Source organism: Pinus tabuliformis, chromosome Q (assembly GCF_031772625.1).
Source record: "Pinus tabuliformis cultivar Carrire ecotype Pingquan chromosome Q, CPIR1, whole genome shotgun sequence".
NCBI lineage: Eukaryota > Viridiplantae > Streptophyta > Pinopsida > Pinales > Pinaceae > Pinus > Pinus tabuliformis.
The window spans coordinates 88,690,487-88,978,844 of NC_142296.1; the positions used below are offsets into that span (position 1 = coordinate 88,690,487).

The window sequence follows — 288,358 nt, forward strand, 5'->3', positions numbered from 1 at the left end:
ATGATGCCATAATGCCGCATCTGCTCCTTTGGAAGTTAAAGCATTAACAGAGTTAGAAATACCATTGCATAAATATAGTGTACCAACCTTTTCGCCTTTTTCTATTACCAGGGCTCCTTTGGTGACCTTCCAAGCTTTATCTGTGAAAGTTGTCACACAACCTTCACTGCCTAACTTCCCTGTTGAAATCATATTTTTCTTTAGATCTGGAACATGCCTTATCTCCTTTAGTAGCCATTGGTTTCCATTCTGCTATTTTACAAGAACCTTACCCATTCCAACAATTTTACAGGGTTTATCATCACCCAAATGGACTTGTCCAAAATCTCCTTGAACATAGTCATGAAAATATTTCTTATAAGGTGTGGCATGGAATGAGGCCCCTGAATCTACCACCCAGGAATCAATAATATTTTCGAAAGAAAGAATCAAAGCATCTTGTAACACCTCACCTGTCACATTTGCTTCATGATTGTTTTCTTGCTGTGCATCTCCTTCTTTTCCCTTCCGAGATCTACGGTCTTTCTTTAGGTGTCCTTTCTTTTCGCATATCCAGCACACTATCCCCGCTCTAGACTTGGATCTGGCTTTCCTTGATTTACTACGATATCCTGAGCTCTTTCCTCTTTCCATTTTTCTTCCCCTAGACTCTGCACTTAAAGCATTACCCGATGTCTCACCGGAGCTTTTCCGTCGCATTTCCTCGCTAAGGATAGCACGAACAACATCATCAAACTTTAAAGTACTAGATCCAGACATAGAGTTACTTATGGCCATTACTAAACCATTCCAACTTTCTGGCAATGAGCACAAGAATAACATAGCTCTAACTTCATCATCAAAGTTTACCCCTACAGAACTTAACTGACTTGTAACAATATTAAAATCATTTAAATAGTCTGCAACAGATCCACCTTCCGACATCTTCATATTAAATAATTGTTTCATAAGAAATACCTTGTTTGAGGCCGAGGGTTTTTCATATAGTTTCGCCAGCGCCTTAATCAAACCCTCTGTTGTTGTTTCCTTCGAAATGTTGAAGGTGACCGACGTTGCGAGGAACAACCATACTGTTCCAAGTGCCTTTCTTTCGAGAAAGTTCCATTCTTCATCTGTCATACCTGTCAGCATCTTTGTTTTTCCGCCCAATGGTAGGTACAGATCTTTTTGATACAGATAATCTTCCATTTGCATCTTCCACAGCGAAAAGTTTTGGCTGTTAAATTTCTCGACCCTAAATTTACCATATTCCGCCATTGCTCCCACTCGAATGAGGAACCCTTATTTCCTGCGAGTTTATCAGCCAAATAGACCTTCGGCTCTGATACCAATTGTTAGAAAATTATAAATTACAGAGCAATGGAACACATAGAATATAGCAGAAATATAAAAACAAAAAACACATAAAAACCAGAGAGACACAGATATACGTGGTTCACCCAATTTAGGATACGTCCACCTCAAACAGCTAGTCCTTACTTTTTATTATCCAGCAAAATGAAGAGACACAACCTACAACAGATCCGCTGTAATATCCTCTGTTTTCTCTCACAGTCTTGCCTCTCTGTTTCTCACATGGAGAATACACATCTATTACACAGCCTTAATACGATACCCTCATACAAAGAGAGGGGTTGCCTTCTAGGGCAAAAAAAACTAAACTAAACATAAGTTCTACCATCAGATCATCCGCCTAATGAACGGCCCAGATTGACTAGAAATTACTATACTTTTACAAGGCAATTTTACATTTGTTTTTAGCGTTGGGGGTGTTGCCCCCGAACCCCCGCCGGGGGACCGCTGGCCCCCAAACCCCCTAGCTGGGGGAGATCGGCCCCCTCGCACCCCCCCCGCGTGGAGGGGTGTACAAACTTCTTGGGGTATACATCCAGCTGAAACAAAGACCTCTAAATAATCATGCTCCAGACCCAAACAAAACACATATCCACTTGTAGATCTTCTATGATCCAGATCTTGTTAGGAAATTATATATTACAGATCAATGGAACACATAAAATATTGCAGAAATATAAACACAAAAAACGCATAAAACAAGAGAGACACAGATATACGTGGTTCACCCAGTTTGGGCTACGTCCACGGATAAACATCCAGTCCTTCTTTTATTATATTATCCAGCAAACTGAAGAGATACAACCTATAGCGGATCCGCTGTAACTCCCTCTTCGCTCTCAATCTCCTCTATCTTCCTCACTCAGAATACAGATCTACATATATAGTAAGGGGTTGCCTTCTAGGGCAAAAAACCATAAATCAAACATAACTTCTACCGTTAGATCATCTTCCTAATGAACGACCCATATTGATTTGAAATTACTAGACTTTTACAAGGCAATTTTACATTTATTTTTAGCTTCGGGGGTGCTGCCCCCGAGCCCCCGCCGAGGGACCACTGGTCCTCGGACCCCCCAGCCGGGGGGGATTAGCCCCCCGCACCCCCTCGCACCCCCCCGTGTGGAGGGTTGTACAGTCTTCCTGGGGTATACATCCGGTTGAAACCTTTGAATGCAAAAGATAATCAGGCTCCACACCCAACAATCTCCCACTTGGAGACTGATTATAGCAACTCCACCGCTGCTTCATTTGTTAGACAATTACTCCACTTTGGACCTGGCTATTTCTCATCTTCTTCATCATATTTGAAGACCAATTGAAACTGAGCAGATTCTCAGTTTCTCCCTGGTTACAATTTTTGTTAACATATTTGCAGGATTTTGGCTAGTGTGTATCTTTTCCAGCGTCAACTATCCATCTTCTAATGCTGACCGTATGAAATGGTACTTGAGTTGTATATGTTTAGTCTTGGAATGAAATGCAGAGTTCTTTGTAAGATGTATGGAACTCTGGCTGTCACTGTATAACCTGCCCAACTCCTGCTTCTTACCCAATTCATCCAGGAATCTTTGTAACCAAATCATTTCTTTACTAGCCTCTGTAGCAGCAACATACTCTGCTTCTGTTGTTGAAAGTGCAACAACACTTTGGATTTTTGAAACCCAACTGACAGCTGGTCCACCTACAGTAAATACATATCCTGTAGTGCTCCTCCTGTTATCTCTGTCACCTGCCATATCTGCATCAACATGTCCCTGTAGAGCAATGTTGGAACCACCAAAGCATAATGCTTGATTTGTGGTACCTCTCCAATACCTGAGAATCCACTTCACCGCCATCCAATGTTATTTTCCTGGATTTTTCATGTAGCTGCTTACAACTCCCACTGCATGTGTAATATCAGGCCTTGTGCAGACCATTGCATACATTAAGCTTCCGACTGCTGATGCATATGGAACTTTAGACATATGAGCCATTTCTTCTTGAGTCTTGGGACATGCCTCCTTACTTAATTTGAAATGACTAGCCAAAGGTATACCAACTGGTTTTGCATTCTGCATATTAAACCTTTTCAACACCTTTTCTATGTACTCACTTTGAGACAATGTTAATTTGCACTTCTTCCTGTCTCTAGTTATTCTCATACCAAGGATTTGTTTTGTAGCACCCAAATCCTTCATTGCAAATGAGTTTGCCAATTTCCTTTTGAGCACATTTATTTCCTGCATGTTAGAACCCGCAACAAACATGTCATCTACATACAATAACAATATAATATAGACATCATTTTGCCTTTTGAGATAAACACAATGATCAGAGTGACATCTAGTATAACCTTGTTTAGACATAAACTTGTCAAATTTTATATACCACTGCCTTGGAGCCTGTTTTAAGCCATACAAGCTCTTCTTCAACCTGCACACTAGTTTCTCCTTCCCTTTTACCTCATATCCTTGTGGCTGCTGCATATATATCTCTTCCTCCAAATCCCCATGGAGAAAGGCTGTCTTTACATCTAACTGCTCAAGATGCAAATCTTCAGCTGCTACTAGACTTAGAATAGTTTTGATTGAAGTCATTTTCACAACAGGAGAATATATCTCATCAAAGTCTATACCATTTTTCTGTGCAAACCATTTCACCACAAGTCTAGCTTTATACCTTTTTCTACCTCCATCTTCTTCCTTCAACTTGTAAACCCATTTATTCTGTAATGCTGTTTTACCTGCATGCAATCTGACTAAGTCCCAAGTTTGGTTATGTGCTAAGGAGTCCATCTCTTCTTTCATGGCTTGCTCCCACTTCTTCCTTGTTTCTACCTGCACTACTTCTTCATAACATTCTGGTTCACCAGAATCAGTCAACAATACATAATATAATGAAGGAGAGTATCGTTCAGGGGGTCTACTTATCCTGGTAGATCTTCTAACACCACTTTCAGGTGTTTGAGGTGCTTGTTGCTGTTGTGATTGTTCTTCTAGCTGTTGATCATTATGATTTTCAGGCACCATCACTTTTCCTGTGATATCGTCAAGCACTGTGTATTCTTTGTTTTCTTTTTCCTGTTTCTTTTCCTACAACTGATTCTTATACAAGACCTTTTCATTGAATATTACATCTCTGCTCCTAATGATTTTGTGATTTTCATAATCATATAAGCGATAACCAAAATCATTAACACCATATCCAATAAAGGTACATTTCTTTGATTTTGCTTCAAGCTTTGTTCTATTTTCTTTATTAATGTGGATAAAGGCTTCACAACCAAAAGTCTTTAAAAATGAGTAGTTTTCCTTTTTACCTGTCCATGCTTCCTCTGGAATACCACCATCCAAGGAACTTGAAGGCTCTCTCTTTATTAGATAAACAACAGTGTGTACAACATCTGCCCAAAATTGTAAAGGCAATCCTGCATGCAATCTCATGCACCTTGCACGCTCCATGATTGTCCTGTTCATCCTTTCTGACACACCATTTTCTTGTGGTGTTCCTGGAACTGTCTTCTCTCTGTGAATTCCATTCTCTGAATAGTACCTATCAAACTCTTTGCTGCAATATTCACCTCCATTATCTGATCTGAGACACTTCAACCTTTTCCCTGTCTCATTTTCAACCAAAGCTTTCCATTTCTTGAAAGTATCAAATACATCAGATTTATTTCGAATACAATAAATCCAGGTTTTTCTGGTTGCATCATCAATAAAAGTAACATAATAATGAGAGCCACCAAGAGATGATACCTAAGCAGGTCCCCATACATCTGTATGCACAAGCTCTAATTTTTCGCTCTTCTTTTCTTTCCCAACTCTAAGGAATCTAACTCTCTTATGTTTTCTATAAACACAATTTTCACAGAATTTTAAATCAACATGCTTCAAACCTGGTAACAAATTTCTTGAGTGAAGAATCGACATCCCCTTCTCACTCATGTGCCCGAGTCTATGATGCCACAATGTCGTATCTTCTTCTGTAGAGGTTAAAGCATTAACAGAATTAGAAATTCCATTGCATAAATGCAACGTGCCAACCTTTCCTTCTTTCACTATTACCAAGGATCCTTTAGTGACCTTCCAGGTTTTATCTGTGAAAGTACTTACGCAACCTTCACCTCTCAACTGCCTTATTGAAATCAGATTTTTCTTCAAACTTGGAACATGCCTTACCTCCTTCAATAGCCATTTATTTCCATTCTGCTGTTTTATGAAAACTGTACCCATTCCAACGATTTTACAGGGTTTATCATCACCCAATCGAACCTGTCCAAAATCTCCTTGAACATAATCATGAAAATGTTTCCTATTAGGTGTGGCATGGAATGAGGCCCCTAAATCTACCACCCAGGCATCAATAATATTTTCTAATGAAAGAATCAAAGCATCTTGCAACACATCACCTGTTACGTTCGCTTCATGATTAGTTTCTTGTTGTGCGTCTCCTTCTTTCGCCTTCCGAGACTTGCAATCTTTCTTCAGGTGTCCTTTCTTCCCACATTTCTAGCACACTATCCCCGATCTGGACTTGGATATGCCTTTTCTTGACTTACGGCGAATCCTGAGCTCTTTCCTCTTTCCATTTTTCTTCCCCTAGTCTCTGCAGTCAAAGCATTACCTGATGTCTCACCGGAGCTTTTCTGTCGCATTTCCTCGCTAAGGATTGCACCGAAAACATCATCAAACTTTAAAGTACTAGATCCAGAGACAGAGTTACTAATGGCCATAACTAAACCATTCCAACTTTATGTCAATAAGCACAGAAATAACAGAGCCCTAACTTCATCATCAAAGTTTACCCCTACAGAAATTAATTGAGTTGTAACTGTATTAAAATCATTTAAATGATCAGCAACAGATCTACCCTATGACATCTTCATATTAAATAAACGCTTCATAAGAAATACCTTATTTGAGGCCGAGGGTTTTTAATATAGTTTGGCCAATGCCGACATTAAACTCTCTATTGTCATTTCCTTTGAAATATTAAACGCTACCGATGCCGCTAGGCACAGCCGTATTGTTCCAAGTGCCTTTCTGTCGATAATATCCCATTCTGTGTCTGTCATACTCGTCGGCTTCTTTGTCTTTCCACTCAATGGTAGGTATAGATCTCTCTGATACAGATAATCTTCCATTTGCATCTTCCACAGCTGGTAGTTTTGGCCGTTAAATTTTTCGACCCTAAACCTACCATCTTTCGCCATTGCTCCCACTCGAACTAGGAACCCTTCTCTCCTGCGAGTTTATCAGCCAAATAGATCTTCAGCTCTGAGGCAGAAGCTGGACAATCCAAGCAGGAGGAGGAAATGGGACAGCAGGTAGGTAGCCCACCACAGGACCCAGTGGGAGAAGATGAATTGGTCGCAGTCTTGGCCAATATGGGTGAGTATGGCCAACCTTCCACTCAATCAGACCCCACGGCAAACCCCAGGAAGAAGATGCATCTAAAAAACCACATGCAGAAGAGGCAGAAGAAGGAAATATGCCTGTTCATGATGAAGAGGAGATAGGAGACACTGAACGGGAACAATCTGTTCCCAAGGCACCTAAGGAAATTCCGGAGGAAGTAGGAATAGAAAAAGAAGTCGCCCAAGAAGTGACGGAACCAGTTAGGGTTCCCACCCCAGAACAACCAGCACAAAACAGTGAAGAGCACCCCAGGAGAAAGATCCAGGGACTAGTCACGACCCAAAACGCAGCAGAAAGCCTGCTGTTCCTTCTAATAAAACACTGGAAATTAGGGAATTACGAAAGGAACAACGGAGATTATTGAGCATAATAGCCCAGCTCCACCAGCAGATCATGATCCTGAAAGCGAGGCAGAGGGTAAGGAAGACCGTAGGGAAGAAAAAGATGACCACTGCAGTAAAAATACGCAAGATAAAAATGCGGAGGACCAAAAATCGCCCTACTGTTCAAAACCCTGCTGAAGATCTAGCTGCTGTTCCAAATGATGCTGAAGATCTGGCTGCTGTTCCAAATGATGCTGAGGAACAGACTGTTGTTCCATTTGAAAAGGAACAACAACAAGCTGATATTCGTGTTAAAAAAGAAACGGACAACAAGAAAATTCATACGGAGGCACCACCCTTAGGGGTGATAAGGGTTCTGAACTCGAAACAACGCAATAAGAAAGTTCAGGTAAAACTCCCGGCCTCCACTGCTGCATGGAGAAGAGATCCAAAGACAATGACCTTGCGCAAGGGATTGAAACAGGCTCAACAAGAAGCAGAAAGGCTTAGAGAGCAAACGGTCCCTCGCGAGAAGTATGAAGAACTACAACAGCAACTGAGGAACGTCAATCAATTCGAAAGCTAGGCCTTTGAAGGGTGGCGAAAGGAACAAGAGAAAGTTGCAAAGGTAACTCGTAGGCTAGATACTGTTATCAAGAAGATGGATACCTTGTGTTCTTTATACAATGACGTTTTAGCATGTAGGGCCCCTGCCAAAAACTATGCTCTGTTTTTACTGGAACGGTACTTACAATTAAAAATAAAAGTTGTTAAAGCAGGCGCCCCGATACAAATTAACACTGTCAATGACTTTATAGACTGTTGTAAACATTATGGGGTGAAGGTCCAGAGATTTCTGTGTGAATTCTATTTGCATAACCTCGTGCTAGACCAGGAGACTGAACTGAACCCTGGCCCTTTTGTTGGAGACATCCAATTGCAAGCATTCATCTCATTCAGGGTTAATCAGATTAAATGGCTCAAAGCCTATAACACTTTCCAGAGGCAGGAAAATGGCCTAGACTTGTGGGTAAGGGCTGAGCCTAGGGACCCAGTACGGTTGTGGAAAGCACATAGAAACCTCATGAGAACTTCGGGTGTCATCGAAACGTTAGGACCCATGCACGAGGCACTCATTCGACAAAGTTTAGAATATTTTCTTTCTATCAAAGACCTCGCCATTGATGCAGCCAAATTTCGGTACCGAATCTCTAATCCAAACATCCAGCTCAGGGAGCCATTTAAGTATGAGAATTTTCAATTAGCTGCCAACCGTTTGAACCTCTATGGCGAAAGCATTTTGAGGGCAGGGCCATCCTGGTTAGGATATAGATTCCGCAGTCCAATTATCTGGCACCCTGCACCTGGATATCAAGCCCTATATGAGATGCCTGAGGGTCAAACAGGCCAGTTCTTTGACTACCTAGTCACTCACCATGGCTGTAGGCCTCCACATGAGATTCCTTCTCCAGCCTATTCTCTCACTGCTTTGCATGTCAACTACAACGTTTTCATGAGGGCATGAAACAGGGTAAGCAGGGGGGTGTGTGGAGTACTAAAAAGGTATGTTTTTGATGATCATTTCAATGGCTTTTTAGTGGAACTTGTGAACCTTTTTGCATCATGAACGTGGAAAACAATAAAAGATTATAACAAAACATGTGGGATTAGTATGCAAGACTTAACCGCTGATAGTTGTCATTCTCCTGTGCAGGAAGGGGTAAAAACGAGGAGCTGCTGTTCCAAAGAAAAAGACAAGAACAGGGTAACTGCTGTCCCTTTGATGAAGGACCGAGTGCAAACGAGGCTAAGCAGGTTGAAGCAAACCAGTCCGGAAAAGGAGGAGAAGACACCAGCTCGGCGGAGGAGAAAAGAAGTGATTAAGGATTAACAGTTTGGCGAATCCCTCAGGATCTTTGATCCTGAGGGATCGCTGCTTTATTTATCTTATTGCTTAGACATCTCCGCCGTCACCCTTATATAAAGGGACGGCACTGTTAGCTTTGGGGGATTATGCTTTTATGTAACTTTCTGTTAAAGATTGAACTTTGATCATCGAGTCTCGTTGAACTTGGCTCATTGTACTTTCTATTTTATGCATTAATATAAACTTGGTGATTATCTTATCTCTGCGTCTCGATTAACTTAAAGCGGTGTACCCTTGAGGCTAAGGACCCTGCCCCGGAGGACGCTTGCTTCTGTATCACTACGATTTGATTTCTGCGTGGTTTGTTTATCATCATTATTTGGTAACCTGATATGCTTTATAAGTTACATCATATGCTCTGTTAAGATTCGTTCATTAAGGTTTTTACAGACAATAACTGTTGTATTGACTCTGCATTATATCACTAATCCTTTCAGAGTTGATTGAATATTATTAGACTTAACTGAACATTGTTACTATTTTGTTACAGAGCTCTTATGATGTATATTCGTGTTGTGGGATTTATCTGAAAATTGTGTTCTTTACGATTCAGGAGTAATGCTGTTCCATTTTGAAACGCAGTTATATTCCTGTCGATGATGATTGGTGCTAAATCAGATTACTCTTCAAGTGTGTTGTGTGTGTGTATGATTTCCAAACGCTGTTCCATAACTTATTAGTAATTAATGATGTTCCATTAGTGCGTGCTGCTTGATTTGCTTGGAGAATGAAAGATTGATGTTTGATTACAACGAGTGCATTTGAGTTGGTAGGATAAAGCTTGATTACTACTCGCGAGATTTAGTTGTTCGATTGCTATTCCATTTCAGAATTGCTGTTCCATTTTAGCATTGTTGTTCCATCCCAGATTTGCTGTTCGATTTCTTATTTGCTGTTCCATTTTTCTACTTGCTGTTTCATTTATTCGCATTTGTTATTTTGGTGTGATAGACGATCTGTGGCTGTAGCGAGCCTCAGTATTTACTGCCTAGCTCCCAGACTCGTGGTCCATGCTCTAATTTCCTTTTCATCAGTTTCCAAAGGGATGGGCTATTGTTGTCGAACCCTTGATTGATAAAGTTGCCTAGTTTTAGAGTGTGTGATTTATTCATTTGAAGTAACTTAGTTATAGACAAGCATCTGTTTACTCTTGTATTTCTGTTGAATGCTGTACTACTAGCATTACTCTGACAAATAGCCTCAGATTGAGTCACTCTTTGAAATAACAAAACGCTCCCAGATTGACATATTAATGTGAGGTAATTAGAGGTGAAAGAGACCCTTTTTATAGCTGTACACAAGTGAAAATAGAAACAGCTAGGAAAAAATATCTGATGTTGTGCTGGAGGCAGGCCTTTTAATTCGGCTGGCAGCTATCTTCTGTAGTAACTCTGCGCCGGCTACTTGTCTTAACTGTGTTCTTTAATTCTGATCTGCCACTCTTTAACGCTGCTCTGCTACCTTTATTTCTGATCTGATACACTTTGACTTGTCTTGAACCCCGTTCATCGCTGTCTGGTAAAACAAAACTACTAACGTGTCTTTCTGATCGTCTTTCCTCTGGAAATTTGTGTCTTTGAAGGTCCACTGGTTAGGGTAGCAAATATCCCTGTATCTCTCTATATTTCTTTCTTCTGCAAGCTTGGAAGTCCCTCGGTGTCGGTTTAAACTGCGTCAAAGAAGTAGAAACTGTAAATGGTAGGTTGGTTGAGGCCGCGAGCTCGTTGCTGGAGCTTTTTTGGTCGGGAAACATGGAAATGCGGACTCGGTCGATGTTAAGCCTGGAGCGCTGTATGTAGAAAAATATAGTAAGAATGGCGTTTTTTTCGGTTTTATTGGAACAAAAAGAGTTTTGGCGAGATTTTTTTATTTGAAGGACAGATGATGTCGGTGGGAGTACGAGGGCATATGACGTGGCAGGTGATGTCAGCAGGGGGCGATGGTAAGCGGTTTTTCCCGCATCGCTTTTGGGGTCAAGTGGTTTTGGGCCGGGAGGGAGCGAGCACCCGGGATGGGCGACACGTGGCAGAGGTACGGGGTTAAAACCGCCGGCCGATCACACATTAAAAGGCGATCGAAAGGTGGGTTGCAAAATGATCGTCGACCGTCGGATGGTCAGGTGTAGATCGGACGACGGACAAGTTTGGAACATGGCGGAGGTTTAAACAACGGGGCCGACATAATAAAACAATGGTTTTTTAATGGTTTCAGGCGCTATTTCGATTGGGTCGGGGGTAGTGGTTATTAACTAACTGGGGGTTAATTAATCCCTTTGCACGCGGGGAGGTTATTAACGGGTTTCAAATAACCCTGTTAATCCCTTTTAAATAGTGCTATGGTTATAATTAACCGGGGGCGGGATATATATTATATCGGGGTTTTTTAACATATTAATATACAATACGGGATTGGGTAATAAAGCAGGATTTATATAATAAAGTTAATAGTTAATATGAAAAAATGTTAATAAAAGCACTAAGTTATAAACTTAGGCTTAGGATGAAAAAGGGTTTTTTGAGGTGACCTTATATATTTTCCTAAGTAAAATAGGGTTTTACTTAGGCAATGCTTATGAAATGAGATGAGTGGCTTATGAGTGATATTAATAACAGATTCCTAATTTTTTTAGGGGGGAAATTAGTAAATGATTAGGGAAAAATATGGAGGGGAGTTAGTTATGAAACCTTGCCTCACTTGAGCTGCTCCAAGTATAATGTCCGCCATTGTACTTGTGATAGAGATAAAGATTAACACATTTTAAGAGACAAAAATCTATCACAAGTATCATTCTGCAACACCATCTGCCTACCCTGCCTACTTGGACTAGCATTTTTTCTTCTTTATTTGGGTGCACTTAGACTAGCAAACCCTCATCAACTTTTCTTTTCTTTGCATGGCAAGCCTACCTAAGTCTGCACTTATTACTTCCAAGGGCTCAGATTAAACTGTTGAGCTCCTTTGCTTCTCTACCTATCTACTTATCTGCCAAGATTGAACAGTTTGGTCAGATTTTATTCTCTATCTCTAAAATAGGAAATTCAAACATGAACTAGCCAAGATTAAGCTGTTTGGCCATTCATCAATTGTGGCATAAATTAACAAGCTGCACACAATGCTTATTACAAAAAATGGAAAAGTAGTGGCATTTTGGACTTGCACACTTTCCTGGTCTTTCTTTGTTTGGGGTTCATTTCTTTCACTTTTTTGACCATTTTATTCTTTTTACCCTTTGATTTTTCTTTTAGGGCATACCCTCTTTGCATTTTTTTCATTTTTTTGATTTTTTGATTTTTATTTTTGATAATATGGAAAACCTTTGCAACAAGAAAAGGGATGAACATATTACAGAGCTCAACAAGTCAATCATGAAATATGTCACCTATTGGTATAGGAGTATAACACCCCGGACCCCATAAAGTGGGGTTACAGGTACGCCTCAAACCCCCTGTGAACCCCCCCCCCCACACTACACAATCGGCACAACGAAGGGGGGCTCCGCCCCCCCTCTAACCCCCTGGTTAACTGCGTGGACTAGTAGTGGAAAGAATATAACACAACCCAACAGGTTTGTGCTACCAAGGAAAACCAGTATTGGACAGAGTTTTGGACATCTGTGACTTTGTTGATGCAGACTAGGGTGGAGATCTGTTGGGTGTGGAGCTTGATTATCTTCTGTATTCAAAGGTTTCAGCCAAATGTATACCCCATGAAGACTGTACACCCCTCCACGTGGGGGGGTATGGGGGGGACTTGTCCCCCCGCGGGGGTCCAGGGGGGCTAATTCCCCTCGGCCAAGGGGTCTGGGCCCCCCCCCCCCCAAAGCTAAAAGTAGATGTAAAATTTCCTTGTAAAAGTCTAGTAATTTCTAGTCAATCTAGGCCGTTCATTAGGCGGATGATCTGACGGAGGAAGTTATGTTTGATTTAGGGTTTTTTGCCCTAGAAGGCAACCCCTCACTATATATGAGGGAATTGTATTGCGTCTATGTAGATCTGTATTCTGAGTGAGGAAGAGAGAGGAGATTGAGAGCAAAGAGGGAGTTACAGCAGATCTACTGTAGGTTGTATCTCTTCAGTTTGCTGGATAATATAATAAAAGAAGGACTGGCTATTTCTCCGTGGACGTAGCCCAAACTGGGTGAACCACGTATATCTGTGTCTCTCTTGTTTTATGTGTTTTCTGTGTTTATATTTCTGCAATATTTTATGTGTTTCATTGCTCCGTAATATATAATTTTCTAACAACTGGTATTAGAGCTGAAGGTCTATTTGGCTGATAAACTCGCAGAAGAGAAGGGTTCCTAGTTCGAAAGTGGGCATTATATTATAAACTACTCTCTATAAGGGAACTTCGCCAAAGGAATATTACTACGCGATATTCAGGAGTATGTCGAAGTCTGAAAGAACTGCGACGAAGGAAGGATTGTTGCATCAAAAGGGAAGGGTCATCGAAGTTCACCAAAAATATGACCGTTGGAAGGAAAAAGTTTTTGTTAAAGGAAACTTGCCGTTAAGAGGCGCGGGGGAAACACATTTATGAATTACAACTGGCTAGATCTAGCACCATATCTGTATTGAATGAGAAAGATCTAAGCTAATCATGGGGTTCAAAATTCAAATTCGCTATAAAAGTGATGTCTCACTCCACGTTTTACACTTTTCTATTTGGAGAATTTAGTTTGAATTTGCGAAAAAGTGTGCTGCTATATTTTTGAGAGAATTTTCGAAGATATTACTAGATAGTTTACATAAAAGGGCTAGCAGGCATCATGGAATCCCAGACTAGTAAATCCGCAACATCAAGTGTACCTGTGGCCCCAACGCACGTGAGGTCACCATGAAAACAAGTAGCCACAGAAGAACAACCATAAAGAAGACAAGAAAAGAGACCAGTTGAAGCCTCTAGAGTAGAGCTAAGGACATCCCTGAGAAAGAAGGTAGCGAAAGAGAAGTGGACAAAGAACAAGCAGGATAAGAAACCTGCATAGAAGGCGAAGAAACTAGTGTAGCAGAAAGAACCAGAAAAAATCCATGATAGTGAGGAGGAAGCCGAAATGCACTAGATGGAGACAGAGGGCACAAAAATTCCCTCTGTGCTACCACCATATTTTCCACCAAGGAAACCGAGTGCCAAGCCAGTTAAAGATCCCAAAGACATGAAATTCGACACTTTCACACCACTGCTACCCAAAAAAGTGCCATTTGAAGGAGAATTACTGGGAAAAATTCCGCAATTGAAGATGGAGGATTGGGACTTCAATGACCAAAGTAAGTATCCACAGTTCGAGCCGAGAAAGTACCTACAATAGGTATACTATCAGAGATCGAAGTTACAAGGTTGGAGCCACACCAGTGGGCTCAGGGATTGCAGAGATCAAGCTTGCTAAACATGTTAAACATGCCACACTTCGGTAGAAGCACGTCTAACATAGCCTGTGTTCGATAGTTGCTGGTATTAGTGCATGATGGATGCCTCTGGCTGGGGAAGAGGATCCCGATTGATGAAATGTTGATAAGAAGGATTACTGGATTTCCCTACCAAGGAAAGGACCTTGCTGAAGAGTTCGTTGGAAAAAACCAAGACAAGGTAGTAGCACAAAACATGAAGGAAAATTACGGGCTAATAAAAAAGTCACAAGTTTATGATATTAACTCCATCAGCGACCAAGGGGTGTGCTTTGTTACACACATTTTAGCTGGAAAGATAATGAGGAAGTGTAGAGCAAACAAAGTCCCTGCGGCCTTGGTTTCCTTAGCCGCGTACTGCAACAACAGGGTTCAATTTAATTGGGCTGGATATTTCTGTAAGGAATTTTTGGAGGACTACCAGGAAGCACATGAAGAGGGTAAGACATTTCACTATGTGTGGTTGATCTTGATCATCACACTGTTAGCATGGAAGGAGCCTGAGGATTCACAGTTTCCTTTAGTCAAAGCAGATGTATACGAAGTCATGTGGTATGCATCACACTAGCATACCAAGGAGCCATCATACGCACAAGACAACATGATTTTATTTGTAATGTTGGACATGGAATTACATATGGTTGTGAACTAACATCCCAAGTTGTCATCAAGTTTGTATGATCAGTATCGCAATATAACAGAGTTTAAGGTAGACTTTCACAAGATATATGTAAAGGCTTGGAAGGATCTGATGGAGACATGGCATCCTCTGCCATATTTGGTCACCGAAGATGACCTTCTCGGCATAATACAACACTGGTCAATAGAGTGGATGACTCCAACCATAGAAGACATTGAAGCAAAAAAGGACACCTTGCAGCATGCGGGTCCAAGTGGAAAGGAAAAAGGAAAAGACGTAGAAGAGATAGAGCTAGAGTAGGAACAGGGTATTGAGGACCCTCTCAGTGACGAAGAGGAAGAAGAGGAATCACCATTCATCATTAAGAAGAGGATACCTACAATGCCTATGACGAGTACAAGGAGGAAGCAGAAGTCAGAAAAAAATAAGGGCAAAATACCACTTGTCCTTATTGATGGGGGCATCGATGAAATTAGAGAAAAAGTCCAGGAAGTAACATCGGAAACATGGGACATGATTGATAATCATTATAGAGTGATCTTAAAAGATGTTCAACAAGGTATTTTAAAGTTAAAGGGACTGTCGTAGACAACCAGACAACCGGAACAGACGGGTCAACCATTGCAGCCAGAGCAACAGATAGAAACAACATTTGGATAAAGGATTATGCAGATACCAACTAGAGAATTATAGTTTGAATAAATAGAAGACAGAGAGCGAGAAAAAGGGTGGGACTACGTCCATATCAACATTTCCACACTACCAACCCAGACATTGCATGAGTTCCACCAAGGTATAACAACTGAATTGTAGGAGTGAGAACTCTGAGCAATTGTGAATACCCTACCAGTCTAGTAGAGGCTCGCCAAAATCACCGAAGGACAGACTCTTCAAAAGCATATTGAAGACCTTTGGAGAAAAGAGCAAAGTTTGACAGAATGGACTCAGCCGTGGTAGGATGAGGCCCTCCATCTCTCTTGGGTAGTAGACGATGGACTCAAGAAGCTACGATAGAGGGAGAGAGAAGTGCTACATAAGATTTCCATGGCAACAAAAGAGGCACTACTAGAAGAAGTGTGTTGAGAGGAGAAGCAGGTAGCATAAATAATTCAACAGTATAATGAGGCCTACATGAGCATCGCAAAAAATATTCAGGGCACAACAACTGAGTGACTTGGGATGAGTCACACGTGAGTGTTGGGGGCCTATTGGGCGCAACCCAACTTGGTCAGATTTTAGGAAGAAATCCAAGTTTTGTGGAAGAGCGCAATATAAAGGATACCGCAGAGTATGAAGTGAACTACGTAGTAGAGTGGTAGAGCATGATGAAGACCACACAATAAAGTCACCATTCAACATTGGGGCTTCGTAGTGAAGCCCCTTCCTTTTTGTAAAAATCATTAAAATATTGTAAAATTGTTGGTTTTGGGCCATAGGCCCTTGTATTTCGGAAACCATGGTATCGGGTCCATGGTAATGTAATGATGTAAATCCCTCATGTAATAGTATATATAGGGATGAATAATAAAGAAGAAGGCATAAGATTATGTATTGGCTCAGATCTATGTTTATGTGATACTTTGGTGGTTTGTATTTTGGAGGAAAGGCGAGGCTTTGCAGTTGCTTGAGTGGAGGTTTGGGTTTGTAGCTTCATGCGCAGACCGTCTACAGCTTAGTGCACATACATGTGGTATAGGTAAATTCTCAGTGCAGACACAAACAATTCCTCTCGCCTGAGAGAGCAAGTCTAGCCACAAACAAACAATCCAAGGAAAATCTCCTTGAGATAGAATCAATTAAGAGGGCTTACCTCTTAGAACACTATTCCTCTTGGTGATGATCCTGCTTCCTCACTCCAGCTATCTTCCGTTTCGTTCCTTCGAATACCTTAAACAAGAAAATAACAACAACAACAAATATGATAGCATACAATATTGTATTCAACCTACTTAATAGGTCAAGGAACATTAAGCCATAAATATGTAAAATGACACTTCATGTAGGAAATCAATCAATAGTTGCATTTATATAAATCAGAAAGAGATTACAACTGGTGCCTTGACGTTGTTGGTCTCCTCTGACGTATTCGGGTTCCCACACTTCTGCTAGCACTTCATGGATAGCCCCAACAATGGAAGTTTTAAGGCCTCTTTCCCTCTAGTCTCAAACCAAACCAAAATCACACTATTCTCCCTCAAACATACACTAGAAAGCTACAAGCTATAGATGACTTGCTGATTATTCAAACTTGCTCCAAAACTCCAACTAGCTTTTGCTTGGGAAAAAGAGAGGTTTATATAGCTTGGATGGATGGGAGATGGTTCCTTTCATCATGGGAGAAGGTCTTATCTCTTGAGGTTGTTCCATCTTAATAGGGGAAAGGAGCCCAAACTGACTTCCTCGGCTCTATCTGGCCCAACCATCTACTAGACTTCTGTTATGAAGCTTCTAGAAATGGAAGCTTTGGCTCCTTATTTAAAAAACCTTCCAAAAGAGGATCAACATGACTGGAAAAGGGCTCAGTCACTTCGAACGGCGTGAGGGCTGGTTTTAGCCTCTGTAAATTGGTGTGAGGAGAAAACTGGTCAGTAGCGTCGGTCTTGTAAACTGGGATAGAAGGAAGATTCTTGGGAAATGATGCAAAGGGGAATTATTTTGCTCATGAAGAGGGACATACTAGGAGTTTCTTCATGATGGGAAAGCATGTTGGGTACACTGTAGAGGTCCTCTAGGATCATAGATGGGGAGTACAGGGATAGTGACAAAATGTTGTGTAATAGATGCCCCCTAAAGCATGAAGGCTGAACTAGAGTGAGGGGTGAAATGATTTACAAGTGGAAGCAGGGAACCAGAGTCCATCATTAGAAAACTTGCAAGAAAGCATAGATACATATACATCACTGAAAACTCTGAATAATGATACATGAATCATGGTATGGACACAACCATCCAGAGAATGATCATGTAAATGGATCCAAGGCATGGGCACAACCATCCAGTAGAAAGGTTCATAATAAAACCAAGGTATGGTCGCAACCATCCAATAATGGGAAGGATCACATATAACAACTCATGGTATGGTCGCAACCATCCATATGAAAGATACATGTATATCAACATGACCATGTCACATCACCTCGCAAATTGGACTTGTGTAATCCCAGCCCAGGGTCTTGGGCTCCAAATGACCCGATCAAAGTACAAATCCTAACATGTGAATGAATGTGTTGAATTTGAACATGATAGGAAGTCGCTTGATTACTAATCAATGATGTGAACCATTAACAAGCGTGAGAGAAACCACTAATAATGATAATGGCTATCAAGGTACTGGCAGGACATCTCATGGAATGCGAATAAAGGAACCGATGTCGAACACCCGTGAAATCACCTAATCGAAAGCCAATGATGTGAACTTGTCGTCGAGTGTGAAGAACTTACCATTAGGGCATGCAAGCTCTAAGGTACTGGAAGGGAGTCTCTTGGCTAGATTCCTAGATAATGAGCTCAAGTCGACAGGAAGCGACCGTGTTGAAGGAGGGTCATGTTGTATCCCACATCATCGACATGAGACAAAGGGATGCAAATGATTTCAGATGATATAGAGAATCAGGAGTAAGTGTAATGACAAAAGGACTGACTCTTGAACATATTGATGACATGATTCCAGAGTTTGGCAGCTATTGGATCCAGAGGATCAGTGGTCATGATGACATGGCAGAGATAAAATGGAAGGCAACAATGAGCAACCCAACCCAGGAAGGTCAAATGAAAAGGAGGATATCCCAACCCGACACGAAGTAGAAAGTGTCATGTTCAAGAGTGAGTTGCCGACACGACTAATAGAATTTCCAAATTTCCCCCTACCATTTTTGGTGGTACCCCAATTATTTTTTATTACAAACTTGAAGGGGATAGCATATGCTTTCCTTGTAAGTTCATCCTTCGGACGAATCCGACCTATTAAGTCTAATGAGCCCTAGTAAGGAGAAGCTCATGTTCGTCATGGTGACAAATCCAATGTTGTTTAATGTTTTAATGAGTCCTACAAAGGGGTAACTCGGTATGTTTTTCATGTTTAGAGAGTTTGAAAAAGACATGAAAAAGAAAACTCCACATGGTCCCTTTTCGTACATTTGCGTCTCTCGAGCCCGAAAAGGTAGAAAACGATACTTGAGAGAATCGCTTGACCATTTCAGTCAAGGAGTACCTTTTTCGTAAATAGTGCATCCCAACCCGAAAAGGGGTAAATGTATACTAGGTGAACGACATTTTGCAGCCTTTAACGAGTTCAAAATGATAAGAGCTCAGCAATCTTTTCGTGTTTAAAGAGTCAGAAAAGAGCTTGAAAGTAGACCCCCCATTTTATTCTCTTTTACGAGTCAAAAAGGGAAAAATACTTGGCGATCTTTTCATTTGAGTTTTACGAGTCAAGAAAAGAGCTGAAACGCGACTCCAGTACCATCATCGACAATCTGTCACCTGTCGCTACACAAAAAGGTAAATGTATTATCCAGTTCTGAGGCAAAATAGGTAAAAAATACTCAAAAACCCTAATATTTCATGAAAAAATGAATAAAATGGGGCAAAAGTAATTATTTTTTACCATTTACCATTTTACCTTTGTGTGAAGAGATTTTTACCCACTTGTGCCCTAATTTTTTTGGAGCAAATTGCGGGAGATTTGGGAGGTCATTTATTGAGCCTTCAGTTGTAGGTAAGAGGCAAGATCTTAAGCTCCATTTTCATACTTTTTTTTACCTATTTTTATCCATTTTTTGGATTTCACAGGGAGGTTTTGGAAAAAAAAAATTTCCCTCAGTTGGCGCGATTTCCGGGCATGGAGTCACGCCGATCGGGGGTTGCTAAGACTACCAACTGCATCGTTGGCACTATTGTTTTTAAAAAAGTCATGCCAACATCGTGAACAAATAATTTACATGTTTTTGCCCAATATGACCGCTTGAATCCAAATTTTTCTGGCTAAAGATGATTATTGACTTGATTATATGGTTTTTGCAAGGAAAAAATCATGAAAAATGGTGGATTGGAAGGAATGCGAGCATGAGGATATTGACACTCAAGCAATAGCTGACCCAAATTGCTTGGATGCTTTGAAGAACTATGGGCTCCTCAAATTCTTCCTTACACCAGGTCTACGGGCTCAACCCAAATTGCTATGGTACCTGATAAGTCTTTGGGACGTGAATCGAGAAATTTTCATCATTGGTGACCAAGAGATGGATTTGGAAACTTCAGACATTTATTTCATCACAAGAATGTCTCAGAGAGGGGAGCCAGTCAATCTATATGGTTCAAGGCTGGTTAGGGGAAGTGTGACCATGCTACTTGCCAAACATTTCCCAGAAGCTCTCAAATCAAAAAGTGGCAAGATTGAGGTTATGACTGTTTAGGATATTGTGTTGAGAGTGTTACTACTGACCATCAATAGAGTGGTTGGGTCCCAAGTGCCACATGAGACCAAAAAGTCGAAGTTTCAGTATGCTATCAATTGCATGACACCCACTATCTTCAACTGGGTGGAAGCTATGAAAGTGAACATGAAGCACCAGCTATCAAAAGCTAAGGAGGGAAACCTGAAGCAGTTTTGCTTTAGGTCTATGCTAGTGGCCTTCTTCCTGGAGTGGGTTCCGCTGTTCCACTACCAGTTGGCTGAGGTGGACCCACCGATGCCAAGAGACCCATGGATGGTCCGTTGGAGTGAGTTTATGCCTAGGATTACCGGGGGCCAATAGATGTCTTATAAGCCCGCCTTATTCTTGTGGCTATGACGACAACTGATCATAGTGGAGGATTGGCCTTACAATGGTACCGAATTCCGCAGAGATTCGGATTTGCCACTCCCAGAGGGGGAGGATTATGATGACAGAGGTAAAAAACAAACAATTTTTAATTTTTGATGTTTTTTATTGTTTTTGAGATATATGTGTTCATGACATTTCAATTTTATGAATGCAAATGTTGGACTAGAACACCCTGTTGGGATGTTCCGATCACCAGGCGCATTGCTCGACAGTTTGATGTCGTTCCTTATCAAGAGGGAAGTGACAACGAGGAGAAGATTGCATGGAATCTTGAGGGTTTGACCCATGGGATCCCAGAGTATGCCTAGATGGGTGATGTCCGACGCCAGTACCAGAGGTATACGGTGGGTGTGTCAGATTAGATCCGTCGACTGTTGACTCGCGTAGTTCGAGCAATTACATGCTATCATGAGCATCATGCTATTTAGTGCATAGGTCTAGCATTCCACATTTTTGAGGCTTGCGAGCCATGGATGTATAAGGCCTACGAGCCACCGATGTATTTTGAACACACATTATTTTTTGAGGTTTTGATGTATGACAAACATTACCGGCACACACACACACACACACATATATATATATATATATATATATATATATATATGTGTGTGTGTGTGTGTGTGTGTGTTGTACTTCCTTGCTTACTATGGTACAAATGTTTTTGTTTTTTGAGTTTTTACATGTTTCGCAAATGTCTATCCAACACATAATTAGCTAATGCATCTGTTAATGTATTCATGTGTCTAGGAATATGATGATATGTAATGTAATCAAAATTTCTTTATAATAGATGAATACGTAGATACATTCTCAATATTTGAGGGTTTCTGATGAAATATTGCCCGTTAATTTGAAGAACAACAAGCTGTGAATCAAGGTTAACAACCAATTCTCAGATGCTAAGAGCGATATCTTCTAACAACAGTTCAATAACCATGCTATATTTAGCGGTGTTATTAGTTGTTCGACCTAGACATATAACTTGAAGAGCAATCAAGTCACCATGGGGGTCATAAATGGCCCATGCCACAGATGATATATTTCGGGTACTATGACAAGCACCATCAGTGAAACCGATGTGAGGAGACAACGACATCTGCAAAGCAGGCAAAACATAATAAGTAGGAAATCTCCTTGCAAAATAACACACCAAACCACACTATAAAAAAATGAATAACACATTATTGTACAAAAGTAACCATGAAAGATGACCTAAGCATAGTAATTTTTGAGAGAGTCCATGCTCAGACTCAGTGTTATAGACATTTTTGTGCCTTACAGCATGGAGCATGAAATGTCAATAAACTGAGGGATTCAAAGTCCCTAAACATGTTGTTCTTACCCTTAGAGGAACAAGGTCAGCAAACCACAACACTGCAAATCAGTTCTCCACTGAAAAACACTCAAAAACAGGTCAATTTTGGATCAAATCAGCTGCTCCAAAGGCTACCTGCACTGCATAGCAAGTGCAACAAAGGCTACCTGCGCTGCATCGCAAGTGCAACAAAGGCTACCTGCGCTGGGCGTACTTTGACATGTGGAGGAATCTTTCTCTCAATGTGCCAGTGCCCAGGAAGCTTCCAAAAAGACACTTGATCATAAGATTCGCCTGATGATGAGGTAAGAGCTTCTAAAACTCCAAGTGGAAGGTAGAAACTCCGAGTGAAGAACTGAAGAACAACTGGAGTTGAAGAGGACAACAAGTCACACATCAAGCTGACTTATCTTCACTCCAAAACTCTATATAAGGATCTCATCCCATGGGATCAGGGAGGCCGGAATTTTGTGCAAAGAATTGTTGTTGGTTTACAGTTGTGAGTATTGGGTGATTGCTTGAGGGAGGTGAAGAAGAGATTTCTCTCCGTCGGGAAGGTGATGCTGGATTGGACCTCTCATGGTTGTATCACCGCCTGAACCTTACTTCCATATATTAATAAAGCATTTGAGGTTCTTCTATTCGCATGTGTTTCAATGGTGTATTGTCTTACTTGCGTCTTTGATTTATGCTAATCCTTGAATCGATTATGAATGCATGCCTCTTGTAGGTTCCTTTTCTTGTCTTATTTGCAGGATCTCGTGTAGCTGGGCCCGTGAAAAGACTTGGATCTGGGAGCAAGCGGCAAACGAAGGAGATTGGATCGACCATTTGCGCAAGACATCGGTAAGTGGATCTCTTCTTTCTATCTCTTGCATGTCATAAAGAAGAAACTTTAGATAGCTTTGCTTTCAGCTGTTGCTAAGGAACTGTCACCCTTAGAGTGGGTTAGGGTCATTCCGAGTTGGATACTTTCCCCCACAACAGACTGGCGACTCCACTGGGGAGAAATGTTTGTTGGTGGGGGAAAGTATCCAACTCAGAATGACCCTAACCCACTCTAAGGGTGATAGTTCCTTAGCAACAGCTGAAAGCAAAACTATCTAAAGTTTCTTCTTTATGACATGCAAGAGATAAAAGGAAGAGATCCACTTACCGATGTCTTGCGCAAATGGTCGATCCAATCTCCTTTGATTGCCGCTTTCTCCCAGCTCCAAGTCTTTTCACGGGCCCAGCTACACGAGATCCTGCAAATAAGACAAGAAAAGGAAACTACAAGAAGCATGCATGCATAACTGATTCAAGGATTAGCATAAATCAAATACGCAAGTAAGACAATACATCATTGAAACACATGCGAATAGAAGAACCTCAAAAGCTTTATTAATATATGGAAGTACGGTTCAGGCGGTGATACAACCATGAGAGGTCCAATCCAGCATCACCTTCCCGACGGAGAGAAATCTCTTCTTCACCTCCCTCAAGCAATCACCCAATACTCTCAACTGCAAACCAACAGCAATTCTTTGCACTAAATTCCGGCCTCCCAGATCCCATGGGATGAGATCCTTATATAGAGTTTTGGAGTGAAGATAAGTCAGCTTGATGTGTGACTTGTTGTCCTCTTCAACTCCAGTTGTTCTTCAGTTCTTCACTCGGAGTTTCTGTCTTCCACTTGGAGTTTTAGAAGCTCTTAACTCATCATTAGGCGAATCTTATCATCAAGTGTCTTTTTAGAAGCTTCCTGGGCACTGGCACTTTGAGAAAAAGATTCCTCCACATGTCCAAGTACGCCCAATGCAGGTAGCCTTTGTTCTACTTGCTATGCAACGCAGGTAGCCTTTGTTGTACCTGCTATGCAGCGCAGATGCCTAGTGGAGCAGCTGCAATGATCCAAAACTGACCTGTTTTTGAGTGTTTTTCAGTGGAGAACTGTTTTGCAGTGCTGTGGTTTGCTGACCTTGTTCCTCTAAGGGTAAGAACAACTTGTTTAGGGACTTTGGATCCCTCAGATTATTGACATTTCATGCTCTATGCTGTAAGGCACAAAAATGTCTATAACAGTTGCCCCCTAAAGTATGAGGTCGTTTATCGGGTGAAATGCTTTATTAGGAGGATCCGAAGTTCATTCAATCGCCGGGAGGTGACCTGTAACAAAATACAATACAATACATCATCTTTTCATACTTTCTTTTCATGATCTAGCTGAGGCGGGCATTTCCCATGCTCAGCTTTATAAATACATTTGCTGTACATAAACAGACGATCGTCTGATAATAGACGGATAATTCTCTGCTTTTAATTATCATCCTTTTAGTAGGATGATCATCTGCTGCACATGTCTATGTCTTTATCTCCTGAATATATATCGCAGCCCGGATGGATGAAACTAGATCCGGGGTCTTCAAACTTGTCCGATCTTCACATTAGTACAAGTCGATCCATGTGAGAATTTCTTGAAGTCGAACATGGAAAGACATCGCTTGATTACCAGTCAATAATGTAAACTGTTAACAAGCACGAGAGGAATCACCAATAATGATGATGACCCTCAAGGTACTGCAGCACAATTCATGTGGTGTGAATATAGGATCTGACGTCGAACACCACGCAAAGTCTCCTGGTCGAAGGTCATTAATGTATACCTATCGCCGGGAGTGAGAAACTTGCCATTGAGGCATGCAAGCTTCAAAGTACTGAGGGGGTGTTCCTAGATCAACTTCTTGGATAATGAGCTGATGTCGACAAGAAGTGATCCGTCAAAGGAGGGCCCTAATGAATCCCACATCAGTGACACGGAACGGAGCTAGTGATGATTGGTGAAAACAATTTGTGAAATATGATTCAGGGTGGCGGTCATGGAAGGATGAAAGATGATGTATGGTAGTGGATGCGACCCAGTTGACACATTCTGAATGACATCTCTTGAACATGTAACGACACTGATGTGATGGATCGGTAGCATTACCCCATGTATGGATGGTATGGCGAGACCATGGTGAAGGGACCGGTGAATGATAATAACCCAACCCGATATTTACGGAGGCAAAAGTGTCATGTTCAAGAGCGACTTGCTACCATTAAGCTTTGAGGTTCTTCCCAATTTTTCCCCAGTCATTTCTGACCAATACCTCTTTATTTTTTGACAAGCTTGAGGAGGATAACATATGCTTGATCTATAACCTGCCCTTCGGGCAAGCCCATCGCTATGTTTTTAATGAGCCTAGCGATAGGGAAACTCGTTCTTGTCTAAGGACAAGTTTGTCGCTATCTAATATTTTTAACGAGCCCAGCGACAAAGACAACTCGGTCCTTTTCATTTTTAGAGAGTCTGAAAAGTGTACATAAAGTAGACTCCAAGGGGTCCTTTTTCGTCATCTAATCCCTTAAGTCCGAAAAAGTATAAAACAATACAAAAGGGATGAATGTTCGATATCTTTATCGAGCCGAACTAGACAAGCGCTCGATCTTTTTGTGCAATAATCCCTCAGGTCCAAAAAAAGATTAAAATCTAGAGGAGGGATAGCTCTTCCGGTCCTTTTAACGAGCTGGAAGGCCAAAACTCGGCAAACTTTTCATATTTTACGAGTCAGTGAAAAGAGCTCAAAGAAGACTCGTCTTTTGAGGAACGAGTGATAAACAGGGATAGCAGCAGATTCCAGGTACAGGTTGGAATTTTCCAATCACGGCAGTATTACAAGGATGGCTAGGTGGAATCACTCTTCGCAGCTGTTCCTCAAAATAGGTAAACAATCAAGTGGATGTGAATGATCGGCCAAATGAGAAGTGGAGGTGATGGTGCACAAACACGACCAAGGCTTTTATGGCTGATGAATTTACGGTCTCAGATGTTTATTTACCGGTACTGGGTTCATTTTTTTTTTTAAAGAGCTTGAATGTGCCAAAACACTGCTCAATCTTATGTTTATTTTTTAACGAGCATGAACTATGCGCTAAAACTGCTCGGTTCTTGCGTTTATTTTTTAACGAGCATGAACTTTGCCAAAACTGCTCGTTTTTACCAGTCATAAAGTAGTAAGGTCTCATGGAAGATTCCTATTTTTTAAGGAGCTTCATCTCCCTACGCTTTGCTCCATATCCTCTCTTTATGCAAGCTGGGTATCGGCCCATCCTACGGGTTAGAGGGGCTAGTCCTATCTAAAACTAAAAAGCCGCCCGCGCTTGCATTCCAAGAGGTTTGCATGCCCCCAGGTATAAGTTGAATTTCAAGGTTACCCCTCAATTTGCAGGTAAAACATTCGTTTTACCGGGAGAGGCCTACCTCTTTCTGGTTACCCAAAGAATGGTTTTATTTGCAGCCGCAAATGAAACTCTTTCTTCGGCGATGTCTATCATTAGGGTACACAAAGATGGTTACAATCTGTGGCAACAACAGCGTCTCTATCTTTGGGGGCTGCCCCTACTTATCCTTTAAAACATTTGTTTTAATGGGTGAGGCTGGCCTTTTACCCAAAGCCGGTACCTACTTGCTGCCACAAACGGATCCCCTTCTTTGGTAGAGCCTACCTATTTAGACAAAGGTGAATGACCTTTGTCAAACAAGTAACCTTGACAGAAGAATCCTTTTCCAGAACAACCCCATCCCTAACAGCCCCTTCTGAGAGTCCAACTCTCTCTTTGTCTTCTTGTCCTTCTTCTCCACGAAGATAGCTCAGAGGAAGATTCTCAAAGATGAAGGAGGGGGACGGGGTACGGACTAGTCATATTCTTCCGTGGAAATTCTACTTTACACCTAAGGTTTTTTCTGCCTCCAGAGCAGACCAAGATGCATGCCCCCTGGGCTCCTGCGTTCCTTTCCCGAATCACTCGCATTCATCAGGAAGAAGAACCGGGGGAAGAGACCTTTCTTGATCGAAAAGACCATTGAGGATAGGTATGTGACTACTTGCAATGTGTGATCCCGGAAGTGAAAGTTGGTCTACGAGCTTGACCATTCTTCCTTCGTATGGAAAACACATTATTCGAAAGAGTGAGGAGACTATTGCTTCCATGCAATATATGTAGTCTCGTCCAAGGAGTAGGTTATAATCCAAGGGTCCTTGGACGACCATCAAATTCATCTTCACAGCCTTCCCTTTCAGTGTGATAGGCACATTAGGTAGAATCCCTAATGGTCGACTGGTTCCTCTGTCAAAACCCGAGAGATTTCTTGTCTCAGGCAAAAGCGCCGGGCAACCCAGTGCTTTCCAAGCAATAGAGGACAGGATACTCACAGACGCCCCTTCATCAATGATAGTTCCAGCCATCACCATTTTGTATATTTGGACTATAATCCTAAATGGTATACTGGCTGGTAACCGGGGTCTGCCTAGTTGGTTCCAATCAAAGGACACAACTAGGTTGCTTGGTGGTGGGACCGAATATACGGCCGGATATGATCCTGACGATGCTCCTTCCTGCGATAAAGGAGTGGGCGCTTTGCCCAGATGCTCATCAGAATCGGAGTTGACGAAAAGAATATGGACGGTGTCATCCTTATTCTCTTCGGCGGGGGTGTCAACTGAAGATGAATCCTCAGTGACTGTGGTGTTTGAAGATGAAACTTCTGAAGGGAGAACCGGGTCAACTGCCGTTTCGACCTTTGGACTTTCGTCCGGTCTGGATTCAGTAGGTTCACTTTCAGCGACTGACACTTCAGCTGGTCCTCTAAGCAAGACAACTGTATTTTTGACCAACGAAGGACCTGGCGCGAGTTTTTGATATCCAGGAGGAAGTAGCAACGGTGCGACCGGTTGATCTTCCAAAACTCTCTTGGCTTCGTCTAAAAAGGGACAACGGCGGAGGGTGTGATTGCCTTCACACAATTCGCAGGAGGATGTCCATCCTCTTCGTCGTCTAATACCTTCACGTTCGTTGGTCGACGGTAAGCATTCAACCTGACTGTCAGAGGTTGACGCTTCCGAACTGTGCAAGCGAGGGGACCAGTCCCTTAGTATCCGGGGAATACTGGGACAATCACTGTGGAAGTGGTTCCCTCTACATATGACACATGGCGACTTGGGCCCGGTCCGTGCTGTGTGTGGGTTTTCGTTAGATACCTTCTGCTTGCCCCCAGGCGCCTTTGGCTCCTTCTGCTTCTTTTCTTTCTTCTTCTTTTCCTTCTTCTTTTCTATGGGAGCCGCGCTTTTGGCGGCTTGACCTTTCGAAGAAGAAGGATCGGAGGAAGGCTCGTAAGAAGTGGAAGGCTGGAGGGTAGTTCTAGACTGGTCTAACTGTTGACTCGACTGTTCAGGAACCGTGGTGGTCTGAACTACAGCGGTTGAGAATAGCCAAACTGGCAGGCCAATTGTCAGTCCTGGAAGCGACAATGTGGCCATGTGGGGCGCACCAACTTCTCCCCAAGAGGAGAAAGGGCTAGGGGTCCCCCCCTGTGGGATCCCTTGGTTGGTGTGTTCCATGTTCTCAACTTTAAAGATCAACGTAGGAATCAAGGGTAATTATGTTCCGTTTAAGATGAATTTTATATGACGACGCTTTAGACACAACTTGCTTTTTCACTTTTTAAGAGTCGAGAAAAAGCTAAAGATGACTCTAGTCTCCTTCGATGTATTAACGAGCCCGAAGTGACAAATGCTCGGATGGACTTTTTCAGTTATAGAGTTTGTAAAAGGCCAAAAGAAACTACTCTGGAGTTCTAGGCAAGGGTGTGCCAAACCTTTCGCGAAACCACAGAATACGTTTTACGGTACGAGTGGTCGATCTTCGTGAATGTTGTGTTCACTGCATCGCGATCAGTAGGGCGGCCGACACGGCTTCCTATGGATAAGGGCTTTGTTCCTATAGGGGTCCCCCAATATACGCGACGGTACGCGGGGGCACAAGTCCGTATTAGTGCTATCGTCCCTCAGGAGGAATCACCCACCTTCGTAGAGATCGACAGTCACTATGTTTAACGACGCCGGTTCACGTCTCTACCTAGACCTCTACTGTGTTTTGTTATGTTTCAAAGCGTTGTTAGATAAATTCAGTTCTTTTTAGGTTGATCTTGCTTAGCAGTTTGCCTTTATGGATCACCACGTGATGTATGAGACAACTCCTAAATGCAGTCTAAGAATGATAAGCAAGCTTTTTCAATTCTTTCAACTTATGAAAACCTTAACTACTGAAGGAAAAGAAAGACATCATCTTTTCAAACAGATCATAGAGCACACACTGATGCACTTTTCCTAAATCGACATGCAAACTGTCAAAATTCACATGCACAATGCAAGTATTTCTTTTCTTCTTTCTTAATGTTTGGTGTATGACAAAAAGAAAGCTGTTGTACGATTTCGAATTCAATTTCAAGCGAAAACAAACAAGTATTGTCCAATAATCAAAAGAACACCTTAAGATTTACTCGTTTCAATCACAAGAAATACTGAGATTCGAACCATATAATGAAAGCAAATGCTCAAGCAGCTATGAACATCAATAAACTAACTCTTAGAATCACAACGACACTTTCTCACAGGTCTAGATTCAAGAGGTCATAGCAAGACTAGTTCACTTTCGCTATGGGAAACTGTGAATGACAGCAAGAAATACAATAAGAACAATCACGGTTTCTTCACACAACTGAGGTGGAATGAAGGCAAAGAGAAGTGGTTTCAGCTGGGTATACAGGTTGACAACAGGCTGCAAAAACAGTACTGAAAACTGGGCAACAGACAGTGGAGAATCCCAGCTGCACAAGGCAAGACTGGATCAGCGCAGGTGTTGCACTGTCAATCTGAGATGCAGCGCAGGTAGCCCCTTTGGGACCTGCGTTGCAGTGCAGGTAGCCTTTGTTGCAGCTGCACTGAACGAGACAACTCTCGTCTCTCTCAGATTCCGGCTCACAGTTTGCTAAAAAATGAGCGGTTTTTGGCCAAATCAGTTGCTATCAGTCAAGTATACTCTAGAGGATGATTAAAGGAAGATGAACACTATCACAAAGAGCTAAAAAGAGTCCTTGTGGATCAGCTCTTCAAATCATAAACATGCCCAGCACTGGGCTAGAGTAGCTGCCCTCTACTTTGCATTCGAAGAACTCGAATGCAGTTTTCGATTCGATACCCTTTTGTTTAAGAAAAGAATAGCAAGAAACACAAGCTACCAACAAGACACGATCCCCAGCGGAGTCGCCAGTCTGTTGTGGGGGAAAGTATCCAACTCGGAATGACCCTAACCCACTCTAAGGGTGACAGTTCCTTAGCAACAGCTGAAAGCAAAACTATCTAAAGTTTCTTCTTTATGACATGCAAGAGATAAAAGGAAGAGATCCACTTACCGATGTCTTGCGCAAATGGTCGATCCAATCTCCTTTGATTGCCGCTTGCTCCCAGCTCCAAGTCTTTTCACGGGCCCAGCTACACGAGATCCTGCAAATAAGACAAGAAAAGGAAACTACAAGAAGCATGCATGCATAACTGATTCAAGGATTAGCATAAATCAAATACGCAAGTAAGACAATACATCATTGAAACACATGCGAATAGAAGAACCTCAAAAGCTTTATTAATATATGGAAGTAAGGTTCAGGCGGTGATACAACCATGAGAGGTCCAATCCAGCATCACCTTCCCGACGGAGAGAAATCTCTTCTTCACCTCCCTCAAGCAATCACCCAATACTCTCAACTGCAAACCAACAGCAATTCTTTGCACTAAATTCCGGCCTCCCAGATCCCATGGGATGAGATCCTTATATAGAGTTTTGGAGTGAAGATAAGTCAGCTTGATGTGTGACTTGTTATCCTCTTCAACTCCAGTTGTTCTTCAGTTCTTCACTCGGAGTTTCTGTCTTCCACTTGGAGTTTTAGAAGCTCTTAACTCATCATTAGGTGAATCTTATCATCAAGTGTCTTTTTAGAAGCTTCCTGGGCACTGGCACTTTGAGAAAAAGATTCCTCCACATGTCCAAGTACACCCAACGCAGGTAGCCTTTGTTCTACTTGCTATGCAACGCAGGTAGCCTTTGTTGTACCTGCTATGCAGCGCAGATGCCTAGTGGAGCAGTTGCAATGATCCAAAACTGACCTGTTTTTGAGTGTTTTTCAGTGGAGAACTGTTTTGCAGTGCTGTGGTTTGCTGACCTTGTTCCTCTAAGGGTAAGAACAACTTGTTTAGGGACTTTGGATCCCTCAGATTATTGACATTTCATGCTCTATGCTGTAAGGCACAAAAATGTCTATAACACTCAGGTGATCAATCAACACAGATGAAAACTGCGTTTTTCCATTGACACAACGAGTAAGCATCGACTCGGCCAAATAATAGAATAGAACTCATATAAGGTTGTGCCCCCATGCCCCTTGGGCGAGGGAGGTTTATGAGTCAGAAGATGACAACCCCATTACAATAATGGGCAATCAGTAAAAACTCGGGGAGGGAGAAAAAACTTGAACCCATGAAGAGATAAAAATGCCCTCAGTTGAAAGATTTTGACAATGTCAGGAGAAACTACCATGTCAATAGGTAGTGGAGAAGAGATATTCTCAAGACACATAGACATGACCGCCGGGCCAAAACCAAGCCACGGGGAATGAGAAGACACATTGAGAGATGAACTCGAAACAGGGTGATCAGAGGATACTGAAGGTGAAGCCGAGACAATTTCCACGTAATTAATTTTGGTGGGACTTAATGGCATAACCTAGCCCCAGATATCAAGAAGATCCGGTAAAGGAATGACCCAAGGATTAGACTTAACCGAAATCATGTTGACAGAGGCAACATGAGGAGGTGGGAGCGGAAATATGCCCATCAAGGTAGGATCTTTGAAACGTCCTACACCAACACTCTCATAAGGAGCACTGGTATGCTTGACATATGGAACATTGCTATCCGAGGAGGAAGAGGTAAAGAATGAAATTTGGTCGACTGTGACTATCTTCCCTTGATGGGGAAAATGAATCACGCAGAAAAGGGAGGAGGCTACAACATGCATGGCATGGGTCTAGCTCTGTCCGAGTAGAAGATTGTAGTTAAGATTAGTGTCAACGATCTCTACTTTGACATGTACCGTCTTGCTCTCCAACGTAATGGAAAGGTTGGGAAGGACACCAAATGGTCGCGAATCGTTCGCGTCAAAAGATTCCAGAGTGTTAGGGGACTGGTTCAGAGTAGGAGAACCAATTTCCTTCCAACAAGCGACATACATGATGCAGGTAGAAGCACCTTCATCGATGACGGTCCTATGAATGGTTTTCTCATTTATGATTACCTAAATGAGAAAGGAAATTTGATGAGGTAAACATGGAACGTGGTTTTCCAGGTCAAAATAGATGAGATTAGAGTCAACTAGATCAATACCCCCAATAGCTGACAGTAACAATTTCCGCTGAGAAGGACAAATTTGAAGGACCTTGAGAATAGACATAATTGATGGTGCTTGAGCCAAATATTCAAGAATGTTATAATGCTAAGCGGCTCGAGCATTGGGATTGTACGAGGACTTTCGAAGCACACCTCGAGAAGGTGGTCAAATAGTGGAATCAGGATTAGGTCACTCTATATGGAGAGGACTAGAACTAGACGAGGCAAAAGAAGGGGTGACTTCTTTCTCTTTCCCTGCTGATGGGGTAGGAGTTTGATAATCGTTTGACCTGGTACCACATTGATCGGGGTACTCATCATGAAAACTTGTGAACACTAGGAAGAGGATGACTGAGGCTGGTCTACCATTTGAGTCTGCTAGGATGGAAAGGGATCTTTCAGGACAACTGGGGTCCCTTTGAGAAAACGAGTAACTTCAGATCGTTTGGCACAATCCTTAGTATAGTGATCCTCCTCACAGATGAGGCATAGATACATGGGTTTCCATTAGGAAGCATCACCAACAGATGACTTAGGAGGACGCTATTATAGGGCATTAGATATACCCTTGCCTTTGCATTTCTTCTTACCTTTAGAGGATTTATCCACTGTGGTAGACTGATAGTGTGAACCTCTGAGGTTTTACTAGGGCCGGATGCATTGCGAGAGGAATCATTGGGAGCAATGTTGGAGACTAACTTCTATTTGGAAGAATATTTTGTAGGGGTCTGAGTCACTGAAAAAATTACTCCAACAGGAGGGGTAGCCGAAGGCTTAGATGCCGTCAGATCAAACGATGGTCTCGGCGCATCAAGTAACACATCATATAATGTTCCAGACTGTGAATAGACAAGATCTAGATATTGGGCACGCACGATGGCTTGTTCCTCAGTGATGCATCCACCCATAGCAATGTCCTCAACAATCTTGTTGATGAATGATTTGGTGAACCACTCGGTCAACAATTGATCAACAATTTCAAACTTAATCAGACAGTGCCTACGTCTCCATTCATGGATGTGATTAGAGATTTGAGTCGTAGTGTCTTGCTTGAGTGACGTTAACAAATGGGTTCCAGTTTCATAGTGAACCAGCAGCTGGAAATGTGTGAGAAAGGCCATGGCAAGAGTGTTAAAGTCATGATAGGTATTTTGAGGTAGCTCGATATACCATTTGGTTGCAACCCCTATAAGAGTTCGTTGGAAAAGGCAAAGACAAATGGAATCATCAACGTAGGAATTCGAGGAGCACCAAAGGTGATATGTCATCACGTGGGCTTGAGGATCCTCTTTCGCTTTTCCTTCAAACTTCGAACAATCGCTCAGAATCTTGGATGAAACTAGAGGCCAGTATGGTGAATGAAGGATCAGGTCATTCGTGAGTCTAGACACATCTAGAAATTCCAGCATAGCTAATAATGTCAATTGAGTATTGAAAGGCATTTGAGGTTGATAAGAGGGCCCAAATGGCGGGGCCCATCCATGATGATAAATATTTTATCGCCAAAGTGGACGATTTTGTACATAATTCATTTGATTTTTCCCCCACTATGGGTTACCTTGCCCGTAGGGAGGATTCTGACCTTGAAAGCCTTGAAACTATCCAACCACAGGTTGCTGATAAGCAACATATGGATTAAAAGGCTGTTGAGCCTTCTGGCATTGGACTATGGATTTTGCACCTGATGTTCCTAAGCATAAGGGTTTTGGACCTGCTTCCCCTGACGGGTTTTGGACCTGCTACCCTTAGACGTAAGGATTATGCATTTGTTGTCCTTGGACATAAGGATTTTGGACTTGCTGTCCTTGGACAAAAGGAGGCTGAACCAGTTACCCTTGGACATAAGGATTCTGTGCCTGCTATTACAGGATGTGACCCTGGCCTTGCCCATGCAAGGGCTGACCCTGTTGATATGAGTACAAGGGTTGATGCTGCTCGGGTTGACCTTGTTGCTACAACGGTTGACCTTGTGGCTATAAAGGTTGTCCCTGCCACTGTAGAGGTTTACCTTGCGAAGGCATAGGCTGGGAGGATTGCGGTGCATACTACATTTGTGGCTGCATGGTTTACTGCAACTGTTGTGAGGGTTTCCCCTGCAATTGTTGCAGTTGTCCTTGTTGTGACATCATCTAGCCTTGCTGCTGCATGGATGGCCCTTGCTACAATGAAGGTTTCCCTTACTGCTGCATGGATGGCCCTTGCTGCAACGAAGGTTTCCCTTGCTACTACAGGAGTTGTCCTTGCTACTGCAAAGGTACTTGAATAGTTCCCGGAATGACAGCTTGAAATTTCCCGAACTATATCTGTCCATACCCACTGGGTGCGACGGATGGACCAGGCTAGACATAAGGTCCAGGCTGAGGGATGTATGATGGATTAGCCATTGCTTGTGAACCATATGGAACATAAGGAGGTTGTTACTGACCTTGAGCCATATTGGGCTGCTGGTACTGGATGTGACTTGACCCAGACGAAACAACATGGGGCTGTTGGTACTAGGGTTTTTGGGAAAACTAGTGTCTTTTCGATCGACTAGCCCTCTAGGTTTGGCAACTACCCTAGAAACAATAGTTTAAACCAATTCATGATTTCCTCTATGTATAATAGATAGAAAGACAAAGGAACCAACCTGGATCTTCCACTTAACTCCTTGCTTGATCTCTCTACCCCTTGACAGAGCTTGCAACTCCTCTCCGTACTTATCTCGCTTGGAGAGTACTGTAGAAACACAGTAACAAAGAACCGTCAAAGCATCTTGATCTATTATATCATAATCATTACGAAATCATAAATATAATGAACATACAATGGCATTCACAAATAATAACATTCACAAGTGCACAGTTATATGGAAGGAAACTCGAAGAACTTTATTATATAGAAGGGAGAATTACAACCCAGTTGTCTGATCCAACATCATCCTCCTAGCATGAAGCCCTCTTCACCTTATGAAATAGCAAGATCACACCAACAATACATTGCTCTTTCTCAAATACAAACTATCAACACTTCCTTGCAATTCACAAAATTCCAACCTTTAGATCTCTTAGATGAGGGATCCATTTATAGATGTGTGCAAGGGTGTGAGTCATCTCTAGGTTTTTGATTAGTGTCATTCCACTTGTTGCATTTGGTTCCACTTGGAGATTTCTTGGATCTCTTACTCATCCCTCAGTGAATTGAGGGAGGCAAGTGTCATAGGAGAAGTTTCTAGAAGATTCCATGAGCATCCACTTAGCAAACTGTCTCAGACATTTGTCCATCCTCGCTCATCGCACCCTATAGAAGGCCTCATCAGTATGAATTGCTCCTGGCTAGTGTAGAAGTCAATATGCATCACAACCTGATAGTGGAGCAGTCAGTATGGTCTAGTTTAGGCCAATTTTGGATGGTTTTTCAGGTGGAACTTTTGGGGAATGATGTAATCAATTGACCATGTTCTTTTAGGATATGAAACAACTCTTTTAGGGGTTTGAAGAGCCCTAGTTTATTGACATATAAGATTGGGGTTGAAGTGCCCAAATATGTCTATAACAGTTGGCCAATAAAGCATGAAGTCGTAAGTCTTGATGTCGGGTGAAATGCTTTATCACGAGGATCCGCGGTTCCGAACTAGAAGGTGACCTGTATAAGATACAATACATTACATCATCATAATACAATTTTCATGATCTAGCTGAGGCGGGTATTCCCATACTCAGCTTTATAAATTCATTTCATGTACATAGAACAGATAATCGTCTACAATTGCAGACTGGTGATTCTTCATATGTAGAGTCATCATCCCTGGCTTGGATGACCATCTATGCAGCTTCTGTGTACATTTGATTTCTTTATATCCCTGAATATATCATAGCCTGGATGGATGAAACTAGATCTAGGTCTTCAAACTTGTTCAATCTTCGCCCGATGTACAAGTCGATCCATGTGAAGAGATGTTCTGAAGTAAAACATGGAAAGAAATCGCCTGATTACTAGCCAATAATGTGAGCTGTTAATAGACGTGAGAGGAATCACTGATAATGATAATGACCCTCAAGGTACTACAGTACAATTCACGTGGTGTGAATATATGATCCGATGTTGAACACCACGCAAAATCTTTCGATCGAAGGCCATTGATGTCAACCTGTCGCCAAAAGTGAGAAACTTGCCATTGAGGCATGCAAGCTTCAAAGTACTGAAAGGGTTGTTTTGAAGTCAACTTCTTGGATAATGAGCTGACATCGGAAATAAGTGACTCATCGTAGGAGGGCCTTAATTTATCCCACATCTACGACACGAAATGAAGCAAATGGTTTTTTGGAGGTGAAAACGATCTGACGACACAAGATTCAGGAATGGCGGTCATGAAAAATGAAGGTTGAAGGTATTACAGTGGATGAGGCATTAACTAGGTTTGTGGTTTCTCAATTGAATGATTTCTCTTGAACATGTCAACGACACTGAGATGGATTGGTAGCGTTAACGCCAAAATATGGATGGTGTGGAGGACCAATGGTGAGATGACCGGTGAACGGAATAACCCAACTTGACTCAATAATGGTGATGGAGTGAAAATGTCATGTTCAAGAGCGACCTGCTACCATAAAATTCTTCAGGTTTTCTTCCCTTTTTCCCCAGTCATTGCTAACCAGTACCTCTTTATTTTTGTCAAGCTTGAGGAGGATAACATATGCTTGTTATATAATTTGCCCTTCGGGCAAACCTGACGCTATGTTTTAACGAGTCTAGCGACAGTGAAACTCATTCTTGTCTAGGTGGACAAGTTGTCACTATTGTTTTAACGAGTTTAAAAACAAAGATAACTCAATCCTTTTCATGTTTAGAGAGTTTGAAAAGGGACGAAAAGGGGACTTTGTCTTGTCTCGGGTGGACGAGTTTGTCACTATTGTTTTAACGAGTTTAACGACAAGGATAACTCGGTCCTTTTCATGTTTAGAGAGTTTGAAAAGGGACAAAAAGGAAACTCCAGCAATTCTTTTTCGTAAATTAATCCCTTAGGTTCGAAAAAGGATAAAATAATACAAAAGGGATGACTTTTCTGATCACTTTAACGAGCCAAAAAAGACAAGCGCTCAAACTTTTTCGTGAGATAATCCCTCAGGTCCGAAAAAGATTAAAATATATAGGAGGGATGGCACTTCCAATCACTTTAACAAGCTGGAAAGGCCAATTGCTTGACAATCTTTTCATATTTAACGAGTCTGAAAAGAGTTTAAAGGAGACTCGTTTTTGAGGAATGAGTGGTGTCTAGGGTAGCAACTGGTTCCGGGTAAGCTTGGAACTTCTCAAAACATGGTGATGTGAAGAGGTTGGCTAATAAGACCACTCGTCATACCTGTTCGTCAAAAACAGTAAACAATCAAGTGGAAGTGTATGGTCGGCCAAAAGAATGGAGGTCATGGGAGGAACACAACCAAGGCTCTAAAGGCTGATAGCATGGCAATCGCAAAGGTTATTTACCAAAGGTGGGTTCATTTTTTAATGAGCTTGAACCGTGAGGGAACTATGCTCGATGGTGGGTTTATTTTTTAACGAGGTTAAACCATGGGGGAACTATGCTCGGTGTTTAGTTTTCCTTTTATGCAAGCTATAAATGGAAAAACTAAAAATCAAAAAAGAAATCGAAAAAAGAAAAACCTGAATCTTGAAAAAAGCTAGAAAATGAAAAGCTAGAAAGCTAGAAAGCTAAAAAGCTAGAAAAAGAAATTGAAAAAAGGTTTGCATGCCCCCAGCATGATGAAAAGGAGAGTCTCCAGTAGCCATATGGAAACTTACTGAGGTTATGTAGGATGGTTTCGTCCACAGAATAGACAAAACACTTCCTTAGCTTTGTCCGCAAAATAGACAAAGGTGAATGGTGTGTCAGACCAATCACATAACCTACAGGGAAACCATGTTAGGCAGGATGGTTTTGTCTGCAAAATAGAAAAAACACTTTCTTGGCTTCATCCCTAGAATATAAAAAGGTGAATGGTGTGTGAGACCAATCACATAACCTACAGGGAAACCTATCTTTTCAGCTGGGTTTGTCCGTAGAATAGAAAAGGGTGCATGCCCCCTAAGCTTCGTTACATTCACCAGACTACTCATGGCTATTAGGTGGATGGAATGAAGGATGGAGAGACACTTTCAATGCAAAAGGACCATTTAGGGATGATGTTTGACTTGGAGCTGTTAGAAAATTATATATTACGGAGCAATGGAACACATAAAATATTGCAGAAATATAAACACACAGAACGCATAAAACAAGAGAGACACAGATATATGTGGTTCACCCAGTTTGGGCTACGTCCACCCCGAACAACCAGTCCTTCCTTTCTATTATCTAGCAAAATGAAGAGACACAACCTACAGCAGATTTGCTGTAATATCCTCTGTTTTCTCTCACAGTTTCACCTCTCTGTTTCTCGCTCACAGAATACACATCTATTACACAGCCTCAAATACAATGCCCTCATACAAAGAGAGGGGTTGCCTTCTAGGGCAAAAAACCCTAAACTAAACATAAGTTCTACCGTTAGATCATCCACCTAATGAACGACCCAGATTGACTAGAAATTACTATACTTTTACAAGGCAATTTTACATCTATTTTTAGCTTCGGGGGCGCTGCCCCCGAGCCCCTGCCGGGGGACCGTTGACCCCCGGACCCCCCAGCGGGGGGGATCGGACCCCCCCGGACGACCCCGCTGGGGGACCGCTGACCCCCGGACCCCCGCTAGGGGGACAAGTCCCCCCCGCACCCCCCTGCGTGGAGGGGTGTACAAAACTTCTTGTGGTATACATCCAGCTGAAACAAAGAACTTTGAATAATCATGCTCCACACACAACAGGAGCTATGCTTGAACCGGGAAATGAAAACTAGTCAACAGTGACAATTTTGCCTTCATGCGGGAAACACATCACTCGGAAGAGTGTTGAAGCAATAGCCTCCATGTTATAAACATAGTCACGTCCAAGGAGTAGATTGTACTCTAACGGTCCTGAGACTACCATCACATTTAGGTGAACAGTTTTCCTTCCCAAAGTTATCGGTAACCTAGGAAGGATCCCTAATGGTCAACTGGTTCCTTTGTTGAAGCCTGACAAATTCTGTGTAACAGGCATAAGCGATGGCGAACCAAGCGCTTTCCAAGATGTTGAGGAAAGGATACTCACTGACGCACCCTCATCTATGATAGTGCCAAACACGATCATTTTGTAAACTTGTACTATGATCCGGAAAGGTACATAAGAAGGAAGGAGAGATCTCGCTAGTCGATTCCAATCAAAGGAAGTGACTACACTACTTGGAGGGGGTACCGAATAAACGGAAGAATTAACCCCTTGAGTTATGAGAACTGGGGGATTTTCCTCCTGTTGTGAAGGAACGAGTGGATTTCCCCCCAGTTCATCGGACCCTGAAGAAACAAAATAATTTGAACGGTATTGTTCTCACTCTCTTTGGGAGGGGTATGATCTTCTGAAGGTAAAACTAGGTCAACTGTCACCTCGACCTGTTGACTTTGGTTGGGTATAGACTCAGAAGATTCACTTTTAGTGATAGGTGTTTTGACTGACGGTTGAGTTAAGTCAGTCGGTTTTTCAACTAGTAAAGGACTTGGGAGAGTTTCCTATATCCAGATGGAATCACTGCAGTGAAGCAGGACAGTTATCCAAGACTCTTTTGGCTTCATCCAAAAAAGGACAATGGTGAAGGGAATGATTACCTTCACATAACCTACATGGAACTTTGACCTTTCCTTTCTGTCCATGAACCTCATTATTACTAGTTGATGGTGTGTTATCAACATGATCACCAGAGGTTGACAACACCGGATGGTGCGAATGGGGATACCATTCTCTCAAGATCCGAGGAAAGCAGGGACAGTCTCGATGAAAATGGTCTCCTCTACAAATTATGCAAGGAAATTTGGGTTTAGGAGCTTTAATGTGCAGATCTTCACCAGATGATGCATGGTTGCCCCCTTGATGAACTGACTTCTTCTTCTTCTCCTCCCCTTTCTTCTTCTTCTCAGCTACCTGGTTACTAGCATCATACTTTCACCAAGCGAAGAGGAAGAAGGGGAGGGAGAAACAAACGAAGAAGAAGGCGAAGGGTCGACTTCAGTATCAACTGGATGCTGATTCAATTGGTGGGGAATCATGGTATTTTGAACCACATAGGTTGAGAATAGCCACACTGGCAGGCCAATGGTGATTCCCGGAAGGGACAATGTGGCCATTAACAGAGTACCAATATTTCTCCAAGAGGAAAAAAGACTAGGATTCCCTTCAAAAGGGATTCCTTTATTGGTGGATCCCTGATTTTTCTCCATATATCTCAACCTATGATCAACAAAGGAACAAGGATGTTATTCCAAATTTAATTAATTTTAATGACGCTTTGACACAACTTTTCTTTTTCAATTTTTAAGAGTTGAGAAAAAGCTAAATATGACTCTAGTCCCCTTCAATTTTTAATGAGACTGAAGTGACAAGTGCTTAGATGGACCTTTTCTTTTAAAGAGTTGAAAAGGAATGAAAGTGACTACTCCGGAAAATCTAGATAGAGGGATTACCAAACCAATCAAAAAACTGCAATATACACCTTGGTGATAAATTAAAGAGAAATTACCAAGGACTTATGTACGGCAGTCAATCTTCCTGAATGTTGTGTTCAGTGCATTGTGATCGATAGGGCGGCAGACTCGGCTTCCTATGGATAAAGGATATAAGCCTATTGTGGTCTCCCAATATATACTCGACGGTACGGGGAGCACAAGTCCGTGCTAGCACTTGTCGTATCAAGGAGGAGGAATCACCCAACCTTTGATGAAAATGATAGTTACTAGTTTTTACGACATCGGAACACGTCTCTAGCCTAGACCTCTAGATGTGTTGCGTTAAGTTCCAAAGCATTGTTAAGTTCATTGAAATTTATTTTAGAGTTGATCTTGTTTAAAGTTTTCCTTTCAATGGTTCACCGCGTGATGATGACTTGAAATTCCTAAAATGCAATCTACAATGATAAACAATCGTTGTTTATTTTGAGCAATGAAAATCCTAGCTACTAGGGAAAGAAGATTACAATTCTTTCAAACAAAGAGCAAAGAGCATGCACTAGTGCATTTTCCTAAAGCATATTTCGCACACAAACTAAATGCAAATGCAAATGCATATATTTGTTTTTCATTCTTCTTAATGTGAAAAATGCCAAAAAGGAAAACTAAGTGTAGAAAAGATCTGAAATTTTTTACTCAAAGCGACATTTTTGACAATTTCTTTTTCAAAATAGAAAGGAAGACTAAACGACACTTTTCAATTTTGAATAGAAAATGATTTCGACACTTCAAATATCAACAAATCAAATCAAATACATAACAAAAAGTTCAATTGACTATCCAGGGAAGGAAGAATCCACGACACTTCTCTTTTTTGACACAAAACGACAGTTACGACAGTTTTTGTACCAAAACAACAGATTGATTTAAGAAACTTTTCAACAAAGGATTTGAAATGATGGACAAATACATAAAAACATTTACTAATCCTAATCAAATGAGGCTGATCTATGTGATGCAAGCAGGCTTCAGTAATGAGGCACTGTTCATAAACAACAAAAAACAACTAAACCAAACTGAAAACAAGGACAAAAAACCCCAATTTCAAAAATGGAATTAGGTTCAGTCAGTCATCGCACTTGGGCTTCACAGAAACAGGGATGTGTACTTTACAGACTCGGGAGGTGTGATGCATACTGGTTGATAGTGACAGACAATGCGATGGGCCATGGAACACAATTGAAATGGGTTTTGGCTCAAATTTGGAGCTGATTTCAGTGAGTTAAGTTGAGCTATGATGAACAGTAAAGAACAAAGTACAGAGGAATGATCTTGAGAGGTTACTGAGCTACCAAAAGGGCATCTATAATGATTGTAAGTAAAATGTTTAATTAATAAACTAAACCAGAGATTGACTGAAGCAACATTCATTTACTATGCAATCGTAGAGCAAGAGCAGTTTGAAGGCTACATGGCTAACTTCAGGCTCTGTCTATAGTTTATAAAAAAACAATAACAACAAACAAACATCTATTCGATCCCCAGCGGAGTCACCATTTTGTTTCTGGGAAAACTAGTGTATTTTTGATCGACTAGCCCTCTAGGTTTGGTAGCTACCCTAGAAACAACAGTTTAAAGCAATTCGTGATTTCTTCTATGTATAATAGATAAGAGAAAGACAAAGGAACCAACCTGGATCTTCCACTTAACTCCTTGCTTGATCTCTCTCCCCCTTGACAGAGCTTGCAACTCCTCTCTGTACTTATCCCGCTTGGAGAGTACATGTAGAAACACAGTAACAAAGAACCGTCAAAGCATCTTGATCTATTATATCATAATCATTACGGAATCATAAATATAATGAACATACAATGGCATTCACAAATAATAACATTCACAATTGCACAGTTATATGGAAGAAAACTCGAAGAACTTTATTATATAGAAGGGAGAATCCAGTTTTCTGATCCAGCATCATCCTCCCAGCATGAAGCCCTCTTCACCTCATGAAATAGCAAGATCACACCAACAATACAATGCTCTTTCTCAAATACAAACTATCAGCACTTCCTTGCAATTCACAAAATTCCAGCCTCTAGATCTCTTAGATGAGGGATCCATTTATAGATGTGTGCAAGGGTGTGAGTCATCTCTGGGTTTTTGATTAGTGTCATTCCACTTGTTGCATTTGGTTCCACTTGGAGATTTCTTGGATCTCTTACTCATCCCTAGGCAAATTCAGAGAGGCAAGTGTCATAGGAGAAGTTTCTAGAAGATTCCATGAGCATCCACTTAGCAAACTGTCTCAGACATTTGTCCATCCTTGCTCATCACACCCTATAGAAGGCCTCATCAGTATGCATCACACCTGGCTAGTGTAGAAGTCAATATGCATCGCACCCTGACAGTGGAGCAGTCAGTATGGTCCAATTTAGGCCAATTCTGGATGGTTTTTCAGGTGGAACTTTTGGGGAATGATGTAATCAGTTGACCATGTTCTTTTAGGGTATGAAACAACTCTTTTAGGGGTTTTAAGAGCCCTAGTTTATTGACATATAAGATTGGGGTTGAAGTGCCCAAATATATCTATAATAACTAGACACGACTTGACCCAGACGGACCAACATTAGGTTGTTGGTACTAGACATTACTTGAACTAGTAGGACCAGCAGGATTTGAAATGGCACCCGAAGAGGGGTGGTTCATCCCAACCATGTGAGCTTGTGAGCCACTCACATTGGTTGTGCCAGACATCATAGAAACATTTGGAATCTGTCCCCCCAGGTAGTGGGATAGCTTGTCCACTTACTGGAGGGATCAAAGAACTGACAACGACATGACTCGAGATCGTCGGTTGAACTAGACGGGTTGCTTGGACTGATAAAACAAGAGGATTGGGAATGGTGGGTTGCACTGGGACTGAAGTAACTGCATAAAATCTCCATCTGTTGGGAGGTCGGGTTCTGAATGAATGGATCTGTGGTAGGCATAACGCTAGATTCCCAAATAGGGTTGTGATACAATGATGAGGCAGTAGGCATGCTTGAAACCAATTGAGCTAAAGTCACATAACTACGCGGCAACTCAAGATGAACACTGGTTGGAATGCTTCCCATGCAAGGGAAACCTTCAGGAGGGCAAGGATATTCCTGCTCCTCGACTGTGCGTGGAGTGGAAACCTCCGAGTGACCCGGAGAGGAGAATGAGATTTCACCTTCTAATTCCATGGGTGAAAATGGATGACGACAAAGTATCGAAGATGTTTGAGGGGATAATTCCAAAGGAATACCCAGTTGATCATACGGACTGTACGGATGCTACGGTGATATCACAATAGGATTGAACAAAGGATTCAGAGGATAAACAACCAGTCCAAGCTAACCTTCAGAAGTCGGTAGACCCTTGGGAGTCTGGATTGGGTTATTCAGAGATTCCAGGCCAATGTTAGAAAGTGACCCAGTATCTGAAGGGGTAGGACGAGATGACAAAGGTTGAATAATCAGAACAATTCCAAGCTCAACACTTTGGTCCTCAAGCGACTGTGGAAATTCAGAAAAAGGCTCCTCAGATAATCTTTCAGACACAGGAGAGGAAGAGTAACTAGGCGAACTAGTTGGTTCAGCCACGATGATTTTGTCTCAAATAACCAAAAGAGAGATTGATTTCAAGGGACTTAAAATGTATTTAAAGGTATACTCATGATATGGTCTAAAAAGACTAACATGGATGTTATAAGATCGCAGGCAACAATTTTTTAAGGCACAAAAACAAACTGGTGCTCTTTGATGTTTTAAGAGTCGAGAAAGAAGCAAAGGTGACTCTATCACTTTCAGTTTGAAACGAGCTTGAAAGGACAAGCTCTCGGGTGATCTTTTATATTTAGGGAGTCAAAAAGATCAAAATTACTACTCAGGATGATCTAGGTAAAAAGGATTACCAGGTAACCGTGAACTGCAGAATACCTCCGACAAACCTAGAAGTACGGGTAGGCAATCTCCCCGAATGCTGTGTTCAGTGTATCACGTTTACATGGTGGCAGAATCGGTGTCCTATGGATAAATGATTGCAACCTAGTGGGGTATCCCTTTATATACTCGATGGTACGAGGAGCACAAGTCCATACTAGCAATGTCTAGTGCCGAAGAGAATGACAACTGTTAGGTTTTAAGACGCTAGAACACGTCTCTATCCTAGAACTTCTAAAATGTGATCGTTATATTTCAAATGTGCCTTAGGTTAATTGAGTACATTTTAGATTTTATCTTGAAATTATGTCTCGGTTTTCAGGCCTTATCGATGTGACTCAAAAACACCTATATGCAGCTAAATGAGACAAGACCCTTTCAATTCAATGAATTGTCTACACTAATGAGAGTAGAAAACACACTCAAATGCAACAAAACAAGAAATTGAAAGAAAAATGAATTTTTCACCATTTCGCCTTTTGAAAAAAAAATGATGAAAAAACTCTTTCCAATTCCTAACTTTCCTATCAAATTCACTTCAAGTAGCCCTTTCACTAGTAAGGAAAATTCATTTCTTTTTAAATGCAAGTGATGATGCAACTCTAGCCTTCAATGATGCTAACTAACGTAACATATTGATTCAGCAAACTAGAATTATGTATTTTTCAATGAAATGATGGGATGAATCTTTCAAAAACACTTCAATGAAATATCCTAATACAATCAATCACAAGCAAACACAAAGCACAAAATAGAATTCCTTTCAAAACTAATGAAGCAAAGACTGAACCAAAAACGAGATGGGAAATGTGATCTATGCCCAAAAAGAGACACTCAAACACTAGACGAAACTTTTCAACTTGTTAAATGGAAATTAAAGCAACAAAAGGACTAGTCAAATGAAATTCAAGGAGCAAATTTGACTATCCACTCTGACTTTCTGAGCACGGAAACACGTGAATGGGTGACAACCTAGATGCCCTAGGGTTATACACCATTCAAGAACTCAAGAAACCAAGTGAAGAAAATGCAAATCAACCAATCATAGAAACCAAGCTAAAAGAGCTTTCCAGCTAGGGAGAACAGAATGAAAACAAGTTAAGAGATAGAAATTAGAAGGGCAAGGCACACTGGCTATGATCTAGGGTAAACCTCAATCTTCACCTACAGGAATCAACATGACTTCCTAACTTACAACATGTGCCAAAAGGGGGTCGGCGCGACTGTTTTTAAGAAACTCGCTCTGATCGACACAATTGTCAGAGAAACAAACACGCTGACCGAGGATTCAAGGAAAAAAAAAAAATTAAAGGCTAAGACCAGACTTGCCACTGTAAATTTCAGGCTCAGAGAAGTAAACTAGGCAAAGCAGAGAACACTAAAGGGAAATGGTGATACTAGAAAAGTTCACACAAAACCATAAAATGACAATCAATCAAATAGAAGGATTGGCTCCCCAGCGGAGTCGCCAATTTGTGGTGCAGGTAAATTCTCAGTGCGACACAAACAATTCCTCTAGCCCGAGAGAGCGAGTCTAGCCACAAACAAACAATCTATGGAAAATATCCTTAAGCTAGAATTAATTAAGAGGGCCTACCTCTTAGAACGCTATTCCTCTTTGTGATGATCATGCTTCCTCACTCCAGCTATCTTCCATTTCCTTCCTTCGAATACCTGAAACAAGAAAACAATGACAACAACAAACATGATAGCATATAATATGGTATTCAACCTACTTAATAGGTCAAGGAACATTAAGCCATAAAGATGTAAAATGACAATTCATGTAGGAAATCAATCAATAGTTGCGTTTATATAAATCAAAAAGAGATTATAACTGGTGCCTTGACGTTGCTGGTCTCCTCCGACGTATCCGGGTTCCCACACTTCTACTAGCACTTCATGGATAGCCCCAAAAATGGAAGTTTTAAGGCCTCTTTTCCTCTAGTATCAAACCAAACCAAAATCACACTATTCTTCCTCAAACATACACTAGAAAGCTACAAGCTATAGATGACTTGTTGATTATTCAAACTTGCTCCAAAACTCCAAGTAGCTTTTACTTGGGAAAAAGAGAGGTTTATATAGCTTGGATGGATGGGAGATGGTTCCTTTCATCATGGGAGAAGGTCTTATATCTTGAGGTTGTTCCATCTCAATAGGGGAAAGGAGCCCAAACTGACTTCCTTAGCTCTATCCAGTCCAACCATCTACTAGACTTCCATTACGAAGTTTCTAGACATGGAAGCTTTAGATCCTAATTTTAAAAACCTTCCAAAAGAGGATCGATGTGACTGGAAAAGGGCTTAGTCACTCTAAACGACACAACGACTAGTTTTAACCTCTGTAAATCGACACGAGGAGAAAACTAGTCAGTAGCGCCGGTCTTGTAAACTGGGATAGAAGGAAGATTCTTGGGAAATTATGCAAAGGGGAATTATTCTTCTCGTGAAGAGGGACATACCTGGGAGTTTCTTCATGATGGGAAAGCATGTCGGGTACACTGTAGAGGTCCTCCAGGATCATAGATAGGGAGTATAGGGACAGTGACAAAATGCTGTGTAATAAGACACCCTGTAGTTGTGTGCGCAGGGAAGAACTATTTGTTGTACCAAATTCATATTATAAGAAACAGTTCTTGTGGATGTAGTCCCACACTGGGATGAACCATGGTAAAATCTATGTCTCAATGTTCATTTGCTTATTATCTGCACTTTATTTCATTGTTGTATAGCTTATGAATGTTTATGTTATGCTTAAGTAATGAATGTAATTATGCAAAGTAATGTATAAGTGTGAAGTTGTTTATTAATGCGAAGTCATATATAAGATTTAAAGCATAAAGAAAATACATGGGTGCAACATGCAATAACCCTTAGGCTGCAGAAATCTAGTTTTGCAACCTCCCATAATCACTTTGGGTGAGACTGCGATCTTCTTGCAGGTCATTTCTGAAAGGGCCAGTGGTTGAGGGTTTTTTTGGTGTGCAATAAACTTTGAACTTGGGTCCAACCCACCTAAGCCAACATATAGAAATGTTAATTCAAAATCTAAACAAAACAATTGAAAAACATTGAAATAATAGTAGCATAAATACAAGAAGGCTTTGAAGCACTTGTGGTGGGCCCAACCCAAGGATGTTCAAAGTCCTTGAAGAAGAAACAACCTAAAAACTGAAATTAGGAACCGCTTCCATTAACTGAAAATATATATTACAACAAAAATTACAATGTTATAGAATGCACTCAAAGATATTCAAAAGCCTAATATTTCTTTTCTACTTTCTCTAGGGCCAATTCAAATATCTTATTTATACATCAAGTGGGGGACAAGCCTCCTTTAGAGGACGTTGGCATTTCCCTCCAAAATTCCTAAAAATAGGGGATATTGTCCCAAATCCAACTCAAAGTAATATGAGGAGGCATTAAATGCCCTGAGCCATTCGAGTTTGAGTCTTCCTGCTGTATGGAGAAAGTCCCTATAATCTTTCCAGTGTTGGACTCCTCTGAATCTACTCAATATCTTTATAAATCCTACACAATAAACATATTAAGGAACATAAAACATGAAAACTACATTGAATCCTCTAGGAACTCATTAATCTAGGAAAATATACCATTAAGTGCAAAATGTGGGGTCAAACATCATTCTATGTTCCTAGGAGTGGACTGATGGGCCTCATAATTTACCTATTTTGGAGGCCTATCATACCCCCTACTGGAACTATTGTTCATCCTCGAGAAACTCAATATTCTTCTCTTCTTTATTCCTATTCATTCAACTCTTTGATTATTTTCTTGATGTCTCAGGATGAGCTGGTTGTGGATGCCCTGCTAGATTGAATCCTACATTTTCCTCTATGTCCTTCCACACTCGGGATTCATCTTCTTGGATTTGATGTTCCTGTAGCAATAGCAATAAAGGAAGATTAAAATTTAGTCTTATTGATGAGCCTCATAAATGGGTAATTATATGGGCTCATTTTACCTCCTAATCTAGTCAAATCAACCATTCTCTTAGCTTATTGTATGATTTTATGATTATATTTATGTTGATAGAGTGAGCTGAGCTAGTTATTGTGCCATGTGGTCTAACATGTATTTAATGCAGATTATTGATGGATTTCGAGGTCAAAGTTAAGGATCCAGTGGAAAAATGGCAGAAATAACTTGAAGTGGACAGAGGAGAGGACTTATAGGAGGGAATCCCCCTCATTTATTACTCCTCACTTCGAATTCCCCTTCATTTAGCTCAGAGTACAAGCAATTGATTCATGTACTAGAAGGCAATAGAGCAAGTGGAGGATGACTGATGATTATCTCAAGTTTTGGGAGCCAAGCCTCCTCGATTTTAAGGAAGCTGTTGGTAGCTTCATTTGTATAAGTAGAGAGGCCTAGGGCCTCACTAGGGTCAGATTTTTGCTTATGTAAACTCTGCTCAAATTTTGAGCTTATTATTTTTGTGACAGTTTCATGTAATCTTGCTATTGTTTTGAAATAAAGATGGAATCCTTTTTGAGCTAGGACCGAGTTACCTCAGAGGGCATCAGCTCTTGGGTTAGGGCCTAATCCAAGTAGCCATGATCCTCTTTACTTATATTTGTATGCCTTGCTTAAGTTTGTAGATTAGTTCGTTGTTAGATGTATTTCTCTTATGGTTAAGAATAGGTTGTTTTTGATGATTTAGTAGTTTGCTTCCATTTGTGCTTTCTGTAGCAGGTTAAGCAGTGATAGAGAGAAGATTTGAAATGCTAGCAATAGTTCCTTGGCCTCTCTTCCTCCCTCTGGGACCATGATTTGAGGCAAAGACTCTCTTGCTGCCCCAAAAACACAGATTTTCCTCCTTCATAGGACTTCTAGTGTTTGCATATTTTTAGTAGGTTAATAGTCCAGATTTTCTTTGCTTTAGATCTTCTTCATCATGCTTAATTCCTGATTTGCAATAGTCTTCTTTCATGTTTTCCTTTCCTACAACATTTAGCAGCATTTCCTTTTATAGATCATAGTTTAGACCATTTTTATGAAAAACTGTGTTTTTCCTAAATGCATCCACTTCACTTGTTGCTTGATTTCCTTGGTTGAATGTCAGTTTCTATGTAGAAAATCTCTTCCAACAGTAGGCCAACTTATCAACAATCACACCCTCCATCTGATCCATGCCCTATAGGTCTCCCAAATCTCACCTCAATTCTGCCCTAGTTTCCTGCATTTTTCCATAGAACTTCTTCCTCTCTCCTTGAGCAAACCCAATCATATTTCTCTCTCCTGGTGATTCATGGTAGACCTTAGGCACCCTAACACCTCATTCTAACCTTCATCCACCTTTTTCACCCACTCTCACACCCTCAAAATAGTGAAAACTGCTCTCGGCCTCCTCCTGTAGGCCTCCTGTAGTTTCCCTATTTTCCTCCTGTAGATTTCTTGTGTCCTCCTATAGATTTTCCTGTAGGCTTTCTTTTGAAGGCCGAGTGTGGGAAAAGCCTCCAGAAGGCCACCTGAGACCTCCTAGGACCCATCCACACCATCCTACATCTTCTCAAGTCCCAAAACTTCCCTTCAATGCCACCTATTCATTGCCACACTCACACACAATAAATTACATGCATGTCAAATTCACATAAAAATACATAAAAATCCAAAAATATGTTTTTTGCTTATTTACTTCTAGAAATAGCATAGTTAGATGTTGTTTACTTCCTTGAGTAGGTAATGGCATTCCTTTCATGGTTTTCATAGTGCTTTCTGCAAAAGTAGAATTAGTTGGTTAATTAGGGTTTACTAGGTTTGCTTTACATTTCAGTCTTTCTCCTTTCTGCAGTTAGAATAGCATTTGTAGAGTAATCTTTCTTTCCTTTCATCACATATAGAGCTTCTTATGGAATCCATAGAAGTTGGCTTGAGCTCCTAGTGATCTTGCGCTGGTTGACCAAGTGACAACCTGCAGTGAGAACTAGTACTTGTGCATACAACACTGACGCTTCCAAGTTTGTTACGAACTACCGGGTTGATAAGAGTAAAGTAGGCAGCCCAGGAGTTGCAGCATTATTGCTGCAATACTAGTGCTCACCACTTTTTGGCGCTGTTTCCAGGGAAGCATCAGAGTATTCTGTGATTACTGCTTTCTTCTATTTCCTATTGCAACATTCTGCTAATAGTTTATTTCAGCAAAAGTAGACTAGTCATTCCTTTTCCTTCAGTTCCGCATTTCCTTTCTTTCCTTTTCAATTTTGTGAATTTCATTTCAGTTAGTTGCAATTTGTTTTGTTCAATCAATTTTAGTTTTTGTAGTTACCGTCAGTGTGGGGAAAGGAAAAAAAAAAAAAAAAAACAACCAAAAATATTTCCTTTCATGCCTCGTAGGAATAGAGATAACTCAGGAAAATTTTTGCCCAACTCCCCCACTGCTTCACACAGCCAACCTTCTCTCTTCTTCGGTGGCTGCGATTAAGAAGAACCCTTAGGTGAATAGCCAGACATATTTGAAGAGCCTATAGGGGAAGAAGAAGAAGAAAACATTCCTTTGGAGCCAATGGCTGAAAACAGAAATGCTAGGGGGAATGGAGAGAGAATAGAGGGTACCTTTCCCATTCGGGAGACCAATGTGGACACCAAAATGAAGAATATCAGCCCTTCTGCCCTACCTCATTTCCATGGTCTGACTACAAAATATCCTGACACCTTCTTGTTCGAGTTTGCTATCATTTTCCGAACTTATGACTATACAAAAGATGAGCAAAAGTTGAAATTGTTCCCTTCTACTCTCAAGGATGCAGCACTGCACTGGTTCATGTGATTACCTGGCAATGGCATCACAACTTGGGCTCAGATGCAGCAAGCCTTTAACAACAAGTATCAAGACTATTGTAGGTCAAAAGATACTAAAGAAGAAATCTTCCGAATGACCATAGGAAGTGATGAGTCCCTGGAAGACTATGAAGAGAGGTTCCAGCTCAGTTACAAAAGGGCCAGGTGTACACTTGACCCTGAGTCTCTGAAGTTGGTCCTGCTTAGGGGAATTTTGGAAGATCTTTTAGATACCCTCTGTTGGGTCCTTAATATGCCATTATTATTATCACTTTTGAACACTTATCCCACCCATTTCCACTATTCTTCATCATATCATTTGTTATAATTTATCATTTAAATCCATTTTATAAATGATTTATGCTCTTATGAATGAATATTATCTATTCTCCTTTATTTCTAATAAATTGATGATTATGCGTGATTTTATCAATGATAGTTTTAATAAATCAGTTATAACATTATTTACCATTCTTAGCCTCCAAGATAATTTTCAGATTGAATATTTGATTTTTAAAAGCGCCAACTCAGAAATGCGCTGGAATAAGGAGTGACAGTTTTGCGGTTGAGATTCTGAGCAAATGGAGCAGAATCTGGAAAATCTGGAACATGGGTTTTGTCCAGAACGGGCCCAATTAACTTTAACAAAGAACGGTTTGCCCAAATTCGGCTTGTACTGAGAGAAACACAGGGTTCTTTGAGCACGATTTTCTCAGATTTGCTGTTGCGGTCGTCCTCCAAATCTCAGCTGCAAAGCTAAATTCGTCTTGCTTTTGTTGAGAGATGAAAGGAAATATATTTTCTTGTTGATCAACTGGTTAGAATCAATCCAATTTTGTAAAATAAATCATGTTGTACTTATCTTTATTGTAACTTCTCTCTGATCTCTCTATTTAAATGAAAACAGAGATCAGAGATGGGGACTTCAGGGGGATTGCAGAGGAATTCGAATAATGGAAGAATGATAGAAAAATGATGAAGAATGATGGTGGATTATCCATGATAGGATAGGGATTGTTGCATGCTGTAATTCTCAAGCATTTGCTGTTGTAATGATTCCACAATTTGCTGATTAATACATGATTTGGGAGTTGCTGTTCATTCTTTTCCTTCTGAAGTAACCCAGCAGCATCCGCTGGCGGCTAAGGGCCCAGCCTCTGGTGGAGTATGTTGCTGCTACTGTATATTATATTCTTTTGATTTCTGCGTGGTTTGCTTATCTTTATTGCTCGGTAATCTGACATGCTTTTTCATATGCTATTCCATGCTCTTCTACGATTAATTCATTAATGGTTTCTTCAGGAAATTTATGTAGTGACTTTGTATTGTATGAGTGAATCTTTTCAGAGTTGATTGCATGTTTATGTTACAGAGCATTTGCACTGAATATTACTGTTGTTGGATTCATTTGAAATCCTGATTATTGGAATCCGAAAAGTGATATTATTCTATTTGGAAACATAGTCGTATTTACCTTAATTGTCAGATTACCATATTAGCGTGTCGTGTGTATGTATGGTTGATTCTTGTTAATTCATCAATGAGTGCTATTCCATAAAGTACAGTCCATCCAATTTGCCTTAAGAAAGAAGATTGCTATTTTATTGCAGAATGTGAGTTTAGTTCTGACTCACGAGACTTAGTTTATTTAATTGCTGTTCCATTTACTACTTGCTATTCCATTTCCTATTTGCTATTCCATTTTACTTTCTGCCATTCCATTTACTTGCATTTGCTGCTTTGGTGTGAGAGAAGGTCTAAGGCTGTAGTGAGCCAGCAAGTCGCTGCTTAGCTCCCAGACCTATGGTCCATGCTCTAATTTCCTTTCCATCAGTTTCTAGAGGGATGGGTTATCGCTTCCGCACCCTTGACTGATAAGCTGCCTTGTTCTTTTAAAGTAAGTTAGTCATAGCTTGCTCAGTGAATAGTTGCTGTATCCTCAATTGATGTTTGCTGAGTGAATAGTTGGATTTCAGAGCATTTGAGTTTATGTTATTGTTAGATTTCTTTTTCAAGCATTCATTTACTTTTGGGTTTTAAGCACTATACTGCAAAACATTACTCTTAAGTAAATAGCCGCCTCAGACTGAGTACACTCTTGAAATAAAAAGTCGTCCCTGGGTTGATAATTAATGTGAAGGTAATTAGGAGTTTAAAAGACACCTTTTTATCGCTCCACATTTTGGCGCCGTTGCCGGGGAAGAGTGTAGCCATTTCTAAAGAGTAGTGTGAATCTGATGAGTGCCTGCTAGGGAAGAGTTGGATCTTAAAAACGGAAGGTAAGAACCTGCGTACGGAGCATGTAAAAGCCCTGCTCCCCCGTCCGCTTTCCAGCAGGACTGTTAAAGAACCTAGGGTAGAAATAGATGTTTGAATTTTTGAATGATTAGGAAAAAGATAGAAATTTAAAAAAAAATGAATCACATGATCTCACGCAAGTGGTGATGTAAGCACCACCCATTTCACTAACCGATTGACAGGAACATTTGAAGAAGGAGCCTCGAAGAAAACACATGAAGAACATCTTATATTATGGTAAGAAATGGCTCACGTTTCTACTTTTGAATTTCCTATCAAAGATCTAGGAGAAGTGACACAAATGCACATAATTCCCCCATCTTTACCAAATTTTCATGGTTTAGCAAATGAAGATCCAGATACATTTTTAATTGAGTTCGAAATACTTTGTAGAGGATATGATTATTGTACTAATGATGAAAGATTGAAAGTGTTTCCTCTTACTCTAAAAGGAGCAGCTCTCCGATGGTTCATGAGCCTAGGTGGGAATTGCATCCAAACATGGGAGGACATGAAGAACATATTCTTGAAGAAGTACCAAGACTATTGCAAATCCAATGAAGATATTTTTGGTATGATACAATGGGAAGATGAAAGTTTGGAGGATTATGTAGATCGATTTCATTATAACCTTCAAAAATCAAAGTATAAGCATTTGGAAAAAGAGATCTTAAAAACACTCCTTTTTAAAGGAATCAAAGAGGAATGTTTAGAAATCTTAAATCTGATAGAAAAAGGTGATGTTTTTCAGTTATCATATGATGATGTTTGTGAGTTGTGCATAAGGTATTCAAGAGGAATCTCCAAGGCTGGTAAGAATTATAGAGATGTTTGTTCTTTCTTTTCCAAATCTGCTACAAGAATAGGAGACATAAGAGCTGAAATCAATGTGTTATTTGAAAATTTTAAAGTTGATTTTATTAGCTCTCTAAATGAAAAATTGGATGTTTTGCAGGTTCATAAAAATCAAGAATTGGATGAAGTGTTTTACCCTCAGGACTGAAAGGAGCATCTCATAGATACTCACTCTTCCTTATCTAGGATGGAAGTAGCATATCAAAGAGGTAAGGAAGCTGCAACAAGGTCAAAACCACGGAAATCATGGCCTACAAGTATGGTTCAAAACACTCCCTCTCCACTTTCTTACTTGCATAATCCATTATGAAATACTAATGTGTTAGGGCGACCATGTCAATCTCAATATAACCACCAACAATTTTCTCTACAAGCTTGGCATGGTTCACCCTATGATTGCATGACTACTCTCCCCCATCTTGTAGCACAAGCACATTCTCCATATTCTCCACCAGCTCTTCCACAATATCTTGCTTGCCCATCAAAACCATTCACACAACCCAATCAACCATATCATCAAAATGCTCCATTCCTTACACATTTTCCTGCTCAACTAATTCCACACCCTCACCATAATAAACCAGTACAACATACTTACAATGTTGAACTGGCAAATTTACCCACCCTTCCCACCCATTCTATCTCACATGTGTTATTAGAGAAAACCTACAATGAGATTCAGAATGTTTCAAATGCAAAAATTGTAGAAGCTATGGAAGAAAATGAGGTTTCTTTTACTATGCATCAACAAGCTATTTTAAAAGCTCAAGAACTTCATGATATGATGGCTATGCGAAATCAAAAAAGTAAAGGATATATTGAAGATTGGTTTCACTCCATCATTTTTTTGCAACATCATTCTATGCTTCAACAATTTTTGATACCATTTTTTGAAGGGAAGTTGGCTTCTCATACCCTAATATCCATTAACATGCATTTTTCAAATTTGGGTATGTGCATACGTGAAGCCTTACTTCGAAAATGGATTCACTGGAAGTACTCATATACGTAGTAATATTCATTTTTCAAATCAAAATAGGTTAGTGAAGAAAATAAAATAAATAGGGGAATAAATAAATGCATTTTGTTTTTTTTAATGTAAAACTAGTTGTTTTTTGTTGCAACATGCTATGCAAATCAACATCGATGATAAATGTTTCAATTAATTTGTGTATGTAGATGATTTATAATAGAAATAACAATTCTACAAACACATATATTCATCTTTATCACCAATTTGAAAAAATGCTTGAATATCATTTTTTTGGCTTGCGGGCTTGATGAACTTTCTGGAAAAACAGTCGGGACAGTCATGTTTTGAGGGACCAAAAGTGAATATTTTTAAAACCTGTTTCTACCCTAGGTAGCCCTTGATTTCTACTTTCTAACCCAATTTGAACCACTCAATTTGGATTTGAAACGAAAAAGTTAGAAACAAAACATTGACAGGGTGTCTAGTGGGCAGCTCAGGAACAAAGCTGGGACAGTCAGTTTTTGGAGGCCTAAATGAATGAATTTTTAAAACCTGTTTCTATGGTAGATTCCCCTATGAATCTAGTTTACAATTCAATTGGAATCACTCATTTTTGATATCGTATGGGGAAGTTATGATCAAAATACTGACTGTCTATTGTAAATCAGCACCCTTAAAACTATGTCTTTCCGGCTGTTCCTTACAGTATTTGATTTATCAATTCTTCTTGTCTTCAAAACCTGTTTCTATTGGAAATAAATAAATAAATCTACTTTCATTTCCAATTTTAATCATTTGAATCCGACATCAAACGAAGAATCTATGCTTGAAATATCAATCGTTGGTCTAGATTGGGTAATTGAAAATGACTCTGTTATGCAGGTTGTTCTAACTAAAATTGACATATCATATCATTGAATTTTTAAAACCTGTTTCTACTGGAGATAAAACTTTGAATTAGCTCTCATTTGGCTTTGGAATCGCTCAATTTCGACAAAAAACATAGAAGTTGTGATTAAAACACTGCTGGTTAGTATGGTCGACCACTGCTCTCCCGCAGGTAACAAATAAATTTTACTTTGTTATTTTATCCTTGGATTTGTTCTATGGAGTAACTACTTGTTAGTTTTTTTTGCATAATTCTTGGATTAGGGGAGCCGTGCACCTCTCTTTCTCCATGATTTAATGTTTTATTGCAAGTAGACACTCGTTTTTTGCAGGTCCTAGGAGAAAAAAAACGTCAATTTATGGACAAGTGATTCTTGAAACAAATTTTAATAAAACAAAGGAATTTCATCCAACTCATTACCCAATGGATTCATAATAGAAGAAATGAAGAATTGATTTCGATTTGAAGATTCATGTCTTGTCACTGCTGCCAAAACATTTTTCAAAAAGATCATTTTTTTACATAATATCATAGCTGTTGTAACTTAATTTACATATTGTTTTTAAATAAAATGTTGTTTCTTTTCTAATTTCTCTTATATTTTGTGTTTCAGGTGTTGCTTCATTCAAAGTGTAACTCATCTTTAGCATGAATGTCGTGAACAGCTAATTTGTTTTTTGCATGCTTTCATTTTATGATTGTTTATTTTGTTGTTCCTTTTTCATGTTTTGCTGTTCCTTTTCGAAATGGAACATCACTTCTGCACTTTCACGTTTTGCTATTCCTTTTCGAAATGGAACAACACTTCTGCACTTTCACGCTTTGTTGTTCCTTTTCGAAATGGAACAACACTTCTGCACTTTCACGTTTTGCTATTCCTTTTCGAAATGGAACAGCGCTTCTGCACTTTCACGTTTTGCTGTTCCTTTTCGAAATGGAACAACGTTTCTGCACTTTCACGTTTTGCTGTTCCTTTTCGAAATGGAACAACACTTCTGCACTTTCACGTTTTGCTGTTCCTTTTCGAAATGGAACAACACTTCTTCACTTTCACGTTTTGCTGTTCCTTTTCGAAATGGAACAACACTTCTGCACTTTCACGTTTTGCTGTTCCTTTTCGAAATGGAACAACACTTCTGCACTTTCACGTTTTGCTGTTCCTTTTCGAAATGGAACATCACTTCTGCACTTTTACGTTTTGCTGTTCCTTTTCGAAATGGAATAGCACTTCTGCACTTTCACGTTTTGCTGTTCCTTTTCGAAAGGGACAGCACTTCGACACTTTTCATTTTTGATGTTCCTTTTTGTTGGGTCCCTATAATACTAGTGATTACCCCATTACTATTTTAGTTATACCCCTTATTTATATTGATGTACCCATGTAGTGCCCATATTTTTACTATTGTGCCACATAGAAGCCCACTATTGTTATTGTTGTGCCCTACAATATTATTGTTATGTAGGCTCTGATTGTATTGGGACCACTTAGACTCCTATATATAGAAAGGAGGTATTTTCATTTGTATCATCCAAGAATTGTTCATTTATGTAATGTAAAGGAGGTTGCCCCCTCGAAGAGGCTGAATTCTAAGGCGTTGATCTTTCTTTTCTATCTTTTCTTGAGCTGGTTTCATAACATTTGGTATCAGAGCTTTGGATTCTAGGGTTTCGCTGCTCCAAACAGGTCATCGTGGAATTTTCGCTATAACTTTTTTTCTGTGACGTTTCAGAAGTCGCAAAAAAAACCCATTTGAGAAGACATCGCGGTGAACCTTGGGTCCGAATTTCAGAGCTTTTCGCGCGATATTTTCGGAGATATGATCTCAGGAAGTTGGTCTTGTTGATGACTCCTGAATTACACTCAAAACAGGTGACCTGGGGAAAATCGTCATAACGTTCTTTCTGAGCATCGGATTGAAGTTTCGTAAGAAGGTATAGAAAGAGGACGGACGGTAGTTTCTTGTGGGTGTTTTTCAGATCCAAAAGTCGAAACAGTGACTCGTGGCACGTCGTACAACTTCGCTCTACTGAACCAGTCTAAAAGCAAGTCACTGTGGGAGATTTCACATAACTCTTCCTTGGAGAATCCAATTTGGCTCAGACTTGTGGCATTGGAAAGAGGACACAGAAGGCTACTACAGGTAGCAATTTCAGAATTGGATGATCCGAAATTACAGAGATACATCAGATTCAATATCAGGCTTCTATAAAGTGAAAAAAGGTGTGTAGTTTTTTTTTTAATTTTTGTGTAAGCTTGGTTTAACGGAATTCAAAGGGCATAGTAAAGCATTATTATCGGTAACTGATGCCCCGAGGAAAGAAAATGCAAACACCTAGTAAGGAACCTGAAAGCTCTAGCATGACTCATGAAGAAGAGGAAGAAATGCTACATGATATATCAAAATTACAAGAACAAGTGCAACAAATGTCACGCTCACAAAAGCTAACAGAAGCTAAGATAAGTGGCGTGGAATATAAGGTAAATGGCGTGGAATCTAAGATAAAGGGCATGGAAGCTAAGATGGAGGATTCGATGGCAAATTTGAAGATAGATTTGTATACAAACATGGAAGAATTGAAGAAGTTGCTACAAGAAAGGGTCACTAATGGTGAAAAGGTAGTAAAGGAAACTCATGATGAGAACAAAAGAAATGTTAATCATGATTCCATAGACTCTAATGTTGGATCAAAGACTCACCATGTTCCAAAAATCGATATGAGGAAGTTTGATGGCAAGGATCCCGCCACATGGATATTACAGATGGAGCAATTTTTCGATCTCAATAATGTGCAAAACACACAAAAGGTACGTATGGCAACTTTATATTTGGAACCAAATCAGTTTGTATGGTATCAATGGCTTTGTTCTCGTAAACAATTTATCACTTGGGCAATTTTTACGGAAGAATTGATAGCACATTATGAGGATACAAAAAGCAACACTTTTTTTAGCCAATTGATAAGTCTCAAACAAAAGGGTTCAATAATGGAGCACATTGAGGAGTTCCAAAAATTGAACATAAGGGTAAAAGATATTCCAGAGGAGCATAGGATTGATGTGTTCATAGGGTCTTTAAAGGATAATATCCAACATGATGTGCGCCTTTGGGAACCTGATTCATTAGAGAAGGCATTCAGGTTAGCAAGAAAAATGGAAAGCAAAATTATGGCAACTAGGAAGCATACCATTCACAACTATAAAGAAGGAAGTGTTGTTGCCCATAGTCTTCCACAACCTACAAGGTTGACACCACAACAATTGGAAGAAAAAAGAGCAAAAGGGCTTTGTTACAATTGTGATAGCAAATACACAAAAGGTCATAAGTGTGCTGAGAAGAAATTATTCTACATAGATTGTGAAGAGGAAGAAGAAAAGGAGCAAGAAAGGTCAAAAGAAGAGGATATATTCCAGGAACAAAGCCTAGATGAAGAACAAATAAATCCGACCATATCTTGTAATGCATTGGTGGGAATTACCACTCCTCAAACCATCAAGATAGAAGGACAAATCAAGAAGAAAAAGGTAATAGTGTTGATTGATTCAGGAAGCACCCACAATTTTATTCATTGTAGGGTAGCAAAAGAATTGAATTGCTTCCTATATCCAGCACCAGAGTGTCAAGTGATGATTGCAAATGGAGGAACAATAAATTGTTCTGGAAAGTGCCATAATATCAAGCTATCCATGGGAGAATATGTATTGACTAGCCCAATGCTTTCCATTCCAATGGGAGGTGCTGATGTTGTACTAGGAGTCCAATGGCTACAATCCTTGGGTACAATAGCTTTTAATTTTCAAGAACTTTTCATGAAATTTTCTGTGGAAGGAAAGGAAGTTGAATTAAGGGGTATTGCAGGGAAACCAGGAAAGATAATCAGCTCTAATGGAATGACAAAGCTTCTAAAAAAGGAGCAAAGAGGTGTAATTGCACAATTATGTTCGCTAGATGTTTCCACATTGGAATCATCTATTTCTCCAGATCTCCAAAAAGTCCTGGACAATCATTCCAAGGTATTTGAGACTCCCAAAGGTCTCCCACCTATGCGTGATCATGATCATGCTATTCATCTGATTCCAGGAAGTGTTCCTCCAAACATCAGGCCGTACAGATATCCATATGTCCAAAAAAGTGAAATTGAACGTATGGTTGCAGAAATGCTAGAGGCTGGTATAATTCAACCGAGTCAAAGTTCTTTCTCAGCTCCAGTAGTATTGGTGCACAAGAAGGATGGATCATGGCGCATGTGTCCAGATTATAGGGAGCTCAACAAGCTCACTATTAAAGATAAGTTCCCCATTCCTGTTATTGATGAATTACTGGATGAATTGCATGGATCAATTTACTTCACCAAGTTGGATCTTCGTTCGGGATATCATCAAATCAGAATGAAGATTGAAGACATTCCGAAAACAGCATTTAGAACTCATGAGGGTCATTATGAATTTTTGGTCATGCCTTTTGGCCTTACCAATGCACCTTCAACATTTCAAGGTTTGATGAATTCAATTTTCAAACCATTCCTTAGAAAATTTGTGTTAGTATTTTTTGATGATATACTAATCTACAGCAAGTCTTGGAAGGATCATGTTGAACATGTTGACAGGGTGCTACAACTATTGGAGGAGAAACAATTATATGCAAAAAGATCCAAATGTTTCTTTGGAGTCCAGGAGGTGGAATATTTGGGTCATATTGTATCTCATGAAGGAGTTAAGGTAGACCCTAGCAAAATTAAAGCCATTAAGGAATGGAAAATCCCCACATCCATAAAGCATCTGCGAGGATTTCTTGGGTTGACAGGGTATTATCGCAAGTTTGTTAAGAATTATGGGAGAATAGCAGCACCTCTAACAACATTATTGAAGAAAGATTCATTTTCATGGACTTCGGAAGCAACAAAGGCCTTTGAACATCTTAAAGAGGCAATGTGCCAAGCACCGGTCTTAGCTACACCGGACTTCACAAAAACCTTTATTGTGGAATGTGATGCTTCAGGAAATGGAATTGGTGCTGTTCTAATGCAAGATGAAAGACCCATTGCTTTTGAAAGTCGTCCAATCAAGGGAAAGTTTTTAAGAAAAGCTATTTATGAGAAGGAAATGTTGGCAATACTCCATGCACTTAAGAAATGGCGACCCTACCTAATGGGAAGACACTTCAAGGTAAAAACGGATCATGATAGCCTTAAATACTTTTTAGAACAAAGATTATCCTCTGAAGAGCAACAAAAGTGGGTCACAAAGATGTTGGGTTATGACTTTGAAATCATCTACAAAAAAGGGAAGCAAAATGTGGTGGCAGATGCACTCTCAAGAAAGGATGAGGATGTGGAAGCATTGTTGTGTGCCATTTCTATTATCCAACCAGATTGGATAAACGAAGCAAGGGAGGAATGGAAGAATGACGAAGAAGTGTGGGCACTTATTCGAAAGCTACAACAAGATTCCAGTACTTCTGATACATTTAGCTGGAAAAATGATTCGTTATGGTACAAAGATCGCTTATACCTCTGTAAGAATTCCCAGCTAAAACAAAAGATTCTTATGGAATTGCACACTTCTCCCTTAGGAGGGCACTCAGGATTTTTAAAAACTTACCACAGGGTTAAGAAGGAATTTTTTTGGGATGGCCTTAAATCAGATATTCAAAAGTTTGTGGCGGAATGTTTGGTTTGCCAGCAAAATAAAGTTGAAACAATTAAGACACCGGGTCTATTACAACCTTTATCCATTCCAAGCCAACGTTGGGAGGAGGTTTCAATGGATTTTATCACAGGTTTACCCAAGTCTGAGGGAAAGAGTGTCATCATGGTGGTAGTTGACAGACTTACCAAGTATGCACACTTTTGTGCATTATCACATCCATTTAAAGCCAGTACAGTTTCTACTGCATTTATGGAAACAGTTCAAAAGCTACATGGAAACCCAAAGATTATTGTAAGTGACAGAGATCCCATTTTCACTGGAAATTTTTGGACAGAATTATTTTCTTGTCTTGGTACTCAGTTAGCTCATAGCTCATCTTATCATCCTCAATCTGATGGGCAAACTGAGATAGTAAACAAATGTTTGGAAGGATATCTTCGTTGCTTTGTATCTGATAAACAGACACAATGGGTCAAATGGTTGCCTCTGGCTGAATGGTGGTATAACACTTCCTTCCATACAGCAACAAAAATGACCCCATTTATGGCACTTTATGGGTATCAACCACCATCCATCACATCATATTTAAGAGAAAATTCTAAGGTTCAGGCAGTGGAACATCACATCGAACATCAACAACAAGTCCTCCAACTCTTAAAGGATAACCTCGTGTTGGCACAGAATAGAATGAAACAACAGGCAGATCAACATCGCAGTGAAAGAAGTTTTGATGTAGGTGATTGGGTATTCCTACGGCTACAACCATATAAGCAAATGTCCCTCAAGCAAGCTAAGAAGGATAATAAATTATCACCAAAGTATTATGGTCCGTACAAGGTGTTGCAAAAGATTGGTACTATGGCATACAAATTGGAGCTTCCTGCAGCTTCTCGATTGCACCCAGTTTTCCATGTTTCATGTTTAAAGAAGGTTATAGGCGACAAGCTCCCAGTTCAAACAATATTGCCAGAACTTGACGAAGAAGGAAAAATTATATTGGAACCGGAAGCAGTTATAGAAACAAGAACTCGACAGCTACGAAATCGATCAATTTCAGAGTACCTTATCAAGTGGAAGAACTTATCCGCTGAAGATTCCACATGGGAGGATGAGAATTTTATGCAGAAGTATCCAGAACTACTCAAGCGTTGAGGACAACACTTTTTTGAAGGAGAGGGGCATGTTGGGTCCCTATAATACTAGTGATTACCCCATTACTATTGTAGTTATACCCCTTATTTATATTGATGTACCCATGTAGTGCCCATATTGTTACTATTGTGCCACATAGAAGCCCACTATTGTTATTGTTGTGCCCTACAATATTATTGTTATGTAGGCTCTGATTGTATTGGGACCACTTAGACTCCTATATATAGAAAGGAGGTATTTTCATTTGTATCATCCAAGAATTGTTCATTTATGTAATGTAAAGGAGGTTGCCCCCTCGAAGAGGCTGAATTCTAAGGCGTTGATCTTTCTTTTCTATCTTTTCTTGAGCTGGTTTCATAACACTTTTCCAAAGGAACGACACTTTTGATTTTTGCTGTTCCTTTTCCAAAGGAACGACACTTGCATTTTTGTTATTCCTTTTCCAAAGGAACGACACTTTTGATTTTTGTTGTTCTTTTTCCAAAGGAACGACACCTGTGTTGTTGTTGTTCCTTTTCCAAAAGGAACGACACTTTTGATTTTTGCTGTTCCTTTTCCAAAGGAACGGAACTTGCGTTTTTGCTGTTCCTTTTCCAAAGGAATGACACTTTTAGTTTTTGCTGTTCCTTTTTCCAAAGGAACGACATTTCCATTTTCACGCTTTTTTGTGTGTATTTTTATTTTTTTTGGTGTGCATTTTCTTTGTTGTTCCCTACATGGAACACCACTTTTTGAGTGTTTTTGCTGTTCATTCAAAAGAGAAACACTTTGGGAATATTTTTGAGAGCAACCATTTCCTTCCTCTTGTAGGATTACTCCTAGTTCATCCCAACCACATTTTACTGATCCCCTTTTATGGCATGAAGTACACTACTTTTATAAGGACAAGAATTATGGATTCTTTTGAAGCAAAGTTAATATCATTCACGTTATGATCTTTAACAGGACAACTCCTTGATGATAGATTCTTTTCAAAAGGCACACAATTATTTATATATCACTTTACTGCATTGTTTTCTGTTGAACATGATATTGATTGATCATCTTAATACCATGCTGGTTCCACCCTTCCTGGTTATAATCTTCTCTGTCTGTAATAAATGAGATTATGGGTATATTTTTTTTCTATTGACATGTTCAACTTCTTCCACTATCCCTGCTCTTAAGGAGTACTGAGCCTCCCTCTTTTTATCATCAAAATGTGTAATAATAACAAAATTTTGTTCGCAGATGGAGGATAGGGGGTCTCATTACGAGCCAGCCTACCATGTTCATAAGGTTGTAACAAAGTGACATTCCCATTATGGCCACCACACCAGGGTTATGATCCATTGGATAGCCAAATTATCCTTGGAATAGGAGGTCTCATCACGAGCCGGCCTGATCACTTTTGCTACATCCCAGTGAATGGCAGTGTGATTATCTGGTTACCACGCCAGCACACTGATCTCTTCTGTAGAACAACACTGTAACTCTCCATTTATAAATTGAGGATCCTGGCTCATATGGGTTAAAAAGCAACCCTGCCGAGGCTATGGACGCCTGCTGGCAGCAGCGGCTCTGCTTATGGTATTGAAGTTATATCTTATCGTCAATTATTATTATAATACCCTTTTCTTATTTTCCTTTTTATCAGAGAAGTTATTCCCTTAATTTTTTCCCTGTTTTGAACCTTTATGCATGAGAAATTGTTTTATGATCAATCACATCATTTTCAGCTAGAATACCATCAGCAAAGCATCTTTTTAGCATATTGTTGTCCTTTTTCGTTTTGCATAAACTATCATCACTCCAAAGCGTCCTATCTCTTATTCATAACTATCTTTACACACTTTGCTCTCAATATAACCATAACTTTCACCGTCCTATCATTGATAAGTGTACTCTGCCTCCCTTACTGATATATTGTTCATTCTGTTGCCTTGCCGTCAGCACCACCCCTTTCATATGCTTTATGGTTATGGAACCCATTTTCCAATTGCAGGGGGGAATGTATGCATTATGGGGTTGCATGCGATATGATTACTGCACTTTTCCATAACTTGTTGATTTGACAACAGTTTTTCTGACTGAAAGTTTTGCATGCATCTTATCTATTTCTATTCAAAACTAACACTATGGATTCAAGAACATTGTATGCAAAATAGTGCTTTGTCTACAGGAAAACAACAAGTATGGAGAATTCTATTCGCAGCATGAACACACTATTGCAACTAACAGAAGAGGCTCGAGCAACTCGCGAACGTGAACAATTGTTTAGACATGATGTGCTTACCGGGATTCCACCTTTTGTATCACTTTCAGCACCAATTCTGCCTACATCAGCTTCAACACATGCCAGTCCATATATGTCATTCCACATTTTCGGAGGTATAACTTGAGGTAAAATCGCATAATTTTCTGATTTAGTACAAATTTAGGAAAATTTCATAAAAATCCATTTTGAGTATTCTTTATCATCCTTCGCTCCACATCTTTACCACTTCCCCTTTTTCAGTAGCATATCATTTCCGAGTATGGGGGAGTGTTCCTTCATTTCTTTCGTATGACCATGTCATTCATATTCTTTATCATCCATTGCTATTCTTATTCATTCTCAACACCTCCCTTATTTCATGTTGTTTTACACCAAGCATAGAATTCAACAGCTGGTAGCAACCACCCCTCTTTGTTTTCTAGCATCGCATGCGGACATGCTAATTTTTCTGAGAGGGGGAGGAATTGCTATGCATGATGGATGTTTTCTACTTTCTTCCTTATTTAAGGCATACAAGTTCATTTTTACACAGTGCAGAAATTGATTTCCACATATTTTTAAAACTATGAACTCAATTCTTGTAATTTTTGGAAAACACATACGTATCATTAATACAAACCCACACAATTTCAAGAAATATTGGTTCATAAATTGCGGAAATCATGCACTCTCACCTACAGCCATTTTGTTTATATCTCATGATCCATGCATCAAAACGATCTGATTTTTGGATCATAGAAGCCTTCATATATTACAAATCTACTTGCAACATTTCAACAAAATCTGGTTTGTAGTTTTTGGGAAAATAGTTAAAGAAGTTTGCTGTTATCTATGTCATATTTTGTTGCAACCTCATACATATAGTTGAATGTCAATGTAAAAATTGTTATGCCTTCATCGAGATTGCTAAAATTGAATATTCATTAATTAAGGAAGCATTCATTTGTTCTCAAATTTTTATTGCTTGGTTAACACATGGTTTTTTGTCTTTGGGTTGCATGAGGACATGCAATATATTCAGTTTTCGTTGCATGAGGACATGCAACATATTGAGTGTGGGGGTATGTTGGGTCGTTAATATGCCATTATTATTATCACTTTTGAACACTTATCCCACCCATTTCCACTATTCTTCATCATATCATTTGTTATAATTTATCATTTAAATCCATTTTATAAATGATTTATGCTCTTATGAATGAATAGTATCTATTCTCCTTTATTTCTAATAAATTGATGATTATGCGTGATTTTATCAATGATAGTTTTAATAAATTAGTTATAACATTATTTACCATTCTTAGCCTCCAAGATAATTTTCAGATTGAATATTTGATTTTTAAAAGCGCCAACTCAGAAATGCGCTGGAATAAGGAGTGACAGTTTTGCGGTTGAGATTCTGAGCAAATGGAGCAGAATCTGGAAAATATGGAACATGGGTTTTGTCCAGAACGGGCCCAATTAACTTTAACAAAAAATGGTTTACCCAAATTCGGCTTGTACTGAGAGAAACACAGGGTTCTTTGAGCACGATTTTCTCAGATTTGCTGTTGCGGCCGTCCTCCAAATCTCAGCTGCAAAGCTAAATTCGTCTTGCTTTTGTTGAGAGATGAAAGGAAATATATTTTCTTGTTGATCAACTGGTTAGAATCAATCCAATTTTGTAAAATAAATCATGTTGTACTTATTTTAATTGTAACTTCTCTCTGATCTCTCTATTTAAATGAAAACAGAGATCAGAGATGGGGACTTCAGGGGGATTGCAGAGGAATTCGAATAATGGAAGAATGATAGAAAAATGATGAAGAATGATGGTGGATTATCCATGATAGGATAGGGATTGTTGCATGCTGTAATTCTCAAGCATTTGCTGTTGTAATGATTCCACAATTTGCTGATTAATACATGATTTGGAAGTTGCTGTTCATTCTTTTCCTTCTGAAGTAACCCAGCAGCATCCGCTGGCGGCTAAGGGCCCAGCCTCTGGTGGAGTATGCTGCTGCTACTGTATATTATATTCTTTTGATTTCTGCGTGGTTTGCTTATCTTTATTTCTCGGTAATCTGACATGATTTTTCATATGCTATTCCATGCTCTGCTACAATTAATTCATTAATGGTTTCTTCAGGAAATTTATGTAGTGACTCTGTATTGTATGAGTGAATCTTTTCAGAGTTGATTGCATGTTTATGTTACAGAGCATTTGTACTGAATATTACTGTTGTTGGATTCATTTGAAATCCTGATTATTGGAATCCGAAAAGTGATATTATTCTATTTGGAAACATAGTCGTATTTACCTTAATTGTCAGATTACCATATTAGCGTGTCGTGTGTATGTATGGTTGATTCTTGTTAATTCATCAATGAGTGCTATTCCATAAAGTACAGTCCATCCAATTTGCCTTAAGAAAGAAGATTGCTATTTTATTGCAGAATGTGAGTTTAGTTCTGACTCGCGAGACTTAGTTTATTTGATTGCTGTTCCATTTACTGCTTGCTATTCCATTTCCTGTTTGCTATTCCATTTTACTTTCTGCCATTCCATTTACTTGCATTTGCTGCTTTGGTGTGAGAGAAGGTCTAAGGCTGTAGTGAGCCAGCAAGTCGCTGCTTAGCTCCCAGACCTATCGTCCATGCTCTAATTTCCTTTCCATCAGTTTCTAGAGGGATGGGTTATCGCTTTCGCACCCTTGACTGATAAGCTGCCTTGTTCTTTTAAAGTAAGTTAGTCATAGCTTGCTCAGTGAATAGTTGCTGTATCCTCAATTGATGTTTGCTGAGTGAATAGTTGGATTTCAGAGCATTTGAGTTTATGTTATTGTTAGATTTCTTTTTCAAGCATTCATTTACTTTTGGGTTTTAAGCACTATACTGCAAAACATTACTCTTAAGTAAATAGCCGCCTCAGACTGAGTACACTCTTGAAATAAAAAGTCGTCCCTGGGTTGATAATTAATGTGAAGGTAATTAGGAGTTTAAAAGACACCTTTTTATCGCTCCACACCCTCCATCTACTGGCCGGGGGAGACATCTACCAACTATCCTATGAGGACATAAAGACTATTTTTAGAAACCATTCTAGAGCAGCCAGAAAGAAAGGTAGGGGGAGTCAACCCATAGCCATTCCCTCTTCCTCCAAATCATCCATTAAAGGAGAAATTGGAAACATGCTGGAAGACTTCAAGAGTGAGATGATGTAGACTCTTGCAATGCAAATGGATACCTTACATATCAAAAGAAAACAAGGGGAAGCAGAGAGGGCTTTGGCCATTTTTTTCCCTAGATGCACCAGGAGGCATCCTAAGAATGAATGCCCATTGAACTCTATAGAGGTTTTTTCAGTCTATGACGAAAATTATTCTACAGATAAGTGGCATTGCTTGCCCGGACTTAAAGCTGTATATCAAGGGGCTGAGGGAGTCACTGAACAACTCTATTACATAAACCAAAGAAGGCCACATGAACCTAGACCATACCGGCAGGGGATGCAAGGGACATCTCAAGCATACTACAACCCCGACCAAGTCACCTCCATACCTTCTTAGGGCCCTCCTGCTCATCCTTCCTGGTCCACGCCTCCTCCTTGGTCCTTCACATCTCAATATCATGCCCAACCAGCCACCCATTCATTTCAATCCTATTCTCAGCCACAACCTCAGTGGAATGCATCTCATCAGGGGTGGAGGCCCCAATACAACCCTCTTTTCGCTCTTTTGCCTCCACCACCTGCCCAACCACAAGCATTACCTTCTGCTCCACCAAATCAACCCAAAATGCCTGCCTAGCCAAATCCGAACCCGAACAATAGATAGGCTCAACAAGTGTATAGTGGGGAACCATCATGCCCAACTTATGTTGTGGAGATTCAAGAAATTAACTTGAGATCTGGGAAGGTCCTCATAGATAGCTAACCTCCACCCAAGGAGGTTGAGGAAGATAAAGAGGAAAGTGAACCTGAAGCAAATCCACCCTTTCCTGAGAGACTATCCATGACAGTCCAGCCTACCCCAGAAGAGACTGAACTCCTGGGAGAATTGAAACATTTATGTGTGAAGATACCACTTCTCCAATCCATAAAATATGTGCCTATCTACAATAGGTTGATCAAAGAGAAGTGCTTTAGGCATCTAGGAAGGTGTAAGAGAGATGCCCCAACCATCAATGTCATAGGACAACTGTCCGAAAATATCTGGACCCTGGAAGCCCAGTAGTTGATTTCCACATCAATGGCACAACGATCCCGCATACCTTGATTGATCTGGGAACTACCATTAATGTGATGACAAAGGACACAATGCTCAAACTTAACCTCTAGGGCTCCTTTAGGAAGACCACGACAATGCTACAACTAGCATACCACTCCACAGTGACCCTTGAGGGGATTGTGGAAGATGTGATGGTCTCCATTGATTCTTGGGAGTACCCTGCTGATTTCTTAGTTCTCTAGCCAAAGGCAAAGCTCACTCGGTATCCTCTCATTCTGGGAAGACCCTGGTTGGCTATAGCTGATGCCTACATCAGCTGTCGAGCTAGAAACATGAACATAAAGAATGGCCACATGTCCAAGCAGTTAATCCTATATCCTCCTGCCCAACCCTTGCTAGAACATGATCTACCTCGACAACAAGGGGGATACCCGCCCGGTCCAGACCTTGGCTGGTAGCTCCTTATCCGTTTGGTATAGCGGGTCCGACTGGGGATAATGGGACCAGTTTCCCAATCTATGAGTGTGTGTGTGTAGAATTCGATGTTGCTGATCTAACAGTTCCTATTTAAGATATTCTAATTCAAACTTTAATCTAATTTTATGCTATTGTAATCTAATAAGCAGTAACATCTAAGTCTATACTAACCCGGGATGTAATTCTTCTATTATGCGATCTAAAGAGATTTCAAATAACAACTGGTAATAAAGATCATTCAGCGATTATAAGAAAGGAAATCAATAAAGATGAACCACTTCACATAAAAAGTTAGACGAAACAGTTGTGAAAAACATATCGCATAATGAGCTATTCATACATTAAGCATAAATAAATAGCTATCACCGTACAAAAGTGCCAAATGATAACTCAGGCATTCATGCAATAATACATAAACAACTAAAAACTGTATATCACTTTAACATATAAGCAGAAATGGTCAAGAGATAAAAGTACCATTTATGACTAGTCCTACTCATGAGCTTCAAGCGACAATGATTTATCTCTCCTTGCTTTAACATCCACTAAGAGTACAGAAGTGCAACATCAGTAGCAGATATCAAATGCAAACATCAACAAATATTGATCCATTCATTCACCAAAACCTCCTCTGAGGGTGCAAAAGTGCATGTTCTGAGGACAAGTTTTTAATAAAATTCTGGACCCTTTTCTAAATGCATGAGAAGGGTTTAAATACTACTAACTAAATAACTTAATTACACAGATTTAGGATACGGTTTAAATGACTGCCCTTTTTCTAAGAAAAACTATTTCTAAAAATTAAATCTAATATCTAACTATTTCTGTATTTGCTCCTTAATGTTGCAAGCATTCAGTATTTGCCTGGGTAGAGTCGACTGACTGTCTTCCGATTTTGGTTGAGCTAAGCAAACAGAAATGGTAAGAGCTGGCACCATCTTTTCAGCAAAATCGATGATATACTCGAGAGTCATCTTCTGACTATGTGGCTTCCCCGCGTATGCTCAGTAATAATCCAAGTTCAACTTGGTTAACCCTTGAATCGCTTCTGCCTTTTCTTCAGCTTTATGTTTCCAGTTTGTTCTTTACCATTGCTTTCTTGCATTTTTCGGGCTTACAAGTGACTGAGCAATTAGAGGCTTTGCTTTTTGAGCAATTTTCTCAGCGATGCACAATTAGCGCTAGGCATCAGAAACTGCCTCCGTTCTTTGATCCGGGCTTCTCTGATGCGTTTTTTGCCTTTAGTGCCTTTTTCTTCACCAGGTATAAATCTTCAAAATTTGTAAAAATATTGCTTTCGTGAGCTCTTGACCTTGACTGCCTGTTGATATCAACATCGTTCAATACTCATTCAACCATGGATGTAAATGAAAGATCTGTAATGGATGGCTCAGCAGCGTTCTGTGAATCTGTGGCTCTGTTGCATGCGGGCGTCTTTTCTCTGTCTTTGAACATTGGAGTTTTACCCTTTTTCCTCATAGCTTCCTGCACATTGCTTTGTGTAACTTTTGTTTTTCGTTCCTGCAGTTCACAAGTGAGGAGAGAGTAATGATAATAAAAATCGACAGGAAAGCTTTAAATGCTACGGATATGCAAAAACATGCCACCTGACGTAAACTGGCTCTTCGAACAACACAAAACCATATTTTATTAACAACTGGCATATAATTCATTAATTATCATTAAAGCGCGTATCCAGTTCTTGGTTTATGGAAAACTTTTCTTGAATATTGAGCCAGGAAAATTTGCGATGGAATGTTTCTGCGATCTGCATCGCAGTATCACATTTCACTGTATCGCATTATCGCAATTTCATTGTGTTATGCTATCGCAAGGTTGCTTTATCGCGCTATCGCAAGATCGCGGATCGCAGTATCGCGGGTCGCAGTATCGTTATAATCGTTATGTGTCTTTCCTGCAATTTTGCGATATGCGATATGCGATATCGCATATCGGCGATTTTTTAAGGTTTTCCAATGTGAGTGTTTATTAATGCATGCGATGAAATGGAGTTTGTGTCACAATCTCGCAGTTTATCATTTTTACTCATAAGGAAATGTCCTATCATTCTTCGCGCGATGCGATGTTTCTTAAGGAGTAAAATACATGAGCCTTAATTGATTTTTTGAATTTTTTACTAAGGGTCCCCTCTTACCTAGTGTTATTGCTAATACTAAATAAAGAGGAGGGGTTGTTGATGGCCACAACAATTGGCGATTCACTTGGAAGAACCAGTTATCTCTGTTATTCAATTGAATTTACTAAACTTCCAAAACAGAAAATTTTTCAGAAAATTAAAATTTATTATGGAAAGATAAAGTACATTATTCTCTGAACTGTCAATGATATTTTGTTTCAACAATTTTCCACTTTGATTATTTGCTTCCTCATGCTAGTCCTTGTATTTACATCAGTCATTACTTGGTCTTGTAAAGATAAAACAAAGTCTCCTCTGGAAACCAGTTTTAAATATGCTCATTTGTCGTAGGTAGAGCCTCTACTGCCAGCAGGCGTTTATAGACTCGACAGGGTTACCTGTTACCCAGCAATGATCCTATATCCTACTTCGGGCAGCCTACAACTTTTAAAGAAAAATCCATGTCCACACTTATTGCTTTGATTTTCTTTTTTATTCTTAAAGAATAATGTCTTGGTTTGGTAGCCAAATTATGACACAGTCATTCACTTGATTTATAACTTTGCTGAACAAGCTGGCTCGTGATGAGACCCCTTGCCTTTTGATTGCAACAATCTTGAGTCATTGCCTGGTTGTGGTGTACAGTATTGGCAAAGCCAGCAAGTCATAATATCTGTGATTATGATAAGCCGGCTCGTGATGAGACCTCTTATTCTTCAAGATAAAGTGTATCCTTGGGTTGTTCCTCTGAAATTTGTGATTTCCTTAGCAGGGAGGAAGTCATTGTTTCCTTAAGATAGCTCTGGACGACAATAATAGAGTTTTTGGAAACAGCTGTTCTACAGAGAATCTTTATTTTGTTATTGATACCTTTCATTGTACTGAGATAACACAATTTCTTTACTAAAGGTTGTTTTCATCAAAACTTTTTGAAGTTGAAACTAGTATCATATCTAGGCTAGAGTTTTTTAACTGTATCTATCAATAATAGAGATCAGTTTTCCAAAAGATTTGTTATTTATACAAGTGAAAAGTTCAAAATCTGAAAGAGAATTGGTGTCTTTTTCGTAAATGCCTAATGTAACCACTCACAACTGGTTTTATTATGAAAAAGAAAAACAACTACTCTACAAAAATAGAAGAATAATCTTCTATGGAAAATATTTTTTAAGAATTTGTCCATTGACAGGCAAAGCATCCCTCTTACTTGCTAAATCCTGTAACACAAACGTTGATGGACCTATGACTTCTACAATTTGAAAAGGACCAAGCCACATTCTTTGAAATTTTGTATGTTTTCCTTTCTCTTCATGAGCCTTGTCCCACTTTAAAACTAAATCTCCCCTCTGAAAATCTTTTCTGGTCATTATGTTTGAATCAAAAGAGGATTTTACTAGTGCTTGATGATGAGCATGCGTTTTCCCAGCCTGTTCTCGCTGTTCTTCTAATTTAATTATTTCCATTTGTCTCAGCTGTAAGGAGGAAGTGGATACTTCATCAATGTATTGAACTAAAGACAAAGAGGGGATTTCTAAGTGAGTCGGAAGAACCACTTCTTTCCCATAAACTAAATTAAAGGGAGAAGTGCCGATCGAAGCTTTTTCTGTTATTCAGTCTGCCCATAAAGCATATATCAAAGCCTTGTGCCAATTCTTATGATTTTGGTCAACTGTTCTTTTAATAATCCTGATTAGGTTTTTATTTGTTGACTCAGCTAACCCATTGCCTTGTGGGTAGTAATTGGCCGAATATTTAAGTTTGAATCCTCTTTTAAGTGCGAATTCAGTCATTGCATTTCCAGAAAAGTATGATGCATTATCAAACATTAAAGCGGATGGCAATCCAAACCTGGTGATTATAAATTGATCTATGAACTCAATGATATTTTCAGCATTAGCCGTCTTGAGTGGAACTGCTTCTACCCACTTAGTAAAATAATCTGTTGCTGTGAGGATGTATCTATGCTGCTTAGAAGAGTGAGGAATGATCTCACCTATTATGTCCAATCCCCACTGACTGAAAGGTTGGTCAATGTTAACCAGCTGTAGTGGCAAGGATGGATTCTTTTGTCTTCCAACAGTAGTTTGGCAGACTTGACATCTCCTCACGTAACTGTGCGAGTCTTTAAATCACGTGGGTCAGTAATATCCTGCGCACAAGATTTTATGTGCAGTAGCATCTCCAGCATAGTGTCCGCCTACCGGCCCATCATGGAGTTCCTGCAAAACCTTTTCAGCTTCAGATTTCTCAAGACACCTAAGAAGAACAAAATCATAATTTTTTCTAAAAAGAATATCATTTATGAGCTGATATTGTTTGGCTTTCAACCTTAGAGCTCTTTTCTTAGTATGATCGAGGTGTGAAGGAGCATACCCGTTCTTAAGATAATAAATGATATCAGCGTATAATGACTCTGCATCGTTTAGGCTTACCTCGCACATTTGTACTTCTTCAGATGGAATTTCAGAAATTTGCGATGCTCCAGCCAACATTTTGCAGAACCCTTGACCTCTTACAATGTTTGCTGGTTTAATCTCAATGTCATATTCCTATAAGGCAGTAACCCAATTGGCCCTTTTCTCACCCACATCCTTCTGTACTAGAAGATTCCTTACTGCTGGAAACGCTACTATAATCTTAGTATGGGTTTTGAGTAAGAAAGGTATGAAGTATTTGACCGCTTTGAAAACGGCATAAACCTGTTTCTCCACGTATGAATAATTTAATTCAGTACCCTGTAAATTTGAACTAAAAAACGCAATTGGGGCTTCCACTTTTTCTTGATTTGCTTGAGTGAGAATCACATCGTATGACTTATCTGAGGCAAATGTGTATAAAATAAAAGGCTCTGAAAAATTCGAAGTTGCTAAAGATGGAGCATTAATAATAGCTTGTTTGATCAAGTTGAATGCTTCATGTTCATCTTGGCCCCATTTAAAATTTGAGTTCTTTTTAATCATGGTTTGCAAAGGAGACAAGATTCGTGAAAAATCTGGAACGAATCTCTTTACAAAGTTGATCTGACCAAGGAAGGATTGCATGGCTTTTTTGTTATGAGGTAAGGATATTTCAGAAATTTCTTTGATTCTGTCGGAATCAATGTGAATACCGGATTTTGACACTATGAATCCTAGAAGTTTCCCTTCACTTAGTGCAAAAAAAGATTTTTTTGGGTTAAGTGAAATTCCATACCTTAAACACTGTTGAAAGATTTGTTTCAAGTCTTTAAGATGGTCACTTCGCTTCTTCGAATACACTGTTATATCATCCAAATAAATTACTACAGATTTATTGACTAAACCTTTGAATGCGATGTCCATGGCTCTATGAAATGTGGCACCAACATTAATCAAACCAAATGGCATTTTTCGATATGCGTATGTGCCCCATTTAGTTCTAAATGTGGTTTTCAATTGATCATCAGGATGTACCAACACTTGATTGTATCCTGAAAATCCATCCAAGAAAGACATTAATTCTAAGCCCGCCACTGCCTGCAGTATCTGTTCCATAGGTGGTAAAGGAAAATTATCTTTTTGACAGGATTTGTTAAGGTTTCGAAAGTTAATGCAGATCCTAATATCTCCATTTTTCTTTCTAACAAGTACCATATTGGAGACCCATTTAGAATGTCTCACGGGAAAGATTATTCTGGCTTTCAATAACTTATTGAGCTCAGTTTTTATGTGGTTTTCTAAATTGGGGTGGATCTTTCTTAGCTTTTGTTGGACAGGTTTTTCATTATCGATCATGGGAATAGTATGTTGGATGATGGAAGTGTCGTATGTTTTCAATTCATCATAATTCCAGGCAAAAACATTTTTATATTGTCTCAAAAGACGAATAATGGCTAGTTTTTCTTCAGGGGTTAGGCTGAGACCTAGATTAATGTTTTGTGGTTTAGCATCGGTTCCTAGGTTTACTAATTCGTAGTTCAAGGTTGAACTTTGGAGTTTTGAATTGGTAGACCTCTTAAACCGATCTTTAAAATCGTACAAGTCTTCTAACTTGACTACCGACTTAGGTATAGCATTATTAGTGCTATCTTGTTGCAATTGTCGATCATGTTGGTCTTCGTCAATTATTTGATTGGAGTAGGATCCTTCAGATGTGAGACAATTTACAATATCAGGATCATCATTGAATACTCTCCAATTTGTGATGTTATCAGGAATGGATGGTCTAAAGATTAATTCTATTGAGAATCTATCTGGACTAAAATCTTCTGAAGGAATAAGCTTAGAAGCTACATTAGCCAAAAGGTCTGCAGTTGCATTTTGGAGTCTGGGGATTGTAGAGATATTAAACGCTATGAAATGCTCAGTCAGATCTTGAACTAAGGATTGAAAATGTTTTAAATGACCTGATAAGCAATGTATAGTGTTACATACCTGTTTAACCACAATCTCAGAGTCTCCAAAAACTTGAAGATACTTGACGTCTAACCCGATTGCTTTGTACAACCCTTGGACCAAAGCCTCATATTCTGTTGTATTGTTGATGCAATCGAATTCGAGTCTGCATGTGAGCATGATTTTATCTCCTTCTGGACTAATCAAAACGCATCCTACTCCTGCTCCTTCGTTAGATCTAGAACCATCAAAAAATAATTTCCAAAACAAAGTTTTATTTACAGGTTTATCTAAAAAATTGATACATTTCGAACTATCAGTTCGAGAATTTTTTTTGACTTGGGACAAAACAGAGTGTTCTAAATAGGGTGACGCATGAGCATTGAAATTGCGGAGGAAAGAATCTACCGAGTAATTGCCAATAATGCTGCTGTTATACGCTACTGGTTCATTTTCCCCCTCTAGCTCCTTTACTATGTGCTTCTGATGTAGCTCTCGTTCAACTTTTATTTGATTCGGTTTACTGTTGTAGGGCAACCACATGTGCGACCAGTCGGTTGTGAAATATCCATGAAGTTTTTCTAACCAATCCCTGCTAAGAATTAAGCCATAGAATTCAGGAATGTCAACAACTAAAATGTCAATAACTTGACATACCTTTGGGTTGAATGACAACCTTATGGTTACTTGATTTAGTTCGCCAATCACTTCGACTTGAGATCGATCTAGCTGAACTATGCACACAGCGGATTTCTGTGGTTGAACATTTAACTTGGCACATATGGATTTGGGTAAAATATTCGATGAAGCACCAGAATCTACCAAACAATTGTGCACATTTTTATTGAAGATTTCATAAGTAAGGAGAAATGGGGGAGTGTGAGATCTTGATCTTCCTCCAATTAGGGCGATGTCATTCAGATCAATCTTATTGATCGCGTTAGTTGGAGGTCTTCCCATGTTATGGGAAGCTTGAGAAAGTACAGCGGCAGGCAAAGGTGCAACTGGCACGGCATGTAATTCTTTCATCATTATCTTCTGTTGATGCTTTAACTTGCTCAGTTCATAAAGGGTGATATTAGCCCTAGTCTTTTTCATGTCTTCTATAATATTGTATTCCATTTCATCCGACACGATCAGTGTTTTAGATGGAGTTGATTCATCTGTTTGGACTGGGCTGGTTTGAGTCGCTTTAGATGTCGTTTTCTTTGTTGCGACTTTATCCTTTATTGCATAGCTTGCACTCTTTGGCTTAGGGATAGTTTGGGGAGGATCAAGATGATTTTTGCTTCGTGTGCTAACTGGGAATACTTATTGATCTTCTTCTTGTGGGAGGATGAAATCCCACATTCCTTGTAATTCCACAACTTCTTCGTCATCAGTCTGCCCTTCAGTGGCAATTTCCTCTTCCTCTTCCTCGGATTCAGCATTTGAAATGGCATTGGGTGGCTTTGAATCCGTTGAAGGACCTCTCTTAAAAGCTCTATAGGGCTTTTTTGAAGAAGTTTCTGCTACTTGCTTTTTTATGTCAACCATTTCATTGGACATGGTCTTTAGAACTTTCTGCAATCCTTCCAAATCGAATGGATCTTTTGCTTGTTTCTTCTTGGAGTCTTCCTTGAAGGTGACTTTTTTGGATTTACGTTCCTCTATCGTGGATTTCTTTTCCAGGGCTATTATACGTTTCTCTACTGCTATTGCTTCTTTCATGTTATCGGCTAAGGTTGTTTTATTGGCCCTGTCCACAAATATTGCTATGTTTGATGGTAGAGCGGTGATATACCATTCACATCGTACTTCTTCGCTGGGCTGGGAAGCAGTAGGAATTTTGTTGAAGATTTTATTGAATCGTAAATTGAAATCCTTGATAGGCTCTCTAGATTCGGCTCTAAGGTTGGATAGGTCATTGATTAACGTTGTCGTAGACCTATCATCACCAAACTTGGTCAAGAATTTCTCCTGGAAGATATCCCAACTTGTGATGGATCCGGAGGGTAATGAAAAATATCATGACCCGGCTGTTCCTTGCAGAGTATAAGGAAAAAGCCAAACAACAACATCTTCGTTAGTAACCCCATTGAGATTAATGGATAGCATGAAGTTGTTTATGTGCTCTTCTGCTAGCATGCCTACCTCGGAATTAAATTTAGGCAGCCATTTCTCAGGATGGGTCGGTATTTGACTCAAGGGTGCAGGCATTAAGACTTCCCCAGGGTTATTCCATGGAGACTGGGCCATTGTTGAACTGTTAACAGAGGAAAGTGCAGAAGATGATCCCTGTGGTTGGGAGGATGAGGATATTGCGATTGTAGATGATTGAGGAAGAGTTGTGGGGGTTCCTATGGACGGATGGATGATGATCTGGAGTGGTGGAATGGATGGTTGACTTCGCGGTGAAGAAGTTGAGATGGACGATGCTGACGAAAGAGTCTCGCTGTCGGACTCTTTAGGAGATTTCCTCACTCTTTTCCTAGTGGGAAGAGGTAATTCAGTTGGCTGAATGCCAAACTTTTCACTCTTTAGCCTGGTCAGGGGATGAGCAGGGTTATACTGCGAAGTCACGCTGCCTTGAGATTTATCAGACCTTTGAGGAGAAATGGAAAATCGCTGAAGTTTGTGAATTAGAGATTCGACTTCAGGAAGTTCAACGGTAGATTGTTCTGAAATGTCAGGGTGTGTAGCAGCGGTTGATACTCGAGTGACTTCTAACTCTGGATTTAAGTGTAATGGAGAAGTCGGGGGAGATGGTGAGGGCGATTTACTCTCAGAATGGTATTCAGATTTAGATTTACTTGCCATTCATAGTTCAGGCCCTCCTTCCAGCACCAAATATGTTGAAACCCCGAAAATCGGGTCGACAACAAGGGGGATACCCGCCTGGTCCAGACCTTGGTTGGCAGCTCCTTGTTCGTTTGGTATAGCGGGTCCGACTGGGGATAATGGGACCAGTTTCCCAATCTATGAGTGTGTGTGTGTGTAGAATTCGATGTTGCTGATCTAACAGTTCCTATTTAAGATATTCTAATTCAAACTTTAATCTAATTCTATGCTATTGTAATCTAATAAGCAGTAACATCTAAGTCTATACTAACTCGGGATGTAATTCTTCTATTATGCGATCTAAAGAGATTTCAAATAACAACTGGTAATAAAGATCATTCAGCGATTATAAGAAAGGAAATCAATAAAGATGAACCACTTCGCATAAAAAGTTAGACGAAACAGTTGTGAAAAACATATCACATAATGAGCTATTCATACATTAAGCATAAATAAATAGCTATCACCGTACAAAAGTGCCAAATGATAACTTAGGCATTCATGCAATAATACATAAACAACTAAAAACTGTATATCACTTTAACATATAAGCAGAAATGGTCAAGAGATAAAAGTACCATTTATGACTAGTCCTACTCATGAGCTTCAAGCGACAATGATTTATCTCTCCTTGCTTTAACATCCACTAAGAGTACAGAAGTGAAACATCAGTAGCAAATATCAAATGCAAACATCAACAAATCTTGATCCATTCATTCACCAAAACCTCCTCTGAGGGTGCAAAAGTGCATGTTCTGAGGACAAGTTTTTGATAAATTTCTGGACCCTTCTCTAAATGCATGAGAAGGGTTTAAATACTACTAACTAAATAACTTAATTACACAGATTCAGGATACGATTTAAATGACCGCCCTTTTTCTAAGAAAAACTATTTCTAAAAATTAAATCTAATATCTAACTATTTCTGTATTTGCTCCTTAATGTTGCAAGCATTCAGTATTTGCCTGGGTAGAGTCGGCTGACTGTCTTCCGCTTTTGGTTGAGCTAAGCAAACAGAAATGGTAAGAGCTGGCACCATCTTTTCAGCAAAATCAATGATATACTCGAGAGTCATCTTCTGACTATGTGGCTTCACTGCGTATGCTCAGTAATAATCCAAGTTCAACTTGGTTAACCCTTGAATCGCTTCTGCCTTTTCTTTAGCTTTATGTTTCCAGTTTGTTCTTTACCATTGCTTTCTTGCATTTTTCGGGCTTACAAGTGACTGAGTAGTTAGAGGCTTTTCTTTTTGAGCAATTTTCTCAGCGATGCGCGATTAGCGCTAGGCATCGGAAACTGCCTCCGTTCTTTGATCCGGGCTTCTCTGATGCGTTTTTCGCCTTTAGCGCCTTTTTCTTCACCGGGTATAAAGCTTCAAAATTTGTAAAAATACTGCTTTCGTGAGCTCTTGACCTTGAGCGTTAAACTGCCTGTTGATATCAACATCGTTCAATACTCATTCAACCATGGATGTAAATGAAAGATCTGTAATGGATGGCTCAACAGTGTTTTGTGAATCTGCAGCTCTGTTGCATGCGGGCGTCTTTTCTCTGTCTTTGAACATTGGAGTTTTACCCTTTTTCCTCATAGCTTCCTGCACATTGCTTTGTGTAACTTTTGTTTTTCGTTCCTGCAGTTCACAAGTGAGAAGACAGTAATGATAATAAAAATCGATAGGAAAGCTTTCAATGCTACGGATATGCAAAAACATGCCACTTGACGTAAACTGGCTCTTCGAACAACACAAAACCATATTTTATTAACAACTGGCATATAATTCATTAATTATCATTAAAGTGCGTATCCAGTTCTTGGTTTATGGAAAACTTTTCTTGAATATTGAGCCAGGAAAATTTGCGATGGAATGTTTCTGCGATCTGTATCACGGTATTGCATTTCGCTGTATCGCATTATCGCAATTTCATTGTGTTATGCTATCGCAAGGTTGCTTTATCGCGCTATCACAAGATCGCGGATCGCAGTATCGAGGGTCGCAATATCGTTATAATCGTTATGTGTCTTTCCTGCAATTTTGCGATATGCAATATGCGATATCGCATATCGACGATTTTTTAAGGTTTTCCAATGTGAGTGTTTATTAATGCATGCGATGCGATGGAGTTCGCATCGCAATCTCGCAGTTTATCATTTTTACTCATAAGGAAATGTCCTATCATTTTTCGCGCGATGTGATGTTTCTTAAGGAGTAAAATACATGAGCCTTAATTGATTTTTTGAATTTTTTACTAAGGGTCCCCACTTACCTAGTGTTATTGCTAATACTAAATAAAGAGGGGGGGTTGTTGATGGCCACAACACCTCCTGCCCAACCCTTGCTAGAACATGATCTACCTCTCTGGTTGGAGGAGGAAGATGAGGATGAAGTTTATTCTGCAGCACTTTGTGCATTAGAAATTGCCATGGGGGGAAAATAGCGAGATGAGGCTGATAGTATTGAAAATTTGATTCAGAAGCCATCTCCCAGTGTATCACCATTAGAGGACATAGTAAGAGAAACCCAAAACAACCCCTCAACTGATCTCTGTGCGACCAAATCCACTTCTCTCCATGTTAAGAATATAGAGTTTAGCCTAGAAAGAACATTGAAAATCAATCCATCCTTATCCACTTCCTAAGAGAAGGAATTGTGTAGCCTACTGAGAAAACATCTAGATGCCTTCACCTAGAGTTATAAGGAGATGAAGGGAGTGCACCCTTCAGTATGTACTCATCATACATACATCAAGGAATATTACAAACCAGTCAGGCAGCCTCAAAGGAGGATGAATCCAGCACTTAAAGATATATATATATTTTTTATCTATTAGACTAACCTAAGTACCCACGGGGGATTTGAACCAGTGACCTATCGCAAGGAGTGCCTTAACAGCGCACCATTCACCATCAATCCAAAGCCCCGTGGGCCAGCACTTAAAGATATTGTTAAGGAAGAACTGTAGAAATTGCTTGATGCAGGATTCATCTATCCCATCTCTGACAGCGAATGGGTCTCTCCTTTGGTGCTAGTGCCAAAGAAAAATGGTAAGTGGAGAATCTGTGTCAACTATTGGGATTTAAACAAAGCCACTAGAAAGGACCATTTTCCTTTACCTTTCATAGATCAAGTGTTAGATGGTCTGGCAGGGAAAAAGTTTTTCTCCTTCCTAGATGGGTTTAATGGGTACAATCAGATTCAAATCAGCCCGGAAGACCGAGATAAAACCACTTTCACTTGTCCTTAGGGTACTTTTGCATACCGGGTCCTTCCTTTTGGTTTGTGCAACGCTCCAGCCACTTTCCAAAGAGCGGTATTGAGTATATTTTCTAAACTAGTTCATGATGCAGTAGAAATATACATGGATGATTTTACTCCTTATGGTTCTGAATTTCAGGAAGCTTTATCTAACCTAGGAAAAGTTCTAAACAAGTGTATTGAGATGAACCTATCCCTCAATCTAGAAAAATGTGAATTTTTGATGACTGAAGGGACCATGTTAGGTCATGCAATATCTCAGCAAGGACTACAGGTGGACCCCAACAAAATTGCCATCATCCAAAGGGTCCCACCTCCTCAAAAGGTGAGAGATGTCAGAAGTTTCCTAGGCTTAGCTAGATATTACAGGAGATTCATTAAAGATTTCAGCAAGCTAGCCTCTCCTTTGTTTGGCCTCTTAGGCAAAGATGTTGAGTTCATATGGTCAGAAAACTATCAAGAAGCCCTAGATACCTTGAAGAGCAAGTTAGTGACTGCCCCAATTCTCAGAGGCCCAAACTGGGCCCTACCTTTCCACATTCACACAGATGCCTCGAACAAAGCAATAGGAGCAGCCTTAGGACAAATTGATGAAAATTTACCTTATGCCATATACTTTATAAGCAAAAACTTGTCAAAGGCAGAGTTAAACTATACAGTGACCGAGAAGGAGCTCCTAGCTGTCGTGCATTCCTTAAACAAATTTAGACATTATATCACAGGCTATCAAACCTTTTTTCACACTGATCATGCTACAATTAGATATTTAATGAACAAACCAGATGCAAATGCTCGCATTATTAGATGGTTGCTTTTATTGCAGCAGTTTGATCTGACCATTATTGATAAGCCTGGTAAAGAAAATGTTATTACTGACTTTTTGTCTAGAGTAAATTTACCTGCAGGTGAAGAAGGAATGGTGGATGACTAAATGCCAGATGAACATCTTTTTGTTATATTGGTACTCTCTCTATTGTTTGCTGATATAGAAAACTACTTGGTTTCAGCACAGTTCCCACCACACCTATCCTCAAAAGAGAAGAGCAAGATAGTAAGGAAAAGTGCCCCTTTCATCTGGATTGGGGGAAATCTCTTCAAACTTGGCCCAAATCAGATCTTGAGAAGATGTGTTAGGGAGGAGGAAGTCTTTGACATCCTCTTGACCTGTCATGACAGGCCTTGTGGAGGTCCTTTTACAGCAAAAAGAACTGCCTTCAAGATATTGCAAGTAGTCTACTACTGGCCCACTATTCATCAGGATGTGAGGAGATATACAAGCTAGTATGATCAGTGTCAAAGGATGGGGAAACCTACTCCAAAGGATGAGATGCCCATGCAACCTCAAGTGACCTTTGAGCCATTTGAGAAGTGGGGCATGGACTTTGTGGGGCCTATTAGCCTTCCTTCAAAGCAGAAACAATACATCATTGTGTGCACCAACTACCTGACAAAGTGGGCAGAGACAAAAGAAATCAAAGCAACGATAGAGGAAAAATTAGTTGAGTTTTTGAGAGAAAACATATTATACAAGTTTGGGTATCCGAGAGAGTTGATCACAGATCAAGGTAGTCAGTTCACTTCCAACCTGATTGAAGACCTGCTCACACATCATAAGATCAAGCACAAGACTTCCACCCCTTACCATCCACAAGCCAATGGGCAAGTGGAGGTCACTAACAAAGCATTGGAAGGGATCCTAACCAAGGTAGTGAGAAAGAACAAATAAGATTGGGCAAACAAATTAGTTGAGGCCACTTGGCCCTACAACACCACATGGAAGACCACCACCGGGTTCACCCCCTATGAACTGGTCTATGGGAAGAAGGATTTGCTGTCAATAGAATTTGAGTTCAATACACTAAGGATGGTAGCTTAGCTAGACCTAGACCTCAGCCATGAATAGAAGGAGAGATTACTTTAGCTCAATGGATTGGATGAATATAGATTGCAAGCCCTTCTCCATACAGAGGTAGTTTAGCTTCAGAGAAAGATATGGCATGACAAAAATATCAAGGAGAAAAAATTCCAAGAGGGAGATTGGGCACTACTCTATGATTCAAGATACCAAGATTTCAAAGGCAAGTTGAGGACAAGATGTCTAGGACCCTAAACTGTGGAGAAATGCAATGACAATGGTTCAGTTTTGATCAGAACCATTGATGATGAAGCCATCCCCATGCTTCTCAATGGACATCGGTTGAAGGTCTACAAGAAAACCCTCTCCAAGCGAGAGTTCATCGAAGATTTGAATAAAACAGTGATGGTAGTGGAGGATGTCTTAGCTTCCACTTCACCCACTCACTGAAGAAAAGAAAAAATAATAAGGGCTCAAGTGAAAACCTCTATGAGGCGCTTGAATCCCATCATTGTGTTGAAAACCTCTTCTGAGGCAGCCAGTGATGTCAAAAAAAAAAAAGAGAGGAAAAAAGAATAAGATCCCTGGATGAAAACCTCCCTTGGAGGTGCCCAGAGCAGGAAATTAGGGTGAAAACCTCTCTGAGGTGCCCTAGTTGTTTTCAAAAAAAAGGAAAGAAAGGAAAAAGGAGAAAAGGGAGAAATAAAATGAATTTTTTTGTTGCATTGTAGGTTTGTAGGAGGACTACAAGGAGCAGAAGAAGGTGCCAAGGGGACCCTGACATTCATAACAACACCCATCTCATCTTCTCCACACCTTACTCCATCATTTTTGGCATTTCTTTCACCCCACTGTACCTATTTTTCAAAAACTGTCTTCTACAGGAGGCTCTTGTAGGAATTATAGAGAGCCAGAAGTGGCTAAAAAAGGCAGTTTGAGGGAAAAGATGCTTCATGAAGAACCTATAATCCCTCCTACAATATTCAAAACTCCTTGCCATCATTTCCAAACCTGCATCACACCCCAAGCATCATTTTTCTTCATGTCCAAGAAAAACACAGAAAAACAGTTTTTTCAGTTAAAAAAAAAAACCAAAAAAATGAGAGGAAAAAGCACCATCAACCTCACCTGAAGCCTACCTACTACCTCTCCATATTTATCTACACCTCTGGCATCATCCTTGAGCTCCAAGCATAGGAAGAAGTTGAAGTTTCAAGGGGAGAAGCAGCTATAGGAGCTCCTGTAGGAATTCCTGTAGCAGCTGATCCCATAGAAATTTAGCACCAATAGCAAGAGAGTGCAAACATGAAGGTTGAGGAGGCACCTAAAGCTTAGATCTAGCCCGAGAAGAACCTGCACAAGCACACAACCACACATCAGCAAGTAGAGACGACATGCAAAAAGGGAAATAAAGGCATGCAGTAGAGAAAGCCACAACACCTCACAACAAATACAGTTGGATCATAGGTAAGTAACTAAGTCACTCCTCTATTTGCATTTGTGTAATTAGAAGTCATGCAAAAGCAACGAGATGGTTGAGGTTGAACAAGGGAAAGGTGGCCAGTTAACTTGGCCACCTTCATCTAGTTGATTCCACTCATCTGAGATGTCACCCACACGTGCACATAGTCAACTTCAGCGCAAGATGCCAAGGAGAGGTAGTGGAGGAAGTGTGAAATCGGATGCAATAATGAGGGATGATTACGAGGAGGGGCCATGACGACCGAGCAGGTGGGGATCAACGGTCTGAATATGGCCAATGTATACCTTGCCAGCTAAGCACTCATCACCGAAAATATCCATAAAGGGTAATAAGTACTCCTCCCCGGAAATTTATCACCACCTTTTCCTTCATTCTCTCCTTGTAACTCAGCTACAGCAGTCTCCTTGTGCCCCCACAGCCTCGTAACCACTGTCCTCCATCGATCTCTCCCATATTCTTACTCTCGACATTTTCTACAAGAGAACCTATAGGTTTTCTACAGGAGCACCTACAGGAAATCTACAGGAGGGATAGCAGGCTTCTACAGGAGGGGAAATGAGTCGTTTTGAACGGAGAAAACACGATTTTTAGCACGATTTTCGGTCTGAAGAGGTAGGGTTCATGCATGCCCCCTGTTGAATATCAATATATGAAAGAAGTGGTTTCAATTTGAGGAGGAAATAAGTCTTTAGGAGAGGAGAAAATACATAATTTTTTTTTTCGCTTATTTAAAAAAAACAGAGCAAGAAGAGACAGAAAAAGAGACAGAAGAAGGAGAAAAAGAGGCAGAGAAGGAAGAACAAGGAGAAGAATCCCCTGAGACTTTGGAAAGGGAGGCAGCAGCTACCCTCACTGCCGTCAGTACACCAATCATGCCAAAGCAAAAGAGGAAAAGACAAACCTCCATGTATTTCAGGGCTAAGAAGAGCACAAGAATTAAAACAGGCAAACCTAAGCCCTCTTCACAAGTGCCAATTACCATTGAAGATTCACCCGATACCAAAGGGAAAGAATCTCCTTCCAAGTCACCTATAACATATGAAAGGGGGACTCCTAGATCTTCCACATGGAAGGAAAATATAGTACTACAGGACCCAAAAATAGTCCTACAGGAGGCTTAGACAATTCTACAGGAGACACTGTCAAAACTACAGGAGACCCAAAAACTTGAGAAAAGGATAGAAGGACAGCCACAGGTGAAGGAGGAAGCACAAGAGATACAAGAACCTGATCCCTAGCCTAGTCTTGCCTCCTATTACAATCTACTTGAGGGAGGAAGGATAATCCCACAGAAATTTGCAATTCCACTATTTTTTGAATTGGAGAAAGAAAGAGTGAGAACGCATAGGTGGATGCAGATAGCCAAATCCAAAGGAGTTGAGGATGTTGGCCATATGGAAAACAAACTCAGGGAAATGGGCAGAGAGTTGAGTTCTCTCAGAGACAGGGAAGCAATTACAAGAAGCCACCTTGAAACTGAAAATGAATTGCTAAGGAGGTAGCTGCAAGAGAAGGAGACCCAGCTGGCATGCGTGGCCAGCTTATCCATGGAGGCATTGTAATTTAGAACACTAGCCAAATCCTATGGCCTCTATATAAAGGACCCATGGTTACAATTCCAAATAAAGACTTTGGCACAAAGAGGCACAATGCCTTTCGAAGACTACATGCAGTTCATGGATTTGTGTGACCAAAGCATCTCAGAGGATAAAGCAAAGATGGCAAAATTCTACTTACACAACATGGCCCTCACAAACATGAATGTGTAAGCTAGGGGGACTACAATTAATGGCCATGGACTCATGGATGAACCATACAGAATTGAGGGCAACAAAAATAAAAAGATTGATGATAAAGGAGGAGAATGAGCCATTAATGATAAGAGCTGAGCCATCAGATCTTATGGCACTCATCAACATGCACAACCTACTCGCCAATGATCCTCAAATTGCCCCTAGATATCTCACCAATCAGGCACAAGCCATTGCACACTTTGAGGATATGAAAATGCTACTTGGGGATGACTGTGTGCATGCATTACATGAGGAGATGGAACACCTTACCACACAATTTGCAGATTAGGGAATATCATTCCCCCATGAGGCTGAAGGAGGCACTGAAAAGAGTGCCAATGTACAAGCGCTCCATGCAGAGGTTGAAGGTCAACTAGATTGGCCTCAAACTGAGTCCCCCACTATTGTTAGGCACGCTGGAAGGCAGAAGAGAAGAAGAAGAGGAGGAGCAGTGGTAGGACATAGACATGAAGCCAGGATTATATGGGAAAGAAGAGCAGACCACATCAGAAGCCTGGGATGCTAGGGAGGCCACCAAGGCCATAAAAGATGAGGAGATTGACTAGGTTGCTCAGAGGATGAGCAACACCTTCAGTAGGGGGGTGATGATGAGCCTCATACATGGGTAATTATATGGGCTCATTTTACCTCCTAACCTAGTCAAATCAACTATTATCTTAGCTTATTGTATGATTTTCTGATTATATTTAAGCTGAAAGAGTGAGTTGAGTAAGTTATTGTGCCATGTGGTCTACCATGTATTTAATGTAGATTATTGATGGAATTTGAGGTCAAAGTCAAGGATCTAGTGGACAAATGGCAACAATAACTCGAAGTGGACAGAGGAGAGGACTTGTAGTAGGGAATCCCCCTCATTTATTACTTCTCACTTCGAATTCCCCTTCATTCAACTCGGAGTACAAGCAGCCGAATCATGTACTAGAAGGCAACCGAGCAAGTGGAGGATGACTGATGATTATCTCGAGTTTTGGGAGCCAAGCCTCCTTGATTTTAAGGAAGTTGTTGGTAGCTTCATTGTATAAGTAGAGAGACCTAGGGCCTCACTAGGGTCAGATTTTTTCTTATGTAAACTCTGCTCAAATTTCAAGCTTATTATTTTTGTGACAATTTCATGTAATCTTGCTATTGTTTTGAAAATAAATATGGAATCCTTTTTGAGCTAGGACTGAGTTACCTCAGAGGGTAGTAGCTCTTGGTTTAGGGCCCAATCCAAGCAACCAAGCTCCTCTTTACTTTTATTTGTATGCCTTGTTTCAATTTGTAGATTAGTTTGCTGTTAGATGTATTTCTTTTATGGTTAAGAATAGGTTGTTTTTGATGATTTAGTAGTTTGCTTCCATTTGTGCTTTCTGTAGTAGGTTAAGCAGTGATAAAGAGAAGATTCAAAAGGCTAGCAATAGTTCCTTGGTCTCTCTTCCTCCCTCTAGGACCATGATTTGAGGCAAAGACTCTCTTGCTGCCCCAAAAACATAGATTTTCCTCCTTCATAGGACTTCTAGTGTTTGCAGCTTTTTAGTAGGTTAATAGTCCAGATTTGCTTTGCTTTAGATCTTCTTCATCATGCTCACTTCCTAATTTTCAATAGTATTCTTTCATGCTTTCCTTTCCTACAGCATTTCGCAGCATTTCCTTTCATAGATCATAGTTTAGACCATTTTTAGGCAAAACTCTGTTTTTCCTAAATGCTATCATTTCACTTGTTGCTTGATTTCCTTGGTTGACTGTCAGTTTCTATGCAGTATATCTCTTCTAGCATTAGGCCAGCTTATCAGCAATCACACACTCCATCTGATCCATGCCCTATAGGTCTCCCAAATCTCACCTCAATTCTGCCCTAGTTTCCTGCATTTTTCCATAGAACTTTTTCCTCTCTCCTTGAGAAAACCTAATCATACTTCTCTCTTCTGGTGATTCATGGTAGACCTTAGGCACCGAAACACCTCATTCAAACCTTCATCCACATTTTTCACCCATTCTCACACCTTGAAAATAGTGAAAACTGCTCTCGGCCTCCTCTTGTAAGCCTCCGGTAGTTTCCCTGTTTTCCTCCTGTAGATTTCCTGTGTCCTCTTGTAGATTTTCATGTAGGCTTTCTTTTGAAGGCCGAGTGTGGGGAAAGCCTTCATAAGGCCACTTGAGACCTCCTAGGACCCACCCACACTGTCCTACATTCTCTCAAGTCCCAAAACCGCCCTTCAATGCCACCTATTCGCTGCCACACTCACACACAATAAATTACATGCATGTCAAATTCACATAAAAATACATAAAAATCCAAAAATATGTTTTTTGCTTATTTACTTCTAGAAATAGCATGGTTAGATGTTGTTTACTTCCTTGAGTAGGTAATGGCATTCCTTTCATGGTTTTCATAGTTCTTTCTGCAAAAGTAGAATTAGTTCATTAATTAGGGTTTACTATGTTTGGTTTACATTTCAGTCTTTCTCCTTTCTGCAGTTAGAATAACATTTGTAGAGCAATATTTCTTTCCTTTCATCACATATAGAGCTTCTTTTAGAATCCATAGAAGCTGGCTTGAGCTCCTAGTGATCTTGCGCCGGCTGACCAAGTGACATCTTGCAGTGAGAACTAGTACTTGTGCATACAACACCGACGCTTCCAAGTTTGTTATGAGCTACGGGGTTGATAAGAGTAAAGTAGGCAGCCCAGGAGTTGCAGCATTATTGCTGCAATACTAGTGCTCACCACCTATCAACTGAATCCCAAGCCTCTGAATGATCCTCTCATACAAAGGAGTTATTTCTTGTGCTTCTTGTATACTATTAGAGAGTGATACTCCCTCATGTTAATGATGTGAGACAAGCCTTGCCATCTTTTCTAGAAGGCTTGATAATTTTCTTCTCCCAATATCCTGAAGATGTCCTGAAAAGCATGATGGCTTCTTGATCTAGATCTTGGGGGCCAAGGTTTGAAAAACTTGAACACCGAGAGAGAAGAAGAAAACACACAAATAGATCTTTATGAAAATAAAGGAAACCAGTTACATCTACTTTGTGGTGGATGAATATATCTTTTTACAAAGTGAGGCCCATTAATTATATCCTTCTTGAGTTACAATACCATGGGTGGATACCATGGCTAGATAACATGGGTGGATTCCATTTTCCATTCGAATCAATCCTCCCCCCTTAGGAAGCAATTCTCCCTATTGCATGAAGTTCCCTCGTGAGAAGATTTTGTTGAAGATGATCCAATGAAGATAATTTTTTTGTGTGGTTGACCCATAACCGTGGGTTTGTGGATGACACAAAACCAAGTGTTGTTGAAGACAATGGTCTTGTGTGGTTGACCCATAATTGTTGGTTTGTGGACGTCCCATAACTATGATGAATGAAGGTCCAACGATAGAGGTACCCTATAATGCTTGTGGGCCAACTGTGATACTGACAATGTACGACCTAGAAAATGGACTTCGATGGTAAGGGTTTTTTTGTGGTTGACCTATAAACGTGGGTTTGTGGGTGACCCTTAACCACAATGAATGATGACCTAAGAATAGAGATACCCTGTAATGATTGTGGGCCAACTGTGAGACTAACAATGCATGGCCTAGCAAATGGACCTCTAAATAGTTTGTTGTGTTTGTTGGTGTATATTTACTGGTTAAACTTGCTAAAATGGTTGTTGTTCATTTAGTTTTGGATGAAAGTTTTGTCATGCAACCAATTGATGAGAAGAGCCTTGAGAATGTTGTTGTTATTGTTGTAGGCATTATGACTAATGTGTTGTCCTTGATGGAAACCTACTTGGTAAAGATGTCAACATGATGAGTACATATGTGACAGAGAGATCATACAAAGAAATATCAGTTCATAGACAAAGGAAGGATAAAGGTGGTGTTTTAAGAAGTATATGCAAGTTCTGTGAACAAAGGGTGTGTACATATGCGGGTATGGTGAAGAAAAGTCGCTTACAGTTTCCGCACCATAATATTCTCAATACCAGGGGTTTTTACCATGGTATTGCCCCATAGTAATGAGTGCAACAACAAACGTTTGATCCTGTCAAAGAATACCATCAACATACCTACAGAATTGGCCTAATTTATTGGCTAAGGCCTAAGCTATATAAGGAGATAGAGATCAAAGTGTTAAGTGTGCATGAAATGGGTTATTAATGAATTATTTTGATTTGAAATAAGTGTGCCAATGGAGTATGATGGGGGATCAAATCTATTATATATGAAATGACTACATAATCTGTTTATGGTTTGATTTGTTATGATAATGTTATGATGTGTGTTTGTTATTGTGTATGCCGCTATTTGGGTTTGAATGAAGTTTCGTTATGCAGCGAAGGTATGAATTAGTAATTACAGATCTGTACATAGGTTTGGTTAAGAAACATCACATATATATGCGGGTGTCAAGTATGAAAGGAATGTACATACGCATAAGTGCTTTATAAGGGTCACGTACATTTGCTAGGGTTTTGCAGTATGAGCTGATGATAATGGCTAATCTATTCTATCATGTTTGCTGTTGTTTGTCAATGAAGTATCTTATAATTATCCATGTTTAACAGTAATATTTGGGTTGAATTGATTATGAAGTAAAGTATTGACTTGTGATGATGCTGCTAGGTGATAATTTGTATTTGGTTTAGTGATTTATGTTGGCTTCAGTATCTGTTTGGGTGATTGATTAAGTGGTACAGTGATACAAATTCAACTATCAATATTTTGAGATCTGTATGCGAGTATGCTTCAGGGGAAACACGTATATAGGTATGAGTAAGAACAATAGCATATATATTCTGACATGTGTTTAAACAGGGTTTGCAGTGACAAAATTTGGTTTCAGTGATGAACAATATGTGGTCTGGTATTCTGATGAATGGGTATACAATGATATAAGTTGGTTTGGTTGTTTGAACAAATTATTTCTATGTTTGACTTGGTGATACAATTGAATCAGTGATTAAGTGACTTGGTATAATGTTGGTTTCAATATTTTTATATGATATTTGGAATGGATCTAGTTTGAAACATTCTAAAAAGTGATCCATAAAGAACAAAGGATAAGGGGGTTGTAGCTCCCTTCCAGTAGAAGCTGGAAAATAAGAGAAGGTTGTAGCCTTCTGCAGGTGGGTGCCTACGTACTGGTATGAGTCTGCGCTAGTACAAGTTTGTAATAAATTTCTCTTTATAATAAAAGAAGAAGACAAAGATGACAACAACGATGGTTTTTTCCCACATTCGGTTTCCATCTAAAAATATCTTGGTGTTCATGTGTTGCTTATGTGTGATGGCTTATTTTGTTCTTACTGCACATGGTTACTATTTAATTAATATTTAATGAAGTACTAATATACTGGTTCAAGTTAAACATATGATGAATTAACTGAAAAAGTTAGTGAACTGGATATACACTACTTATCTTCATCACAGTCACGTACACATGCAGGTTTTGTTCATAACAACCATGTACAGAAATATGAATAAGAAAATAAAAGTTTAAGTAGTTTAAAATACTGATTCACCCCCGCTCAATATTTTTCCTAACAATTGGTATCAGAGCAAGTTATCCAGAAGAAGATTGATGACTTGAAGGAATATTCATCAAAATGAGCAACCAAGAGGGAGCAACATCTATCAGGCCACCATTGTTTAATGGATCCAATCTGGTTTTCTGGAAATTCAGAACAAGAGCTTACCTATAGTCACTTGGAGTAGATGTTTGGGGAATCGTTGAAGGAGGCTATCAATATCCATCCTCCATTCCCACAAATGAAGCAAAAAAGAAAAAGTATGAGACCAATGCAAAGGCTGTCAATGCTTTGTTAGGAAGCTTGGCAAAATCAAAATTTGTCAAAGTCATGTAGCTGAATACCGCAAAGGCTATATGGGACAAGATCATCCAAAGTTATGAAGGCGACACCAAGGTAAAAAGTTCCAAAATTCAAACTCTTAGAATTTAATATGAAACTCTCAGAATGCATAACAATGAAAGTATTGCAAGTTTATTTCTTAGGGTAGATGAGATTTTTAATTCAATGAGAAATATTGGTGACAAAATAAAAGAATCATCACTGGTTGAGAAAATCTTAAGATCTCTAACCCAAAAATTCGATTCAAAAGTATCTACCATTGAAGAAATGTAGGATTTGAAGAACCTTACTATTGAACAACTTCATGGGATTTTAACAACCTATGAAATGAGAAAATGGGGTCCCTCAGATATCAGAGAAGTTGCATTCAAAGATACTTCTAAAGGAAAGGAAAAGGAGGAGCTCAAGGAATTAAGGTATGTATCAGATGAAGAAGAGGAAAACTTCATAAAGAAACTCCAAGTAGGCACTGACAGATTTAGAGGTAAGCTTCCTTTCAAATGCTTTGCTTCTGGAAGAGTTCGTCACTATGCTGATAAATGCCCTTATAAAGAAAACTATGAGAAAGAGAAGAATTCAACAAAAGTAAATTTTAGAGGAAGGTTCGAAAACAAGAGAAGCTTATACACACATGAAGATAGTGATGGTCTTTCAAATGGTGAAGAAGGTGAGTCTGATCAAGAATATCAATTACTTATGGAATTTGAAGATAAATGTATTGATGAGACTGATGATGTTTTTATGGATTCCCTAGAAGAAAAGGATAATCTCTTAAAAGAAATAACTAAACTTAAAATTGGTTTAGAAGAATCTAAATTAGCAGAAGATGCTCTGAAGAAGAAAATCCTAGAAAAAGAAAGGCATAATAAAAAGTTAGAACTATAAGTTGTAAGTCTAAGGAAGGAACTTGAGAAAGCAAAAATTGTAAACCTTAGATTTGCTAAAGGATCTGAAATCTTAGAAGAAATCATCAAATTACAATGCTCTCCTCTTATAAAAATAGGTCTCGGATACAATGGAGAATCATCAAAGACTGTAAAATATTCCGAAACAAGTATAGGAAGCTATCTCATTGTGGTAAAATGAAGCAGTCAACAAAACTCGAACTCTCAACAAAGGAATAAGGGATCAAATGTTTCTCTATTGAATCACCCTTAGCACAATAAAAGGGAAATATACACAAGAAGGTACTATACTCCCAATAAATTTTACTTTAATGGTCAATGCTTCACTTGTCATAATTTTGGTCATAAGGCTGCTCAATTTGTTGCTTATAAAACTATCATGACTAGAGAAGCAAGAAAACAAAAGAATGAGACTGGGTTAAAGAAATACTCTTACAATACCTTATCACCTCTTCAAGATGAATATGAATGTTCCTTTTGCAATAAATTTGGGCATAGAGAAATTGAATGCAGAAGAAAAATATGATCAACTCTTCAGAATGAACAAAAAGCAACAACATCTAAGGTATGGAAAAAGAAAACCATAGAATCTGATAATTGCGATTTAGATTTATATGCAGGAGATCAAGAAAATACGTGGTACATTTACAATGGATGTTAAAAACATATGATAGGTGATAAAAATAAGTTTATTTCCTTTAAAGAAATAAAGAAAGAAAATAATGTAACATTTAGAAATAATTCACCTGTTGATATCAAAGGAAAAGGAACTATTTTGCTAAAAGAAAAGGTTAAAGCTGGAAATGTTTTGTTTGTTGATGGATTAAAACATAACTTTTTGAGGGTTAGTTAGATGTGTTATCAAGGGCATGAGGTGGTTTTCAGATCAAAGAATTATGTGGTACGAAATTTTAATACAAGTAAGATCATAATAAAGGGAATGAGAACTCTAGGTAATGTTTATGTCTTGGAAGGCAGTTTAGAACATTGTTACTCGAGAAATTCAGAAGAGAGTTAGCTCTGGCACAAAATATTGGGACATCTAAGCTTCAGTCAATTACTTAAGTCAAGTAGAGTAGGAGCATTTCTCGACTTGCATAACATTTCTCTACCAGAAAATACCACATGAAAATCATGTCAATTTGGTAAGCAAACCAAGGTGAAATTTAATGCCAAAGAAGGTACTTCAAGTAAGCCACTTTAACTTATTCATACTAATTTGTTTGGTCCTATGAGAAAGAAGTCTCCTCGGGAGGGAAATACTTCATATTATTCATTGATGATTTTACTCGTATGTGTTGGATTGGCTTATTAAAACATTAACATGAATAATTTGATAAATTTAAACTCTTCAAACCACTAGTAGAGAATGAGTTAGATTTAAAAATCAAATGTCTTAGATCTGATAGAGGAGGAGAATTTATATCATATGAGTTTTTCAACTTTTGTGAACAACATGACATCAAGAGGCAATTTTATATAGCTAAAAATCCTCAACAAAATGGAGTGGCAGAAAGAATGAACAAAACAATCCAACAAATGGTACATGCCATGCTTGATGAGTCTGGAACACCTCATACCTTCTGGGGGAAGCAACACATACAACAGTAAATATCCTCAACAAAGCTCATATTCGGGTAAACAATGACAAAACTCCTCATGAACTATGGTTTGGTAAGCCTCCAACTATCAAGCATTTTAGAGTATTTGGAAGCAAATGTTAAAGAATAATGATGATAAACTTGGAATGTTTGAAGCTAGAGCTAATGAAGGAATTCTTCTTGGATACTCCTCTAGAAGAAAAGGATATAAATGCTACAATAAAAGACTTCAAAATATTGTTGAATACATTGATGTTGTGATTGATGAAGCATCCATGGGTACCAAAAAGGAAGCACCAAAAGATGACGAAGATACTCCTACAACAAGCCAAAAGTATCTAGGAGAGGGAATCAATGAATCATAAGAAGAAGGAATTGACAGTGAAAAAGCATTAGAAAATACTCCATCAAGGTATGTTCAAAGAAATCATCCAAAATCTCAAATTCTAGGTGATAAGGAAGTGAAGAACTCTTGTTGGAACTTCTAGTTATCTAGTCTTCCTATCCATGATTGAACCAAAAAATGTAAATCAAGCTAGCAAAGATGAATGTTAGGTTAAGGCTATGGATGAAGAACTTGACCAAATAGAAAAGAACCATAGATGGGAATTAATACCAAGGTCTCATGATAAAAATGTTATTGGGACAAAATGGGTATTCAAAAACAAACTAAATGAAATTGGAGAGGTAATTAGAAACAAAGCACGACTTATATGCAAACGCTATGCACAACAAGAAGGAATAGACTTTGAAATTTTTTTTTATCCTACAGCCAGACTTGAATCCATAAGAATGTTTCTTGCATTTTCAAGTTTGCATAACTATAAAGTATATCAAATGGATGTTAAATCTACATTTCTGAATGGGGACCTAGAAGAAGAAGTTTATATTGAACAACCTTAAGGGGGATTTTAGCAAATGATAAAAACCATGTTTGAAAATTCAAGAAGGAATTATATGGACTAAAACAAGCTTCTCATGCATGGTATTATCACCTTGACAAGCATCTTAAACAATAAGGTTTCACTAAGGGATCTTCAGATAACAATCTATATATAAAACCGGATGATGGTAAACTTTTAATAGTTGTTATTTACATAGATGACATCATATTTGGAAGCAATGAAGATTCTATGAGTAAAAGTTTTGCCTCAGTCATGCAACAAGAATTTGAAATGTCATCACTTGGTGAACTAACATACTTTCTTGGTCTTCAAGTTTAGCAAGCAAAAAAATGGTATCCTTCTCTTGTAGACTAAGTACCTCAAGCAAATTTCAAAGAAGTATGGAATGGAAGACTGCACACCTGTATGCACACCAATGGTAAAAAATTGTAACCTCAATTCACATGATGATTCTCCCTCAGTAAATCAACTAGAATACAGATCTATGATTAGGAGCTTGCTCTACCTTACAGGAACAAGACCAAACATAGTGCATGTAGTTGGGATTGTTGGATGGTTTCAAGAAAATCCTAAAGAAATTCATCTCCATTTAGTCAAGAGAATATTCAAGTACCTACAAGGAAATCAAGATTATGGTCTATGGTATCCCAAAAATGCAGTTTTTTCTCTTCATGCTTACACAAATGCAGATTGGGTAGGTAATGTTGATGATTAGAAAAGTACTAGTGGAGGAGCATTCTATTTGGGACCCCTCTTGGTATCATGGTTCAACAAAAAAAAAGCTCTATTTCTTTATCTACTATTGAGGAAAAATATGTTGTTGTTTCATCTTGCTGCACACAACTTTTCTTGACGATGCAAAAATTTCAGGATATTTAAATAAATTGTCCTCACCTATACCCATTCAATGTGATAATACCAATGCCATAAGTATTTCTAAAAATCCTATCATGCACTAAAAAACCAAGCATATTCCAATCAAATACCAGTTTCTGAGAGAACATGTACATGAAAAAAAGGTCAAACTGGAGTATGTTCCCTCAAAGGAACAAGTTGTAGATATATTTACAAAGTCTCTTCCATGTGATTCCTTTGAATATCTCAGACATAAAATAGGAGTGGTCTCTACTTCATCACTTCATTAATTATTCTGACATATATTTCATATTCAGGGGGAGAAATACATATGTTGTTTTGATGATGACTCCCATGGTTGTTTTGATATTCATGTTGCTTATATTATTGACAATACATCTGATGTAGTAACAATGAAAAAGTACAAACATTATAGGCTCAGGGGGAGCTGTGGTTATGAAAAATTCTGCATTTTACTTTATGTACACAGATATTATGAAAGGCAGTCACATATATACTCGAGTTTTGATCTAGACAGTCACGCATGTTTCTCTATGATGAATAAATAATGGGATAGAATTAGGGAAAGGATCTGATATGCTTCAGACACTTATTCTGGTCTTGATGTTCAATGGTTATAATCTGTTATTGCTCCAGTGCTACTTAGAAGTGGTATTGTCTTATGATGGTTTATGAGTTGCTACAATATGACATTGATGCTTTGATAAACTTACTGATTGATGAAGATGCTTTGATGGCCTAATTGATGGATGAGTTAATGTGATCAGATATGACAGTGAACAGTTGGCACATGTTCAGGGGGAGAATTTGCTATGCTTCTAATAGTGCATTGTTGGCATTATGATTTCTTTAGCATTCTAGTATGATGATGTTCATGATAGGTATATATCATGGATGATGCTGCTAAAGACACATATGTTGCTGAAGTGTTTGTTGTCACACTTAATGCTTATGGTGCAGATCCTATATGGTGTATGATAGTTGTTGATGACTATCATGGTCTTATTGAGGTATTTTGTTTTGGTCATAAATGTCTCTTGATGTAAAAGTCACATAGAGATCCATGGTGTAATCATTGTAATACTTAGTCATGTTTGAACTATTGTAATCCCATTTTAAGCATTTGACATTGAGTCAAATATGTAACCCCACTGTTGGGTGATTGATGTAAGCCTGAGTGATTGGTGATAGGAAAAGTCATATCCGGTTGAGTCATATAGTCATGTACTTCTTTGAATATCCTCTGAAATTTCATCATATGCTCAGAGGAGCATGGTCAAAATTCAATGTTCATACTCAGCAGATCAGATCTACACCACTCATGACAACAAAGGGGAGATAAGTCTTCATTCAACGTTGGTCAACCCTTTTCCCTTGATGTCAAAAGGGGAGAGAAATTGGTGTTTGGAGAATGCTTGATTACTTGGGAGAGAAGCCCGGTATGTCTATTACAAATGGTGGTAACCAAACACCAAAATGGTTTCCATCAAGTCCAAAGGGGGAGATTATTGGCATTATGACTAATGTGTTGTCCTTGATGGAAACCTACTTGGTAAATATGTCAACATGATGGGTATAGATGTGACAGAGAGATCAGACAAAGAAACATCAGTTTAGAGACTGAGGAAGGATAAAAGTGATGTCTTAATAAGTATACACGGGTCCTGTGAACAAAGGGCATGTACACACACAAGTATGGTGAAGAAAAGTCACATACAATTTCTTCACCATAGTATTCTCAATATTAGGGGTCTTTACCATGGTATTGGCCCATAGTAATGAACACGACAATGGAAATTTGATCCTGTCAAAGAATACCATCAACATAACTACAAAATTGCACTAAGGTATTGGCTAAGACCTAAGCTATATAAGGAGATGGAGATCAAAGTGCTAAGTGTGCATGAAATGGGTTAATGAATTATTTTGATATGAAATAAGTGTGCACAAGGAGTATGACGAGGGATCATATCTATTAGATCTGAAATGAATACATAATCTTCTTATGGTTTGATATGTGATGATAATGTTATGACGAGTGTTTGTTACTATCTATGCTGATATTTGGCTTTGACTGAAGTTCTGTTGTGCAACGAAGGTATGAATAAGAAATTATAGATCTGTACACAAGTTTGCTTCAGAAACATCATGTATATACACGGATTTACTTCTCGGTAGTCACGTATCAATTTTGCAGTATGGATAGATCGATACATAGGTGTTAAGTATGATAGGTGCGTACAAACGCATAAGTGCTTTATAAGGGTCACATACATCTACAAGGGTTTTGTAGTATGAGCTGATGATAATGGCTGATTTATTATGTTATGTTTGATGCTATCTGTCAGTGAAGTCTCTTATAATTATCTGTGTTTTAAGTACTGTTTGGACTAAATTGATTATGAAGTAAAGTATTGACTTGTGATGATGCTGCTAGGTGGTAATCTGTATTTAGTTCAGTGATTTATGTTGGATTCAGTATCTATTTGGGAAATTATTCAGTGGTACAGTGATACAAATTTAGATATCAATATTTTGAGATTTGTATGTGAGTATCCTTTAGCAGAAACATGCACATACACATGTATGAGTAAGAACAATAACATATATATTCTGCCATGTGTTTAAATAGGGTTTGCGGTGATAGAATCTGGTTTCAGTGATGAACAATATATGGTCTGGTATTCTAATGAATGGGTATATAATGATATAAGTTGGTTTGGTTGTTTGAACAAATTATTTCCATTTTTGACATGGTGATACTGTTGGGTTGTGTTATTCTTTCCACAACTAGCCCACATAGTGAACCGGGGGGTTAGAGGGGGGTGGGTAGCCCCCATCTACAAGGTCCGGGGCAACCTTTGTTGCTGAGGGGTTTTGCTCGGGCCTGTGGTAGACCCCGTTCAGTGGGAGATTTGCGGGATCGATTCTAGTGGTGAAAGAAGATGGCGAGCAGTGGAAAGATAGAGATTGAGAAATTTAATGGTCAGAGTTTGAGTTGTGGAAACTCAAGATGGAGGATCTGTTGGTGGATAAATATTAGTGGATCATGGTAGATATGGGTACTAAACCAATGGGAGTGTCTAATGAAAATAATGGAAGAAGTTGGATCAGAAGGCAAAGAGCATAATACGATTGTGTGTCTCAGATTTAGTATTGCTAAATGTATCAGGGGAAGCTATGACGAAGGCTTTGTGGGACAAGTTAAGGACTTTGTACCAATCTAAGTCTCTAGTGAATAAACTGTTCCTACGGAAAAAGCTGTATAACCTGAGGATGAAAGATGGAGACTCGGTGATAGAGCATCTGAATGTGTTTAATACTGTGGTAAGTCAATTATTGTCTGTTGATATCAAAATTTCAGATGAAGATAAGTGCATTAGTTTGTTGTGTTCTCTACCAGATTCGTAGGATAGTTTGGTTATTGCAATAGGTAGCAATGCAATTGCCTTGCAGTTTGATGAAATAGTCTCATCCTTGCTGACGGAGGAGATGAGACGGAAAAATATGGAGAGCCAGAATGGTGATGCCTTGTCTATACGAGGATGGTCCTAGAACATAAAAAAATAAGTCATCGAGTGGGAGATCTAAATCTAGAGGGAGATCTAAATCTCTAAGAAAAACTGTAAAGGTGGTGTGCTGGAAATGCGGAAAGGAAGGGCACTACAAAAGGGACTGTAAATATAAAGCTCCTAACAAAGGAAAGGGATTTGATAATGCTCCTTTTGCAGAGGCGAAAACCACCTCAGATGAAGTTGAGGATGTGTACTTGGCTTCTTCAAGTACACATGTAGATCATGAGGCATGGTTGATTGACTTAGGTGCATCCTTTCACTTCACTCCCCATAGAGAGTGGTTCTGCGAGTATGAGAAATACGATGGTGGTGATGTCTTCTTAGGGGATGATAGGAAGGCTAGAATCGTTGGTTGCAGAAAAGTAAAGTTGAAGTTGCAAGGTGGAAGGGTTAGAACACTTCCGGGTGTTCTACATATTCCTGCATTGGCCAGAAATTTGATTTCTATAAGCAAGATAGACGATGCAGCTGTAAAAACAGTGTTTGAGAAGGATACCTGCAAGATGGTTCAGGGAGCAATGGTATTGATGTGGGGAGTTCGGATTGGAACTCTATACAAGCTGCAAGGTAGCACTGTTGTTGATGGGTGAAATAGTTTTGTGGTTCCTAAAAGTGGAGCAAAAAATCTAGTGGTCTCTGGAGAGAAGACCATGCTGTGGCATCAAAGGCTTGGACATATTGGAGAGAAGGGCCTTTGAATAATTCATGGTAAATGTATGGTAGAAGGTATGAGTAATAGCTCTCTAGATTTTGATTTGTGTGAAAATTGTGTATATGGAAAGAAAAATCAGGTGAGTTTCCCCTATGGTGGTAAGAGGGCGAAACAAATATTAGAGATTGTGCACAATGATGTGTTTGGACCTGTGAAGGTTCCATCACTGGGAAAGTCTATGTACTATGTATCATTTATAGATGACTTCTCAAGGAATACATGGACATATTTCCTTAAGAAGAAATCTGAAGTCTTTGACACGTTTAAAGAATTTAAGGCTATGGTGGAAAACCAGACAGAGAAGAAGATAAAGGTGCCGAGGACATATAACAGTGGAGAGTTTTGCAGTAAGGAATTTGAAGAATTCTGTAAGAAGTGTGGTATAGCACGATAGAAGACTACTCCATATACACCTCAACAAAATGGAGTTGTAGAAAGAATGAACAAGATGTTGATGGAAAGGGCAAGAAGCATGCTCAGTGGTGCCGGGTTAGGACAAGAATTTTGGGCAGAGGTAGTGGAGACAACATGTTACCTGGTTAATAGATCACCTTCATCATCATTGGAGGATAAGACTCCCCAAGAGGTATGGACTGGTAAGAAACCCTCTCTTTCACATTTGAGGGTATTTGGATGTGATGCATATGTACATGTTCCAAAGGAGAAACGAACCAAGTTGGATAGTAAATATGAAAAGTGCATCTTTATTGGGTATAAGGATGGCTTAAAGGGTTATAAGCTTTGGAACCCAATAACTAGGAAGGTTGTGTACAGTCGAGATGTGGTGTTCAGAGAGATGAAAGATGTTATTAAACATGAAGTCCAACCAAAGGAACTTGAGAAGATAGAGTTTGAGCTAAAGGAGGAAGAATCTGAGTCTACAACAGAGGAGGAATGAGAAGATGAAGAGACACAAACTCCGGTTGTGAGAAGATCAGTTCGAGAAAGAAGGCAGCCAAAAGGGTATAGTCCATCTTCTTTCTATTCAAATTTTGCTTTATCTATTACTGATGATGATCCCTGAATTGTGAAGGAAGCAATAGATTCAGAGGATGGAAAACTCTAGAAAGAGGCCATGGTTGATGAAATGGCATCTTTGCACAAAAATGAGGCTTGGGATCTGGTGGAGTTACCGGCTGGAAGGAAACCCATTGGTAGCAAATGGGTGTTTAAGAAGACGACAAATGTTGAAGGAAAGGTGGAGAAATACAAAGCTTGGTTGGTAGCAAAACGTTATTCCTAGGTGCTCGGAATTGATTTTGGTGATATTTTTTCTCCTGTTGCCAAGGTAGCTTCTATTAGATTACTTTTATCTGTTGCTGCTTCTTTTGATTTTGAGGTAGAACAGATGGATGTGAAGACAATGTTTCTTCACGGGTATCTGGAAGAGGATATCTACATGAAGCAACCCGAAAGCTTTGCGGTGAAGGGTAAGAAAGAACTGGTATGCAAGTTAAAGAAGTCTCTGTATGGGTTAAAACAGTCACCAAAGATATGGTATCAAAAATTTGATACATTTCTACGGGGACTTGGCTTCACCAGAAGCAAAGCAGATCACTGTATGTATTTTAAATTAATTGGTGACTGTGTTATTTATCTGGTCTTGTATGTGGATGATATGTTGCTGGTTGGAAATGACAAAGAAATTACTAGGGTTTGAAGACCAAATTGTCCTCCAAATTCGACATGAAAGATCTTGGTGCTGCAAAATATATTTTGGGCATGGAAATTAAATGAGATCGGGCAAAGAGGAAGCACCGGTTAAACTAGAGGAAGTATGTCGAGACAATACTGTAGAGGTTTAATATGCAGGATAGTAAACCGGTGAAGGTTCCAATTCCTATAGGTGTAAAGTTATTTATTGAACAGTTTTCCAAGACACAAGAAGAGGAAGAGGACATGTCCTGTGTTCCATATGCAAGTGTAGTCAGTAGCCTGATGTATGTGATGATTTGTACTAGACCAGACATTGCACATGTAGTGGGAGTATTGAGCAGGTTTATGTCAAAACCAGGGAAGGAGCATTGGACAACAGTGAAGCAGGTTTTCAAGTATTTGCGTGGCACTAGTGATTATGGTTTGTGCTACCAAGGAAGACCAGGATTGGACAGAGTTTTGGATATCCATGGCTTGTTCATATGGACTGGGTTGGAGATCTGGATCAGAGAAGATCTACAAGTGGGTATGTGTTTAACCTATTTGGAGGTGCAGTCAGTTGGATGAGTAAGAAACAATCTGTAGTGCCACTATCAACTACAGAGGCAGAATACATGGCAACACTCATGCAAGCAAGGAAGCAGTTTGGTTGCAGAAATTGTGTTCAAGTATGGGGTTGGTACAAGGAGCTATAAGGATAGACTGTGACAACCAAAGTGCAATTTTCTTGGCAAAGAATCCTACTTACCATTCAAAGACAAAGCACATTGATTTTCAGTATCACTTTGTGAGGGATATGATAGAAGACAAAAAGGTGTTGCTGGTAAAGGTGGACACTTTGAAGAATATTGCAGATCCATTGACAAAATCTATGAGCTTTGAGAAGTTTTCTTGGTGTAGAGAAACAATGGGCGTTGCAGGGTTGGATAAATGACTAAGCTCTCTTGGGAGAATGTTGGGTTGTGTTATTCTTTCCACGACTAGCCCATGTAGTGAACCGGGGGTTAGAGAGGGGTCGAAGCCCCCCCTTTGTTGCGCCGATTGCGCAACAGGGGGGTCACAGGGGGGTTTGAGGGGGGTGGGTAGGCCCCCTCTACGGGGCCTGGGGCAATGCCCCGAGAATTTTTTTTTTTGGACCCTATATTAGGTTGGACAGACCTACCTATGGTTTTGTGCATGATTTTCACACATGGTTTTGGACGCGATGGTTTTTGGTCCATGGTTTTGGATGCGATGGTTTTCGGTCCATGGTATTGGATGCTTCGACATGTATAAATATGTATTGTAACATTGAAAGGAACATAATGAAAAATCAAGCTGGCAGTCCCGGTTTTGGGATCCAGGGGAAAATCTCTGTGTGTATGTGTTTTATGTGTTATTCTCTCGCATTGTTTATTTTCTGTGTTTTAGAATTCGTATGCAAGTAATTTCTGTACAGGGTTAAAACCTATAGATACAATTGGATCAATGATTAAGTGACTTGGTACAGTGTTGGTTTCACTATTGTTGTCTGATATTTGGAATGGATCCAGTTTGAAACATTTTGAAAGGTGATCCACAAAGAACAAAGGATAAGGGGGTTGTAGCTCCCTTCTAGTAGAATATGGAAAACGAGATAAGGTTGTAGCCTTCTGCAGGTGGGTGCCTGCATACTGGTATGAGTCTGCGCCAATACAAGTTTGTAAGAAATTTCCCTTTATAATAAAAGAATAAGACAAAGACGATAACAATGGTGGTTTTTTTCCCACTTTGGGTTTCCACCTAAAAATCCTGGTGTTCATGTGTTGCTTGTGTGTGATGGCTTATTTTTTTCTTAATGCACATGGTTATTATTTAATTAATGTTCAATGAAGTACTGATATACTGGTTGAATTTAAATAGATGATGAATTAACTAAAAAATTTAGTGAACTGGATATACACTACTTATCTTCATCACAGTCACGTACAAGTGCAAGTTTTCTTGATAAAAATCACGTACATAAATCTGAATAAGGAAAGAAAAGTTTAAGTAGTTTAAAATATTGATTCACCCCGCCTCTGTATTTTTCCTAACAATTGTTTCTGCTGTGTGATTTGTATTGACTGTGGTTGTGCTTGCTGCAAGAGCTATAATTGCAGATTACCTATAAAAGCATCTTATCTCCAACCAAATTCCTAGTGGCTCTTAAAAAATCATCTTTTTTTTTTATCTCATTATTTTGTAATACATGATCAATATGTAGGATTGTAGAACCCATAGGTTGAGCCACTGTTGATATGTTTACAATAGAAATGTTGCTCATCTTGATGGGATGATGTTCAACAAATTCAATTTTTTATTGTACTAAGGATCATGCTTGGTTAATAGAAGCACCTTTAATGGATAAAGAATTATATGTGATTGGATTAATTATTTGAGCTTTATGTTGTTGATTAATATTCTGGCCATTAACTTCCCCCTTCACAAGAAATTATGATGATGGTGATATCCCTGTGTTTACTACCTTCTCTTTATCTAAAGATGCTCCCCAAACTCTTGGGCAATTTTGACTAGAGGAACGAGAAGTTCCTCCACTTTGCATCATATTCAATTTGTCATCATGTTGTGATATTTTAGACAATTTTGACAGATCATACTTAGGAATGGCTTTGAAAATTGAGGCGGAGGCCCTTGGGGTTGCACCCTACATTCCAAATGTATAGTTGGTGTCTTAACTGTAGATGATTGGGTGGTTACTTGTGATACTACATAAGAGTGTGATAAATAATTTCCAAGGGTTTGCCCATACATTGAAAAATATGACTGTGCAACTTGCATATGCTATTTTTGTTAGCATTTATGTTATTTCTTTTGTGTATGGAATCAAGTTTTGAATTTACCTTTTCAAATTTCTGTCCACGAAATGATCATAAAAAATGGTGGGAATGTTAGGATGGGTGAGAATGTAGGCATAACCCTACAACAATTTGTCAGAAGGGAAACACCACATGTTCAACATGGACCCGATGTCATGATTGTTTATGAAGGTGACCACATTTTGGGGAAATACCTTGATCATGCCAGCTAGTTTTCCGTTGGAATATTTTGGGCACCATAGTTCACTGGAGTTCACTACCTCTTGCATGATCCAATTGGTAGTAAAATCAAAGGCTACTCCTCAGTTACACCCATTTGACCAGTATTTGGTGATGGGCACCCTTATTATAGGCAAGGTGGTTGTAATAGTGTTTTTGTAGCAATGGTGTACCAACAGACACCTCCTTAACAGTTGGTTGTTCCCTGTAAAGGAATAAAAATAGAGTTGGTGCTGTTACTGAACAAACTTAGATAAAAAAAAAGAAGCATTGCAAATAGTGAAAATAATGCGTATACAAACATAAACTAAAACAAAGAGATAAATACAAAAATAATCCTCAATGGCGAATATAATTCAACAAGATAATGGAAAAATCTCCCTTTATTGATTGATGGTGGTAGAAGTTAAATACAATAGATGAACACTAAACACTTGAAGAGAATTATTTGAGCTATGGTGCTAAAAAATACTTAGCAAGGAGTTTCTTTTCCTCAATATCTTTGTAAGATTCTCCTCTCTCTCAAAGAAGTATGAAGACTCTCTCAATGGTGGACTCTTCTCCTCTCACTAAGATGATGGATTGCTTAGAAGAAATATGTCCAACATGCTAGTGCTCTTATTTTCTTTGCTTCAACCATGAAATGTAGGGTTGCTCTGATAGAAATTTGTCCAACATAACATTGTCTCATGTTTTGGTTCTCCCATGGTTTGTTTATATAGAAATTTTGAATCCATCTACCCTCTCTTGGTTCATGAATGATAATGACTTATGAGAAGGATAAGATGATTCCATTGAGGGTTGCATATCTTCGGGGCGAATCGAATTTGGCTATCCTTGACTGAGATCCTATCAGGGAATCACCTCTAAGTGTGTGAAGTGGTCCCAAATTTGGTGAGTCAGTCATTTTCTTAACCATGCAACTTTCCAAGGAAATACCGTGCTGTGCGGGCTATCGAAGAAACAACCGCGGATACTTAAGTTTTTAAACTCCATAAACTTTGGATCTTTGGAGGAATTAAATTGTTTGAACTTCATAAAATCTTCAGCTAGAAAATTTTCACTTGTGCATTCTACTAGATGACTTTTAGCGTCTTCTGGATTGTACAAATATGTATATGATTTTCTGGTGTTAAAATTTGCCCCCTGATATATCAGGTTAGGAGAAAACGTATAGCCAAAATACATCACATTTTTATGTTATGATCAATCTACTTGAGAGAGAGGATAAATTGTTGTAGAGATGAGTAGGGAAACCCCTTGACTGAGTATAAGGGATAACCATTTTCTGAAGGAAACCTAAAAAGAAAAAAGTGTCTATACGAGGCAGGAATTTCCCATGATCATTATGATGACTAATGATGAATTATTAAAATTGGAAAGGAAATGGTTCTATCCAGCAAACATTGTGGTGGTTGACATGTTAATGGATGATGATTATAACTGCTGACACCCTCAAGGGCATTTATTTGACAAACAGATTGAATCTAGTTCCCCTATGCATAAGAAAGGTGAAGCGTTGTTGAATTAGGTGTTGAGGTATGCAAGTGTATTCAACATTGGGTACCTCCCTCGTATCATGATGTAAGCACTGTTGAATGAGGTGCTTAGTGATATGTGGGCCTTCGACTAAATGAAAAAACTACAATGGTCATTAAGTACGGTACCACCTTGACATGAAAATTTGTGTTGGTATCGAATGTCAGGGGGACCAATAACATCAATGGGTAATGATGATTCCCATTGTGCCACCCGAGGATGTCCCTTAAAGGGGGGAGTATCTAAGGTACTGCCTTGATCTTAGAATATAGGTGTTGAATTCGACAGGAAAGGAGTATCAACCAACCGAAATGATGATTCGGGGAATCAATATAAGGTGAAAAAATACTCTAATAGTGTGGGTTAGACAAGGAATCATAATGAAAGCTGGCGATATGAATGGATATCGACAACTGGCTTGAGCTCAGAGCTATTATGCAAATGGCAACGTCAAAATTTTTTGATGACATGGATAGCCCTAGAGTCAGTAGGACTTCCAGGGTAGGTGTAAATATGTTTTGACTAGCATAAAGAGGATAAATGAATGTGGATGATGTGCAAGCTCCAACCAAGGGTGAGTAGAAACTGCCACCATGTAAAAATACATGAAAATATGGGTGGGAAGATGTTTCCTAAATTTAAAAATCTTTGTACACTTGTCAAAATAATATGAAGGTGGTTTGGATGTACAGACACAGAGATAGGTGCCCCATGAAAATGGTGACCTACATAATGATGGAGGTATGATGTTTTTGCTAAGGGCGGGGGCCCCATTGGTTGGTCTTTGTGTTGGGTTGGTGAGGTGAATGAAGTGACGCAGATGGTCTACTGTAATATGGGTGAATGGTAGGCCAAATGTAGAACGTAGTGGTGCATCCATCTTGATTCATTGCAACATACAAGGGTGGCCCAGGAATGGGGTTGGTAAGCAATGAGTGAAGAAGAATGAGGCTGATCTTCAAGGCATGCAATTTGAAGTGGTTCCCAAGCTTGGGTAGATGGTCATGGATCCCAATAGTATGTGGGGGTCTATATCATGAGGTGATCCATGAGTGGGAAGGCTCTATCGAATGACATGGACATTTACCATATGCAAGGGGAGGTGATGGTAAACGTGGTCAAGATGATGGACCCTATGGTGCATTTTAGAGAAATGATGTCAGGATATGCAAAGCTTTGTGGGAATCCTATCATGATGAGTGATGAATGATACCTTCTCTATTACTGGCCACTGGGGTCTTGATCATGGCATGAATTTTGTTGATGTGCCTACAATTTAAAATCCAATACCCCAAGTGAAACATATTTTTTTATCATATAAATAATCTCAAAGCGACTGAATAAGATGAATTGAAAAAACAAGAAGGAGCACTTGAAGTGGTACTTTGAGCATGTGGTAGGTCAAAAAATGAGTTTTGGGTTGAAATGGAATGAAGGGTGCCATGATGAAGATGATGTGGTTCTGATCCTTATGTCTCTAATGGTCTTAAAAATGGAGATCTCTAGTTCTTGTACTGGGCTCAAGAAGATGTCAAAAAGGGAAATATATAGGGAAAAGTGGGCCCAATGCCACCTCATTTTCACTTACTATTTTGGGAGCCTAGATATGATCCAGGAGATGTTTCTTGCCATTGTGGCCAACTAGTGTACTAGGGTAGCACATGGGGACAGACATGTTAGAACACTAAACCCTTGCTCCATCAATTTGGTAGAATAGGCTAGGTAGGTTGTACAGGGGTTCCTTACATGACCTTTTTAGGGTTAACAAACTTGAACTGCATGGGTGACTGAGTGACAGTCATGTGGTCTCCGCATGTTTCCCAGGGACTCACATGGAGACTCCATGGGAAAATGGTTGACAACCACACAATCGGTGCGGCTGATCAGCTAGAAGCCGCAATGTCGTTGTTTTGGTGATGCTGCAGCTCGGCCATGTAGTCCACGTGTATGTATCAATAACAGATGTGTAGATGATGCATCTTCTCAGTGATCAGATGAGTGGGCCCAATTATGGTGTCACTACAGATTGTCTCATTGCAGACGCATGAACTGCATGTCTATTTGAGAAACAGACGTGTGATGCATGCACCTGGTGTCACTGTAGTTATCAAATTGCAGATGCATGAACTGCGCATCTGTTTGAGAAATAGACATGTGATGCATGCGCCTGTGATGTCCATAAATGCATGATGCTTCAAAAAAGGGTTTTTACAACCTCAGAGTTTGATTTTTTTTAGAATTTTATATCCTTAATGGAAGGATGGGCATGCTCCAACAAGAGAGATATTGGAAACCTTTATGGGTAGCGGTCGCAGAGGATCCTATAGCTAGCAGGACATTAGTTGGATGGGGGTTACTGAATTTTCTTTAGAACCCCCTCTTTTGGTTGCATGATGAGTTCTTTCAATTTTTGGTTCAGTTGTGGGACATTGATCAAAATATCTTCATTGTCAAAGAGACAAATCTTTTGATCAATGTGGAAGTCGATATATATTTTATGACAGGTTTGGTACTTTGAGGAGAGGTTTTTCCACATCCCCTACCAACTCGGTAGGTGGATATTTAGAGATGGGAAGAGGCCCACCACGGGCCTAACCCTATTGAGGATGGGTGCATTAGAGCACCATCTATCCTGGATCTCGCTGAGTGAGTAGGGCTAACGATGATCATAGACTTGGTAGGTTCAACAACCCCACACCGGGTATCGGGGCCTGCAATTGCAGTGTTTTAGAGGCTGCAAGCGGAGCAATTATTTATTGGGTCAGTTTTGTGTATAGAGGGATGGTCTCCCAGTTAACGGAGGTTCTACAAGGAACGACTTAGAGCTTCTATTATGCTAGTATCTTATGTATCATCCTATATGAGAGGGTTGTGATTCTACGATCTTTTATAGTGGTGCCCCTAGGTCTTGTTAGGGACCTCGGGATGAAACGATGGGAACCCATGATTCCACAGGCCGGTGAAGGTGCAACAGGGAGTTATTGGAATATTTTAGGTGGAGGGTTGGTTTCTATCCAACCCTCATATTATTCTTGAGTACCTGTATCATGGAGTGAAATTTACGGGTGATCCATATATGGGGCTCCCCCTTGGTGATGCTTGGGGGCCAGTAGGTATGTGACTTGTTTTATTTATTCATTTCAGTTCTTTGACATGTATGCTTTATGATACATTTTTTATATGATGATGATATCATGTCTTTATTGTTGCAGATGTGGGGCCACATGGATGACTGATGACCTACGTGGTAGTCAAGGATCCACAACAAATGAGAGTCGTTGGTGATCCTATTGTACCTTAGTGATGATGGGATGTTTGGGAGGAGGAGGGTCTTGAGAGGTTGGCACAGTGCCAATGACTTGAGAGCAGTGGTCCCTTTGGGAAGGGGACCAACTCATCTACTTCTAGGGAGATGGAGAGACTACGAGAGAATGTTGTGGCAGTAGAGGCTATGTCACCAACTTTGGTGGCGCGACTTCGAGATAATGAGGATTCCTGGGGCCGAGCCGAGGCCTTGACTAGGGGGATGCCCGAGGATGGCTGGGCAGGATTGGGATAGGTGGTGGTGGAGATGATGATGGTGTAGGAATTTACAAGGTAAGTTCCTCAATCAGAACACCAAAGGACACCGCTCACAAACGGATCACAGATCAATACACCAGTATTGTTGACGTGGTTAAAACCATCAAAGAGGGAAACAATCCATGGTTTGAGCCAATGCGGTCACTTTAGGAAATTTATTAATAAAAGAATGAAAATTTACATAAGCTTCTCTCATGAACGGTTACCTTACAAATGACCCTCCATGCTCCTTAAATAGAGATCATGGACCAATCGGGTGTTAAGCCACGGATCAAGTGTCGGTAATACCGAGGAGAGAATGAACCGTCAGATCACTACATATCATGACCGTCGGATTGTAAGTTACAAAAGTACATAGTAAAGAAACAAAATTTACCTAACTCTACAATAGACCAAGTTGTACTTAACTATTTCCTATGTGTTGGAATATCCTAACATCCCCACTTAAGAACAACTTGGGATAGGATTGAAGGATGTACAAATATGACAAAATACGAGAAGGAAGGAGGCTTTAGAGCCTATCCCCCCTTAGTGACAATTCCTAAACTCCAACCATAAATCGAAGTTTAGTAAACTTTGCTTCTGTGAGAGAATTTGTAAAGATGTCTGCAACTTGATCATCTGTTGGACAATATTGTACATCAAGAACATGGTCATGAATGAGATTTTTGATGAAGTGCATGTGCAGTTCAATGTGTTTGCTGCACTGATGTTGGACTGTATCTTTGCATAGTTGAATGGCACTTTGATTATCACACCAAAGTGAAGTCAGATGCTACTGCTGAAAGCCAAACTCTGATAGGATCTGACGAAGCCACATGGCTTCCTTACTAGCTTCTATGGCACCATGATACTCTGCTTCTGCTGAAGAAAGAGAAATGGAACTTTGTTTCTTGCAAGCCCATGTAATAGGTCCTAAACCAAGAGTGAACACATAACCTGTAGTAGACTTCCAATCATCAGGGTCACCAACCCAATCAGAATCAGTGAAACCAACCAATAGAGGAGATGCTTCTGCACTGTAATGAATTCCAAACTGAACTGTACCTCGAAAAAAATGAAGTATTCTTTTAGCTTCTTTCCAATGACTTTCATGTGGGTTTTGCATAAACTGAGCAATAAGGCCAACAAAAAAGGAAAGGTTAGGATGAGTATGGGTTAGATACAAAAGTTTTCCTACAAGTTGATAGTATAAGGTAGCATCAACTTCAGGGGAAGTACAAGTGACTGAAAGTGTGGCTCTAGACTGAAAGGGAGAAGGGGCTGGCTTATAGTCTTCCATGTGAAAATGGCATAGAAGATCACAACCATACTTGGACTGGGAAAGGGAAATACCTTCCTTGGATTGCAAGAATTGAAGACCAAGAAAATAATGCAAGTGTCCTAAGTCTGTCATTTAAAACTTCTTTTTAAGGCTGGACTTCACATGGTTTATAAGGTTGGGATCACTAACAGTAAGGATAATATCATCAACATAAAGAAAAAGAATGATAAGAGACTTGCCCACTTTCTTGGTGTAGACAGTATTGTCAGAATGACACCTAGAAAAGCCAGTTTCTAAAAGAAAGCTATCCATTTTGGCATACCAAGCCTAAGGAGCTTGCTTGATACCATAAAGGGATTTCTTAAGCCGACATACAAGGCTAGAGTTTGTTTGTATAAAGCCAGTAGGTTGTTCCATATAGATTTATTCATGCAATTCCTCATGCAAGAAGGCAGATTTAACATCCAATTGATGGACTTCCCATTTGAAAGAGGCAGCAAGGGAAAGAACAAGGCGGATAGAGTTAAATTTTGCAACAAGGGAGAAGGTTTTAGTATAGTCAATGCCTTCAACTTGTGAAAAACCCTTGAAAACAAGATGAGCTTTATGTTTATCAACCTTTCCATCTGGTCCATACTTGGTTCTGTAAACCCATTTGCATCTAACAAGTTTTTGTCCCTTTGGTAGAGGAACAAGATCCCATGTATCATTTTCCAATAATGAACGATATTCTTCATTCATAGTTGTGTCCCAATCTAGATGGCCTGAAGCTTCTGCAAAGGTGTTAGGATCATAATTCACTGAAGCTTGAGCCAGTAAAGAAGAGGCTCTATCGAATTGAGAACGTGTACGTTGCTGATCTGTAGGATCACCGACAAGAGCGCCTGCTGCATCCCGAGTAGCATGGACCCATTTTGGAAGCTAAGGAGCTGAAGGAGGATCCTGAGAAGGTGGGGGAGGATTGTCATCCTTGCTTTCATCATCTGAAGAAGAAATATTTTCAAAAGTAGAAGAGATAGAGAGAGGTGACACATCCGCCGAACTAGGTTCATAGGCCGATATATTTTCAGCAAACTTTACATCTCTTCTAATGATAACATTTTTGGAATTAAGTGGAATAAGTCTATATCCTTTGACATCTTCAGAATATCCAACAAAAACACATTTTTCACTCTTAAGTTCTAAAGCTTTATGTTTCTCATCTGGAATATGGGCCCATGCTTCACTTCCAAAAACACGAAAGTGACTTACATTTGGTTTAATTGAGTTCCATGCTTATTTTGGAGTGATATTCTTTAAAACCTTAGTACAAGTGTGATTTATTATGTAATTTCCACAGTTAATTGCTTCTGCCCAAAAAGTAAGACTAAGTCCTTTAGATTGAAGCATACAATTAGCCATTTCCTTTAAGGTGTGATTCTTCCTTTCAGCTACACCATTTTATTGTGGAGTATATGGAACAATATGTCGCATTTGAATTCCATTCTCAGTGCAAAAGTTGATGAATTTGTTGTTAACGTATTCTCCGCCATTATTGGATCTTAGCTTAAGAATTTGATGTCCAAATTGTTTTTCAACAAAGGCCTTAAAGGCCAAGAACATGTTAAATACTTCACTCTTGAGTTTTAAGAAGGATACCCAAGTGCATATGGAGAAATCATCAATGAAAGTTAAGAAATACTTGTAGCCAGAGAATGAAACAACTGGAAGTGGACCACATAAATCACTATGCACAAGATGTAAAGGGGCTAAGGTGTGCCAAGAGGAACATTTTTCAAAACTATCTCGATGATGTTTTCCAAGTACACATCCAGAACAAACACCATCTCTGCATGATACCATTTGAAGACTTGTCACCATATTTTCTTTACATAGATTCTGAAGGGAGTGGTAGTTTAAGTGACCAAATAGCTCATGCCAAAGTTTGCTCACTTCATCATTATGAGCAACAAATACAGAGGGAAGATTTGATGACCTAAAGTTGTTAAACTTATACAACCTTGTAGAATCATCAGCAATGCTAGTAGCTAAAATATGTCTAGGATCTCTTAGGTCCTTAATTACAACATCATGAGGTGAAAATTCAACGATTTTACCTTCACCTAAATGAGTTATCTGATATACAGATAGAAGGTTGCAGGATAAGGTTGGAACACATAATACATCATTAAATTGACCATTGTCTATATGAACAGTTCTAGTCCCTACAACACTAAAAGATCTATCATCACCAACATATATATTTTTGGTGTTACAATCATTTAAAGAAGAAAACATGGCTTTGTTTTTGGCCATGTGATAAGAAGCTCCAGAATCAATGAGCCACTCATGAGAATTAGAAGAAGAAGATACATTTGGTGCATATCCAAACCGAGATGTTTGACAACCACATGCATAAAGTGCTATTCCTGAAGATGAAGTTGAAGTTGAAGAGTGCTCCAAATGGATGTTATCTTTCTTCATTTCTGCTTCCAAGGCTTCCATCTTCTTAAAGCATTTGAATTCTAAGTGGCCATCTCGATTACAAAAGTGGCAATGTCTATTAATCCTCTTCCCTTTGTTTTTATTTTCCTTATCATTTTGTTGAAATGATTTTTCATTTTGAGGCTGAAATTGCTTAGGACCCTTGTTTGGTTTAGGACCATTTTTTTAGGATACTGCTTCTTAGGATTCTTTGAATTTGGTTGCTGCTGGATGGCTAAGGCTTTCTTAGAAGAGTTTCCAAGATTAAGAAGACCAAGGTGTAAGAGTTTTTCTTGTTCTCTTATTAAAGAATCACAAAAGGCATCAAAGGAAGGGGACTTGTAGTCTTGTCCTTGAGAAATGAAGGTTTCTCTTGTAGAATGAAAGGTGGAAATAAACACAGAGTAGGCTGGTCCCAACTTAGTAAGAATGGAATAGATAAGGTTACCATCTTCTTTCTTAACCTTAACACCTTCCAAGAGAAGTCTAAGGGTCTTGAACTTGGACAGAAAATCTTCAATGAAAGAAAAATTATTGGGGTCCAATGTAAGCAACTCATTTTCGAGTTGATGGGCTCTAAGTTCATTTCTAATTCCAAAAACATTAGTGATCTATTTCATTGCTTCATTAGGAGTATCAAGTTCTGTGATATGGAATCTAAGTTCTGGAGAACAGACATCCCTATCAACCCACATGCTTGATCTTGCCTATTTTCCCATTTGGCTGCCTTATCTTCATCTTTCGGTTTGGTTTCTTGGCCTGAGGCTATTCTGTAAAGCCTGATTATCTTCTATATTCAAAGGTTTTAGCTGGATGTATACCCCAGGAAGAGTGTACACCCCTCCACGTGGGGGGAACTTTCCCCCCCACGGGGGTTTGGGGTTAGTGCTCTCGAAGCTAAAAATAGATGTAAAATTTCCTTGTAAAAGTCTAGTAATTTCTAGTCAATCTGGACCGTTCATCAGGTGGATGATCTGACGGTAGAAGTTATGTTTAATTTATGGTTTTTTGCCCTAGAAGGCAACCCCTCACTATATATGAGGGAATTGTATTGCGTCTATGTATATCTGTATTCTGAGTGAGGAAGAGAGAGGAGATTGAGAGCGAAGAGGGTGTTACAACGGATCTGCTGTAGGTTGTATCTCTTCAGTTTGCTAGATAATATAATAAAAGAAGGACTGGTTGTTTCTCCGTGGATGTAGCCCAAACTGGGTGAACCATGTATATCTGTGTTTCTCTTGTTTTATGCGTTTTCTGTGTTTATATTTCTGCAATATTTTATGTGTTCCATTGCTCCGTAATATATAATATTCTAAGAACTGGTATCTGAGCCGAAGGTCTATTTGGTTGATAAACTTGCAGGAGAGAAGGGTTCCTGGTTCGAGTCGGAGCAATGGTGGAAGATGGTAGGTTTAGGGTAAAAAAATTCAACGGCCAAAACTACCAGCTATGGAAGATGCAGATGGAAGATTATTTGTATCAAAAAGATCTATACCTACCATTGAGCGGAAAGACAAACAAGCTGACGAGTATGACAGACACAAAATGGAAAGTTCTTGACAGAAAGGCACTTGGAACAATACGACTATGCCTAGCAGTGTCGGTAGCATTTAATATTTCAAAGGAAATGACAACAGAGCGTTTAATTTCGGCACTGGCCAAACTATATGAAAAACCCTTGGCCTCAAATAAGGTATTTCTTATGAAGCATTTATTTAATATGAAGATGTCAGAAGGTGGATCTGTTGTAGACCATTTAAATGATTTTAATACAGTTACAAGTCAGTTAAGTTCTGCAGGGGTAAATTTTGATGATGAAGTTAGGGCTTTGTTATTTCTGTGCTCATTGCCAGAAAGTTGGAATGGTTTAGTTATGGCCATTAGTAACTCTGTCTCTAGATCTAGTACTTTAAAGTTTGATGATGTTGTTGGTGCAATTCTTAGTGAGGAAATGTGATGGAAAAGCTCTGGTGAGACATTAGGTAATGATTTGACTACAGAGATTAGGGGAAGAAAAATGGAAAGACGAAAGAGCCTAGGATATCACAGTAAGTCAAGAAAAGGCAGATCCAAGTCCAGATCGGGGATAGTGTGCTGGAAATGTGAGAAGAAAGGATACCTGAAGAAAGATTGCAAGTCTTGGAAGGGAAAAGAAGGAGACGCGCAACAAGAAACTACTCATGAAGTGAATGTAACAGGTGATGTGTTGCAAGATGCTTTGATTCTTTCACTAGAAAATATTATTGATGCTTGGGTGGTAGATTAAGGGGCCTCATTCCATGCCACACTTGATAAGAAACATTTTCATGATTATGTTTAAGGAGATTTTGGATAGGTTTGATTGGGTGATGATAAACCCTGTAAAATCGTTGGAATGGGTACAGTTTTCATAAAATAGCAAAATGGAATCAGTGGCTATTGAAGAAGGTAAGGCATGTTCTAGATCTAAAGAAAAATCTGATTTCAACAGGGTAGTTGGGAGGTGAATATTGTTATAGACATTTTTGTGCCTTACAACATAGAGCATGAAATGTCAATAATCTAAGGGATCCAAAGTCCCTAAACAAGTTGTTCTTACCCTTAGAGGAACAAGGTCAGCAAACCACAGCACTGCAAATCAGTTCTCCACTGAAAAACACTCAAAAACATGTCAGTTTTGGGTCATTGCAGCTGCTCCACTAGGCATCTGCGCTGCATAGCAGGTACAACAAAGGCTACCTGCGTTGCATAGCAAGTAGAACAAAGGCTACCTGCGTTGGGCGTACTTGGACATGTGGAGGAATCTTTTTCTCAAAGTGCCAGTGCCCAGGAAGCTTCTAAAAAGACACTTGATGATAAGATTCGCCTAATGATGAGTTAAGAGCTTCTAAGACTCCAAGTGGAAGACAGAAACTCCGAGTGAAGAACTGAAGAACAACTAGAGTTGAAGAGGACAACAAGTCACACATCAAGCTGACTTATCTTCACTCCAAAACTCTATATAAGGATCTCATCCCATGGGATCTAGAGGGTGGAATTTAGTGCAAAGAATTGCTGTTGGTTTACAGTTGTGAGCATTGGGTGATTGCTTGAGGGAGGTGAAGAAGAGATTTCTCTCCGTCGGGAAGGTGATGCTGGATTGGACCTCTCATGGTTGTATCACCGCCTGAACCTTACTTCCATATATTAATAAAGCATTTGAGGTTCTTCTATTCGCATGTGTTTCAATGATGTATTGTCTTACTTGCGTATTTGATTTATGCTAATCCTTGAATCAGTTATGAATGCATGCCCCTTGTAGTTTCCTTTCTTTGTCTTGTTTGCAGGATCTCGTGTAGCTGGGCCCGTGAAAAGACTTGGAGCTGGGAGCAAGCGGCAATCAAAGGAGATTGGATCGACCATTTGCGCAAGACATTGGTAAGTGGATCTCTTCCTTTTATCTCTTGCATGTCATAAAGAAGAAACTTTAGATAGCTTTGCTTTCAGCTGTTGCTAAGGAACTGTCACCCTTAGAGTGGGTTAGGGTCATTCCGAGTTGGATACTTTCCCCCACAACAGACTGGCGACTCCGCTGGGGAGCGTGTCTTGTTGGTAGCTTGTGTTTCTTGCTATTCATTTCTTGAACAAAGAGAGTACCGAATCGAACTGCATTCGAGTCTTTCGAATGAAAAGTAGAGGGCAGCTACTATAGCCCAGTGCTGGGCCTGTTTATGATTTGAAGAGAAGATCCACAAGGACTCTTTTTAGCTCTTTGTGATAGTGTTCATCTTCCTTTAATCATTCTCTAGTGTATACTTGACTGACAGCCTCTGATTTGGCCAAAAACCGCTCATTTTTTAGCAAACTGTGACCCAGAATCTGAGAGAGACGTGACTTGTCTCATCAGTGCAGCTGCCACAAAGGCTACCTGCACTGCAACGCAGGTCCCGAAGGGGCTACCTGCGCTGCATCTCAGATTGACAGTGCAGCACCTGCGCTGATCCAGTTTTGCCTTGTGCAACTTGGATTCTCCACTGTCTGTTGCCCAGTTTTCAGTATTGTTTTTGCAGCCAGTTGTCAACCTGTATACCCAGCTGAAACCACTTCTCTTTGCCTTCATTCCGCCTCAGTTGTATAAAGAAACCGTGATTGTTCTTATTGTATTTCTTGCTGTCATTCACAGTTTCCCATAGCGAAAGTGAACTAGTCTTGCTATGACCTCTTGAATCTAGACCTGTGAGAAAGTGTCGTTGTGATTCTAAGAGTTAGTTTATTGCTGTTCATAGCTGCTTGAGCATTTGATTTCGTTATATGGTTCGAATTTCAGTATTTCTTGTGTTGAAACGAGTGAATCTTAAGGTGTTCTTTTGATTGTTGGACAAGCACTTGTTGCTTTCGCTTGAAATTGAATTCGAAATTATACAACAGCTTTCTTTTTGTAATACATCAACATTAAGGAAGAAGAAAAGAAATACTTGCATTGTGCATGTGCATTTTGACAGTTTGCATGTCGATTTAGGAAAAGTGCATCAGTGTGTGCTCTATGATCTGTTTGAAAAGATGATGTCTTTCTTTTCCTTCAGTAGTTAAGGTTTTCATAAGTTGAAAGAATTGAAAAAGCTTGCTTATCATTCTTAGACTGCATTTAGGAGTTGTATCATACATCACGTGGTGATCCATAAAGGCAAACTGCTAAGCAAGATCAACCTAAAAAGAACTGAATTTACCTAACAACGCTTTGAAACATAACGAAACACAGTAGAGGTCTAGGTAGAGACGTGAACCGGCGTCGTTAAACATAGTGACTGTTGATCTCTACGAAGGTGGGTGATTCCTCCTGAGGGACGATAGCACTAATACGGACTTGTGCCCCCACGTACCGTCGCATATATTGGGGGACCCCTATAGGAACAAAGCCTTTATCCATAGGAAGCCGTGTCGGCCTCCCTACTGATCGCGATGCAGTGAACACAACATTCACGAAGATCGACCACTCGTACCGTAAAACGTATTCTGTGGTTTCGCGAAAGGTTTGGCACACCCTTGCCTAGAACTCCAGAGTAGTTTCTTTTGGCCTTTTTCAAACTCTATAACTGAAAAAGTCCATCCGAGCATTTGTCACTTCGGGCTCGTTAATACATCGAAGGAGACTAGAGTCATCTTTAGCTTTTTCTCGACTCTTAAAAAGTGAAAAAGCAAGTTGTGTCTAAAAGCGTCGTCATATAAAATTCATCTTAAACGGAACATAATCACCCCTAATTCCTACGTTGATCTTAAGGTTGAGAACATGGAACACACCAATCAAGGGATTCCACAGCATGGGACCCCTAGCCCTTTCTCCTCTTGGGGAGAAGTTGGTGCGCCCCACATGGCCACATTGTCGCTTCCAGGACTGACAATTGGCCTGCCAGTTTGGCTATTCTCAACCGCTGTAGTTCAGACCACCACGGTTCCTGAACAGTCGAGTCAACAGTTAGACCAGTCTAGAGCTACCCTCCAGCCTTCCACTTCTTATGAGCCTTCCTCCGATCCTTCTTCTTCGAAAGGTCAAGCCGCCAAAAGCGGAGCTCCCATAGAAAAGAAGAAGGAAAAGAAGACGAAAGAAAAGAAGCAAAAGGAGCCAAAGGCGCCTGGGGGCAAGCAAAAGGAATCTAACGAAAACCCACACACAGCACGGACCGGGCCCAAATCACCATGTGTCATATGTAGAGGAGACCACCTCCACCGTGATTGTCCCAGTATTCCCCGGATACTAAGGGACTGGTCCCCTCGTTTGCACGATTCGGAAGCGTCAACCTCTGACAACCAGGTTGAATGCTTACCGTCGACCAACGAAAGTGAAGGTCGTAGACGACGAAGAGGGATGAGATTCCCCTGCAAACTGTGTGAAGGCGATCACACCCTTCGCCGTTGTCCCTTTTTAGACGAAGCAAAGAGAGTTTTGGAAGATCAACCGGTTGCACCGTTGCTACTTCCTCTTGGATATCAAAAACTCGCGCCAAGTCCTTCGTTGGTCGAAAATACAGCTGCCCCGCTCATAGGGCCAGCTGAGGTGTCAGTCGCTGAAAGTGAACCTACTGAATCCGGACCGGACGAAAGTCCAAAGGTCGAAACGGCAGTTGACCCGGTTCTCCCTTCAGAAGTTTCATCTTCACATACCACAGTCACTGAGAATTCATCTTCAGTTGACACCCCTACCGAAGAGAATAAGGATGACACCGTCCATATTCTTTTCATCAACACCGATTCTAATGAACATCAGGGCAATGTACCCACTCCTTTATCGCAAGAAGGAGCATCGTCAGGATCATATCCGGCCGTATATTCGGTCCCACCACCAAGCAACCTAGTGGCATCCTTTGATTGGAACCAACTAGGCAGACCCCGGTTACCAGCCAGTATACCATTTAGAATTATAGTCCAAATATACAAAATGGTGATGGCTGGAACTATCATTGATGAAGGGGCATCTGTGAGTATTCTGTCCTCTATTGCTTGGAAAGCACTGGGTTGCCCGGCGCTTTTGCCTGAGACAAGAAATCTCTCGGGTTTTGACAGAGGAACCAGTCGACCATTAGGGATTCTACCTAATGTGCCTATTACCTTGAAAGGGAAGGCCGTCAAGATGAATTTGATGGTCGTCCAAGGACCCTTGGATTATAACCTACTCCTTGGACGAGACTACATATATTGCATGGAAGCAATAGTCTCCTCACTCTTTCGAATAATGTGTTTTCCATACGAAGGAAGAATGGTCAAGCTCGTAGACCAACTTTCATTTCTGGGATCACGCATCGCCAATAGTCACATACCTATCCTGAATGGTCTATTTGATCAAGAAAGGTCTCTACCTCCGGTTCTTCTTCCTGATGAAGGCGAGTGATTCAGGAAAGGAAGGCCGGAACCCAGGGGGCATGCATCCTAGTCTGCTCTGGAGGCAGAAAAAACCTTGGGTGTAAAGTAGAATTTCCGCGGGAGAATATGACTAGTCCGTACCCCGTCCCCTCCTTCATCTTTGTGAATCTTCCTCTAAGCCATCCTCTTCGAAAGGAAGAAGAAGGACAGGAAGACAAAGAGAGACTGGGAATCTCAGAAGGGGCTGTTAGGAGTGGGGTTGTTCTAGAATAGGATTCTTCTGTCAAGGTTACTTGTTTGACAAAGGTCATTCACCTTTGTCTAAATAGGTAGGCTCTACCAAAGAAGGGGATCCATTTGCGGCAGCAAGTAGTAACCATCTTTGGATTAAAGGCAAGCCTCACCCATTAAAAAAAATGTTTTAGAGGATAAGTAGGGGCCGCCTCCAAAGAAAGAGATTCTATTGCTGCAACAAATTGTAACCATCTTTGGATAACCTAATGATAGACATCGCCGAAGAAAGTTTCTGTTTAAAAGAATTAACAGAACAATCTTTGGGTAACCAGAAAGAGGTAGACCTCTCCCGGTAAAACAAATGTTTTACCTGCAAATTGAGGGGTAACCTTGAAATTAGACTTACACCTGGGGGCATGCAAACCTCTTGGAATGCAAGCACGGGCGGCTATTTTGTTTTTTAGTTTTTTAGGTCCTCCCTTTAAACCTGTAGGTCTAACCCGTTAAACTCGTAGGATTAGCCGATACCCAGCTTGCATAAAGAGAGGATATGGAGCATAGCTTCGTGAGATAAAGCTCCATAAAAAATAGCTATCTCACACGAGACCTTCCTACTTTATGACTGGTAAAAACGAGCAGTTTTGGCAAAGTTCATGCTCGTTAAAAAATAAACGCAAGATCCGAGCAGTTTTAATGCGGAAATTCATGCTCGTTAAAAAATAAACGTAAGCTTGTGAGCAGGCTTTCCCCCAGAGTTCAAGCTCATTCAGAAAAAATGAACCGGTAAATAACCATTTGAGACCGTAAATTCATCAGCCATAAAAGCCTTGGTCGTGTTTGTGCACCGTCACCTCCACTTTTCATTTGGCCGATCATTCACATCCACTTGATTGTTTACCTATTTTGAGGAACAACTGCGAAGAGTGATTTCACCTAGCCATCCTTGTAATACTGCCGTGATTGGAAAATTCCAACCTGTACCTGGAATCTGCTGCTATCCCTGTTTATCACTCGTTCCTCAAAATACGAGTCTTCTTTGAGCTCTTTTCACTGACTCGTAAAAAAATGAAAAGTTTGCCGAGTTTTGGCCTTCCAGCTCATTAAAAGGACCGGAAGAGCTATCCCTCCTCTAGATTTTAATCTTTTTGGACCTGAGGGATTATTGCACAAAAAGATCGAGCGCTTGTCTAGTTCGGCTCGATAAAGATATCGAACATTCATCCCTTCTGTATTGTTTTATACTTTTTCGGACTTAAGGGATTAGATGACGAAAAAGGACCCCTGGAGTCCACTTTATGTACCCTTTTCAGACTCTCTAAAAATGAAAAGGACCGAGTTGTCTTTGTCGCTGGGCTCGTTAAAAATATTAGATAGCGACAAACTTGTCTTTAGACAAGAACGAGTTTCCCTATCGCTAGGCTCGTTAAAACATAGCGATGGGCTTGCCCGAAGGGCAGGTTATAGATCAAGCATATGTTATCCTGCTCAAGCTTGACAAAAATAAAGAGGTACTGGTCAGAAATGACTGGGAAAAATTGGGAAGAACCTCAAAGCTTAATGGTAGCAAGTCGCTCTTGAACATGACACTTTTGCCTCCGTAAATATCGGGTTGGGTTATTATCATTCACCGGTCCCTTCACCATGGTCTCGCCATACCATCCATACATGGGGTAATGCTACCGATCCATCACATCAGTGTCGTTATATGTTCAAGAGATGTCATTCGGAAAGTGTCAACCGGGTCCCATCCACTACCATACATCATCTTTCATCCTTCCATGACCGCCACCCTGAATCATATTTCACAGATCGTTTTCACCATCATCACTAGCTCCGTTCCGTGTCACTGATGTGGGATTCATTAAGGCCCTCCTTTGACGGATCACTTCTTGTCGACATCAGCTCATTATCCAAGAAGTTGATCTAGGAACACCCCCTCAGTACTTTGAAGCTTGCATGCCTCAATGGCAAGTTTCTCACTTCCGGCGATAGGTATACATTAATGACCTTCGACCGGGAGACTTTGCGTGGTGTTCGACGTCAGATCCTATATTCACACCACGTGAATTGTGCTGCAGTACCTTGAGGGTCATCATCATTATCGGTGATTCCTCTCGCGCTTGTTAACAGTTTACATTATTGACTGGTAATCAAGCGATGTCTTTCCATGTTCGACTTCAAGAAATTCTCACATGGATCGACTTGTACTAGAGTGAAGATCGAACAAGTTTGAAGACCCCGGATCTAGTTTCATCCATCCGGGCTGCGATATATATTCAGGAGATAAAAACATAGACATGTGCAGCAGATGAGCATCCTACTAAAAGGATGATAATTAAAAGCAGAGAATTATCCGTCTCTTATCAGACGATCGTCTGTTTATGTACGACAAATGTATTTATAAAGCTGATCATGGGAAATGCCCGCATCAGCTAGATCATGAAAAGAAAGTATGAAAAGATAATGTATTGTATTGTATTTTGTTACAGGTCACCTCCCGGCGATTGAATGAACTTCGGATCCTCCTAATAAAGCATTTCACCCGATAAACGACCTCATACTTTAGGGGGCAACTGTTATAGACATTTTTGTGCCTTACAGCATAGAGCATGAAATGTCAATAATCTAAGGGATCCAAAGTCCCTAAACAAGTTGTTCTTACCCTTAGAGGAACAAGGTCAGCAAACCACAGCACTGCAAATCAGTTCTCCACTGAAAAACACTCAAAAACAGGTCAGTTTTGGGTCATTGCAGCTGCTCCACTAGGCATCTGCGCTGCATAGCAGGTACAACAAAGGCTACCTGCGTTGCATAGCAAGTAGAACAAAGGCTACCTGCGTTGGGCGTACTTGGACATGTGGAGGAATCTTTTTCTCAAAGTGCCAGTGCCCAGGAAGCTTCTAAAAAGACACTTGATGATAAGATTCGCCTAATGATGAGTTAAGAGCTTCTAAGACTCCAAGTGGAAGACAGAAACTCCGAGTGAAGAACTGAAGAACAACTGGAGTTGAAGAGGACAACAAGTCACACATCAAGCTGACTTATCTTCACTCCAAAACTCTATATAAGGATCTCATCCCATGGGATCTAGAGGGCGGAATTTAGTGCAAAGAATTGCTGTTGGTTTACAGTTGTGAGCATTGGGTGATTGCTTGAGGGAGGTGAAGAAGAGATTTCTCTCCATCGGGAAGGTGATGCTGGATTGGACCTCTCATGGTTGTATCACCGCCTGAACCTTACTTCCATATATTAATAAAGCATTTGAGGTTCTTCTATTCGCATGTGTTTCAATGATGTATTGTCTTACTTGCGTATTTGATTTATGCTAATCCTTGAATCAGTTATGAATGCATGCCCCTTGTAGTTTCCTTTCTTTGTCTTATTTGCAGGATCTCGTGTAGCTGGGCCCGTGAAAAGACTTGAAGCTGGGAGCAAGCGGCAATCAAAGGAGATTGGATCGACCATTTGCGCAAGACATCGGTAAGTGGATCTCTTCCTTTTATCTCTTGCATGTCATAAAGAAGAAACTTTAGATAGCTTTGCTTTCAGCTGTTGCTAAGGAACTGTCACCCTTAGAGTGGGTTAGGGTCATTCCGAGTTGGATACTTTCCCCCACAACAAATATTGCATAAGTACTTTCACAGATAAAACCGGGAAGGTCACTAAAGGATCCCTGGTAATAGCGAAAGGAGAAAAGGTTGGTACATTGTATTTATGCAATGATATTTCTAATTCTGTTAATGCTTTAACCTCTACAAGAGAAGATATGGCATTTTGGCATCATAGGCTCGGGCACATGAGTGAGAAGGGGATGCAGATTCTTCACTCAAGAAATTTGTTGCCATGTTTGAAGCATGTTGATTTAAAATTCTATGGGAATTGTGTTTATGGAAAATAGAAGAGAGTCAGATTCCTTAGAGTTGGGAAAGAAAAGAAGAGCGAAAAATTAGAGCTTGTGCATATAGATGTATGGGGACCTTCTCAGGTATCATCTCTTGGTGGCTCTCATTATTATGTTACTTTTATTGATGATGCAACCAGAAAAACTTGGATTTATTGTATTCGAAATAAATCTAATGTATTTGATATTTTCAAGAAATGGAAAGCTTTGGTTGAAAATGAGACAGGAAAAAGGTTGAAGTGTCTCAGATCATATAATTGAGGTGAATATTGCAGCAAAGAGTTTGATAGGTACTATTCAGAGAATGGAATTTGCAGAGAGAAGATAGTTCCAGGAACACCACAAGAAAATGGTGTGCCAGAAAGGATGAACAGGGCAATCATGGAGCGTGCAAGGTGCATGAGATTGCATGTAGGATTGCCTTTACAATTTTGGGTAGATGCTATAAATACTGCTATTTATCTAATAAAAAGAGGGCCTTCAAGTTCCTTGGATGGTGGTATTCCAGAGGAGGCATGGACAGGTAAAATGGTAAACTACTCATTTTTAAATACTTTTGGTTGTGCTCAATCACCAATGCACCAGCATCAACATATTTGGCGATTCTCAGATTGTTACAAACTGGGTCAATAGAGATACCACATGTCACTCACACACTCTAAATGTATTGCTTGATGAAGTATTTATACTAAAGGATGCTTTTAACTTTTTTCACATCTCTCATATATACAGAGAACATAACCAGACTGCTGACAAGATTTCCAAGGAGGCCGCGGTGATGGAGAATGGGTTATGGGAAATCACTGAATTTTTGGATCAGCAGGAGCAGAAATACTACCATCGGCCATATATAGACCCGACATATCCTACTGCGGGTCAACAGGCGACATAACATAACAATTTTATGAGGATTTGACTGCACAACATGATATAATTTGAAATAGATTGAGGATTGCCAAAAATGGCACCAATTTTGCACAATTTTTGAAAATGTAACAGACAGATATACAGCACAGACATGCAAATTTTTTGTGAAAATGTACAGAACAGTTGGCATATGCTTCAAAGCATCTACATATGTAATCTTTCATATTTATAATGAAATATTACGGATTTTTCCAGTGGAAAAAAAAATACTTTTGGTTGTGAAGCCTTTGTCCACATTAACAAAGAAAATAGAACAAAGCTTGAGGCAAAATCAAAGAAATGTAACTTTATTGGATATGGTGTTAATGATTTTGGTTATCTCTTATATGATTATGAAAATCACAAAATCATTAGGAGCAGAGATGTAATATTCAATGAAAAGGTCTTGTATAAGAATCAGTTGCAGGAAAAGAAACAGGAAAAATAAAACAGAGAATACACAGTGCTTGAAAATATCACAGGAAAAGTGATGGTGCCTGAAAATCATAATGATCAATAGCCAGAACAACAACCACAACAACAACAAGCACTTCAAACACCTGAAAGTGGTGTTAGAAGATCTACCAGGATAAGTAGAGCCCCTGAACGATACTCTCCTTCATTATATTATGTATTGTTGACTGATTCTGGTGAACCGGAATGTTATGAAGAAGCAGTGTAGCTAGAAACTAGGAAAAAGTGGGAGCAAGCCATGAAAGAAGAGATGGAATCCTTAGCACATAACCAGACTTGGGACTTAGTTAGGTTGGCTGCAGGTAAAACAATATTGCAGAATAAATGGGTTTACAGGCTGAATGAAGAAGATGGAGGAAAATAGAGGTACAAAGATAGACTTGTGGTGAAGGGGTTTGCACAAAAGAAAGGTATTGATTTTGATGAAATATTTTCTCCTGTTGTTAAAATGACTTCAATCAGAACTATTTTAAATCTAGTAGTAGTTGAAGATTTGCATCTTGAGCAGTTAGATGTAAAGACAACCTTTCTCCATGGGGATTTGGAGGAAGAGATATATATGTAGCGGCCACAAGGATATGAGGTAAAATGGAAGGAGAAACTAGTGTGCAAGTTGAAGAAGAGTTTGTATGGCTTAAAACAGGCTCCAAGGCAGTGGTATCTAAAATTTGACAGGTTTATGTCTGAACAAGGTTATATTAGATGTCACTTTGATCATTGTGTTTATCTCAAAAGGCAAAATGATGGCAGCTATATTATATTGTTATTGAATGTATATGACATGCTTGTTGCAGGTTCTAACATGCAGGAAATAAATGTGCTCAAAAGGAAATTGGCAAACTCATTTGCAATGAAGGATTTGGGTGCTGCAAAACAAATCCTTCGTATGAGAATAACTAGAGACAGGAAGAATCGCAAATTAACATTGTCTCAAAGTGAGTACATAGAAAAGGTGTTGAAAGGGTTTAATATGCAGAATGCAAAACCATTTAGTATACCTTTGGCTAGCCATTTCAAATTAAGTAAGGAGGCGTGTCCCAAGACTCAGGAAGAAATGGCTCATATGTCTAAAGTTCCATATGCATTAGCAGTTGGAAGCTTAATGTATGCAATGGTTTGCACAAGGCCTGATATTACACATGCAGTGGGAGTTGTAAGCAAGTACATGAACAATCCAGGAAAAGAGCATTGGATGGCAGTGAAGTGGATTCTCAGGTATTTGAGAGGTACCACAAATCAAGCATTATTCTTTGGCAGTTCAAACATTGCTCTATAGGGATATGTTGATGCAGATATGGCAGGTGATAGAGATAACATGAGGAGCAATACAGGATATGTATTTACTGTAGGTGGAACAACTGTCAGTTGGGTTTCAAAAATCCAAAGTGTTGTTGCACTTTCAACAATAGAAGTAGAGTATGTTGCTACTACAGAGGCTAGTAAAGAAATGATTTGGTTACAAAGGTTTCTATATGAATTGGGTAAGAAGCAGGAGTTGGGCAGGTTATATAGTGACATCCAGAGTGCCATACATCTTGCAAAGAACTCTGCATTTCATTCCAAGACTAAACATATACAGCTCAAGTACCATTTCATATGGTCAGCATTGGAAGATGGACAGTTGAAGCTAGGAAAGACACACTAGCCAGAATCTTGTAGATATGCTAACAAAAGTTGTAGCCAGGGAGAAACTGAGAATCTACTCAATTTCAATTGCTCTTCAAGTATGATGAAGAAGATGAGAAACAACCAGGTCCAAAGTGGAGCCATTTTCTAGCAAATGCAGCAACGTTGGAGTTGCTATAACCATTCTCCAAGTGGGAGATTGTTGGGTGTGGAGCCTGATTATCTTCTGTATTCAAAGGTTTCAGCCAGATGTATACCCTAGGATGACTGTACACCCCTCCACGTGGGGGGGGGGGGCTTGTCCCCCCCGCGGGGGTCCGGGGAGGCTAATCCTTCTCGGCTGGGGGGTTCGGGGGCAGCGCCCCTGAAGCTAAAAGTAGATGTAAAATTGCCTTGTAAAAGTCTAGTAATTTCTAGTCAATCTGGGCCGTTCATTAGGTAGATGATCTGATGGTAGAAGTTATGTTTAATTTAGGGTTTTTCTCCATAGAAGGCAACCCCTCGCTATATATGAGGGAATTGTATTGCGTCTATGTATATCTGTATTCTGAGTGAGGAAGAGAGAGGAGATTGAGAGCGAAGAGGGTGTTACAGCGGATCTGCTGTAGGTTGTATCTCTTGATTTTGCTGGATAATATAATAAAAGAAGGACTGGCTGTTTATCCGTGGATGTAGCCCAAACTAGGTGAACCACGTATATCTGTGTCTCTCTTGTTTTATGCGTTTTCTGTGTTTATATTTCTGCAATATTTTATGTGTTCTATTGCTCCGTAATATATAATCTTCTAACAACAAACACAGAGTAGGCTGGTCCCAAATTAGTAAGAATGGAATAGATAAGGTTACCATCTTCTTTCTTATGTTAGAAAATTATATATTACAGAGCAATGGAACACATAGAATATTGCATAAATATAAACACAGAAAACGCATAAAACCAGAGAGACATAGATATACGTGGTTCACCCAGTTTGGGCTACGTCCACCCCAAACAGCCAGTCCTTCCTTTCTATTATCCAAAAAAATGAAGAGACACAACCTACAGTAGATCCGCTGCAATATCCTTTGTTTTCTCTCACAGTCTGACCTCTCTATTTCTCGCTCAGAGAATACACATCTATTACACAGCCTCAATACAATGCCCTCATACAAAGAGAGGGGTTGCCTTCTAGGGCAAAAAACCCTAAACTAAACATAAGTTCTACCATCAGATCATCTGCCTAATGAACTAAAAATTACTATAATTTTACAAGTCCCCCCCACACCCCCCTGCGTGGAGGTGTGTACAAAACTTCCTGGGGTATACATCCGGCTGAAACAAAGACCTCTAAATAATCATGCTTCACACCCAATAATCTCCCACTTGGAGAATGATTATAGCAACTCCATCGTTGCTTCATTTGCTGGACAATGACTCCTCTTTGGACCTGGCTATTTCTCATCTTCATCGTCATCCTTGAAGACCAATTGAAACTGAGCATATTCTTAGTTTCTCCCTGGTTACAACTTTTGTTAGCATATCTGCAGGATTCTGGCTAGTGTGTATCTATTCCAGCTTCAACTCTTCATCTTCCAACACTGATCATATGAAATGGTACTTGAGCTGTATGTTTAGTCCTCAAATGAAATGTTGAGTTCTTTGCAAGATGAATGGCACTCTGGCTATCACTATATAACGTGCCCATATCATGCTCCTTACCCAATTCACCCATAAACCTTTGTAACCAAATCATTTCTTTACTGGCCTCTGTAGCAACAACATACTCTAGTTCTGTTGTTGAAAGTGCAACAACGCTTTGGATTTTTGAAACCCAACTGACAACTGTTCCACCTACAATATATACATATCCTGTAGTGCTCCTCCTGTTATCTCTGTCATCTGCCATATCTGCATCAACATATCCCTGTAGAGAAATGTTTGAACCACCAAAGCATAATTCTTGATTTGTGGTGAATAATTTATCTTTGGCGAAAATCCATGCTGTTAGCGCTAGGGTTCGATCGTTAATCCCTTAACAGCCTCCTCGGTGCGTTCGGCGCCCCCGTCTCAGCACTCCTTCTGAGTTCTTCAACATGGTTTCGCCCTTGGGAGGGGCGGGCTCATCCCACCCTCCACCCACCAGTACCTCCTCTGACAAAACAGGCCGAGCAGACTCTCTGAACAATCCAGGAGTCCCCCCACGGACCGATCAGGACCCTGAACCTGTCATAGATGCCGCTGGGAACTCCGCTGCAGGATCTGCAGCTGTCAATGAAAAAGGCACAGACCAAAAGGCCTCAACGTCACAGCCAAAGGCGTCTTCTGCAACCTGCATCCCGAAGACTGCAGAACGAATCAAAGTAGATCTCCCCAGTCAAAGAATCAACAGCCAGATCCAATACATGAAGGATCATGCGCTTATAGGCAAATTTCTCGGATTCTGGCCTACTGAAAAGGCCTTGCATGGATGGATAGCATCCAAATGGAAGCCCAAAGGACAAGTCACTCTGCAGCTTGGCCCCAAGGGCTTCTTCACTGCTACATTCAACTGTTTGGAGGACAAATCTCGCATCTTCGAGGGAGGCCCGTATTTTTTCAACTCTTCAGGCCTGTACCTTCGAGAATGGAGAGAGAGGTTTGACCCAGACAAAGAAGACTTCAGTTGGGCTCCAGTATGGATACGCATGTACTCTCTTCCTTTGGAATACTGGAATGAGGAGACCTTAAAAGATATAGGTGACAGCCTGGGGGTATTCATAAAAGCTGCTGAGGAAACCAAATCCCGAAGATATACCTCCTACGCCAGGATCTGTGTTCTCATGCATCTGACCAAAGAACTCTCCGACTCGGTAAGTCTATTTCATGACGATTTTGAATGGATCCAAACAATAGACTATGAGCATATCCCTTTTCGTTGTAGAAAATGCCATGAACATGGCCATATTTTTAGGGATTGCCCTCTGAATCTCCAGTCCACAGCCCCAGGTAATGAGCCCAGCAAAGATAGGGAAGGATTTACAAAGGTTCCTAATCGCAGGCGGCATGCCAAGAAAATCCCTGCACCCCCAGCCAGCTCCAGTAAACCTAATACCCAGAACAAATTTGCAATTCTAACCTCTCAAAATACCTCAGAGGATCACCCTGAAACCCCTCTTGTAGATCCCTCTCCTTCCTCACCCCCCCAGGCTCTAAAACCCTCATCTCCAATCTTAGCCTCCACTCTTACCAGCTTCCCCGCCTCAACCTCTTCTGAGAAAACAGAGCTCGAAAACACCATGCAGGCCTCAGCTATGGAATTAGATGCAGCTCTTGCTCTCAGCATTCATCAAAAGACAATCGAGGAAGAACAAAACACTCCGACACACATGGATGAGGAAACAGAAAGCGTGAATCTGGAAGGTTTGGACATTCTTACGTTGGAAACAACATGTAGACAGAAAGATTTTAATAAAATACCCATCCAGGAGATTGAAAAGCTGGAAGGAGTTCTAACCAAAGCACAACACAACAAAAGTCTAGGTATTCAGGCCGGCAGTCCTTGGGATAGCAAGAAAATCCTGAAAGAGATGAAAAAACGAGGGCGCAAAATGGATCTGCAAAGGACCATAATCATCGGAGACATGCTGGTGGAATCTGGTAGATTCCCCAAGCTGACAAAGTTCTTCAAAGCCCTTCCCAATAGTTCTCCATGAAGCTAATTTCATGGAATGTGAGAGGGCTGAATAGCCCCTCAAAACACAACATGTTAAAAAATTTGATTCAGCAAGAAAGGCCTTCAATCATCTTTCTTCAAGAAACCAAAAGTAACAGCACTGTACTGGAAAGGATTCTAAATAAGGTTTGGTTAGGATGCCACTCAGTCTCAGTGGATGCTTCTGGAGCCTCAGGGGGATTGGCAATCCTGTGGAACCCGCAGCTACTTTCCCTTCAAGACTTTCATGCCTCACACTTCTTCATTCAGTCCACATTTCATCTCATTGGGACTAATATCCATGGCCATCTTTCTAATGTATATTTTCCACAAGATGCACAAAAAAAACTGAATCTACTGGACACACTCACAGCTCTCAATTCGAATAGACAGTTTCCCCTATGGCTTGGTGGTGGTGACTTCAATATAATAACAGCTTTAAAGGAAAAAACAGGGGGCAGATCGAAGCTAGAAGGGGACAGCATAGGCTTCAAAGAATTTATTCACAACAATCAGTTAATGGATCTCCAGACTTCAAATGGTATGTATACCTGGACCAACAAAAGGAGGGGATCACAGCATATAGCCTCCAGGTTGGACCGCTTCCTCATATCAGACAATGCTATACACTTAGGAGGGGACTTTCATGCCTCCATTATGCCTCATGCGGGCTCGGATCACTGGCCCATAATGCTACAGTGGTCGCGTCCAGGCATAAAGAGAAATAGACCCTTTCGCTTTGAAGCCTTTTGGTTCTCTCATCCCAACTTCAAAGCAGTTGTTAAGGAGGCTTGGAACTCCTTCATTCCCCCTGAAGGAGCCAAGATGTTCCAGTTCCAACAAAAATTAAAATACCTCAAGCAGGTTCTCAAATCATGGAATCAGACCCAATTTGGAAACATCTTCGAACACCGAAAAAAGCTGGAGTAGCAGATGAACTCACTACAACAGAGTATCATTTTAGAGGGAAGAACGGCAGATTATGAACAACAGGAGCAGACCCTTTCAACCGAGATCGAAGCACGAAGGAAGCAAGAAGAAATTCTCTGGCGACAAAAGTCTAGAATCAGATGGCTTAAGGAAGGGGAGAAAAATACAAAATTTTTTCACAGATCCACTCTTCAAAGGAGAATGCATAATAATATTGCCTTCATTAATAATCTACAAGGGGACAGACTAGAAGTGCATGAAGAAGTGGAACAAGAATTCAAAAAATACTTTCAGGATATTCTTCGGGAGCCACCAGGATGCAGGGATCAAGCCATTCGATCACTTACGCGGCACATTCCGAAAATCATCATGGAGAACCACAATAACATGCTACTCTAGCCCATCACCATGCAGGAAGTGGAGGAAGCGATGACCTAGTTCAAAGATGGTAAAGCATTGGGACCCGATGGCTTCACTGCCAACTTCTTTCATGCGCTTTGGGAGTTGATAAAAATAGAGGTATGGGAGATAGTGGAGGAATCAAGATCCATGCACTGGATCCTTCCTTCCATAAATTTGACCTTCATAGCGCTAATACCCAAAACAAATGAACCCAACACGCCAGACAAATACAGGCCCATAGCACTGTGTAATGTCATTTACAAACTCATCTCCAAAGTCTTGGCGAACAGGCTCAAACCACTTCTCCCCCTCCTCATCTCGCCAGAACAAACCAGATATGTAGAAGGGCGCCGGATAATGGATGGTATCATTATCTCAAATGAAGTGATCAACTCTCTCAAGCTTCTAAAAAAGCCAGGTATGATTCTCAAGCTAGATCTTTCCAAAGCTTTTGATAAACTCAGCTAGAACTATATCCATCAAATGTTATTGGCATTTGGCTTCAGTGCTACTTGGACCCGTTGGATTATGAGTCTCATCTCATCTCCCAGCTTCTCAATCCTGCTAAATGGCTCACCCTCTGCACCCTTTCGTCCTTCCAGAGGCATTCGACAGGGTGATCCTCTTTCCCCTTTCCTCTTTGTTCTCATGGCAGAAGGTCTCAGTCGTCTTCTTCAATTTTCCATTTCCTCTCATACCCTTAAAGGCATTTCTCTTCATGGTCTTCCCCCCACTTCCCATCAACAGTTTGTTGATGACACCATGCTCTTCGGCCACCCATCTGTTCAAGAAGCCTCCGCCTTCAAGGCCTTGCTCAATCTCTTCTCTGAAGCCTCGGGAACCTCCATCAATGCTGCAAAATCTCAGCTTTTCTTCTTTAACACCCCATCTGTGACTCAGAGGAACATTGCCAGGATACTGGGCTTTCCCATAGCAGTGCTCCCTTCGAATTATCTGGGAGCTCCATTGTTGGACACAGCCATTAAGCACGCCACCTGGAGAACCCTCCTCGACAAACTTGAACTAAGGCTCTCCTCCTGGACCTTCCGCTCGCTTAATATTGCTGGTAGGCTCATCCTTCTCAAATATGTTCTCCAAGCTATGCCTCTCTATCTTTTTTCCATTTTAGCTGCTCCTAAATGGGTCCTGAAGAATATATGCAATCTCCAAAGAAACTTCCTCTGGGGTTCCTCAGGTCTCAATAGGAAATGGGCTCTTGTCAAATGGAATGAGGTCTGTCAACCAAGATCAGTTGGTGGGCTAGGCTTGAGGGATCCCCTTCACAACAATAACATAATGGGAGCCCGTATCTGGTGGAATTGGATTTCCAAACCATATACACCTTGGGCACGTCTATGGCAAGCCAAATATGCGCTAGGCAGTCATTTGGAAGAACTCATCAGAATCAGTACATCTACTCTAGGCTCGTTGATCTGGAATGCTGCTAAGCAACATAGTGCTTTTATCCAGGCGCACAGTTTTTGGGAGATCCATTCGGGCACCACTGCTAGATTTTGGGAGGATTCATGGCAACAACTCCCAAAATTAGCCTCTCTCTTCTGTAAACCTAAATGGCAAGCTTCCATGCAGCAAGCTAACCAAATCCATGTTCATCAGTACTGGCAGCAGCAATCCCCTGATGATTTTCAACTCTGGAGACCAGCGAGCACCTGGCAGGCGGACTGGCAAGGGGAGACCCATGAAGAGATCGATCAGGAGCTAATATTCCAGAAAATCAAACACTCAGATCAAAAGGACAAACTGCGCTGGGGACACACACCAAAAGGAATGTTCACAACCAAGGAAGCATACCAGCTTCTCTATCAACCCATGCAGGCAGCAAAGGACCAACTTTGGGATCAGGTATGGCAACCAAGCATATGGCCTAAGGTTTCCACTTTTCTATGGCTTTTGAGCAAGCAGCGCATCCTCACATGGGACAATCTTCAAAAGCGAGGATTTATTGGTCCATCCAGATGCCCAAACTGTAATCTTAACTCAGAAACCATCTCGCATCTCCTGGATTCATGTCCTTTAGCAGTACAATTATGGGAAAAAACTGAGCAGTGCAATAGAAGATCGGGTAGACAGGTGGGCAACATCACAGACACCATCAGAAACTGGCCCCGACATCCTTTTCAAAGCCTTCTTTTAAATTCCCTCTGGAGCCTTCTCCCGGGCTTTGTCTACTGGATCCTATGGAAGGAGAGGAATAATAGAATTTTCAATAACCTTAGCAAGTCTCTAGATGCTCTATGGATACTTCTCAAACATAATCTGCAAGAAACTCTTGCTCTAAAGCATTGGCAAGACTCGGACCTGCCAGAATCTCCTCACGAACGCCTAATCCTGAAAGAATGGAATTTGAACCTCACATTTTCAGCTCAAGACAAGAATAATTCCCCAATCAGTATCGCTTCTCCCCACACCTGGTCCCCTCTGGCTACCCACTCTTACAAATTGAATTTCGATGGGGCTGCCAAAGGTAATCCCAGGCCAGTAGGTTATGGCGGTGTCTTCAAAAACAAAGTAGGTACAGTATTGAACATATATCATGGGTCAATTGGCAAAGATACTAACAACGCAACAGAACTGGAGGGTCTATGGAAAGGCATATGCATAGCAGAATAGGAAAACTTTTTCCCTCTAGAGGTAGAAGGGGATTCTCAAATTTTAATAGCAGCTGCCACAAGGATTCAAGCAGGCACCTCAGTAGCTAAGATTGCCTCAAGTTGGAGGCTTCTCAGCAGACTGGAACAGATTGAAGAAAGGCTCAGGACAACCAGCAGCATTACTTTCAAGCATATTAGGCACACAACTAACAGGGTAGCAGATAGATTGGCTAATCAGGGGGTCAATCAGCCGCTCCTATTCTTCTCAGGTCCTCTATGTGATTCAAATGATGAACACCTCAAAAAAGAGTGCACTTCTCTGGTGCAAAAGGATTTCTTTCTCCCGGATGCGGGTGATCAATCTAGAATATAGTACGAGGATGGCTTGGCGGGAGGGCGCGTGGCCGCTCACCGCAGCCAGATGGAGCTGCAGGACGCAATAGTTAATAGTTCACACAAAAACCTTTATTACTGCATTAATGCAGCTCTCCCAGGCATGGAAATTTGATAACCGGACTGCAACGATGCTCGGCATGGTTCTCATTTTCGCTCTTCACATCTGCTTTTGCTGGCAAAGCAAGGTCGAAGCTTCTTGTGCTAGAGACAGTTCAGGGCATTGTCTGGCTCTGGTGCGAGGAGCTAACACTCTTCCAGGCTTTCATGCTCCAATTCACCCGTTTCAAATTCTCCTTTGTAGCCACTGTGCATTCCCCTCTTTGACTATTTGTTCTGCTTCCCTAGCTCATTTCAACATGCCCAAAGAGCGCACCAGAATGGGCTGTAGAAGAGGCAGCTCTTGTGGCCAGGTCCTCTGCCAGGCGTCCTCAAAAACCTCAGACCCTTCGTCTGAGGCTTCGGACTTCAGTTTTTATTGCTATTTGGCGACCAAAAGCAGGCGTGGCAGAGGAAGGAGGTAGTTAATATTAGAGGTGAGCTCACAACACTCCAGAACGCACACGGCACGCTTCCGCCTCCCCTATAGACTTGGTAATTCCTCCTTCATTGTTTCGGTCACTATTGAGCTGAATGAGCAAGCTGGGGGTTTGGAGACAGTCGGCTTAGGAGTTCCTCAGCACCAGCGGATGGAAAACCAGAATGCTCCCTCGACGAATGAGACTGCGCAGCGACGGGATATTGGGGGTTGTGCTATTCAGGATTCACCCACTCTAGCTGGCCCGAGTGCTCCTGCAACAGAAGAACTTGCAAGAAAAGAGGGTCAATCCGCAGAGCCTGAAGAACCAGATCATTTTGGCTGCCGCATTATTAAAGAGCAGCCTCCAACTCAGCATGAAGACTGAACAGGTTTGCGTGTCTTTGGTTTTGTTCAATTGTCGAAAGCGGTTGTTCAATCCTCTCAGGTTACAAGGTCATCCTATGTTTGTAGCGCCCAGTATCAGGTTTTTGCAACTCTTTTTGAGGGCCGGTTTCCCCTGCGTGGGCGGCATTCCCTGTCTGTTGGTTAATGTTTTGGCTAAGGTGGTTTACGAGTCAGATTTGGGTCACTGTCCGGATACTAAGTCTTTCGTTATGGATTCAGTTATTCCAAGTCCTAAAGCTAGTCTTTTTGTAAGTCCTTGGGATAGTTTGTCAAATGTTCTTTGTCAGTATGCCATTTCATGGGCTAGAACTCTCGAGACCTTTGTCTCGCTGTAAGCATATTTTGTATCAATATAGAAGTAGACCAATTCAGAAAAAATGCTTGATTTGTGGTACCTTTCAAATATTTGAGAATCCATTTCACTGCCATCCAATGTTCCTTTCCTGGATTGTTCATGTACCTGCTTACAAATCCCACCGCATGTGCAATATTAGGCCTTGTGCAGACCATTGCATACATTAAGCTTCCAACTACTGATGCATATGGAACTTTAGACATATAATCCATGTCTTCTTGGGTCTTTGGGTACATTTCCTTACTAAGTTTGAAATGGCTAGCAAAAGGTGTACTAACTGGTTTTGCATTGTGCATATTAAATCTTTTCAACACCTTTTGTATGTACTCATTCTGAGACAATGTTAATTTGCGATTTTTCCTGTCTCTAGTTATTATCACACCAAGGATTTGTTTTGCAGCTCCCAAATCCTTCATTGCAAATGAATTTGCCAATTTTCTTTTGAGCACATTTATTTCCTGCATGTTAGACCTTGCAACAAGAATGTCATCTACATACAATAACAATATAATATAGCTGCCATAATTTTGCTTTTTCAGATAAACACAATGATCAGAGTGACATCTAGTATAACCTTGTTCAGACATAAACTTGTCAAATTTTAGATACCACTGCCTTGGAGCCTGTTTTAAGCCATACAAGCTCTTCTTCAACCTGCACACTAGTTTCTCCTTCCCTTTCACCTCATATCCTTGTGGCTGCTGCATATATATCTCTTCCTCCAAATCCCCATGGAGAAAGGCTGTCTTTACATATAACTGCTCAAGATGAAAATATTCAACTGCTACTAGACTTAAAATAGTTCTGATTGAAGTCATTTTAACAACAGGAGAAAATATTTCATCAAAATAAATACCTTTCTTCTTTGCAAAACCCTTTACCACAAGTCTAGCTTTGTACCTTTGTTTTCCTCCATCTTCTTCCTTCAGCCTGTAAACCCATTTATTCTGCAATTTAGTTTTACTTGCAGGCAATGACTAAGTCCCAAGTATGGTTATGCATTAAGGAGTCCATCTCTTCTTCCATGGCTAGCTCCCACTTCTTCCTGCTTTCAACCTGCATTGCTTTTTCATAACATTCGGGTTCACCGGAATTAGTCAACAATAAATAATATAATGAAGGAGAGCATCGTTCAGGGGGTATACTTATCCTGGTAGATATTCTAACACCACTTTCAGGTGTTTGGGGTGCCTGTTGTTGTTGTGGTTGTTGTGGTTTCTGTTGTTGTGATTGTTGATTATTGTTATTTTCAGGCACCTTTACTTTTTTAGTGATCCCATCAAGAACTATGTATTCCTTGTTTTCTTTTTCCTGTTTCTTTTCCTGCAACTGATTCTTATACAATACCTTTTCATTGAATATTACATCTCTGCTCCTAATTATTTTGTGATTTTTGTAATCATATAAGCGATAACCAAAGTCATTAACACCATATCCAATAAAGGTACATTTCTTTGACTTTGCCTCAAGCTTTGTTATATTTTCTTTATTAATATGGACAAAAGATTCACAACCAAAAGGCTTTAAAAAAGAGTAGTTTACCTTTTTCCTGTCCATGCTTCCTCTGGAACACCACCATCCAAGGAACTTGAAGACCCTATGTTTATTAGATAAACAACAGTATCTATAGCATCTGCCCAAAATTGTAAAGGAAATCTTGCATGCAATCTCATGCACCTTGCACGCTCCATGATTGTTCTATTCATCCTTTCTGACACATCATTTTCTTGTGGTGTTCTTGGAACTGTATTCTCTTTGCGAATTCCATGCTCTAAATAGTACCTATCAAACTCTTTGCTGCAATATTCACCTCCATTGTCTGATCTGAGATACTTCAATTTCTTTCCTATCTCAATCTCAACCAAAACTTTCCATTTCTTGAAAGTATCAAATACATTAGATTTATTCTTAATACAATAAATCCAAGTTTTTCTAGTTGCATCATCAATAAAAGTAACATAATAACAAGAGCCACCGAGAGATTATACCTAAGCAGGTCCCCATACATCTGTATGCACAAGCTCTAATTTTTCGCTCTTCTTTTCTTTCCCAACTCTAAGAAATCTGACTCTCTTCTGTTTTCCATAAATGCAATTCTCATAGAATTCCAAATCATTATTCTTCAAACTCGGCAACAAATTCCTTGAGTGAAGAATCTTCATCCCCTTTTCACTCATGTGTCCGAGCCTATGATGCCATAATGCTACATCTGCTCCTTTGGAAGTTAAAGCATTAACAGAGTTAGAAATACCATTGCATAAATACAATGTACCAACCTTTTTGCCTTTTGCTATTACCAGGGCTCCTTTGGTGACCTTCCAAGCTTTATCTATGAAAGTTTTCACACAACCTTCACCACCTAACTGCCCTGTTGAAATCAGATTTTTCTTCAGATCTGGAACATGCCTTACCTCCTTTAGTAGCCATTGGTTTCCATTCTACTGTTTTACAAGAACCTTATCCATTCCAACAATTTTACAGGGTTTATCATCACCCAAACGAACTTGTGCAAAATCTCTTTGAACATAGTCATGAAAATATTTCTTATCATTGTGGCATGGAATGAGGCCCCTGAATCTACCACCCAGTAATCAGTAATATTTTCGAAAGAAAGAATCAAAGCATCTTGTAACACCTCACCTGTCACATTTTCTTCATGATTGTTTTCTTGCTGTGCATCTCCTTCTTTTCCCTTCCAAGATCTACAGTCTTTATTTAGGTGTCCTTTCTTTCTGCATTTCTAGCACACTATCCTTGATCTGGACTTGGATCTGCCTTTCCTTGATTTACTACAATATCCTGAGCTCTTTCCTCTTTCCATTTTTCTTCCCCTAGACTCTACACTTAAAGCATTACCTGATTTCTCACCGGAGCTTTTCCATCGCATTTCCTTGCTAAGGATAGCATCGACAACATCATCAAACTTTAAAGTACTAGATTCAGAAACAAAGTTACTAATGGCCATTACTAAACCATTCCAACTTTCTGGTAATGAGCACAAGAATAACAGAGCTCTAACTTCATCATCAAAGTTTACCCCTACAGAACTTAACTGACTTGCAACAGTATTAAAATCATTTAAATGGTCTGCAACAGATCCACCTTTCGACATCTTCATATTAAATAACCGTTTCATAAGAAATACCTTATTTGAGGCCGAGGGTTTTTCATATAGTTTCGCCAACGCCTTAATCAAACCCTCTGTTGTTTTTTCCTTCAAAATGTTGAAGGTGACCGACGCTGCAAGGCACAACCGTACTTTTCCGAGTGCCTTTCTATCGAGAAGGTTCCATTCTTCATCTGTCATACTCGTAAGCATCTTTGTTTTTTCGCCAAATGGTAGGTACAGATCCTTCTGATATATATAATCTTCCATCTGCATCTTCCACAGCGAGAAGTTTTGGCCGTTAAATTTCTTGACCCTAAACTTACCGTCTTCTGCCATTGCTCCCACTCAAACGAGGAACCTTTCTTTCGTGCGAGTTTATCAGCCAAATAAACCCGGCTCTGATACCAATTGTTAGAAAATTATATATTACAGAGCAATGGAACACATAGAATATTGCATAAATATAAACACAGAAAACTCATAAAACCAGAGAGACACAGATATACATGGTTCACCCAGTTTAGTCTACGTCCACCCTGAACAGCCAATCCTTCCTTTCTATTATCCAGCAAAATGAAGAGACACAACCTACAACAGATCGGCTGTAATATCCTATGTTTTCTCTCACAGTCTCACCTCTCTATTTCTCGCTCGGAGAATACACATCTATTACACAGCCTCAATACAATGCCCTCATAAAAAGAGAGGGGTTGCCTTCTGAGGAAAAAAACCCTAAACTAAACATAAGTTCTACCATCAGATCATCTGCCTAATGAATGGCCTAGATTGACTAGAAATTACTATACTTTTACAAGGAAATTTAACATCTGTTTTTAGCTTCGGGGGCGCTGCCCCTGAAACCCCTACCGGGGGACCGCTGGCCCCAGACCCCCCAGTCGGGGGGATCAGCCCTGCAAACCCCCATAAGGGGCACAAGTCCCCCTCGCACTCTCCCACGTGGAGGGGTGTACAAAACTTCCTGGGGTATACATCCGGCTGAAACAAAGACCTCTAAATAATCATGCTCCACACCCAACATCTTAACCTTAACACCTTCCAAGAGAAGTCTAAGGGTCTTGAACTTGGACAGAAATTCTTCAATGGAAGAAAAATTATTGGGGTCCAATGTAAGCAACTCATTTTCAAGTTGATGGGTTCTAAGTTCATTTTTAATTCCAAAAACATTAGTGATTTGTTTCATTGCTTCATTAGGAGTATCAAGTTATCTGATATGGAATCTAAGTTCTGGAGAATAGACATCCCTATCAACCCACGTGCTTGATCTTGCCTATTTTCCCATTTGGATACCTTATCTTCATCTTTCGGTTTGGTTTCTTGGCTTGAGGCTATTCTGTAAAGACCTTTACTTCTAAGTAATCGACAATGTAGGACAACCATTGGAAGTAGTTGGTGTTGTCAAGAATAAATTGGCATGGACTTTCCATTTTAATAGAAACGGAAGCTGTAGATGCTGAAAATAAGTGTTCCAATAGAAAGATCTTGAAAAAATAGGCTGATTAAAAAAAAGCGGCTCTGAAAACGGCTTCCGGATGAAGAAGTTATGGCTTTTTGAAGAAAAGTTGTTCAAGATGTGACGAAGTGTGGGAATGTGCGGAAATGAATGATAATGTTATATTTAAAAAAAATCCGCCCCCTTTCCAAACTTAATCTAATTAGCTCAACAAAAACAAAGACTTGAACTCAAGACCTCTATTCTCATAAAGTAGCTTTAGACGAAGTGAGCTAGATTAAAAGGTTAGTAATTTTTGGAAAAGAGGAAGGGGGGTTTGGTTTTTTTTTCTCCTAGTCACTGAAGCTTTGGGGTGCGTGCTTACTTGAGAAAGCTCTTTTTTTGCCTATAAAAAAAAAAAAAAAAAAATCCAACAGAGAAATACAAAAAAAAAACAAACCTTACGGCTTGAAGTTAACTTTACCCGGAAACTAAATATTTTCCTCAATGTTTTTGATTTTTCGAGATCACACTAAGGTGCAGTAGAAAAGAGCATATGCATGAGAAAAATCTTTCCTTTCTGTTTCTGGTTTGCCCAGATTGCATAGAGTTGCGGGGAAAAGAGCATACGTAGAAATGAAAGGTATAGATCCGGTAATAAAAAAAACAAAGAGCTAAATAAATCGAAATAAATAGAGAGAAATAACTAAAAACTGCAAATAAACACTGTATACCTCTAGATCTTAAAAATGACGTAGCTAGGGCTACCAGAACCCTTTTTGCGTGAAATGAAAGGGGTCCCTCATTGGAACAGATGCTCCTAACACAATAGAGTGGTCCTCTCAGCCTGAAAGCAGTCAGAAACAATAGATCTAGGAAACGGTAGTCGGATGCAGTTCTACCGGCTTCAGATTTGGATCACCAACAGATGTGGCCCTCAACTTGGCTATGATACCATGTAGGAATTTACAGGGTAAGTTCCTCAGACAAAACACCAAAGGACACCACCAATGTTAGATAATGTATGGGTCCTTCCATAATGTATCAAACTTCCCGGGTCCTACTGCCTCTTGCGCAGCAACATAATAGAGGAATAACTTGCCTTCTGTAAATGTACGAGGGGTGATGTTGAGATCAAATGAGGTTTTGACCCTCTTTTTGTGTGATTTTTTTTTTTTTTTTTCTGGAGAGATTCTCATCGACTTTCATCGACAAACTCCAACTGCACTAACCTTTGTTCCAAAGGTTTGGTGTCGGTGAGAAGTTCGATGGTTTAGTGTAAGGTCGGGATATCACACTCAATGGGGAGTACAAATTCAACCTTATATACCAATTAAAAGGGTGTGAACCCTATAGATGATTTGACTATTGTACGGTATGCCCATAGGGTGGAAAACACCATGTGGTGCTAGTTGGTTTTGTGATTGTTTTTCATATTAGGAAACATTGTTTTGAGAACTTTGTTGACAACTTCTACATGACCATTGGATTGAGGGTAGTATGAAGAAGAAAACCCATGAGAGAAACCAAGGTGTTGTGATAACTCTTGAAATATTTTGTTTTAGAAATGTTTTCCATGGTTAGAAACCAACTCCTTGGGAACACGAAACCGTATTATGACATGGTTAAAGAAAACCCATGCAACAGTTTCTGTGGTGTTATTATATGTTATGCTCTTGACCTGCGAGAAGATTCTAGAATACCAAATATGCGAAGAAATACAACCCAGAACATAAAAAAAATGAGAAAAAAAACAAGTATTTTATTATTCAGAGATGAAAGAAATGTTCACTTGCCTCTTCGAGGGGTCAGCCTCCAGCCGAGCAGAGCTCAATTACAAAATAAGACACGACATTCCTCAATGGGGAGTCTCTATCCTTTATATAGGATTAATACATACAATACCATGGGTCAGTACCATGGAATACCATCTATCTAATACCATGGCTCATTTGCAACTAACTGTGGTCCCTTTCTTGAATGCGGGTCAACCACTTACAATTATTAATACATGCTTTATTGACTCTTTAACTAACTATAACTATGACTCGACCCTATTACATAAATAAAGGGGTGAGGTTTGGACCCTAACATTCCCTCCCCCATAAAAAGCAACCTTGTCCTTAAGGCTGAAGCTGTGGAAATTGCTGAAGAATAGTGGCCGGTTCCCAGGTCGCATCTTCTGGGGAGGTGTCTTTCCACTTAATGAGGAATTCCTTGATATTATGGTCGTGCAAATGTTGTTCTCGCGTATTGAGGACCTATTCAGGTTGGAGCCAGAGTGAACCTTCTTCATCCAATTCTGGTAGATTGGTTTGAATTCTGCAATTTTTTTCCACCACTTTCTTGAGGCATGATACATGGAAGACTAGATGGATTTTTGAAGTTGGTGGAAAGGCTAGCTTATAGGCCACTACTTCAATGCGCTGAAGTATTTGATAAGGTCCATAGAATTTTGGAGCTAATTTTTTACAACCCTTATCTTTGAGTGATGTTTGCTTATATGGTTGCAGCCTCAAGAATACCTAATCCCCTTCTTGAAATGTGCACTTTGAACGATGTTGGTCAGCCTGTTGCTTCATGCTATTTTGAGCTTGATGGATTATCTTTGAGATGGGCTAGCATGGTTGCATGGTTCTATAGGAGTCGATCCACTGCTTTCACCTTAGAGAATCCAGGGATATAAGAAGTAGGTGAAGGTGGGAGTTGTCCATACATTGCTTCATATGGAGTCATCTTGGTGGCTGCATGATAGTTAGTATTATACCACCATTCAGCTAGAGGTAGCCACTGTACCCATTGATGCTGCTTTTCTGAAGTGAAGCACCTTAAGTATGTCTCCAAACATTTGTTGACTGCTTTAGTTTGACCATCAGTTTGGGGATGATAGGAAGTACTTAGTTGGAGTTGGGTGCCTTGTAGCTTGAAAAGTTATTGCCAAAAGTTACTGGTGAAAGTCAGGTCACGATCAGACATAATGGAAGTGGACATGCCATGCAGTTTGAAGATCTGGTCCATGAAAGCTTGAGCCACCAAAGTGGGGGTAAATGGGTGTGGCAGAGCGCAAAAATGAGCATATTTAGAAAGTCTGTCCACAACCACCATGATGACTGACTTGTTGCCTGACTTTGGAAGACCAGTAATGAAATCCATAGAAACATTTGTCCAGATTGAAGCAGGGATGGGCAATGGTTGTAAGGTGCCTAGCGACTTGACTGTTTCTCCTTTGTGGCATTAACACACATCACATTCAGCTACAAAAGTAAGAATCTCAGTTTTCATGCCTGTCCAAAAGAAAGAACGACGAGTGCAAGCATAAGTCTTCTGAAAGCCTGCATGGCCTGCAGTGGGAGATGAGTACAACTTTGCCAAAATGTGCGTTTTGTGAACAGATGTTAGTGATATAACTACTCTATCCTTGTAGCGAAGAATCTCATCCTTCAAAGAGAAGCCAATTGAGGAATTAGGATCTGCTCTCAATTTATTAACGAGTTGGGAGAGAGAGGGATGTGAAAACCATTCCGTGCGGCTTTCTTCAATCCAATCTGGTATGGGAAGAGAGATTGAAAGCAAAGTGTTTTCATCCTCAAATTGGCATGATAAAGCATCTGCTACTACATTTTCACGTCCTTTCTTGTAAATTATCTCATAATCATATCCCAACATTTTGGCCAACCATTTATTTTACTGGGGCGAGGATAGACGTTGCTCCAAAAAATATTTAAGGCTTTGATGGTCTATGTGGATTTGGATACGTTGCCCCAATAAGTATGGTCACCAGGTATATCCTACATGTAATATGGCCATCATCTCCTTCTCATAGCTAGATTGTCCCAGATGTTTCCCACTCAGTTCTTGGCTGGTGAAAGCCAAGGGTTGACCTTCCTGCATTAAGACAACACCAATACTAGTACCTAAAGCATCACATTCAATCAAAAAATATTTGGTGAAGTCGGGTAGTGCCAATACGGGAGTGGAACACATGGCCTCTTTGAGAGCCATAAACACTTGTTATGCTGCATCAGTCCAGAGGAATGAATTTTTATTGAGAAGGTTAGTGAGGGGTCTAGCAATGCGACCATAATTGTAGAAAAAATTGCGATATTAGCTGGTGAGACCCAAGAATCCCCTCAAACTCTTTAAGGTTTTTGGTTGGGGCCAATCTTGCATTGCATGTATCTTTTCGGGATCCACCCGAACACCTTCACTCCCCATAATGTGGCCCAAATACTCGACTTCTTCCATGCCAAATGAGCACTTGGAAATTTTGACAAATAATTTATGATTCTGGAGCAGTTGTAAGAGTGGGTCTACATGCTAAAGATGTTTTTCCCAGGTGAGGCTGTAGATGAGAATGTCATCAAAGAAAACAAGGACAAATTTTCGGAGATATGGTTTCAGCCGGTGATTCATGAGGCTTTGAAAAGTGGATGGGGCATTATAGAGACCAAATGGCATGACCAAGAATTCATAATGGCCTTCATGAGTTCAGAAAGCAGTCTTGGGAATGTTTACTTCTTTCATGCATATATGGTGATAACCCAAGTGAAGATCTAGCTTAGTAAATAATTGAGCACCATGTAGTTCATCCAGAAAATCATCAACAACCAGGATAGGGAATTTGTCTTTGACCGTGATCTTGTTGAGGACCCTAAAGTTTGGACACATGCACCATTCCCCATCTTTCTTGAGCACCATGACCACTGGTGATGAATAGGGACTGATGCTAGGACAAATGACACTGACGTCAAGGAGTTCCATGATGATTATTCCAATTTCATTCTTTTGGGCAAAAGGATATTGATATGGCCGCACATTCAGCGGTTGTGGCCCTCAGACGAAAGTGATGCTATGATCATGTTCCCCTCTAGAGGGTGGAAGCTCTTTAGGTTTGTTAAATACTTGATGGTTTCGATTCAAGACCTGTTGCATGTCAGGATGAATATGAAGAGTAGTGGGCTCGATGGCTTGGATGGCATTAAACTGGGCGATAACTCCATGATGGCCCTTTTTCAACAACTTTTCCATGCGATGCGAGCTGATGATAGAAGGAGCAGCTGCCTAGAGTCCATGGAGGGTATGCATGTGGTCATTCTGCTTAAAGCTCATATATAACTCTTGGAAATCCATGGTTATTGGGGCTAGTGTGTGAAGCCATTCAACCCCCAAGAAAATTTCACAACCATCCATGTTAATCACAAACATGCGGGTCTTGAGGTGGTAGTCTCCCATCTGAAATTTGATATTTTCGCAGCGGTCTTCACATTTCATTGTCCCCCCATCAACAATCTGGACCTGGAAATTAGAGACTGCCTTGAAAAAACAATGAAAAACTTTGGCGACTCGCTGATGGATAAATTTATGAGTGTTGCCACTATCAATCAATACTACTACAGGGTGATGTTTAATAAAGCCTCTGATTTTGAGAGTTTGGGGCACAAAAATGCCTGCCAAAGCATGTAGCGAGATAACTGGTTCTTCTGGCATAGCTAGGATTTCATTGTCCTATTGGGTTTCCTCAACTTCTTCCTTTGGTCCCTCAAGGGGTGGGGCTTCCTCAGATGAGCTGTGATTAGTAACATCAATTTGAAAGGATTTGGGTTCCTTGCATTTATGTCCGGGGGAGTATTTGTCATTGCAGTAGTAGCACAATCCTTGTTTTCTTCTTTCAGCCATTTCTGCTGGAGACACCTTTTGAACCTTAAGTGTTTGGATAGGGCCCTGAGCTTGGGTGGGGCATTCCTTGGCTATGAAATTTGGACGAGGAGACTGGGAAGCTTACACATGTTCCACTTCGATAGCCTTGTTGTAAGCGTCTATCCATGTAGGTGGGTGGTGCATCTAGACATGTGCTTGGATGGCTTCTTTGAGACCACTTATCATACATTCCAAGTAGAATTCATCTCCCAGACCTTCTGTGTAGATGGCCAACGTCTCAAATGCTGCACTGTATTATTTCACTGTGCCTGTCTATCGGAGCTTAGTAAGACGAAATAAAAAATTAGAGTCTCCATCAAAGAGGTCACAAAGAGATTTTGAGAACACCTGCCAAGTTAGTTTCACAAGATCATTTCTGATGCCACTGCCACCATTGCCATCTCTCTTGGTCCAAGTAAAGGGCTCCCACATGTAGTTTAGTTGGATCATCTCGGATATTATTCAGAAGGAAATATTGTTCCATTTGTGCAACCCATACTGTCGCATTAGAGCCATAAAATTTATACATGTTTAGCTTGGGTGGCTGAGGGTGGGAATGTTGGTGATTTCGATGTAAGTGAATATGATGGCTAGATTCTCCTTCAAGGTCTTCATTAAGACCATGTGTCTTCAGATGCCACTCTGACGTGCTCACTTTGAAAGTTTCCATGAATTTTTACATCTGGTCCGCTATGTTCTGGAAAGAAGCCAACTTTTTTTCAAGGCTCTCAATCTTCTCGTTGGCCATGGCTTGAGCTCTCGTTTTTACCATACACAGATCTTGGTCACTTGTCGTCACCGAAAAAAATTTGGTACCACCTGAAAATTGAAGCTGACAAGTGAATGGTACCACTTCGATCAATTCTTCATCCTAATTCTTATGGGCTAAGTCTCTTATAAGAATCCCGAGGATTTTTTTTTTTTAAACTCTGAATGGAGTTTTACTCCCCACTTATCAATAATGCAGTGGCCAATTTCCTGAAAACTTGATCCTGCCCAATGTCTTGCGAGAATCGCCCCAGGGTATAGGAGCTACAAGCCTCACTACAAAAATGGTCAGATCTGCCTGCAAAACTCCCTACTGTTGAATGTGAGTTGGATTGCGGTGGCGACAGAACCCCAACTGCTAGATCTGAATGATACTATGGCGGTAGAACCTCAACTAGTGGATCTGATTGTTGTTGCGGCTACAGAACCCCAACTGCTAGATTTGATCTGGAAAATAAGATAATGGGCGATATTCAGAGATTCGAGGGAACTATGGTCTCAAAGGAGTGTCAGGTGCTATAGATTGCAATATACATAAGGGTCCAACAATAGTACTCGGCTCAATCTTTAAGGGCACTAACTAAGGAGGATCAACCATACCCTTAGCCATACTACTCGACTACCCTATCGTACAAGCAATTAATCTCCCCGAGTGCTGTTCTTGGTGTATTGTAGCAGCCAGATGGCCGATGGTTTATCTAAGGTGAGGTTTCAAGTGAGCCTAGAGGATTTCTGATATACACAAAGGGTACATGGAAGGCAGTTTGTGTGCGGTTCTATCTAATGTGATACTACTCGAAGGGGTACCCACAAGGGTTACAAGGGAGTCTAACAAGCGTGACCACCTCTTTTATTTCATACATGCATACCTCCCAAAATCTACAGGTTTATGTGCTCAACGACAGATCCTATGGTTTAAAGATGCTGGAACACGTCTCTAGTATGTTTTTCAAAAGCAACGAATTCATCATCATAAAAATAATATGAAATTAGAGAATCATTTTTTACCTCCAGATAGTGATTCTGCAACTTTTCCATGGCCTCATCCTTGGCTTGCAACTGGCTAGAAATATTTGTTTTTCTTCCCTTGCCTCCTGTAGAAGCCCCCTTAGCTCAACATTCTCTGCTCGGATGCGGTGGTTGATCTCCTCAAGTTCTTGGAGTCCTGCTATGGGAAGTGCCCTTTTCGTTATGTTTATTGAAACCCTTAACTCATTGCCGAAATCAGACCCCAAATCTATGGGTCCTTCTGCTGCAATCCTAAGGGTTGTAAACATCATTTCATTGCTGGAATCAGATCCCAAGTCAATGGAACTACCTCGCGCAAATCCCACAGCTGTGACCTTCTCATCTTCCTCTGACTCAGAATCTTGGTTTTGCTACACGGTGGTGATGACCTTCTGCTTCCCCTTTCTGTCATTTCTTTCAGCTCTTAGCTCAGGGTGCAACTTCCAACAATTTTCTTTGTCATGCCCCTCTTTCTCACAATGTGTACAAGAGGGATTTTCTCCCCTTATCTTGGCTACTGCGGCTCTCTTTCGGTGGTCATCTCGTCCAAGTGTTCCACTATTTTCCAGATGAATGGCCTTTACACTGGCTGAGTCAATGGTAGTAGGTTCAAACAATAATAATGAATGTCTAATGTAACTATGTAATTATCCAATATACTTAGTTACTACTTCAGGTGAGTCAAGTGTAATGCCCAAATTAAGTGCTTGTTTTCTAAACTCCTTGGTAAAGCTCTAAACATCCTTACCTCTGCCTTGCCTTAAGTATTGCCAATCCATTAAGGCTTGTTGCTTATAACCCAAGGGATAAATTGTTCTTTTAATGTAGAAATGAAACTAGGCCATGAGGAAAGAAGATTACCCACACTCTTTCTGCTTCGCAATTTGCTCTCCCACTAGACGAGAGTGGTACCACTCAGCCGAAGAGAGGTCAGCTGATTCTTAGCCTTGTCCTCTTTGATCTATTGAATCCTGTAATATATCTCAATTTTCCTAATCCAATTATTAAGCTTTTATGTATTACTTTCATCACTATACATTTGCAGATGAAAATTGACATCTAATTTAAAGAAAGGTTTCTTAGATGCACCCGTTGAATTTCTATGATGATGGTGTTGAGAGGAAGAAGAGCTTTCACTCATGGAAGGAGAATGAGGGGGTTCTTCTCCACCATTTCCATGCACTGAACCTTGTTCTTCTTCCTTTTTCCCTTCTGCTTTCTCTAGCCTTGAAAGTAACTGGCCGACATTTTCTGCCATTTTATAGAAGGTTTTGTAGAAATTGAGCTCCTCTTCATAACAAGCCTCTTCATCTGCCATGCTCCTCCTTCAACGTGCACGCCCCTCTTCATCTGCCATGCTCCTCCTTCGACATGCACGCCCCGCTTCAGGATCGAAATAATTTAGTTTTCCTTTGCCTCTTCGGAGCCTATTTCTTGTTAGCATACAAACATGCAATTCACATATACAAGGACCAGCTCTGATACCACTTGATCCCAAAAATAATTTCCTTGTGATGCATTAAATAGTTACATATTAAGCTTGCATTTTACCATGAAATTACAATTGCACAAAAGAAAAGGACGAGAAGAATAGCAAGTCACGCATAGAAGACATAGGATTGATATCGGAGTTCATTCAGGAGGGACTACGTCTCCGGGCCCTACTCGAATTAGTGGGGAGGCCCTGTTTTCATTAGATGGAAAAATAATGAAAGTACATCAACAATCAAAATGACAACCTTATACCTCCAAAATTGAAGAAGCCCAAAAATTACAGACCTCTGATGGAGAAACGGACAACACTGTTGAGTTCGTTGCATCGAGAAATGCTGAAACCATATAAAATTTGTCAAAAACTGACAAAATGAAAATTTGGCTCCCTGGAGAAATTTCTCAGATCATGGTTCCAACCCCCTCTCTGTAATGCTCAGGGTTCCACTTGCATAGAAATCCGTGCTCGCTCCTAACCTCCCCCTAGCACACTGTGCAAAATGGTAGAAATAAGGTTCAATGGGTGGATTTAACAAGAATTTGGTTTTGGTGCATTGGTTATTATTGGAATTAGTTGAGGAGGGGTCGGGGGATAAAAACCCGCCCCTTCCATTTTAATACCGTATAACAATTTGATATATGCATTTTGGAGGCGTGTCCACCAGTCCTAGTGGCCCGCTCCCCCATATTCCGTTGGCATTGTTGATGTGAGTGAGGTGGAGGGGCGGTGGGGTTGACAGCTCGCACCCCCCACTAATTTTTGAAGGTCGTTCTGTGTGTGTGCTACAGGCGTGGCGGGGTCATGGCTACCCATCCCTAATTAAATATTTGGTTACGATGGTTGAGGGAGGGCCGGCGAGGTTCATGGCCCGTTGGCCCATAATTTTTTGTTTTTTATGCATTGGATATGGGGGGGTGGCGGGGTTGGTGGCCCGCCACCCCAACATTATATTTTTTTGTTTCATAAAAGATCTATGGCGATTTTAAAAAAATCAGAAAATTGATTGAAGGAGACAAATTAAATAGGCCATAAATTCTCCCGGAATCTAGCCCAGGTTGGCCAGAATCTGGTGGCTGGGTTTTGTCCAAAATGCTACCTCCTTAAGCCTGCCCAGTCACCCAAGTTAACCCTAAACTTTGACTACTCCTAACTTTCACATATGGACTTGGTTTGATGAACTGTTCACACCACCACGATCACAATGATGAGATTTTCAACATGAACCTAGTTTGATCACAATCTAAGAACTTTTATTTTTAACCCTTCCTAAGCCCTCTTGGAATTCTGCATATGTCTAGAGCCACCTAGATCAATCCTCCCCACTGAGGAGCTTTTGGACCCCAAAATCATTTACACTTAGCACACTGCTTGTGTCATTTTCAATCCACACTTTCAATCATTGGCACAAGAAACTAGTACGTTCTTTGCAATCATGTACCAACGCATGATTGGAAGTTCCCTTTTCGTTATGTTTATTGAAACCCTTGACTCATTGCCGGAATCAGACCCCAAATCTATGGGTCCTTCTGCCGTGATCCTAAGGGTTGCAAACATCATTTCATTGCTGGAATCAGACCCCAAGTCAAAGGGCCTACCTCATGCAAATCCCATAGCTATGACCTTCTCATCTTCCTCTGACTCGGAGTCTTGGTTGTGTTGCACAGTGGTGATGACGTCTGCTTCCCCTTTTTGTCATTTCTTTCAGGTCTCAGCTCAGGGTGCAGCTTCTAGCAATTTTCTTTGTCATGCCCCTCTTTCTCACAATATGTATAAGAGGGCTTTAATCCCCTTCTCTTGGCTGCTGTGGTTCTTTTTGGGTGGTCATCTCGTCCATGTGTTCCCCTATTTTCCAGATGAATGGCCTTTACACTGGCCGAGTCAATGGTAGTAGGTTCAAACAATAATAATGAATGTCTAATGTAACTATGTAATGATCCAATATAATTAGTTACTACTTCTGGTGAGTCAAGTGCAATGCCCAGATTAAGTGCTTGATTTCTAAACTCCTTGGTAAAGCTTTGAACATCCTTACCTCTGCCTTGCCTTAAGTATTGCCAATCCATTAAGGCTTGTTACTTATAACCCAAGGGATAAAATTGTTCTGTTAATGCATAAATGAAACTAGGTCATGAGGAAACAAGATTACCCACACTCTTACTGCTTTGCAATTTTCTCTCCCACTAGACGCGCGCGGTACCAATCAGCCGAAGAGAGGCCAACTGAATCTTTGCCTCGTCCTCTTTGATTTGCTGAATCCTGCAATAGATCTCAATTTGAGTAATCTAGTTATTAAGATTTTTTGCATTACTTTCACCATTATACATGGGCAGATCAAATTTGACATCTAATTTAAAGAAAGGTTTCTTAGATGCACCCCTTGAATTTCTATGATGATGGTGATGAGAGGAAGAAGAGCTTTCACTTGTGGAAGGAGAAGGAGGGGGTTCTTCTCCACCATTTCCATGCACTGAACCTTGTTCTTCTGCCTTTTTCCCTTCTGCTTTCTCCAGCCTTGAAAGCAACTGACCGACATTTTCTGCCATTGTATAGAAGGTTTTGTGGAAATTGAGCTCCTCTTCATAACGAGCCTCTTCATCTGCCATGCTCCTCCTTCGATGTGCATGCCCTGCTTCAAGATCTAAAGACTTTAGTTTTTCTTCGCCTCTTCAGAGCTTGTTTCTTGTTAGCATACAACCATGCAATTCACATCTAAAAGGACTAGCTCTGATACCACTTGATCCCAAAAATGTTTTCCTTGTGATGCATTAAAGAATTACATATTAAGCTTGCATTTAACCATGAAATTACAAGTGAATAAAAGAAGAGGATGAGAAGAATAGCAAGTCACGCATAGAAGACATATGATTGATATCTGAGTTCGTCTAGGTGGGCCTACGTCTCCAGGCCTAGCTCGAATTAGTGGGGAGGCCCTGTTTTCATTAGATGGAAAAATAATGAAATTACATCAACAATCAAAATGATGACCTTAGACCTCGAAAATTAAAGAAGCATGAAAATTGTAGACCTCTGATGGAGAAATAGACAACACCATTGAGTTCATGGCATCGAGAAATGTTGAAACCATATAAATTTGTCGAAAATTGACAAATGAAAATCTGGCCCCCTGGAGAAATTGATCAGATCATGGTTTCGGTCCCCTCTCTACATTGCTCATGGTTTCACCTTGTTATCAGGAAATCTAGTGTCCATTCAGAGTTGCTAGTCCCACTAAGAAGGGCAGCTATCTTAGAAACAAGCAAACTAAAGTTACTTTCATTTTCCTTTATGAGAAGTAGATGGGAGAGAAGTAGAGAGTACCAACCTCAGTCTTTCACTTGGTTCCTTGCTTGTTTCCTCTCTCCTTTGATAGATCTTTGCCGCTCCTTCCTTGCTTATCTTGTTTCAAAGAGCACCTGTAAAGTCAAAGCAGCATAATATCTTCAAAGCACAGGGATCTACAATCATAAACAATATAGGACCAGATATATATTGACCACACAAATGCATATATCATTAAACATACAAGAATGTGGAGGAAAACTTAAATAGATTTATTGATAGAGAGAGTAGAAGAGAGGATTACAACCCATTGATCTGACCCAGTGTCATCCTCCCAGCATGGAAGCCCTTCTTCACCTAATGAAAAGCTTAGATCACCCAACACTATGATATTCCACCAAGAAACCAACAACACTTCCTTACATAATACAAGATTCCAGCCTCTGGATCTCTGGGATGAGGGATCCATATATAGATGTTTGCAAGGGGGTGAGTCAGCTTCTGGGATTTTGATTAGTGTCCTCTCTTTGATAGTTCTTGGTTCCACTTGGAGATTCATGATCTCTTACTCATCCCTGGGCGAATTCAGAGAGGCAAGTGTCACAGGAGAAGTTTCTGGAAGATTCCATGATCATCCACCTTGCAAACTGTCTCTACCATTTTTATAATCTCGCCCATTGCATCCTACAGAAGGTATTTTTAGTATGCATCGCACTTTTTGCATGTGGCAGGTGAGATGCATTGCACCCCTAACACTGAGTAGTCTGTATGGTCCAGTTTTGACCAGTTCTGAGCAGTTTTCCATGGAGAATTTATGGGAGATGATGTAATCAGCTGACCTTGTTCCTTTAGGGTATGAAACAACACTTTTAGGGACTCAGAAGCCCTTGGTTTATGGACATATATGATTGGGGTTGCAGTGCCCAAATATGTCTATAATAGTTGCCCCCTAAAGCATGAGGTCGTAAATCTTTTTTGATGTCGGGTGAAATGCTTTATCATGAGGATCCGAGGTTTTTCGAACCGGAAGGAGACTTGTAATAAGATACAATACAATACATTATCTTCATAATATTTTCATGATCTAGTTGAGGCAAGCATTCCCATGCTTAGCTTTATAAATTCATTTTCATGTACATAGGACAAACAACCGTCTGTGTGGTAGACTGATGATTCTGATAGAGCCATCATCCTTTGATTTGGATGATCATCTGTGCAACAATGATGTACATTTGATGTTTTTATTTTCCTGAATATATCACAGCCTGGATGGATGAAATTAGATTCGGGGTATTCAAACTCATTCAATATTCGCCCGAAGTACAAGTCGATCCATGTGAAAATATGTTCTGGAGTTGAACATGGAAAGACATCGCCTGATTACCAGCCAATGATGTAAGTTGTTAACAGGCACGAGAGGAATCACCGATAATGATGATGACCCTCAAGGTACGACAGTACAATTCACGTGGTGTGAAAATGGGACTTGGCATCGAACACCACACAAAATCTTTCGGTCGAAGGCCATTGATGTAAACCTGTCGCCAGAAGTGAGAAACTTGCCGTTGAGGCATGCAAGCTTCAAAGTATTGAAAGGGTTGTTCCTAGGTCGACTTCTTGGATAATGAGCTTTTTTCGACAAGAAGTGACCCATCGTAGGAGGGCCTTAACGAATCCCACATCTACGACACGGAATGGAGCAAATGATTTTATGGAGGTGAAAACGATCTGATGATATAGGGTTCAGGGTGGCGGTCATGAAAGAATGAAGGGTGAAGGTATTGCAGCGGATGAGACACAAGCTGGGTTGGTGAATTCTCTGAGTGACTTCTCTTGAACATATCAGCGACACTGAAATGGATTGGTAGCGTTAAACCCAAAAATGGATGGTACGGTGGACCAATGGTAATATGACCGGTGAACGGAATAACCCAACCTGACTCAATCATGGTGATGGAGTGAACATGTCATGTTCAAAAGCGACTTGCTACCAATAAATTTTCTTCAAGTTTTCTTCCCAATTTTTCCCCAGTCATTGCTAACCAGTACCTCTTTATTTTTGTCAAGCTTGAGGAGGATAACATATTCTTGTTCTGTAATTTTCCCTTCGAGCAAACCCGTCGCTATGTTTTAACGAGCCTAGAGACAGTGAAACTCGTTCTTGTCTGCATGGACAAGTTTGTCACTATTGGTTTTAACGAGTTTAACGACAAAGATAACTTGGTACTTTTTTCAATTTTAGAGAGTCTGAAAAGGGATAGAAAGGAAACTCTATTAATCCTTTTTCGTCATATAATCCCTTAAGTTTGAAAAAGTATAAAATAATACGAAAGGGATGAATTTTCGATAGTTTTAACGAGCCGAACAAGACAATTGCTCGATCTTTTTGTGTACTGATCCCTCAGGTCCAAAAATATTAAAATCTAGAGGAGGGATAGCACTTCCAATCACTTTAGTGAGCTGGAGAGGCCAATTTCTTGGCAATATTTTCATATTTTATGAGTCAGATGAAAAGAGCTTAAAGGAGACTCGTTTTTTGAGGAATGAGTGATATTTTTGGGTAGCAGCTGGTTCCAGGTAAGGTTTGGAACTTTCCAATCACGGCAGTGTCAAGAGGATCCCTAATAGACTCACTCATCGCAGATGTTCCTCAAAAGGGGTAAATAATCAAATGGAGGTGTATGATTGGCTAAAACAGAGTGGAGGTGATGGTAAGAACACGACCAAGGCTCAAAAGCTGATGATAATGCATTCGCAATGGTTATTTACCAAAGGTTGGTTCATTTTTTAATGAGCTTAAACTCTGATGGAACATTTGCTCATTGCTTAGGTTTAATTTTTAATGAGCTTGAACTTTGCGTAAAACTGCTCATGCCAGTCGTATAATAAGGATGTCTCATCGATAGGTTCAATTTTTAGGGAGCTTGCACCATTCAAAACTTTGCTCTGCTACCTTTCACATGTAAGTTAGGAACGACCAACTACTGTCCTAGGGGTTAATTAACTACTGGGGTTAGGTAGGAAAACTCTTCCTTTACTTTGCCAGTGCCATTTGGCCCCTGCAAAGGTGAATGGTCGATCCGACCAATCACCTAACTTAAGCAGTTGAAGTCAGCAAAACTATGGGGTTAGCGTTATGCTGGTTGCTTTTTCACTTACGTGAAAAAAGTTTTGCATGCCCCCAGGTATAGTGAAGTAGAGTTTCTAGGTTACCCTTCAATTTGCAGACAAAACATTTGCTCTGTCAGGAAAGGCCTACCTTTTCCAGGTTACCCTTCAATTTGCAGAAAAAACATTTGTTCTATCAGGAAAGGCCTACCTTCTAATAGAGGTATCTTATTCCGGTCTAATCCCATTTTCCTAAATGGATGGATGTGTCAGACTAGTCATATATCCTCCACAGAAACCTACCCTATACCTAAAGTTTTCCTGTCGAAGCAGACCAGGGTGCATGCCCCCTAGGTTTCAGTCACAATCACCAAATTACTCGCGTTCATCAGGTGGATGGACTGGAGATTGATGAGACATTCCTTTCGTGAAAAGACTAGTTAGGGATGGCATTTGACTACTAGCTATGTGTGAGCTGGGGAATGAAAGCTGGTCTAGGAGCTGGACCACTCTGCCTTCATGCGGAAAACACATCACTTGAAAGAGTGAGGAGATGATGGCTCCCATGCTATAAATGTAGTTACGCCCAAGGAGTAGATTATAATCTAAAGGTCCCTGGACTAACATTACGTTTAGATAAACGGTTTTCCTTCTCAAAGTTACAGGCAAATTTGGAAGGATCCCTAATGGTCGACTGGTTCCTTTGTCGAAGCCTGTCAGATTTCGCATCTCAGGCATAAGCGATAGCGAACCAAGCGCTTTCCAAGCAGTTGAGGAAAGGATACTCACAAAAGCCCCTTCATCTATGATAGTACCGACCATGACCATTCTTTAAGCTTGTACTATGATTCAGAACGGTACATTAGATAGTAGATGGGGTCTGCCTAGTAGATTCCAGTTGAAGGAAACGACTAGGTTGCTTGGAGGTGGGACTGAATAAATGGCCGGGTACGACTCTGACGAACTTCCTTCCCGTGGTAAAGGAATAGGTAGATTGCCCCCATGTTCATCGGAGTCTGTGTTTATGAAAAGAATTTGAACGGTGTCGTTCTCATTCTCTTTGGTGACTGTATCATCTGAAGGTAGACCTTCTGAAGACAAGATTGGGTCGACTACCGTCTCGACCTGTTGACTTTGGTCTGATGTGGACTCGGAGGGTTTATCTTCAATGATAGATGCTTCAACCGACCACAAAGGTGTGTCAGTCAGATTTTCAACTAGTGATGGACTCGGCAAGAGTTTCTTGTATCCAGGAGGAAGCCGTAGCGGTGAAGCAGGACGGTTATCCAAGACTCTTTTAGCTTCGTCTAGGAAGGGACAATGGTGGATGGCATGATTGCCTTCACACAGTCTACAAGGAAATTTATATTTTCCTTTCTGTCCAGTGACTTCGTTTTCACTAGTTGACGGTGTACTTTCAACATGATCGTCAGAGGTTGAGGACACCAGATTGTGCAAGCGGGGAGACCAGTCCCTTAAGATCCATGGGATGCAAGGACAATCTTGATGATAGTGGTCCCCTTTGCAAATGACACATGGAGATTTAGGTTTGGACGGTGCAGTGTGTGGATTTTCGCTAGATGATGTACGGTTGCCCCTTTTTGCCGTTGGCTCCTTCTTCTTCTTCTCCTTCCCTTTCTTCTTCTTCTCAGTTACTTGGTTTTTAGTTTTACCAACTTTACCAAGCGAAGAGGAAGGAGGAGAGGGAGAAACAAATGAAGTAGAAGGTTGGGGGGTAACTCTAACATCATCTAGTTGCTGACTTGATTTCTCAGGAAACACTGTGCTTTGAACGACAGAGGTCGAGAAGAGCCATACTGGCAAGCCTATTGTCAGTCCTGGAAGGGACAATGTGGCCATATGAGGTGCACCAACATCACCCCAAGAGGAGAAAGGACTAGGATTTCCCCCAAGGGGAAATCCTTGGTTGGTGGACTCCATTTTCTCAACCTAAGAACAACAAGGGAACAGTGACGTTATTCCGATTAAAATAAATTTTATGACGCTTTGACACAACTTGATTTTTCAATTTTTAAGAGTCGAGAAAAAGCCAAATATGACTCTAGTCACCTTCGATTTTTAATGAACCTAAAGTGACAAGCGCTCAGATGGACCTTTTCCTTTAAGGAGTCTGAAAAGGAACGAAAGAGACTACTCTAGAAATCTAGACAGAGGGATTTCCAAACCAATCGCAAAACTGCAGAATACTTTTTACTGTATGGCAATCAATCTTCCTGAATTCTGTGTTCAGTGCATTGCGATCGATAGGGCGGCAGACACGGCTTCCTAAGGATAAAGGATATAGCCTATTGTGGTCTCCCAATATATACTCGACGGTACGTGGGAGCACAAGTCCGTACTAGTACTTTTCAGCTCAAAGAGGAGGAATCACCCAACCTACGATGAAAGCGATAGTTACCAGGCTTTACGATGCCAGAATATGTCTCTAGCCTATACTTCTAAATTTTGTGCGTTAGGTTCCAAAGTGTTTTTATGTTCATTGAATTTATTTTACAGTTGATCTTTCTTAAGGAGTTTTCCTTTAAGGTTTACCGCGTGATGTAGATATACAATTCCTAAAATGCTAACTAAGATGATAAACAGGCGTTTATTCTTCTTTTTGCAATGAAAATCCTAGCTACTAAGGAAAGAGAAGCGAGATTCTTTCAACATAGAGTAGAGAGCACACACTAGATGCACTGTCCTAAATCAAAATCAACAAGCAGTCTAAATGCAAATGCACATGCATGTATATGTTTTCCACTTTCTGAATGTGTGAATGACAAAAATAATGCTAAGTAAAAATCTGAATTATCTTTTCAAAGCGACAATACTAACAATTTTCTCTTCAAAAGACGAAAGGAAGACAATGACGACACTTTGCGATTTTGAATTGAAAACTGATTTCGACACTTGAAATACTATTAATTCAAATCAAATACAAGAGTAACAGTGTAATTGACTATCAAGAAGAGTAGGATTCTTTTCTTTGACTGAAAACAACACTTGTAACACTTCCAAATCAAAAGATGACAGTTCGATTAAGCTACTTTGTAAAGGAGAACTGTAAATGGCGAACAATACATAAAAACATTCACAATTCTTTGTACAATGGAGGTTGAATAATGCAAAGGAAGGGAGTGTCCACAGTGGTATACTGATCATAGACAGAAAAACTCCTGAATAAAGCTGAAGAGAGTGAAGGAAAAACCAAAATCTGGAGGCATAAACAGTCTTATTTGATCATCGCACCTGTAACACAGGGAAACAGGGATGCCTCTCACCTACTGCACATGAGAGGTGCGATGCATTTAGATTGCCTAGAGGAGAAGGTGCGATGGTCCAGGGATGAGACTTTAACTTGGTTTTTGGTCACAATTTTCAGCTTAGTTCAGGGATTTAGGCTGAGCTAATGAGAGTCAGTAAATACAAATCATAGGGGTTTGATCTAATGAGGTTACTTGAGCCACCACCAGGGCAATTAGGATGTTTGCAAATCAATTGTTTAGTTTATAAACAAAACTCGGAGATACACTGAAGCAGCATTGATCTACTTTGCACTTGCATAGCAAATGCAGTTCGAAAGCTAGCTGGCTTAACTTCAGGCTCCGTCTGTAGTTTATAAAGCGAACAAATATAGACAAGCAAACAAGCTATTCGCTGCCCAGCGGCGTCGCCATTTTGTTATCGGGAAATCTAGTGTCCATTCAGAGCTGCTAGTCCCACTAATATGGGTAGCTATCTTAGAAACAAACAAACTAAAGTTACTTTCATTTTCCTTTATGAGAAGTAGATGGGAGAGAAGCAGAGAGTACCAACCTCAGTCTTTTGCTTGGTTCCTTGCTTGTTTCCTCTCTCCTTTGACAGATATTTTCCGCTCCTTCCTTGCTTGTCCCGTTTCAAAGAGCACCTGTAAAGTCAAAGCAGCATAATATCTTCAAAGCACATGGATCTACAATCATAAATAATATAGGACCAGATATATATTGACCACACAAATGCATATATAATTAAACATACAAGAATGTGGAGGAAAACTTAAATAGCTTTATTAATAGAAAGAGTAGAAGAGAGGATTACAACCCATTGATCTGACCTAGCGTCATCCTCCCAACATGAAAGTCCTTCTTCACCTCATGAAAAGCTTAGATCACCCAACACTATGATATTCCACCAAGAAACCAACAACACTTCCTTACATAATATAAGATTCCAGCCTCTCGATCTCTGGGATGAGGGATCCATATATATATGTTTGCAGCGGGGTGAGTCAGCTTCTGGGATTTTGATTAGTGTTCTCTCTCTGATAGTTCTTGGTTCCACTTGGAGATTCATGATCTCTTACTCATCTTTGGGCAAATTCAGAGAGGCAAGTGTCACAGGAGAATTTTCTGGAAGATTCCATGATCATCCACCTTGCAAACTATCTCTACCATTTGTATACTCTCACCCATCTCACCCTACAGAAGGGATTTTCAGTATGCATTGCACTTTTTGCATGTGGCAGGTGAGATGCATCGCACCCCTAGCACTGAGCAGTCTATATGGTCCAGTTTTGACCAGTTCTGAGCAATTTTCCATGGAGAACTTCTGGGAGATGATGTAATCAACTGACCTTGTTCCTTTAGGGTATGAAACAACACTTTTAGGGACTCAGAAGCCCTTGGTTTATGGACATATATGATTGGGGTTGCAGTGCCCAAATATGTCTATAACACACCTGTGTAGAAATCCGTGCCCGCTCTTGGCCTACCCCTGGCACACTGTGAAAAATGGTAGAAATAAGGTTCGATGGGCGAATTTAACAAGAAATTGGTTTTGGTGCATTGGTTATTATTGGAATTAGTTGAGGAGGGGTCAGGGGATCAAAACCCACCCATCCCATTTTTAAACCGTATAACAATTTGATATATGTGTTTGGGAGGCAGGTTCGCCAGTCATAGTGGCTCGCTCCCCCATATTCCATTGGCACCATTGATGTGAGTGAGGTGGAGGGGTGGCGGCGTTGACAGCCCATGCCCCTCACTAATTTTTGAAGGCCGTTGTGTGTGTGGGCTCCAGGGGTGGTGGGGTCATGACCGTCCACCCCTAATTAAATCTTTGGTTACGGTGGTTGAGGGAGGGCCGATGGGGTTCATGGCCCATTGGCCCATAATTAATTTTTTAATTTTATTTTTATACATTGGATATGGGGGGGTGGCGGGGTTGGTGGCCCACCACCCCAAAATTATATTTTTTTTGTTTCATAAAAGATATATGGCCATTTTTAAAAAATTGGAAAATTGACTAAAGGAGATAAATTAAACAGGCCAAAAATTTTCCCGGAATCCGGTGGCCGGGTTTTGTCCAAATTTCTACCTCCTTAAGCCTACCTAGTCACCTAAGTCAACCCTAAACTTTGACTGCTCCTAACTTTCACATACGGACTTGGTTTGACGAACCATCTGCACCACCTTAATCAAAACGATGAGATGTTCAACATGAACCTGGTTCAAGCACAATCCAAGCACTTTTATTTTTGATCCTTCGTGAGCCCTCTTGGACTTCTGCATGTGTCTAGAGCCACCTAGATCATGGGATGGGTTTGCACCATTTGTGATGTTACCACTGGTGTGGTGGGTTTTACAGTCTCGACACCAAAAAATGATGAGTAGATAACACGAATCAGGGTTTCTAAGGATGAGGAAATGAATCATATATGGTGTTGCATGTCATCAACATTAGGTGGTGGTAGAATTTATGTTATGGTGGGTTAATAATGAGTGGGGGGAAGTTCTTGCAGTATTGTTGGTGTAAAAGGGGAAAAAGCATATTCCTCTAATCTAAGTGGATGTTGGTGGTCACCCGCCTATTCCACTTGGACCCCCACCACTGTCTCTTTTAGTTTTTTCAGTTTCCTAAATTGTAGCACAATTTACTATTTTTGGCAGTTTTTCAGGTCCTGAACTTCCGAAGCCGTTTTGAGGTCCTAAACGAAGTTTTTTTTGGGGAAAACAAAGCCAACATGGGTCTTTCACCATGTTGGCCACTAAGAAGTTTTATTCCTCAAATAGATATTTCTAACGAGGTATTATGTGCGTCAAATAGAGATCGTATGCCAAAGTTACGACCCCTGGAAGTTAATGTACCAATTTACCCAAATGGGGCCCATAATTTCGGTGTTTCATCCTAGGGTTAGGTTTTGGATGTTTAGGGTTCTCCATTATTTCTCAATAATAAATAGGCCTCCAAGCCTCATTGTCACACATTTCAGAGGCATGTAGCCACCACATATCTTCTCAGAGACAAGCTATCATCGCTCGAGCTAGTCTTATTTCCATTATGTTAGTAAGCATATTTCAGTATTTGATATTAATGAAATGAAGTGTTATTTATGTTGCATCTCTGTATTTATGGTTTTATCTGTAATTTGTTGTGTTCCTATTTAAGTTCAGATCATCGTCAATAGGAGGTTGATGCTAAATCCTAAGCTGTCGAAATGTTTGTAACATATGACATGTCTCAGTGCTATCAGAGGCATTGATGCAAATACTGCACACCGTACTAGTACTAACTAAATAGATAGTGTGGGTGGTGGCATTGCTCATAGTATGAGATGATGATGCTTGGTTGATTTCATGAGAGGGGGACTTGTTGGCTTGATGGGGCTTGGACCCAGGTTCGGAGTTAGTTGCGCTAACCAACAAAACCCTACACTACCGGCCCTTTTAGAAACAACCCGCATAGCACAGGCTACAGTCTCACTCGAGGCAGTATTGGGGGATGCTAGAACCAGGTTTCTGCATCCAGAGGGCTATGTGATGTGTTTTCTGCAGATCTAGGGCTTTATCTTGACCTTCACGAACCCTAACCCTTGAAACCCAGAACTTACAGTAAATAACAGTTAACATATTTCTATCCTTCGTTGATTGCACTAAACATGCATAACATCATACAAATAAGCAGATCTACACCTTCGCGAATCTACTAAGTACTTTTCACAATTAAATGTATTCAAAAGTTCATAAATACAACAACTTTAGAAATAAACATTAATACACAGATACATAGATGTCACTTTAAAATATGTCTTTATTATACTTCAGATTCTCAGATACAAAATATTTCCAACCATGTGCACACAGCTGTAGGGGCTCGTGCACTTAGCTATGGACTTACCAAGATATCCACACACATAGCTGCAGGAGCCTTCCCCTTCACCCAAGTACAGAACAGACAAATTCAGACTCAACCCATGTAATTATTTACTTAGCTTACCTATGACTCTTCTATGACTTCCTTTTATACTCTTCCTTCATTACAATACCATGGTCCATGCACCATGGGTGGGTATAAAAACAAATTGAATTAAACAAACTAAGGGGCTTTGACCTTACTAAAGCCCCTTTGACTCCTATTGACCTGCACTACTTGCAATCCGCTCCTCAAAATGCAAAGACTTTACAATATATTTACAAACTTAACAAAACTTTAAAAAAATCTGACCCAAGGGACCCTATCCTGACAGGCCCCCAACACAAGGTCCTGACTCATCCCCAGTCACTTTGCTGGTGTTCCCTCAACCTTTTCTTGCAAGGCGTTGAATTAAATCTTCAATGCCTAAAGATCTGTTGTTCCTTGCGCGACGGCCTGACGAACTTCTTCGACCAACTTCTTTGTCATTGGACCTTCGACTACAAGACCCATGGTCCTCTGTGTCTGCTGAAGGGCCTTTAGCTTGCCCTCGATGGCCTAAGACAACTGGCTTGCCTCATTATCCCATGACTGTGTTCACATTGCAATTATGGACGTTTTTTTGTGTAGCTCATCGATCTATGCCTGCAAAGTCTTTCCTTCTTGAAGTTTGGAAAACCTTTGCATAGGTGAAAGGGTCCACGTTGTCGCTCAGATCTCATCGAATTGTAGCTTTCTATCACGGATGTCTTCTTTGATCTTTTACAAGCGTGGGTCCTCCTATAGCAAGGCCCACATTTCCATTTTCTATTCAAATAATTGGATGCAGTCCTTGACTGTAGCGACTAGAGTTGTCATATCTTCTTTAATGGTAGCTTTGTAATGCTCTCTGACCTACAGAGGTGTGGTTGGCTGCAACTTCATTTTAAGCTCTGAAATCTGCAGCTATCCCTCAAACTGCACCTTTCTGATTTCCTCCTTGGATTCCTTCAATGCAACAACTAATTTGTGAATTTTCTCTGCAGAGGCCACCTCCACTAGAATTTGGAGTGTAGGGAGCTCATTGCCTACTTGGGTAAGGGCTGCCTCTAGCTTTTGATTGCGCTGTATCACCTCGTCGTAGGTGTGAAATGCATGCACTTTCTCTGCAAACATCTATTGATTCTTAGTTTTTACTTCTTCGATAATCAACAAAGCTCTTTTCTCTCGGACACAAAGCTCGTCTTAAATTCCTTGGTGCTTAATGGCTTGATGGGGCTTGGACCCAGGTTTGGAGTTAGCTATGCTAACCAACAAAACACTACACTACCAGCCCTTTCGACAAAAACCCATGTAGCGCAGGCTACAGTCTCACCCAAGGTAGTATTGGGGGATGCTAGAAACAGGCTTCTGCATCCAGAGGGCTATGTGATGGGTTTTCTGCAAATCTAGGGATTTACCTTGACCTTCGTAAACCCTAATCCTTGAAACTTAGAACTTATAGTAAATAACAGTTAATCACGCTTGAGCCAGAGGCAATTTGGGATGGGTGACCTCCCGGGAAGTCTTGGTTGCCAGGTGCAAGCCCCAGAAGTGATGATTGATGCTATGTGATTCATTTCACTAGTTTCAATCCCACTTCTTCACCCCTGTGAGCATCGCCCGATACAATGAGTGCTAAGTGAACTATTCAAAAACCATGAGAAATTAGTCAGTTACGACTACCTCTCATGGAAATGGTCATACGTGAATGACTTACTTAACGCAGTTGAATCCCAAAATATATCTAATATAATGCACTGCGTAAACCCCCTAATACTTAAAATTCAAAAAGAGTGAAGGGATCTCTACTTGAATGGTTCATGAGGCACAATACTTGCTAAGGTTTTGCAAATGGGGTAGCAAGCTAAGTGGGCTTGATTGTGTGGAAAACTCCACAGTTAAGTGTGCTTGAGCCAGAGGCAATCTGGGATGGGTGACCTCCCGGGAAGTCCTGGTTACCGGGTGCAAGCCCCGGAAGTGATGATTGATGCTATGTGATTCATTTCACTAGTTTAAATCCCACTTCTTCACCCCTGTGAGCATCACCCAATACAATGAGTGCTAAGTGAACTATTCAAAAACCATGAGAAATTAGTCAGTTACGACTACCTTTCATGGAAATGGTCATATGTGAATGACTTACTTAACACAGTTGAATCCCAAAATATATCTAAAATAACAATTAACATATTTCTGTCCTTCACTGATTGCGCTAAACATGCATAACATCATACAAATAAGAAAATCTATGTCTTTGCGAATCTACTAAGTACTTTTCCTGATTAAATGCATTCAACAGTTCATAAATACAACATCTTCAAAATAAATAGCAATACACAGATACACCAATATCACTTCAAAATATGTCTTTATTATACTTAAAATTCTTAGATACAAACTCTTTCTAACCCTGCACACACAGCTGCAGGGGCTTGCACACTCACCTATGGACTTACCAAGGTCTCCGCACACACAGTTGGAGGAGCCTTCCCCTTAACCCAAGTACTTAACAGACAAATTCAGACTTAACTCATGTACTTATTTACTTAGCTTACCTATGACTCTTCTATGACTTCCTTTTATACTCTTCCTTCATTACAATACCATGGTCTGCGAACCATGGGCGGGTCTCAAAACAACTTGAATTTAAAAAACTAAGGGGATTTGACCTTCCTAAATCCCTTTTGACTCCTATTGACCTGAACTACTCGCACTCCTCTCCTCAAAATTCGGAGACTTTACAGTATCTTTACAAACTTATCAAAAATTTAATAAAATCTGACGTAGGGGACCCCGTCCCAACAGGCATCTTGGGGTGGTATCCATCTCTGGATCTTAGTATTGGAGTGACGTGACTTGCTAGTGTGGGTTTTCCACAATGTTTCTCTCACTGAGTGAAAACATGGATGGTACTGACAATTCCTCATATGATGTGATTGAGAGCAAATGTGACAATAACAATGTGTGATTTTATCTTGATTGGAGAGATGGATTTGTGGAATTTTGACCACTAAGTGAAAGATGTCATTAAACTTACTCAATTCACAACATTGATTTACCAAGTGGTTGGGTTTATTACATAGGGCACATGTGAGGGGTGATGTTTTTTTCCATACCACCTTAGATCAATTTTTCCCTGATCTACACTGATGATGGTGAAAGGATATATAATGATGGGGGCCTTTCTAAACTGTTGACTGTCGTTTTTTCTTCAAACATGAATAAAATGGACCTAGATGCTTCATTCCTTTGTGCTGTGGTATGATCCGATGGTTCAATATCTAATTTGACTAAATCAGAATTCTTAGCGATGAATCACCACATGAATCCTAGCATAGAGCGAAATCAAGAAAGATGGGGACAGTGTCACATGTGATGATTTCCAGGAAAAATATGGAAAGTGTGACATCTATGCCTAGGTCTGGTGCTTTGGGAAATGCGGGTAACCAGATACAATCAGTTGAATGCCATTAATTTAGGAAATTGGCTAATGAAATGATTTGGTTCATCGCATAAAGTGCATGTGGGTGTATGTAGGGGTGTCATTGATCCAAGTTGTCTTCAATCATGGCGGGAGGTTGAGGGACTAGAAGAGGGATAGGAGCAAGAAGCTTCTTCCCTCATGACATAAAAAATGGTTTTGGATCCATCCTCTACTGGGAGTAATGGGGTATTGGTTTAGGTGAGTGCACCTAACACATCTCAATATCGAGGGATTTCGGGGCAATGATGAGTGTAATTCCTGTATTCCACACATATGGTGCATGCATGGTTGGTGCATAATGCCTTATGATGCGTGAGTGTTCTATTTTCTCCAGTAGGGGGAGGAGGGTTCATTGGTGATTTTGGGGCATGCAGAAGAGCTTTGAGCTTGTCTAACTCAGGGCACATATTGGTGGGGTGCCCAACTATTTCACACAAAGCACAAGGTTGAGGGACCCTAGAGGAGGGAGTGTTTGAAGCTTCCACTTTCTTTCCTTTTTGCTTATCCCTAAGCGCTGTTTGTTGTGGTGTGCTATCCTGAGGAGGAATAGGACTAGCATCTATTGTAGTGATACCTAAGTTTGCTGACGTGGCCTAAGCGACCAGATGCCAGACCGATATTGCCAAAGCCATATGGGGCAACGAGAGTGTTGCGATGACTTGGTGTGAGACAAAACCAAGTGGGGGGAATAAGAAGGGTGTTTGAGTGATGGCATATGGTAAGAAAGTAGGATTGGTAACAACATTTATGTTGGTATCCAAAACTAGTTCTTGAGCTTGGGGGGTGTTTGATGAACTCATCATGCACACTGGTGCTCCTGTGGTTGGAGAAATCTCCTCTATCACAGGAGGGTCTCCTAGGAATGTCCCTAGGAGGGTTCAATGTAAGTGGTGATCCATTCAAGAGAAGATGAGATGAAAGGTAGCACACCATCTGGTGCAGGTAATGTCTTCTTCTCATAATATGTGAGTTGATCTATTGTAATGATTTTTCCATCATGGGGGAACATCATTACCCTAAATGCAGAAGAGGAAACCACTAAAATTTCATACATGTAACTTCGGCACAACAAGATATTGTAATCCAACTGAGCGTCCAATATTTTTATATCTATTAGCATGGTTTTGTCATCCAGATGTACTAGAATGCCTTGGTATAGTCCTACAGGAGCTAAAGGGCACCTGTCATATGCTCTAAGAGTGATGTCATAAGGTTTGAGTTCGGGGGATACCAGTTTATGCCAAATAGATTTGGATATTATACATGTGGATTCCCCTCTGTTGATGATGCAATGATGGATGGTGATATTCTGGACAGAGACTAAGATTTGAAAAGCAATGGATGATGGTAGTTGCGGGGTGGCTTTATCTAAGTCAAATACCATTAAGCAAGAATCAGTTGAGTTGATTTCACCTAGAGCGGAAGTAGGGCTTTCCATTGGGTTGGGCATATTTGTAGGACCTTTAATGATGACATAGCTGAGGGAGATTGTGCTAAGTCATCGACCATGCTATAGCTATGAGAAACTTTTGAGTTATGTCTTACTCACTGTAAGGGTCCTTTGAACATCTTTGAAATGGGTTCTATAGGAAGTTGACGAATGCTCAATGATGTTGTAGGTGTTTTTGTGGTCGAGGTGGACAGGTAGGGTTTTGGGGGAGCTTCATAACTTTTGTTTTGCATTTTTACATGAATGTCTTCTCCTATCATGAAAATGTCATGATTATAATTATTATGGGGGTTCCCTCCAGAAGGATGTGGATGGGATGGTTGTTGCTGAGTGTTAACCACTCCTTGATGGGGGAAAGGGTCTTACATTACTGGAGTCTGTTGGCCTCCCTGCCCCCTATTTTCCCATATCCTTGTCAACTCAGGGAGTTGAGGACAATTATGGGTATAATGACCATATTCCATGCATATGGAACCAGAATGATTAGTCCATAGACTTGTATTCTTGTTTTGCCTACGTGGGTTGTTATTGGCCGGCCCCTGGTTTTGATTCCGATTAGGGTCACCCCTTGCCAGTTCCCATGGGGGTTGTTGCTAGTTGCTTCCCCCCTATTTAGGTTCTCCCTTTGTGTTATTAGGAAAAATAGTGTCCATTCAGAGCTTCTAGTCCCACTAAGACAGGTAGCTATCTTAGAAACAAACAAACTAAAGTTACTTGTGTTTTCCTTTATGAGAGATAGATGAGAGAGAAGTAGAGAGTACCAATCTCAGTCTTTCGCTTGGCTCCTTGATTGTTTCCTCCCTCCTTTGACAGAACATCGCCACTCCTTCCTTACTTGTCTCGCTTCAAAGAACACTTGTAGAGTCAAAGCAACATAATACCGTCAAGCCATAGAGATCTATAACCATAAACAATATAGGATCAGATGTATATTAACCATACAAATGCATATATCAATACAAGATTTAGAGATATACAAGAATATGGAGGAAAACTCAAATAACTTTATTGATAGAAGTAGTATAAGAGAGGATTACAACCCATTGGTCTGACCCAGCACCATCCTCCTAGCATGAAAGCCCTCTTCACCTCATGAAAAGCTTAGATCACCCAACAATACAATGTTTCACAGAGAAACCAACAACACTTCCTTACAAAATACAAAATTCCAACCTCTGGATCTCTAAGATGAGGGATCCATACATAGATGTTTGCAGGTGGGTGAGTAAGCTTCTGGGATTTTGATTAGTGTCATTTCTCTGATAGTTATTAGTTCCACTTGGAGATTTCATGATCTCTTACTCATCCCTAGGCGAATTCAGAGAGGCAAGTGTCAAATGGGCAGTTTCTATAAGATTCTTTGAGTTTCCACCTAGCCAACTGCCTCTGCCATTTGTCTGCTCTCACTCATCGCACCCTACAGAAGGGATTTTTAGTATGCATCACACTTTTTGCATGTATTAGGTGAGATGCATCACACCCTTAGCACTGAGCAGTTTGTATGGTCCAGTTTTGACCAGTTCTGAGTAGTTTTTTAGGGAGAACTTCTGGGAGATGATGTAATCAGCTTACCTTGTTCCTTTAGGGTATGAAACAACACTTTTAGGGGCTTAGAAGCCCTTGGTTTATGGACATATGAGATTGAGGTTGCAGTGCCCAAATATGTCTATAACAGTTGCCCCCTAAAGCATGATGTTGTAAATATTCTGATGTCGGGTGAAATGCTTTATCATGAGGATCCGAGGTTTTTTGAACTAGAAGGTGACCTATAATAAGATACAATACAATACATTATCTTCATAATATTTTCATGATCTAGCTGAGGTGGGCATTCCCATGCTCAACTTTATAAATTCATTTTCATGTACATAGGATAGACAATCGTCTGTGTGGCAGACTGATGATTCTAGTAGAGCCATCATCCCTTAGCTCGGATGATTATTTGTGCAGCTATGATGTACATTAGATGTCTTTATTTTCCTAAATATATCATAGCCTAGATGGATGAAACTAGATCCGGGGTCTTCAAAACTCATTCAATATTCGTCTGAAGTACAAGTCGATCCATGTGAAAAGATGTTCTGATGTTGAACACAGAAAGACATCGCCTGATTACCAGCCAATAATGTAAGATGTTAATAGGCGCGAGAGGAATCACGGATAATGATAATGAACCTCAAGGTATTGTAGTACAATTCACATGGTGCGAATACATGAGTCGATGTTGAACACCACGCAAAATCTTTCGGTCGAAGGCCACTGATGTAAGCCTGTCACCGGAAGTGAGAAACTTGCCATTGCGGCATGCAAGCTTCAAAGTACTGAAAGGGTTGTTCCTAAGTTGACTTCTTGGATAATGAGTTGATGTCAACAAGAAGTGACCCATCGTAGGAGGGCCTTAATGAATCCCACATCTATGACACAGAATGGAGCAAATGATTTTGCGGAGGTGAAAACGATCTGATGATACAAGGTTCTGGGTGGCGGTCATGAAAGAATGAAGCGTGAAGGTGTTGCAGCGGATGAGACATAAGCTGGGTTAGTGAATTCTCTGAGCGACTTCTCTCGAACATATCAGCGACACTGAAATGGATTGGTAGTGTTAACCCCAAAATTGGATGGTATGGAGGACCAATGGTGATATGACTGGTGAACGGAATAACCCAACCTGACTCAATCATGGTGATGGAGTGAAAGTGTCATGTTCAAGAGTGACCTGCTACCAATAAAGTTTCTTCAAGTTTTCTTCTCAATTTTTCCCCAGTCATTGCTGACCAGTACCTCTTTATTTTTGTCAATCTTGAGGAGGATAACATATGCTTGTTCTATAATTTTCCCTTCGGGAAAACCCGTCACTATGTTTTAATGAGCCTAGTGATAGTGAAACTCGCTCTTGTCTGCATGGAAAAGTTTGTCGCTATTGTTCTAACGAGTTTAACGACAAAGATAACTCAGTCCTTTTCAATTTTAGAGAGTCTAAAAAGAGACAGAAAGGAAACTCCAATATTCCTTTTTCGTAGTATAATCCCTTAAGTCCGAAAAAGTATAAAATAATATGAAAGGGATGACTTTTCGATAGTTTTAACGAGCCGAACAAGACAAGCGCTCGATATTTTTGTGTAATGATCCCTCAGGTCCAAAAAGATTAAAATCTAGAGGAGGGATGGCATTTCCAATCACTTTAACGAGCTGGAGAGGCTAATTGCTCGACAATCTTTTCATATTTTACGAGTTAGATGAAAAGAGCTTAAAGGAGACTCATTTTCTGAGGAACGAGTGATGTTTTTGGATAGCAGCTGGTTCCAGGTAAGGTTTGGAAATTTTCAATCACGACAGTGTAGAGAAGGTGGCTAATAGAATCACTCATCGCTTCTGTTCCTCAAAAGGGGTAAACAATCAAATGGAGGCATAAGATCGGCTATAAGAAAATGGAGGTGATGGTAAGAACACGACCAAGGTTCAAAAGCTGATAATTATGCGATCGCAATGGTTGTTTACCATAGGTGGGTTCAATTTTTAATGAGCTTAAACTCTGGTGGAACATATGCTCATTGCTAGGTTTATTTTTTAACGAGCTTGAACTTCGCGTAAAACTGCTCGTTCTAGGTTTATTTTTTAACGAGCTTGAACTTTTGCAGAAACATTGCTGGTTGCTAGGTTTATTTTTTAATGAGCTTGAAATTTGTAGAAACATTGCTCGTTGCTAGGTTTATTTTTTAATGAGCTTGAACTTTGCAGAAACATTGCTCGTCTTTGGTTTCATGTTTACACAAGCTTAAAACGAAAAAACTATGCTTGTTATAAGTTCGCATGCCCCCAGCATAATGACGCAAATCGAGGTGCATGCCCCCCAAGTTTCATTGCATTCAATGCGCTGGTTGGAATGAAGGTTTACCTTCGAGATCTTTGAGAGACTCATACCTACAATGTTTCTATTAGGCTTGGGGGAAATACCTGGCGATGAACCATGCTGACAAAATGTTCGGGAATCTTCTGAATCTTTTAGATATAGAAGATGTCATATTGTAGGTTTCCATTGTGGCCACTTCCGCCAGATTACTCGGAGGCGGTAGGGCAAAAGTACCCATTAAAGTAGGGTCTTTTAGGAGGCCTACTCTGATATTTTGAAGTGAATGAGGGCTTCCATGGATCATTGGAATGCTTCCTGTAACTTGTGAACTGTTGGGGAGGAAGGTTTGTTGATCAACGATTGTAATTACTCCTTGAAAAGGAAATGCAATCTTTCTAAAGTATGTTGACACAACTACAGCCATAGCATAAATCCAGGACCTTCCTAGTAGGATATTGTAATCGAGGTTTCCATTGATAACTTCGATGTCAATTTCTACTGTTTTTCCCCCCAATTCAACTTGCAAGTTACTTAAAATCCCGTATGGGGTGTATGTTCGTCCATCAAATGCTTTTAATGTTGTTGATAATCGCGACAAGGGTGGTGAGCCTAATGTTTTCCAGCAACTCATTGACATAATGCATGTAGATGCCCCCTCATCAATGATTGTTCAATGAAAAGTTTTGTTGAGGGATTTCACTTGGATGAGGAAAGCGAGTTGAGCTGGTAACTAGGGTTCATATCCTTTATGATTAAAGGCCACAAGATTAGAATCCGTTGGGTCAATCCCAGCTATTGCTGATAATAGAGTCTGCTTTTAGGAGGGACAATTTTGCAGTACTTCAAGTGTCGACATAGCAGATGGCAATTGGGCCAGATCCTCCACTATATTATAATTCTGTGCTGCTTTGGACAAGGATTAAATGTCGATTTGTGTACTACTCCCTTTGGCGGCTTTATCATTAGCTCAGGAATGATGGGTGGCACAACTTCGGTTGAAGTTGTTTTCGAACTACTAGGTTGATTTGCAACCTTGTTGTTCGACAGCTGTGGGTTCCCATAATCTTTATTCCTTGTCGATATCAAAGCATCATTTTGTTTCGAAATGGAAAACATAAGCACTTGGGATGGGGAAGCATTGTTGCTAGCAACCAGATTGGTTTCTGGGTTTGGAAACGGATCAGTCAATACCACTGAGGTTTTTGAGTTCTTGAAGAATTTCTTAATCTCAGCTTTATGTGGACAATCTTTCGTCCAATGATCCTCATCGCATATAAAGCATGGATGACGGGTTTCTTTTTCTCAGAAGGGTTTGCAGAATATTTTTTAGGAGACGAATCATCCTGTTTCTACTTTTTTCTTTTCCTTTTCTTCTTGCCTCCTGGTTGCTTCGATTCTTTGCCTTTGTCGGTCGACATGGCATTAACCTTCGAGGCAAGAAGTTCTTCATTTGCATTTTGACCAGAAACCATATGGGATTTCTTAGATGTAGCCTTTTCAGTTTTCGTGCTGGTTGTACCTATCACGCCATCATTGGCATGAGAGTCTTTGTTTGATTTAGGAGGAGGAGGAACGGAAAACTCTGGTCTAGGAGCATCAGGGATTTTTTCATAGAGCGTGCTAGACTGAGTATAGATCAAGTCTAGATATTGCACATGAGAAATGACTTACTCTTCAATGACAACCCCCCTTAGCCACATCTTCTGTAATAGAAGGTAACAATGACTTAATAAACCATTCAGCTAGCAGCTGATCAGGAACATATGTTTTCACCATTCAACGACGATGTCACCACTCATGAATATGATCAGATATGTGAGTGGTTGTCGTTTGCTTAAAATTGGTAAGAAGCTCCGTTCCTATTTCGTACCTTATGGGTAACTGAAAATGGGTTAAAAAGGTGGTGGCAAGGGCGCTGAAGTTATCGAATGAAGCTCTAGGCAATTCGATGTACCATTTTGCTGCCAGACCAGTTAACGTTCGCTGAAAAAGGCGAAGCCTAATCGAATCATCATTGAGAGTGTTGGACAAACACCACAGATGAAAGGTCATCACATGATTCGATGGATCTTCACCTGGATTTCCATTGAATTTAGGAATATCTGACGGAAGTTTATGAGGAATCGCTAGCCACCAAGGGGCGTAAGCAATTGGATCATTTGTTAGCCGATTCAGATCTAGTAATTCTAAAGTTGCAACGAAAGGCAATTGTTGGTTCATGTTTGGTAAAGCATACCCAAGATAAGATGGGATCGCCTGAGCAGTGGGTCTTTGCATACTAGCATAATGTATTTGATGCTGATAACTTTGATAAGGTTGATGGGCATAACCATTATGAAATGATTGATGGTGATCGTTTTGAATATACGGCTGCCCATTACCTATAAAGCTTTGTTGCTCAGGTCCTCGGTAAGCTTGCTGGAATTGCGGTTGTTGATATTGCACCAGCCATGGTTGTGAGACCATTTGCTGTTGCCCAATACTGGATGTTTGACCAAGATGAGGGGTTATAGTACCCATTTGAGCCTGGGTCATTTCAGTTAAGGATCCACTAATCGACGGTTGTGATTGAGTCACGGAGATAAGAGGCTGTTGTATTACGACCTGAGAGACTGGAGGTTGACATACAACAGGTAGCACTTGTACTTGCGACACCATCACAATAGCTGGTGTAGTGGGAATATTCGACACAGGTTGATTTGGTTGTATAGAATATACAACTCTTGGTTGTTGAGGCAGTATTGGTACCCAACCACTGGATGTGATTCCAGCCTGACCCGAATTCTGTTGTGAACTCTCATATGGTTGTTTGCCTGGAGGGAATAATGAAAAGGCATACTGCCCCCCATATGGCGGCAATCCAATGTTCAAAGGGAAAATTGGGCTTTGGAGACTGGACTGCCCAAATTGATACTGTTGTGAAGGATCAATTTGCTGAGACTCAACATAAGAGATTCCAGATAAGGTTCCAGATGAACAAATAGGAACAGACCATACTGTCGAAACAGTCCCTGAGTGGACTCCATCTAGTGGTTGAGAACTAGTTGGGACAGATGGTATACCAGTGAACATTGTCGGAGTAGCAGTAGGAGGTTCTGCTGCTGCTGTATCAGACGACACATTCCTAGATATTGATGGTTGTTCAGACATATCAAGTCTATCCAAAATATTTCCTAGTGATTCTACAGGAACTTGTGATGGAGGATGACTAACTTCTGTAGTAGAAGGATATAGGTGGATCCTAGTTCCAAAATGAAATGGAGTATTGGATGGAAGATCCTCCACAATCTCTTGTATAGCAATCAATCCAGGTGGAAGAGGTAGACCATCAGGTCTGTAAAATATTTCTGGTGCCAAAGAAGGTAAAGACTCTACAACGACAAATGCTGGAGGGGAAACACCTTCCGAATCAGCCCTAGATGGAGCTGGTTCAGGAATAGAAGTGTTTGCCGTTACACTAGGATTAGTTCTAGTGTCCTCTTGTAACTGTGGAACTTCTTCTGTAGAGGCAGGGATACCAGGAATAGTTGGAGTAAGTGGAGTCTGTGAGGATGTTGAAATACAAGTTTCAAACAAACCAGGAGACTTTGACCCAGTTAAACGAGATTGCTTGGCCCAGAATGGTTTCATTTCCGGAGTCAAAGACGATTGACTCATCAGTCTCCACAAATGACGGGGTTTTGATTGACTTTTTTCCACGATTGTGGATTACTTGATCAACTCAAAATAAAAAGGGAAAATGTTATTCCGAATTAAATGAATTTTATGACACTTTGACACAACTTTCTTTTTCAATTTTTAAGAGTCAAGAAAAAGCTAAAGATGACTCTAGTCACCTTCGATTTTTAATGAGCCTGAAGTGACAAGTGCTTAGATGGACCTTTTCTTTTAAGGAGTCTGAAAAGGAACGAAAGTGACTACTCTGGAAATCTAGATAGAGGGATTACCAAACCAATCACAAAACTGTAGAATACTTTTTACGGTACAACAGTCAATCTTCCCGAATGCTATGTTCAGTGCATTGCGATCGATAGGGCGGTAGACACGACTTCCTAAGGATAAAGGATATAACCTATTGTGGTCTCCCAATATATACTCGACGGTATGTGGGAGCACAAGTCCGTACTGGAACTTGTCGTATCAAAGAGTAGGAATCACCCAACCTATGTTGAAAATGATAGTTACTAGGCTTTACGATGCCGAAATACGTCTCTAGCTTAGACTTCTAGATGTTGTGTGTTAGGTTCCAAAGCATTTTTATGTTCATTGAGGTTTATTTTACAATTGATCTTTCTTAAGGAGTTTTCCTTTAAGGTTCACCGCGTGATGTAGATATACTATTCCTAAATATGCAATCTAAGATGATAAACAGTCATTTACTTTCTTTTTGCAATGAAAATCCTAGCTACTAAGGAAAGAGAAGTAAAATTCTTTCAACATAGAGCAGAGAGCACACACTAAGATGCACTGTCCTAAATAAATTTCCGCATGCAGTCTAAATGCAAATGCACATGCATGTATTTGTTTTTCAGTTTCCTTAATGTGAGAATGATAAAAAGAAAACTAAGTACAAATCTGAATCATTTTCCTTCAAAGCAACAGTACTGACAATTTTTTTCTTCAAAAAACGAAAGGAAGACTAAGATGACACTTTGTGATTTCGAATTCAAAAACGAAAGGAAGACTAAGATGACACTTTGTGATTTCGAATTCAAAAAACAAAAGGAAGACTAAGATGACACTTTGCGATTTCGAATTTAAAATTGCTTTCGACACTTGAAATACTATTAATTCAAATCGAATACAATGGCAAAAGTTTAATCTACTATCTAAAAGAGGAATGCTTTATGACACTCTTTTTCTTGACTAAAAATGACACTTCTGACACTTTCAAATCAAAAGACGACAGTTCGATTAAGCTACTGTTTGCAAAGGAGAACTACAAATGATGAAAAATACATAAAAACATTCATAATTATTTATCAATGGAGGCTAAGTAATGCAAAGGAAGGGAGTTTCAACTGTGATATACTGATCATAGACAACAAAACTACTAAATAAAGCTAAAGACAATGAAGAAAAAACCAAAATCTGGAGGCAGAAACAGTCTTACCTAATCATCACACATGTAACACATGGAAATAGGGATGCATCTCACCTTCAACACACAGGAGGTGCAATGCATCTAGGTTGCCAATGAGAGACAGTGCGATGGTCCAGGGACGAGACTGAGCTTGGTTTTTGCTCATAGTTTGCAGCTAAGTTCAGGGGTTTATGCTGAGCTAATGATAGGCAGTAAACACAAAGTATAGGGGCTGATCTAATGAGGTTACTTGAGCTACCACTAGGGCACTTAGGATGTTTGCAAGTCAGTTGTTCAGTTCATAAACAAACCCGAAGATGGACTGAAGTAGCGTTGATCTACTTTGTAGTTGCATAGCAAAAGAAGTTCGAAGGCTAGCTGGCTTAACTTCAGGCTCCGTCTGTAGTTTATAAAGCAAACAAATAGAAACAAGCAAACAAGCTATTCGTTCCCCAGCGGAGTCGCCATTTTGTTATCGGGAAAACTAGTGTCCATTCAGAGCTGCTAGTCCCACTACGATGGGTGGCTATCTTAGAAACAAACAAACTAAAGTTACTTGTGTTTTCCTTTATGAGAGATATATGAGAGAGAAGCAGAGAGTACCAATCTCAGTCTTTCACTTGTCTCCTTGCTTGTTTCCTCCCTCCTTTGATAGAACTTCGCCACTCCTTCCTTACTTGTCTCGCTTCAAAGAACACCTGTAGAGTCAAAGTAGGATAATACCATCAAAGCATAGAGATCTATAACCATAAACAATATAGGATCAGATGTATATTAACCATACAAATGCATATATCAATACAAGATTCAGAGATATACAAGAATATGGAGGAAAACTCAAATAGCTTTATTGATAGAAGTAGTAGAAGAGAGGATTACAACTCATTGGTTTGACCTAGTGCCATCCTCCCAGCATGAAAGCCCTCTTCACCTCATGAAAAGCTTAGATCACCCAACAATACAATGTTTCACAGAGAAACCAACAACACTTCCTTACAAAATACAAAATTCCAGCGTTTGGATTTCTAGGATGAGGGATCCATATATAGATATTTGCAGGTGGGTGAGTCAGCTTTTGGGATTTTGATTAGTGTCATTTCTCTGATAGTTCATAGTTACACTTGGAGATTTCATGATCTCTTACTCATCCCTGGGCGAATTCAGAGAGGCAAGTGTCAAATGGGTAGTTTCTAGAAGATTCTCTGGGTTTCCACCTAGCCAACTGCCTCTGCCATTTGTCTGCTCTTGCTCATCACACCCTACAGAAGGACTTTTCAGTATGCATCGCACTTTTTGCATGTAGTAGGTGAGATGCATCGCACCCTTAGCACTGAGCAGTATGTATGGTCCAGTTTTGACCAGTTCTGGGTAGTTTTTCAGGGAGAACTTCTGGGAGATGATGTAATTAGTTGACCTTGTTCCTTTAGGGTATGAAACAACACTTTTAGGGGCTTCGATGCCCTTGGTATATGGACATATGAGATTGGGGTTGCAGTGCCCAAATATGTCTATAAAACTTTGGTTTTCTCTTTGGTTTTTTCGTAGCAACATTAGGTGGGTTAATTGAGTTCAGCTGATCCTCTGATTTTTGCTGTTGAGTGAGAGAAGGTTGCACTAGGTTAACCCTTGCGTTATTTTGCATTCGTGGGTATTCTGTTATTGTGCGGGGAAAGGATAATATTGATTTCCTTGTCCCTGATATGTATATGGATTCTGGGAGCAGGACATTGCATCCATATTCCTAGAGGAGTATTACATTCCCTGTGGGGGAGGGTATGGGCCTTCGAGTGGGGGTTGATATTGGTTAACCCTACCCACCATATTCATAATCAACGTGGGTTGACTGGGGTAGTATCCTTTATGCTGCAGTGGTGGTGAATTTTGCATAGCATCAAATTCTTGGTCATTGAACGAGTATCCAGGGTACTGGTACGTGTAGCTAGGCTGGTTTTGGGTTATGGACCTTATCAATCCATCAACAACATTGGATGCACACGGTGTCTCTTTATAAGTATGCAGGTGTGGGGCATCTTGAAGCACATGATAGATAGATCCAGACTGGGTGTATATAAGCTCTAATTGTTGAGCTTTGCTAATTACTTCTTCCTCATTATGTAGGGATTAATTTTCCACGTATTTTGAAAGTTCTGATGTGAGGGATCTCAAAAATAAGTTTAGGAGGACTTTGTCTTCAAACTGTGCTTTACACAGGCTATGCCATTTAGGCAATTTATGGATATGATCTGATATGTGTGTAGGAGGTGTTTGTTTGAAGTGGTTGAGGAGTTCCAGGCCTGAGTCACGACAAACTGAGAGCTAGAAGAATGTGAGGAATGCTATATCTAGGGAGCTAAAGTTTCCATGTGATGTAGAAGGCTGGTCAATGTACCATTTCGCTGCTAGCCCAGTAAGGGTGCATTGAAATAGTCGTAATTGAATAGTACAGTCTATGATACTATTAGATGAACACCACAGGTGAAAAGTCATGACATGATTTCTTAGATCTTCTCCCTATTTCCCTTTGAATTTTGGAATGTACGAAGGGAGCTTGGTGGGCATGGATGGCCAATTCTGGCTATGCATGATCAGGTCATTAGTTAGCTTACTCAAATATGGCAGGTTTAAATAAGCTAAGAATGGGATTTGCAAGTTTTTCTCCATCTCAAAATGGTTTTGGACAACTATATGCAAAATGGTATGTGGGATTCCCAAAGGGGTAGCGTGTGGGGACCCTTGTGGGGTCATCAAAAGGTGTGCTTTGATGGGGAGGGCCCCAAACAAAGATGCACTGATAAAGGAAGATCATATAATGGTGGTTGCATGACGTCCTCTACGCCTAAACGATAGGAGGCCTGGCACACCTCCTGGTAAGAAACATCTAGATCGACGGGGAGTCGTGGGGTCCTATATGGTCTCGATTAGAGTGTGTACTAACTTATGTATGGTGACAGAAGGAGATGATTCTTCAAAGAAAATAAATAATCACATACATAAAACAAAGTGAAAATAAAAATATTACTTTCCCTTTAACTTTAGCCTCCATGATCAATCAATCAAAAAAATGCTTTTCATTTGTTTTTGCGTATGATAAAAGATCTAATGAAGACCTAATCATCCTTACCACTCTCAAAGTAACTGGGTATTGGGGAGATATCTTCTGATGGGTACTGGGGAAACGTCCCGAAAGAAATGGTGATGCCTTCCAGCAGCCGAAGAATCAACCAAGGTAATGAAAATGAGATTCAAGTGCTACCCGCACCGTCACCTACAGGGAAAGGATGCCATAGGTTTTGGACACTAAAGTACCTTCGTCCCACGTGAGCATTCAAGTATTTAGCATCTTGGTAGTCAATTTCTAGTATCGAGCACTAGATGGGTTAGCTAGCCCCAAAGAGTACCACACGCATTGGAGCTAAGTTGAACCCCCTTTGAATCAGGTCTTTTCCATGCTCATGTATTCTTTTTTGTTTGATGATTGGAGGGTTTTAAGCTACCTAAAAAGTTAACAACTATGTCTCAAATATGTATCATGACCATGGAAACTTATGGCATGCCTACCCCTAATGGTCCTATCATGAACTATAAATTATTTCGTGACCCCCGCGGGGGGTTTATTTGGTTCAAGTTATGGTTTCTTTTTAGGGTCTTACCTTTATTTAGGGTGCGAGATCTAAGCTAAAATAAACTAAGTATCAAAAGCTCTAGAAACTGGATGCCTTCTAATACGAATTTTATGGAAGCTTAGCGTGTGGTGTGTAATTGTGTGAAAGTGATCAAGTAAGCATGGAAAGTGTGAGAAGATGTGGATATTCATTCCAATATTCTCCTAATTACCCTAGATTTCAATTGTTCCTTGCATGAAAAATGTATGATGTGCAGATGATGGGCTGCTTACATTTTCTCCTATTACACTATGTAAATTTCAAAATAGGGAGATGGAAATTCAAATGCTATAAGAAAGTTTTCATATGCAAACCCAGGTTCGTGTAAGGGACGCAAGGGAAGCAAAGATTACTTACTTTCTATACTAACTCTTTCTCCTAGTCCCATAAAATGAAATAAATGAATTTTTTGGTTAGTAACAAGATTTGTGGATGATGGGCCACTTACTCATTTACTAATTAAGTAATGTGAAAATAAAAAATAAAAGTAAATATAGTCTAATTACTCCACTAATTATGATTAGTAGAGAAATTAAGTAATCTAAACTGATTGGAAAAAAATTGCAAAGGTGAAGGAAATTCACTAAAGGCTGCCAATCACCTGAAAAATGAGAATTACAAGGTATTTTTGTCTTTCTGGAAAATTGCACAGGTTTCACAATGCATAGACGTGGCGACACATATGTCAGAGGAAAAACCAAGGAGTGCACGTTTGTCTGAGAAGAAGCCGCATGGTTGACAATAATTTGTAAATTAACAAGTTTATCGTCCAACAATAGGTCCACAGGGTCCTGCAAAAATTCCAAAGAGGTACTAAATGCCTTGTAAGTCGATTATGCAAAGAGAGGGTCCTGCAAACACAACCTTTATATTAAAGAAAATACAACAATATGGTCGCCATTTTTGTAGTAGTTTTTTTGTAGAAATGGTGTAGCAAAATACAATTGCTTTATAGTTGGTTGTTCCCTGAAAAGGAATACAAACATAGTTGGTGCTATTAGTGAACAAACTTAGATAAACAAAGCATTGAAAATAGTGAAAACAATGCATATACAAACATAAACTAAAACAAAGATATAAATACAGGAATAATTCTAAATGGATCAAATAAGTCCACAATATAATGGAAAAATATCCTTTATTGACTCCTGGTGGTAGAAGTTGAATACAATATATGAATGCTAAACACTTGAAGAAAATTCTTTGAGCCATGGCGCTAAAAAATCCCCAGCACGGAGTTTCTTTTCCTTAATATCTATGCAAGCTTCTCCTCTCTCTTAAAGAAGTATGAAGAATATCTCAATGGTGGACTCGTCTTCTCTTACTAAGATGATGGATTGCTTAGAAGAAATATGGCCAACATGCTAGTGCTCTTACTTTCTTTGCTTCAACAATGAAAAGATGGGTTTCTCTGATATAAATTTGGCCACCATAACATTGTATCATGTTTTGGTTCTTCCATGACCTATTTATATAGAATTTTTGAATCATCTTCCCTCTCTTGGTTGATAAATGATAATGAATTATGAGTAGGACAAGATTATTCCATTGAGGGATACATATATTTAGGGCGACTCGAATTCAGCTGTCCTTGACTGAGATCCTGTCAGGGAATTTCCTCCAAGTGTGTGAAGTGGTCCCAAATCTGCTGATTCAGCCATTTTCAAGACCATGTGGCTTTCAAAGGAAATATCGCATGGTGCATGACTATCAAAGAAACAACCAAGTAGAATTCAATTTGTAAACTCCATAAAATTTGGACCTGCAGAGAAATTAAATTTTTTGAACTTCATAATGTCTTCAACTAGAAAATATTCACTTGTGCATTCTACTAGATGACTTTTAGTGTCTTTTGTATTGTGAAAATGTGTGTATGCTTTTTTGGTGTTATCAATGGTCATCAGAGCCATAATCCATATCGTCCCACACCTCCCCCACTGTGAATTAAAGTTTGGTGTTATGGACATAGATGCTCAACAGGTTCCTAGCATAGCCCTTGGAAAAGTCAAACCTCCAACCATCAAATATGATGTTGGAATTGAGCCAATTCACCCACTCTAACAGGTTGACATTTATGGAGCTATTGGTGTAATTGATGTTGAGGGCTTCAATGTAGTCGACGAATGTATCGACATGGCTATAACTGCAAGGGTATGCTTTGTCATGCACGGTGAAGATAGATTGATTATGATGTAGGACCATAACAACCAACATACCAAACAAAACTTGTCCATTCTAATATGCTCTACTATGTTGATTACACTTAATTTGAATTCGATAGGACATAATGATTGATGTACAATTATATATGACTATGAAAGCGAAGAGGAGGAAATCACAATGCACAACATGCAAACCGTTTTTCTTTGGATTTTGATTACACTTTAATGGCCATGGAAATGAGTATGATGAAGAAGTAGTGTGTTAAGGTGAGAAACTATGGCAACTATTTCAATAGCAAGTAATGACAATAGCAGTAGAGGAACGTAGAATATTAGATGGAGCTTTAAAAGGAAAGATAAAAAATAGAGTTTGGTCAAAAGTATCTTCCTCAACTCGGCATGGTATTGTATTTTATATTGGGAAGCAAACCCAAAGTTGAATAGCTGCACCTGAAAAACTAACAATGATCCACTTCCTTCCTTTTTCCCTCTCATATGGTCTCAGATACTTTCCTCATATTAGAATATCTAGAATCATATATGTTTGGCCTTGCCAGTGAGAATTTCTAGGAATAAAATTCCAAAACTATATAATTTGTCTTTTGTAGTCAGCCTTATGAGAGGAGGGATGCTAGAATTGGCACTACCGCTGGCCCTGGTGTTGTGTTTAGGTGCCTATTTGTAGTTGCTACAACACCCTCCAAAATTTTGGCAAACACTGAAACTCATTTCATTTACTTTCTAGTTCAAGCGTATTCTTATGTACACCTTCTTCCTAAAAATGACATTTCAAACAATTGAATTCCCCAAGAATACAATATTTCCAAACTTGAGGTAGAGAACCTGAAATGAAACTCCTTCTAGGAACTATTTCAATTGCCTTCATGGCTGTTTTGGAACTTTCTCCATAGGATTGTCCATAGCCAAGACCCAAATAATTAGGCCTTTCTTCAATCATTATTGGCTCAACAATGCCTTGTGAATGTTTTCCCAATCCTTTACCTTCATTGCCCATTTTGGACATTTACTTGGACCCTATGCCTCTTGTATGTTTTTCAAAAGAACCAAAATAAACATTCTTAGAGGAAATTGAAGACAAACTATAATTGTTTCCTCTTCTTCAAGCTGATACTTGACTAAGGCTTCTTTGGCAGCAAGGAGCTGTGTCTCCAACTCATGCATTTTTTCCAGATCCATATTTTCAATATGAAGTTGTCTCTCAATTTCCTGAAATTTGTCAGAAAGCAACTGATTCTCTTCCTTCATGGAATTCAACTACTCTCGAAGTTCAGTTCTCATTTCTCTCATCATATCCATCATGATGAACAAATCTCGCTTCAAGTCTCCATCAAAGAATCTTGTGAAAGAGGAGGATTTGGAAAACTCACTTGTAGAAGTTGTCATCATCAAAATGAACAAAATCACTTAAACAATTCTCAAAGCTTTCAAAGAACAAATGACAAATTTCTGAACTAAATGGCAGTAGAATCAAATTCTTATTCAAACAACCTTTTGTACACAAACCCTCTTATGCTTCAAGGATTGTCTTGAGGTCCTTTGGGTAAGGAGAATGCTTTTAGCCCTTCTTCCTTCTTGTCCCCTCCTGGACATAGCTTATAAGTAGCTTTCCCTTCACCTTTTCAAACTCAAACAATAGTCAGTTTACAAACAATCAAACAATAGAATCCTTTGTACTGTTTAAACACCTATCAAGTCAAACAAGCAAATATATTGCTCTGTCAATCAAGCATCCTCTCTAATACCACCTAATTTGAAATGAGGGTTTAACATCTTGTTAACTTACAAGAACCTCTCACTCCAAAGCTTAAAAATTATATGATCTAGCTTATGTTGACAATTGTGGAATAAAGTACTTGAAACAAGTGTATGTCTTTGTTTTCTTTTAACTGTTTAAGTGCTTTAAGTTGATTTGTTTCTGCTGATATTAGACACACATAACAGCCATATAATGTAGCAAATAAACATCAACACATAACAACAAATTTAATCTAGGAGTTCACTCGAATATCATGGGCTACGTCTCCTTGAGCTTCTGTCAATTTGACTTGGCTCTTTGGGATTATGGCTTCAATTCTTTTACAAGTTCCACACTCAACTCCAATGGTTATTGACTGAACTAATGGGCTTAGAAAACCATCTATATCCCTGTCATGTGTTAGGCCCCTATACTACTAGTGTAACCCCTTATTGTTATTAGTACAACCCCCTTATGATATTGATGTTGTAGGAATTTACAGGGTAAGTTCCTCAGACAAAACACCAAAAGGACACCGCTCACAACTAGATCGCAGATCAATACACCAGTATTTTGACGTGGTTAAAACCCTCAAAGAGGGAAACAGTCCACGGCCTGAGCCAACGCGGCCACTTCAGGCAATTTATTAATAAAAGAATGAAAATTTACATATGTTTCTCTCATGCACGGATTACCCTACAAATGACCCTCCAAGTCAATTTGACTTGGCTCTTTGGGATTATGAATTCAATTCTTTTACAAGTTCCACACTCAACTCCAATGGTTATTGACTGAACTAATGGGCTTAGAAAACCATCTATATCCCTGTCATGTGTTAGGCCCCTATACTACTAGTGTAACCCCTTATTGTTATTAGTACAACCCCCTTCTGATATTGATGTACCCATGTAGTGCCCATATTGTTACTATTGTGCCCCATAGAAACCCACTATTGTTATTATTGTGCCCTTACATTATTATTGTTATGACGACTCTGATTATATTATGACCCCTTAGACTCCTATATATAGAAAGGAGGTCTTTTCATTTGTATCATTCAAGAATTGTTCATTTTTGTAGTGTGAAGGAGGTTTCCTCCTCGAAGAGGCTAAATTCTAAGGCGTTGATCTCTCTTTTCTATCTTTTTGTGAGCTAGTTTCATAACATTTGGTATCAGAGCTTTGGATTCTAGGGTTTCGCTGCTCCAAATAGGTCATCGTGGAATTTTCGCTACAACTTTTTTTTTCTGTGATGTTTCAGAAGCTAAAAAAGAACCCATTTGAGAAGAAATCACACTGAAGCTTGGGTCTGAATTTCAGAACTTTTCGCTCTATATTTGTAGAGATATGATATGAGGAAGTTGGTCTTTTTGCAGACTCCTGAATTACATTCCAAATAGGTGACCTGGGGAAAATCGTCATAACTTTCTCTCTGGGCATTGGATTGAAAATTCGTAAGAAGGTACAGAAAGAGGACGAACTGTAGTTTTTTTTATAAGTTTTTTAGAGCCAAAGGTCGAAACAGTGACACGTGGCACATTGTGCAAGTTTTCTCTACTGAACTAGTCTATAATCAGGTCACTGTGGTAGATTTGGCATAAATATTCCTTGGAGAATCCAATTTGGATCAAACTAGTGGCATTGGAAAGAGAACACAGAGGGCTACTGCAAGTTGAAATTTTAGAACTTAAAGATCCAAAAGTACAGAGTTACAGTCGTTTCAAGATCGAGCTCCTAAAATCAAGAAAAAACAGGATGAAGAAGTTTGATGGCAAGGATCCGGTAAATTGGATACTTCAGATGGAGAAGTATTTTGATCTACATGGTGTACCACTGTTACAAAAGGTATGTATTGCATCTTCATATTTAGAACCAGATCAAGTTTTATGGTATAAAGGGCTTTGTTCTAGTAAACAACTTGTTAAGTGGTCAATTTTCACAGAGGAAATGATAGCACATTATGAGGATACAAAGAGCAACACCTTCTTTAGAGCAACACCACAACAATTGGAAATAGTAAAAGGGCTTTGTTACATAATGGAAAGTAAAATTATGGCAACAAGGAAGTCTACCCCTCACAACTATAAAGATGGAAGTGTTGTTTCTCCTAGCCTTCCACAACCTACAAGGGTTACACCACAACAATTGGAAGAAAAGAGAGAAAAAGGGCTTTGTTACAATTGTGATAGCAAATGCACTAAAGGTCATAAGTGTATTGAGAAGAAATTATTTTACATAGAGTATGAAGAGGAGGAAGAAAAGGATCAAGAAGCATCAAAAGAAAAGGATATACACTAGGAACCAACCCCAGAGAAAGAAGAAATGAACTAGACCATATCTTGTAAAGCTTAGGCAAGAATTACCACTCCTCAAACTCTCAAAATAGAAGGACAGATCAAGAATAAAAAGGTGCAAGAAGTGAAAGATCACATCGAGAAAGAAGAAATGAATCCAACAATACCTTGTAATTCATTGGTCGGAATTACCACCCCTCAAACCATCAAGATAGAAGGACATATCAAGAAGAAAAATGTTCAAGAAGTGAAAGATCACATCGAGCATCATGAAATGAATCTGACCATATCTTGTAAAGGATTGGAAGAAATTACCACTCCTCAAACTCTAAAGATAGAAGGACATATCAAGGAGAAAAAGGTTCAAGCAGTGAAAGATCACATCGAGCATCAACAACAAGTTCTCCAACTTTTAAATGATAACGCTACTTTGGTGCAAAATCGAATGAAACAATAGGTAGATCAACATAGTAGTGAAAAATGTTTTGATGTAGGTTATTGGGTATTTTTACTGCTACATCTCAAGCAAGCTATTTATGAGAAGGAAATGTTGGCAATACTACATACACTTAAGAAATAGCGACCTTACCGAATGGGAAGACACTTCAAGGTAAAAATGGATCATGATAGTCTTAAATACTTTTTAGAACAACTATTATCTTTAGAAGAACAGAAAAAATCTGTCGCAAATATGTTGGGTTATGACTTTGACATCATCTATAGAAAATGGAAGCAAAATTTTGTTGCAGATGCACTCTCAAGAAAGGATGAGGATGTGGAAGCATTGTTTTGTGCTATTTCTATTATCCAACTAGATTGGATAAACGAAGCAAGGAATGAATGGAAGAAGGACAAAGAAGTATGGCCACTTATTCAAAAGTTGCAAAAGATCCCAATTCAAACAATATTGCCAGAAATTGAAGAGGAAGGAAAAATCATATTGGAACCTAGAGCAGTCACAGAAACAAGAACCCGAAAGCTAGGAAATCGATCAATTTCAGAGTATCTCATCAAGTGGAAGAACTTACCTGCTGAAGATTCCACATGGGAGGACAAGAATTTTATACAGAAGCATCAAGAACTACTCAAGCGTTGAGGACAACACTTTTTGAAGGAGAGGGGCATGTTAGGCCCCTATACTACTAGTGTAACCCCTTATTGTTATTAGTACAACCCCCTTATGATATTGATGCACCCATGTAGTGCCCATATTGTTACTATTGTGCCCCATAGAAGCCCATTATTGTTATTATTGTGCCCTTACATTATTATTGTTATGTCGACTCTGATTATATTATGACCCCTTAGACTCCTATATATAGAAAGGAGGTCTTTTCATTTGTATCATTCAAGAATTGTTCATTTGTGTAATGTAAAGGAGGTTGCCCCCTAGAAGAGGCTGAATTCTAAGGCATTTATCTCTCTTTTCTATCTTTTTGTGAGCTGGTTTCATAACATCATGTCTGTCATCATTCTGCAAACAGATCTAAGATCCCTTAGACTTGATTCCTTCAATCGGTGCAATGAGCTTCCCCGAGCTTCTTGATGGAACTAACTCCTTCATAATTATTCAACTGTCTCTAAAACCTCTTCTACTATCTCCATCACATATCAGACATCAACAATAGACTATTCATTTGCTTAAAATGAGCACTGCATCCTCGATCTAGGCCTTCCTCCACGGATGGCACTGGGCTGCCTCAAACTTCCCTGTAGCATATAGGCCTTTATAAGTCTTCAGATGCTTCTATAAACCCTTACAATGGATTCAAAAGGCTCATTACAGTTAGGAATGACTGGTTGTTCACCAAGAACTGATACTGGTAGCTCCTATAACTGCCTCCAACCCCTGGTGGCCCTAAGCTCCAAAATATCCTTGGATGAAAATCTCCTTGAAGATGGCTTCTTCAGCTTCTCTAGACTATTCCATTGGCTTCATAAGGCCTTAATTAGCCTAGCCAGCCTCTTGTTTCACTCTCTTAGGTCAAAAATCACTTATGGAGTGCATTTATTCATTAACTCCTAGTGATCCTCCACTAAATCTGGCAAACTGGAGTTAACTGTAACTAAATTTGGCATAACCGCCCTTTTTTAGTGCTCCGCCAAGCTTGACCACCAAGGTTTACTGTAACTGCCAGATTTGGGCACGCATGTGACAGCTATCCTGGTGGTTAGGGGATAACGTTAGCGGTTTACACACAACCACATGGTTTGAGTGGTTGTAATACCGCGTGACATGTGAACACTCTCAGGGGACCGCTGGCAGGTAAGACCACTGGCAGTCCTTACCCCCATACCTAAAAAATTTAACACATAACTATAACATTTAACCTTAGTCTGTTAAGAAACAATGCATAGCGGAGGTGGTAGTGCACTGGGCTAGCTTGCTGGAGGTCACGGGTTCGACTCCACTAGACCCAAAACAAATTTTACTATGCCAATCCAGGGCCACGTGGTGGCCTCCAGGCTTGCCACATGTCAGTACCTGATTGGTCAACCAAACAAGAATATTCTAGGGAATATTCCTTGGAATATTCTTTTTTTAATATTTCCCAAAAATCAATTATTCTTGGAAATTGCAGTTTATTGAACTTTTCAAATGGCGATAACTTCTTCATACGGTGTTAGTTTTTTGAACTGTTCATGGCGTCAGAATCAAGAAGACGATATCTATCCAGTCATTCATGTTTGACACTCTTTCGAACACTTTGAATTTTGAGCTATCATTAAAGTCTTGGATCAATATCTAATCATTTAACTATCGTATTTCAGCATGATTAGATATCACATAATGTGTAGAAGCCTGTTTTGATGGTTTCAAGGGTATATCTTTGTGTATATGAGTTTTTCTAACTATGTAAACATCTATTGTACTCATTCACAAAGTTTTGAGCATTGCCGCACAAGTGTCGTCATGGTCATCCTAAAGTGTATCTTAAGTATCGCACTTGTCATAACTGGTCATAAAGTGGTCACACAGAGGGGAATGCATTTTTCATGTGTCCTAAGTGATCTATGTTGTTGTGTCGCCAAGTATTCTAGGTGTGAGATTGCAGTTTAAGTCTTATCACTGTTCATATCAGTCTAACTGGTCTTACACTTAGCCATTTCTGAGAAGGATTCCTGACTAAGCAACTTGGCTTCACCCGACCTCCCTAAATTGCACATTGCATAGTTCTAGTCCTCAAGCTGAGACCTTGCCCCTTGACACTTTACAACATGCAATTCCTACCTCGCAGGACTACTGCACTATGAAATTAAAGCGCTCGAGCTCTGATCTTGACCTCCAGAATTGCGCAATCATTCCTCCCAGCCCGACCTTCATTGTACAATGCAAAATCATAAGCCTTAAGCTCATCCCCTGAGCCTCTAAATTTCCCAATTACATAGTATCCTTGCCACCCTTATCTCCCAAAATTGTGTAGTGTGTCCTCTCAGTGTTCATCCCCTCATCTTGTCCCACTTTCTCTCAAAACTGCGTAGTTTTTTCCCTCATTCCTACCTGAATTGCACACTGCACAGTCTTAGAGCTCAAGCCTCACACCTAGTTGTTGGAACTGCACAATCACTAATCCCTCTCTCCTGACCTCTCACTTGGTTCTCGCTCAGTAATGGATCAAAATGCACTATCTTAGACTAGGGGGTTTTCATACTAATGTTGTCTCGTCATGAGTGAATTGTAGATACAGGTACTCTATCACACCATGGCAAGATGATTAAGAAGGATATGAAAGAGGTAAGCTTGCTGAAAGACACTTGTAGCTGAATATATAAGCTAATAAATGATGAGAAGCAAAAGGAACATCAATTTGTGATTTCAATTCAAGACTTAAGATCATTGAAGATTCCTTATCACCAAGTCATACAGAGGTGGAAACAAGAAGCATACACTTAGCACTCAACAACAGAAGTGACTTGACATTCCTACATCATCATGTAGTCCATGTTAGCAATGTCATGTCATGACATGTTGATGAGCCCCAAAAATGTACAATTATTTGGGCTCATTCAACCTCCTAATTTGGCTTAGTCCACCATTCTCATTTGTTTATTGCATGTTTTTGATTATTTTTATGTTAATAGAGTGAATTTGGTTAGTCATTATGCCAACAAGTCTAATGGGTGCTTTGTGTAGCCTTTTTGGTCAACTTGGAGACAAAATTGAAGGTCTTAATGAGCACTTGGCAGCCAAATTCGTGGGAGAACAAGCTAGAGGATTTGTAGGAAGGTGTCCCCCTCATTTATGGGCCCTTACCTCGAATTCTCCACCATCAGCTTGGAGTTCAAGGGCGACCGAATCAATCAGCTCAAGGGCAGCCAAGCAAGTCAAGTTGGACTGCTGATTAACTACAAGTCTTGGGCAGCCAAGTCCCTAACTTTTAGGAGGACTGTTGGGTCCTCAAATTGTATAAATAAGAAGGCTTGGGGCCTCATTTTGGTTAGCTAGTGGGTAGTCATTTTGTAGCTAGTTAGTCATTTTGTTTTAGCCATTAGTTAGCTAGTTTGTAGTTCGATTTTTATGCAATAGATTAGCTTTGCTTTCAGCTCATGTTCAAGTTCTCCTTGTGGACAGTTTTGATGTACTTTTCATTTCTTGATTAATAAAGATGGATCCAGCTTTGCACCAGCTCTAAATCTTTCATGGGAGGCTGTAGCTCTTGGGGTTGGGCCCATCTCAAGCGCCCAGTACCTCCCTTGTTTCTCTTTATGTGTGTTTGCTGCGTTCTTGAGAAAAAATCTGCTCTTTAGATTTAATTCATGCTGTGTTACTTAGGTTGCTTTCGATGGTTAAAGTAGTTCCTTATGTTTAAGATAGATTGGTAGGAGTTATTCATGCGTTTACATCTCTTTGATAATGTTTTGTTCACAGGTTGTACGTGATTCTTTTCATGAATAAGGTTGCTGTCCACCGATTTCATTAACTTGTTAGATAGATCACATGATATTTCGATTCCATGCAAGATGTAGTTGGTTTGATCAAGTAACCACTATGCAGGGCATCTTCATCACCTCCTCGTTCATTTGAGCCTCGTTCAGATCAGCTCCTCCATCACCAAGTCTGTTCCCTCATCTCCCATCTTCTCTTTTGCCACGTTACCCTACCTTCTTCTCCATTGTTGCCTCAACTACCGTAAAGCCAAATCAGCCTTCCACATATCATCTCATCACTCCACCCATCAGTTCCTAGGTCACTTCAGACCCCCATCCTACCTCCATAACCATCCATGCATCTTCCATCAACCATCCATCCTCAAAAATCCAATTCGTAAACATCCTGTAGAAGAATTACAGAACATCTTGTAGAAGACTTACAGGACTTTCCTGTAGAAACCCCTGCAGACTTCCTGTAGAAGTTCATAAACACAGTTGCATGTCATCCAAACTTTGTGAAACTCTCAGAGAGAATGTCAGGTATCCCTTAGACCCTCTCTGTACCATCCCAGCCTTTCCCAAAGCATTTCATCCCTTCATCCATCCCTGCACAGTGGAAAACTAGTTAAAAGCACATGCATGACAATTCTTATAACTTAAAAATACAAAAGGATGTTTTCTTCAGATAGTGATAACTTAGACACATGCATTTTACCTTCCTAGAAGTAATGGCATCTCTTCTCATAGTTTGCATTCTCATTTTTTGCATCAGTAGGACTAGTCGGTAGAATTAGGGTTTGCTAGGGTTTGCGTTTCTTTTTGGCTTTCAGTTTCTTTCCGCAAGTAGATTAGCTTCCTTTGAGTTAGCTTTCGTCCATCAGTTAAAAAGCTTCTTCTAAGAGCTCATAGAAGTTGGCTTGAGCCCCTAGCGGACTTGTGCCAGCTGACCAAGTGACAGCTGCGGCAAGAGCTAGTACTTGTGCATACAGCACCATCGCTTCCAAGTTCGTTACGAACTACCGGGTTGATAAAATTAAAGAAGGGAGTTCCAGGAGTTGTAGCATTATTGCTACAATACTGGAGCCCACCATCTTTTTGGCGCCGTTGCTGGGGAAGCGTCAGAGTATTGGTGATTGTCGCTATTCTTCTATTTTCCACTACAATCTTCTTCTAAGTAGTTTATTTCATTTCCATTATGCAATTTCATTTATGCAAAAGTAGATTAACATTTCTTGCTTTCCTAGATTAGCCTTTCAATTCTGCATTTTCATTTCAGCAAGATAGTTAGTTGCAGTTCAATCTATTTTAGTTTTGCAGGTAGAAGTAGAAAAAACAAAAAAATCAACCAAAAATATTTCATTTCATGCTTTGTAGGAGTAGAGATAAGTTAGAAAAATGATTGCACAACACCCCCACTGCTTCACACAGCCAACGTTCTTCTTCGATGGCTGTGATGAAAGAACCCCTGGGTGGACATCAAGACATATCTGAAGAACCTCTAGGGGAGAAGAAGAAGAAACATTCCTCTGAAGCAAATGGCTACAAGCAGAAATGTTGGGAGCAGTCCCTTGTCCAAAGATGAATTTGCAAATCAGATCGAAGATTTAAAGAGTGATATGAGGCAGTTTCTTGCCATGCAACTGGATACCTTGCGGATCCAAAAGAAGCAAGAAGAAGCCAAGAGGGCTTTGGTCATTTTTTGTCCTAGGTGCCTTAAAAAGCATCCTAGGAACGAATGTCCAATGCACTCCATAGAAGTGTGTTTTGTATGTGAAGAATACCATCCTACAGATCAGTGCCATTCCTTGCCCAGAATCAAAGCTACATATCAGAGAGCCAAGGGAGCCACTGAATCACTCTATTATATGAACCAAAGGAGGCCACATGGACCTAGATCTTACCAGCAGGAACTGCAAGGGATACCCGAGACCTATTATGACCCTTATCAAGCCACTTTCATGCCTTCTTGGGATCCCCCTGCTCATCCTTCCTGGTCTACACCTCCTCCTTGGTCATATTCTCCTTGTTCCTTCACAGATCCATATTATGCCCAACCAGTTGCTCATTCATTTCACTCTTATGCTCAGCCACAGCCGCAGTGAAATGCACCTTATCAGGAGTGGAGGCCCCAGTACAACTCTCATCCCGCTCATTTTCCTCCACCACCTACTCATCCACAACCATCGCCTCCTCCTCCACCAAGGCAACCCCAGATGCCTACCCAACCACGATGCCATCCATCTCCATCTCAAACTCACACCTCCACTCAACCACCCTTACCACCATTTCCAAAACCATGCAATGGAGCAGCTCAACCAAATTGCAAAGCTGAGGCACAACATGTGCAAATGAATCCTTTTGAGCTCAATGATGTTCACCAAAGCTCAGGAAGAGTGTTGCAAAGCAGAGATTATACTGACAACATTGAAAGACCAAAAGCAAAAGAAGATTCCAAAGAGGAGATCAAAGAACCAAGGGCTGCTCTTGATGAAGAAAAGAGATCAGAATCAGAGATCGAGAGAGTTCCCTCATGGTTACCATCAAATCCTCCATGTATTCCAGAGAAAAATCAACAACAAGAGGAAGATCAGAAGGTCATGATAGAAGGTGACATGAAGAATGATCCAAATCAACAAGATGACCAAGGATATCAAAGCTATATTGAGATATGGTTTCAGAAGGTCACTAAGTTGCAGCAGTACTTTCTTCCTCAGTGTTGTTTGATCCCTTCAACGCCAGATCATTTTGTCTCTGAAACTTGGATAGTTGTCAAAGCATGCATTCCGAGCCTTCACATCATCTTGTCTCTAATCTCGATGAGCACATGGCTCCATTGGAAGTATTCTTATACTTGAAAATGATTTTGTTTTTTTCAAGTAGGGTAGGGTAGGGAAAAAAGAAAAAAGAAAAAAAAAGAGAAAAAAAAAGAAAAAGAAAAAAAATGAAAAAAGAGGAAAATAGAAATCTAAGGTGAAAACCTCCTCGGAGGCGCCTTAGATTGGCTCATTGATTGAAAACCTCCATGAGGCGGTCAATGGGTTGGAAAAAAGGGAAAAAAGAGAAAAAGATCTTTGGGTGAAAACCTCCCTTGGAGGCGCCCAAGGCAGGCAATTAGGGTGAAAACCTCCATGAGGTGCCCTAGTTGTTTTTCAAAAAAAAAAAAGAGAAAAAAAAGAAAAAAATAAAAAGCTAATCTCCATTGAATAATTTCATGTTGCAGCAGTGACATTGCAGGTTTCAAGAAGGACATTGTAGGTCAGGTGGATCACTCAAAACAAAGACAAAGGAGTTTTTGTGCCTTCTACAGGAAGTTTCGTATCTTCTACAGGAAGCTTACAAAAAAGCCAAATTGATCTCCGAGGAGGGCCTGAAGGCTTGGAATATGTCCATGAGGCCTACCCACATCCATGTTTCCATTCCTCACCCCTTTTCCATCATTTTTTTCATGTCATTATGCTTCTTTCCTCAAAACTGTGTCTTCTACAGGAAGCTCTGTATTTCTACAGGAAACATCCTGTAGAACCTTTGGACGAGCCAAATCCAATTTCAAAAGTGAATCTAATGGTGGGAATCTATTGATTAGGCCTGCAAGCACTTGTGTGTCCATCCCTTGCCTTCATCCATCATTTTTTCACCTCCTTGTGCTTCTCATTGTGCTTCTACAGGAACTTCCTGTAGAAATTGTGGGAAACTAGGCATGCATTTCAAAAAGTGGTTTGGCAAGCATGGTAGCTTCCTCAAGGGTCCAGAAGCCCTCATGCAATCTTCCAACTCCTCCTCCATCAGCTCCATACCTGCATCACAGCCAAAATTCATTTTGTCATCCCATGCAAGCACATGCAAAAAGCCTTGAGGCAAAAATCCATAGAGCAGAATTTGTTTATGCCATAACTTGAAAACCATGCATCCATTTGACAAACCGTTTTATGGGGAATTATACAAGGTTGATGCCAACATGCTTGAGCAGTTTCATGCAATTCCGATGCACGGTTTCCAAGAAATCAGCCTCCATCACCATCAGCCATTTTTGCATTTTCTCCATAACCGTGAATCCGTTTCAAAACCTGTTTCATGGGGAGATGCACATGGGTGATAGTAGCCTACCCAAGCTGTTTCAGCCGATTCTGATGCACGGTTTCCGAGAAATCGACCTCTAAAATCTTCAGCCATTTTCCATTTTTCTTGAAATCCGTGCATCCATTGATCACGAATTTGCTATGGGAGATGCATAATGATGGTAGTAACATGCTCACCGAGTTTCAGATCAAACCGATCTACCGTTTGGGAGAAATGGCAAAAAGAAGTTCTGGTCCTGTGAAAATTCAATGGCAGCAGTTTGAGGGTGCAGATCTGAACGTGGAAATGAACTCTTGTTGCATGCATCTGGCCAGAGGACACCTGCACAAGGAAACCAGCCATGAATCAGCAACCAAGCCATCATGCAACCATAAAATCAAGTGCATGCAGCAATGACAGGCCACAGCAGCTCACGGCAACCATTCAACTTCGAGGTATGTGACTAATCTCATTCTTCTATTGCATAGATTTAATTGGGAACTGCATAAACGAATGGGATGAGGGATTAAGCCACGAATGTAGCAAGGCTCAACTGATTGTCTGCTTCAGAACTCCGCCGGCAGCCACGCAGTGCACGTGGACAATGGACTCACGTAAAAATTAAAAAAATTTAAAAGAAAAAAAAGCAGAAAGTTTAACTCTAGTGCAGTTGATTAACGGGGAGAGGACATGCAGCTTCACAGCACTGCCGTTTCATGTGGCCACGTACACTTGGCCACTTCACTCTCTCATGCAAATCACGCAGCAATTAATGACGGCTCGGCTGAAGACTCGCGTTAACTGCTGATTCACTTACACTTGCACACCTCTTCAGCCGAATCCTCTGCCTCTGAATTTTGTTAGACTGACGTCCTTCACCAAGTTTTTCAGCTTGTTAAAAATCCTCCCGCATGCCAATATCATCCAAAGACGCAGAGACACCCTACAGGCATTTCTACAGGAAGTCTTCTACAGGAAGTCTTCTACAGGAAACACAGAAAACTGCCCTGCAAAAGGAAAACAAGCAGAAGAGAAAGCAATTGTTCAAGACAGTACTGAGACAGATGGTGAAGCATATGATGACCACAAACATCAGTCTGAAGTACGTGATTCAACTGCAGGCCAATCTAATGTGACTGGCGATAAAAAGAATGGAGTCTCTAAGGGTAATGGAAATATGTCTAACCAGCATTTGACAGAGTTGAAATCACATAGGCCTGGTTCAAGTGTTCTTGGTAAAGGTGGAAATTCTCAGTGAGGTAGGCCTGAACATAACTTTCCCATGCAAATAATTCAAAAGGTGGTGAATTCGATGTGTTGAGGGGGTAAGGAAAATGTGAATGGGAGTCTGTCTACGAATTCAAAAGTTGTTTTTATTATCGCTGCCTGGAATTGTCTTCATGGTCTGCATGTGAGATTTTCTCCAGGGTCTTGAATTAAAATCTCTCATGTAGAAAAATTGAAACCGCTGTAAGGCTCACCTGTGCACATATACATGTTTTTCTTTTGTGACTGCTATATGGTTAGTATGAAAATTAGCTCTGCACTCTGTTTGTGAGAGCCATATTTCAGTTTAACCGTCAAGTTTTGGGGCAGTAGCATCAATATAGCCAGACAGACCACGAAAGGAAAAGCCACAGGTAAAAGAACAAGAAAAGCTAGAGGAAAAGCAAGAAAAACGACAAGCTGCTGAGGCCAAAGCTGTGGGTGGAGTAAAAACGCAAACACCAAGGGAGAAATGGTTTCAAACACGGGCAGAGAGGACTAAAAATGTCAAAACAAGTAGGGACACACCCAAGGCAACCACAGCACAGGTCGAGGAGAAGGCACCCTCAGCCAAGCAGGCCAAAACAGTGAATACTGTTTCTACAGGAAGACAGGAAAAGCCACTACAGGACTGTTTCTACAGGAAGTTTGAAAAGAGGGCAGCAAAAGGAGAAATCGGCCGAGATTTTAGCTAAGGAGGCAGCACCTGTGTTGGCCACCCTAAGCACATCCATTCCCCCCCATGAACACTCATTTCTTTCAAGGTTCGGCCACAATTTAGTCACGGTTCAACCATCTACAGGAAGCTACAGGACTTTCTACAGGAAGTTCTGTATTTTTACCAAAAACATCCTGTAGAAGCCTTTTGGCAGGCCAGAATCAATTATGGAGAGGGATTTGAAGCTTGAAGTCTGTTGAGGAGGCATGCAACCACTCTTTTCTTCCATCCTCCACTGGTTTCATCTCCTTTCACCACCATTTCTGCCATCAGATTGAATATACTTGCACAATCATCCCCAAGCTGAGAATTCTTTAGGAAAAGGAGCAAGTAGTGGGAAGAAGCAAAGGAGCATGGTTTCATGACAGAGAAGAGGACATCACTTCAGAAGCTTGGCATGAAAAGGAGGCCATCAGGGCCATCAAAGACAAGGAGAGAGATTGGTTTCTCAGAGGATGAGCAACACTTTCAATAGGGGGGTGATGATGAGCCCCAAAAATGTACAATTATTTGGGCTCATTCAACCTCCTAATTTGGCATAGTCCACCATTCTCATTTGTTTATTGCATGTTTTTGATTATTTTTATGTTAATAGAGTGAATTTGGTTAGTCATTATGCCAACAAGTCTAATGGGTGCTTTGTGTAGCCTTTTTGGTCAACTTGGAGACAAAATTGAAGGTCTTAATGAGCACTTGGCAGCCAAATTCGTGGGAGAACAAGCTAGAGGATTTGTAGGAAGGTGTCCCCCTCATTTATGGGCCCTTACCTCGAATTCTCCACCATCAGCTCGGAGTTCAAGGGCCACTGAATCAATCAGCTCAAGGGCAGCCAAGCAAGTCAAGTTGGACTGCTGATTAACTACAAGTCTTGGGTAGCCAAGTCCCTAACTTTTAGGAGGACTGTTGGGTCCTCAAATTGTATAAATAAGAAGGCTTGGGGCCTCATTTTGGTTAGCTAGTGGGTAGTCATTTTGTAGCTAGTTAGTCATTTTGTTTTAGCCATTAGTTAGCTAGTTTGTAGTTCGATTTTTATGCAATAGATTAGCTTTTCTTTCAGCTCATGTTCAAGTTCTCCTTGTGGACAGTTTTGATGTACTTTTCATTTCTTGATTAATAAAGATGGATCCAGCTTTGCACCAGCTCTAAATCTTTCATGGGAGGCTGTATCTCTTGGGGTTGGGCCCATCTCAAGCGCCCAGTACCTCCCTTGTTTCTCTTTATGTGTGTTTGCTGCGTTCTTGAGAAAAAATCTGCTCTTTAGATTTAATTCATGCTGTGTTACTTAGGTTGCTTTCGATGGTTAAAGTAGTTCCTTATGTTTAAGATAGATTGGTAGGAGTTATTCATGCGTTTACATCTCTTTGATAATGTTTTGTTCACAGGTTGTACGTGATTCTTTTCATGAATAAGGTTGCTGTCCACCGATTTCATTAACTTGTTAGATAGATCACATGATATTTCGATTGCATGCAAGATGTAGTTGGTTTGATCAAGTAACCACTATGCAGGGCATCTTCATCACCTCCTCGTTCATTTGAGCCTCGTTCAGATCAGCTCCTCCATCACCAAGTCTGTTCCCTCATCTCCCATCTTCTCTTTTGCCACGTTACCCTACCTTCTTCTCCATTGTTGCCTCAACTACCGTAAAGCCAAATCAGCCTTCCACATATCATCTCATCACTCCATCCATCAGTTCCTAGGTCACTTCAGACCCCCATCCTACCTCCATAACCATCCATGCATCTTCCATCAACCATCCATCCTCAAAAATCCAATTCGTAAACATCCTGTAGAAGAATTACAGAACATCCTGTAGAAGACTTACAGGACTTTCCTGTAGAAACCCCTGCAGACTTCCTGTAGAAGTTCATAAACAAAGTTGCATGTCATCCAAACTTTGTGAAACTCTCAGAGAGAATGTCAGGTATCCCTTAGACCCTCTCTGTACCATCCCAGCCTTTCCCAAAGCATTTCATCCCTTCATCCATCCCTGCACAGTGGAAAACTAGTTAAAAGCACATGCATGACAATTCTTATAACTTAATCAAAAATACAAAAGGATGTTTTCTTCAGATAGTGATAACTTAGACACATGCATTTTACCTTCCTAGAAGTAATGGCATCTCTTCTCATAGTTTGCATTCTCATTTTTTGCATCAGTAGGACTAGTCGGTAGAATTAGGGTTTGCTAGGGTTTGCGTTTCTTTTTGGCTTTCAGTTTCTTTCCGCAAGTAGATTAGCTTCCTTTGAGTTAGCTTTCGTCCATCAGTTAAAAAGCTTCTTCTAAGAGCTCATAGAAGTTGGCTTGAGCCCCTAGCGGACTTGTGCCAGCTGACCAAGTGACAGCTGCGGCAAGAGCTAGTACTTGTGCATACAACACCGTCGCTTCCAAGTTTGTTACGAACTACCGGGTTGATAAAATTAAAGAAGGGAGTTCCAGGAGTTGTAGCATTATTGCTACAATACTGGAGCCCACCACATGTCATGAATAGTCACATGTCACACCTTGTGGCCAATGATGTAACATATGTTTCAAAAATACATTTTAAAGTGAAAGTCCAAATGACGTGTGGAATACGAAGAGTCATGTAAAGTTGAAAATTCATAGGAAGTCAAAAATTCATAAGGGTAGTCAAAGAGAGACAAGGAAGGGGAAGCGTCACCCCTTGGTTATATATACTCCCTCATTGTATGAGAAAATGAAGTTTCACCTTGGCTCCTTCCACAAGGCATTAGAGAGACATATCAATGCTTTTGAGGAGCACAGAGTGGCTCCAATTCTCCACTATTGGAGCTAGTGATGTTCATTGTATACATGTGTCTTGGAACTTTTATTTAATAACATAAGCCTTCAAGGCCAACATGTTCTTCATGCATGGATTATGGATATTTGTAAGACTATTTTGTGAATGTTTGTAATTCATGTTTTCTTTCATCTGTGCTAAAGTAGTTGAACTATTTCGGTTATTTTGGTACTTATCATATTGAGAATGTGTTGTAATTGTTATTATCATTGTTGCATCCTTGTGGACTATTCCGTTGGATATTAGACAAATCTTCCTCGTCATATTGGTTTCAATGACTGTCACATCTTTGTGGACTATTCTTCTTGATGTTGCATGGACCCTTCTTGTTCATGTGTGTCTCTACTAGGGTGGTACTACTACCTCTCTCTTAGAGGCTCACTTCTCCTCCCCTCCATAGTGAAATAACTTTGACACACATATGATCGAACACTCACCAATCACACCCCCTTGATTTTCGAAGGAGCATGTACACTCCTCTCTCTTGTTGACAGTTAGAGCCAAGGAATATCTATAAGCATACATGGCAACTTGGCCGATATTTTAGATGGGGATCCTATTCCAATTGGTTTGAGGTCTAATTGGGACTTCACATTGGGGAGACCCCTTGGTTGACGGATTTCCAGCACCATCAACAGTCCCCTATAGGGTAAGGCTAAACTAGTAGGGGGAATTTATGTTGAGCCATCTTCCTCGAGTGAGGATGAGGCTCACTGTTCAACAGGGCTAGCTTGTAATCTATTATGTAGGCCTCGAAGTCAGAGCCAATTCATAAGACGTTAGATATCTTCAAGTTTCCATGTGTCAATCAAAGTTTTTACTTGGATGGTTATGCCCTTGCCTTTGACTATAATTGTATGCCAATCTGTAGGTTTTAACCCCGTACAGAAATTACCTGCATACAAATTCTAAAACACAGAAAATAAACAATGCGAGAGCATAACACATAAAAGACATATACACAGATATTTTCCCCTATATCCCAAAACCGGGACTACGAGCTTGATTTTTCATACTGTTCCTTTTAATGTTACAATACATATTTATACATGCCGAAGCATCCAATACCATGGACCAAAAAACCATCGCGTCCAATACAATGGACCAAAAACCATCGCGTCAAAGAACATGTGTGAAAATCATGCGCAAAACCATAGGTGGGTCTGCCCATCCTAACATAGGGTCCAAAACCAAAATTTTCCAGGGCGCTGCCCCAGACCCCATAAAGTGGGGTTACAGGTACGCCTCAAACCCCCTGTGACACCCCCGCTACACAATCGGCGCAATGAAGGGGGTCTCTGCCCCCCCTCTAACCCCCCGGTTAACTAGGTGGGCTAGTCATGGAAAGAATATAACACAACCCAACATTCTCCCACTTGTTGTTTTCTTTCCACAGGGGGCCACAAGAGAGCTTAGTCATTTTTCCAGCCCTGCAATGCCCATTGTTTCTCTACACCAAGAGAACTTCTCAGAGCTCACAGATTTTGTTAATGCATCTGCAGTATTCTTTAAAGTGTCCACCTTTACCAACAACACCTTTTTGTATTCTATCATATCCCTCACAAAGTGATACTGAACATCAATGTGCTTTGTCTTTGAATGATATGCGGGGTTCTTTGCCAAGAAAATTGCACTTTGGCTGTCACAGTCTATCCTTATAGCTTCCTGTACTAACCCCATACTTGAACACAATATCTGCAACCAAACTGCTTCCTTGCTTGCATGATTGGTTGCCATGTATTCTGCCTCTATAGTTGATAGTGCCACTACAGATTGTTTCTTACTCATCAAACTGACTGCACCTCCAAATAGGTTAAACACATACCCACTTGTAGATCTTCTCTGATCCAGATCTCCAGCCCAATCTGCATCAACAAAGCCACGAATATTCAACACTCTGTCCAATCCTAGTCTTCCTTGGTAGCACAAACCATAATCACTAGTGCCATGCAAATACTTGAAAACCTGCTTCACTACTGTCCAATGCTCCTTTCCTGGTTTTTACATAAACTTGCTCAATACTTCCACTGCATGTGCAATGTTTGGTCTAGTACAGACCATTGCATACATCAGGCTACTGACTGCACTTGCATATGTAACACGGGACATGTCCTCTTCCTCGTCTTGTGTCTTGGGACACTTTTCAGCAGATAACCTTACACCTACAGGAATAGGAACCTTCATCGGCTTACTATCCTGCATATTAAACCTCTGCAGTATTGTCTCGACATACTTCCTTTGGTTTAACCAGAGCTTCCTCTTTTCCTGATCTCTTTTAATTTCCATGCCCAAAATATAGTTTGCAGCACTAAGATCTTTCATTTGGAATTTGGAGGACAATTGGGTCTTCAAATCCTGGATAATTTCTTTGTCATTTCCAACCAACAACATATCATCCACATACAAGACCACATAAATAACACGGTCACCAATTAATTTAAAATACACATAGTGATCTGCTTTACTTCTGGTGAAGCCAAGTCCCCATATAAATGTATCAAATTTCTGATACCACATTCTTGGTGACTGTTTTAACCCACATAGAGACTTCTTTAACTTGCATACCAGTTCTTTCCTACCCTTCACCGCAAAGCCTTCAGGTTGCTTCATGCATATTTCCTCTTCCAGATCCCCGTGAATAAATGTTGTCTTCACATCCATCTGTTCTACCTCAAAATCAAAAGTAGCAGCAACAGATAAAAGTAATCTAATAGAAGTTACCTTGGAAACAGGAGAAAAAATATCACCAAAATCAATTCCCCACACCTAGGAATAACCTTTTGCTACCAACCAAGCTTTGTATTTCTCCACCTTTCCTTCTGCATTTGTCTTCTTCTTGAACACCCATTTGCTACCAATGGATTTCCTTCCAACCGACAACTCCACCAAATCCCAAGCCTCATTTTTGTGTAAAGATGCCATTTCATCAACCATGGCCTCTTTCCAAAGTTTTCCATCCTCTGAATATACTGCTTCCTTCATAGTTCTAGGATCATCGTCAGTAATAGATAAAGCAAAATTTGAATAGAAATTAGATGGACTATACCTTTCTGGCTACCTTCTTTCTTGAACTGATCTTCTCAGACCTGGTGTTTGTTGCTCTTCATCTTCTAATTCCTTCTCTGCTGTAGAGTCTGATTCTTCCTCCTTAACCTCAAACTCTACCTTCTCAGGTTCCTTTGGTTGGACTTCATGTTTAATAACATCTTTTACCTCTCTGAACACGACATCTCAGCTATACACAACCTTCCGTGTGACTGGGTTCCAAAGCTTAAACCCCTTTAAACCATCCTTATACCCAAGAAAGAAGCACTTTTCAGATTTACTATCCAACTTGGTTCGTTTCTCCTTTGGAACATGTACATATGCATCACATCCAAATACCCTCAAATGTGAAAGAGAGGGTTTCTTACCAGTCCATACCTCTTGTGGAGTCTTATCCTCCAATGCTGATGAAGGTGACCTGTTGACCAAGTAACATGCAATATCCACAGCCTCTGCCCAAAATTCCTATCCTAACTTGGCACCACTCAGCATGCTTCTTGCCCTTTCCATCAATGTCTTATTCATTCTTTCTGCAACTCCATTTGCTGAGGTGTATATGGAGTAGTCTTCTGTCGTGCTATACCACACTTCTTACAAAATTCTTCAAATTCCTTGTTGCAAAACTCTCCACCATTATCTGTCCTGAACACCTTTATCTTCTTCTCTATCTGATTTTCCACGAGAGCCTTAAATTCTTTAAACCTATCAAAGGCTTTAGATTTCTTCTTAAGGAAATATATCCATGTATTCCTTGAGAAGTCATCTATAAATGATACATAGTACATAGAATTACCCAATGATGGAACCTTCACAGGTCCAAACACATCACTATGCACAAGTTCTAATATCTTTTTCACCCTCTTACTACTAGAGGGGAAACTCACCTGATTCTGCTTCCCATATACACAATTTTCATAGAAATCAAAATCCAGAGAGCTATTACTCATACCTTCTACCATACCTTTACCATGAAGTATTCAAAGGCCTTTCTCTCCAATATGTCCAAGCCTTTGATGCCACAAAATGGTCTTCTCTCCAGAGACCACTAGATTTTCTGCTCCAGTTTCAGGAACCACAGAACTGTTGCACCCATCAACGATAATGCTACCTTGCAGTTTGTATAGATTTCCAATCCGAACTTCCCACATCAATACCAGTGCTCCCTGAACCATCTTGCAGGTATCCTCCTCGAACACTGTTTTTACACCTGCATCATCCAGCTTGCTTACAAAAATCAGATTTCTGGCCAATGCAAGAATATGCAGAACATTTGGAAGTGTTCTAACCCTTCCACCTTGCAACTTCAACTTTACTTTTCCACGACCAATGATTCTAGCCTTCCTATCATCCCCTAAGAAGACATCACCACCATCGTATTTCTCATACTCACAGAACCACTCTCCACAGGGAGTGAAGTGAAAGGATGCACCTGAGCCAATCAACCATGCCTCATGATCTACATGTGTACTTGAAGAAGCCAAGTACACATCCCCACCTTCATCTGAGGTGGTTTTCGCCTCCGTAGAAGGAGCATCATCAGATCCCTTTCCACAAGCTTTAGATTTACAGTCCCTTTTGAAGTGCCCTTCCTTTCCTCATTTCCAGCACACCACCTTTACAGGTTTTCCTGGAGATTTAGATATCCCTCTAGATTTAGATCTCTCACTCGATGACTTATTTTTGTTTCTGTTCTAGGACCATCCTTGTATAGACAAGGCATCACCATTCTGGCTCTCCATATTTTTCCGTTTGATCTCCTCCGTCAGCAAGGATGAGACTATTTCATCAAACTGCAAGGCAGTTGCATTGCTACCTATTGCAATAACCAGACTATCCCACGAATCTGGTAGAGAACACAACAAACTGATGCACTTATCTTCATCTGAAATTTTAATATCAATAGATGCTAGCTGACTTACCACAATATTAAATGCGTTCAGATGCTCTTTCACCGAGTCTCCATCTTTCAACCTCAGGTTATACAGCTTTTTCCGCAGGAACATTTTATTCACCAGAGACTTAGATTGGTACAAAGTCCCTAAATTGTCCCACAAAGCCTTCGTCGTAGCTTCCCCTGATACATTCAGCAATACTGAATCTGAGACACACAATCGTGTTGTGCTCTTTGCCTTCCAATCCAAATTTTTCCATTCTTCATCGGACACTCTTGTTGGTTTAGTACCCGGATCTACCATGATCCATTGATCTTTATCCACCAATAGATCCTCCATATTGAGTTTCCAAAAATCAAAACCCTGACCATTAAATTTCTTGATCTCTATCTTTCCACTACTCACCATCTTCTTTCACCACCAGAATTGATCTCACAGGTCTCCCACTGAACAGGGTCTACCACAGGCTTGAGCGAAACCCATCAGCAACAAAGGCATCCCCTTGAAGCCAAAACTAGCTTTGATACCAAATGTAGGTTTTAACCCTGTACCGAAATTATCTGCATACAAATTCTAGAACATAGAAAATAAATAATGCGAGAGCATAACACATAAAACACATATACACAAAGATTTTCCCCTGGATCCCAAAACTGGGACTACCAGCTTGATTTTTCATTTTGTTCCTTTCAATGTTATAATACATATTTATATATGCCGAAGCATCCAATACCATGGATTGAAAAACCATCGCGTCCAATACCATGGATCGAAAACCATCACGTCCAAAAACATGTGCGAAAATCATGCACAAAACCATAGGTGGTCCGCCCATCCTAACATAGGGTCCAAAACCAAAATTTTCCGAGGCAATACCTCGAACCCCATAAAGTGGGGTTACGGGTACGCCTCAAACCCCCTATGAACCCCCCCCCCGCCGCCCCCACTACACAATTGAAGCAATGAAGGGGGCTTCACCCCCCCTCTAACCCCCCAGTTAACTACGTGGGCTAGTCGTGGAATGAATATAACACAACCCAATGGAATCCATGGGTGATTTCCTTGTTAATGATAATTTCATTAATGATATCTATGTAGGATCAATTAATATCTCTTGCCTCACCGCACCCAAATTTTTATGGCTCATTCTTGTAGTCGACACCTCTAGCACTTTCATGCCTGTATTTCCTAGTTTCGTTTTTATGAACTTGCCCTAGTTTGTCCTGTAAATTTTAATGTGCTTGAAGGAAAAAGGGGTTCTTTCCCTTCCCTCAAAGGAAAGGAAAATGATTTTTTCATTATTTCAAAGAAACTACATTATCCTTTAACCAAATATAGGTGTTCAATAAAATATAGTGTGTGTTAGTGTCAGTCTTTCCAGCCTTCCTCCAGTGATCAAATATGCTCTTACAAAGTGGTCTCAAAGTGTCAAGGTCAAATTTTGTCATTTCAAAGAGTCTTCAAGCAAAATTTAGTCACTAGGCATTAGGTCTAGGGTTTGCTTTCACTCCTTCTAAAGTTGTCCAAATGTCGGTCCATGTCATCATTCAGCTGAGTCTATCATCATTCATAGGGTTGTCCTCATCATGACAGGTTCCATTGGGTCATTTTAGACCTTGTTCATGCTTCAGTTGCGCCTAGGCAAGGTTCATTTGCCTCTCCTAGGGTTTTGAAGGCAATTTCTCTTGGATGGTAAAATCATTAGCAAAACTGGTATCCAGATGTTCATACACCTTCCCCTATCATTAAAGTACCTTATCAAACACTTCCCATCACTGAGATCCCCCAAATTCCTCATTTTCGCACAAACCCTAGTTTCTTGCTACAACCTGGCAATTTTCTAGGTTTGGCCTGTGTTTTGCCCTTTTGGACCCCTTCCCCTCACTCAATATCTGATATTCCACTTTCCCCTGCTTCCTAACATCCCTCCCTACTCCCCAAAATTTCCCCAAGAATTTACAAGCCCCTCATCCCCTTCATTTCGCTTCATTTCCACAAAATTCCTAGTTTCACACATCGGGATAAGTTTTATTCAAAAGATTTTTCAGAGCAATAAAAGATGAATTTTGGAAAAATGAGAGAGGTTTTTGTCCACAACATGCCAAATAAGAAACAACTCCTTCAATTTTTACACAGGTGTCATGGTTTTAGAGAAATGTCAAAAATATCGTTGCCTCAAGAGAATTGAAGGCACCTCTGAAGTGACCTTGGGAAAATCAAGTTTTCTCCTAGCTTGGTTGGCCAAATGACTTGCTTGATGAGTCAAATGATAACTAGACACAAATATATTTCCAATGAGCTATCATGAGCTCAATTTAGAGTTGAGGATGACATTCAAATGTTGACTGCAACAGAACTCTGCCTTGAGGCAGCCTCATTTGGCACATTTTGACTAGTCTTGGGAGATTTGATTTTTGATAGGGAAAATGAACTCCAAATTGAAAACTTCTAGTTTTTTTGGAAACTAGACTCAAAGACCTTTCCAACGAGCTATCCTGTGCCCGATTTCAACATCGAGAAGGCCTCCAAAAGCCTCCTGCAAAATGCACTATGTAGCTGGGTGCGCGCTACGCATCAGGTTGGGCGCGCTACGCACCAGGGGCGCGCTACGCATCAGGCCACAATTTGCAGTGTTATTTTGCATGGGTGAGGCGCATCAGGAGCGCGCGGCGCGTTGGGTGAGGCACGCTACGCGTTGGAGTTTATGCCCAGAACTTTGCCTGAAACACATTCAAACGCCTCCTCTCCGCACAAAATTGCAGGTAGGCTCACATCCACCACTTGTGCTTGGCTTTTGAAAGATAAATGTAATGGGTTCATGATATGTTCACCTTAGAAATCCAAGTGGAAAGCCCTCCTTTATCAATGAAATGGCTGTAGGGTTTGAATGCAAAAAAAATGCTGTAGGGTTTCAAAAACAGAGTGTAACCAAGGTTGTCATTATTTCCCCATTTCCCTTTGTTTCCCATTCCCAAATTCACCCTTATTTTTCCCCATTAATTCCCTCCTTCATCCTACACTATAATCCCTCAAATCCTAGTTCCTCACCTCTATTACCAAAACACATTATCCTTACCTAACATCCCAAAACCCTAAAATCCAAGATTTTCATTTCCCTTCTCTAAATCCCTTGTTGTTATTTCCAAATTCCCTAATTCCCTAATGTTTCCCCTTTCCTAATATTCCCTTGTGCATTTGTGTCCCCTTGGTCATAGCATTGTTAGAGCAAAAAATCAGTTCAAATTCAATTGCACACCACAATTTCATTCAAGGCAGTTTGTATATCAGCAGTCATGTCATTTGGTCACTCATCTGAATATGAGGCAGAGACCGAAAGTGATTCTCCGTTGAGAGAACAGGAATCCCGGGGGCCTCGGAAAAGTGGCAAACATGTCAGGGAAGAACTAATCAACCTTAGAGAAATGCATGCTTGTCCTCTTGCTATGCAGTGTTTTGAGCATCATGAGACTAGGCCTATTTTCATTACATATCAGAGAGGACACAAGGCCTTATTTGCAGCTGCACGACGAGTACTATATCCACCCAGGGTGGAAGGGGTCTCGTTGACTTCATAGGCACAACGAGTATTATCTCCACATCAAGTGGAAAGGGTCTCGCCTTCTTCAGCACAGGTACAGGTCCAGGATAGGGGTAAGCAGCCTATGTTTGATGAGGGTCCTTCAGGAGATCCGGATACAGATATCATTGACCTTGATACTAGCTCTCCTAGCTCGGAGCTAAAGGAGATCATTCGGAAACAAAGGGCTGAGAATCACTTGCTGCAAGAAAAGTTAGAAATGGATAGGTGGACAATTAACTACTTGGAGCAGCGCAACAAACAACTAGAGGACGAGCACACACTTATAGAGCTGCAACAAATCCAAGAAGACCGAAACTTGGCCCGCAAGAGACCCGGTGATTTGACACCTATTGAGCGAGAGTCTATGCTCATCCGGGTGAACACTCATTTATAGAAATTGTTGGTGAAAGCCAATAGAGACAAAGAATTTCTTCGTCACATGAAGAATCATTACTGGGCCCGCATGCATGTTTGCAAAGCGCAACTGAAGATCCTTAAGAGGCGATTGAGCAAGGCACTAAAACGGCGAAAAAGGCCCGATCCACTCCATATTTTGGCTGAAGCCTCTTTGACTGAGCATAATACTTGATTGGGGACCCCCAGCCCAAATTTCAAGAAATTTGGGAAAATTTTTGGCAATTTTGAAATTTTTATGTAAAAACAGGTTTTTGGCATCAATGCGTAGCGCGCCGCGCGCTACCCTGAAGATCGGGAGGTCCAAATCACGAAAGGTTTGCATTTTTGGAATTTTGATGATGAAATACACCTGCTCAGCCACTGCCAAGGCATTTCATCAAGGTTTGGGTCCCTAAAAGGTCAAAAAACATGCAAAAAATGACCTCACTGCCCTTTTTTGGACACACAGGAAGCAGTCTTGGGAGAATGCATTTTTGGAGGGGCAAATGGACTCCAAATTGGAAAATTTCACTTGGGTTGGAAAGTAGACATCCAGAAATTTACAACAAGCCAACCTGAGCTCAATTTGGATGCCAGGAAGTGCCCCAAAAGTAGGTGGAAAAGCGCGCTACGCATAGGGCTCAGGCGCGCTACGCATTAGGATATTTTCCAAAATTTTCATCTTTAGCTCAGGAAACGCAGCCAGTTTGACCAGTTTTGACTTATGATGGGATTTTTCACCCTCCTTGATGTAATGAATGAAACTTTATGTTTAATTGACACTTATTTACCTATTCTAGATGATTCATTCATGAAATAGCAAACATTTAATGAATGAATTGGTTTCCTAGCTTATAGAGGCAAGTTGTTTTGACTGCCTAGATTGTAGTGCTTTGTTTAGAATTGGTTGAAACAGCTCCTAGGATGATGAGCTCGACCCCTAGAGGCAAGGGAATGTGTTAGCTTGCCTATATTATGTATTTTCTTAGTCATTTTCAGGGTTGGACTCTTTGGGAGGATGCTTTGAGACTTTATTGTACATTTTACTTCAGCATTTTGGCAAAGGGAAGACCAGGGATTTGCAACACTATTTGGAATTCTTGTGGCTTTATGTCTTGATGATGTGCTTCTTTTAGTACTTGTAAGTTTGTTATGTGTATCATTTTCCCTCTCTAATCTTCTGCAATTGAACAAATGAAGTGTTAAGGTAGAATCCATAAATTTGCTATGCTCTGCCTTTAAATTTGTTTAATTTTCCATGTTTTCTTCAGTTTAAGGAGAACCCTTGTGCTTGCTTGCTCTCCTTAGCTCCTCACCCGTCTGATCTATACACCTCATCACTTTAAAAGCATCAAAACAATTTCCTACCTTTCTCCAAGCAGACCTCTGCAGAAACCGTGTCTCATCCCCGCACCCAAAATTGCTTTTTTCCTTTGATTAAACAAAAATCCCAAAAAATCACCTTTAAACCTCTGCACTTAATATCTAGCCTAAGATCAGTATTCCTTATTGGTCATCTCAGCCCCTTTGAAAACCTTTTGCCGAGATAGACCCGGAGAGAGCCCTCTCCTGTCCTCGTAGGGCTAGCTACGAGGCTGGGCGTGGTATGATGTTGCCTCGAGTTTTGCCTTCCTAAGCCTGAGGCAGATTTGAGCACTAACATAGTGGCGACCATACTGGGGAGAAAAAATGGTTTGCTTGTTGATGTCATTTGTTTTATAGCTACAGACAAAGCCTGGAGTTATGCCAGGTAGCCTTCGAAACGCTTTTGCTTTGCATTAGTGGAAGTAGATAAACGTTGCTTCAGTCAATCTCCGGTCTAGCTTGTAAACATGACATCTAACTTGTTAATTACCCCAGTACATGTATCAAGTTCAGATCTGATGGTTGATGGTGGACAACGATCAGACATTGGCAAGGCTGAAATCATTCACCTGGCGACTCTAAATAAGTTTCGAGATCAGATCCAAAGACTCCACTGGAGGATGATCCCGACCAACAAAAATATGAAAGGACAACATGGATAGATCAGGTATTCAAGTTGGAATTTCATCCAAGACATTTTGTTCTTTGTCATAAATTATTTCTTCTCTGTTCCCAAGAATGTCAAGAAGGCTTTGCAAAGTATACTGTATTTGAGAAGAGATCCTCGGCCTGCAGTTGATTCTTTCCCTTTGAAGATTGTGAATACCAAAGATTTGCATGCCTTTGAGCTTGATTAAGACCTTTCTTCTAAATTTTGTGATGACCATCTTCAGATTGATGAACCTCAAAATACCAAGACCGATTCTATACCTGCTGTACATACCCCTACACCTTGTAAAATTCTAGATCGGTATAAACCTCTTGTTTTACCTTCTGTTCTTCATGCTTTTCCCAAAAATTATGATCTATACTTGCCGAGGTTTGATGGTGAAAGTAAGAATGTCAACGCTGAGCAACATGTGCAGAATGTTGAGAATTTTCTAGATCTTTTTGAAGTTGATGAAGAAGATGTCAGTATAAGGCTTTTTGCTCTTTCTTTGCAAGCTAAAGTGAAGAGTTGGTTCAAAGCCCTGCCTGATACGAGAATCTCAGATTTCCAGCAGTTCGTCAAAGTTTTTCTCGACAGGTGGATGATCGGGCAAAACCTTTTCTCGATTATAGACGAGTATAACCAGCTGAAAAGATTGCCAGGGGAGACAGTACAAGAGTTTTCAGCCAGATTTAACCAAGTTTATTATTCGATGCCAGTTGATATAAGGCCTACTCCTAGATTGGCTCTCTTGCAATATCCGGGTGCCTTTGATCCAGAGATGGAGTTTCAGCTAAGAGAAAGGGATATTGCAACACTTCACGAGATGCAAAACAATGCAGTAAATGTAGAGGCTCATCTGTTGATCCGAAGGGCAAGGTTGAAGGAAGAAGAGATGAAAAACATATATCCGGAAAAATTGACATCTCTAGAGGTAAAGCTTGACATTTTGGTAAGTGCAGTAGAAAAGATGATGGACAAGATCACCGCAAGAAATGCTTATGATGTTCAAGCCCATGGCTCGCTGATTGAAGAAGAACAAGTTGCTGATCCAAAACATTTTGTTTCTGATCCCAGTTGTCATAGTGATTGTTTTATAGATCATTGTGAAGAAGAGAGAGCTGTTGATATGACGTGTATGTTTGATGATGAATTTCCTCAGTTTGATCAGTATGATGATGATTATGTTCTCCAAAAAGAAGCTAATCTTGCAGACGAATCAGCAGCTGGTTTGTGCAAGGAGGAAGTTCACTTTCGGCAGCTCGAATACAGTAATCAACCGATGCATATGAGCTATGACAATGATGAGGAAAGTGCAACAAATTTTGAAGTAAGTGAAGGATCTTTGCCTTTTTGTTTTGATTCGTTTCAGTTCATCAGAGATAACTACTATGCAATCAGAAATCAAATGTCAACAAGTCTTGATTTGAATCATCTTGAGAGCAATGAAAATTTTGTTCAAGACTTCTCATATTCAGATTTGCAACCCCCGAAAGCCATTGATTGTCAAGTTGCAGCTGAAGACTTGGAAGTGGACACACATGATTTAATGATTCAAGGTGACTCCGTACCATTCTGTTTTGAATCATTTCAATTTTTGAAGGGTAGATTGCATAGTAAATCTTCAAATGAATAGCCTATAACAAATCATCAATCTCTCAGTGTTAATGTTGAGGATGAGACAGATAACAAAATTCTTGAGCAGCCTGTAGCATCAGATTTGCAGCCACCAAATGAAATTGAAGGGCAGATTACAGATGAAGCTGTGGAAGACGAAATACATGATTTGATGATGCAGGAAGATTCTATACCCTTTTGTTTCGAAGAATTTCAGTTTATAAGGCAGAATCTTCGTAAAATCTCTCAAGAAAAGATGAACAGCTAGAAGGATGTCATACATTTTCAATGGATACATTGCAGCAGTCTTTTCAAGTTTTTCATGATCCAATAGCTAATGTTTTGGATGAGGTTTGCAGTCAAAGTCTTTCTCCATTGACTACATGTGAGCTTGAAACATGTGCTGATATGACTTTGATCCGGCAGCCAGTTTCTTTTTCATTTTCAGCAGAGGTCTCGTCACAAGGCTCAGATCAAAGTTTGCATTCATGGTATGAGGAAACGAGAAGTAATCCATTAGATGAGCTAAGTTCCAGTGTGCTTGAATTTCAAGATCCTTATGCAGTGTTTTTGGAGGTGGATAGAGAATTCATATCATTGTACAGATCTGTTTCCAAATTGTCATGGGAGTTGCCTTTCAGTAGTTCTCTTTTGTTGTTCATAAGTGAGCACTCGCGGAGAATTCGAACAGCAAACGGGATACTTACTTGGTTGCATTGGTTGTTTCATTTCACTTGATCAGGTGATGAATGAAAGTGTTAGAGTAGGTTTTGATGAATAAGCTCCAACCTGAGCATCATTTCTAGTTTGTCGGTTGTGTTTAAGTATTGAGTCAGTTTTTAGTTGAGTGAGAGTCAATTTGTGTCATCCGAGTCATCAATTTTCAGTCATGCATTTTAGTTTGAGTTTTTGACTCGATTTCCCAATGGATAAGGCGCTGGTCTGCTCTCCCAAAGATCTGCCGTTCTTGGCACCTCCAAGGAGATACCATCCCCATTGGAGCCAATGTTAGTGTCAGTCTTTCCAGCCTTCCTCCAGTGATCAAATATGCTCTTACAAAGTGGTCTCAAAGTGTCAAGGTCAAATTTTGTCATTTCAAAGAGTCTTCAAGCAAAATTTAGTCACTAGGCATTAGGTCTAGGGTTTGCTTTCACTCCTTCTAAAGTTGTCCAAATGTCGGTCCATGTCATCATTTAGCTGAGTCTATCATCATTCATAGGGTTTTTCTCATCATGACAGGTTCCATTGGGTTATTTTACACCTTGTTCATGCTTCAATTGCGCCTAGGCAAGGTTCATTTGCCTCTCCTAGGGTTTTGAAGGCAATTTCTCTTGGATGGTCAAATCATTAGAAAAACTGGTATCCAGATGTTCATACACCTTCCCCTATCATTAAAGTACCTTATCAAACACTTCCCATCACTGAGATCCCCCAAATTCCTCATTTTCGCACAAACCCTAGTTTCTTGCTACAACCTGGCAATTTTCTAGGTTTGGCCTGTGTTTTTCCCTTTTGGACCCCTTCCCCTCACTCAATATCTGAGATTCCACTTTCCCCTGCTTCCTAACATCCCTCCCTACTCCCCAAAATTTCCCCAAGAATTTACAAGCCCCTCATCCCCTTCATTTCGCTTCATTTCCACAAAATTCCTAGTTTCACACATCGGGATAAGTTTTATTCAAAAGATGTTTCAGAGCAATCAAAGATGAATTTTGGAAAACTGAGAGAGGTTTTTGTCCCAAACATGCCAAAGAAGAAAAACCTCCTTCACGTTTTACATAGGTATCATGGTTTTAGAGAAATGTCAAAAATATCGTTGCCTCAGGAGAATTGAAGGCACCTCTGAAGTGACCTTGGGAAAATCAAGTTTTATGCTAGCTTGGTTGGCCAAATGACTTTCTTGATGAGTCAAATGATAACTAGACACAAATATATTTCCAATGAGCTATCATGATCTCAATTTAGAGTTGAGTAAGGCATTCAAATGTTGACTGCAACAGCACTCTGCCTTGAGGCAACCTCATTTGGCACATTTTGAATAGTCTTGGAAGATTTGATTTTTGACAGGGAAATTTAACTCCAAATTTAAAGATTCTAATTGTGTTAGAAATTAGACTCAAAGACCTTTCCAACGAGCTATCCTGCGCCCGATTTCGACACTGGTAATGCCTCCAAAAGCCTCCTGCAAAATGCACTATGTAGCTAGGTGCGCGCTACGCATCAGGTTGGGCGCGCTACGCACCAGGTTGGGCGCGCTACGCACCAGGGGCGCGCTACGCATCAGGCCAAAATTTGCAGTGTTATTATGCATGGGTGAAGCGCATCAGGAGCGTGCAGTGCGTTGGGTGAGGCGTGCTACGCGTTGGAGTTTATGCCCATAACTTTGCCTGAAACACATTCAAACGCCTCCTCTCCGCACAAAATTGCAGGTAGGCTCACATCCACCACTTGTGCTTGGCTTTTGAAAGATAAATGTAATGGGTTCATGATATGTTTGCCTTAGAAATCCAAGTGGAAAGCCCTCCTTTATCAATGAAATGGCTGTAAGGTTTGAATGCAAAAAAAGTGCTGTAGGGTTTCAAAAACAGTGTGTAACCAAGGTTGTCATTATTTCCCCATTTCCCTTTGTTTCCCATTCCCAAATTCACCCTTATTTTTCCCCATTGATTCCCTCCTTCATCCTCCACTATAATCCCTCAAATCCTAGTTCCTCACCTCTATTACCAAAACACATTATCCTTACCTAACATCCCAAAACCCTAAAATCCAAGATTTTCATTTCCCTTCTCTAAATCCCTTGTTGTTATTTCCAAATTCCCTAATTCCCTAATGTTTCCCCTTTCCTAATATTCCCTTGTGCATTTGTGTCCCCTTGGTCATAGCATTGTTAGAGCAAAAAATCAGTTCACATTCAATTGCACACCACAGTTTCATTCAGGGCAGTTTGTATATCAGCAGTCATGTCATCTGGTCACTCATCTGAATATGAGGCAGAGATCGAAAGTGATTCTCCCTTGAGAGAACAGGAATCCCGGAGGCCTCGGAAAAGTGGCAAACATGTCAGGGAAGAACCAATCAACCTTAGAGAATTGCATGCTTGTCCTCTTGCTATGCAGTGTTTTGAGCATCATGAGACCAGGCCTATTTTCATTACATATCAGAGAGGACACAGGGCCTTATTTGCAGCTGCACGACGAGTACTATCTCCACCCAGGGTGGAAGGGGTCTCGTTGACTTCATCGGCATAGCGAGTATTATCTCCACATCAGGTGGAAAGGGTCTCACCTTCTTCAGCACAGGTACAGGTCCAGGATAGGGGTAAGCAGCCTATGTTTGATGAGGGTCCTTCAGGAGATCCGGATACAGATATCATTGACCTTGATACTAGCTCTCCTAGCTCGGAGCTAAAGGAGATCATCCGGCAACAAAGGGCTGAGAATCACTTGCTGCAAGAAAAGTTAGAAATGGCTAGGTGGACAATTAACTACTTGGAGCAGCGCAACAAACAACTAGAGGACGAGCACACACTTATAGAGCTGCAACAAATCCGAGAAGACCGAAACTTGGCCCGCAAGAGACCTGGTGATTTGACACCTATTGAGCGAGAGTCTATGCTCATCCGGGTGAACACTCATTTAGAGAAATTGTTGGCAAAAGCCAATAGAGGCAAAGACTTGCTTCATCACATGAAGAATCATTATTGGGCCCGCATGCATGTTTGCAAAGCGAAACTGAAGATCCTTAAGAGGCGATCGAGCAAGGCACTAAAACGGTGAAAAAGGCCCGATCCACTCCAAATTTTGGCTGAAGCCTCTTTGAATGAGCATAATACTTGATTGGGGACCCCCAGCCCAAATTTCAAGAAATTTGGGAAAAATTTTGGCAATTTTGAAATTTTTATGTAAAAACAGGTTTTTGGCCTCAACGCATAGCGCGCCGCGCGCTACCCTGAAGATCAGGAGGTCCAAATCACGAAAGGTTTGCATTTTTGGATTTTTCATGATGAAATACACCTGCTCAGGAACTACCAAGGCATTTCATCAAGGTTTGGGTCCCCAAAAGGTCAAAAAACATGCAAAAAATGACCTCACTGCCCTTTTTTGGACACGCAGGAAGCAGTCTTGGGAGAATGCATTTTTGGAGGGGCAAATGGACTCCAAATTGGAAAATTCCACTTGGGTTGGAAAGTAGACATCCAGAAATTTCCAAAAAGCCAACCTGATCTCAAGTTGGATGCCGGGAAGTGCCTCAAAAGTAGGTGGAAAAGCGCGATACGCGTAGGGCTCAGGCGCGCTACGCATCAGGATATTTTCCAAAATTTTCATCTTCAGCTCAGGAAACGCAGCCAGTTTGACCAGTTTTGACTTATGATGGGATTTTTCACCCTCCTTGATGTAATGAATGAAACTTTATGTTGACTTGACACTTATTTACCTATTCTAGATGATTCATTCATGAAATAGCAAACATTTAATGAATGAATTGGTTTCCTAGCTTATAGAGGCAAGTTGTTTTGACTGCCTAGATTGTAGTGCTTTGTTTAGAATTGGTTGAAACAACTCCTAGGATGATGAGCTCTACCCCTAGAGGCAAGGGAATGTGTTGGCTTGCCTATATTATGTATTTTCTTAGTCATTTTCAGGGTTGGACTCTTTGGGAAGAGGCTTTGAGACTTTATTGTACATTTTACTTCAGCATTTTGGCAAAGGGAAGACCAGGGATTTGCAGCACTATTTGGAATTCTTGTGGCTATATGTCTTGATGGTGTGCTTCTTTCAGTACTTGTAAGTTTGTTATGTGTATCATTTTCCCTCTCTCATCTTCTGCAATTGAACAAATGAAGTGTTAAGGTAGAATCCATAAATTTGCTATGCTCTGCCTTTAAATTTGTTTAATTTTCCATGTTTTCTTCAGTTTAAGGAGAACCCTTGCGCTTGCTTGCTCTCCTTAGCTCCTCACCTGTTTGATCTATACACCTCATCACTTTAAAAGCATCAAAACAATTGCCTACCTTGCTCCAAGTAGACCTCTGTAGAAACCATGTCTCATCCCTGCACCCAAAATTGCTTTTTTCTTTGATTCAACAAAAATCCCAAAAAATCACCTTTAAACCTCTGCACTTAATATCTAGCCTAAGATCAGTATTCCTTATTGGTCATCTCAGCCCCTTTGAAAACCTTTTGCCGAGATAGACCCGGAGAGAGCCCTCTCCTGTCCTCGTAGGGCTAGCTACGAGGCTGAGCGTGGTATGATGTTGCCTCGAGTTTTGCCTTCCTCAACCTGAGGCAGATTTGAGCGCTAACAGTGTGTATCTCAAAAGGCTGTCAAGGTGTTGTTCCCATCTAAAGCATGTGTGTTTTAACAAAATGAATTGTGCCTTATCCCTAGAAGTCTAATGCATATTCATTCTAAATAAGTCCCAGGGATTGTGCCCTCAATCCGTATGCTTATTATTATTAAATACAAGTGGGTTTTTTATACAAAATTTTCATGCCTTGACCCTCTTTATCGTTGTCAAGGTCTAAAATTTTTGCCTATCCTCTCTCGACCCTCCTTTCATCATAGGAATTCAATGTATATTGTATATTTACAACCATACAAGGCCCCCCTTTCATGCCAAGCCATTCTATATAAACTATCATCGAAGCTCAAGATATATCAATGTAAAACTATGTTGCTGTGATCCCCTCATGTTATCAACACATTTTTCTCCCTAGGGTTAGTACTCACGAGGCTTTATAATGTTGACCATTTGCCTAAGCATTGAACCTTCATTTGAACCACTTTTATCCACAATTGCTGGGACCTAGTGCTGAATAGAGCGATTATAGCCTTTTAGTCGCCCAATGCTCCTCATAATCAGAGTGGCTATAATTGAAATTTCATAGTTTAGTCCTCGTGATCATGAATTATGTTCTAGACGTTCACTTTCCCTAGGAGATAAATCTAAAGTTATACCTTATCTCATCTATTAAGCTTGGGTGAATTATTAGAGAAGCTTCCTCACTTCTCTTCACCCTAAGAATCCATAATCATCCTCGAGAGTCCACTTGGTCTTTATATATTGGTCCATCCTTGAGAGTCAAGCTAGCTAGAGGGAGAGAGTTATAGAGTCATGATGTCATTGTGATTCTGTTTCAGAGTTTATCAATCATCTTATTCTCAATGTCATATAGCTGGAGAAGGGGATGCTTTGCCAGGATCTAGAGAGGAGAATCCACTTGTGAAGGTATAAATTTGTATTCATTTTTATGAGAAATAGAAATGAATGTTCCTTTCCTGTAAATATGAATATATGATCAGTTGTTCATATTGATGTTTATTTGTTTAAGCTGACAGTCCTTTGTAGATGCCATTTGTACTCCTTGTTAGGTGTTTCTTGTGTGTAGGTTCGAGATCTATTGTGTTGTGTAGAGTTCTTCTCGAAGGTGTACAAAAAGAGAACACTTTAGATTGTGGATGAAAAACAACCTCAAAAGTAAAAATTGTTGTAAAACAGTGTGGATCTATAGCAAATGATAGAAACAAAACCTACCAAAGTCCTGATCTATGCAACAGAAATAGTTAAACAACAAAATGGAATAAGAAAATAAGCGCAAATAACTCCAATAATCTAATGGAGACAAGATATAAAGAATATATGTTATTAGATGACACCTGTGAAGGGAACACATAATGTTACTAGCCCCCCTCTGTGGGATGGGTTCTTGGCTATCCTCAATGCCTTGTGCTCTGTAAAGTCTCTCTCCTCTACAATGTGTAAGCCCAACAAACAAAATTTTTGAGCTCAATGGGAACTCAAATGAAAAAGACAAATGGTGAGTGACAATGATTATAATCAAAGTTACAATAGTGAGTGCAACAATGAAAATGATCCAAAGTGAAGAATGGATGTAAAACCCTCCAATTTATAACAAAATATTAGGTTATTCTCGAATAATGGAAAATAATAAAATATTATTAACCAAGTTATATAATTAACCATTTGAAATATTTTATTATATTTGGTTGGAGGGAAAAGGTATTTAAATTGGTTAAATACTTTTACTTAGAAATAATAAAAAATAAATGATTTATTTATCATCTCAAGGAATGTGGTTAAAGAATAATAAACAAATAATGATTTTTTAAAGTATTCCTAAAGGATTTAGTCAAACTTGACAAGGAATAATAACTAAATAATGATTAATTAATTATTCCTAGAGAAAAATAAGAAAAATAATGATTTATCTAATTATTTCTCATGATTGGGTCAAATATGACAAGAAATATTAGTTAAACAATGGTTAAATTAATTATTCCTAGAAGATAATTAAATAAATAATGATTTATTTAATTATTCTTCATGGGTTTAACCAAAATAACTTAAAAAATGTGGTTTATTAAGTAATTTCTTATAGTGAAAGAAATTTTACTATGGTAAAATTGGCCCTACATGGTGTACTTCGATCCATCTAGTAAGTTATGGCTAGATGGTAAATTTTTAGCGATAACAAATTTCCCTATAAAGTACAAGTGTTAGGAGAAAAACGTATGACCAAAGTACGTTGTAAGGAAACAACCAGTAGACATCGAAGGGGAGTCAGAGAGAGAGAGAGAGAGACCGATGGAGTTGAATCGAAAGAGGATAATGACTAAGGGGGCGAGATCAGCTAACTAATGTAACTCTCATTTTATACTATGGTACCTAATCTCAGTGAGGCAGGGGAGGCATACCTATACCCACCGAGATAACTTAGTACAAAAAATAATAATGCACCCAGAAAAATGAAACTGAGCACTAAAGTACATGCTGAATGGTACATGACATGCTGGCATAAATGAGCCAAAAAATAATACAATGTATCCCATATACATAATGCACCTAGGAAAAACATGAGCCAGGACTAAATACAATAACATCTGAGTACATGAGATATAATGGCCCTTCCCTCAAAAAATGGGTGGGAGGTGTTAGGTTCCTATGCCAATAGGAGTCATAATTTTGAATGACTAGGGTGAAACCTTGTAATATGGTACATGTTGATTTCTGCAAATGTTTTCCATTTAGAAAAATAAAAAAATGTAAGGAGGGTATGTCCTAAAAGAATAATCAAAGGACAAAAAGAATGAAAAAGGTCAAAAAATGAAAAATATATGAACCCCAAAAGACAAAAAGAGACCATGAAAGTGTGCAAGTCAAAATGCCACTGCTATTTACTTTTATGCATAATAATGATTGTGTGCAGCTTGTCACTCATGCCACTATCCATGGTAATCAAACTGTTTAATCTTGATTATACCATGCTTTGAATTTTATGTTTATAGTTAGTGAATAAAATCTGACCAAACAGTGTAATCTTGGCAAATCATTAGATAGGTAGAGTGAATAAAAGGAGCTCATTAGCTTAATCTGAGCCCTTGGATGTTATAAGGTTAGAATTAGATAGTTTACTTTTTAAAAGAAAAGAAAAAGATTGATAAGGGTTTGCTAGCCTAAATTCACCCTAATAAAGTGAAGAAAAATGGTACGATGAGTAAGTGGGTAAGTAGTAGAAATGTTGCAGAAATATCATATGATTATGCAAAAGCAATTATGCCATTATCTTAAATGAAATTTTCAAAAAATGCATAAGTAGAGGACAAAGCAAAAACAATGATTCACAATATGGTTTATTTAACACTCCCTCATTTATTTCACTCCTTCACTTCACTAATCTCCCTTTCATAATAAAAATATTAATACCTATAGTTCTTTAAGTCAAAGAGGCTTAGAGCATTTCTCTGACTTCTGGTGGGACTAGACCCTCGGCTTGATGACTTAAGAAGGAAAGGTGCTAGATTCCCTTGCAATTCATTCATTCCCCTCATAGAACCCCTTTTCCTAAAGTTAAATTATTTTTGCCTAAGAAACTGCATGAGAAACATATTGTATGCAAAAAAACCCACCAAATCACATTTATCCTAAGTACTAAATGTATGGAAAGCGTATAATATTTTCTATACCTAAGTACAATACCCCTTCCGCTCATTTCACCTCATATTAACTTTTTAATTAAATATATAAAATTCCCAAAAAACCCATTAGCCCGTATATATTTAACTCCTTTATATAAAATAACCCCTCCCCTTAGTTTAGTTATAAACTATATGACTACCCAATATCCCACAAAAAATATTAAAATCCCGCCCTCAGTCCTTAATCACGTATTAAGGTGCCTTGATGAGATTAAGTGTTAATTTAAATCCTATACTACCAGTGGTTAGACCCATGGGCCCCCCGAAAACTTTATGTGTAAATCACCGTGCAACTCCATCTCCCGACCACCATGGATCACCCCTCCCCCTCATCCAATGGCCCATGCTCATATTGGCCGCGCCCGACGTCCGTCCTTTACCCGCTTGATAAGGTGGTTTTCCTCTCGACCCCCATTGCTATGTGTCAAACAATGAATGGAATCAAGCGACCTCTCCTAAAAACCACTTCCCTCTCAAAAGTAGTGCGATGCCCCCATTAAACCACCTTCTTGTATAACGGAAAAAACTGCCCACTGTTCATCACTTAATGAACCTGCCAAAATCAACGATTTTCCTATATAAGCCCAATTACCCCTCTTTTCACTCTTTTCGTGCATTTTCCAATTGAAAACTCAAAAAGTCGGTGTGACCCCTGCAAACAGCAAATTTGCTCACAGACCTTTGCTATTACTCCACAGATGCTGCAAACAACCCAGCTCGTTCATCAATCTATACCAGAACTGTACGAACCTCTGCAGCCTCCATCAACCACCATTTACAGTCAATTTCACCCAATTCCAGGTATTTAACCGTGGAAAACCAACTCCATTGTCAAATTCAAAGTAAATTCACCCTCATAACATTATTAATTAAGTGAAAAATATCAAATTTACTTTGATTTTTACACTATGAGCCATAACCATCTGCAATACCGTTGTTTCCCTAAAAACTCTGAATTACCCTCCACACTCAAAACCACAAGGACTGAGTATAGCTGCCCCAATTGCAATGGATGTAAGGCCCATCTCTACACCTCACTTAGACCTAGACCACCTTCCTTTAGTTGATAAAGATTTCCAAATAAAAGATACCATTGCCATAGAACCCCTGATCAAAGTACATTGCCAAAGTAGGGACAGATACCTCAACCATGCTGATGAGATTGGCCTTTGGGAGTCAAATTTTCCCAAATACCAGTTCCCCCAAGTCCACATTTTCCTAGATATTGTCCACTATTGTCATGCCAATTACATCCCTAGTCAGAGAGTAGTCATGTCCCCAAACCAAACCATACTTTTCACCATCACTGTTGAGTCCATTAATGAAATGTTGCAGCTCCAACCAGGGCCAAACCTAACTCCCCTCTCAATTGGAGACTTGTTGGACTAGTATCCCAAGCTTAGTTCTGCAAAATTGGCCCAATTGTTCCAAATCTTCATCAGAGAAGAAAAACACATCCCTAAGGATTCCCCTCCATATGTAGCTGCTATTTTTTCCCCATGGGGCCATAACATTATAGCCATGATATCCTGTGTTTTGGGGTACACCACTAGTGAATACATTGATGAGTTAATCCGTGCCTTCTTGTCCATTTACACTCCAGAACAACCTCTTGCTGTCATTTATGACTATGCCTAATTTATAGCTGATAGGATGCATGAACAATTTCTTAGAATGAGCAATGAAAGAGTTTTCAAGTATTCCTCAGTCTTATATCATATGTTCTTGTATTATCAACTTGATAAGTTCCCATTCACCCTTCAGAAGTTGGACACCAAGGGTCAGCCCAGGTCAGTCATTTTTTGGACCCCATTGGTCCACCAATCTTAGTCTCCATACTCTTATTCTGATTTCATTGATTTATTTGTACACCCAGTCATAGCAATGTTGACTAGAAGCCCTCCCCCTAGAATTAGTCCAGAAATAAAGAGAGTCCTCCAACTTTCCAAGCAGACCAAAGTGGGTGACTGGTACCTTTATCAGAACCATACAGAAATCAGAATATATGGTTGCATTCTTGCACCATACAAGTTGCCAAGATACCTCCCTATGAGGTTGTTTTCCTTAGAGTATTATAGACAAATCATCAATGCAGATGAAGTCAACTTCGTCAATGCCAAGAAGAAGGCCTATTTCAAAATCAAAGATCAATTAGGTCCCTTCATATGCAATTCCAGAGAGGCAGGGAAAGAGGCAGACCTAATTCTGCAGAGAATGAAGTTCCAAAGGAGTTTTGTTTGGAGATATGACCCTTTGGAATTCATTACCAAGAAGAGACAAAAGGTCAAGCTAGGACCTTTCATTCACCATCCCATACCTGAAATAGAAGCCTATGCCAACCAAACAGAATGGGTGGAAGGTACCCTAGTGGACCAAGACAGCACTAGGGTAGACATAGAGAATACTCTCATTGATCTAGAAAGACAACTTGATGAGGGTTCTTTCCTGCAGGTATCAAAGCAATCAGACCAAACAAAGACAACCATGAGTACCCCTCTAGTTATGCAGACTCCTCAAAATTAGGAGAAGAACCTAAAGAGAAGTAGGGAGGATGCCACTACATGAGCAAGAGAAACCTCATACGCTCAACTAGAAACAAGCCAAGCAAAAAGGAAGAAAGTGAATCCTGTCTCTAAACAGGAAGATACAGAGGGCTCAACTAAGGTCACAAACATAGAAGGAAATAGAAGCAGGCCTACCACTCCATCTGAAGGCATGTAAGAGCCTTCCACATCACAAACTCAGATGTTGGAAAGGTAGCTTAGTGTGGAAGTCTCTTCATTCAGCAGGCCTGCTAACAGGGACTAGGACATCAAGGAAAGATACAAGGAAATCAAAGCAAGAAATGAGAGGCTTAAGGCCCAAACTTATGCTTAGTACCTGAAGTTGACTCCCACCAATCAAACAAGGCTAATGTCAGCCTTTGACATTAAAGAGGGGAAGCTGCAAATGTCATTCATCAAACCTATAGCTCAACAGCCAAAGACAACATCTGATTTCAAAAAGGTAGATTTTGAAGTGTTGGCCAGGGACATTCATCCCATAGACCAGATTGAACTGCACAAACAGGCTGGAGAGATGATATACTCCACCCTGACAGGTAAAGCCATAGCTGCTCATTAGCTACAAAATTCTTTAAACAACATTTTAGCACAATTTTAGTTAGAGAAGGCCTCCTCATAGGCCAAGGATACCAGGATCAAGTCCTTAGAGGACTTAGTGATTGAATTGGTACACGATCCTAAGGATGTAAAATCCATAGAGCAACTTATTAAAAAGAAGAACGATGATATAGCTGCATTGAAGAAACAACTAAAAATACCTCAGTTGCAGCTTCCACAAACATTGCAAGTCCTAGAAGCCCAGCAGGGGCATGAAGAACTCATGGACTTAGTCTTAAAGCTGAATGATCAACTAAAGGAAACAGAAAAGGAGTTGGATGCTTTAATTCAATTGAAGCAAAGCGACATGGCCACAACTTCCAAATATGTCATCCCTACAGTATCCACAACAATCCCTTCTACACTGGCAGCTTCATTGGCACCTACAGTTCCACCTGCCACAACATTTCCAATAACAATAGAATCTACAGCAACAGTAAGTGCATCAGGAGAGAAAGCAATAGAATTAGTCAAAGCCATGGAAGAAATGTATATCCAGGCCACAGAAATGAACATATTAAGAGAAAATGTGGCAAGTTTGGAAACAGACTACAAACTTGTCGAACTTAAACAAAAGTAAGAAGCACAAAAGGCCCAAAGAATGAGTGAAAGGATTAAAATCCTAGAGAAAGACTTGACACTGGAGAAACCCCTAGGGAAAACCAAGGAAATGTTATGGGCCAATATCGTTGACTCCGTTAAGGATATTTGGCCCTCAATTCAAGTTATTTTTGAACAAACAGAGTTCGTAAAGATAGCTACAGAAGCTATCCAGAAAGTGAAGGAAGAGTTGGGAGATAAGCCATAGGATGCCAATAGACTCATCCACTTCCTCAAAAGCAAGAATAGATATGAGCTCCATGAGCTAAATATAGAATATAGGACTGCGACCATTTTAGAAATAAGGAAGGTCCTCTCCAAAAGAAACCTTATGCTTAATTTAGAAGAAAAGTGCCAAAATATGCAGGTAGCCATTGATAGGTTCATGTCTAAATTCCAAATTTGGAGGGAGAAAGGTCTGCCCATTCCTATGGTTATCAATGACAAACTCATGACACAGTTGGACTATGATAACAGACTCAGACAGTTGGCAAAGGAACAAGCAAGCACTTCATCCATAAAAGCCCTGCCAATAGGAAAAGTTCTGTACAACACATTTGAGAACTTATTTTTCCTTGAGCATGAGATAAAACATTTATTCCTCACCAAGCCCATTTTCCAAGTATACTGAAGCTGACGAAATCTATAGAAGAATGATGAATGTAAAGTTACCTGATGCAGAATGGTGGGAGACAATGACTGATTTACTGTGATAAATTTACAAGCAAAAAGTTACTGCATAGTAAAAATAGAACAACCAGGTAAACAGGTGAAAACAACACATCAGGGTCAAAGAGTATCAAGGTCAAAGAGTATCAGGTGAAAGATAAAAATTAAAGAAGATTCCAGCATGAAAGAGCACAACTACAAGCCAGCATAAAGGGCTACAAACTCAACCACAAAAACCAGCAGAACCAAATAAAAAGGGACAACATGAAACAATTCATTAGCTGTCTCTATCTTCTTGCAAGAAGATATTTGTATTTCCTAGAATAAATCTCAAGTTTGTTTTGAGATATTTTGTAATAATTTTTATAAATACTTCACAATTCGAAGTATGTAGGGTGGATTCTTAGACATTTCTATAGGCTTTCTTGATCGAAGGCTGTAAGCTATTGTATCACTATTTGGACTAGCAAGGTGGATTAATGAATAAATTCAAGACATTTCACTAGATTCATGTGTAGTGCGAAGTACAAACAAGTATTTTCCCTTGTGATTGTTATCTTTCTTTTAAATTTTTCCATAATATTTAATGTATCTGAAATATGAATGCTATAATATGGAATGATATCTCAGAATTTTCTTCATTGCACTCTGTTATAACTATTATGCATTTTAATGTTTTCTGCAAATTATCTAAATTAAGGAATTTTTAGTTGCTCCTTAGTCTAGGTAGTTTTCCTCTGAACTATAGTAAAGGATTCTTAATTGCCCTTTGCTCATGATTATCCTTTGTTCCTCATTTTGATCCCGGTTTGAGGATTCTTAAGTTCCCTCTCACCCTGGTTAAGATCATTTCACCCATTTGACCTAAAGACCTATATTTCACTCTGATAGCTTGCCCTTTGAACACTCCCTTTAATGAGTTAATTCCATTTTTGCTGCCCTTCCTTGACTCCATAGCCCAATGGTCCAGAGACTTCATTCTATCCATATGTTTTAAGGATTCCACCATCCAACATTCAATACAAATCCAAAACCCCCTAAAATTTAAGAATTAGCCTAAAATCCCAACAAATAAAGCTAGATCACATAGAGAGAGCCCTCTCTGAGTCATAGGTTGGCTAGAGCCTATACTTAAATGATTGGTTTGTGGTTACCTTGGTCTTTCCCTTCTTCTGATAACTTCAATGGAAAATTTTAAGTGATAACATAATGGCGACCATACTGGGGAACTCAAACCATTAGTCCTAATAAATATTTAAGAAATTTTGAATCTGCATTTTGAGCCTCTTAAAGTAATTTATCAGAAGTTATTTTGGAAATCTTACAAAAGAAAACAATTAGAAAAATTTTGAAATTCTGGCTTCAAGGATAACTCATTATACTAGGGCTATCCCATATCCAAACCCTGCCCCAATATTTGATAATCCTAACCTAATTTCAAGAAAATCTAAAAAAAGAAGAAAGTTCAGCTAGTCACACACCATTGATTAAAGCTAATTCATGTCTTGATGAGTGGTTATTTTTAGAAGATCTTCCCTTTGATGAGCAATTTGATTTGTTATTATTTAAATCAAAGTCTGAAAGTGAAATATACGATACTGTTCTAGACCTTGATTTCATTACAGACCTTGAAGTCCAAAAATCCAACCAGTCAATTGATGAATACATTCTGAATTCTCCACAATCATCCCTGAGTACTACTAAGGTCCCTGAACTTTCTGAACAGTTGTCCACCACTTTCAGTTCACCATTGTTCCCTTCAAGTTCTGAAGTCCATTCTCCACCACCATTTATACCTTCACTCCCTCAACAACCTATTATATCCCATTTACCACCTACTAGTCCTGGTTCTTCATCCACATCTTAACCCCACCCAGCCTACAACCATGGCAAACATATATGCTCCTCTTGTTTTACCTACCCCACTTGGTGCTATGCCAACAAACTACTAGAGCAAAATTATTCAATTTGATGGCACATGACACTACATTTCACAATACCATGTCAATAAGATGACATATTACTTTGAACTACATGAAATTGATATTGTGGATGTTCAAATGAGACTATTTGCTCAGACATTAGCTGATGATGTTAGGAAATGGTTTAGATCATTGCCTGATAATAGTGTTGATAGTTTAGAAGCATTTCATCAGCATTTTTGAATAGATGGGAAAAGAATAAAAATTCCCTACAAATCCTTTCAGAATATGAAAATATTAGAAGGGGGCCTAATGAAACTGTTCAAGATTACTGCACTAGATTTAACAGTATATATAATGCAATCCTAGTTAATCTTAGACCCCCACCTGACTTACCCTTAATAAAGTTCCCTGATGGATTTGACATAGATATGGCATTCCAACTTAGGGAAAGAAACCCCCCAACATTAGAAGAAATACAAACTGTAGCTATTAGTGTTGAAGCTAATTTGTTAGCTAAAAGAGCTAGAGTTAGAAATGAAAAGAGAGGAACTGCTAAAGATGAATTTTCACCATCTGACATCAAAATAGATAATTTAGGTAAAAGTATGGAGAGACTAATGTATAGAATAGATAACATAGAAAGAAAACCCCACTGGGATAATCAACAAGCACCTCCAGTTAGAAACCTGAACTTTAGGAAAAACCAAAACCAAAAAACTAGAAAAAATGGTCCTGATTAGAATATTAGGTCTCCTTTTCAAGAAACTTATGCAGAAACATCCCATACCCAAAGAAAGACACACAGATTAACCTGATGGGATTAGATAATGAATATTTTGTTTTCCTAACCCAAGATGATCAGGAATTGCATATGCTGCAGCAATTGCAATCCAGTCTGGAGAGTCATTTGATTATAAGCAAGGTTATGATTCTGCCATCTTTGAAGTGCATAAACAATATAACCTAAGGAGTAAAAAGAACTCTGATATCCTTGACCAAACCAAAAAAACAATGCCAAATCAACCCAAGAAAATCAAAGAAGCCCCAGTTTCTAAAATCCTCCAGATTATCCCCAGATAGAACCAGAATTTGTTTGGCCCCACCATTGTAGATATAACCCCTAATCAACTTTTTGATGATCAGCCATCCACTTCAATTCCCTCTAAAGAACTAGTGGACAAACCTCAAAACACTAGATCTGAAAACCTATATAAAAAGGTCCCTAATAAAGGAAAAGAAGACCATCCTACTCAAATCCCTGCTGTGAAAATTCAAAACCCTCAAACAGAGAAAGCCTCTTTTCCATTCAATCTGGGAGCAGAGGTAACTAAGATAAAAATTTCAGTCCCTTTAATAGAATTGATAAAAAATGAAACTTACAATTCACAGATAAACTAGACCTTAAACATTGCTGAAAATGAGGATTCAATCAACCTGTTTGATGACCAACCATAACTTATATTTGGTCCTGATGTTAATGGCAAACCACTGGAAGGAGAAGTACCACCTTTCCACATTAGCCTTAGCATCCATGACAAAATCCTACATAATGAAATGTTGGATTCTGGGGCCTCCCACAACTTAATTCCCAAATCAGTAATGGATAAATTAAACCGAGACATTACAAGGCCTTACAAGGACTTATTTTCATTTGAATCAAGTCAAGTAAAGTGTCTAGGATTGATTAAATACTTGTGTGTTACCTTAGTTCAATATCTTGTCAAAAGCATCCTTATGGACATTGTGGTTGATGACATTCCACCAAAGTATAACATGATGTTATCCAAATCACGGGGAGCCAAACTTCAGGGATCTTTACAACTTGATATGTCATATGCAACAATTTCTATTTTTGGACAACCCAAGAAGCTATACTGAGAAACCTTAATGAAATACATGGTAAGTAGCCAGGATCGGCCTTAAAACTTTCCTATCTACTCCATACATTTAGACATTGATTCCTTCATTCCGTGTAATGTTGATCAAACACAAGAAACTCTTTTAGACAATATTGATACAAAACCAAAAGAAATTGCAATTTCTATTGAAAATGAAACTAACCAAACTTTAGAACTTTCCAATAAACAAGGTGGCCAAATTGCTTTAAATGAGGAAAAATTTGTTGTACTAGATGATGAAAATTATGAGCATGAGATATTATGGCATATTGAATTTGATGGATCAGTCAATAAGTTTGGAGCAGGGGTAGGAGTATGGATATATAATTTGGAGAACAATTTGTTAGTGCCTAAAACTACCTCAGGCTAAAGGAAGGCAGGTCTAGGGTAACATCAAACCACACTTAACTTGGTAGCTAGCCCTACTAGGTTGGGAGAGGGCTCTCTCCTTGTTAATCTCAATTAAAATATGGAAACTACGGCTTGAGATGACTAACAATAAATGCTGATTTTAGGCTAGGTATATTTGCTCAGAGGATTTTGATTGATTTTAATGGTTGGTTGCTGGATCAAATGAGGAAGGCAGCTTTGGGTCTGGGAAATCAACTCAGATTTGCAGGAGGTTCTATGGGGCGAGGTAGGCAAGTGTTTTGGCACTTTGAATTGGGTGTGATGGTAAGTCTAAAGACTAGTGAGGAGTTGGAGAGGGCATGCAAAGTTCATGAGTCCTCTTCAAATAGTAGAAAACATTAAAAACTAAATGTATCCTCAAGGCAGAGCACTGAATATCAATGGATTCTACCTAATTCTCTTGATTCATTTAGTTATGAAGAAAGAAATAGATGTTGGAACATATACACATAATAGAAACTAAATAATAGAGGAAGAAACAATGCCAAGACACATTACCACAAGAATCCCACAAAATGCTGCAAAACCCTGGTTCATTTCCTTGCCAAACTGCAGAAGTGATTTACAATAATGCTCAATGCATCCACAAGAGTCCAACCTTTACAAATGACTAAGAAAGTACATGATATAGGTATCAAACCACCTATGCTAGCCATTAGGGGTCGAATCCATGAGTCAAGGAGCTGTTTCAACAACATCTAAACTAGGAACTAGAAAATAGGCAGTGGAACAGCTTGCCTCTAAAATTATGGAAACTGATTCATTCAACCTCAAACTACCTCTAACTGATGTATCTACCCCCACAAGTCATTTTTCATCAAATTTACATCATCTTACATGATTTACCATTACAAATTTACCAAGGAGAAGAGAAAAAGTCAACTGATAGTCAAACTGGGCGAAATTCTGGACAAACAGGAAAAACTGGCAAAATTCCTCCTATGCGCAGCACCACTGATCCTATGCGCAACACTTTTTCTAGGCCACTTTTGGAAGGCCTCCCGAAGTCCAAATCAGGTGCAAAATAGCTCATTGGAAATCTTGATGATTTTAATTTCTGGAACAACTTTAATTTTTGGATTTGGAGTCCATTTTCCCCTCCAAAAATGGAATCTCCCAAGACTGCTTCCTGTGTGGCAAAAAAGTGGCAGGGAGGGCAATTTTTGGTTGTTTTTTTCCCTTTTGGAGACCCAGAACTTGTCCAAAATTATCAACCATTTCTGAGCATGCATATTTTTTCATGTTGATTCCAAAATGCAAACCTTTTTGCAAATGGATGCCCCCAACAAAAGCATAGCGCTGGTAGCATTGCCCACCTGCTGAAAAAACTTGTTTTTTGCTTCAAAAATTTTAAAAATGACAAAAAATGCTCCAAATTTCTTGAAATTTGTTATGAGTGAACCTTTTTAGGTGCTTTGTTGGGCCAATGATGCTTCGGCCAATATCTTGAGCTTATCTTTCTCTTTTTTGTTTCTCAAAGCTCTTTTTAGCTTGGCCTTTAACCTCTTCACTCTTGTTTTGCAAATTTTGTTTCAGTTTAGGTAGTGATAGGCCATATGGCGCAACATCTTCTTCTCTTTATTGGCTTTCTCAAGCAATTTCTCCAGGTGAATCTTTTCCCTCTCTAACCATGATTCCCAGTCAACCTCAATTTCTTGCTCAAGGGATGTCATTTTGACTTTTCTTCTCTTTGCGACTTGTCTATTTTCTCTAATTGTTTGTAGCTCCATAATAGCTTGCTTGTCTTCCAATTGCTTGTTCTCTTCCTCAAGAAAATTGATAATCCATTTGGCCCTCTCAAGATCAAGAGACAAGGCTTGTATTTTAGCCTCCTTCTCTTTGATATTCATGTCTTTGAGTTTTGAGCATTGAGAACCCAAATCAATGTCATCTTCCTCAACCAAGACAAAATCCCTATCTTGCCCTTTAGTAGGGCCCTCCTCATGCATTTGTTTCTTTCCTTTGTCTCTGCCCTGTACTTGTTCAGCTGGAGAAGAAGGCAAAGCCCCTTTCACCCCCAGTGAAGATAGCATTTGCCTGTGGTCCGGTGAAGAAAACGAGACCCCTTCCACCTCTAGTGGAGATAGTATTTGCCTGACAGCAACAAAAAGCCTCTTGGTGCCTTTCTCATAGGTGACAAACATTGGCACACCTGTAGTTTTAGTCTCATGAACATCTGGTTGTCTTGAAGGCCCTCCTTCCTCTTGAAGCACTGATGGAATTACCTGAGGGCCTTTGAAAATCTCATGTGCAATGAATGTATCCCATGGTATGTTCAGTAAACTTAGCTGATGCAAGACAACAATTTTAATCAATGAGAAGTTGTAAATGTTGTTGAACTGCTGAGGAAAAGGTTTCTTTTGCACATATAGAGCCATATTCTCAATATTTCTGCATATAAAGTATGGGAGGTTCATCATCCTCACTCTTGTGAAATGCATCAACAATCTGACATGATATGTATATAGGCGGGAAAACCTCCCTTCACAGGTAAAATACTTGATGATGAGTTTTATGAGAGGAGAATAAATGTTCTACAAGTATTTGAAAGGAAAAACCCTACTAATTTTCCTTTGATAACCAGCCTTAATGTAAGGCTCATAATGCTCTTTGCCCACATGTTACCCCTTATTCCACTGTTCACCTACATTAGGGATGCTTGTTGCTGCTACATTGGTTTCATGTGTCAAGGTGAAAGAGACACCAACAAGGTTCACTTGGCCATTGTGAAGATGAAGAACAAACAACCTATCAAGTTCATGATGATATTTCACCCTCTCTACCATTTCACAAAACTGATAACACGATTGGTGTTTAAAGCAAGTTACAACAAGAGGGCAAGCAAGTAATTCTGTGAGATTGGTGAGTTCCTCCCAGATGATTTTCCCTCCTTTATGTGGTTTTCTTGGTACATGAGCTTCTCAGGAAGAATCACTGAAATTTTCCTCTTCCTTCTCATAGTCTGAATCTGTCTCCATGCTTATGAATTTTGTTGAAAGCTGATGAGTATGAAGAGATTTTAAAATAGGAGGGTGAATAATGTATATAGGAAGTGAATGCTAGTTTCTTTTGGGGAATGAGGGAAATGACTGGTATTATGAATGTAGATGAAGATTTTGATAATGAAATGGATGTAGTGAAGGAATAAAAAGTGGGAGTTAGGGTTTGGGAATAGAGTATAGGGTTAGGGTTTGGTAAATGGGAGTGGGGTTTGGGAAGTGAGTGTTAATGATTTTGGGAAAGGGAAAGGGAAAGGGATTTAGAACAAAGGAAAAGGGTGATGGATTCATTTTGATGCTCAACAGATATAGAGCAATTTTGAATCTCCAAAGTTTCCTCCTAAAGTTAAAACTGGTTTCTTTGAGTTAGTTGTTGACAAATTTGAGAAGGAGATTCAATATTTAAATGATCAGATCCAATCATATGAATTCCGATATCCCAAAAAGTTCTTGGAAACTCTCCCTCCTTTAAAAAAAGAATCAATAGAGCTTCCCGTGGATGCTTGCATTGACAATTTATAGTTGGAGGTCTATGTTGAGGAGTTAGGGTAGCAAACAGATTTTGGTTTCTTTGATCCTATTGTCGCATATATGGAGTATTTTTTCAGTTTGAATGATAAGTCAAATTTTCTTTCACACAACCAAATTCAGTTTGTGCTTGGATGGTTGTTAGCATTTACATTTGTGTCTTGGTTGAAGCACTTTCAAGCAGCATCTTTGTCACAGTTACTTGAATGGTTTATATGGCATTACAACATCACTTGATCCATTGATTTTGCAGCAAAGTAGGGTAGGTATGTGTAAATAAATAAGCTGCCAAAGGCAACATTTCAGTTTGGATTGGTATGAGTTGTTTTGAGTTTGCAGTTGTTTGAACGTATTGCCCAATGGATGAGGCACTTGGTCTACGGTGTTCTTGACACCTCCAATGAGCTGCCATCCCCAATAAGGCCGATGTTAGTTGTAGTCTTCACAGCCTGTCATCAGGGATCAAAATGGGCTCTTACTATGTTTGGTTTTTAGAGATGTTTTGCACATGATCTTCAGTGAAAATAATATCCTAAGTATTTCCATCAGAAGAAGCTTAGAAAAATATTTCCAATGGTATATCACACTCCTGTAACCGGTTTCTGGATCAGAAGATATGATCGAAATGAATGAGTGATTCTTGGTTATGCATGTTTTGAGGTCAGTTGCTACACACAACGACAAGTTTACTACAAGATCAGTTTCTGAAATAATGGTAAGGAATTTTTCAAAATTTAAAGAGGTTTTTGTCCATCACATACCAAATAACAAAAACCTCCTTCAGTTTATGCATAGGTGCTACTATGTGGGAGATATGCAGTGATATTTGGAGCCTACATTAAAACAAAGCAAATTTTTTATTTATTTTACTGTTTTAGTCATTTTAGTGCGGTACCATTTTACAACAGATGGAAAGTAATTTTGAAAACCCAAGGAGGTTTGTGTTAAACATGAGCCATATAACAAAAACCTCTTTTATTTTATTCACAGGTGTCATGAATTTGAATATGTGACTAGATCTTTACAACTAATTTTGAAAGATTTAAGTTTTTAATGATTTTCTGTTTTAGAGATGATTGTGTGGCACAGATTCCGAGCAACTAGAAACTAATTTCCAGAATTTGAGAGAGGTTTTTCTCCAACATGAACTTATCTACAAAAAACTTTTTCATTTTTGTAACAGGTGCTATGGTTTAGGAGATACGTGTTCATCTTCAACACCTATTTTCAGAAATTCGGTCCAAGTTTAATGTAACTGATTCTATTTTGAAGAAGATGGTTGAGCTAAATTCCCTTAATATAGGAATGAGATAAATGTATAAATTTTATGAATTTAATAGTGTATAGGTTTGATTTTGGCAATAGATAGGCTGCTTGGCATTGTGTAAATTTTTCTTGAATATCATTTTAATAAATCAATGTTCTGCCCTTTGGATCTGGGATTCATCACGGTGCTGATGTTTAGTATGCTTTTCCTGTAATTTAGTTACACATTATGTTTTTTCTGCTTTGTTATAGCATTATCTAAATAAAAATTTAGGAAATAATCCGTAATGATGCTCCTTTCGTGATGATTTTGCTGTTAGTTGTAATGGTTGTCTTATGCAGAATTCATCCTTGGCTAGATGCTCTGTTGAGCAACCTCGTGATTCTTTTTCATATAAAGTTGTTGTTGCATATTCATCCTTTGTATGATGGTTGCAGCACAGCAGGCTTTCTCCCTCACAATTCTCACATTTACAATCTTCACTTGGCTGCACATGGCACTTAATTTGCCCCAGGTTTTCCAGCAGAAACTGACATTGATTCCATAGTCCAATCACCCTTTCTCTTGCTGTTTTCGACCCGAAACAAATCCAATCAAATCCTCTGAGCTACTATACCTAGCCTAAAATCTACATTAAATTCAATCATCTCAAGCCCTAATTTCCGATATCCTAATTGAGATTGACAAGGAGAGAGCCCTCTCCCGACCTGGTAGGGCTAGCTACCAGGTTAATCGTGGTTTGATGTTACCCTAGACCTGCCTTCCTTCAGCCTAAGGTAGATCTAGGCCCTAACACAACAAACCGCAGAATAGTGCGTCGTGGACCTCTGAGCAATATGGGACTAGTTGGAGGGGCTCTGTGCCAAGGTCGCTGCACCAATAGAGTGACTCGAGACGAGTCACAATGATTGTGTTGGGGGCCTGTTGGGCATGGAATCCCCCCACAACATGTTTTGGGGCTTAAAGCCCAAGTTTTGGTCAAAGGTTTTGTAAGAATACATGAATTGTAGATGCGGAGCAAAAAGTATAGGTCAAGTCATAGGGTTTTTCGCCCTAAAGTATTGTAATGTAATGTAAAGTCATGTCGGCCTATCCATGGTCCATGGACCATGGGATTGTATAAATACAGTGAGGCTCTAAGTTGTAAAGATAGAAAAGGGAGAAATTAGGGAGAAAGAGTACGAATGGTTGGGGCTTAGAGTAGGAGTTTAAGTGTATTGGGTCGTAGTAGTAGGAAGAGGCTAGGCAGCTGAGTGTGCAGAGGCCTAGAAGAGTCCGCAGCTGAGTGCATGGACCCCTACAATTGAGTGTGTAGGGCAGTGTTGAGTCTGTAATCTGGATTGAAGATTAATAAAGAGAAGTTGATTCCTATTTTTGTGTATTTGTTCTGCATTTCCTTGTTTACATTTATACTATTTTATTTATCACGTGCATTGATATGATTGTTGAATATGCTGTAATAATCATTAGTCTTACATAAATAATTTAAGTAATTAGATAATAACAAATCAAATAGAAATGAACTTGGGTATTATATGGGTTGCGCCCCTGGTAGGGCTGCACGGAAGTAGCACCGCAGGCTTCGAAGGGATAGTAAGTGCGCGTAGCGATGGGTTAAACAACGGACCTCCAGAAGTTCATCAGACATCCCCAGGGTGCGGAAACTTGGTTCTAGCACCCTCCCATACTACTTCGGGTGAGACCTTAGTCCGTTCTCCGTGGACTATTGCCAAAAGGGCTAGTAGTGCCGGGATTTGCTTGGCTAAATCACCTCTAATACCAGGTCAGGCCCATACAAGCCAACAGAAGCATTAATAAATAGAAGTTTTAACATATTTTTGCGTATCTTTTCCTGTTTAACGTATTATTGGGTATAAATTGCAAACGTATTGTTTATTTGTTGCATGAACTCATATGTGTTGTAAAAATAAATATAACGTAAGGCATCCATTTATGAGAAGATAACTAACTGGTGCAGGAATATACGTAACATATCAAGTGTGACTTAAGGGAAATAGTGCAGAGCACTGCTCCAGCAGTGCGAAAGCCCCACAACCCCTAGTTAGGGCTGTGCGAAGGCAAGTGTATTAGGGAGCAAAGGATAGGGAAGTGTGTGAAGTAGCCTACGTGAAGGGATTAATAGTCAGACCAAATCAACCTCTTAGACATCTCTAGGGTGCGGAAACCTGGTTCCAGCATCCCCCCATACTACTTCAGATGAATCCTCAGTCCACGCTCTGTATAATGTTGCCAAAAGGGCCAATAGTACAAGGATTTGTTTGGCTAATTAACTCTAAACTTGGGTCAGGCCCCAACAAGCCAATAAATGGTTCTGTTGTCGGGACCGGGATTTGCATGAAGATGTCTGATGTCGTATCACTGGAATCCAACAAAGAAAGGAATTGAAGATTGGTTGGATAGGAAGATTCATGAGTTCGCAACACAAGAGAACAGGAATCTGCGACTATTAAAAGAAGAGTGTTTAGGATGCTACTTATACACAGAGATCCATGAAATTTTCTTCGCATCTTTCCCTACTGAGCTATACGAGTGGACCACGAAGCTAGCAGATAGCCAAGGAAGGTGTAAGCTCGACAAACCTATTGTGTGGACTCCATAATTGATGTGTATATTGGAAGCATCAGAGGATAAGATCATGCGCATTGTCAATCACTAGCTCGATCGAATTATAGGAGGATTCATCACCGAGTTCGCGGTAGAAACTTCAGTTATCTATAGCGAGGTAGAACAACGCTTCCTCAAAGGACCACAAGGTAAGTACATTAAATCTTTTAACACTTAGATCAAAATGCTACTGTATGAAAAGTGGGTTATGCAAATAAATTGATGTTTGGGGCTACGCGAAGTGGGAAAATCTTCAGAAATGAAGGTAGTGCGAAACTAGAAGCTAGCCCCTTGATTTTACCTCCGTGAGGGGATGAGGAAGAGCTCGCAAAGATCTCACCAAGGAGTGCAATCAATTTGATAAGGAAGAGGATTCCACGCATACCACCCCCACCCATACCACCAATATTTTCACTATCTTCACCCATCTTTGCCCATGCCACCTCCGCCACCACCGCGAATCAATATGGCGAGTGCGATAATGTTTCCAGTGTTCAAAGGAGTAGGGAATGAAGATCCAGACTAGTTTTGGTTCATGATAAATGCTGTATGGGAAGTGCAGGGAATTATGGATGACAATATAAAGAAAGCGACATTGGTCAGCGCTCTGCAAGATTGCACACTCACCTAGTACATTAAGCATTCCAATGACAATCCGAATGCAGGGATCGTAGATATTCAAACTATGCTAAACAAAGAATTTAGCAGGCCGAAGTCAGAGGTGCAGTCGATCATTAGGTTCAAAGAAAGCACAATGCTACTAGGTGAGACCCCTTGGGAGTTGGATCAGATATTGAAGTGCACAATTGATAGATGGACAACACTGTGAATGGTTTGTAGCATCGTTAACACTGCATCTAAGGAACGTGTTGTCACAATAGAGTCTAACAACTCAAACCAAGGCCTTAGAGGTCACGATGAGATTGCACGAGACCTCGATATAGGATCCTAACTAGGGAGTTTAGCAGATTCACACGCAATTGAAAAACCTATGCCTTGAGATGTAGAGTTTGAAGCAAGAGAGGATAGCTCGCCTAGAAGTGCGTGATGAGGTATGGTGCATAAAGTGCAAGTGTCAGGGACATGCTAAGGATCACTGCCTAGTGTTCGCGAAATACCTTGGGGGAGGAGGATGAATTCCATAGAGACTGGAGGTACAAGCAGGACCGAGTGTGGCACTTGCATTATGGTGCATGATTTTTCATATAGGAGGAAAGAATGCTACAAATAACTACCATTTATTATAGAAGTACACGCAAAATTCATAGCAGTTGTTTAGTAATTTCTGTAGATTAGTGAGACATGATGAGAGCACCTGTAGATTCTGATGATGGATCAAAATCCTACCTATAGAGTTCAGGCCAAAACGCGGCCCCTTGACCAAAACAAAGGGATGGCGTGAACCAGATTTCAGGGGTGCAGACAAGGCAGAGGTGGAGGAGGGCCTGGAAGAGGTCACGGAAAGCTAATATGTTAAAATTGTGGAGGACTAGGACATTATGCCCACGATTGTACAAATCCAACGCGGCCATCATGCTTGTATTATACATTGTTTGATCATGAGACGAAGGATTGTCCCACACTAATAGCATGACTACATGATAAAGGAGTGCTCCAACCTTCCCTGACTCAGAACCTGCAAATGATCAGGTCTAAGTCGCGTGAGGAAGACCCTAATGTGAATATTGTGCTCCGAAGTGGAATCACAGAAAGGGATGACAAAGGCAGGCAGCTTGAAGAGAGTACTTGGGTTTGCAAGGCTCCAACGAAGGAACCAGATTTTGATTTGGAGAATGCTAAGAAAACCTTCATGGAAGCAAAGAAGAGCTTCGTTGATGCCCCCACTTTAGGAAGTAAAGACATACTAGAGCCAAAAATGGACTTATCGATGCTCATAATGTTCCCGGAAACATGCATGAAGTTGTTGTGCGACGGCAAGGCTATAAAGGTGCTGCAAGAACTCATAAGTAGATGCTCTGGGACTGCGCCAGGAGAACCTCACATAGTCCAGAAGCTCGGAAAGCACACGACGCGAATGGGAAAGGAAATGAGATTGACTGCATATATTGGGGAATATGAGATGGACCAAGTGATTCTAGACCTAGGATCAAACAAAAACATTCTACCGAAGCAAACATGGAAGCGTATGGGAAGGCCTACGCTACAATGGTCTACTATCCAACTGCGAATGGCAAACTAGCAAAAGATCCTACCTATGGGAAGATTGGAGGAAAAGATTGGGTAAACCCAACCATGGATTGACGAATTTCATGGAAGTGTGAAAGCTCCCGCACATCGAATTCTGATGAGGAGATAGAACGATGGCAGAATCGGTTACATGAGGTAACCATGCTGAATTGTAACATGATAATGAGATCATTGCACTACATATTAATGGAGGTAAGGGATATGCCTATGTATGATGGGTTAAGTGAGGTGGATGACTTCCTGAACAGATTTGAAAGAGAAGTTCCAGAACAATACGTTTTGAAGCTTTGAAATGGGTATTGCACGCTATGCTCACGAGGTGGTGGGGTACACACCAAATAAGCTTTGAGGACTGGTGTGAATGTAGGAGAATGATGCACATGCAGTTTGGGAACCCTAAGATGCGAGTAACAGACAAGATTGCCGGATGAAATGGTCCGCGCACCCAGCTGTCTAGATGGATATAAACATATGGTACGAAACCTGCGTGAATGCACACAATCTTCATGTTAGGAGACACGGTCAGTAAGCATGTACGGGCAAGGAAATGGTGCAAACGACCCCTTTGGTGGGAACCACGAAGTATGGAATGACCAAGTGCGCAGAAGGTTATCCACACAGAAGCCTTTAATGAAGCATGTGAAGTGCTGAATAAGGTACATAGTGTGCAGCGGACTGATTGGGACTTGCATGTACTAACGGTTCTATGGGCTTATATGACCGCGTGCAAGAAACTGATGACGTAGGTGCCCCCAAGGTTGGAGTATGGAGCAAACTTTGTAATCCCTATAAAGCATAAAATGCCTAGTCCGTGCACGGCAACACCAGAAGATGCGACAGTTCCTAGAACCTTGGAAGAAGGGGTAGCACATCTGATCGAAGTAGAACACTTGGGACCTGACGAGGAAATCTGACAGGGTAATTTTAGGCTCCAAGAACTTGGGAAAGAAAGGGTGCGATTAAGGGAGAAAAGCGCTCTGGTGGAAGCGGAAGCCAAGAAGCTGGAGGATGGGATCAAGAAGGATTTTCTCAATAAAGAGACCAAGATGATAAAGCAGGGTGCACACGATCATGTTGACAAATTTGGGGACTATCACCGCGAATTGATCAGCCTGATGCCTTGGATTGGACCACATATTACTAAACAGATTGACCATGGTGGCGCACTGCAGATGATAAGATGGGCGATGTAGCCAGTAATGATAAAATGTGGGTATGTTCCAGGAAAAGTGATGGATGATAGGATGAAACCCTATAGAGGTGGTGCGGCCACTTGACTAACTGTAGGAGGTATAGTCTTAGCACTCCTAGCAGTTGAAAGGAGGCGTGAGACTATAAACTCTGCCCTAGAGCTGCACGATGTTGGAGCTGCGTGCAAGAGTAAAGTGTCACAAGGTCTAGGACTGTGTAAGGGGGGTTGCACTGCTGCCGGGTTGGCTGGAAAGTGACCGTTGAAGTCACTATTTATGATGTGATGCTCTTGAGGCCAAATGGAGAGGGCGATAGGCATTTAAGACGCACTTTATGGGCAAGATTTTGGAAAATCTACTACCAATAGAGGATTAATGAACCAGATTTGAGGGGAATAGTCGAATTCAAATTCAAAAGGCGCTATAAATTACAAAGGACTACCCAACAAACAACACTTGGTAATTTGTGAATTGAGCTGTTGTATACCTCGCGTAGTCTGAGCAGAGCCCTATTTGACCTATGTAAAGCATTGATTGAGCCCCTGATTACGAGAGTGATAGATTTCTGGTCGGACAAGATGGCAGCACTTGAGGAAGTTATAAAAATTGCAGAGATGACCGTCGAAGAGGCCGCGCAGGCCCTAACTGTCGGGGATGCCCTTGAAGGCGTCGGGATTGTGGTGGAAATCCCTAAATCACCACGCACGCCAAGGCAAAAGAAAGACAAACAGTTGATGGTTCCCGTACATGTGTCCTTGCGAAACCCGCTGCACACTAGGCTAACGATGGAGGAGAAAGGGAAAGCCATTAACTTGGAAACCGACGAGGAGGAGGAAGATCTGGAGGACCTTATCATTGAAGAAGATGAGGACGAAGGCATGGAGGAAGAAATTGAGATTGCTCACCCTCCACACAGCTTCCCACCTATATCTCCCCGCAGAAGTGGAAGGAAAAAGTGCCCAAGGATCTCGACGAGAGCAAGAGCTCTCTCTAGACCCCGCTCCTCCTGGACGACATCATTTTTTAGGGCAAGGACCTGGGATGGGTACCTAGCTTGAAATTTGAATATTGGGATCTTGCTGACGACGAGAAGTTCCCTCACCTAGAGACCGGGTAACTCATGAAGACTAAGTAGAGCATCGTAGCGAGGGTTACCAAATTGGAGCCGTGAAAGTGGTTACACAGAGCGGAAAAGGTAGGGTTACTAAACCTGCGCTAGGTGTCACATTTCCACCGTGCCCTAATAACAATATTCATCATCAGGCAGCTGCTCTTCCTACTGCATGGTGGGTGTTTATGGTTGGAGGAGCCCATCCCCATCACGGACCACTTAGTCCACCGCATTACCCGGCTCCCATGCAAAGGAGAGGATCCTATAGAAATCTCAGAGGGGAAGAACAGTGACTTGGCCATCGCAGGGGCCATGAAGAAAAAGTACAAGTTGGAGAAGAAGAAAAGGGGCTACACCATATCCAGCATGAACAACAAAGTAGTTAACGTGGTGACCCAAATATTGGCGAGTAAAGTTATGCGCAAGTGCCGTGCAGACGAGGTACCTGCGCCGATGGTAGCACTTGCTGAGCAGTGCATGGAGGTGGTTTAGTTTAATTAGTCTGAGTTCCTCTCCAAGGAGTTCCTGGAAAATTGTCGCGAGGCTCGGGAACAAGGCAAAACATTTCAATATGCATGGCTTCTACTATCCATAGTGCTCGTGGCAGGGGAATTGCCAGAGGACAGTCAGGTCCCCACAATTAATAGGGATCTGCTGGAGGCTGCGAAGTACACTTCACTCTACGCCACGAAGGACGCGAACCAGATCCATGACAGTAAGATATTCTTAGTGTTCATGGAAATGAATATCAGAATGGGGATTAAGCGCAAGCCACGGTTATCACGCACTGTCTACAATAGCCTGCAAAGCTTTGTAGAATTTAAAGTGAACCTCCACAATATCTATATCAGAGTGCGCAAGGACCTAGGCAAGAAATGGAGCGAGCTACCCTTTGTAGACACAGACGACGTAATCTTCTATGTACTGGAGACATGGCCGCTGGAGTGGCGCGGCCCAAGACATCGCGACAATGGAGAAGTTTGTGGCACAGAAGAAGAAAGTGGAGGCCAAACTGTGCATGGCGCAGTTGGCAGAGAAAAGAAGGCAAGAGGTAGTGGCAGCAAAAGTGCAGGAGGCACGTGACGCTTCATAGACAACAACAGAACATAAAAAGGCCACAATAGTAGCAATAGCACAGGAGGCAGCTGAGAAGGCACGTGAGGAACAAAAGTTTCCTTCGCATGGGCAGGAAGCAGAGGAAGAGGAGGGTGGCATAGACCCACAAACCACATCAACACAAGTAAAGCGCCAGCACCCGAGTGAGTGGACGGGGCCGCACAAGAAGGTAAAGGCATTAAAGTTGTCTATTGACCTGATCACCCTTACTGAGGGTGATCTGAATGACATTGGCGAGAAGATGCACGATGTCACCTCCGAGGCCCTTTAGAAATTCACACAAGAAAACCAGATTGTGTTGGGGGCCCTCAGAGTGCAGCTACAGGAGTTGTAGGTGCGCACTCCTCAGGCTGGTACCCTTTCAACCAGCCTCGCAGTAGGGACAACTACAGCGGAGCAGATGCTACACGCTCAGACAACAAATGCAATAGTGTTACCGGAAGGGGCACTGGTGACAACAAATGAGGCCAACAGACCTACGATTGGTGCACTGGAAGATATTGTGATCAACATGGCTGCACTCCCTCAGGAGACACTATACGTTCTGTAGGATGGGATTACTACAGAACTGCGGGCTAGGGAGAGTCGCATGCTAAAATTACTAAGGGAGAAAAATATCAACATGGAGTAGTTGAGCTTGTAGCGTAAAAAAGTGGTGTCGCAGAACAGGCAGTTGGCACAGGTACTGGAAGAAGCATGTCAAATGGTCCCTGAGCTAGCCATCCCAGTAGACACACCAGCAGAAGCGCGCATCCATAGGCTAGCAGTAGGGGTGCGTGAGGCGTGAGAAGAAATGACTAAGGTTTAGTTGGAGCTAAACCTTCAGATAGCAGAGTTGCGGTTGAAGGTACAACTGTCCACTCCTCCAGAAGTAAGAGAACAACACGCCAGCGCTATTGCATCAGGGCTGGAAGAGATCGACAGTGCAGTAAGGGACTGCAGTAGAATGTTGGAGGAGTCATTTGAGGTCCTCATGAATCTGCAGGAGGACCCCAACATCTAGTGCTTAGAGATAGAGGCACATGAGCTCCAGCAGTAGTACGACAACGTCAAAGGGACCGTGCAGATGGTGGCCCTCACTTAGAGGCTCGTGCGAATGCAACAAGCCAAAGTGGTCAAAGAATAAGTGGACACAACATGGCACAAAGAAGCAGTCCCAAAGGCACGTTTTCAGCCTTGGATCGATGAGGCCTTCACCATCACAGTAACAATTGAAGGCAAGCTTGCACAAATGCAAGGGATGCAGGAATAGACGCAGGGAAGTAGTTTCGACATCGCGGTCTCGGAACAACGGGTCCAGGAGATTCAGCAGGTAGCCGCTCAGTGCAATGCCAGACCTTGTAGTGCTTCAAACGAGTTGGAGGGACTCCACGTGAAGATCTCCGCACCGACAGAGTGACTTAAGGGCGAGTCATGATGTTTGTGTTGGGGGCCTGTTGGGCATGGAATCCCCCCCCCCAAGGCATGTTTTGGGGCTTAAAGCCCAAGTTTTGACCAAGCCCATTGTAAATGCTCCGTGATTTGTGGGCGCGGAGTGTGAAGTCATAATGGAGTCACAGGCTTGTCCACCCTTGCTTTTGTAATGTAATGTCGACTTTATAAACCCAACCATGGTCCGCTGACCATGGGATTGTATAAATTGAGCAAGGCTCCAAGTATAGAAGATAGCTAAGAGAAGGAAGGAATCAATAGAAGCATGATGAGTCTAAGAGATTGAGTCGAAGTGTAAAGTGTGTCTTGGGTTGTAGAGTAGGAGAAAGCTTTGCAGCTGAGTGCACAGAGGCCTAGTAGTCTGCAGCCGAGTGCACGGACCCCTACAGCTGAGTGCGCAGGGCAGGTCAAATCTGTAACCATTGGAAGCATTAATAAAGAGAAGTGTTATCAAATTTCTATGTATCTTTTCCTGTTTAACGTATTATTGGGTATAAATTGCAAATGTATTGTTTATTTGTTGCGCGAACTCATATGAATGTGTTGTAAAAATAAATATAATGTAAGGCATCCATTTACGTGAAGATAACTAATTGGTGTAGGAAGATTGTTGGCATTATGAGACAAGTGTTGTCCTTGATGGCAAACCACACTGATGAGAAATCATAGTGCAGAAGGACAGCAGCAAGGAATTGATGATCAGACTATAAGAAGAAGAGAAAGTTCATACACGCAGGTTCGTTAAGCCCAAGTCGCGTGTACACGCAGGTTGGCTTCATTAAAAGCGCGTGTATGTGGAAAACTCATTTTGGTCCACGGCGGTTATTCCTTGGAAGTTGTGCCTATGGTTTTGGACCTTGGTGTCTCGACGGACGTGTTGATCCCTAGTTTTGAAGTTGATGGTATTGGATTTCTATGGTTTTGGCTCTTGGTATTGAACAAGGCCTAAGGCTATATAAGGAGAAGGAAATCATTAGGCAAGTGTATCTGAAATGTCTTGAATATCTGATGAAGCATTAGATCCAGTATGCAGGGTTATGGGTTGATGATGCATTGCTTGATCTGAGCTAAGGAGAGATCTCACAGGTTGATGGAGAACTAGATCTAAGGAGAGATCGGGATCAAATGGTTTGAAATGAACTATCTTTATGATGCTTATTCTAGATCTACATACTAACGCATGTATTGTTCTATAAGTGTTATGAGTATGACTGATGTCTGGTACAACTGCAAGTTATGAGAAATTATTTTTAGATCTGTACGCGGGTTGGCTTTGATAAAAGCGCGTATACACGCGGGTTTGATTCATCGAAGTAGCGTATACATTGTAAATCTTAATATTTGAAGTTGCAGATGGATCTGATGATTATTACAGAGTTCTGTGTCTGCTCTGTGTTCTGGTGACTGTTGTTAACAGGGTTTCAGTGATTCAGAGTTTGATGATTGTTTTGAGCTTCAATGATAGTTATGGGTCCAGTATGAAAATTGGATGAAAAGTGGCCTTACAGATTATGTGTTGTGCTTCAGTGTATCCAGTCTGAAAATTGATGAAACGTGGTACCTGGAGGTGAGAAGATTGTAGCCAAGCACCTACGTACTAGTATCTAAGCTAGTACAAAAGCTAAAGGAGATCTTTGGAGCATTGTAGCAGGTAGCAGCCTGCGTACTAGTAAATGGATCGGCTAGTACAAGAGCAAAGGGGATTGTAGCTCCCGTACTGGTATAAGACTGCACCAGTACAAATATTGTAAAAGGATTTTCTTATTAAGAAGAAGATTGAGATGACTTGCAGCAGGTGGTTTTCACCCACATTGGGTTTCCACCTTATATCTTTGTGTTCATGTGTGTGGCTCTTGTGTGATGTTCTGTTCTGTTATTCTACACCTGTTTACTGTTAATATGCTTAATAATGATCTGATGCATTTACTGAAGATTAAGCTAACTGAATTATAAGATCTCTGGATATACGCGAGTTTCATTAGACACAGTAGCGTGTACACGCGGGTTCACTTAATTGAAGTAGCGTATATGTTTCTGAGTATGAAATTGAAAAGTTTGATTGATCTGATAATACTGATTCACCCCCCCCCCCCCCTCTCAGTATTATTTCCAACAATTGGTATCAGAGCGGGTCCTTTGGTAGAAGCTTGATCGCTTGAAGGAGATCCGTGGAACAATGGGAAAGAAGCTTAAGAAGAAAGCTCATAAGAAGAAGAAGACATCTCAGAAGATCTATGACAGTGGGAGAGTCGATTGGGGATTAGGTATAAGAAGTTCTTCAGATTCAGAATCAGATTCAGAATTAGATTCAGAATCATTATCAAGTATGAATGTGTTATCCTCTGATGTTCCTGCTATATTTCCTTGTGAAAGTGATGGAAGTGATAATGAAACTACTGAACATGCTTTTATGGGTGAGCAAGAAAAGTGTCAAATAGAGGCAATGTTTAGAAGGTTTGCAGACAAAGTTAAAGATCAACAAGATCTATTGAACAAAAGGGAATGTGCTTACAAAGAAGAAGTTACCAAACTAAAGGCCCAAATAGAAGAAGGAAACAAGGTAAGAAAGCTACTCAAGGACAAGGAAGACCAATGTCAAAAATTGCAGCATGAAGTGACATCATTAAGAAAAGAAGTCAACGAAAGAAGCACAACCATCAAGAAACTCAAAGATAGATCCAGCTACTATGAAAATCTTGAAGCTACAATCCCCTCACTAAAAGGAGATCTTGAAGAATCAAAGAAGCAGAATACAGATCTACTCCAAGCTATTGCAAAACAAGAAAACGAAGTCACCAACTTAAAATCTCAACTAGAATGTGCCTTCCAAGTTCGTCATATGCAGCAGGATCTGAATGAAGAACAAGAAAAGGAGATTCTCAAACTAAGGCATCAGTTGGAAGAAGGAAGGAAAGATGGAGAAGACATGAAGAAGCAATGTCTAGAAAAGGAGGAACAACTTCAAGTTGAGGTAAATATCTTGAAAGGTAAAATAGAAGAAAAGGATAAGCTTTTACGATTTCAAGATAGTTCTAAAGTCTTGGATGATATTCTTAGTAGTCAAAGGTCTCCTGCTATCAAGACTGGTCTTGGTTTCCATGAATCTGTTGAAGGTGAATCTAGTTCACAAGGTGAGGCAAGGAACTCTAAAGAGAAATCCAAAATGATCAACAAGGAGATGAAAGGTCAATCTCATCATCAACCAAGGAAAGAAAGTCTTCAAAGAAAATCTTTTAGTCCTCCTATGAATAATATTGAATGTTATAATCTTGGACATGTTGCAGCTAGAAGTAGAAGAAGAAGAGTTCAAGACTATTATGCGGACAGGTCATCTCAATCAAGGTACTTTAATGGATATTGCTTTGCTTGCAATATGTATGGTCACAAAGCTACTGATTGCTACAGGAGGAATATGAAACATGTAAGATGTTATGCATGTAACAAGCTTGGACATATAGCAAAGGAATGCAGGAACAAAGGATGGACATCACACCAAAAGGAGAAAACCTCATCACACTTGAAGATATGGAGGAAGAAGGAAGTACAGTCAGCACAATGTACTGAGACACAGCACAGCACAGACATATCAGACTCAGGGGGAGCCGAAAGTGTAAACCTTCAGTATCCTGAATCTCATACGCAAGTTCCTTAAAGGGAAGTCGCGTATATACGCGAGTTAGACACTGCAAAGTCGCGTATATGTCAGTCTGAGGAAAAGCAGTGGGGACAGGCTCAGAAAAGGGATCTGATATGATTCAGTCCATTATTTGCTCTATTGGTTAATAGTTACAATCGGCTGAGGATGTGTGAAAAATGTTTTGATACTTGTAAGATGTCTAGAAGTGTTTTGATCCTAACTTGATGATGATGATGATGATGTCTTGATGCTTACTGCTGATATATGCATGATCAAATCTAACAGATGGCACAGGTTGAGGGGGAGCATATGCCTTTAGTAATTCATTGTTGGCATTATGGCTTATAATTCTTGGTGATGATTCTTATATGGCTAAATGATATACCTTGCTATGATGTGGTTGTGAGTTGTCTATGATAAAATCTCATATGATTCTTGAGGTTACATAGTTGATGATCAGATCAGATTTATGGTTGATTCTTTGATGATGCATATATGGTGCTTACATGGTGATCTTCATAAGGACAAGGAGAAGTACAAAGCTTGAATATACATCTTCACTTGATGATGGGTCACTCATATACTGCTATTGTCATATGCATAAAAATCATACAGTTATGATACAGGCACTCTTGTGGATAAGGATTGTTGCTGTTGATGATATCAAGAAGTTCTGTCAAATGAGCTTGAGCTCAAGATACATAATGTTGATACATGGATGACTACTCAAAGTTGCTTTATTGGAGACATGGTGATGAGTTCGTATCTATATGATGATAAGTTTATACTTACATATGTTAATTGATGCAGATGTTCCCAAGTAATGATACTTGGATCATGTAGAGCTTGATGAAATGGCTATGGTGGTTTCACACATGATACAATGTGAATGACTCTGAATTCTGTTCAAAGGGATGAATTGATGCAGACATACCTTGTTATAGGTTGATGACCTATTCTCTACAGGACATTTACAGGTTGCTGATATGGAAATTTGTGTACGCGTGTTGTTTAAAGGATATCCGCGTGCATACGCCGTTTTACAAGAGGATAGTCGCGTATATGGTATACGCGTGTTGCGTAAGGGATATCCGCGTATATACGCTTGTTTATGTGTATACAGACGCGTATATGGAGTTTTTGAAGAAAATCAGCAGGGACAGATGTTGGTTGCAGAAAGTCTGATATGGGTCTGACAGAGATCATCTGGCACAGGTTCAGGGGGAGCAGATAATCTTCCAATGATGCATTGTTGGCATTATCTTAAAGTTTTTGGTTCTGGTTCACTTTTGTTGTTGGTTTCAGATGGAACAAAGGCGAAAGGAGAACAGAAGGATCTCTTGGTTGTTGATCTGAATGGTGATTATCAGATGCTGCTGGTGACTTTCATAAGTCTTGGTCTAGTTCTTACGTCTCTATGTCATATATCTCTTTTGTGGTATCTCTTTCATGGTGTCAAGGTCATGTAACGGCCTATTTTGGTTTCCCCACTATGCCTGGGATGATTGATGCAATGTGTTTGGTTGTCATATGTAAACTTTTGATGTATTCCCACTTGGTTGGGTGGATGAGTCAATGTTTGTATATCCTCACTTAGTTGAGAGATGGATGTATGTATGAGTCTTTGGTGATAGGAAGGTCTTTTATGATGTATAGAGTCATGTTCTTCTTGAAGAACATCTTTTGTAGATCTTGCCTACAGTCAGGAAGAGCATGAACAACACACTTCAGCGGTACAGAGATTCAGCATGTACTCAGAGGGAGCATGGACAGATTGGTACACCTTGGCATATACAAAGGGGGAGATTATTCAGAGATTTCAGCAGGTACTCAGGGGGAGTATGGACAGTGGAATGATTCAGCAAAGGAAGAGAATATCTTGGTCCACCCTTTGCCCTTGATGTCAAAGGGGGAGAGTGATTTGGTGTTGTTGCCATCAAGTCCAAAGGGGGAGATTGTTGGCATTATGATGCATGTGTTGTACTTGATGGCAACCCTCTCATAGAAGAATATCTCACTTATGTATAACTGGATGAATCTTCAGAAGAGATATCAGATGTGACTGATGGAAGACGATGTGACTGATGGAAGACGGCTCAAAGGAATCAGATGATAGTTCTAAGTGTGACAAGTTAGCTTTGCCATCAAGTCCAAAGGGGGAGATTGTTGGCATTATGAGACAAGTGTTGTCCTTGATGGCAAACCACACTGATGAGAAATCATAGTGCAGAAGGACAACAGCAAGGAATTGATGATCAGACTATAAGAAGAAGAGAAAGTTCATACACGCAGGTTCGTTAAGCCCAAGTCGCGTGTACACGCAGGTTGGCTTCATTAAAAGCGCGTGTATGTGGAAAACTCATTTTGGTCCACGGCGGTTATTCCTTGGAAGTTGTGCCTATGGTTTTGGACCTTGGTGTCTCGACGGACGTGTTGATCCCTAGTTTTGAAGTTGATGGTATTGGATTTCTATGGTTTTGGCTCTTGGTATTGAACAAGGCCTAAGGCTATATAAGGAGAAGGAAATCATTAGGCAAGTGTATCTGAAATGTCTTGAATATCTGATGAAGCATTAGATCCAGTATGCAGGGTTATGGGTTGATGATGCATTGCTTGATCTGAGCTAAGGAGAGATCTCACAGGTTGATGGAGAACTAGATCTAAGGAGAGATCGGGATCAAATGGTTTGAAATGAACTATCTTTATGATGCTTATTCTAGATCTACATACTGACGCATGTATTGTTCTATAAGTGTTATGAGTATGACTGATGTCTGGTACAGCTGCAAGTTATGAGAAATTATTTTTAGATCTGTACGCGGGTTGGCTTTGATAAAAGCGCGTATACACGCGGGTTTGATTCATCGAAGTAGCGTATACATTGTAAATCTTAATATTTGAAGTTGCAGATGGATCTGATGATTATTACAGAGTTCTGTGTCTGCTCTGTGTTCTGGTGACTGTTGTTAACAGGGTTTCAGTGATTCAGAGTTTGATGATTGTTTTGAGCTTCAATGATAGTTATGGGTCCAGTATGAAAATTGGATGAAAAGTGGCCTTACAGATTATGTGTTGTGCTTCAGTGTATCCAGTCTGAAAATTGATGAAACGTGGTACCTGGAGGTGAGAAGATTGTAGCCAAGCACCTACGTACTAGTATCTAAGCTAGTACAAAAGCTAAAGGAGATCTTTGGAGCATTGTAGCAGGTAGCAGCCTGCGTACTAGTAAATGGATCGGCTAGTACAAGAGCAAAGGGGGTTGTAGCTCCCGTACTGGTATAAGACTGCACCAGTACAAATATTGTAAAAGGATTTTCTTATTAAGAAGAAGATTGAGATGACTTGCAGCAGGTGGTTTTCACCCACATTGGGTTTCCACCTTATATCTTTGTGTTCATGTGTGTGGCTCTTGTGTGATGTTCTGTTCTGTTATTCTACACCTGTTTACTGTTAATATGCTTAATAATGATCTGATGCATTTACTGAAGATTAAGCTAACTGAATTATAAGATCTCTGGATATACGCGAGTTTCATTAGACACAGTAGCGTGTACACGCGGGTTCACTTAATTGAAGTAGCGTATATGTTTCTGAGTATGAAATTGAAAAGTTTGATTGATCTGATAATACTGATTCACCCCCCCCCCCCCCCCCCCCCCGTCTCAGTATTATTTCCAACAAAGATATGTTAGATCTTAGGTGTGACTTAAAGGAAATAGCGTAGAGTGCTTCTCTAGCAGCGCGGAAGCCCCATAGCCCCTGGTTAGGGTTGCGCGAAGGACAGGGAAGTGCATGAAGTAGCCTGCGCGAAGGGATTAACAATTGGACCAAATCAACCTCTCAAACATCTCTAGGGTGTGGAAACCTGGTTCCAACACCCCCCATACTACTTTGGGTGAGACATAAGTCTGTGCTCTGCAAACTATTGCCAAAAGGGCTAGTAGTACAGGGATTTGTTTGGCTAATTAACAAAAAACTTGGGTCAGGCCCCAACTAGCTAACATAGCCACCCCCTGGGGATGATCTTCTGCTAATTTTCCATCCTTAACTGAATTGGAGACCATTGCAGCATAGGTCTTCCCATCCATTCCTAAGTCTGCTGCGGTAGGAAGTTCGTGTCTGACCCTAGGTCCAAAGTAACCTGATTCATTTTGTATTCTCCTATCTGTGCAGTCAGCCTCATCTCTTGTCTTGTCCTTGTTTTATGCTTACCAATATTTCGTACCACGCGTGGTTCACCCAGAGTTTTTCCAGTGCATCTATTTATAAGCTCCTATAATCCCTTCACAGCCTTACTATCACAAAGCAAGTTCATGCAGGTCTCTAGGAATGTTGTAAGCATAGAAGGGTCCATCTCCTAATTAGGCTTATCCTTGCTCCCTGAGGTGGAGGCCTCAGCGAAGCTCTTCTTTTCTTCCATGAATGTTTCACGGGTGCGCTCCAAATCGAATTTAGCCTCTTTTGTCGGAGCTTTGTGAAACCATGCACTCTCTTCGGGTTGTTTCCCCTTATCATCTCATGTTGCGATTCCACTTCAAAGCACTATATTCACATTCAGATCCTCTTCACGAGGATTAGACATCATCATCTGTAGGTTCTGATTCAGCTGAGGTGGTAGTGCTCCTTTGTTGCGTATCCTCGCTATCAGCGTAGGACAGTCCTCCGTTTCATGATCAAACAAACTGCAATATTTGCATGACAGACGCATGGGGTTAGTGAAATCACGGGCATAGTGTCTTGGTCCTCTGTAATTGTAACAGATTAACTATCCCCGGCCTCTGCCAGGCCCTCCTCTGCCTCAGCCTCATCCGCACCCCTGAAAGCCTATTCACACCATCCCCACGCATTAGTCGGGGGCCGCATTTCTGCCTGAATCCTATAGGCAGGTGTTATATACATCATCAACTCATAGCTTTTGTAATTGCACTCATCATGCCATACCGACCTATAGAAGTTGCAGAACAGTTGTTGTGGTGTATATACAAACTTCTCTAGCAAAAGACATTTGTCTGTTGTATGCTTTCCTGCTACCTGACATATAGCGCACCACATTTCAGGCCCCATGCTTGGCCCTGCTTGAGCTTCCATCCTTAAGGGCATCGGTCCCCCTCCTACAATGTAGTTTGCAAAGACTGGGCAATGGTCTTTTTCATGTCCCTAACCTTTGCATTTGAGGCACCATACCTCTTCACGCACCTATGGTCGAACTGTTCTGTCCTGCTTCAAGATTTTCATCTCAAGGCAGAGATTTTGTAACTACGCATGGATCTGATGAACCCCTAGATTCGAATCCCATATCGGTGTTTCATGCAATCTCATTAAAAAACTCCAAGGTCTCTTCCTAAGTCATTATCTTCAGTTGTGATAGCGCAACCCTTAGGTGTGGTAGGAGTGAGGCCACGAAGCACTCGCGGTGTTTTCCATCTGTTAAGTTCATGTTAGCTTTGCAGATTTTACACTTCAACCTCTGATCTAATTCCAAAGGTGTCTTGCATGGTTTCATTGTGATTTCCTTGAACCCCACAATCGACTGTGCCTCAGATTTAGGCCTACTGAATTATTTATTCAGTGCGGTCTGGATGTCTACCACTCCAGCGTTTGGGTTATCATTAGAGTACTTAATGTACCAAGTTAGCACGCGATCCTACAACACACTAACCAGTGTTTCCTTCTTCATGTGATCATCTGTAATGCCTTGAGCTTCCCATACAACTTTTATGACGAACCAGAACTGGTCTGGGTCCTCATTTCCCAAGCCTTTAAACAAAGGAATCTTCATTGAATTTTCCATGCTGAACTGCAGTGGAGGTGGAGGTGGTACAGGTGAAGTCCCAGGCGAGGGTGGTGAAGTTGGAGGTGGAGTGGGTGGAGGTGGTAGTCATAGGAATCCTTGCCTTATTAACTGAATAGCACTTCGTGGAGAAGCCTACGCTACTCCCTTTTTGTCACCCAATGGAGGTGAAATCAAGGGACTATATTTAGGGCCCTTTCTTCCTTCCTTCCTATAAGTATTTCCGCTTTGCGTAGCTCTGAACATCAAGGTAACTGCATAACCCATTTTTCACACAATAACATCTTAATCTAGATATTCAAAGACTTTAAGTACTTACCTTGTGGACCTTTGAAAAAGCGTCGCTCTGCCTCACTGTAGATAATTGAGGTATCAACCACGAATTCAGTCACAAATCCTCCTATGATGTGATTGAGCCAATGACTGATAGCATGAGTGATCTTATCCTCAAAGGCTTCCAGTCTCTGTACGAACTCTTGGGTCCAAACAATAGGACTGTCAAGTCTCCACCTTCCTTGGCTATCTACTAGCTTCACTATCCACTCGTATAGCTCAACCGGAAAGGAACAGAAAAGGATCTTGTGTATTTCTGTATATAGGTACCTATCCAACCACTGTTCCTTTGTTAGTCGTGGATTTTTGTTCTCCTGCACTGCAAATTCGTGGATCTTCCTATCCAGCCAATCTTTGATTTCTTTCTTAGTTGGATTCCAGTGATATGACATCTCACATCTGTTATGTAGATTTCGGTCCCAACAATGGAACAATTTGTTGGCTTGGTGGGGCATGACCCAGGTTCAACGTTAGTTAGCCAAACAAATCCCTACACTACTGTCCTTTTTGGCATCAACCTGTGGAGCATGGACCGAAGTCTCACCCGAAGCAGTTGTTAGGTAGTGGATCCCCCCATAGCGGATTTTTGGGGCTTGTAGCCTGAATTTTGGGTCAATGTAATGTAAAGACCCCACAAAATGCAAGCACAGAGCATGAGAGTCTAGGGTAGTCTGCCCTAAGAATATTGTAATTTAATAAAAGATGTGTCAGCCTACCCATGGTCTGCGAACCATGGGAATGTATAAATAGAGCAAGACTCTAAGGGTAGAAGTCAGTTTTTGGTTGAATCTTGATCTGAAGTGATATGGGTTTTTGAATGCAATATTCGCTCTGAGTCTGTAAGTTTGAGTCTTGGGTTGTAGTAGTAGAGAGAGGCTCTGCAGCTGTGTGTGCAAAGGCTTGGTATATTCCACAACTGTGTGCGCGGACCCCTGTAGCTGAGTGCAGAGGGTGGAGTTGGGATTGTAACGGAGTAGAAGTTAATAAAAGCTAAGTTGATTTTGAATTATTGTGCATATATTCGCAGATCTGTACGTTTATGCTTCTGTTATATGTTTATGCATCTCTTTATAGTTTATGATTGCATGCACTGGTTATAAATGTTGAATGATTGATAAAGATTATTGTGCCCACAAAATTAAGTCAGATCTATAATAATGACACAATAAGGTTAGAGGATCTAGATAGCGCCCCTTCGTGCTCTTTAAACAGATACACGAAGGTCAGACAGCTGTGCAAAGCTACACTAGTGCGCAGGATCGGTTCATGACCTGTCCAGATCTCATCAAGACATCCCTAGGGTGTGGAAACCTGGTTCTAGCACCCCCCCCATACTACCTCGGGTGAGACCTCAGTCTGCGCTCTGTGGACTGTTGCCAAAAGGGTCAGTAGTTTCTGGATTTGTTCGGCTAAAACACTTCTAAACCTCGGTCAGGCCCCAATAAGCCAACAAATGGTACTGTTGCTAGGACTGGGATCTGCCTAAGCGATGTCTGATGTCGGAACACTGGAATCCTATGAAGAAGGAAATTGAATATTGGTTGGATCAGAAGCTTCATGAGTTTGTGACACAAGAAAACAAAACTCCGAAGATATCTAAGAAGAGGTGGCTTGATCGCTACGTATATACGAAAATCCACGAGATCTTCTTCGTGTACTTTTCTTTAGAGCTGTATGATTGGATCATGAGGTTAGCTGACAACCAGGGAAGGTATAAGCTCGATCAATAGATAGTGTGGACTTCAGAGTCAGTGTGCAAACTAGAGACATCAAAAGATAAGATCACGCCAGTTGTGGACCATTGGCTTGATCGGATAATAGGAGGGTTTATCACTGAGTTCACGATAGACACAACCGTGAGCTATAGCGAAGCAGAACGACATTTTCTTAAGGGACCGCGAGGTAGGTACATGAAATACCTAGATTAAGATGTTGTTATGTGAAAAGTGGGTTATAAAAATACATTAATCGTTGGAACAACGCAGAGCGAAAATATCTACCAAGGGATCGAAGGATTAGGGAACAGTCCTTTAATTTCACCTTCGCGAGAGAGCGAGGAAGATCGCGCTTGGGTTTCTTCGAGGAGTGCAGTCAATTTAATAAGGCAGTGCATTCCACAATTACCATCTCCACTTACACCACCACTCACGTCACCTCCTTCACTCCATCTTTGCCCTCACCACCTCCACCAAACTAGCAGTTTAGTATGGCAAGCACGATTAAGCTACCCATGTTCAGACGAGTAGGAAATGAGGACCCGGATCAGTTCTGGTTCATGGTAAGAGTAGTGTGGGAAGTACAAGGGGTTAGATACGATAACATTAAGAAGGCTACATTGGTAAGCGCACTACAGGATCGTATGTTGATGTGGTATATCAAGCACTCAAACGATCACCGGAATGTAGGAATAGCGGAGATCCAGAATACGCTAAATAGAGAATTTAGCCAGCTGAAATCAAAGACACAATCAATCATCAGATATAAGGAGATCTCGATGCTTCCAAGCAAGACCCCATGGGATTTGGATCAGCGGCTGAAGAGTATGCTCCGTGAAGCTAATATGACACTAACAGATGCGCAACACCGCGCGTGGTTTGTGGCGTCTTTGACACCTCACCTGAGGACGACACTGTCACAATAGAAGCTTTCAACCCAGGCCGAAGCCTTGCAAATGGCGATGAGGTTGCATGAAACACTGATACAAGATCTAGGGCTAGGAGTTGAACAGATTCACGCACAGTGCATAATCTCTGCCTGGAAATGCAGAGCTTGAAGCAGGATAGGGTACCATGGCCGGAGGTGCACGAGGAAGTGTGGTGTATAAAATGCAAAGGCTAGGGCCACGCTAAAGATCATTTTCTGGTATTTGTGAACTACTTGGTAGGAGGAGGACCAATGCCATTGAGACTAGAGGCACAGGCAAGACCAAGTGCGACACCTGCACTCTAGTGCGCGATCTATCAAGTGGGAGGAAAGCACATGACAGACAACTATCATTTGTTACAGAAGTATACATAGACTCCCCAACAGCTGTTTTGCAATTTTTGTAGGTTGGCGGCCACAACGAGCATACATGTCGAAGCTACGAGTTGATGATGGAGTGGACCCCAACATATAGAATGTAGACGAAAACGTGAGGTCTTGACCCAGCTGCGGGGATGGTGCGTGCTAGATTCCAAGGGCGAGGAGGAATGGGGCCAAGAAAGGTCCATAGACAATTAATCTGTAACAATTGCGGAGGACCGGGTCACTACACCTGCGATTGTACCAACCCAATGAGAATATCTTGTTCGTATTGTTCTTAGTTTGATCATGAAGCAATAGATTGTCCTGCATTGATCACATAGATGCACGAGAAAGGGGTATTTCAACCTAATCAAACATAGAATATTCAAATGATGAGGTATGAACTGCGCGAAGAAGACCCCAACGTGAACATGGTGCTCAAAAGTGGCATGACCACAAGGGAAGATAAGGGGAAGCAGCCCGAGGAAGATACATGGGTTCGCAAGGCTCCTACAAAGGAACCTGAGTTTGACTTGGAACACACAAAGGAGATGTTTATGGAAGCTAAGAAGAGCTTCGCGGAGGCCTCTACTTCAGGTAGTAAGGATCAACCAGAGCCAGGAATGGATCCTTCTATGCTTACTACCTTTTTAGAGACATGCATGAAACTACTGCGTGATAATAAGGCAGTTAAAGGACTACAGGAGTTGATAACTAGGTGCACAGGGTCAGGGGAATGCGCGTAGTCTAGAAACTAGGAAAGCATACATTGCACACCAGGAGGGAGATGAGATTAATGACGTAGATTGGTGAATATGGAATGGATCAGGTAATTTTGGACCTAGGTTCCGATGCGAATGTGTTACCAAAATAGACATGGGAATGTATGGGCAAGCCCACACCCTATTCAATTACGGATGGCAAACCAACAAAAGATCTTGCCCATGGGGAGGTTGCAAGGGGTAACAGTTGATATCGAAGGCACGAGCACCCAAACAGTTCTTTTAGGTGAGAGAGATTATTGATGACAGCAACCCTTACCCCACATTGCTAGGAATAGACTGGGCCACGGATATGAATGGTGTCATCAACCTGAAGAAGCGAAAGATGATTTTTGAAAAAAGTCCCTCTGCGTAGTAGTTCCACTAGATCCAGCCGAAGGTGCATGCTACATTGAACCTATGCGTGATGATGATAGTGACAATGAACTGGATTGCATTTACTAGATAAAAGCACAAGCCCAGGATCGGGTGAACACGATAATAGACAGGATAATTTCATGGGTGCGCGACAGTTCCTGTACTTCGGATTTAGATGAAGAAATAGGGCGCTGGTAGAACCGGTTGCATGAAGTGACAACGCTGAATTACAACATGATGATTAGATCACTGCGGTGCGTGACAACTGAAGCAAGGGAACTACTAACATATGATGGGGTAACAAGAGTGTATGAATCCTTAGAAAAATTTGAAAGTGTAGTACCAGAATAGCAGTAGTACGGTGCACTAAAATGGGTGTTGCACGTGACACCCGCATGATGGTGGAATACACACTAGAACAATATTGGAAATTGGCGTGAATGTAGCAGGCGGATGTGCATACGATTTGGAAGTCACCAGCAACGAACGCAAGCTGGGCAACCAAGACGAAGCAGTTTGTGCGCCCACCTATGTCGATGGGTGTAGATGTGCATTGTGAAAACACCTCCTAGACTAAGGATTGAGAATCAGAACCCAACGTGGCAACAGGGAAGGCAACGCACTCCACAAACGGTCCACGACAGAGCATTCAAAAAGCTATGTGGAGACATGAACAGAGTTCACTAGATGAGACGAACCGACTGGGACCTGCGCATGCTAGTGGTCTGATGGGTCTATGGGGCCATGTGTAGGAACATGAGCACGAAAATGGTTTCGAAGACGACGAGCAACATCAAGGCCATAACTTTGGGAAAGAATCGTCACACTCCTACAATTGCGACAGCGCACAGGGACCAAAGTGAAGAAATTATGCAGCCACGCGAGGATGAACATATGCAGATTCAAGAAGCCATTCAACGAGGGAACCTTGAGCTTCATGAACTTGAAGAAAATTGGGCATGACTAAAGCAAGAAAGCATATTAGTGGACAAGGATATCAAAAAGCTGGAAACCAAAATCTTGCAGGCATTATACGTTGACAGGAGGACGAGGCCACATATGGGCAACCCTACCACAACACTAGAAGATGGTCGCCAAGATTTTTTGACTATACTACCAGGGCTGCGACTGCACCTTATCAGACGAAGTCACCAAGGAAGCGCACCATATAAGGAAGAATGCGAGGCATTGACAGGCGCAAGGGTAACTAAGGGAGGCCCACGAACCAGATTGAAAGGTGACTTGAAGCCTCGCACCAGTAGTACGACTACCTAACTATCCATAGGAAGCACAGTCTCAACGCTCCACGCAGTTGAAAGAGAGTGCAGGACTATAAACGAGTCTGTATGGGAGCTGCACGACGCAGAAGTTGCGCATAAGATCAGTTTGATGCACAGATCTTGTTCACGTACTGGGCACTGCACTGCTGCGTGGACAGGCAGAAAGGTGACCTTTGGTGTCATTGTTCATGACAAGATGGCCAATTTAAGACAACAAGGAGTGGATGGCAGGAAATTAAGACACAAAGTCAGAACTAGATTTGGGACTATCTGCTGCCAGTCTCACAGTAATGAGCTGAATCCGGGGGAACGATCAAATTTGAATTCAAAGAGGCCTATAAATCATAGGTGGCCCTCCACCAAACAACCCTTGGCATTTTTAAGTTGTTGTGTTATCAAGTGGGCATGAACCTGATGAACTTGGAGGTTGTAAAAGCAAGTCTATGGTTTGAAGCATTGCCAAAGGATACACAGGATTCCCTGATCAGAATAATGTCAACAACCAAGGGAGAAACGCACAGTTCTACGCCACAGGTAGGTGATGCACCAAAAATCCCTAAATTGCCCCAGATGTTGAGGCCCAAAAAGGACCCATAGGTAGCAGGATTGTTCCATATGTATCCGTGAAATTTGTAGTTCGACAAACTGTCAATGGAAGAAAAGGGCAAAACGATTAATATTGAGAGCGATGATGAGGAGGAGGATCCTCAGGCCTTTGTAGAAGAGCTGGAACTAGAGGTATAGATGGGAGAATACATCCAGCTAGTACGCACCACAATGAAGTTACCCAAGTATGTCCCTCTGTGGAAAGGGAGGGTAAAGGTACCTAAAGATTTGGATGACATTAAAAGCACACTCAACACCCTGTCCCTCCTTGAGGGAGTTCTGTTTGAAGGTTCAGCTGTGGGCCGTATACCCACTATGAAGTTTGAAGACTGAGACCTCGTGGATAGTGAGAATTTCCCTCATTTGGAAACTAGCCAATTGATGGAACAAAGCATAGAGGGGACAGTTACAACACTGCAGCCACGGACATGGCTACGTGGGGTGGAGGAGTCCAAGCTACTCCACCTCCTATCGATTCCAAATTTTCATCGGGCCCCACTCATGGTATTTGTCATCAGGCAACTGCTTTGCCTGGTTCATGATGGGTACTTGTGGCTGGAGGAGCCCATTCCCATCACGACGGAGCTCATTCATAGGATTTCTCGGCTTCCCTGTACGGGACAGGACCTCATGGAAATAGGTGGCACAAGTGGAGACTTGGCGATTGTGGAGGCCATGAAAAAGAAATATAAGTTGGAGAAAAAGAAAAGGGGTTACGTTATCACTAGTATTTAGAACAAAGGGGTCCACGTTGCTACCCAGTTTTTGGCAGGAAAGGTGATGAGGAAATGACGCAGAAATGAGGTACCAACAATGGTCATTACGTTGGCTGAGAAATGTGCAGAAGGGGTACAGTTCAACTGGGCATAGTTCCTCTATGACGAGTTCTTGATGAACTGTAGGGAGGCCCAAGAGCAGGGTAAGGCCTTCCATTACACGTGGTTTCTCTTATCCATCATGTTGGTCACAGGTTAATTTCCTGAGGATAGTCAGTTTCCTCCCCTTGACCAGGATTGGCCAGAGGCAGCCAAATATGCGTCGCTATGGGCAATGAAGGATGTCACACGAATATGGGAAATCAAGATCTTCTGGGTACTAATGGAGGCGAGCATACGACTGTGGATCAACAAACGGCCATGTCTATCCACCTCGGTATACAACAGTCTGAAGAGCTTTGCAAACTTTAAAGCCGAAATGCATAATGTGTATATCAGGGTGCGGAAGGATCCATAGCAGAAGTGGACCACACTCTCCTTCATTGCAATAGATGATGTTGTTTTCACAGTGCTCGACATATGGCCATCGGAATGGCACGCACTAGATCTGGGGGTGCACAGTGAGATGGAGATTCAACGACAGAAGGCTGCCGCCAAGCTGCTAGCACAACAGAAGCAGAAGGAACAACTAGCTGAAGAAGTACGAGTGTCTTGGGAGGCAGCAAAGGCTGTTGCAGAAAAGATAACAACAACTGAGGCCATTATGATAGGGTAGGGTAGAGATGATATGATGGATGGTGCAGACCCAAGCACCACCTCTACACAGTTAAAATGGCTGCGAGTGACAGACTGAACTAGGCCACGGAAGAAAACCAAGGCTTCCAAGTTGGATGGGGAGCCTATTACACTGACCGAGGGTGACCTAAATGACATTGGTGACACAGTTCGTGAAGTCACTAGGGAGGCTCTCCAGGAGGCAATGATGGAGCAATAGAATGTGTTGGGGGCACTCAGGACACAACTCTAGGAACTTCAAGTGTGGCCCCCACAACAGGGAATGGTAGCCTCCTATGGGGCTATTGGTACATCAGCAACTGAGTAGTTGCTATGGGCCAAAATGGCTAATACTGTCATGCTGCTGGAAGGAGCACTGAAAGTGGACAACGTGGAGGATAGAGCCATGGTAGGTCGGCTCAAGGGACTTAGACTAAACTTGGCTACCCTCCCACTAGAGGTATTATACTAGTTGCAAGATGGGGCGATGACAAAGCTCCATGATAGGGAAGGACACGCCGTCTAGATGCTCAGTGAATAGCGGATCAACATCGAGCAACTGAGCCTCCAACGTGATGAAGCAGTAGAACAGACTTAGAAATTGGAGCAGATCATCGAGGAAGCATGTTGGTGTGTCCTCGAACTAGAGATTGCAATAGACTTACCATCAGGTATACGGATCCATAAATTGGCCAGTGGATTCTTCGAGGTGAAGGAGGAAGCAACGAGGAGCCAGTTGGACCTCAACTTGCAGATCACAGAGCTGAGGTGCCTGTTAGGCAGTGGATCCCCCTATAGCGAATTTTTGGGACTTGTAGCCTGAATTTTGGGTCAATGTAATGTAAAGACCCCGCAAAATGTGGGCGCGGAGCACGAGAGTCTAGGGTAGTTTGCCCTAAGAATATTTTAATTTAATAAAAGATGTGTCGGCCTACCCATGGTCGGTGGACCATGGGAATGTATAAATAGAGTGAGGCTATAAGGGTAGAAGTCAGTTTTTGGTTGAATCTTGATATGAAGTGATATGGGTTTTTGAATGTGATATTCTCTCTAACTATGTAAGTTTGAGTCTTGGGTCGTAGTAGTAGAGAGAAGCTCTGCAACTATGTGCGAAGAGGCCTGGTAGAGTCTGCAGCTATGTGCGTGGATCCCTGCAGCTGAGTGCACAGGGCGGAGTTGGGATTGTAACAGAGCAGAAGTTAATAAAAGCTAAGTTGATTTCGAATTCTTGTGCATCTATTCGCAGATCTGTACGTTTATGCTTTTGCTATATGTTTATTCATCTCTTTATATTTTATGATTGTGCGCACTGGTTATAAATGTTGAATGATTGATAAAGATTACTGGGCCCACAAAATTAAGTCAAATCTATAATAATGACACATTAAGGTTAGAGGATCTAGATAGCCCCTTCACGCACTGTAAAGAGCTACGTGAAGGTTAGATAGCTGCACAGAGCTACACTAGTGAGCAGGATCGGTTCTCGACCTGTCCATATCTCATCAAGACATCCCTAGGGTGTGGAAACCTGGTTCCAACACCCTCCCATACTACCTCGGGTGAGACCTCAGTCTACACTCCACGGACTGTTACCGAAAGGGTTGGTAGTTTCGGGATTTGTTTGGCTAAAACACTTCTAGTCCTGGGTCAGGCCCTAATAAGCCAACAATAGTATGGGGGGATGATGGAACCAAGTTTTTGCACCCTGAGATGGTTGTGATGTCGGTTTATTCCTTCTATTCTTGCTTTTGACTAGGTCGTAGAATTCTAGGGCTCTATCAAACTAGCCCTTTATTCCACCCTTTAGTACCTCCACGAAGGGGTATGATCGGCCTTTGCACAGCCCTAACCTGCAGTTTAGGTACTTTCACGCTGCTAGGGTAGCATATTTTGCAGATTCCAAAACTATCTTAGTGTCTTACTTATCTTATTAAACTATCCTAGATAGCACCGCGTAAATAGATATTCTTACTTGCATTCAATTAACAAACATAATCACATACATTCACGAATCACATAAGCATTGTAGCCAAAATTCATACGCAATAAGACATGATGCATTAATAGGAAGAAAAGACATAGAATTTGTAGAAATGTTTCTCTTTATTGATATCTTCAAATAATTACATACTCTATCTGCCCTGCGAATACAACTACAGGGGTTCGCGCACTCAGTTGCGGACTTCTACCCTAGGCCTCTGCGCACTCAGCTATAGAGCCTCTACCTACACTAAGACCCGAAACTTAGACTTCTCTCCTTATCACTCAAGACTTCTACAACCTATGACTTTAAAACTACTTAGAGCTTACTTACTTAGCTCTTTTTACACAATCCCATGGTTTGTGGACCATGGGTAGATCTTTACAGTCAAATTTACTTTACAAAATAAGGGCAGACAACCCTTTATGACTCATGACACCTTCGTGCTTCGCGACCACAAAATGCGGATACTTTACAACTTTATTACAAAATTCGACCCAAAACATGGGCTTTTAGCCCCAAAACTTTCCTTGTGGGGTCTCGTTCCCAACACTCCCCATTCCTTGATCCTGGAGGACCTCTACAGTGAACCCTACATGCTTTCCCATCATAAAGAAACTCCCATTGTGTCCCTCTACATGAGAAGAACAATTCCATTTTGCATCATTTCCCAAAAATCTTTTGTTTTTCCCAGTTTAAAAGACCAGCACTAATGACCCATTTCCTCCTCGCACCGATATGCAGGGATTACAACTATCCCTAGCACCGACCGGAGTGTCTGAGCCTTTTTCTAGCTGCCCCGATCCTCTTTTGGAAAGTTTTTAAAAAATGGAGACGAAGCTTCCAACTCTAGAAGCTTCATAACAGAAGTCTGGTAGATGGTTAAGCCAGATGGAGCTGAGGAGGTCAGTTTGGGTTCCTTTCCCCTATTAGGATGGAACTACCTCAAGAGATAAGATAGTATCCCATGAGAAGAGGAACCATCTCCCCTCCATCTAAGCCATATACCTCTCTTTTTCCCAAGCACAAGTTAGCTTTTAGTTCTAATTAGGCTCTGGTTGAAGTTTTGATTGTGGAGTAATCAGCAAGTTATTCATAGTTGTAGCTCTCTAGTTGTGTGTGAGGGAGAAGTGTGAATTTGGTTTAGTGTGAAGACTAAAGGGAAGAGCCCTAAAACTAACATTATTGAGGCCATCATGGAATGCTAACAGAAGTGTGTGGGAACCCGGATTTGTCGAAGGAGAATAGCAACGTCAAGACAACAGTTGTAATGTCTTCTTGATTTAATATATATGCAACTATCAATTGATTTCCTGCATAATATTTCATCTCACATGTTTATGGCTTAATGTTTCTTGACCTGTTAAGTAGGTTGAATACAATTTTTCTATTATCACGGTTGTTTTTTATTGTTGTTTACTTGTTTCAGGTGCCCTAAGAAGGAGACAGGAGATAGATGAAGCGAGCAAGCAAGGTCATCACCAAACGGGATAAGCGTACTAAGAGGTAGGCCCTCTTAATTGGTTCTAACCTAAGGAAATCTTGTGGCTAGACCTGTTATCAGGCTAGAGGAATTGTTTGTGTCTACACTTAGAATTTTACTTCACCACAACCGTTCATTGATGACTACGCCAGTTCTGAATCATTCTCATTCATGGATGGTTTCTCAGGTTACAACCAGATTGCCATAAAACTGTTAAACCAACACAAAACTGCTTTCGTTTGCCCATGGGAAATCTTTGCCTATCGAAAAATCCCATTTGGTTTAAAGAATGTTGGAGCAACATTTCAAAGGGCCATGGAATACGCATTTAACGATATTAGACATATCGTTCAAGCTTACTTGGATGACCTTCCAGCCCATTCCAAGAAGCGAGCGCAGCACCTAAATCATTTACGAGCAATTTTCTTAGGTGTCAGTTCTACAACATACATCTGAATCCACATAAATGTGTTTTCTTTGTCAAGTTTGGATGCTTACTTGGTTTCATTGTCTCCAAGTACGGGATTAGGGTTGATCCTGATAAGGTAAAGGAAATTACTCAATTGCTCGAACCACAATCCATTTTTCAGATCCAACGTTTGCAAGGGAAAGGAAACTTCTTACGACAGTTCATTGTAAATTATGTGTTGGGCCTCAAAATAGTCCCTATTTTCACTCCATTATTCACCAATATCTTCACATTTTACCTTCATGTCACCTCCATTCCACCTCCACATCATTACATTTACCTCATTATTGGGTCATAACTATGCTTTTCCAAAGTTTATTAATTCTTAACATTTTTAAGTGGATTTATGGCTAAACTTTAGAAAATAATATTCTTATACTTATACCTAACAATTAGAATGAGTTTGTTGACATGTGTAGGTACAAAGGAAGCTTCTAGGGCATCTTTATGTGGCCTTGAATGATCAAATTCGAATTTGATAAGATAAGCCTCATGGAAAAGATCATGATCTCATGGAGAAAATCATGGACCTCATGGAGGAGATCATGGAGGATAGGGTTATGTGTCTAGAAGGTTGAGAAATGTATGGAACTAAAGAGAGAATAGTGGATCATCATTATGAGTTTGTTATCTCATCCCATTGTATAAATAGGAGTACCTCCTCCATTCCAAAGGGAGGACTCTTAGAGCATTGTATCCAACTTATGATGGAATAGAATAAAGCTTCATTTTACATATATTTTCATTATGTAGTTTTAGATATAAGTTGTACATATATTTCCATTATGTAGTTTTAGATATAAGTTGCCTTAATGTAGTATATGGAATAGCTTGTCACTTTGTTCTTAGGAGAATTGAGCTCACTCTAGAAGGATCAAAGGAACATGTTATTTCATATTAGATCTTATTTCATTTAATTGCTTAGACGTTTGAGGATTTGTTTGGGATTGATGAATGAGTTTTAAATTAGAATCTTATCAGCATATGAGAGGATAACCAAGGGTCTAAGTTAGGTTCTCTCTCCATTTGATTTGCATGATGATTGAAATTCATTCTTTTGCTTTTATGTTTCAAGTATCATATGAGGAGATAACCAAGAGTCTAAGTTAGGCTCTCTCTCCATTTGATTTGTATGGTAATTGAAATCCTTTTATGTTTCAAGTCATTTCATTTCTTATGCTTATGAATGAATCTTAGTTTAGTTTGGATTAGTACATGAGAGGACAATCAAGAGACTAAGTTAGTCTTTCTCTCTCTTTGAATCTGAACAACAATTAAAGTTCATTCTCTTGTCTTCATTTCAAGTTTCTAGTTTTATGTAATCAATGATTTCTCTATGATACTGTAGGGAAGGACAACCAGGACCTCCTTAGTTAGGAGCCTCTTCCCTTGCATATTATATTAAATCGTAAATAATTTAGTTAGACATAGAGTTAGTTGCCTACTCTTGCATATATTTTGCTGGCACCATCACAAGCTTACGAGTTTCCCTGGTTGATAATTTAATGCAGCAATTTAAGCCCAATAAATTGCCCAACATTTTGGCGCCATTGCCAGGGATGGTGCTAAGGGATTAGGCATTAGCAATTTAATTCAGTACTAGTATTTTTCTTTAGACAAAATAATTTGTGAAACCTGGTGACAGCAGGATCTTCACAAAGGAGTTTAAGTTTGAGTTTTCTAATGTTTCAGTATTTAGCTAGTTTTAAATTCAATCCTTTTTGAAACCCCCCTGCATGAATAAACACAAATCAATCGATTAGTATGCTCTCTTCCTGCGCTTCGTGCGATCAGGAAGATCAGAAAATCTATTGATTTCGTTCGAATAAAAATACTCTTGCTGGAAAACTAATGTGCAACATGACAATAAAGAATTTTGTGAATGAAAAAAAACATCTTTAAATTTTTAGATGAAATTTAGTTTTTTAATTTTAGATTTTAAAAAATAAAAATTTTAATAATATATGTATCATATATATACATATTATTATTAAAAAAAAATAAAAAAAACTAACCATTTCTTTTGTTTTTTTGATATTTAAACAAAATGCAAAACATTAAATAAAAACAACAATAAATAAATAATAATAAAAAAAAAAACAAAATTTGACTTTCATTCGTTTGTTTTTCATGAACCATGAGAAGGATTGTTATGTGGAGATATGCTAAAATCTCATTGGTTTGGACATGCAATCAGGTAAAAATGTTCATCCTTTGAAATGTTGGGCTGCTCTGATTTATTACTCCTCGTCTGGTCCAGTGAAACTGTACTTGCATTCAAAGAATGGCATTGTTCCATAGCTGTACTGGATGCTCTAGTGATCCTCCATGAGCGTTGCCCTATAGCATGCCTACTTACCATCCGCTGCCACTGAGTTCTGAGATTGACCTGTCTGAGGGCTTGGCTCTGGAAGTAAATAACGCAAGTGGAAGTCGAAGCCTGGTCGACGCTTATTTCAACGGACGACTCACCTCGGGCATGCGCGGCATCGATGGCTGCGCTACATGAAGTCGCCAACACAGGTCCTCAGTTTGCCATTGCCATTCCACCAGTTGATTCCTTGAAACAGAAGAAACTCCTGTCGCTGCTGGACTGGAATTTGAGGAAGTCGCCATGATCGTGGAAATTGATTTTGAGGAAGACGCCATGACTGAGAAGATATCAGGAAGACACCCAGAAAATATGCCTTTTGGGTACATTTGAAAATATACTGTGGAGAGATGTACAAATAAGGGCATGCGGAGCTCAATGGAAAGAGTATGCAGTTTTATAAGTTTTCCCAGTTCCGCCAAGATATCTTGGAACACCTCTCTCAAGACAATATGCTGGAAGACAAGTGTGACTGACATAAGGTCTGGACAATGCCTGCCAATGTCCAGAAATCCTTTTTCAGAGAGGGAGCTGCACAAACATGATGTAGGAAGGTAACTTCCATTTTTAAAAGGCTCCAGCTCAGCTCTGTTCGGATAGAGAAAGGCATCATTAGGTGGTGCTTGTTGAGCACCACAAATGTGCAGCAGTCCGAGTGTATGAAGCCGTGGACAATTTCTTGTAATAATTTGTAGACATTCATCACTGAGATGGGATGAGCATATGTCAACATCACCCAAGAATCTGTGAGTAACTGCGAGCTTGAAGTTCCCGGTCTGTGCAGGCAGCCCGACGACGGATTCTATGCACATCAAAGTCTGGGCTGCTATTTCTGGGCCTGCAAGGTTTCGTGGGGTCTCGAACTCCTGACTCAGGGCTTGGCATCGGCATTCACATCGGCAAAGGGTAGTCTCGAGCGAAGCTCATGTACATATAGAGATTCGTATGGTTATTGCGTACTGTAGTATAAGCTGGGCATATTATTTTTGGGCATTGCCTTAGGTTTTAGATCTCCAGTATTGCAGAATCTGGGTGTCGTAGTGTATTTCTATACACTTTGTACATAAACATTGTACAAGGGCGGCCGTTTAAAGGTTTTTGCTACTCTGTGTTCAGATCCTCCCCGATGTTGCAGACCCTGCCCGCCATATTTGGTTTGTGTGTTTATTTATTTGGTGATAATGGTGGGATCGATAGAAATTGTGTTTGAAGTTGGAGTGTGCCGAGGGGATTGGGTCGCCTGTTCTTCTTCTCAGAGGAATAAAAAAATGGCCGCCTGTTTTGGGTTTGAGAAAATGGCGGTCAGGATTAGAGAATTTGATCCTGAGAAGGATGTTGAGAGGCTAGAGTTACAGTGCGAAGTGGGGCAGAGTGGGCAAGTTTCTCTTTTCATGGATTTAATGGGCGACCCACTCTGCAGGGTCCGTCATAGCCCGAATTATGTAATACTGGTTGCTGAGATTGGACAACAAAGAGAGATCGTGGGACTGATCAGAGGCTGCATCAAAACTGTTGTGTGCAGTAGAAACATTCTGGCTGAAGAGGCACTGAAGGAATCTTCGAATCCCAGATATACAAAAGCAGCCTACATAAGAGTCTAGCAACCTACATAGCAGATATACAAAAGAGTCTCGCCAAGGCACAGGCATTTGGGAATTGGGTTGAAGCTAGTCCAAACACTTGAAGCATGGGTGAAAGAAAATGGAGCTAAGTATGCATGCATGGCCACTGAGAAGGATAATGAGGCATCTATCAAGCTTTTTACAGAGAAATGCAATTTTTCTAAGTTCAGAACACCGGCCATTCTAGTCCACCCCGTCCATGCCCACTCCAAACGAACGCCCTCCAGCGTTAAAATCTTGAAGCTCAACGTTGAACAGGCCGAAGCCCTTTACAGGCATAGGCTTGGTACCAGGGAATTCTTTCCCGCGGACATTGAAGCAGTGGTGAACAATAAACTAAGCCTGGGCACATGGGTGGCCTTTCCCCGAAAGGAAGGCTGGCCGAGCTTGCAGAATTCCCCGCCGATTTCCCCAGTTCATGGGCCGTCATCAGCGTGTGGAACAACGACGATGTATTCAAAATGCAAGTGATGGGCATATAACTTCTCTGGCTGTGTTGCGCACGCACTGGAAACTGGGTCTCGCAACGAAGCTCATGACGACAGCGCATCTTCCTCCGGATCCAGAATTGTTAATGTCTCCTCACTTGGCAGATTGCTTCAGCATCTGGGAAACGAGACCATGTATCCATATGCCATTTTGCATTACGTTTTGTTTGGATTTTTCTTTTCCATTTTTAGTTAAAATTTGTTTTGTATTTATTGTAATATATTATATTTATTTTTATTTATATTTGTTTTATATTTATATATTTTCATTTAATGATTCGATTTCTTTTGATTTGTATTTGTATATTATTAGTTATCATTTTTTTTAATGATTGGTTTGTTTTGATTGTGTGATTTGTTTTTGTATATAATTAGTTATAATTTATTAATGATTGATATGTTTTGATTTATATAATATTTGATTTGTATTAATATATATATATATATATATCTATATATATATATATATATATATATATATATATATATATATATGATTGTATTAATATATTAATTATATTAATATATTAATATATTAATACGATTGTATTAATTATATTCATATATTAATTATATTAATATATTAATATATTATGATAATATATTATCTTTTGTTATCAAGTTTCAAAAAAAAAAAAAAATAGTTAACAATTGTTGTTTAGAAGGATTTAAAAAAGTAAACATTGGCATGTGAAGGGTACTGGCATAAAACAAAACTATGAAAATTGAGAGAATCATGAGAATTACAAGAACAGGATGAAAACTTTGGGGGCATGAAAATTGAGAGAATCATGAGAACAGGATGAAAGAAAAAAAATTTAAAAAAGCAAATATTAAAAAAAAACAAACAAACACACTTTTCACAAAATTCACGCAGGTTTGAAAATAAATAATGGAACTTTTGGAAGCATAATTTAAAAGAACATTTGGTGGATTTGCTGATTAACTTGCATAGAATTGACAATTTGATATTGTTGTATGCTTTTATAACGTACTAATCCGCAGGACACAGCAAATGCCAAACTTTTCGCCATGCACAAAAGTCAGCTGACACAAACAGGGAGTATTACTTTTCATGGTTATTTTAAAATGGATTGATATTAATATCATGATTAAGTCAATTTCCACACTTTGATTGTCCTTAATTTGTTTTATTTGGTATGAAATTTTTGAGTAAGAATCATGAAGAAACTAGCCATTTCTTCTAGAGCACATTTATGTTTTCTTTGTACCAAGTTTTTTACAGGTTACAGGATAATTAAGTGATCATAAGGAGATTACATTGTGACGACAATTGGTCTTCCAAAGACTAAAGTCATGAAAAATTCTAAAGACAAATCCAACTCTACAACCACTCCTTTGCAACTCCCTTTTTGCACAAGATTTTGACTTCCACCAATTGTCAAACCATAAAGCCTGACCATATCCATATTCACTTTTCACAGCAAGAGTTCTTATTCATACACCATGCATTTCCTTACATCCATTCCTTACAAGCTTAATGTCATTTTCCATGTCATTACCATTTCCCTTCATTTCCACAAATAAAACCCTGCTTCTATGGATATCATTGAGTCAAAGTCCTAGAGTATAAGTATCTTTGTAAAACAAAAAACACCTAGAGGCTTGCATGCCTTAATGGCAAGTACTCTTGCCAATAAACAATGGGAGTACATTAATATCCCTTGTTCGTTGGATCTTGTAGGTGACATGACCACGTCAAATTTATTCGTACCTACAAAGATGTGTTAGGCATCCTGACTCCCATTGGAATCAATGGTGGGAGCTCTTGTGTTGGCTAGGGGCATTCATTAACGGCCACTAAGTCAACAACTTCTTGCTATGTTCGACATCGACACATTTAATCACATAGTAAGATTTGTGCCATCGAGCGTTGAAGACTTGAAGACCCATATTTTGTAGCAGATGAAGCCAATTTCTTTTCATTGTTTTTCAGTTTGTCATCACTTGAGGACAAGTCAATAAATAAGGTTGGGGGGAAATGTAACTTCTATATTTTGTATACCTTCCAAGCCTTATACATTTTTACATTTCCAGCCGCATTTAGCAGCAGATTCTGAACATTCAGCAGAAGATCCAACAACAGATTCAACAGCAGATGCAGCAGCAATAAAAGATTCACTTTTTCGATTTCATCCACCATTTTTCCAACCAAGTAAAGAAGACCATGAACAACAGTTTTTGCAGCCACACGTGCACAACTCTTATCCATTTTTGGAAGGGTAAGTTAAGGTATGATATTTTCTAACTTTTAACCATTAAATTCCTTGAAAAGTTAGAATAATAATTTTTGGAAAAACTTCACTTTCTTTCCTCATTTCACATAACTGCCCAAACCATCCGTTTAAGGGGAAGGATACATTTGCATACATACTTTGTCATATATCATATAACATCCACATTCATATATCACAACCCCACTTAACCCCACTTACCTTCAAAATATATTCACTATTACATGAGCATACAAATGGCTTTGTCGAAAGTATTTAAAAGTTAATTGGATGCCAAAACAATCATGGTTGTTACACAAGAACCAACCATGACGCATTCCAACAAAAATACTTTGCCACTATTACATGAGCATACAAATGGCTTTGTCAAAAGTATTTGAAAGATAATTGGATGCCAACACAATCATGGTTGTTACACAAGAACCAACCATGATGCATTCCAACAAAAATACTCTGCAATAAAAATCACATTATCAATATGCAAAGATCATACATTGAATGCAACAAACAAAATATGGTTGAAACACAAGAACCAACCAAGTTGTAGTTCATCAAAATAATGCTTTGCAAAAGTTAAGTAAATGATATCATGCAGAGTTTAAGCCAAAGCTCAAGTACCAAAAAGTAATGTAATAGATTGCATGAGGACATGCAATACCTTCAGTTTGGGGGAGATGTTGGGCCTCAAAATAGTCCCTATTTTCACTCCATTATTCACCAATATCTTCACATTTTACCTTCATGTCACCTCCATTCCACCTCCACATCATTACATTTACCTCATTATTGGGTCATAACTATGCTTTTCCAAAGTTTATTAATTCTTAACATTTTTAAGTGGATTTATGGCTAAACTTTAGAAAATAATATGCTTATACTTATACCTAACAATTAGAATGAGTTTGTTGACATGTGTAGGTACAAAGGAAGCTTCCAGGGCATCTTTATGTGGCCTTGAATGATCAAATTCGAATTTGATAAGATAAGCCTCATGGAAAAGATCATGATCTCATGGAGAAAATCATGGACCTCATGGAGGAGATCATGGAGGATAGGGTTATGTGTCTAGATGGTTGAGAAATGTATGGAACTAAAGAGAGAATAGTGGATCATCATTATGAGTTTGTTATCTCATCCCATTGTATAAATAGGAGTACCTCCTCCATTCCAAAGGGAGGACTCTTAGAGCATTGTATCCAACTTATGATGGAATAGAATAAAGCTTCATTTTACATATATTTTCATTATGTAGTTTTAGATATAAGTTGTACATATATTTCCATTATGTAGTTTTAGATATAAGTTGCCTTAATGTAGTATATGGAATAGCTTGTCACTTTGTTCTTAGGAGAATTGAGCTCACTCTAGAAGGATCAAAGGAACATGTTATTTCATATTAGATCTTATTTCATTTAATTGCTTAGATGTTTGAGGATTTGTTTGGGATTGATGAATGAGTTTTAAATTAGATCTTATCAGCATATGAGAGGATAACCAAGGGTCTAAGTTAGGCTCTCTCTCCATTTGATTTGCATGATGATTGAAATTCATTATTTTGCTTTTATGTTTCAAGTATCATATGAGGAGATAACCAAGAGTCTAAGTTAGGCTCTCTCTCCATTTGATTTGTATGGTAATTGAAATCCTTTTATGTTTCAAGTCATTTCATTTCTTATGCTTATGAATGAGTCTTAGTTTAGTTTGGATTAGTACATGAGAGGACAATCAAGAGACTAAGTTAGTCTTTCTCTCTCTTTGAATCTGAACAACAATTAAAGTTCATTCTCTTGTCTTCATTTCAAGTTTCTAGTTTTATGTAATCAATGATTTCTCTATGATACTGTAGGGAAGGACAACCAGGACCTCCTTAGTTAGGAGCCTCTTCCCTTGCATATTATATTGAATCGTAAATAATTTAGTTAGACATAGATTTAGTTGCCTACTCTTGCATATATTTTGCTGGCACCATCACAAGCTTACGAGTTTCCCTGGTTGATAATTTAATGCAACAATTTAAGCCCAATAAATTGCCCAACATTATGCTGAGTTGACAAAAGGCTTTATGTGCCTGCTTAAGAAGGGAGTGCCATACCTATGGGATGATCAAGCTCAATGATCATTTGATGCATTGAAAAAGGCGCTCATATTAGCCCCACTCCTTAGTGCTCCCAAATATGGGCGTGACTTTCTTCTATACCTGGCAGCCTTGCCATCGTCTCTAGGAATGGTCTTGGTTCAAACTCACGATGAACTAAGTGAGGATGTGATATATTATCTGTCGAAAGGCTTGACTGGGCCCAAACTCAGATATTCACATGTGGAAAAGCTCTCCTTGTAAGTTGTCTTTGTTTTCAACCACTTCTGACATTACATACTACTGCAACAGACTACTGTCATCACCTTGGAGAATCCCATGAGACACCTTTTATCTTTTCAAGTCATTGGAGGGAAATATTCCAAATGGATAGTGATCCTCCAACAATTTGATTTGGTTTTCACCGCTGCCAAGGCAAAAAATTCCTTAGTCTTTGCTAATCTTTTTTAGGATTTTCCCATTGTCGATCCTAATGAGATAGCCCACGATCCTCTTCTCGATGAAGTTGTCTATCTTGACCCTTGGTATGGTGACATTCTTGTCTACCTCCAAGCGCAACGTTTCCACCCTGAACTATCATCAGGTGACCATCGTCACATCTGCCACCAAGCACGACACTATTTAGTGCTTGACGATACGTTATATTACCGTGGTGTTGATATAGTTCTTCAACGTTGCTGGGGCATGTGGCGGTCATCTTTCTAGCATATCTACTGCTCAGAAAATTTTGCGCATAGGCTACTACTAGCCAACCTTGTTCAAAGATTGTATCAAGGCTATCTGGTAGTACCACCCTTGTCAAGTGTTTACAAATAAAATTTCACTCCTTTGGCCCTACTGCACCTGGTTATCTCCATCGGCCCCTTTGCCAAATGGGGATAGAATTCGTCACTTGCAACCCCACTTCCTTTTCCGGACACAACTAGATTATTGTAGCTGTGGAATATTTCATGAAATGGGTTGAAGCCCTTCTGACTTTCCAAGTTGATGGAGAAACCGTGGCACTATTCCTATTCAATCAGGTTATCTGTCACTTCGGTGTGCCCCACACGATCATTACAGAGCATGGGCCTCATTTTCAAAATCACATGATGTCTGACTTAACACCGTTTCTCAGTTTTCGTCGGGATTAGTCATCCTCCTACTACCCCCATGCTAATGGTCAAGTAGAGGCCATCAATGGTGTCTTAAAGACCATGATTCATAGGTTAGTATGGAATCATAAAACCCATTGGCATTGAATGTTATATCTTGCATTGTGGGCATACCGAACTTCAATAAAAATTGCTAGAGGATTTACACCTTTTCAACTAGCTTATGGCCTGGAAGCAGTTTTACCAATCGAGTGTCAGATTCCTTCCTTACAAATTGTTGTTGAACTCTTTCTCAGCACCACTGCCAAAGAAGAGTGCCTGCTATACCTAAATCAACTGGATGAAACCCGTTGAGATGTTGAATTGGCACTTGAAGCCCACAAGCGTCGGGTCAAAGCCCAGTACGACAAAAAGTTCAAGCCTCATTCTTACTGAGAGGGAGATCTTGTTTTACTCTACGATAAAAAACATGACCTCTTGGGGGCAGGAACACTTCAACCCTTATGGCTCGGTCCATATGTCATCACGAAAGCCCTCTCAAAAGGGGAATATGAACTTCAGGACTGGGAAGGAGTCCCGTTCGCTGAGCCCCAAAACAGGCTCTATCTGAAAAATTATTATGCCTAATACTATAGTAGGCATGTGCTTTGTAATTTTATGTATTTATATGTTTTTCTTCTTTTGATGCAACTAGATTTTTTGGTATTTGTTGAAGTATTTGTCTCATACATATTTATCGTTATCCATATGTCTTAATTACCCCTAGCATACGTAGGATACGCGAATGGTGTCAGTCATCACACATGGCACATTGCATCAGCTTCTTGGATCATTTACACAGCTGAGTTGGCACTGTTTTTTCCAGGGGAGTCTTTCTTGGTACTGCCACCAACAATATTGTTGAATACATGTCTGTAGTTTCATTGCTCATTGAAGCGTCATCAAGGGACATCTCCAATCTAGTGGTTAGGTTAGACTCTCAGCTTGTTGTTATGCAATTGACAAATCATTATCACGTTCGTAATCCAATATTGTTGCATCATTATTTAAGGGTACGACTCTTGGAATGTCAATTTGAGTTTATTACATATGAACACATTCCTAGAGAATTTAATACAATTGCTGATTCATTGGCAAACTATGTGTTAGATTAGCATCTGTCTCATTTATTATGGATACATGTATGAAAGTAAATATTTACACAGTTAAAAAATAAAATAAAAAATCACTTTAAAAACATTTACATCATAAAATACCAAAATATCTGTAGATATATATATATATATATATATATATATATATATATATATATATATATATATATATATATATATATCGAATCCAGTCTTTTACATTAGAAAATTTCCCAAAACTTGGGTGTTTTAAGTACAAAATGGCTACTAAGCCTAGCTATAAACACTCGCTGGCTATACCACACATATGCTAATAGAGCCTACTTCTCATGAAAAGACAATACTGCTCTAGCTATCCTTTGAAGAGGAACCAGAAACTGCTTAGGCACACCAACTATGTGTTGCTGCATATGAGAGGGGATATACTCCATAGGAAGGGGGGGCACACCCATGCTCAAGCACTCCAGGTTCCTCAAAACCTCGCGAAGACTCTCAACATCACCCCCGCCTATGGGTAGTTGGCCTCCTTACCTCACTTGGCGAGGCTCGCCTGCAGGTCACACCGATGCCACATCTGTGTCAAGCAAAAAGCTTCATGTTAGTACTTGTTCACCCATAAAATCAACAAAAACATAACATAAACATTCAAAAGCTTAAAAATACTTTAAGTACTCTCAAATAAACCTTCTTACCTTGAGGCCCCCAATTTGTAACAGACGGAAAAATCAATATAGGGTCACCTGTGAAGTCCATGCCCTCGTAGGCATAGTTGTTTATCATCACAATCTGACCACTGAGCCATTCGAAGAAATCCTCTTTGAAAAATTGTCGGATGGGTCCTCCTCCTGTGTGAGGATCAAACAATGCCCATCTCCTCTGTCTTGGCTCCCTCGGATTGAGGGGACCTAAGCTCATCTGTGGGCACATAACTGGCACCCTCTCAAGTATGAAGGAGACAATGAGAGTGTCGTACCCAAAACTATGTTGGGTCCAGGTCTTACATGAATTCAACTCTGCGTTCAACTGATGAAGCACTACCTCACACCAGTTGAATATCTGTGGCTAGACATAGTGAACTTCAGGCAACAGCTAGGCTTTTGTCACAACATGGGGACTTTTAGACCTCACCAAGTGCACAATCATCCATAAAATGGCCCTCATAGATCTAGATCTAATCCTCTCTATAGGGACTCTGTTGCTGAGGAGTCTGCTCTCAGGGATATAGTAAGCTCAGACTAGCTCTAAGGTGGATCAGGGATCAGGCCTACCTGCGTTTAATTTTTCCCGTGCTCCTCTGCACGACAAACCTGTCAAGAAATATATATCATCTCAGTCAATAACCAACTCATGGTCCCTGATCTGGAACACCTGTTCGTGTTCATCCTAGCACTGAATAATCCAGCTCAAAAGGTCCTCCTGACCTTTCATCAAGTCCAAATGTGCATACTTAATCAAACCACATCGGCGCAATGCAAGTATGCAAGTTGGATAATTTCGCATCAGCAATTCTTATCGATCACAGACCCGTTCTCTCCATAAACTAGTCATAATGGCTCAAATCCTGCACAAATCAGCCCAAAAATCAGTGCAAATGGGGAAAAAAGCTCAAGAAATCAATGCATGGAGTTTTGGGGTGCGCCCTCAAGCACTAACACCCCCCTAGTGAAAATAAAGGAGGATTAACGCCCTCCCCCAGGTCGTAAAGGACGTTTAACACTCCCTACAAGCCTGGAAGGGGGCGTTAGGCACAATAAATGATATAGGGCTCCCTAGATCTCTAAAAATCCACCCCAAAAGCAACTAAACAAGGATGAATAATGCAAGATAAAGGTTTTGGCATCTATCTAGGTTTGACGTCCTATCGAATGCTCCTCTGGATCGCCTACAATCGTCCATGGAAAATCTGCTCCTCTTTAGCTCCAAAACACTCTCACAACTCTCAAATGATGCAAATGGTGAATGTGGAGGCTCAAGAACTCCCTTATAGTCACTTTGGAGACATGACTTAGCTTAATTTAAGTCATTAAAGTAGAAGTAGTTCATTTCCTATGATATTTATCATGCGCCATGACCCCATATTGACAGAAATTGCTCATGTTTTGATGAAAGAACTTTCAAGGTTGAATGACAGAAAGGACCATGTTCAATTCTCAATGAGTGCTTTCTTTTATGGGATGTTTTCTCGCTCTTAAAATGAAAAATCCCCGATTTTTTCATCATCGAGCTTGTCAAACACTTACGATGACAATCTGAGCAACTCTTTTTCTCTCTTTTTCTCATAAAATTGAAAAAACCCCAAGTTCCTTCTTCAAGCTCGTTAAAAACTTATGAAGAAGCTCTGAGCATTATTTTTAGGAACTTTTCTCGCTCGTTAAATAAAAAAAAACTTGGAGTTTTCGTCATCGGACTCGTTTAAAAACCTACGATGACAATATGAGCGCTTTCTATTTTGGAACTATTTCTTGCTCTTAATTGAAAAATCCTTGAGTTTTTCCCTTCTTCGGGTTCGTTAAATCTACGAAGAAGGAATAAGCAATTCTTCTACCTCCTTTTCCTCACTCATTAAACTGAAAAAGATACTTCGAGTTTTCTTCATTTGACTCGTTAAAATTCGATGAATGTCTATTGAGTTTGTTGTCGCGTGACTCATTAAAATTTCATGACGAATATCAAGTTTACTCCATCTCCTCATACTCGTAACAAAATAAGGAAAACATCTATTAAGACTAGGTTTCTCTTTATCCAGACTCAGTAGATTAACTTACAGAAAAGGAACCTTTTCAAGTATACTATTAAACCTTTGTCGCACCTGGTTAACAACTATGACAAAGGGACCACCCTGGAGTCATTCTTTACGATCTTTTCAAACTCTCAAAATATGAAAATACCACTGAGTTGTCCCATCTGGACTCATGAAATTAAACAAATGAGGATTGGAGTCGCTCTTTACGATCTTTTCAGACTCTTGAAACATTAAAATACCAATGAGTTTGCCTATCTGGACTCATTAAACTAATCAGATAGGACATAGAGTCACTCATTTTACGATCCTTTTTCAGACTCTTAAAACATGAAAAGACTGATGAGCTTACCCATCTGGACTCACTAAACCAATCAGATGGGGAAAGTGGACAATACAATTGCTTTTTGTTCAGTATTGTGAAAAGAGTTTTTTGGCAGCAGTCGCTCCCTTGAACATGCCACTCCCTCAAATAAACCTTCCTTGTGACAACCTCTCAATATGAATCTTACCATCCTGTTAGTTTAGCCTATATACCCCGATGTTCTTGCATCTTTGTATCCTAACACTCTTTGGTGTTCATGAGTCTAGTGCTGCATGGTTAAAACCGTTGTTGAGCCTTCTATTGTTCAAGCAAAAACCTTTATCTTTTGTTTCCTCCATGAAACCGTCAAGCATATCCTATCATCATGCCCTTTGTTGCTTTGACCCAATGCTCAAAAGATTCCTCAAAAAACAATCATTCTTGTCCCATTTCGTGTCGAATGATGTAGGACACCTTATTCCCTACCTTTCGACAGGTCTCTTCCTATTGACTTCAACACTCTATCTAGGATGAAGACTCAGAAACACTTCAATGCCTTGGTACTTGTAGACATCAGTGGAAGGTCACCTTGTGTTTGGTCAGGGGTTATCATTATTAGCTCTTGATTAAATGATTCTATGAGTGTTTGATGAAAAAAACATTATTCACACTCGCTAGATTATACTATGCATCTTGGGGACCATCACCATTATCGGTGGCCATCCTCGTGTATGTTAACAATGTCCATTATTGACTGGTAATCAGACGATTTCGTGCATGCTCGAACTCAATGCCTATATTCACATTTATCGATCTATGATGTTGCGGTGAAGCAGAAATCAAGACCTTGGATAGAGGCTTGCATCACTCAGCCTTGTTTCCTCTACCAAGTTGCGTTTATTTTTTTTTGGAGACAGCTCATTAGAATGATCCTATTATGACACAGGTTTCACATTGTGCTTATTGGCGACTAGCATTGTCATATCTCTTTATTGAGAAAATCACTCTAACATAGATACTAAGTGTGGGAATGCCCAACTCAAGACATGATTTTAGTTGTTTTTATATATGTGTTGTATCAGGTTTCTTGTACTGCCCGAAGCTCTGATCCTCTCTCTCTTTTTTCCAAAGAAAAGGACAGTTAAATATAAAGTATTTTTGCCATCGTCACAGCATTTGATCTCACACTTTAGGGGGTATCTGTTAGACAGGAAAATGACCTCCTCACCAGCTCATAGGAGAAAGACATGATGACTGAAGGACTAACCAAGTTCACAGGTCCAGTTGTCAAGCTAACGCTATCTATCCACTAGCAACCTACTTTATAAAGCTTCCTAGCAAGGCTAAGGGTGTGTTAGTGCCTAGGGTAGCTCTGTCTGTTACCTCGGGAAGAGAATTAGTGAACCTAAATGAATTTCTATGGGTCAAGGGAACAAGTTGACCAAGAAATATCCCAATATTATCTCCTATGTCAACTCAAAAAAGTAGGGAAACATTATAACTCGACATGTTTGGAGGAACTACTTATTCCTAATGGAGTATACAAATGGGAAAGAGAATAAAGGCATGGAAACATCACTGCTTTTGCCTAATGGAACTAATGAAGGAGCTGGCAACCTTATACTCACATGCTATATATGCAAGGCTAGGGCCATTATGAAAGAGGTTGAACCATTTGAAAGGATTTCCTATTTGACTATCGAGCATAGTCTCAGACTATGGCATCAAAAGAGGTTAAGGATGGGGAGAGAGAGGAGCTAGAGGGGTAAGCGAAGGTTGATACAACCGATGGTTGTAATCACTCTTTTCTACATCAATATAGAACTGCAATTGTGTTTTCCACTCCGCAATGTTGATAGTATAACTTGTTTATATGTTCATGTAATGTTGTTATTATGAGTGGCTTAGATATATACAACTAGATATATTTATATGTTCATGCATTGTTTATCAAGGTTTTATGCTGTGATATTACACTTGTCTTTTCTATGTGCAGGTTTTGATTTGGAGATGGCTCATGGGTCTTCCACCTAGCTACATTACGCTCTCCAGCAACACCACACTAAGACTTGAGGTAATAAGTCCTTATCACTTTGATATTAATTTGTTAAGCATAGATATGCATGCATCTTTGTGACAGTTGTAGATAATGTTACAGTCTGCCAAGGATCATAGGAAGATCCTTGAGGATTTATACATCACCAAACACCCATGCATTAATCCCTATAGCAATATGGAAGCAATGTAGTATCCTATATGCATTGTCTAGGTGTGATGTAGGATCACACATTCAGGGGGAGAACTTTTTATTCCAAATGGATCCCCATATTGTTGGCATCATTCTCATTTTGGAGGAGTTTTATTGTTTTTACTTCTCATGAGAGTGTGTTGTAGTAAAAGAGTTTTGTTGCTGCTGCCATATAGCTGCAAAATCATATGCTTCACGTGACATAGTTGGTATATTGATGATGATCATATTGGTGTATTATATGTATGTCAAGTGTTGTCATGCATGTGTTGCTTCCATGGAGATAGTTAATCTAGAGTATGCATTTTATTTCTCATAGTTTATATTCTAGATATATTATGTTGTTTCTCTTGGATGGATGAGTTATGACGATTGTTGCTCAAATATGGAGTATACATGTTTTTATTCTCACTAATTTTTTGGTTATGCCTCATTGATGATATGTCTCACCTATGATGAGGATATGTATTTTTTGTTGCTCATGATGGCTTAGTATGATGGATTTTTTTGCTTGGTTTTGCTCTCATGGGGAGAGAGAATGTGATGATGAGTATGTATATGATACTTCCATGACATATTGCTATGACGCTACTTTCAGTTGATTTTGTTGTTGATGCACATGTGGAGCATGGTAGAATTTGCTAGTGTTCTTCATGATCTTATTGTAGGATCTTCATTGTTGAGATGATGGTGGCCAAGATGTTGAGTGGCCATGCACTAGCATATGGTTTGGATAGTGCTTCTATTGTTGTTGCTACACATTGAGAGCATATTCATTGCTCATTGTTCTCATGTACTCATGATATTTCATGTTTTGGGCATGCATTGATGAGAGCACCATTGTGTGCAGATGTAAAAGCCATGTATTATCATTGTTTCATCTTTTGGGTACATTGCTCATGGAGAGACCCTTGGTGTCTAGTATGTCTTGTAATTAGCTATATATGGGTCAATGGAAGTCCAAGTGATGTATTATGTTGTATATATTTGATGTAGTCCCACTAAAATGGGAGCATGATGTAAACTTGGGTCCATTAAAGTCTTGGTTGGTGATAGGTGTGCTTATGGAGGAGGCACTTGTTGGTCTTATATACTTGTCACAATTGTTGCCATTATGTTGTATGTGTTTTCCTTGATGGAAACTCACTTGTAGAAGAAAAAGTATATGGCAACTAGATGAATCTACAAGACAGATCAGAGGTGATAGAATGATGGAACATAGATGAATCTATAGGTTAGAGATGACAAGATGGTGGAACAAAATAATGGTCAAAGGTTTGATATAGGGAGATTGTTAGTGTGTGTTGTTCTTTGATGAATGAACTAATTGATGAAAGTATAAACATGATGTGACAGAATGCATGGAAGTTGTGTTTACAGATGTGACAAAACGCAGGACAGTTCAAAAGAATCAGTTCATAAGTGATATACAATGGCAAATCACATTATAATAGGTTTATTTAGAGGTAACAGAGTAATGGTACATAAGAACAGGATGATGGAACAAAGGACTACAGATCAGAATCAAGAAATTGAGGAAAGAGAAAGTTTTTGGGTATGTTAAGTTGTATATGCGGGTTCACTATACAAAAGAGCGTCTACAAGTGGGTTCATTGTACAAAAAGAGTGTATATGTATGCACGCACTTTCACAAGAGGAAAAGTGTGTATGGGATGGAAAATTAAGGAAATTAAGGTGAAAGAATACCAAGGGTCCATACCATGGTATTAGCCCACAATATTGAGTGGAATAACGGTTATTTGATCTTGTCTAAGAATACCAAAGGTTCTAAGTGTTGTTTTGGTCCTAGGTATTGATAAAGGCTAAAACTATATAAGGAGGAGAAGATCAAAGGGCTAAGTGCACAAGGAATGAATATCTCATTAAGTGTTAGATTTAAAGAAAATATGCATGTTATGGGTTTCTAATGCTTTGCTTAATCAGGACTAAGTATGCACCTGAGTGTTTGATGATGGATGAGATCTAATTATGGACCAGGATCATAATGACTTATCATTATGTGATCTGATAATGGATAGGCT

General features: G+C 40.2%; 1 pseudogene; it reads left to right on the plus strand.

Moving 5' to 3' along the window:
- Positions 1–273,632: 273,632 nt before the first annotated feature.
- LOC149218387 (putative N-acetyltransferase HLS1 pseudogene) lies at positions 273,633–274,441 on the plus strand (annotated as a pseudogene).
- The last annotated feature ends 13,917 nt before the right edge of the window (positions 274,442–288,358 follow it).